The sequence below is a fragment of the Chanos chanos genome, chromosome 15 (assembly GCF_902362185.1).
Source record: "Chanos chanos chromosome 15, fChaCha1.1, whole genome shotgun sequence".
Lineage (NCBI taxonomy): Eukaryota > Metazoa > Chordata > Actinopteri > Gonorynchiformes > Chanidae > Chanos > Chanos chanos.
This window is the reverse complement of record NC_044509.1, coordinates 6,960,010-7,244,665: the sequence shown is the minus strand read 5'-3', so window position 1 is coordinate 7,244,665 and position 284,656 is coordinate 6,960,010. Positions and strand designations below refer to the sequence as shown.

The 284,656-nt window shown below is 40.9% G+C and overlaps 21 protein-coding genes across 23 annotated transcripts; 9 read left to right on the top strand and 12 right to left on the bottom strand.

The window, feature by feature from the left end:
* Positions 1 to 29,420: 29,420 nt before the first annotated feature.
* mrm1 (mitochondrial rRNA methyltransferase 1 homolog (S. cerevisiae)) lies at positions 29,421 to 31,698 on the bottom strand. Its single transcript, XM_030792985.1, has 5 exons — positions 30,845 to 31,698; positions 30,276 to 30,369; positions 29,956 to 30,076; positions 29,726 to 29,845; positions 29,421 to 29,467 (listed from the first exon to the last, which is right to left on the bottom strand). Exons 1-5 carry the CDS (start codon positions 31,696 to 31,698, stop codon positions 29,421 to 29,423), a joined length of 1,236 nt encoding a protein of 411 aa, XP_030648845.1.
* An 839-nt stretch (positions 31,699 to 32,537) lies between these two features.
* On the top strand, positions 32,538 to 37,492 carry mks1 (MKS transition zone complex subunit 1). Of its 2 annotated transcripts, none has more exons than XM_030792972.1 (18): positions 32,538 to 32,614; positions 32,884 to 33,005; positions 33,133 to 33,182; positions 33,339 to 33,494; positions 33,691 to 33,788; positions 33,937 to 34,065; positions 34,192 to 34,296; positions 34,564 to 34,672; positions 34,797 to 34,853; positions 34,960 to 35,002; positions 35,235 to 35,297; positions 35,453 to 35,523; positions 35,608 to 35,677; positions 35,890 to 35,997; positions 36,278 to 36,411; positions 36,722 to 36,804; positions 37,027 to 37,124; positions 37,389 to 37,492. In XM_030792972.1, exons 1-18 carry the CDS (start codon positions 32,538 to 32,540, stop codon positions 37,490 to 37,492), a joined length of 1,677 nt encoding a protein of 558 aa, XP_030648832.1. The 2 variants fall into 2 exon arrangements, with proteins under 2 accessions (XP_030648832.1, XP_030648831.1); XM_030792971.1 differs by having other exon boundaries at positions 32,884 to 33,017.
* An 8,648-nt stretch (positions 37,493 to 46,140) lies between these two features.
* On the bottom strand, positions 46,141 to 57,457 carry LOC115828886 (frizzled-9-like). Its single transcript, XM_030792984.1, has 3 exons — positions 55,857 to 57,457; positions 51,122 to 51,161; positions 46,141 to 46,383 (listed from the first exon to the last, which is right to left on the bottom strand). The coding sequence occupies exons 1-3, from the start codon at positions 57,455 to 57,457 to the stop codon at positions 46,141 to 46,143; spliced, it is 1,884 nt and encodes a 627-aa protein (XP_030648844.1).
* Positions 57,458 to 71,184: 13,727 nt separating this feature from the next.
* Positions 71,185 to 74,764, bottom strand: fkbp6 (FKBP prolyl isomerase 6). The gene is made up of 8 exons (XM_030792982.1): positions 74,690 to 74,764; positions 74,366 to 74,483; positions 74,080 to 74,169; positions 73,789 to 73,991; positions 73,402 to 73,521; positions 72,567 to 72,764; positions 71,368 to 71,477; positions 71,185 to 71,266 (listed from the first exon to the last, which is right to left on the bottom strand). Exons 1-8 carry the CDS (start codon positions 74,762 to 74,764, stop codon positions 71,185 to 71,187), a joined length of 996 nt encoding a protein of 331 aa, XP_030648842.1.
* A 4,119-nt stretch (positions 74,765 to 78,883) lies between these two features.
* On the bottom strand, positions 78,884 to 80,657 carry hspb2 (heat shock protein, alpha-crystallin-related, b2). Its single transcript, XM_030793127.1, has 2 exons — positions 80,564 to 80,657; positions 78,884 to 79,299 (listed from the first exon to the last, which is right to left on the bottom strand). Exons 1-2 carry the CDS (start codon positions 80,655 to 80,657, stop codon positions 78,884 to 78,886), a joined length of 510 nt encoding a protein of 169 aa, XP_030648987.1.
* Positions 80,658 to 82,063: 1,406 nt separating this feature from the next.
* On the top strand, positions 82,064 to 84,403 carry cryabb (crystallin, alpha B, b). The gene is made up of 3 exons (XM_030792872.1): positions 82,064 to 82,255; positions 83,217 to 83,339; positions 84,203 to 84,403. The coding sequence occupies exons 1-3, from the start codon at positions 82,064 to 82,066 to the stop codon at positions 84,401 to 84,403; spliced, it is 516 nt and encodes a 171-aa protein (XP_030648732.1).
* Positions 84,404 to 87,050: 2,647 nt separating this feature from the next.
* Positions 87,051 to 87,826, bottom strand: cfap68 (cilia and flagella associated protein 68). Its single transcript, XM_030792981.1, has 3 exons — positions 87,614 to 87,826; positions 87,355 to 87,424; positions 87,051 to 87,235 (listed from the first exon to the last, which is right to left on the bottom strand). The coding sequence occupies exons 1-3, from the start codon at positions 87,824 to 87,826 to the stop codon at positions 87,051 to 87,053; spliced, it is 468 nt and encodes a 155-aa protein (XP_030648841.1).
* Positions 87,827 to 88,814: 988 nt separating this feature from the next.
* mia (MIA SH3 domain containing) lies at positions 88,815 to 89,940 on the bottom strand. The gene is made up of 4 exons (XM_030792979.1): positions 89,829 to 89,940; positions 89,462 to 89,595; positions 88,949 to 89,059; positions 88,815 to 88,838 (listed from the first exon to the last, which is right to left on the bottom strand). Exons 1-4 carry the CDS (start codon positions 89,938 to 89,940, stop codon positions 88,815 to 88,817), a joined length of 381 nt encoding a protein of 126 aa, XP_030648839.1.
* Positions 89,941 to 92,764: 2,824 nt separating this feature from the next.
* Positions 92,765 to 97,883, top strand: bicdl2 (BICD family like cargo adaptor 2). Its single transcript, XM_030793125.1, has 9 exons — positions 92,765 to 93,025; positions 93,343 to 93,558; positions 94,088 to 94,204; positions 94,990 to 95,136; positions 95,324 to 95,470; positions 96,886 to 96,960; positions 97,076 to 97,158; positions 97,340 to 97,454; positions 97,710 to 97,883. The coding sequence occupies exons 1-9, from the start codon at positions 92,765 to 92,767 to the stop codon at positions 97,881 to 97,883; spliced, it is 1,335 nt and encodes a 444-aa protein (XP_030648985.1).
* An 8,251-nt stretch (positions 97,884 to 106,134) lies between these two features.
* LOC115828824 (mitochondrial import receptor subunit TOM40B) lies at positions 106,135 to 109,279 on the bottom strand. Its single transcript, XM_030792923.1, has 9 exons — positions 109,135 to 109,279; positions 108,772 to 108,839; positions 107,865 to 107,957; positions 107,661 to 107,762; positions 107,381 to 107,486; positions 106,946 to 107,068; positions 106,574 to 106,650; positions 106,369 to 106,471; positions 106,135 to 106,274 (listed from the first exon to the last, which is right to left on the bottom strand). The coding sequence occupies exons 1-9, from the start codon at positions 109,277 to 109,279 to the stop codon at positions 106,135 to 106,137; spliced, it is 957 nt and encodes a 318-aa protein (XP_030648783.1).
* A 956-nt stretch (positions 109,280 to 110,235) lies between these two features.
* On the top strand, positions 110,236 to 112,755 carry ufc1 (ubiquitin-fold modifier conjugating enzyme 1). The gene is made up of 6 exons (XM_030792437.1): positions 110,236 to 110,380; positions 110,606 to 110,673; positions 111,118 to 111,181; positions 111,292 to 111,368; positions 111,666 to 111,756; positions 111,854 to 112,755. The coding sequence occupies exons 1-6, from the start codon at positions 110,258 to 110,260 to the stop codon at positions 111,932 to 111,934; spliced, it is 504 nt and encodes a 167-aa protein (XP_030648297.1). The 5' UTR covers positions 110,236 to 110,257; the 3' UTR covers positions 111,935 to 112,755.
* Positions 112,756 to 115,035: 2,280 nt separating this feature from the next.
* Positions 115,036 to 116,203, bottom strand: gig2p (grass carp reovirus (GCRV)-induced gene 2p). The gene is made up of 2 exons (XM_030792978.1): positions 116,149 to 116,203; positions 115,036 to 115,715 (listed from the first exon to the last, which is right to left on the bottom strand). The coding sequence occupies exon 2, from the start codon at positions 115,705 to 115,707 to the stop codon at positions 115,036 to 115,038; it is 672 nt and encodes a 223-aa protein (XP_030648838.1). The 5' UTR covers positions 115,708 to 115,715; positions 116,149 to 116,203.
* A 1,286-nt stretch (positions 116,204 to 117,489) lies between these two features.
* Positions 117,490 to 120,576, top strand: fdxacb1 (ferredoxin-fold anticodon binding domain containing 1). Its single transcript, XM_030792881.1, has 5 exons — positions 117,490 to 117,664; positions 118,039 to 118,195; positions 118,330 to 118,533; positions 118,823 to 118,981; positions 119,523 to 120,576. The coding sequence occupies exons 1-5, from the start codon at positions 117,490 to 117,492 to the stop codon at positions 120,574 to 120,576; spliced, it is 1,749 nt and encodes a 582-aa protein (XP_030648741.1).
* Positions 120,577 to 121,960: 1,384 nt separating this feature from the next.
* On the top strand, positions 121,961 to 132,325 carry alg9 (ALG9 alpha-1,2-mannosyltransferase). 2 transcript variants are annotated; one of them, XM_030792864.1, is made up of 15 exons: positions 121,961 to 122,106; positions 123,115 to 123,250; positions 123,664 to 123,798; positions 124,222 to 124,292; positions 124,563 to 124,651; positions 124,772 to 124,907; positions 125,370 to 125,457; positions 125,577 to 125,682; positions 126,036 to 126,158; positions 126,769 to 126,923; positions 127,268 to 127,397; positions 127,668 to 127,815; positions 128,355 to 128,484; positions 129,563 to 129,693; positions 130,751 to 132,325. In XM_030792864.1, exons 1-15 carry the CDS (start codon positions 121,961 to 121,963, stop codon positions 130,872 to 130,874), a joined length of 1,848 nt encoding a protein of 615 aa, XP_030648724.1. In that variant the 3' UTR covers positions 130,875 to 132,325. The 2 variants fall into 2 exon arrangements, with proteins under 2 accessions (XP_030648724.1, XP_030648723.1); XM_030792863.1 differs by having other exon boundaries at positions 123,064 to 123,250.
* A 3,061-nt stretch (positions 132,326 to 135,386) lies between these two features.
* ppp2r1ba (protein phosphatase 2, regulatory subunit A, beta a) lies at positions 135,387 to 146,597 on the top strand. The gene is made up of 15 exons (XM_030792666.1): positions 135,387 to 135,481; positions 136,523 to 136,613; positions 136,876 to 136,976; positions 137,109 to 137,341; positions 137,568 to 137,715; positions 138,388 to 138,543; positions 140,027 to 140,141; positions 140,238 to 140,308; positions 141,228 to 141,362; positions 142,104 to 142,277; positions 142,637 to 142,697; positions 143,513 to 143,667; positions 144,148 to 144,290; positions 144,608 to 144,699; positions 145,081 to 146,597. The coding sequence occupies exons 1-15, from the start codon at positions 135,404 to 135,406 to the stop codon at positions 145,095 to 145,097; spliced, it is 1,770 nt and encodes a 589-aa protein (XP_030648526.1). The 5' UTR covers positions 135,387 to 135,403; the 3' UTR covers positions 145,098 to 146,597.
* A 2,709-nt stretch (positions 146,598 to 149,306) lies between these two features.
* sik2a (salt-inducible kinase 2a) lies at positions 149,307 to 166,845 on the bottom strand. The gene is made up of 15 exons (XM_030792714.1): positions 166,428 to 166,845; positions 165,127 to 165,243; positions 163,511 to 163,574; positions 160,577 to 160,738; positions 156,553 to 156,677; positions 155,986 to 156,109; positions 155,606 to 155,832; positions 155,108 to 155,260; positions 154,563 to 154,721; positions 152,588 to 152,804; positions 152,043 to 152,327; positions 151,467 to 151,615; positions 150,977 to 151,096; positions 150,551 to 150,645; positions 149,307 to 150,183 (listed from the first exon to the last, which is right to left on the bottom strand). The coding sequence occupies exons 1-15, from the start codon at positions 166,563 to 166,565 to the stop codon at positions 149,730 to 149,732; spliced, it is 2,589 nt and encodes an 862-aa protein (XP_030648574.1). The 5' UTR covers positions 166,566 to 166,845; the 3' UTR covers positions 149,307 to 149,729.
* Positions 166,846 to 169,858: 3,013 nt separating this feature from the next.
* Positions 169,859 to 173,914, bottom strand: layna (layilin a). The gene is made up of 8 exons (XM_030792928.1): positions 173,839 to 173,914; positions 173,429 to 173,446; positions 172,624 to 172,921; positions 172,234 to 172,391; positions 171,849 to 171,893; positions 170,672 to 170,773; positions 170,311 to 170,413; positions 169,859 to 170,213 (listed from the first exon to the last, which is right to left on the bottom strand). Exons 1-8 carry the CDS (start codon positions 173,912 to 173,914, stop codon positions 169,859 to 169,861), a joined length of 1,155 nt encoding a protein of 384 aa, XP_030648788.1.
* Positions 173,915 to 174,622: 708 nt separating this feature from the next.
* On the bottom strand, positions 174,623 to 184,168 carry hoatz (HOATZ cilia and flagella associated protein). The gene is made up of 6 exons (XM_030792977.1): positions 183,967 to 184,168; positions 182,812 to 182,850; positions 182,638 to 182,708; positions 176,900 to 176,959; positions 175,932 to 175,984; positions 174,623 to 174,689 (listed from the first exon to the last, which is right to left on the bottom strand). The coding sequence occupies exons 1-6, from the start codon at positions 184,166 to 184,168 to the stop codon at positions 174,623 to 174,625; spliced, it is 492 nt and encodes a 163-aa protein (XP_030648837.1).
* Positions 184,169 to 187,911: 3,743 nt separating this feature from the next.
* btg4 (B-cell translocation gene 4) lies at positions 187,912 to 189,145 on the top strand. Its single transcript, XM_030792954.1, has 4 exons — positions 187,912 to 188,084; positions 188,193 to 188,330; positions 188,431 to 188,668; positions 188,942 to 189,145. Exons 1-4 carry the CDS (start codon positions 187,912 to 187,914, stop codon positions 189,143 to 189,145), a joined length of 753 nt encoding a protein of 250 aa, XP_030648814.1.
* Positions 189,146 to 191,760: 2,615 nt separating this feature from the next.
* Positions 191,761 to 195,143, top strand: LOC115828879 (zona pellucida-like domain-containing protein 1). Its single transcript, XM_030792976.1, has 10 exons — positions 191,761 to 191,857; positions 191,941 to 192,167; positions 192,430 to 192,617; positions 192,758 to 192,830; positions 193,083 to 193,180; positions 193,355 to 193,438; positions 193,618 to 193,789; positions 194,353 to 194,461; positions 194,662 to 194,694; positions 194,826 to 195,143. The coding sequence occupies exons 1-10, from the start codon at positions 191,761 to 191,763 to the stop codon at positions 194,975 to 194,977; spliced, it is 1,233 nt and encodes a 410-aa protein (XP_030648836.1). The 3' UTR covers positions 194,978 to 195,143.
* A 66,546-nt stretch (positions 195,144 to 261,689) lies between these two features.
* drd2b (dopamine receptor D2b) lies at positions 261,690 to 276,183 on the bottom strand. The gene is made up of 7 exons (XM_030792547.1): positions 275,905 to 276,183; positions 265,395 to 265,504; positions 264,438 to 264,574; positions 263,956 to 264,155; positions 262,914 to 263,000; positions 262,053 to 262,398; positions 261,690 to 261,886 (listed from the first exon to the last, which is right to left on the bottom strand). Exons 1-7 carry the CDS (start codon positions 276,181 to 276,183, stop codon positions 261,690 to 261,692), a joined length of 1,356 nt encoding a protein of 451 aa, XP_030648407.1.
* Positions 276,184 to 284,656: the final 8,473 nt, after the last annotated feature.

Below are 284,656 nucleotides of genomic sequence, written 5' to 3'. Positions count from 1 at the left end.
TAAAAACAGTCATCTACTTTATCAATGATGAACATCCTCAGGACCTCTCTCTATCTCTCTCGCTCTCTCTCCCTCCCTCCCTCCCTCCCTCTCTCTCTCTCTCTCTCTTTCCCTCTCTCGCCCTGTGTGTACGTGTGTATGTGTGTGTGTGTGTGTGTGTTTCTGTGATAAAGAGAAAGCACCCTACACCATCCACAACACACAGCAGAATAAAAACAGCAGGGACTCCTATCTGCACTCTCTGTCCTTTTTGTTTCTCAGACAGCACTCCACAGCACCTGTCTGCTCCTTGAGATATGTTAATGAATGAAAAGGAATATCCTGTCAGATAATTACCATACATTACCCCGTACTCATCTCCGGATTAATTCTTCATGTGCATAATCGCATTCCGCTCCCTTTCTCCGACGAATGTAGAATGTGAGTCTTGGGTAAATATAATCTTTGTTGATTGAATATCATGCTATAATGCTATAACAACAGGAATGCAGATAATAAGGATTATCTCTATAACTCATTGAAAACAGTGGTGAGTTGCTGATATCCCAAGACAGTGTGAGATTCTCCATTGTCTGATAACACAAAAAAAGAGAGTACACAGTAAACACTAAAACAAAATTGCACCGTATTGTGTTTCGTGAGACTGGTATTTCAAGCTTTATGCATCTGTTATATGAAATAAGTGACTTGCTCTTTGACTGAAACTGATATTTACAATGTATGGCCTATGAAGGATTTGTTTTCATTATCGATGAGATTCCCCTCTCGCACGCATTGTGACACATCATTGGAAGATGGGCCAGATAAAATAAAAAGCAAATGACACGTTTTCACGGGCCAAATGTCTTTCCATACTTCAAAGACAGTCGACTTACAAGGAATTATCCACACGCACGTCAAACGCAATGATTTACAAAGATTGATCATCTCTTTGTCAATGAATCAATGCGAAAACCACAAAGGACCTCAGGTTTTCTCCGGCGGAGAGCTGGTTTTGGAGATGGGCGTGTCCACGCTACGAGGAGGTCAAAGGGCAGCCAGGTAGAAGTGTGGCGAAGCAGGGAGAGGGCGTCGGGGCGAAAAAAAGGGGGCGGGGCGTTTGTTTCGCCGGATCAACAATGGGAGACACACAAGGCGGCGGAATCATCTGGAACTTACGCCCACTTTTACTCTTGTCACTGACTCTATAGCACTGAGTCAAATCTTTCTCACAATAGAGGAGCAACCCACTTACAATCTGCCCCCTACTCAACCTCTGACCTCCGCAAATGACCCCTGTACGCTGCCTGAGTAACTGGACACGCCAAAACATTATGTCACTTTTTTTTCAAGAACCATCTCCACCCACGCTTTCAACTCCCTCGAGCTTCCAGAACACTGGAATATCGGAAAAAAACGGATCCATCCGTAAAAGAAGTTTTTCGGTTTCCGTGCATTGCGCTTGATGATGCCGTCACAGAGAGACAAGACGCACAGCTCTCAGGTTGTTTCCGTCAGTAGGTCGATTAGAAACGTCCATCACCGCATTCGAACCCTCACTCGGAAATCTCGCGTCGGTTTGACAGGCAGTGTCGGCGTATGTGGCGAACGGCAGACAGGTCTACAGCTGCTCGGACAGACCCGGCCTGAGAATGGCTCCGCCCCTGATTTGCATGTCTCATTTCAGTGTATTGAGTGGGCCATCTGTAAGCCATTCATCTCATTCAAAAAGCCGTTAGAAGTGCTTCTCCCCTCCCAACAGCTTTCACAGACCACATCAGCATAAACTCAAACTGACATGCACAAGCACACACGCTCACTCTCTCTCTCTCTCTCTCACGCACACGCGCACACACACACATGTGATGCATTCATTTACGCGTATTAAATGATATTCGTAGACCTATCAATGCTGGGTTTCTAGCTCCATAGCACAGAGGATCATTTTGTTGTCATTATTTGCAATATTCTTAAATTACATTAAGCAATAGCAGTGTTGTAGCAGTAAAGATAAAATTTGAGCTGAACTCTTCACATACACACGCACACACACTCACACATACACACACACACACACACACACAGATACACACACACAGATACACACACACACACACACACACACACACTCACACATACACACCCACACACACACACACATCTTGAAACCACAGACTGTGTCATCCATATCATTCGGCACCATCCATCCTTCCTCTTGGCTCCACATTGGCCCCGCTTTTTTCTGTCTTTTTTGTTTTTCACTCATTTTTCACAAATCTCACAAATCTTTCAGCCGGACACGTGAGCGCCTGCAGGCCATTCATCACTGGCCTTATCCTGCAAGCCTCACGCCGGACGCTGCTTTTATGTCATCTCCAAGTCAACATGACAAGTTACGCCTGTGCTTCTCTGCTTCTCTCTCTCTCTCTCTCTCTCTTTCTTTCTTTGTTTCTCTCCATCTCTCTTTCTCTTTCTCTTTCACTCTCACTCTCTCTCTCTCTCGTTCTCTCTCTCTCTCGTTCTCTCTCTCTCTCTTTCTCTCTCTCCCCCTCTCTCTCACTCTCTCTTTCTCTCTCTCTCCCTCTCTCTCTCTCTCTCTCTCTCTTTCTTTCTCTCACTCTCTCTCTCTCTCTTTCTTTCTTTCTCTCCCTCTCTCTCACTCTCTCTCTCTTTCTATTTCTCCCTCTCTCTGTCTCTCTCTCCCCCCCCCTCTCTCTCTCTAACTCTGTTTCACTCTCTCTCTCCAGTAGAGCACAGGGGCTCCTCGTGTTGCCCAGCCTTCGGTCCAGCCCGTCGCGAGCCCTATAAAAGGAGTAATGGTGAAATGTAACAGCTTGCCTCAGTACACCTGGGTTCCAGGCAGGCCCGAATCTTTCTCCTCCCACTCGTCACCTCCAGCAGACAGGAGCACTGAACCGCAGCTCTCACAGGGGTCAACAGCACCACAAAGCAAAGGGAGGGGTAAGACTCCTTAAAGGTACAGCGCTGCAGGTTCCGTCTCGTTCCACACAGAACCGAGCTCAAGTGCTTCACGTAAAGCAACAAAAAAACACGAGAGAACAAAAAACCCATCTTTCAACAGCTCAGTAAAAAATGACTCCAGTGAAGGAATCTAGTCTCTTGCCTAAACAGGACTAATACACCCGTATACCATCATATATAGAATTACTCCTATGAAAAACACAAACCTACATGGAATTTTCATTTCCACAGGATGCTAACACACAGAATGGCACCCAGACGCATTGAATTGGACTGAATCTTATCCATAAACCATTTTCAACACTCTGTTACGATTTCTTCCTGCAATATGTAGCCACAACTCTCCCACTCTGCATCTTCACCAGTTTCCTGCGATGGGTGGTGGTGGTAGGGGGTGGGGGGGGTGGAGGTGAGAGACAGGGTTGGGTCCCTTCAAGAGGCTGCTGATGAATGTCCCAGGCAAAGCTGCAGGATGATGGAGTGGACTGGCTTCTCCAAGCGGAGGACTCTTTGAAGCCAGCCACAGCCTGGGGCCAGAACCTCAGAAGTCCTTCAGACTCTCAGGAGTTAATGTGCTAATCTGTTCTCTCCAGAGCGCCGGCGGCCATTCCAGTCATGTGCAATAGCCAAGGGCAAAAAACTAATGAAATGCTCTTTTCGCCGGCCATCATTAATTGGTCACAGTCAGAGAGGAAACATCAACACGACAGTGATTATGCGCCAGCAATCAAAGTTTCCGTGGCGCGGGAAACCTTCGTGCCACCATTCAAGGCTTTCACAACTCCATCTACCTCAAAAAAAAAAACCCAACAATGTTCTTCGCCATAAATATAATAGTTTTTTTTTTTCCAGGAGCGATTATCCTTTGGTCATGCCAAAACACATTCTTCTCAGACCAACACGCTGCAAGGTTAAAGAAACCTCGCGTGCTAAAGGATAGAACTTCAACACAATGATTCTTTCGCGTCTTTCAATACGTCTAACCAGGTGTGGTTTAGAGGACTATGAGTTAAAGGAGAGGAGTGGTTGGCAGGAGAGCCAGGCCCTGCGAGAGGTGCTAGGAGAGCGTGGGAGAGTGTTAATAGACCCAAAGCAGAGACCAGCTGATCTCAGCGCTGAACTGCAGCCATGTGCTTTTGTTCTAGAGCTGCTCTACGGCTTGGGATTTGAGCATATGCTTGTAAAAAAAAAAAAGATCACAAATATGCCACGGCCAATTCTTTCAACCCTCTGGCTTCACCTACCCCCAAACCCCTCATTCACACATTCAGGCTGGTCAATACATCACCCAGCAGGGTAGGGCCAGAGGACAGCGGGGCCGTCAGCTTCAAGCCTGCCTAGCAGGCACACACACACACACACACTCACACTTTTACATACACACACTCCCACTTTCACACACATACAAACACACACACACATACATACACACACTCACACATACACACACATGCACTCACACTTTTACACACACACGCAAACACACACACACACAAACACACACACACACACACACACACACACACACATACACACACACACACACACACAAGAGCAATAGGACACACATACATACAAGAGCTGTAGGCTTGATAGCCGTCCAATATCCAACATCAACAATAAACCTTACCAGTTGTCACCACTAGTGATTTTATCCTTAGAGGAAACCTTGCAGGCACACCTGTATAAAAATGATAAACACATCACATGCCAGGATCTACAACATACCAGTAAGATATATCATTCTAAACAATAATAAAAAAAAAATACTGGAGTGACAATTATCAGAGAGTGAGATGCGTTATCTGGACATAGAGGTTGTGTCATAGTAAGAGTAAAGATACCTGACTGCAGACACTGCACAGATGTTTTACAAATGACAAAGCCTTGCAAGGTGTGATTATTGTCTGGTTGACGTGTATCGCTATCTGCGTGATTCTGACATCCAAGTCAGTGTATATTATATAGCATCAGATAGTTATATTCTTGTAAGTGAATGTAAGTTTAGCAATTTCACCTGATGCTCATAGTGTTTTGGAAACTTGTCTTTAAGCTAAAAAGTGTCAGCTTGTCTGAAAGCAAAGCATGCAGGTGAAAACGTGTAAAATATATAGGAAACAATGGAACATATCTCATTGTGCAATTCCATGTATTTGGTTTCCTAAAAAATGTCGTAAATATATAGATGTTTATGGGGGCTTCTTTTCTATAGAATTTTGTAGCTAAAGAAAAAGACATTACATCTAGTCTGTCCTATGTGGGAATATCCTAAAATCCAATCACAAGATCTTGCACCTCCGAGGTGTCGTCATAGACACCCACATGCATACATTTATGAGCTGATGGCTACAAAGTTAATAATATCTTCATTAAGTGACCATTTATCTGTCTGAGGGCCGGCTTCAATTTCACTATCGCAAAGTAACTTAATATTAAAACACTGTACAAATTGCTTACAAATGAGTGGTAGAAGTCCATCGTAAGGAAATCTAATAGAAAAAGTGTAATTACTTTTAAAAGTGAATTATCTTTCGCCGGCCGGTACTTATCAAAAAGTTATCTGGAGCCGGCTGGCAATTATTAAGACCTTAATCAAATATGGATGGTCATTTGTTAATTGAATTATTCCAGACCATCAGAGTGCATTTGGAAGGTGAAAAATGACCTCCAGAGATGTTGACTGAGACGTGGACTGGATATGGTGCTCTCCAACTCTATTAAGGAATAACGATCCAAAAACCCTGGAGTCCCGTGTACAGCGATGTGTTCCTTTACATGAGAACAGAGAGTCGAAATCTGTTCATTCATCAGCGTGAGTGTGAGTGTGTGGGACCAAGAACTTTGTGGGTTTGACTTAAAACAAGGCTAGAGTAGATTTGGCAAGGAGGTGGCATTCTGAAATGTTCTAAGCTTATTTGAACGTGAAAGACTTTATGAATGAGAACACGTCTACTGATATAATCAGTAAACTTACAATAAAAAAAAAAATACAGTAATAAAATTTTAGTCCATTCATCTGTGTCACATCCCCAACACCACCTCAACCCAGCTCACGCTGTTGATTAGCTTTCCTCTGATTTTTCAAAGGGACATAGACCCCAGAACAAGGTCACACACATCCTGAGCAAATTATAAATAGACAATAAACCTGAGCAATAGAGATAAATGGTATGAAATGAAAGCTGCATAAATTGCAGTTCAAGGTTGAGCCAAACTGATGAATTAAGGACTTACAGGTCATCGTAGACAAACACGCTTCTCTGTTTGTCAAATACAAGATACTGACTAAACCTTTTCTTGATTCATTTCGTGGGATTTGCGAAAAACGTTCTCACACGTCACATAAAGGTGACTACTCTGCAATGATCTACAATGACCTCCCATTTCTATGTCTCTAACCTCCCAAATCTTTGGGAAGAGTGGCCTGGGACCCTCTTTCTCTCTCTCTCTCTCTCTCTCGTTGTCTGGATATGTGGTGGAGTGGGTAAAATGAGAGATCATCCAACACTGCCACTTGAGCGGCCAGCCCGACTATTGCTCTATAGATCACTCTCTCATTCTCCCTTTCAGAAGCAGCAGAAGAAATGGAGGCAGGCAGTGGAACATTGGTGAGAGATTCAAAGGGGAAATGAGAGGCAGCAGCTTGGAACATCACTTCCTAAGACGAGACTTGATTGTAAGCTCTCTTCTCTCTCTTTCTCTCTCTCACTCTCTCTCTCGCTCTCTCGCTCTCTCTCTCTCTCTCTCTCCCTCTCCTCTCTTCTCTTTCTCTCTCTCTCTCTTCTCTCTCTCTCTCTCTCTCTCTCTCTCTCTCTCTCGTCTCTCTTCTCTCTTCTCTCTCTCTCTTTCTTTCTCTCCCTGTCTTCAAACACTATCAGAAACTACTCATCCTCGATACTGAATTTGATTTCTCAGTTTAAGCTCTGGGGAGGTTTCCCCTGCGGTTCAAATGATTCTGCAAATTTTTATACGATCGATATTTCTGGATGCTCAGGTTTGTCAGATTTCCTCATTTTAAAAGACCCGTGTTTCTGACTCTTTGCAAAAAGGGAGTTTTTCCTTGAAGCGGCCATATGCTCCTGTCTCCTCACCACAGATACACAGTTTGTCTAAATCCTTCTTGGCAATGCAGATGTTACATTTGTCATGTCAATAAAACTATTTGCGCTGCATTGATTAGCTGTAGAGCCCGGGGTCTCCTGAGGGGGGAGGGAGGGGGGAGCATGGGGGTGGCTGAGGAGGGGGGTCCTCTGACTGAGAAGGAGAGTCAAGGGGAGCGAATGGCCGCTGATTCACCAAACAATGATTGTGCCATTGTCTGCAGCTGTACAACTCTGGGAGAGGGGTCAGATAAGAGGAGTCCTGACACCTCCTCTCATTCACGCCGCTGCTCTGGGACATACGCTCCCACCCTTGGAGGCAGAGGAACCCAACATATGAGCAGCTTCCATCAAGCTCATTACTGTTAATCAAAGATTGATTGATCTAGTTTTTCAAAGACAAAGGCCTACAGTTTATTAAGTAGTAACGCAGTCATACGCTAAAAGAGCATTGTAGATGTCCCTTCTAAACACGGTACACAGCACGGCCAGTGAAAATCATTTCGTTTTTCCTCGTACATCAAAGGTCAATTCCCTTGATTTGTAATGACGTTCCCACAAGGAAGTCACAGGAACATTTTCTTACATTGTGGAAATAGCATTGTTCTTTATCAGATCAATAATAGAATAACTGATGGTTACTGTTGCTTTATGGTGCAGTATATGCACCAAAACTGAACCGTTTCATAATAAATACACTTATTCTAATACGGTGCTCTTAAGGGAACACGACAGAATTGCTGATAGAGCTTAAAGTGCGTCACTCTCATGTCACAGTAAATTAGTGTAGTGTAGCCAAACAACTTCATGTGATCTCCCCAGTATTTCTCATCGTCCAACTTTGAGTACAGGGCTTTCAGAACTGGCTTATCACTTTATTAACTCCATATTGTACCAAAAGTGTCAACAGAAGGTCTCAAACCAAACTGACTCTCCTACATCAATCAACCGCAGCTGCCGCGCGCGCTCTCGGAAACACTTCCGTTATCGCTTCTGATTAAAAGGTTCGGGGGAAAGACCCATCCCTCACGGATCTGACGCGACATAATGGAATATGCTACACTCAAGGAGAGCGAGAGGACAGGGGCGAACGCTGTTGTGACAGCCGATGTCACCGGCTTCGCCGCATACGTTGGACGGGAGAATATTCCGGAAGAGACGCGGCCTCTTGGCACGAGGGCACGCCTCTCAAAGTTCTATCAATAATCAGAGAAAAGTAAAAGCAGTGGATTACCCTTAGCCTTTGGACGGTCTCATTTATCCCTGCATTTTTAAAGAGAGCCCGATTTTTTCTTCTAAGTCCACAACTGCCCACAAAATGAGTGTCTGAGCTTGAATTTAGAGGGTTCATTAATAGGATATTATGTCAGATTGTCAAGTGGAGCACTGAGGAATACGGGGTGCAAGGGAGAGCGGAGGACAATTGAACGGGTCTTTTACAGGCTGTTGGGAAGAAGAGAAATGAAGGAAAGAATATACGTTCACCATGCATTTAACACAGATTGTACAGGGATGACAAGTTTAAGGAATAAAAATACGCCTATGAGGACAGACAGTGTTTCTTGTAGTAATAACCGACAAGGAAAAGCTAAACCGCTGTTGCGCGAAATAGAATTAGAATAGAATTGTGTTATCTATCACAAATTCTAAACTATTAAGAAATGAAGAACAGCAGACAAATTCATGAATTAAAAAAAAAAAAAAATAATAATAATAATACTAGTAGGACAACACAGGGGATCAGGGGTAAGAGTGAAAATGCAGCTCTTCTTGACCTGTCGTCCTCAGTGAGCGCACTGTACTCACACGTTCCACCTGAGCCCAGGTGAACAGTCTCCGACGCTGCCCGTTTTTCAGGCGAATTAATCTGCCTGGGGGCCAAGACCCGTCTGTCTGTCACTCAGGGAGCGGCTGATGTCCCTCAGACGAGTGGCTAACGCCAAGCTGCTAAAGGGTGCGGGGGGGGGGGGGCATTGAAGGGATACGAGAAAGCTTACTGACAAAAAAAAAAAGAAATGGAGAGAGAGAGAGAGAGAGAGAGAGAGAGAGATGGTCTCTGTAAAAAAAAAAAAAAAAGGAAAGAAAAAAAAGGGGGGGGGTGTTCTTCTTGCCATGCGTTCCCTTGGGTTGAGTGGGTATCGGTCTATCTGGAGGCTAATTCATGTCAGGGCGTGTATTCTATATCCTGGAGAGGCCGGGAAAAGGCTGATAAAAATTGAAGTGGGAATGAAGCTGGATGCACCAGAGAATACAATCAACAATGGCCCACTCTTCTCCTCTCTGCCACCACTGTCTCCCGACCTTGTCTCTCGTCCTTGTCACACACCACACTTTGCCCCCTGCATCTTTTCCTCCACATGTTCCCTGTTAGCCTCATAAACCCTAATTCACTTAATGCTTTGGTGTATAAATAAATGTAATATTGTCAATTAATATGGCCTACTTTCAAGTATGTAAATGTAGAAAGCACAGGTATGCATGATGTGTCAGTGCTTACATTGGCTTACTTTGACCTTTTCACCTCTGGAAAATTCCACCATTAGACAATGTCGCTGGTTTTGGGCTAAAGAGACCCCCCCCTCCCTCCTCCTCCGCCCCCCTGCAGAAATTAGGGTCCAGTGAATGCAGAGATGAGTTTTATCTGTGTTTTGCACCAGTGGAAGAAGCTATCAATTCAATCTGATTCAAAGGGATTTTTCAGTACAGCTTATGAATGACAACAAACATACGACACCATATTTCTGGGACAGGAGGATTGGGCTGAAGGTCAGAACATTATTGATTTTTTCTTACTTTCATAAATAGAGTTTAAGACCACAAAAGGAGAAAAAAAAGAGGAGTATTTTGTGATATAACAATTTGAAATGTTTCATTTTGTCGGAAGACACAGAGGAATAATGTATTCGGAATGATTTCAGAGCAGACCCTCTGACACAAAGATGTAAAGCTGGATTATAAGACCCCTGTCCTTGTCAGGTCATCGTGTAAAAGAGATTCCGTATAAACGGCTGGAAGTCACTCAGAACGGGGGAAAGATATGGAGAGATTTTGAAGACTAAAAAAGGGGGAACCGTTTTCCCGCTGTGCCGCTCTGTTCTGCGTCTTTGTTTGCAGCTCACATGAAGAAACATATTCCTGTCAACAAATACTTCAAAACTTATTTATGTATTCGATTAATTAACGTTTCAAGGTCTTATATAATTGCTCTTTGGTGCATACGGTATGTTAAAATCTTTTTAACATACTGTACGCACCACAGAGCAATTATATAAGATTTTAATTAAACACCAACACCAGAAAACAGAAACTGCTAGCAAAAAACACGAACGATCGTAAATGACGCCAGATTTATGCACGGGTTCGACCTTATTTCTGCGGCGCGGTATTTGGTGTTATCACAATATCTTCAAAATGTTTTTACAATATCGTCATTATGAACATCAAAATATTTCAAAGACAAGCACCTTTCTGTATCTCATTAACTATTTCAGTAAAGGAAAAAAAAAATGTCCAAATGGTTCTGTTTCCCATCGTCCCAATGGGTAAACACGGTGTGTGAACGCTAGCACTTGTCCCGAGTCCTCTAAAAAACCGATATAAGTGACGTTTGGTGATAACTCTTCTGCTTTTCTCTGTGTAAAGCTGTCCAAGCTAAAAGAATGGAGCTGGTTTGACAGAACTGTAGGATAATGACATCACAAGTACTCTAATCATCTCCATTTTCACTAAATGACTTCTGAAGCACTCTGTAATTGGAGAGGAGGATGATAGCAGGGAGATGAACAGAAAAAAAAATGAAATGAAAAGAGTGATAGCGAAATGAGTAAAGATAGCCAGGAGGGATGACTGCCGGGTAAAGATATTAATAAAACACCTGCGGCCTGCAATATTAATGCGAAATTTTTCCCCCCTGGGTTTTGAAGTCCGTGTGACATAACTTGCGCCGAAATAACCAAAACGCAGAACCAAGTTATATTCGGTCGACGACGCTCATCAAAAAAAAAAACAAAACAAAAAAAAAACCACAAGTCGTATCGTTGCAAAAGCAAAGGGTTCTTCTTCTCGGCGTCGTACAAAAAAGCCACACGGCCTGCAAAACACGCCGTCGTGGATGCGCGCATTTGGAATAAAAGATTCGCACATTTGGAGGAGGAAAGGAATTAAATGGCACCACTCCAACAGATGAGAGTGATGATGGGGTGAAGAGAGAAAGAGTTTGGAGTGGCATGGGTGGGAGGCAGCTTACAACAAGGGTGGCAGGTGAATGGAAGCCTAGCAGATGGTAAGGTTGAGGATAATGTGCCCAAAGAATCTATATTCATACGATCCACACCACCTTTTGATTTTCAAGAGGATTACACCTTGTGTTCAAACACAGAGGGAAGAATCGGGAGGGATGAAAAGCATCACGCCGCAGAATGGAATTGGTGACTCCTTAAGAAGGTCTTCATTCACGCTTAACTCCTTGCGTCTCATTAGAGATAATCCCTATTAGGGGCGTGAGTAAAGAAGCTCTGAATGGACCGGTGACAGCCAAGGGAACATGTGTCACCATTGTGAGGGGTGGAGGGGTTAATCTTGTTCCTCTGCCTTGGTAGCCTGTAACTTGGCGGCATGCTGCTAGCGCTCTCCAGGGCGGTCTCCGCAGGTGGGGGGGGGGGGGTGCGTGCGTGTGTGTGTGTGTGTGTGTTGGGGGGGGGGGGGGGGGGCGTACGACTCCTGAGTCCGTCGTCGGCATGGCAACGGGCGTGAAGTGCAGCTCTCTCCATTGTTGATCAACCTGCCGACGCCTTCTTCAGCCACATGCAAATGGGGTCATGAGGCAATGTTAAAAGAGATGTAAATGCTAAGAAGGCTTTATATTAAAAGACCTCAAAAGGAGAGAAAATGACTTCTCACCAATGCACACAGCGAGTAATCCTACTATGTCACAATGAAATTAAGACATTGGGAAGATCACAGATGATCAGAACTAATACACCACAAGGAAACATCAGTGCCTGCAGGGCATGTGTAAGAGTTACATCCTTTTCAAAAGTGCACCAAGACATTCATCACGTGTTGTCTATCGAAGAATCCTTACAAAGAGAGAGAGATTTCAAGTCATGAGGGAACTCTAAGTGAATGATAATCTATGTGGTTGTTGTGTATCTTTTCCATCACGTGAGAAACTCATTTACCACTGACGACTCGTGCTTGGTGACAGCCATGCAGAAGTTAATGCACGAACTGGGACATTTAATGATCAAAAACAGCATGTGAAAACACATTTACAAATCAACTAATGTACCTCCCGCTGTACAGAAGCAAGCCATGCAAATCAGATGGGCGTGTCAGAAATGCTGAATAGAAGGAGGTATCTGAGGAGGCCTCATAGAGGTGAATACAGGGAAATAGAGGCCGTTTACGCAGAGATTCGACCGACAGAACACAGACAATTTATTTTAGCAAGAGAGAAATTAAAATTGTAATACCTAAAATCCATATGAGGGAGATGGCTTGTATCAAAAATTGACATAGCCATTTGCACGCAAAAACAGCACAGTGCAGCCGTGTACAAAGTAATACAATTCTTGACGTTTTCCAAATGAAATAAATCCAGGCCCTGTTCTAGAACCTTCCGTAAACCCAACACACTGTGAAGGTCAAAGCCAAGCAGGACAGATTAAAGAAAAAAAAAAAGAAAAGAAAACACACACACACACACACACACACAAACACACACACACACACACACACACACACACACACAGACACAGCTTCTTCTCACCTCTATGACCTCTGTGGAGCCAGCAGTTAGCCCCATCTGAGTCTGAGGAGCCATGCTCCTCTAGGTTTCCTTTCAGTAATCAGCAACAGATTAGCAATTAGCACCAGATTGCACCTTGTTAGAGGCTGTGAGAACAGTGTTAATGGAAGATTCACCTGCAGAGAGACTCTGACAGTGCACTAAAAGGAAGAGGAGGGTTCTCTAAAAACAAACCAAAAGTACTACCACACATCTCCCAGTACTCTGACAGCAGAAACCCAGGAATGACAATGTATCCATTTGAGACCTAATGTGGTGTTAATGGAATATTTCAGTTACTGGAAATGTATTCACATATTTGTTTGTTTGTACCTGACCCTCAGCATGAGTTGATGCCCCCACAAATTCTGCACTGTAAACTGGGTGTACAGCTGACCTCTTCTGACAGTTTGTACCTGACATTTAAAATAGTCCTTCCCTTTTGAAAACAACACCTGATATATGCAGATAGACAGAGAAAGAGATAGAGAGAGAGAGAGAGAGAGAGAGAGAGAGAGAGAGAGAGGAGTGTTGGATTTGTTGTAATGTTGCACATAAACTGTCCTCGCACTAACTCCTCTTTATCTAATCCTACAGCGCACAAGTCAAACCCAAACAACATCCCCCCGAACGAGCGGCGAGACACACAAGAGCCAAAACAGAATCATGTAAATGGTATTCAGCGGCATTGTGGACGTCAGGAGAGAGATGGCTGCTTTATCAGGAACATGTCCGGCAGGGGCTGCCAAGGATTGTCTGGTCCTATCAGCACAAAGAAAGAACACCCATCTCTTCACTCACGGCACAAAGGTCATCCACCATGCAACTCACACACCTCACATGCATACATAACAGGGCACTGTTCTCTTTACAGACAGAACGAATTTACATAGATCTCGACGGTGGACTTCAGTCTCGTAAACATAAACTTTTTTTTTTTTTTTTGCTTAACGAGTAAATTGTTTTACGGGTAAATTTACGGTGTCGAAAGCCCACCTCAGACATCTCACCAAAATGAGAAAAGAGGTTCGGAGCAGTTATAATGTTTATGCAGTGATAATAATGGAAGTATTTGAACAATTTTTGTGCTGCTGTCACTGCAAAACGGGACAGCAGAACTTAAAAAAAAGAAAAACCATAGGAAAAAAAAAGCGTGGCGTGTATTTGAAAGTGCCCACGGGGGGAGAAAACAAAAAAGACGATGTGAACAATGTCACAGCGTTTAAAAAAAAAAAAAAATCGAATTTCTTAATTTATTGGAACCATTCATCTTATATAGCGCACACTTACAATCTTTCAATCAGCATACCAAGCCCGAGGAGAAGACCCCCCCTCCCCCCCCCCCCCATCCGTCCTGCCTGCCCTCCCACCGCTACCACTGTAGTTTAAACACACACACACACAGCGCTCCCTATCAAAACGTAATTAAATTATAAAGTGATACACATCAGCTTGGTCATGCTTGTTTGTTTCTCCATTATTAGAGACAGAGAACTCCATGCTGTGAATATGAAGCAAGACTCATTCCACTGGCTCCGCGTCGCTGTGTGCCATGGGCCTTCTCCCGCGGAGGAGTCGACTCCTGCTGGGAGGAGTCTTCTTATAGGGAATAGCACTTTTTTTTTTTTTACTTATCTCTCTCTCTCTCTCTCTAACGTTCACTTATAAAGGAGCCAATGCATTTTTTCCCACGGTGAAAATGCACGAACTGTATCTTTTCTGTATCTTTTCATTGTACTTATTAAAACAAACATGTTTGTTGAGACACATATGGGAGGCAGATGAGTAAGCGAAGAAGATTTTCAAGAACTAGAGGGAATCGTGGGATTGTTCGAAGATATTTGGAGAGACGTATGCACTTTCCTCTTCACATTTAAATATTAAAGATCAAAGATCTTTTTCATTTTTCAGTGACACGTGCGGTAGAAAAACATAACTCTGAAAGACAGCCGTGAATCTATGACAACTGTTATACAACTGATATCTTTGATTGTGCAAAACACGCAAAGTAATTTACCCCAAGCAATTATTACACACGATAAGCCCCTTATCAAGCAAAATAACATCTGGTAGGTTTGCCTAAGTTATTTTCCAAGGTGCATATGTATTTTTGTCCCATTCTAGAGAAGGCTTTACTTGTTCTAGTTACCTTGGACCGTGAACTGTTTACTTTCAATGTATCATCTTTTTCTTTTCAATGGAAATGACAGAAATCATTCTATTCAGTCTGTTTTTTTTTCTAGAACAGCGTTTCTTAAAGAAACAGCGCGGACCACTTAAATCCATTTGAGAGAACTGACTTTTCCCTCTTTTGTGCTTTAGGCTTTGTTCACATCCTGTACCTCTGTGGCTTTTTTGTTGGAAATGAAATTGGCGTTTTATTTCCACAATGTTTTTTTTTTTTTTTTTTCTTTGCTTCTCTAAATTGGGGGGCACATTATGTTATAAGGGGACACAGCGAGTGCCATTTAAGAGGGGGGGGGGGGGGGGGGGGGGGGGAGGGGGGCAATTTAAAAATTTTCACCGTTCGACAACTTTAACGACGAGCGATACAGCAAGGTTGGTACGACTGCTGCTTAGAACGTGACTGAATCAATAGGGAGCATAATCGAGGCTGATGGGTTACATTATGACATGTTGTGGTAAGACATGGTTGTGTAAACAATCATTACCCCGGAGGAGGCATTCTGAACGCAGTCACGTGGCGAGAGAGAGAGAGAGAGAGAGAGAGGCCCAGGTGAGAAGAGCCTACAAGCGCCGGCCGTAGCAATCTGCCGTAATCACCATCCCATTTTCCAACGGCTAACAGCTCTCATTCCACTCCATATTTTTTTTTTTTGTCAGCATTGAGCAATTTGCAGCAGTTTGCAGACTTATTAGAGCGCGTCAGTGCGTGTGTACGTGTTTGTTCTTACAAAGTGATGATGTGTTTTACTTAAAAAAAAATGTTCTTCTGTTATTGTAGCAAAAAGAGTGAATTAGCCGTAGCGATCTTTATTTGCTTAGTGTTTGCTCTTCCACTCAAAAGACCAGTTTGAGTGTGAACTGAGTGCATTGGCTGTGTTGTGGTAACACGTGGATTTTAAAAGTGCTAGCACTCGACTTGCTGTATACAGTAACCCTCACTAGCATAAACTCGCGAGTATAAAATTCTCCTTTTAGATGGACAGAGCACTAAACTGAGTTAGACCATCAGGCATTTAATTACTGTGTGAATGTGTGATTTGATACAGATATATACCTGAACACACACACACACACACACACTCAGATGCACACACGCGCATGTATGCGCGCACATGCACACACACCAGATACATACCTGAGGGTCTTGTCCTGAGCAGCGTTCCCTCTTTGCCGGCCCGTATACCTGTGATTAATGTGAGGATGGAGTGGCTTCATACAGAATCAACAGGGATACACTCAGCCCAGAGAAATCAATTCTGTCTAATTAACAGAAAGAGGCTCTCTGGTGGAGAACATCCCATTGACATGCTGATGCCACTCAAACTGATACAAACTTACCACAATTATGGCAATTACCGACGGGTGATGGTACTTAAAGGGCACGCAGCTTTTAAACTGACTCTTAGCTCGATTACCAGTCACCCTTTATACGTCGGCTGAACTGGGACCTGGTCAGATGGCTACTCCGGACCACTGACACACTGGCACACATTTCACGAGGGCTACTGGTTTGTCAGTATACTCTATGGAGACATATCAATTAGAATTGAAATTGATTGTTCAGTTGAGAAATTAGAAGCTGTCCTTGGAATGAATATGGTCAGATAGAACATACCTAATGAGATTCTGTCACATCAACTGAACTGATTGTAAAATAACCAATAGAAAATATTTACCTACTGCTACTGTGCCCAATTCACCACAAATGGATATGAGGTGAGAAAAATCGGATGCTGTTTTTCTGGGCCACCACTTCACAGCACACCAGATCCGCTGTAAACCTGGCCCGTCCTCTACTGTAGTAGTGTAGACATTTAGACGTATGTTAACCTGTGACAACCTCATCTCACGCTGAAGTATGTCTGTATTAGTGCTTCATACAGCAGTGTCAGACAGGGGCTAATGGTACTTAAACACATTGACTGAGATCATGGAGAAAGTGGAGCTTTGTAGGTATTATGGCACAGGGGGGCCAAAACTCCACACAGCCCAGCAAATAAATGCACAAAAATGAATAAGTTTCAAATTTCTTTGACTTCACAAAGACTGAATAATGTGATATTTCACACAAGCAAAAACAGTTGCTCATTCATGTGTTTATTCGTGAGTTAATTTATGAATAAGTATATTATAACATACTCCGATATATTAACTTACATGTTCCATGCAGGATACAATATACAAAAAGTTCTAAAATTTATGACAAAACTTCTGGTCCTTTTGAAAAACTAGTGAGTAAATTAATTTATATAAATGCACATAAGAAAACATGTTAACACAACACATGGAATATACAATTTCAGTGCATTTTTGTGGACCTGCTGTGTGTACACCAGTCTCACATAAACTACCATAGTAAACTCAATTACTTATTGTTATACTTGAGGGCATGGTTTTAGTGTAAGACAATGATTGCATATTGGAGGCTCTTTGTTCTGGATTGTTCTATGAGTGAATCAAATTAAGCAGCAAACACCATGAAAAAAAGATTGATTGTTTGCTTGCCGGTACAGTTGTAGATACCACCCTGGTTCATTTTATGGCAAATTAATGTTTACATTAAGTCAGGAAAAAACCATAGGCTGGAGTGACTGGCTCCATCAGACATTGTTTATGAGCCAGACATGAGAGCCAAAAGCAATCAATGCCTCCAGACATGCCCCCCCTTCTCAAATATTGCTTAATTTCAGGGTTTAGGTATTTGAAACATCAGAGACGGAGCCAAGAGCCACAGTGAGTTGGCATGCTTGTGCTTTAATAATGAACACATTTCTAACTGCTTTAGACAGCATGACACAAAAACAGCACCTATTCCGGACTGAGGGAGAGAGAGAGAGAGAGAGAGAGAGAGAGAGAGAGAGAGAGAGATTTCTCTATGTGTTATTCTATATTAAATATATGCAATAGCTTTTTATCACTGGCTTTTCATAGGTATATTTATTTATTTATCTATTTATTTATTCGTTTATTTTTTTTTGAGTAACATTACCGCACCTGTTTTTGTGAGTTTTATTACCTGCAGAATGATTGTATAATCCCAAACTAGTTTTGAGTTTAAATACGGGGGTAAAAAAAGAGGCCCAGAGTGACACTTTTTGAGTTAAGACATGACTCCGGAATGAGGCCAGCAGGAGAGGGCTGCATTGAATAGCTGTCACACTGTGTCATTCCCATGGGCATGTTTACCGGATAATTAATATATTAAACACATGACAAATACTCAGGCCGAGACCCCTTGTCATCCCAGTTCACTGGCTCAGAGGTAAGGGAGGACAGACTACGCCCCCCCCCCCCACCCCCAGCCTCCATCAATATCCCGGGCGCACGCCTTCATTTCTTTGACGTCTCCAACCGATCATAATTCACGTGGCTCGGGCCTGGCCTTTGCTACGGAGGGCAACCATATTTTACTGATAAATTCACCACATCTCACATCAGGTCCTGTTTTCCAGGCTTCTCACACCTCCCCTCTCCTATTTGTGTGAAGGACAGACGGAACAAAGGCACAGTTAACACCGTTTCGAATATGCAGTTTGTGCATGTAAAAAAAAAAAAAAAAAACGGAAAAAAAACCCACATTTACATTTATAGAAACCAAGTGGAAAGAACGTGTGCCGAAGTGCGGCGGTTTTTGAATGATCTTATTCGGCAGTGTGAACTGAGCGGTTTTAAATTATTTTTTTAAACATTGTGTGAATGCCACGGACGCCCGTTATGGAATTCATAACAAACTGTCTCTGTGCTGTCTTCTTCACGGGACATTAATTTGAGCTATGGAATCATTACCATTTTCATATCCACAGTTGCGTATGCACAAAATACGACCTATAAAATTATGTACAAACTCAAATGCGTTCACACATACAGAAGTGTTTTAAATAGCTCTATGAAAATGTTAAGTTTTAAGCACTGTGCAAAATATGAATATTTATCTGCAGGAGTTATGTTGACGCAAGTCTATTCCTTGAATGAATTAAAAGTGTCCAATAAACATTTCCTGAAATGACTGTGCATTGTGCATGACTCACTAAATGTATTAGAAATGTATCAAGAGAGAAAATATTGTTGTTTTTCAGCCATAAGTAAAATGATTGAAAGGCACTTCCAGTAGGACAGAGAGAACAAACACAGTGTATGCATCGTTCACATTTCAGCAAATGGCAGATAACATTGCAGTGAGATACAAAGCCCGGTCAAAAGTCAAACTCAGAATTCTGACAGATAGCTGAAAAATTATAATCTTTTCTGGTTATCGCAAAGTTCCAGTCTAAGAAACTTGTTAATATCTTAATGACAATTGAGCAAAGATGTTGCACATAAATAAATAAATAAATAAATAAATAAATAAATAAAAATGAACAAATAACCCTTTGGAGAGTTCTGGTACATTTTTCAGCCTAGATTCAAGACAAGGAGTTTATGTTTAAATTATGATGTCTGTCTTCCCTTTGTCTAATTTACAGCTCTGGGTTGTGTCTTGATAATGAGGAGTTGGACCAGACTCACTGGCAAACACACCAGCCGTATTCAGACTGGCAGAGCACCAGGAGTGGGAGAGAGTAGGAGATTTCCTGTAAGGCAACACTAAGTATGTTTAATCCCATTACCTATGAATGGGTAGGAGGGAAGGGTGCCAGCAGTAGACTGGGGGAATACTCTCTGTACTGTGGTACTCCTGTGTAAAATTAGGATTTTCTACAAATAAAGAGGCAATGATATGGAGATATACAAATGGTAACATTCTGTATGCTCGTAGGACATTGTTCAACGCAACACTGCATATAAAACACAGCGTATTCTAAACACTGTGGTGTAAAAAAAAGAAGAAAAGGTTTTACGATAGTGCAATACACTATGGCATTTAGAGGGTGAATTAATTCACTCAGGGTAGATGTGACAGTCATTAATTATAAGCCAAATGACAAAGAACACAAAAAGGAGATTTTTTTTTTCTCCCCATCATTTTTCTCCTTTAATGATTAACCAACTGGGAGGATAATCTGGTCTTTATTGACCATTACAGATCAGGGGAATATGGACTGAGATACCTCAGGGGAGACTGTAACCTGACCTACTATTTCAGTTAACCCTGTTAAGCGGTCTTACCACACTGGTGCTCTTCCTTCACTACGTTCACATTTCCCTCTCAGTCAGTGTTAGGTAAGAACCACACAGCCCAGTTTAATAAAAAGGTGACATATAAGTCAGCTGAGACAGACATTTTAACATTTGTTATACTACTTGCTTAGATTCTGAATAGTAACAGGATATGGCGCAGAGTCTCTTGATATTGTTCTCTGAAAGCCCAGCTTGGTGATGGAAAATTCCAGAAAGAATACCGTTTCTGACACATAATTTTAAAGAATAGGTTATGAGGTAGATTGCGAGATCGTCCAAGTCAACGCTACGTGCGGTGAGAGAGAGCAGTAGGCCTTTACTCTGCCAAGGCACGGCCAGAAGAGACAAATTTGATGGCTAATGTAAAAATAACAGACAGTCATAAATCAAACCGCACTGAGAGGGTCAATGATGAGAGGTAATCAATATGAGGGCTATGCTTCGACACTGCACAGAGTGGAGTTTCATTTATTACACAGGACTCTGAAAGGAAACATTACTCACATCTGCACATGCATTACACAAAGAGAGAATCATAGAGGAGAAACGGACAGCGTTACGCGCTAAATTTCGGTATGAAAATTTAGCGCTGCGTCCTTTCTGTATATCGCGACCCGAAGCTTGGAACCGTTGTCTACAGGCTACAGGTCTGTTGAGTTTGAGGTTTTTTGGGGGTTTTTTTGTCCGAAGAAAGGAAACATCGGTGGATAGGAAATTTCTGTGATTAAGCGAGCGGTAGTAGATTTACAAAGTAAATTTAGAAGGAAAAAAAAGACAACAAAGGAAACAGTGAGGCTCTGACTTGTGATAAATTAATCGAGATATTAGGACATGCAGCATTGTATTGCCTGCTGGCGAAAGCATGAAATATTAATATCTAATTATAGCAAGGTGTGAAATTAAATATTTACAGCGCTTAATCAGTCATGCTTTAAAGGACTGTTTTGTAAAGAGACAATACTGTCTCCATCTGATTACTATGTTAAAGGTCACGTTTGATGACACTTTCAGACATTCACTTTTGAAAACCGAAATCAAATCGAGTTCTTTTTGGCTTCGTTGAAAACGATGATGGGAAAACCAAAAAAACAAAAAGTCAAATGCGTCGTCATAAAGATAGCCAAGTACACGCGGTATTTTTTCCCCCAATAACCGCAGTACGTCTGCTGGACTGATCTTGGATGGAGAACATATTAAAGGTAAAGCTTCTTTCAAATTGGATGAATGTTGTCTACAACGGTTCCACCGTTAAAGATGCAGCCTGGTGCCCTCCTACCACCATCCTGACCCCTGAAAGCCATTAGACATTTCACACAGTATTCTCACACAGCAGTGGTTGTGGTGACACTGGGAGCCAATATGCCCCCGTAATTGGGCTAGAGGAGCAGGCAGCTTCCAGGGCCATTAATCCCCTACACCTCAGTGGTGTGCAGCCGGATGGTGATGGCAGGGTGCATAGTAATTGGACCTGAGGACTCTTGTCCCCTCCTCTTTGCATTAATATCCCTCTCCTTCCCTTGTCTAATCCTGCCCGGGCCATGGCCGCTCTCGCTCGCGCCCGTGTATCGGGCGCCGAGATCATCTATCCGCACGCTTATTTGCCAAGAGAGCCAGGGAATATCTTTCCCGCGCGTAAAGTTTGGGTGAAGGTAAGTGTCAAGGGCATATATAGAGACTCAAAGACACACGCGCGCGCGTACACACATGCACGTGCACACGCACACGCACACACACACACACACACACAGACAGACACAATGGTGTCTGCAAAGTAAAACCAAATGCTCTTATGGCCAGTAATGCTTTGATCATATAAAAATATATAAAAGAAACATATTATGAAACTCAGTTTTTGAAAAATGTAATGAAAGATCATGAATTCTGTAGTGATGTTGATAAACCCCAAATAGAATTACCTTATAAGGCAATTTATAAGACAATGACTACTGTTTTAACCCATAACTCTATGAAAAATCATGCCACCATAACAGGGCAGACAAGTTGATCAAACATGAATGATATGTATGATTTAAATAATCAAAGACAGAGATTCTCTCTGTAATGTTCATACTTCATTGATTAATTACCTAGAGGTATATCAACAGATGGTAACAGTTACAAGGCAGCAAACACTCAAAGCCACTCCTGTAGCCTTCATCAATTTAACAAACGATTACTGATGATTTTAAAAATCTTTCACCGTGTGGTACATAACAAAAAATTGATGGTTACATGAATTGTACAGAGCACCAAATATGCCGAATGAATAATGACTGTTAACTCTTTCAAATCAGTAATATTTGATGTAAATTAGGTTACAATAACAATAATTTATAAAAGAGTGTGAAAAAAAAACTGGGTCAGAAAGTGTTTTGAATTTGAGGATCTAATAGACCTCATGGCATAACATGCTCAATTAACGACCTATGAGGTAAAAACAGTGCTCGTAAAGTGCATCACATCACGGTCACACAAACCCCATCTCTTTCTTGTTTGCCCTTTCTCTCTCCTCATCCCCCTCTCGTCCTTGCTCTCTCTTTTTTGCTCTCTTTAACCCTCCCTCTCTCTCTCTCTCTCTCTCTCTCTCGTTCTCTTTTTTCCCCTCTCTTCATCATTTTGTCCTGTTTATGATCCCCTCCACTGGTTCCTATTATATGCACTCCATACACAAATCAATAGGGCTGCAAAGGATCCATGTACAATAACGCTTTGTAATCTCAGTGCCATTAGTTCTCACACAAGACCACCGTTGCTTCTCATGAATCAAAATTTGCTTTAAAGAAAACGAACTTTATTTAGTGTGGCATGAATTTCAGATCAGTGATGTTTAATAATGATTTTATATCAGTGGAGACTGCTGATGGGTAGGGCAGGGGAGAGAGGGACGCAATCAATAAGCAGCGACATACTTCCACCGCACGGCGCACGGGGGGGATCCGTTATAGCGAAATCATGATTTATCGTCGTGAGCGGACGGGCTGTCGGGGAGAGAGCCGGCGAAGGGGGCGAAAAAGGGCGGAGTTGTATGCCAATAATGACAAATGCAACCGTACTGATCCTAACCTTTTTTTTTTTTTTTTTTCCTCTCCGTTTCAGGGTGACAGTGTGACTGTACCTCTCTCTTCAGTTCTCTCTCGTTCTTTCTCTCTCTCTCTCTCTCTCTCTCTATCTCAATGGCAAACCTATGTGTGTTCACCAGTATCAACCAATGTAATGTGATGTTTAACAGGATCCAACAGACACTTAAACTGTTGGAGGCAGCATTTACATAGTGTTTAGTGCGGAGTGTTTAATGAATGATGTGTTTAATGAAAGCAGATTTAATCAGCTAATACAAGATTTGCCAGAGGAAGACAGGAAGAAAGAAAGAAAGAAAAAAAGAAAGGAAGAAAGAAAGAAAGAAAGTGAACGACAACAGAAAAGCTTGCAATATTACTGCAATATCGCTCGCAAGACTTTTTAAACAAATGTGTTTTTTAAGACCCATCTATTTAAATTATTCACAGAGACAGCATCGAAAACCTTTAATAATACTCAGCTGAGACTCACAGTTATTTTCACTGTCTGTGACAGATCTGTTTTGGCATCACGCTCTACAAGATCCAGATGTCTCACTTCTATCACCTCTGTTTATATTCACACTTCACAAACGAGGCATCATGCAAACATGTTTACAGTTGCCTCTTGCCTCTGTGACGCTACGGGGTTTACCACTAGAGGCAGTAATGCTGGACTGTTTCCATAGATAACTGTTATGATTACCTCGTCTATCATCGATCTGACAAACACTCAAAGTCTCAGTGTATCCATATTCATGCACATACATAACATCATGCTACACGCACTCACGTCCACCCATGAACGATCTTTTATTCAAATTCAGTTCTATTCAGTCAGACAACATTTTCTGAAGTCTAACAGAAGGAGCCTCCCTTTAAAAAAAACAGTCAGGTGTCCATTGTAGTTATAACGGGATGTCAAATTGCTTCGTCCATGTATAAGCGTGCCAGAGAATGCTTCAGTTCCACCCCCCCCCCCCTCGGTGTGGTGATGTGGGAAGAGGAAGAGGATGAGTGAAAGTAGAGGAAGGGTCATATACGACCCCACGATCAGTATGTGATGACTGGAGAGAAGATCATGATTATAGAGGCATGGGCTACCGTATGAGGCAGAGAGAGAGAGAGAGAGAGAGAGAGAGAGATGGAGACCTGAGAGTGTACATGATCTAAATACTAATCAAATATCGTTTACAGCAAGTTTTATTTGAGCCTCTTGAGGGTTTGTCCCCTTCTGTTTCTTTGCCATGGCAACCGGGGTCTCATTTCAGATGTGTCATGCCGCATTACCATCTAACCAGCTAACACCCCAGCACTTCCCACCAGACATCTATCTCTACCCCCCCCCCCCACCCCCCCCGATGAAACACACACACACACACACACACACACATACAGAGATACACCTCTCCTCTGAATAATTGTTCATCACTCTTTTCTTTTTTTTTTTCTACCAGTAATTTATTCTCTACTTCAAGACTTCAAGACAATGTTGACATTGAGTTTGTATGAGATTGCATATCTAAAAGCAAATTCAAGTCTCAGTTACAGCCAGTAAAAATGCACTTAGAACAGATATTCAAAGACACAGAGTAAATTATTACACAGAATGTTGTAACACAACAACCCTCTTCAGTACAATAGCTTTTTTTCTCTGTCCCAGGAAACAGGGTCCTCCAAATGGTCTCCGTTTATCGCAAAACAAAAATTGTTTGCATGATTAAAAAGTTATATCCAGTCAGTACCGTGCGAGCTCAAATGTTAGCACAAATTGTAGGCATACTGAACATGAATATGCAAGTTCACCGATGAAACTGCAAGCATACCTCTAAATGGCTTTCCAAATACCTTTTGGGTCAGAATCAAGAAAGTGACAATGATTCTCAGTTTATCCTCATATTCAACCGAGGTGCCTGTGTGTCTGTAAACGGCAGGTCTAAGCGCTTGGCTTGTGTTTGTGTGTGTGGCTTTCTTCCAAAGGGTATTTGTTTACATGTGTTTCAGTAATTTGGCATATTAGGGAAGCCTTCACCTCCTGCCACCATGGGAGGGAGGGAGGGAGGGAGAGAGAGAGAGAAAGAGGGTGACAGAGAGAGAGAGAGAGAGAGAGTATGCGGCACAAGCACCAAACACTGTGCCAAAAAAACGCTGCCATCTCCTTTGTTTCGAGCCAAATGGATTCCCAGGATTGCAATTTTCAGCTCCAAACACATCAACGAAACCTGGCTGTGTGCCTACCCGACCATGCGTTGCTCCAGGCAAACACAGCGTATTCAAACATCTCAGCTGACATCCTTGGCAGGGGGAAAAACTCAAGGGGGGGTTATACAAATGCAAAAGTAGTCAGGGAAGACGTTCTCAGCATTACAGTGCTAGCAGCAGTTCGCGTAAAACCAACAATACAGATATAACTTAACTGGCGTGGTTAGCCACGTTAGCATGTGAGACTAACTTGTGAGGAAAAGGAACACATTCATAGCAATTAATAGTTGCAGACCATTCGGTAAGTTCATCTTGCTTTTCTCACAAGCTAGAGTTTATGAAAAGAGAGTTTATGAAATACAACACATCTGACCTGTGGGTGACCCCTAGCTTGGCGCTAGTTATCATCAACTGTTTGCCAAATTAGGAGGGATGTTGTAGCTCTCTGTTAGCATTGGGCTGTGTTTTCCAGTCCATTTCAGACGCTCCAGCCAAGTTTAATTTCATCTGTTGCCCCTCCTTCTAATATTCACCATCAAGCACGAACCACATCTAGCTCCTTCCTGACAGCTCAACTCAGTCAAACTGCCTGGGAATTTCAGCCAGCAAATTAGCTAATAACTCACCATCCGTAATGAACTAAAACACTGTCATATAAAATTTATGAAGAATTTTCATTTGTGCAAGGGAGTTGCCTCATTTAGCACATAGAACTAAAAGGAGGGGTGTGTGTGTGTGTGTGTGTGAGAGAGAGAGAGAGAGAGAGAGAGATTTCCACCCCTTTCTCTCTTCACAGAAGCCAGTATGATCTTATTTCTCTATCACACATAAACCTCAGTTCAATTAGGAGTCTGAAACATGAGAGAGCTCAGTCTGTATTCTGTAAGCGTTATCACCAATGTGGCCATAGTCACTTGTCCTTCACTGTTTTCACAACAGCAATAACTTCAATACAGTCCTTAGCAAAGAAATTACCCTAACTGCCCATATTTATCATGTAAACTACCCAACAGGTATAACAGATACCCCATCAAGTAAAGGGTGAGATTCGGTATTGACGATCGTCTGTCTATGATCTATAAATAAGGAATTTAACAGTGAGTAATTGAACAGTAATATGGATTGCCACTTCAAATTCACATCAACTCTAAATCAACTCACTCTTACACTCCATGTGCATGTGCTCACTCCTTTTCAATTTAAATCCCAACAACTGTGTTCCAGTTCTGAAGGTCTCAAATCTGTATCTCCACAAAGAAAAGCAGCATCACGCATCACCCATGCCATTCTGTCAATGAACCAGCATTTTAAACAGCAAAATATGTCACAACAATACAGACACATTTGAAGGTCTGAGTCATACAGTCCTGTATATACTTTTCATTCATTGTCTTAAAACTATGAGGTGACCCAGTAGTGCCACGATCCATGTAATATACAGAGAGAGCAATCGCTTTGCCTGCACCTTTGGCTGTCTGATATGCAGAAGTGCCTTCCCCCCCCCCCCCCCCCCCCCCCCCCCCCCCCGTTCTATTACCGGGCTGCCAGTCTGCTTGGTTCACTGTTTCTGTGGCATATTAAATAGATTAATAGAACCACACTCCAGGGAGGGAAAGCTGTCTGTCAATCTCACCTAAAAACACAAAAGGCCAGAGAATGCGAGCGGGACACGGCTGTGCCTGCGGAGCTGATAAAACAAGAGTGCAATCTTACAAGAGACAGGAGGAAAAAGACCAGACGTTGCATATTTACTTTTCTCTCTAATTGTGTAAATAAAGAAGAGTGACTGGTGTGAACGTATTATGGAATGAAGCGAATAGCACAGGACACCGATACACAATTAAAGGAAAACAAAACTCCGCCATTCGCTATCGTGTGCATTAACCATGAGCCACAAAGAAAGGCTTTAGGAACTTCGATTACGAGTCTTCAGCACTAATTCAACTTCAAAGCTTTCTCTTTGTATTTACCGCGATGTTTCATACTAAAAAAAACTACATCAGGGACCCAGGTGTCTTCCTAAATATAGACTTAGCGAAGGAAGGTTCAAATTACAGAGCGGCGACTCGAAGTGATAGATCTGCATAGGCCTGTCCCCTCTACACATTACGGCAAATCATTATTCTCCAGTATAAAATCATAGAATGGGTCATTACATCAAACCGTCTCCTCTAATGTCCTATTCTCCCCTCTAGCCCCGAGGCTAAGAGTAGAGAGACAGAGAGGTCTAATGGTTCACTGTATTAGCGGGTTAATCGTCCTGTTGCAGTCTCTACTGGCTCGCCAGTGGAGCCCGTTTGAGTTTAATTGTAACCCGTGCCGTTCCATAACCCCCAGTCAGCCGCCGATCCCTGACGCGTGAAGGAAAGCATAGGCGGTAGACGCGTCCCTACTGAAGTGTGGCATTTCAGCTCTACAGTAGTGACACACAGCACCACCTGCTGGACATCTTGCATATTACATCACCACTTCACCCAAAAATGATGCTTATCATAACGTTTTGGGTAAAGTAAATGAAGCACGTGGAGGAACATACGCCGTCACAAAACAATCATATTTAAATGACATTTAATTTATTTTTTAATTTTGTACTCGTAAACTGAGAGATTTGCGGGAATAATTTATGCAGCTTACAAATTCAAAGATGTACAACTGCTATTAAAAACCTGAGAACGCTGAAGGCTAAAAAGCTGTACGTACAAGGACATGCATAAAACTACACATAAAATCTCACTTTTTGTTGTTGCTGTTGAGAATGTAATTAATTGTTTTGTGCACTGTTACTTTTAAGGTACACAATGTGACTTCACCATAGATTAACTGTGATGAATGTAAAAGGTCCTGTCTCTAAGCCACAAAGTCCTTATTTATAATTCATAACTACTGAATAGGCAAAAATCAATCAAAGCAATAAGTAGTGCATATGTTGTTAGGGCAGAGGAGGTAGATCCCCAAATAAAGCTGAAACGCAAAGGATCCTATTTCTGAACATCCACAAACATATTTCAGAAACGCCCTAAATTACTATGGAGAAAGCAGCATAGTGCCAAGAAGAACATAGTATTTTCAATATTTACTGTCAGTGTTCAATAAGGGGAATCATAAACACATTTCCAATAAAATGTTGTTTTTTTTTATATACAATCTTCATTTTTGAATTCAGTCATTCATATATTTAAGGCAGAATTCACCAGAACCGCTGCATAACTGATGGTTCAGTTTGGCGTATTCCAAAAAAAAAAAAAAAATGGCATAAGCGCACGCTGAATTGCGACGGTGAAAATGGAACAGTGCTAAACATTACAGTTTGCTCTGAAAAAAATCAATTCAAATAGTTAGTGACCCAAAACATAGCTTGACCTAGACCCAGCGGCCATGCTGTTTACTAATACTGTTCTACTGATCAATACAGCGCAACTGACATTAGCATCAGCTGCCAACAGTTCCCTCTCCCAGGGCAAAACAAACTCACACACAAGTGCTCCCAACGTGGTAGTGAAATTTTCATCCATTTTAATTGGTTAACTGCATACTCTCAGTGCTGTATTGGTAAAAATAATATTGAGACAAAACGTGTGTGTTTCAAACGTTATTTTGTCTCTTATCATTCAAAACAAAAACAAACAAACAAACAAACAAACATGAACAGATTTGTTGAAACACATTTAATCGTATTCAAACATGTTTTGTGTATGGAAGATAGAGGGAGTGACTGTTCAGGTAGTAATTGATTTATTTTCTATGGAACATTAGCAGTAACAGAGTCCATCTCTTCCTGAAGCAGTACCGAGCTAAGTCTGTCTCAGTGATGCAAAGAGTCCATCAGCAACCTTTACACTTCTGATCAATCAGAGTCTTCACACACACACACACACACACACACATGCAGGCACGCACGCACACACCCACACTGCGACCCACACACACACACTGACTGCTAATTGATGAAGTAATCCAGTGATTAAGCAGTGTAAGGAGCTTACAGGAGCTGCTCTTTGGTAAACACCATCATTGGCCACATCTGCGAGATGACAGCAAAGAGTGCAGAAGGATACCTGGGTGGAAGAGAAAATAATAATTAATCGTGAGGCAAGTTACTTCCTTCCTATTTGAGAGTAGAGGTTCACACGCAACAATTTTATTATACTTATTGAATTCACAGGTGATGGCTAATCACTTGTATATATGTCCAGTCAAACAACTGCAAAGTAACAAGAATAGTCGGTCAACTTTACAGGAAGATCCAGATTCTCAGTGGTAGCAGTATAAGGTGGAGTTAGGTAGGGCAGTGTAGGTGGTGTATCTGAGTATACCTGTAGCTACAGAGACATTAAGGGATTCCACGGCTGGGTGGAGGTCTCTCCTGGGTGGGATGGTGAGCAGGACATCACACGTCTGACGTAGCTCAGGAGACAGACCCACCCCCTCACCTCCTGACAAAAGAGTCGCAGCTTTCAGCATGTCCTCAGGAGGGTTCAGAGTCCAGAATATAGATTACATCATTACATACACATCTGTGAATGCGAATGTGGCTATTACTCACCCATCAATAGCAATGTTGGCTTGGTCATACGAAACTCATGACAAGGCAAAGTTGGAGCTGCAGAATCCTCTGCTTCAAACCCCACTGTGCCAACGATGTGCCACCCTTCTTGTGCCTTCACCTAAATAACGTCACAGCGTTAAATCCTTTATCTTGTAAAAATCACACAGTATAAACCGTCCATGAACATGACTTAGCTATACACTAAGCAACTTAGCATCACTGATCTTTGTCTGCCCTCTAGTGGAGGAATGTTTAAATGCAGTGGATTAGAGCAGATGAGGTGCTGTTGAAGAGGGAAAAAAGGTGAGATAGTGTACCTTAACCATATCCTCTAGACTGTTTTGGCCATAAACTCCCATTATCTCCATGACACCTGAACTGGCCTTGCTCACCACTGGGGTGAGAGGACAGCTAGTGAAGAAAGATAAGATATGCATTAAAAAGACCACCGTCACAGTGTAACTTTTCATAAAGTTTGAGGAGGACAAAGTCTTCAGGAATTTGTCCACACCAAAATTCAATTGCGCTTTATTATGGTTTGAAGTTTACTCTGTAAATTTAACTTACACAGTTAACTAACCCCCCCCCCCCCTAATCAGGATAAGCGGCTTAGATAATGAGTGAGAGTGAGTTAACTAAACTAACTGAAATTCACTATTTTTCATAATGAATAGAAAAAACATTCAAATAAAATCCTTCGAGCAATTATTGTTAACAAATGCAGTTTTGACATGCTCCCTGATCTGACTGAATCAAAAATGAATTGTACCTGAAAATCTGTCTTAACTAATTATCATTAATGCAACTTCAAAGAATTACTTCAACTCCGATAAAAGAAACAGAGCTGAGGAAATGGTCTTTTCTGCATGTCAAATGTGTAGCCCACCTGTTTCTTAGACTACTCACAACTCGGTCAACTCCGAGAAAATAAGCAGAGCGCAAAATGGCACCAAGATTCATGGGGTCCTGTATACTATCAAGGACCAACCAGAGTGGACTGTTATTTCTGTCCGTCTTAAGTTTAGCAGTCAGGTTGTCCGTTAGGTAGGTGAGAGGACTTGCTTGAAGGCACAAGCCTTGGTGTACCCCTCCACGAGTCATCCTGTCTAATTCCTTTTTGTTGACCCGTTGGATTTGAATCCCACGCTCGAGCGCTAGCGCGCTAACTGTCTGAACAGCCTCCCTCTGCTGTCTTTCTGTGTGCTTCACAAACAGTCGATTAATCTTCCTCTTCCCTTGGCTAAGCGCAAGCAAACAGGGAGCCACTCCAAACACAAATTCAAACCGTTTGTCAAACTGGTTTCCTTTGCCAGCGCTTGGAAATGTCTTTTCTTCTCTAATATTTCCATGAATCCTGTGGTTTTCTCTTGAAAAGTCCTCAAAACAAAGTTTCTGAAGCTCTGATGAGATCCTGCTCTTTGTTCCAGTTCTCCTCTCAGAACGTTCTGGAACATGGTTCTTTTGCTCATTCCTTCCAGTAGAAAACCTAAATTGGCCCTGAGAATCATCAGGTTCTTCATGCCATTCTGTAGACCCAGCAATTCTGTCAAGCTTACTGTTGAGGGGACTCCGTCGCAATCTAACGACTGGTTTTGGACCAGTGTCTCTGGGCAACAGAAGGCTTCTTGTACAATGATAGGACTGTCTGAGACCATAAAAAGGCAGACCTAAATTATGAGCCGGCAGTCTTAAGCCTCTGATTATCTGAGTGCACATACTGATTTCTTCCCACACAGGCATTTTTACTTTGTTCTGAGATGCTCGCTGTGCAAAACTATATAACTATATGCTGTTTCATGACAGCATCTTATAATGAAGAAAAACTTCTTTTTCAAAAAAATCCCATGATTATCTACACTAAAAAAAAAAATCTGAATTCAGACGAAAGGGTTAAACTACCACACGCGCCGACTTCATACAATTTATAGTGTACATGCCAAAGCTGTGCTGCTGAGGATCAAGCTAATTTGTCCTTCAGTATCACTTCAGAAAGGAGACAAACGTAAACTAAGGGAAGTTGCTGTCTGAAAACCTCATTACGGTACACCGCAAACAGTACTGTACATGTAGGAGAGAAAGGTTCTCCCGGCACGTTAGGATCACAGGATACGTACAGCTTTTCATGTCCCAGCGCCTCACACCGCGTGCAACACTGAGATGGGATGTCAAACAAATCTTTCTTCGTAAGATTGTTGATTGTGCGTCACTTAATGGTGCATATCGCCATCAACTGGCCCGGCATGTAAATTACAGACCGTGAAGACTAAAGCAGGACGGAAGGTCTTCTTGTTACTATGCAACGAGACGCTTTTCAGTACGGGGTTCAGCGACTACTGAGATTGTTTTTAAGAAGTTAACCCATTTAATCAGAATGGATATACGTCTCTTCAGTGGAATATTCTCCTTTGGTTTATTGATTTATTTTCAGCTTGCGACTGAACAGTGTGTTGCTTGTTGATCTGACCAAGGAATTTCGCTTCATTTTGTTGCACTAAACTAGCAAATTAGCTAGTTTGGCGACATACTACTTTAAAAGCTAACGGTTCGTGCTTTGTAAAGACGACGCTACTTTAGCAGTTATGGCCGATGGATGGAGTACTGACACCGGGGAAACAGTCTACCGTTCCCGAGATAGCGTCAAGAACCTTAAAATAAAGTAAGTGAACCCCTTTACCAGGTATAGCAAGCTACGGATGTTTGTGAATGTATAGCAGTTAGCAACCATTACAACTCAATTTGACTGTCATCATTTGTAAACTGTATGAGATTCCTCGACAAGTCTGTCACTAGCTGCCAAAAAAATGAGTAAATCGGCGTTTTGTGTGAATCATCTGTAGGGTTTTAAATACAGCACTCTGTGAAATATGGATATGCCTCAGATCAAGTGTTTTGCATCGGTGTGATCTCCGTTTTGGTCTTTCACAGAGTCCAAATCCAACGAGTTACTTCGACTGCGTCTTTATCTCAAAATCTTCAGCAGCAAGTGCTGGCTCAACAAGAGAGTGGTGTTATCGAGCTCGATACTTTTAACTCTCCGACGCAAACAGGTACAAGAATATGTAAAAACGATTAGTTATATCAGTTAGGTGGTGATACAGTAATACAGCGCTTGATAAATAGCATTGACCTCATAGGTATAAGATCCAGCAGTAAGTAACTTCTTTCCTTTTTCAGCTGATGATGAAGAGCTGGTGGTTGGTTGGCAAGAAAAATTCTTCAGTCAGGTCGGTGACCGTTTGAGAAACGGCATTTTATTGTTTTGTTAATAATGGTTTAAACATATTTACACGTTTATATGCTGGATAATTTTATATATATATATGTGTGTGTGTGTGTGTGTGTGTGTGTGTATACATATATAATTTTCATGTTTTTTTTAGTTTGAAATGGATCTGTACCAGACTGAGTCAGCCTGCCATACACCACTGGAGCAACAATACCACAATGAAGTCACGGCGTTGAAACGCTCAAAACGGAGAAGAAATCAACGTATTTTCACCTATACAGATTTTGATCGTTTCACAAACTGGGAAGAGGTGGGCTACACAATATAAATCTCTGTTATAGTTTTACAATTCCTCATAAATCTAGTATATAAGTAGCATCTCCCTAGTAAATACTGTTGTTATTCTGTCTTACCATTATCATAAATACAGATGGCTGAAGTAAAGTAGTGAAGGCACAAGTAGTGAGGTTTGTGTCAGTTCTGTGAAGTTTTTATCGCGACAGCAGCAAGCTCAGAGTCTGACGACACCAGCGAAGTCCACCCCAACCCTGTTAACAGAACGCATGGCTAACGTTAGACACAGGAGACAAGATAGGCGGCCAGCGTAAGTAATTCACCGCTGTACTCTGTAGGATAGATGCTTTGAAATGGCTTTTGAATAAATTTAACCTCAGAGTAATCAGCTGTTTCTAAGCATTTCAATGGCCATGTGTTTATGTAAAAAGATTAACTTGTGGGGTTGTGTTTCGCAGAGAAATGAATGTCCCAAAGTCTCGTCTGATTGTTTGGGAACCATCAGACGAATTCATGAAAAACAGTCACATCATCAATACCCCAGTTCAAACAATGCACATCATGGCAGATCTGGGACCTTCTGGAAAGTGAGTGAAATATAACTGTATTATTTATTATTCAATCGCTAATTTGTTTAAATTAAACATTACGCAACAAACCACAGTCGATGTGCATTAAAATAAGTGTCTGACGGAGGTGACGTGTGTTCATAGGCTGGGCATGAAGGAGAATGAATACTTATTGTGTACCATAAGAGCAGACAGCAATGGAGTCATCACTATCAAACCAGACTTTAACAACGGCAGAGGCCCTTACAGGCAAGAGACTCCTCCCACCTTTCCTCATCCCTCTGTCTGAATATAACACCATTTAGCCTTTTCTCATTGCACTTCCATTATGGATTACTATAATGTTAGTAGTTAAATTATTATTAAAAAAAATTAGATTTACATGGTATTATAATACTGAACAGTTGGATGAAAGAATGTTTTTGAACTCGTAGAGGCTCTGTTACATGGAGATATGAAAACAGAGAGAGGGAATTGTGGGTGATGTTTTAATATCTATGGATGATTCTAAACCAGACTGGAAACCGAAGGAGAGAAGAGGGAGGTCTGGCGTCTGTTTCTGGAAAACGCGTCAGCGTCCATCAGTAATGAGGAGAAAGAGCGTGAGCAGCGCATGTACAGAGATGTGCGTGTTTACAAGTGTTTCCAGCTACATCCCCCCGATACATTTTATTAATTTACCGCACAAAGTTCTTCGGTCAGTGAATTCTCTCAGCTTCCGTTGGCTAACCCATAAAACTATTTTTCAGCTGTACAATCGACATAGAGATTACCTCAACAGCCTCGTTGGGCAGGAATTTGAAATGGTACGTGCGACAATAATGCATTCATACTTCGGTCATGCTGTTTTAAACAGAAGCATTGGGTGAAGTTATATGTTGGTGTTTGTTGTTGTTTTTTTTTTCTTCTCAGCCTCCACCTGGTGTACTCCGCTTGATCGTAAACGGAGAGATTGGTGAGTATTAAAAGATAAAGTGCATTTCAAAACAAAATGTAGTGACTCTCGATAGTTCCAAAAATGTATAATCGTCATGGAAATCATAGATCGAACATTAACCCAAGTTCCAGTTGAATGTGATGCTTTTCCATAAATCAAGTTGTGTTGCAGCGTAAGGCACAGATGAACTTTCTGTGATCAGTTACATCTCAGTTTCTTTCTTTTTCTTCTTTTTTTTTTTTTTGTTCAGTGTCTGCCATGGGCTATGAGTATGATAATCTGTATGTCCACTTCTTGCTGGAGTTGCCAAACAGTAAGTCAACAGCTCTTGTTGTACCTCCTCATTGGGTTTTGGATTTTTTTTTTTTTTTTTCCATCGATGAGTTGTAAGTGATTTATTCGCTCTCTTTCTCTAAGCGGTTTGCGTTCAGGGCGAGTTTTTAATAGTGACTGGTGTTTTCTCTCTAGACTGGTCTAGTTTGCCCTTTCAGGCTCTGTCTGGCGTAACACAGACTTGTCGCACACGCGCTCTGGGAAAGGTTAGTGAGAAGACAGATAACCGCCCATGTATGTTTTCTCCTTCACCAAATACGTGACAATCTGAGAATGCACTTTATTTTCAGGACAACGTGGCATTCTTTTCATACCCGTTCAGCTTTGAGGCTTTCTTCAAAAAGGAGGACGAATCTGATGGTAAGAGCTTTACAGGTTGAGAAGAGTTTAGAGTTTAGAAGAATTCATTTTACCATAGATCCAATAAGAACATTTCACTGTTTGTATTAAACAAGTGTGAAGACAAACATATCCGTGTACATCCTATAAGGTAGACATTCATCCTAAAATCACTGTGGGAATAAGAAATAACTCTAGTTAATGTTGGATTTTATTACTGTTGTTGTCCATAGAGTCATTACCTCAGTGGCCAGTTCTCTACTTCAAAGTTCTGTCTCTGGATTTCTGGCAGAGGTACAGAACAGAGGGCTACGGTTACCTTGTCTTACCCTCAAGCCCTGGTACGACTTTTCTGTTCGGCAACAAACACATTCTCTGGATTACTCGTCATTAAAATCAGTGTTCCTTAGTTTATGTGTTATTTCATTTTCAGTCGCGTAACTTGCCAACATGTAATTGCGAGCTGTGATCTAAATTTAAAAAAAAAGAACATGGTGAGAATGTGGCTCACTCTTGTTTGCATGTTTGTGTGTGAAGGTTTATGAGTGGTGTACTACAAATACATGTTTTTGTTTTGTTTTTTTTGTTGTTGCTGTTGTTATTTATTGGTTTGTTTGTCAGGGTACCACAAAGTCACATGTCAGACATGGAGGCCCTTGCAGAGTGGTACAGTGGCAGAGCTGAGGAGGTTTTTCATAGGTGGAGCCCCTGAACTGGAGGATATCAGTTATGTCAGAGTACCAGGCACTTTTAAGGTCAGCTCATCTCACTATATGAATTATAAAAATATTAAATATATTCATGTTATTCCCATTCACCCTGAACACCCAACAAAGCATGCAGATGAAACAGTGAGTTTTAGGTCAATATTCAGTGAGGAAGGATGTTTATCAATATTTCTGCAGGCCCCATGTTCGAATCATGTGCATGTATTTGACCGGTTCCTTTGTCTTGAAAGGCACCTTTTATTATGATGAAAATGTTTTGTTTTTTTTCCTTTAAATTCATGGATAATTTATGGGACTGGTATCGTATCACAACTTAAATTATCTTTTTATCTCCAAGGGAGATCGACTGAGTCGATTTGGCTTCCGCACTCAGACCACAGGCAGTGTGACTTTTACTCTCAACTGCATTCAGCATGCCAGGTAAGTCGGCATTAGACTAGGATCAAAGAGTGCGTTTATCTATTATTGATGTGATGACTATTCCACGCTGATTTATTTCTTATCAAAACCGTGAGACTGATATTCTGTGTTTTTATCAAGGTGAATTTGAGTTCATACAAATATATTTACTTTAAACTAGTAAAGATCATCATTCAGTGATGAGTTCAAGTCGGGGTAATGTTTGTTCTTTCTGCCTGTCAGGGCTTTTGTTGACGCTAGCTCCCTGAAGAAGAGGAGACAAACTGTTTTGGACCAGCTTGGAGGCCACAGTCAACAAGGATCTGTCTACAATGTACTAGGTAAGACTGGAAATAACAGACTCCATCCAATTCAATCCAAGACTGTCATTCACTGCCAGTGTATTGAAAAGAAGTTTGTCAATGCAATACCCCCACACACCTTATTTCAGAACACTGGATATGGATATCAACCAAGAACATTGGTAGATATTCATATCTACAGTATTTGTACAATAAATACATTGTATCCAAGCCCTTGTTGTTCATAGTAAGTCCGCGTGCCTGGCTGCGTGTGTGCGTGTGTGTGTGTGTTTATATATTCAGAGGCTTTCCAGAGAGCACGCAGGAGGATGCAGGAGGCCAGAGAGAGTCTTCCCAGAGATCTCATCAGCACCACGATACCACCCAACACTGAGTCCTCAGCCTGAAGCCAAGCACCACCCAACACTGAGTCCTCAGCATGAAGCCAAGCACCACCCAACACTGAGTCCTCAGCATGAAGCCAAGCACCACCCAACACTGAGTCCTCAGCATGAGGCCAAGCACCACCCAACACTGAGTCCTCAGCATGAAGCCAAGCACCACCCAACACTGAGTCCTCAGCATGAAGCTCAGCTACACTACTCACTACGCTAAGTAGCTGAGTGTATTTATATTAATTCCAAAGGGAATCTTTTCTATTCCATTCTGCAATTAGTGCTGTATTGTATTTGTATGAATCTTCCTTTTTTGTATGTATTTTTGCCCTTTAAGGGCTGACCATACCATTTAGATGCTACAAACACTTGAATTTTTCAGTGCTTTCCTTTTTACATTATTAATGCTACATCAGTGTTTTAAGAAACTGTGTCCAATTTCAATTAAATAAATGTTTAAATGACTTGGTTACTTTTTCAGATTAACATTAAAAGTTGACAACAACTACTGCCTCAGTGTTTTTTTTATAGGTGTAAGTAAAGGCACTGCCCATGTTTTAAATTTCCTGATGAACTAGAGCAAAATATGCAAACAGTGATCTCTAGAGAATCCAAAAATACAAATCAGTAGATTTTATTACTCCGTATGTTATTGGTCAATCACTTGCAATACTTTAACTGGACAGTAGAGGGTGCCAGCTAAACCATCACTGTGATAATTAAGTGAGCAACACATGCCTTTAGTATTTCACCCTGCTGCGATTACTTTGAGTTGGCATCGAGTCAAAGAGAAAACATATGTCTGTGGTGTGCATTTTTTTGTGCCTTAACAACTTAAAGAGCGATTCACAGGCGACTTGTTCATTGGGGCCGGCAGCTGTGCATGACTACTGACTCTGAATGTGCTGACTCCTGCGGATCTCAAAACCCTTCCTTGAAACATACACCAAAAGTTGATTTTATTCACACAGCGAATGAGTTGACGTTTGTGGTAATTTTCTCACCAAGTCAATATTTGGAGAAACACTTGGATAAGGTACATTATAAAAATGACCACTATTTTTTGTTTGTTTTCCCGTCCTTACGTTCTAATCAGATAGAGCAGTACTGACCTTAAATGCATCTGTGTAATAGAGCACCGTACTGCGGGGCATATAGGACGTTTGAGATGAAGACAAGCTAGTCGACTCTCAAAACCACCTGTTCATGTGTAAAGTGAAACTGAGCGAACAAACTCGGTGTCTTTCATTAACTTGTGATGTATTCTCAGTTTCCTCCTTGCATGTACAGTGTTCTGTTCAAAAGAGATCCAACTGCCAGGAAACTGTCAGTCTTGGCACAGTCTTGTATCAGTCTGGGAGTCTGTAGCACCTGCTTCTGTGACAACACAGCCCATTAAGGTTCGTGATGCAGGGCCTGAGATTAGCACCACGAAACAAAACTGAAATCTTCGCATTCTTCAGTGAACATCATTGTCAAAAAAAAAACACTTCACGTCTTCATATTTTACTATTTGGATCAATGAACCCGAAACGAATGCAACACGCTAAACTAGTAATATATTAGGAATTCGGTTTCATTTTTAACTGCGAGTCGTTCATGGCAAACAGCTGAGGGTAAATGGAGACAGCAGGCAGGGAGGGAGTGATTACCTCATTGAGACTTCCTCAGCTTGTAGATACATGTGGAGTCTGGGTGTTTAATGATGCGTTAATGAAACGGTGTGATAGTAGTGACAACAGCAGCAGAATACACTTCATGCTAACGGCTCGTAGCGGGCTGACGATAGCTTATTTATTACCCTGAGGGACTAGGGCTGTTGCGCAATGCTGCACCGAGCAAGCTTTCTTCTCTTCCCACGCGTTAGCTCATAACTTCACCGAAGAGAATAGGTCTGCTGTTAACGGCAGTATGCTGTACAGACTCTAAATTCATAAACATGTCATAGCACAATATAACGCTCAACTCTTGATGTAGAGTATTTTGTCTACATTAGCCTTATTAACTACTTTCTGTTAACTTAATCACATCAGGTTACTTGGCTGCTGATCAAAGATGTTTGGATTTTAATATCAGTTGCAAAAAAAAAAAGTTTATTTAAATTCACTCCAGTGCATCAACCTACACCTGTCACGTTACCTGTTAAAGGATGGTCCTCGCATTTCATTTCCTTTAACGACGTAAACAGTTAGAACGACCTCCGTTGCTCTGTCTCTCAGCCACGCTAGGAATCTTCATTAGGAAACCCAGTGAACTTTGTCTACTGTTTACCAGCCGACCCAGAGTCTGTAACCAGGGGCCTGTCTGTCCCTGGCCTTGTTTCCTCCTCTGAGTGGGGCACAGAATGCAAACTATGAGTTTGCCCCCTCCACTGAGACCAGCTGGCATCTTAACACCCCCAGGGTGTGAGACCCAGGCAAGGGGGGGGCAATGTGTGTGTCTGTTTATAAATTGCACCAGAAGAAGGCCCTGAGAGGTATCTAAAAATGGAAATTGAAAAGAACTTTCTCTTCTGCAGCATAACAGAATTTCACAAGTGATCTCAAACTGTCTCACAACCCCTGAGCTGTCTAGCTGCTCGTCAACTCAACTGTGTCATGTATCATGGAGACAATGACGCAATGTATTTTCTTGGTAGAACAAAAATCTGGCGTCGCTTTGAAAATTGCTTTAACACAGACGATGGAGGTGTGACACTCTGAGATTACGTGCGGTTATTATGTAATTGAATTTACAGTGATCAAATACTCTTACATAGGGTAACAAAATAACCTATTTTTTTTTAGGTAATGTCCAATGGTGAAACCGAACCGCCATTACCCTCTTCAATCAGTACTTAGCCCAATGACAATTAAATTAAGTTGAGTCATTGGCTGAGCTTGCTAAAGTGAATAACTAGCCTCAAGTTTCTTTTACACTGGAGTGGATATGGCTTTTAAGAGCGCAGCTGAGAGAGTGAGAGTCCTGGAGCCTGGAACAGCTGGGAGAAAGTGAGCGAGTTCATAGTTTGTACAGAACTGTTGCGCTCTTTATTTTTACACTGGCATTCTGGAGGTATGCCCGCAGACTCCAGCTGGGATGAGTCTCAAGGGAGGATGCAACAAGACACAGGAATCTCATAAGAACCCAAACTTTGCATTTTTCTGCTCAACATCAGCGGCTGATTCATGAACACCATTAAAGACCAGGGCGAAGAAAAATCTCTCTGTCAGGCGCAGGAGGTCTGGAGCAGTTATACAACTCTGAAACGTTCAAGTCTTGCATTTTTTTTTTTCCGCCCTTCCAGCTGCAATATGTGGCTGATTGGCTACTGAGTGCCAGTCAGTGACATATTGTGCTTGGCAGTTAGACATGAGTCCTTCAACAAATGAGTGAAAAAAATCAGCAAGACTTCTTGATTTGAGAGCTAGACTTGAAATACCTGAGACTGGAGTGTGGCATTCTTAAAGTCTTTCAGCATTAGTCAGAGAAAGGCAACAAGACGGTATGCTGCATTCTCAAGCTCATTTTTGTCTCTAACACAGGTTTATGGCACAAAATAATGGGTTCTTTAGGATACGTGACTTTAAACATTCTTTCACTTTCCTTTTTTTTTTTTTTTTCTTCTAAGTTTATTTCAGCTGAGTTAGGTTCAAGTGAATCTCCCTCACCTCAAACCTCACTGGCATCAACAAATGAACTGTAACCAGCAGATGTCACCCTTATTTAGCATTTTTACAGATCGCCTGTAAACTGTAAGTTGCTAGAATTTAGACAGATGTCCATGCTTAACCTTTGACATATGGTGACAAATTGTTTTAAAAAAAAAAAAGATTACAATTTAATTCGTTCCTGTCTCAGGGAAATCCCTAAATTCCATGAGAGTCACTCTTTAGCACTTAGTAAAGAGTGCGAAATCTCCATGAACAATATGGAATTCAACCAAATTTTTTCACCAGAAATGTTTCAGTCTGTTTAGATTAAGTAGTTTCCATCTGTCTTTCCAAGTATGTCGTAAATACACACCCTAAATATAAACATACCCCAGAGTTAAAATTAGGTCAATATCTGTTTTTGTTTGTGGTTAGTTATCGCGTCAAGGTCACGACCAGTAATAATCCACTATTATTAACTCGGCGATATCTGTTCGCAAACAGAGCAGAACAGAAGCTCTGAGTTAAGCAAGTCTGGGGAAAAGACCCACCTGAAAAAACTCTGATGACCTTTCTTGCATGCGAGTGACCTCTGTGCTGTTTTAGACTGGTGGGGTCAGGGTCAACAGTAAGAGTTTGGCTTAATCAGAATTTGTTTTACACCCCTGGTCAGCACCAGCTGTCGAAGCCCCCACGGTTTTCGACAGTGAACCGCTCTATGCATTAACCAGTATATCCGTGATGACTGGTATACAAGGTTTTCTTTGTCTTCCTAATAAACAGCAAGGAATTCTTCACTCCTCTTCTCCAGTCTTTTCTGGAAAAGATGTTTCATTTTAAGACTTGACTGCTGAGGCTGCCCTGTTCCAACTGTGAAAAACGGGGAATAATCAAAAAACAAATATTGATGTCTGGAAGGCAAGCATTCTCGTTTCAGCGAATCAGTTTCGCAAATAAACGCTGGCTTGGTCCAAAGGACGTATTAATGAATATAAATACATGGGTGTAATCTTTGTTTTTATGGCTCTACACAGCATAACATGACACTCTGGTTCGAATTTGATTCGGTTCAGATTAGGTTCAGACCCTTGAGCAATATGAAGTTTTGGACCAAGCAGCACACGCAATTAGGCAACCGCTCAACGGTCTGTTCCAAAAAAAAAGCCGGCCAGTGCCGTCCTATCTGCGGCTCCAGGCTCGGTGACAAATAGCAGAAGCCCTTACGCCCAGACACAGGAAAAGTGGTGGCATTCAGAACGCTCTTCGTCTTTATCAGCGAAAGTCCAGGCGGCTGGAGCCCTCTTGCCAAGTCTCTTCGCCCCTTCCATCCCAGAGCTCTGGAATGCCGGACAACTTTAACACGTTTTATACCACAGACCAAACCTAAAGGGTATAGGGCGGTTAACGTATCGACGCAGCTACGCCGACTTATACGGTTTGCTTGTGAAACGTGGTCGAGCAGGTTTGACTGTAGCCCGCTTGGGCTTTATGGTGGTTCGGTAGTGAAGAGGAGCTGAATGAGGAGGGTAATGTGATGATGTCAGATTCTCTACAGTACAGCAGTGAGCAGTGGACTTTATTTGAGCTGTCAAGGCCATCTTTAATCCCTGCCTTGTAAAACAGCTCTTTACACTGAGTGCCATGTGACCCTGAACGGGACTTAATCCTATTTTTGACACCACACACCCACACACACACACACACTCACACACACACACGCACGCACATACAGAAAGTGTCACAATATATTTGGGGCCCATGTCACACACACACACACACACACTCAGGTTCAGTGCTAATAGAGACCTTGTGAGCAGTGACAGTGTGTCTGGTAATGTGTTATCAAAAAGGGGAGTACAACACTAAATAGGGCCCGCTACCGTTGTTAAGACCATACTCCCTGGCAGTCCCTGACTGAGACCAGGGGGTTATTCCAAGTGTGTGGTTTAGTGACTAACCCAGATAAGTTAACTCAGAGTAAGTAGTAAACCTCCTAATAGAAGAGCCCTATGGCTTCATTCTCCAAGCAAAACAAAGCCCAAGGACTCTTCTATTAGGAGGTTTACAACTTACTCTGAGTTAACTTATTCGGGTTAGTCGCTAAACCACATATTTGGAATACCCCCCAGGGTAATGTACAACTGGACAGTCTGTCGTGTGCCCCAGTTCATAAGAGCTCACTGATCTATAGCATAAATATATAGCATAAATTTATCTTTCAAACAGAGCATTATTCATCATTTCCAATTGGTTAAGACATCTCTCAAATCTGGAAAACCGTTTAGGATGCATAAAATTTAGGAAAACAAACTGTCTAACAATTGCCTTTTGTTTTTGTTGTTGTTGTTATTGTTTAAGAGAATATTGCCTTTAACAACAATAACAACAGGTAAAGACTATGCCACCTCTGAACTGAAGTATTCACAGTAACTATAAAGTTATTGAAAGGAACATGGTGATTTTATAACACTTTGTTGAAAGGAAAAAAAAAAACAAGGAATAATGCATAAGCCTTCAGAGCTGTGTTTGGAGCATTAGAGCCACCTCATAAGGAGAAGTCTGACAGTGACCTTGGCTTCCAGTGGACTCTCTGAGTGATGAATGTATACCCCCTCCACGAACCCTGGAGTTTCTGTTCGGCAGCTGTCTGGGAACATGTGGTAAGAAGAGAGAGAGAGAGGGAGAGAGAGAGAATCAAACAGGGATCTCCATTTTTAGTGACAACTGTACATGCTGGGTAGTTTAACCGCTCAGAAGGATGGCAGACAGTGTCTGAAATTCCAAACCACGTCTCTCATTTCCACCCTCCAGAACACCTTCACACACTCAAATTCTGTCCTCTCCTTACACAACGGTTTTAGTCGCACACATATAAACACAATAATATTCCCTCTATGAAATCATACGCCTGCTCTGGTCCGTTTTTTTTTTTTCTCTGCACTGATTTAGAGTTTTCCTTGAGCTTGGACCTCTTCCAAAAGACTCACTTTTTTCTCCAGTGTTTGAATGAAGTCACCAGGCAGCAGGCGACACATGTGTTCTGCGCTCTGATTCCAAGAGCGGCAACCTAACACGACTTTGGAATGATAGCTGAACACAGACAAGGCCAAGGCACGGTAGACGGGCAGTTCACGTTAAGGTGCCTGAACACATACAGACACACACAAACACACACACACACACACACGCACGCACATGCATAATTTAGTCTTTTTTTTTTTCAAATACATATATAACCATTAAGCGCAAGTACAAGAAAGTGTATAAGTTGGCTGATTGACAAGAAACCTGAACTTAAAGCAGCCAAGAGGCTGCAACTCTCTATTAGGGAAAAGAGAGAGAGAAAAAAAACCCAACGCAGGACGATTGCCAAGCAGTTTGATTATGTTAGTTTATTATTTCACTGTTCATTTTAACAGAGCGAACATAATAAAGGAAATCTGGTTTTTTTTTTTTTATTAATAAATTAACTCGTGCTTTTTGATTCCCCACTCTGAAATTTATTTAATTAGTGATATTCCAATAAACACAAGCTTTCTGCCAAAAACAGTTTAAAATTTACACATTATTTGCGCAGGGGAAAAAAAAAAAATAAAATGAAATGAATAATGAAAGATTAATTTAACTTGAATACAGAATAAGTTTAATGATATAAATGAAGAAACCAGACAAATGTTTTGCTTTCTTGGCCACTCAGCTTGACTCCGGTATCACATGACGGAACACTGGAACGTTGTTCTTGCTTTGAGCCTCAAAGCTGTTTTACAGCGCCAGACGCACCGATGTGAACATCTGATTAAACGACTGCCTGACAGCCCTCCTAGAGCAAACCAGGCTCTACACTGTGTCCCACGTATTTTCATTCAATAACAAGTCCCAAAAGTTTATCTGCCGGCTGCCTCAGAAGATTCCTGAGAATACCCAGGGGTTGGCTGGAATGCGGAGCTGAGGTCAGCTACGCCTAACTTGGCTTAGTCAGCACAATGAGCATCCCCCCCCCCTCTAAACTGGATACTAATGTCTTTTTTATCAGATTGTTCTATCACACACTATAAGCCCTGCCTGTTCCTCTGACTGGAAACAACAGTGGGAATAGTTTGTTCTGGACTCCTGTGTTACAAATCACACATGGTTAACGTCTATCAAATTCACCTTGGCCCTTGTAATCGCGGAATAATTTATGATTTATGAAATTCGGCTTGAGCTAAGAAAATGAATAACGTCAACAACAAATCATTCCGTTTTGAGTATACAAAATGATATGAGGTCTGAAGGAATTAAACAAATACAGAGTCACAAAAAAGAAAATTTGGAAAATGTCAAGAAACAAAGTCATTGTTTCAGACGTCCCCTTTTTGACAGATCCACCGCGATTTCTGGCAGAGACGAGTCCTGATTGGCCGCTTTTCTCCACAGGAGGTTGTCATCCTTCGCTACCCCCGGTTTTTCATAATGGCCCCCCCGTGTCCTTTAGATAAGAGACAGTGGTAGGAGTCTGCGGGCTGTCTCATTAAATACAGGATACAAATCGCTGGTTTCACATTGACAGATGGGACCTCCTGACCATCCAAGCTCTCTTTCTGCGCGGCCTCCTCACCGAGGGGCAATCCGCAGGATCTAGAGCGGAACCGCTCTCACCGTCAGTCCAGCAAAAAAAAGTACATATTTTAAACAGAAAACACCCTGTAGGAACAGATTTGCTGATGTTTCTGGAATGGTTTTTTTTGCTTTGTTTCTCTAGAATCTAACCAGCACAGTCATCAAGATTCGATGCCTTTTTTTTTTTTTTTTTTTGTTTCCCAGTAAGCGAAACCATATCTCGCGGGCGAGGACTCGGCAGTATCGGTGCGAACGCTTTCGTTGATTTTTTTTTTCTCTCTCTCGGATTAGAGGCTTTTAACAGCTGAGAAGGGGCATGACAGGCAAACAAACAAGACGTGTCTCCCTGCACTCTTAATCCAGCCTCTGGTTCCCGCTGACAGATGCATTAACGTGAAACTCCAGGGCCCGGACTGGCGCCAGAGCGTTTTATTGCCCACCGGGCACGGCCATAATCTCCTCTGAGAGGGTAACCATATGAAGGATACAGAGAGTGGGGCTACCACGTCGACCAGCTCCACCAGCTAGGGGGCCATGTCCCGTGGGACTACAGGCACATGCCTCCTCTCCATAAACACTACAGGCATTTGGCGCCCTCTCTGCTGTCTCCGTCCCGTCCCCGATACCGCTGTCCACTCCCGGGGCAGCTATTGTTGCAGCCATGATGAATAGCTGGTTGGATTGAACATGTTCCATGTTATGAGTGAGTTATGACCATCTGATAGCCGCAAGCCGCCCAGATGCCAGCGTTAATACGCTGATGAAGTCGGTCATAACTTCCATCGTCACCGAATTCTGAACCTTACAACGGAGACAACCAACCATTTTTTTTGAGACCTTCTTTTATCATTTGTCAGATTCAAAAAAATTCTTTAGGGTAGATGTCTGATGAGAATCAACATTTGAATCACATTTCATTTACTTGACAATCTGTCTAATGCTTGTCTCAACACCAGTTGGTTCATTTCCATGATATTATTAACATATATGATTATGTCCTTTGGTCCAACTTCTGGCATCTAAACTTAAACCTGAATTCTTGTTTCCGTTCCAGTTCCTACGGTCAACCGTAAGATCCCCAAGTGTTTGAGCTCTAGTTTCAGAGTCCCTATTGCCCCATGCCAACACTCACCGAATTACACACGCATGCACGCACGCACACACACACACACACATAGACACAGACATGCCGCCATTTCACATCATCACCTGTATTGCTATCACACAACAATCACCACGGGCGAAGAAAAGAGAGGGCACTATTTCTGTCTCGCGGGCGTACGCTCCCATTTGCCAAAGCTGGCGTGAAAACGGTGACCTCGCAGCAGCGCATGCCGGTTTCCAGAGAGGAGCAAGTGCGGTGCAGTCTCGGTCCTGGAATATCGAACCCGTCTAAACGCTCCTTCGCGTGTCATTATTCAATTCATTTAGTATCCTCAACGCTTAATGGTCATTTCACAGCCACTGAACAACAACAGGGCAAGAATAAAAATTTAAAACTTCAATTATGCTCCGGGAGTCCAAGAGAAATAATTTATACAGCTTGAACTGCAGAGCAATAACCGTATTACTGCAGTTTCCCATAGTGAAGAAATGCAGTGACCAGACCAGTGGTCTCCTGTGAGATTAGTTGTCAGTTATAATGTTATTTCCAGCAGATATTTGTAAAATGATGCAGTTCCTGTTTTTACCGTGCCTCATAACCTTTTTAGGAATGCTACTGTGTTTTTATTTTGGTCGCCACCTCCTTCCAGTCCCTCTGTGGCCGTTACATGCTTCCAGAAAGATCCTCGTGAATGGCCCTTGCAGAATTAGAGAAATATAAAACTACGTTTTAACATGTGTCTGTTTTCAGCATAGAAAATGAGAAAATTTTTAAGTAAAAAGGTCTTGGTGTTGGCAAAGTAAATAAGATGATTTAGACAGAGATTGTATGAAAGAACATATTTGTGAACAGAGGGTCCAATCTTCTACAGCAGTTTTTTCTCTCTCTCTCTCTCTTCTCGCAAGGAAGGTAATTTACAAGGGTATTACAATAACTTTCCAAGTTTTACAGAGCCAAATGCCACAGAATATTGAATTTCTCTTGATGTTTCCTCAGGATAACAAAAATGAAAAATTTTTAAATTAATATAAAAATTCTTGATTTTTTTTTTCCCCCCTCAAACGACTTCTTCCAAAAATCGAGTAAAAGTATTTCGTTTTATTCCTTGGAAACCTGAAAATACAGTGATTTTGAATGTAAGCATTTCAGCATGTCCAGTAAGATATTAATGAGAAACAAGCATAATTATTTTGTTCTTCTTTTGTATATTATGGCTTGTCATTGTTCTGGTATGTTATTTTAGACTTACTCTCGCTTTAGATCAATAAAATCGAGGTCACAGCGGGAGCCTGAATCAGCAAGAACTCAAAATCGGCTCTAAAGTGATAACAAATACCCGTCATATACACAGATCTGATAGAGTAACACACGCTCTGAGAGCAGCTTAGTATAAAGTGCTGAGGCAAGAGAGCATGGGATTAAGGCCATATGTACTTCATTAGGATAACCAAGAACAAATACTGTTCCCCCAGCCTGTACGGACCGGTTCATCTCCGCTCTTTTTTTTTTTTTTTTTTTTTTTCCCCTCGGTTACTCAGCAGTGTTCCCGAGGCGGGGCGCGGTGGTCCTGAGGAAACCACATCCTCCCGGACTGGGCCCAAACTGGAGTCAACACCTGCAGAGGCTCTATTACTGCCTCTCTCCCCGCCACCCGTGACTCCGCCCCCCCCCCCCCGACATTCCTCTAACCTGACCGGGCTGTCATCTCTGACAAATCTTCAACCACCACGCAACGTCTCACCTGAGCTCACTTAATCCACCTTTATACACACAAAAAACACACAAACATACATACATACATACCAAAAGCTACTGGTGGAACAAATTGCATGACAGCCTCCCATTTGGGGCAGGTAGAGACCTTATATGAATCTTATGATACCACCTATGAGAAATAAACACCCATAAACCGGATTAATACGCAACATATGCTGTACATCTGGATGTTTTAAGATGTTCTAAGTACCAGCCTGTAACAACAAGGTTATGAACTATGTTCTAAGGAATGTAGCAACTCTGTGACTGCAGAACCAGCCGTGCCGTTCCTTAAAAGAAAAACAGGACTTCCAATTTACAGTAAATGAAAAAGTATGGGGGTAGAGCCTGATTGAGGCTGAATATTTGAGTAGGAACCAGTCTAACGGCCGCTGATGGATCCATAAAGAAGTCTTTGAGTGAATGGCAGAACATCAGGCCCTGTTAATGCATTGCAGATGGGAAGGTAAGAGAATCTCCTGTTTTCGGTCCTGCCTCGTGGCCAGCCGGCGGGAGCAGGGACACCGCAGCCTTTGGCAGATACCCCAAACTCTGCGATTTTTTTTTTTTTTTATGTTATTGGCTCTCGCATCAGACAAGAGAACATTTTCACAGCTCTCGCTGTACATTCAGACGTGAGCAGGTAACGATCCCTTCGCGTGGCAGTGACTAATTTGGCTACTGGTCTCGAAACCTGAAATTTTTTTTTCCCTCACTCATGCTTTCGTTCCCCTCCTCAAAATAATTTCTGTTAAACCAAAAACCATTTTACTGAACCATAAAACAAATGCTAATATTTCAACCATAAGGTCCTCATCAGAACGTTGATGACCATCAATGTCTTTTTTCTTTTTTTTTTTGACTCAGCACCTTGTGTTGAGTTGTCTTTGGGGTATTCGTGTATTTTTGCCTTTCTGCAGTTTAGAATTCGTTGGCCACAGCCATTGCAAGGGAGAGGTCAGAGGGAGGTTACTATATCCTCACATCGAGTGGCGATGACGGGGCGAGCCTGCACCCCCTAGCAAACTGCGGGGGCGGCAGCGGCGGTGGAAACAGTTTGAACAATGGACACATTTAATATGTGGAGGTGTTCCAGATGGAAAGATAAAAGTGGGCGGGAGGGGTGTGGGGGGGCAGGATGGTATTTTTCACCACATCAGCATCTCCGTCGTGGCTCTGTCGGACCAAGGCACCGCCAGTCGCCTCCTGATTCTGACCTCTGCTGCGGGTTGACCCAGATCCCCTCCGCTCTCTGCACTCCTACAGCCATTTCACTTTTCATTAAAAGCTGATAAGAATAACAGTTTGGGTTAAGAGCGCCAAAATACCGCCCTGAAACAAGAGGCTCACGGCCGTATGGATTTCAGAGCAAGATAAATATTCAACAATCGGCCCACTGGAAAGTAAGACTCGCTTTTTCTTCCCTGCCGGATTAGCAAGGTTCTCCAAACACAAAGGATGGTATGTCTAATTGGAACCTTTACCAACACAGAGCGTGCTCTCCCACATCCATTCTGTTCCTCATCTCCGTGACCTCGGTTACATACGATTTTTTTTTTTTTTTTTTTCCGAGATTCGCATGACTTGTTACAAGTGCCATTAAAGCAGTCGAAAGCAAAGAAGAGCTATTAGTATTACCAGGGCATTATCTTTCACTTTCCGTCACGTTTTTTTTCCTCATAGAGTACACACGACCAGCCGGTTTTGGGAGAAAATGGAGAAGAGCTTACTGAAGTTACTTCATGCAGTCTGGTTGTGGTCTAAGTTAAGCTAATGCACTTTGAGTGCGAAGTTCAACAAAAAGTCAGCCGATATTGAAAACATTCAGTTCTGTGGAGATCATTATGTCCACGAGCATAATACATTTTTAAGCCCCTGGTTGTGAGCCAAACTGTATCACTGATGCTGATAGCTAATCATGAATCTCATCTGATGTTCAGCTATTTTTCTGTTCATTATTGTCCTGCGAAAATTACCATGGAAAAAAAAAAGCAATTAGAGGCAACTCCCAAAGACGCCAAGAAAGCAAGCTTTCACAATCCTCCCATGTTCCATTAAAATGACCAGGCATCTCAGTTTGGGACACCTAAATTACCTTCATAAGCCTCTTCCTGAAAAACCGTGGGGGCCAACAAGCTGTCTGGCCAAAGGAGGGAAGAAAGCAATTCGAGACACTGCTTGCATGTTAAACCTTCATGTATGACTTTTTGTCAGCGATGGTGACGCCAGTAAGGTACATAGCTCCAGAGGAAGCCAAACTGGGTGCCACGGTAACAAGTCCTATAGCGTGAGGGGGGCTAATAAGCTGCACATGGCACAGCTGGGGTTTTTCGAGGGTTTTTTTTTTTTTCAGTTGTTGTTGTTCCTTTTTTTTTTTTCCTTTTCCTTTACTAGACCGGTGTGTCTCGTCTCTCTAATGGGAACAGAACTGACACAACCACCGCGGGACGTCCTGTTTATGAGGCCAGTGTTTTTCAGTAAACAGATCCTCACATAAAACTGAAGCTTTGCTAAGGCCCCTAATGAGGCCATTTCTTTCCAAAGTCTCACTTGGTCCATACCCTCAGAGCACACTATTCTTAACCAGACCTTCTAAAGAATGGAGAGACATGGTTCATAACTGTCAGGATTTTCAAACCTTTTTTCTCAAAAATCACCCACTCATCACTGTTGCAGGCACTGAAATATACAGGAAATAAAGAGTATCAACGGATTTGGCCATTCTTTCAAATTTATTTTACTTTCTTAAACTGACAGTGTTGAGAATGAAAATACCACTCCCATGTCCAAAAGTTCCATCTGGAAGAGCTCACACCATTGCTTTGAGCTGTTCCTAAACGAACTATACAACAAATATTTTAAAAATAAAACGCAGCCAAGGGAAAGACCTGCCCATTTGGAGAATGACCGAGGTCTTTCACTGATATTCGTCCTCTGAACAAAGTTCTCTTTGTTTTGTCCATCCTATGTCAAATCAGAGCAAAGGCCTTTTGTCAGGTAGAGCATCACATGTCATAAAGATTGCCAAAAATCATAGAACAAACCACTCTTCAAAGATATCCAAAACAAACAAGGCCAAGGAAATATTTCATTTAAAGAGTAGAACATAAAACAAAGAAATAAAGTCTCCTGGAAGCCATCACTGAGTACTTCCCTGTTGAAGTGTTTGGGCTGCATAATCTCCCTCAGTGATTTTGACAAGCCTTTGCAAAGATGAGTCATGAGACCAGAATGGATGGTTACTCATTGACTGTATGATTAACTTGTAAACTCACTTTAGCTCATTCAGCACGACAGCTGCAAAAAAAAAAAAAAAAAAAACCCCAAACAATGAGGAAACAAGAAACACAAAGCAGTTCAGGTTTTTTTTTTTATTATCAAATGACTGAGCATTTGTAAAGAGGCAAATCTGAAAGTGATAACGTGTTCTCGTCATTTTTAAAGACAAAGGCGAACTCAGATAAATGAGCGAATTTGTCCGACGTTTACGTACGTCTAAACGTCCTACGGGCCGCATACAGGAACGAAGCTCCTCGCCCTGATGAAAAAACGATATGACGTTTCAGTGGACCAGAAACAAAACGAACATAAAATAACAGCGAACAACTTAGTCTGGCGTATCCTGTACGTGCTTGCATGTGTCTGGGTGAAAGAGACAGAGACTCAGCAGGTGGGGCATAGCTGTGGGAATAACATACAAGGCTCGAGTCGAAGTTTCGTTGTATAGGCCTCTTTAGAGGCGGCAGCCTTTCAATGGCCCTTTACTACACTCTAATTTCCACATCAAATGTGAGGGAAAGGGATACTGCCCGTCGGGTGGGGGGGGGGTAATGAGCACTCTTTTCTTTCCTTTTTCTGTCTCCCTGGCTTCTTTAGAGAGGATGGAAAGCCCCTGATGCCTTAACGATCTCCTTTAATCAGACACATGGTTTTCCCTTCAAGCTACCGGACAATTACAAAGCTATTCTATCTTGTCAGTTCTCAAGTTCACTTACAATCCCATTAAGATTCACCCAGACTCTAGTGGCAAAAAAAAGGGGTTTCTTTGAGCGCTCTTTTTTCCTAAAATAGGGCCAAAAAACCTTAAACATCAAGGTGTACAATGGAGCCTTTATATCCAAAGGTTTGATGGGCAGCATAATGAGAGCAGTTACTGTATAAACCGGCACTTTGTCCACAAAAACATTCCTGCGTCGCACAACTACTTCATCTAAAATCGTTCTCGTCAACGAGAGCTAATCTTGGCAGAGAGCTAATACAACTATACTCTGTGTGTGTGTGTGTGTGTGTGTGTGTGTGTGTGTGTGTGGTTTTTTTCTTGTGAAGAGTTTCATTTGAGACACGATTAAGAAAGATAACAAAAACAAAAATAATTCTATTCAGTTTCACTTAGTGCTAAAGGTTTTTCTTGGCCAGAAATTTAATGATGAAAGAACTTTGCTGAGAGAATTAACCGCGGCGTGTTAGCAAGCCCTGAACATCTCCATGAGAAGACGAACACGGGGTTAGGTTCTAGCACACCACATGACACGATGACCTCTTGTCCGGAGGTGCTAAATCAACTCAACCTACTCAGAATGTACACTGTCTTACCAATCTCATTGACTTCACTCATAGTTGGGTTTTATTTGGACAAAACCCCCCCATCGAACCTTCCAATAGGTGTACGCTCCGTGTCCCAAAGCAGGTGTTACAAACATGTCATCTACGCACAATAACATCAAAACATTACGCAACATTCCATCTTTCAGGTTAACTGGACCACAAGTGTCCCATATCTTTTAATGAGACGGCACATTGTTCCATTTTTCACAGAAAAGAACACAGTTAAAAGACATGAAATTATCCAGACTGACAGTCAGCACAGAAGCCTTAATGTTCACACCTCATCAATCCTGCCTGCTAAAAGGACTCGCACTTTAATAGCTCTTACAGAAGAGACGGCTTTGCTTTAAGAACTAAAGTGTTTATGCATGCCCCTAGTGTGCGAACTTGAAAGCAGCCGTATATTAATTGAACTTTATAGTAACGGGGTACATGTGGTTTATGCACCACAGACTCTAAGCTATGAGCTCCAAGACAAACACAGCTTTTTATGGCCAAATGTAACAGTGGTTTGGGATCCAAAGCCTGTATGTTGCCAAACCATGGACAATGTCTACACAGTCAGGCGTGGAGAGAACAGAAGAGAAAGAGCAAGGACGAAAGTATAAATAGATAAAATAAATATTTAGGCATTTGTACATATAACAGAACTTGTCGAGAGAGTATTTTGTAGCTGCATGGTAAACTGCGTTACATGGTTAACCCTCTCAGCTGTTTTCAGCCATTGTGTTTAGTCTCTAAATACTTCAACACTTTTTTTTTTTTGAAAGACATCAAGACCCTACAGAATTAGGAAAACAATTCCTTAAAGCTGACTTTGTGACTCACTGTTGAATTCCATCTTCCCGTTCTCTCACGACTGCCATGGCGGGAGGTTGATGTTGTCTCAGTGGAACAGTTCAGAAGAGATTCATAAACAGTTCAACAAACCCTGATGTCACAACTGTCCTTGAAGCCAATCTGAAGGTCAAAAAAAAGTGTTGTCTCTTTGGTTTTCCAGCCAGACCATAGCAAAATAAATAAATGAATCTAACCACTAGGGACGTGTAGCGTTCAGTCCCAAGGCAGATAGAATTAAAAGAAGGCCAGTTCTTAAAGTAACAGCTGATGTCACCGTGGAAACTTTGAACACCTCTGTTACTGATGCATACAAAATCAGCAGAGGTCATTCCAGAGACATGACTGAAATTAAGGAGAGCCTGAATCATACCAAGATTCAAATGAAACATGTAGAGCCACTTCAGCAGCACAATGCTTTGTGAGTGGAAATTTAAAAAAAATAATAAAAAAAATATATAAAAAGACTCACAAAACAAGACTTAATATGCCAAGTAACAGGAACCAAAAACATTTTTGTTCTAGTTCAGTGTTAAAATGCCGGATACAATGAATCAGCTAAAGCTGTTGACTGCCTGAAGGTGTGTTAGTGCTAGACAGAGGAAAAATGTTCAGCATTATTACTTTCTCAGTCTGGAATTAGATACATATAATCCATTAAAATGCTTTTAACATGAGAGTTTTTTGATAGAAATTGCAATGGGTATATGATCATTTTACATATAGAAAAGCAAAAAAACATGCGATGGAGGCACTGATAACGTTCAAATCCCACTTGGATGCAGCTTCATTCGTGTGAATTCACATACATTATTAGATGAGTGTGGGGTCAGTTTAAGATGCATTAGAGAACTGTTGAGTAGCATTTTGTGAACCTGTAAAATCTCATTGGGAGACATACCACTGCATTAACAGTTACATACACTCCATTCACACTATTTTTTTCCCTTTCACTTCCACTTTGATTCCTTTACACTATCACGTATGACACGCTCATGTGTGATTTCTTTTGCCCGCACATGTTTACACCGTGAAAGTAAATAAGTGCATGAATAAATAAACAAACCATCCTTTTCCTTATCCCTTTCTACATAAAGTCCTGACAAACATTACAAACACGCTGCTTTAAAGAAAAATGTACATTTATTAAGGAAAATATATCACTGTTTTATTGTTCTTTTTCATAAAAATATGAATTTAACAGACATTTCAATTCCTCATTTAAGCCACTCTTTTTTTTAGTACATGTCCATATATACAATACATACAACAAAACTAATGACACCTGCAACAATTAAATAGTCAGAATAATAAATTAACTGTCCAGTAAAGTGGAAGAACACAAGAACACATTAAATGCATGTTGGCAAGTACATTTAATCTGAACTCATATAAAGGTACTGAACCGAGAATAATTACCGTTACAGTATGTTGTGCAACACACACTCCTTTTATTACCCACATGCTGCCCCTGCTTCAGCAAAGGTGTCCGAACTCAGAAGGGAAAAAAAAACAAAACAAAAACCTATGAAAGCTGGCACAGACAGGCCTCGCTACCTTCCGTTATCTATAGTCCAACCTGAGCATCTAACTGAGACAAACAAATCCCTTTTTTCATAGCCTTTGTGTGCGTGTGTAGGACTATCTGTGTGTGTTTGTGTGTGTGTCTCTCTCAGAAGAAGGCCAACAAGTTCACACATGGGTTGGACTATCTGAGTAAGGGTCTGTTTTAGTCATGTGAAGTGCAACTGTGGGTGCCTTGTAATGACAGTGAGGTCCACTGCAGCTGATATTAGAGCACGGCTTTCGGTTCGTCCGTCCAGCTAACTTCCTGTTACAAAGGCTTTGCCAAGTCTGTAGAGTCTTTGAGCTCCACACCCACACACCACTGGTGATGCCCACCACTAGGGACATGAATATTTTCAGCATAAACACTGCCATAGTGGGCACTGAGGTGTCCAGGGAGCAGTCTTCGTTCCTTCGTCCGGGAAAAGACGCACACTTGCTCTCCAACGCCCTGAACTTCCAGTAATCCATATTAAGTCTCTCATAGAAATAACAAATGATAACACACGTGGCGGGAACAGTGTAGAGGATGGAAAAAACCCCGATCTTCACCATGAGTTTTTCCAGTTTTTCCGTGTTGGTGCCTCCCGTTTTCATGATCTTACGTATGTGAAACAAAGCGACGAATCCGGTCAGGATGAAAGAAGTACCAATGATTAGATAGCACGACAGGGGAATGAGGACAAATCCAGTGAGAGCGTTGACGTCCATACTGCCCACGTAACACAAGCCGGTCAGTTCATCCCCGGCCACTTTACGCATGGTGAGGATGATGATGGTCTTCATTGCAGGAATACCCCACGCAGCCATGTGAAAGTAGCTACTGTGCGCTTCAATCGCCTCGTGCCCCCATTTCCTACCTGCTGCCAGAAACCACGTCAGGGTGAGGATTACCCACCAGATGGAGCTGGCCATGCCAAAGTAGTACAGGATGAGAAAGACAATGGTGCAGCCCGTGCTCTCCAAGCCCTCTTGGATAATGTAAAGTTCCCCGTTTTCGCGGTCACAGGCGATGTTTTCGGCGCCCGCGACGGACCTGATGATGAAGGCCACGGAGTAGACGTTGTAGCACATGGAGAGGAAGATGATGGGTCGCTCCGGATACTGGAAACGCTGGGGATCCAGTAAGAAGGTGAGCACAGTGAAAGCGGTGGATATAAAGCAAAGAGTAGACCAAACCGCCATCCATATGAAAGCAAAGTCTTTGTCCTGTCTGGACCAGTAGACGTCCACATTAGAGGAGCATCGCGGCGCGCACGACTCGCTTTTCTCCACGTACTGGAACTTCTCTTGGTTCTCGCAAGGCTCCGCACCGCTCGAAGAGTGTCCAGTCCCAGAGCTTGGCTGCCTCGGCCTGGGCGGTACTGGAAGCATACCTTCTCCCTTCTTGGTCTCTGGCTTAGTGTCATTCTCTGGTGCTTCCATACAAAGGGAATTGGGATCATTCTTGGTTGGCAACTTGGAGCAATCTAATGAGTCAGGCCAGCCAAAGCTGAATTTTTCCATGATAGGCGAGCATTTCTGCCTGGCCTGCTCGCACATCGGACGGCATGCCGGGATCGTGGTGGACACTTGGTCAGTGCACATAGGGACGTAAAGCGAACAGAGGAAGAAACGCAGGTGCACGTGACATCCGTACTCCACCAAAGGAGCAAATTCATTCAGTTTAATTCCTGCCTCATCCTGACTCTCATACTTCATGAAGTTGGGCATCCTTGTCATGTTGTAGCCTATTCCCTGACACATAGGTATGGTAATGGGTTCACATTTTGCTGGTCTGCCCCGTTCAATATCGTATGCTCCAATCTCCAAAGTAAGCACAGCAATTACAAGTTTAGCCCAGAGAAAAATCACAACGCTGGTGTGAAAAGCCTTCATGGTCGTCGCAATTTATTTAAAAACTTCAGAATACCGCAGTTACAAATTTTAATCTAACATAAAATGGTTTCGTATGTCTGAAAATTTGATATTTACCAGAAGTGGATGTTATTCTTTTGTCTGGCTGAGTACAAAAACACACCGTTTTCAACGATAGTTTTGAGGAAAGGGAGGGTGATTGTTCGTTGTCCGAGAAGTAGGGCTAAAGTTTACTCCTGTTGCGATGTTCATCTTTATGTCTTGAGAAAAGTCCGCTGGCATCACGTTGATAAAATCCAGAACGGTGCTGTTACACACTTCAAAATTAATTCCCACGAAGCAAATTAGGTAGGTGTCAGCTCGACCAAAACAACATCTGGAAGCTACCACGTTAACGGCGTGCAGAACACGTTATGCAGGATGACAACTTGAGCACCGGTAAAACTCGCGTTAAAAATCTGCCACCATGCTGTTGAAAGTGCTTCAGAGTAGGCCTAAACTTCCACTAAGATCCATGTTTTCTGCGATTTGTGGTGACATGTTGAAGTGTACTTTTTTCTCCGCGCTAACACCGTGCATTACGTGCTGTAGAAATGTTTGACACTCTTCGAATGCTCAGCGATACGCTGCCCTCTCCCAGTCTCGCGCAGGAGAACACAAGCTTTCTCATTCTGATATTCTCTCTCGGGGCGGGCGCTATGTGACGAGTCGTCTAGCCCCGCCTCAGATTCAGTGCTACTCATACATACACAGCAGTTTACACTCTGAGTTGCCATTTGCAGGTGTGCTTTCATGCTTTTGCCAATATGTGCCCCTCGTGTGCCAGAAATAGTCTACCAAGATCTTACCGGTGGTGTAGAGAATGTCCGCATTTTTACATTAAGGTGAAAAAATTAAACCGGTACTTTTAATTATAAAATGACATTGTATTGTAAATACCACCCGTGCGTTCAGCTGAGTCTGTATCGAACGCAAAGAATTTATTCATGGACGAATCATGTAGGCCTACTGGGAGTTGTTCAGGGTTCAGGCTTCAAATAGGAAGGGTAAATACAGTCAATTTTAGGTTCATAAGATCTTGTTAAATCTCCCTCTAACGAGGTCTCCTGGAAAACTGTGCATGAGTAATCCTTCTTAATTGCAACTGCAAAAAGTGCTATTGACCACTACACTGTTTAAGACCAAGAAATAAAAATGGCCTTTGCTATTTAATCGTAACAGATCAATTTGCTGATATCCTTATATTTGCACCCTCTGAAGCAAATTAGCAGTTGGCTGAGTTGCTCAGAGCAGAGCACCCCAGGGCTTAGAGGCCAACTGTTCCCATCTAGTGGTCAGATAATGAGCAGAATCTCACAACTTATATCATTACTCTCTATAGAATACCTACCCCGTATTAATACCAAAATGTATGAATTAAACTAGGTTTGCAATTACTTTTAAATTCATTTGATTAAACTCACCTATAAAAAAAATATTTAGAGATATGTTAGAAAGAAAAAAAAACAACAACAGATATTTAGCAATCACTGCAAATTTAAGGTAAATAAAGATTTGAACACATTCTACGCCCTACAATTTCCAGAGAAAGAAAAATTCAGCATTCAGAACATTTTCAGACTTTCCATACATACCGCACTGGAGTCCTTACACATTTTCCTTGTCTTTACTGGGAGGCGGTAAGGGTGTAATTTCTATGTGAGACTTTCACACTGGGTTTTCAGGTTCAGATTCATGTCTGCGAGAGGGCCAGACAGGGTTTTTTTTCTCCCGCTCTTACAGCCCGGCCAGACGGCCAAACCCCGGGGTCGGAGGTGACGAGAGAGACACCTGCTCCTCGTCTCCCACCTTACACCCCCCCCCCCCAATTATCATGCAAAGCAGGAGAAGAGGAGAAGCGTCCTCATGCTGCTTAAGTGGCATTCATTGGTCCCTATCTCCTCCTGCTGCCGGGCACTAGGAAAACTATCCCACTCGTCAAAGTTCCCACAAAATGCAGGATCGGTTTCCTGCCTTTTTTTTTTCTTTCTTTCTTTCACTCTTTCTTTCTTTCTTTCTCTTTTTTTTTCTTTTTTTGGTTAAACACTGACGGGTCAATTTCCTGCTGGTGTAAATGAAATGAGATTCTTTTTGGCCTCTGTTTTTGTTTTGGCTGAGAGCTGTTTTAAGGAGTGTTTTCCATGTATTCTACCTCAAGTCTCTCTCAGTTTGCCATGAAAGGAACTATTCTTTTCGCACACTGAATGGAGGGAGAAAAAAAAGAAAGAAAGAGAAACCACAACTAGAAGTGTAATCAGTCAAAATTACAAATGTAGGTATTAGAACTGGGAGGAGCTTTTCCATAAACGGAGGCACAGTCATTATCTTAGTTACGCATAAAACTCCCAAAGGCCTCGTTAAAGTGAACGGTCAAAACGCGATGGCCATGGAAAGGCTTGCACTTTGACGGCTTTCAGAGAAATGAGACATGTTTGGATGGCGGGTTTGTCATAACAAGTTAAACAAAAAAACGTCCGGAATTTGATCTAGAATAATCTGAAAACCATACCAGAGCTGACAGAAAGAAGATACAGAAGTTGATTACTATATGCATCCTCAGTCAGCATGTCACAGGTAATGGTAATTAAAGAGATGAAAGGTGATGTGTAGGTGGAACCAGTATTGAAATCTAATATTTGTAATGATAAAATGTAACACAATCCACTGGCCACGATATCAGACAAAAAGGTACAAAGCAAAAAAACTACTTAAGATCACATAATATGTTAGTTAAATATACTTTAAAATATATTTTAATACAGAAAACAATTTTTCAGAAAAAGGTACGATAAATGTCCTGTTCGCCTCTTGGGCAAACTTCCTTTTTTTTCAAATTCCATTTGGAAATCAGCTCCCAATGATATCATTAGAGCACCACCATGTTTAAACTAACTATTGTGTGTTTTTTCTATTTCTCATATTACCCATAAAATCAAGATTTTCTTTTTCACTTAAGTCCATGTTACCTCAAAAATCTAGATACAAATTGTTCATTATTCAAATAATTATCAAAAAAAAATCAAAAAACAGGAGACCTAACTCTTCCAAGTACAAAATGTTTGTGTGCTTGCAGGCTCCATTAACCTGGTGCAGCAGAACAATGGCCCCTCAGTGGTCAGGGCTTGTCTGTGACTGCATGACACAATGATTATGAATATTCCCTTTTTAACCATTAGCCCGGAGTGCAGGAGAAGCCCCCAGCGCCTCCCCGCGCCTCCTGCTCTCACACAGTGACTTTGGCACGCGGCGAAACTAGCCTTTCATCATCCAAACTATGAACGTGGCATGCCAAGGAAAGCAATTTTTTTTTTCAGCTGTAATGGCAAATGCTGTTGAGCATTATTTGCTCCATTTAAAGCCTCCTTCTCTAACTGGACTGACGACGAATGAAAAAAAAAAAAAGACCAAACAACACACATAAAGTACTAGGAACCTTTATCCGTCTTTTTTTTTTTTTTACCTTTCCTCCTTAACTTTACTTCAATCAATGTGACGTAAAGCACATCACGCATTAGGACATCGGCATTTGGACTGCCTCAATTCCTCACACAGAATGAATTTTTCTTGCATTTATTTTCCTGCGGGATTAGAGTGATGGACAGCCGTAGCACTGCACAGCTGTAAGGGCTACAGAGGGAGAACGGTGGGGGAAGGAGGGAGAGAGAGAGAGAGAGAGAGAGAGAGAGAGAGAGAGAGAGAGAATGCAGTCTGACACTAAGCACATAGTGAAGATGCCAGGCAGTCTTGAAAGACCTCATATTTCCATGTATTCCCATGCTTGGACAACACACAGGAACAACTCCCCTCTGGGCAGCCTTTTAAACCAGCGTCCCATAGATGAACATGTGCTAAGAGGGAAAGCCAGATTGGTTGATTTCAGGTATGGGCACACTGCCTTTCGATTGGCTCCGTGGCTCTCAGAACAGCTGAGGCATAATGGATCATGATGTTAGTTTTTAGTTAGGAAGAGCAAAAGAGGCCTAAACTGATAATCGTTTCTTATATCTTAATGTGCGGCTGTTGTTAAGTATTTGTTTATGCATCTGAAGTTTCGAATTCATCATCAAAGTAACGATGACTTGTATACAAATATGTGCAAAACCTTTGACGGCTTTTTGAAACTCCTCCTGTGAGTGGTTTAACTATTCCGTCCTTGAACTTCAAATGAGTTGTGAAACTATTTACATTAAAACTACAAAGACGTGGTATATTATTAACCGCTTGCATTTCAAAGATACTTAAACTCTGTCCTTGATCGCCTCAGCCAAACAGCCATGACTCCTGTGCCATGCAAATTTGCAAAAGCTATTTGCCAGGGTTTACATTTACCTGGAATTCATTTCCAAATTACAGGGAGTAGCCAAAATAACAAAAACACCAAAAATATTTGAAAATTTAATAACTAATCAGGAGTTGGACTGTCCTTTACCTTTAGAATGGAGTTAGTCTGCCTTGGAACCCTGGTATAGTAGCTTCAAAGTGTCTGTAGTGGGATTTTTGGCCAGTCCTAAAGAAGAAAAAGCTCTAATTCTTTAAAAGATGAAGAAGGAAGGAATCTACCTGGCATAAAATGTCTCTGATCTTCCAGTGAAGGTCTCAGTTATGTTTAGATTTGGTGATTGTGGAGACTATGGCAATTATTTGACTTAATTCTGTACTTCAAGAGATTACACTTAAATGTGCCTTTCAGCGTCTATGATGGCCTAATCGTCTTGTAATTTGGGAATATCTTGCAATATTATTAGCCATACTGGGTGTGGTTGGTCATTTAAAATGGTTTACTATTCCTTGGTGGTAATTCCACGCTGTAGAGTAATAATCATAACAGCTGACTTCCATGGTGTACCTGCTTCGGCACCAAATGGTGCTGCACCTTTACTAACGAATCCACAAACATGTCTGAGAGCTGGGATGGATACGCTCAACGGATTCCTTTCCCTTCTCCGAAAAAACTGGCCCAGATGTAGGAAAAAGAGTTAGAGAAGGCCGTCAGATGATATTACTTTCTTTCACTGTTCAATAGTCCAGGTTTTGTGCTCATTATATAAAGTGTGTGTTGATAAATATTGGCCTTGATTAGAAAATGACAGTCCATCCATAAATGGCTGATTAGCTTTTATCAAGATGTAGATTGAAGTTCCTTAATTCTTTAACGACACTTTTCTTAAGCATCTGTCTTTTCCAGTCAGTAAATGTCAACTTTCATTGCTTCGAGTTCCTTAGGCAGTTTTTACTAGTTCAACGGACGCTGTCATCATTTTTGACACACCTACTCTGTTACAATTACTTGAGAGAGGGTGCTTGTGTTCCAGTGCTTTCATAACTGCATTAACTCCGGTGAGTTTTGATTTATATTAAAACTCAAAAGAAAAAAAAAAATGTTTATATAATCCTCACTCACCAGTTACTTAACACTGGAACGTTTTCTGTGTCGATTTGCCCATTCTTGTGCCGGAGACAAAGAGCCCTATGTACGTGGATAAGATCTTTTCGAAATATGTCACATTCAGTCAGACAAGCTATGTAATTTCAGCAGCTCTTCCATATTTATGAAAACCTGCACGTTTCCAGGCTAATCAAAGCCTTTGACTTAGCTTGAGTTTGCTGGAGAAAACGCACTCTTATCTGAGGATCAGGGATTATAGCAACTCATCAGAGGATCGAAAAGAAAATGCAATCGTTCTCGATTGATTTTTTTAAAAACTTGGGGACTTGAAAAAGATCACAAAAAGTCTTTACGCCCAAAAACATAACACGATCAAACCCGAGTGCCACTCTAAGAAAGCAAACGGAAGAAACCGATTCTATAACAGAGCCATCTGTGTTACTGCGAGAGGCATACATGTCACTACTTATGTAAAGAACAAAACTATAATTGTCTGGGCAGCAGACGCACAGCCCGACGATCTTTTCCTAACAGATTAAAATAAATTGGACAGCCTTTGCTGCTCTCTTTCCACGACTTGGGTTACCGACAAGTCAGGGGCACCTAACGAGTCCTATTAATATGGTGTGGATAGCCAGAGGAATCAGGTGGCACCTCTTTGGCATGAGTTCACAAGGGCGTAGTGATGAACAGAGAGCCCGACAGTAACAAAGTGCCAGATATGTGTCACCGCTGATGCTGAGTCGGCTGTCAGAATGTGATATTTATGATGCGGGGGGGGTGGGGGGGGTCGGCGCGGGGTATCCTGCGCGTGGAGTCTTCGGGGCTAAAGCAGAGAAGATAAAAACTGAACCCGAGGCTTTCGCATTTTCCACAGATCCAGGGGCTCAATGAAAACAACACTGAGCAAAGGGTCTGGCGCCATAGATACCAAACCAGCGCAAACAAAGACCCCAGTCATGGTACCGAGGTTCTTCGATCGCTACGCGCTTTTTTTCGGGTTTGTATGTAAAACTCATTTTAACTGACATTTCGCAAAACGACCAAACGGAATCAAAGAGTACAGGTCTATACAAGTTAGAGTACTGGACAATATATATATATTTTTTACAGAACCTTCTATCCCTCTGTGACAAGCAATACAGTCTTCAGTAGATTCACACCGGGCTGGTACTGAACTCACGCGTTCTTTTTCTACACCCTGCCTTATTCCCACCTCTCTGCATATTTTTCCCAAAGTTGGAGGCAAGCAGTTCCATGTTCCCAACTCCTTGTCACTCAAAGAGTCGATTCTTTCTCTTTCCTCCTCGTTCTCTTTCTCTCCCCATTTCTCCGTGCCAGTACAAGCCATCCGTCCATCTCACCTTCCCTCTCTCTCTCTCTCCTTCTAATCTGGTTTTTCCCTCGTTCCCCTCACTGGTAGTCTAGCATAAACACAAGGCCTTCACACACATAAAGCATTGATTCTTCTCTTTCCATGCGAGCGAAGAAAAAAAGAAAAAAAAAACGGAAAAGAAAAACATATATGGTCATTTTTGGCGAGGAGTGGAGGGGCCACACAATGTCAGTCCTTGTTCTCGAAAATTGCTGCTTGGCTTTTCAGAGATTTATGATGTGAAATTAAGCAAGCACTGACTGCTAACTCCACCAGCCGTGTCTGAATATAAGAAAAATAAATAAATAAATAAATACAACTTCTAGGAATGGTAACATCTTCCGATTGTCTGATGAACAATAAGCTAATTCGTGAGACTCAGGCTAAAGGTAACGCAACAGAGCCTGATGCAAACATGGAAAAAAAATACTTTAAAAAAGTAAAAGTTCTTAAACAGACAAAAGGGAATGGATGCATAACTTAGCACCATTGTCGCTATCCACTACTCAAAAACCTACAACTACAATTACTACTATGGCAACTAATAACAGCAGCAATAACACCAAAAACAACATCGATGTAATTAAATCAACAAATGTTCTGGGTGCTTACTGTAACTAGTGGTAGCAAAGAGAGGAGGAAATCTCTCATTATCAGACATGGCAGTAGGTCTACACAAGATATCCTGAGCTACCCAACTTTGACGTCCAAAAATCCAAACGACGGCCAATCATTTTCGAGGAAACAATGACACAGTTGTATACACACGGAGAAGTGCAAACATCTGTGCGCTCTGCCTGAACAAGTCGGAGATGACACAGATACCTGCTCACTATCTGATAGGAGAGGGGATGGCATTCGCTCCTGCTTCTCAACAAGCTCACATTGAGACAAGCACAAAGGTCTAACCTACTCACGAAACACAACACAACTTGACTTTTTCTCTTAACTGCGTTCGTTGGGTGACTCTTTTAGCGGCTGTTGAGGCCTCACTTGGAAATGGGATGCCTAAGGGGGAGGGGGGGGGGGTGCAACTCTCAAATAACGTATAGAATTAATTAAAAGCTTGGATTTAAATCAGTGAATTCATGAAGTTTTTTTAATGATCGCTGTGCCTTTAAAATGGCAACGTTTTGTTACATTTCCATGTCGATACAAAAGCGTGCATTCATACGAGGCCAGTAGGAGATGCTTGTAAGAAGACATGCAAATATACTAAGACCTGTTTTCGTTAGGTTTGTCCGACGCGCTGGGGGCCAAAAAAAGGGGCGTTTTTAAAGGAAAGGAAAACAAAATAAAGGGAACAAACCTGAGGGCACATTTAAAGTTGTTTTTTTTTTTTTTTTTTCAAACTTTGAGTAAATGAGTAGTTCGCATTAGAGACTTGTCCACTTGGCAGTGAAGGATAATGGTCTCCCCTGGCCTTTTAAAGCTATGCATGGTAGTTCTGCTTTTGGCACAGAAACGTTTGTTGGTCAACTACCTGATATGAGTACTATAGTCGAGGTGTAGAGACTCATTGGAAAACTCTGGAAAATCTTTATTGTTCTGTCCCAGGTATGTTATACGCAATATCACAGTATGATCCCAACTCATTCATAAAGTCATGAGTTTAAAAAAAAAAAAAAAAAAGGTATATACTTCAAATATTGATTCTGAAGAAGAAGATATTAAAAATGGACAACACAGACATAAATGTAAGGCTCGAAATAGCTTGAAAACACCACAAAATATAGAAACATCTAAGTCTGTGTGTGTGTGTGTGTGTGTGTGTGTAATACCATATCAAAAAGCCCAAAAGGTAAAATGCAAAGATTTGAGAATTTGAGTTGTACTTTAAAAATCTGGGACATTGTTTCTTCTAGGCATAGAGTAGTAAACTTTCATCTTTTCTACGTCTATACACTCTTTCATTCACAATAACCAAGGGGCGCCAGGGTGTCTGTGGTCCGCCATGGGGCATCCTACTACCTAGTGTGCCCGGTGCCAGAACAAACTGTCCAGCAGGGTGCCGGCAGTCATATTTACAACTGACAAAGAAACACTGTCCCCACTGAGGTGTCCCGCTCTGTGGTTTGTGAGGTTCTGGTCCCACACAAAAAAAAACCCCTTACCCTCTGTCTAAAAATGTAATTGTTTAACATGGGAATTAAAAAAAAAAAGTCTTTTTTTTGGAGGAAATCTATTAAGAAAAACATTAGGAAAAGCTGAGCTGTCAGATCTGTAAGTAATTAGACAGTGGCTTAGAGAAAGGGGGGGGGGGGGGGGGGGGGGGTTGGTGTTGGCGGTTGTGGGGCGAGGGGGGGGGGTGGTTTTATATGCACGAAGGGTTTAACAAAACAGCGCTGTTTTTTATTACACCCCCTGCGAGTTCCCTTGCTCCTTTACACCCCCTCACCTCCCCATCCACACCCCACCTCCGCCCCCACCCCCACCCCCGCCAAAAAATGAGAGGCTTCATTCTCCGCTTTTCGAAACAGGAACTCGCTCTCCGAGATAAGACGAGAGTGGGTGAGTTCAGTGAAAAGCCTGGTGTGTCTCGAGGAGGGAAAAAACACGTCCACCTTTCTCTTTACTTTTCTTTTTTTCTTTTTTTTTTTACCCTCTTCTTCCCACCTTTCCCTCTCTATGTAAGGTATGCTGTTATTCTGGAAGTGAAGGAAAATGTTCAATAAGAAGTGAAAGTGAGGGGGCAGACATATCGCTCGGACTTTTCTGGAAGTGGAATCTAGGTCTCAGTAAAGAGACTATGAATAGGACACCAGCCTGGCAGACGGAGACCAAGGCCCAAATGCGAAGGAAAGAAAAGCGCTCCTAAGTTCTTATACAATGAATCACACTCAACTAATACCAAACCAACGTGATTTAAGGGCTTGATGTTGAGACTTTTTTTTTTTTCTTCCTCTCGGTAGAAAAGTCTGACATCTTACTTCACAACCATTGTTTAAATGGAGTTTGTGGCCACAAGGAGACCGAGCCTGAATCACTCAGATGTTCGAGCGTTCGATCCAAACGCTCTCTGTGGCACGCTGCGGCCTCTCAGAGAGAGTCCAGACGTCTGAAAAGCCGCTCGTCTGTCATCACGACCATCAGGCTGAACTAGACGCAACAGCCGCTCCAAACTCTCCCCTGGCCGTAAAATTCCAAAGCGCAGTGCTAATCTTCACAATTTCTTGGATCTCAATTTGATTGGCCATCATCACCCCGACGACTGCGAACGCGCCTTTTGCTTAACACAAGGTACTTGTTGATATCAGAACCGATCGCACCCCCCCCCTCCCAAACAGAATTAGTCAAGTGTTAAAGAGCAGCTGTAGTGTGAAATTTATTACATTGCTTTGGTGAGTCTCAACAGTCAAGACAGTAACAAAAACAACAACAACAAAAAAACACATTGTATGTTTCAAGCATCAACCTGCCTCAGATTGCTGCCTTGTATCATCCCGACTTGGCAAATGGAAGTTCCGATAGCATCACTAGCGATGGGTGGCATTCCCAGTTCTCCCTGTGCGTGTGAGCGTTATCTAATCAGTTAAGCCTTCCTCCTAGATCTCTAACTCTTTCTCCAATCTCTCTTTCACCAGGAACGCTCTACGGCTTGGAAGGGGAGAGAGAGAGAGAGAGAGAGAGAGAGAGATGGGTCTCTGCATTTCATCTTGAGATTTTATCTGCTTCCAGTTTGCATGCTCGCCCCCGTCTACAAATGAATCCATGCCGTCTCCAGTCTCACCCAGTCTAAACATGCCGTGCCCTGCAACTGTTGTAACAGCGCTAGGCGTGTCTCTGAATGGACTGTTCTGGACACACTTATCAACCGCTTCAAGTAATGCTCTGGGAAAACGAACTCAGCTGTTTATTCATTCGTTTATTTATTTCTTTACTTTTTGAAATCGTATTCAGTAAATGCATTCGACCATATCCTCTGTACTGAATGTTGTATTCAATATTCCAGAACTTCTTTTGCGTAATTAAAACCTGGATCCAATTAACAGGGCGAAATAAATGACCGAAATATTGCCTTTCAACGTCTTGTTAACAATTACTAATTGTTAACTTATTACTTGGCCCCTGTGCAGGCCAGCTGATCTGATGAGGTTGGTTAAAACACTGTTTTCTTTTGTTGTGGAGTAAATGAAATGATGCAGTGCAGAGACAGATTATCTTATTTTGGCTTCATCAAAAAGTCAGAAAAGGCCAGAAACGATCCCTTGACGTGAGTCAGAATCTCCTTTTTTTTTTTTTTTTTTTAATTTTCCTTCTACAGAACGAAGGCTGTAATAGATGCAAATATATTCAAAACCAAAAAAGCGTGTAGTCCAAAAAGGACAACTCTGGAATACACGAATACTGAAAGCCTGAAAGTCTTAAAAAAAAAAAAAAAAAAAAAGAAACTTGACTATAAAACTGGTCATATGAGCATAAATTTGTCAGAGAGTAAAAATGTTACAATTGTAAGAGAGCAGATTTCTTCACAGGCTCTTTAATATTATTGGGAATATATTTCAGTCAGTCGGGACGAACCGTGCCTTTATTAGTCCAAGTGCTCTATGGAAATGTTCAAATAGTTAGCTGCAAAAAAAAAAACAAAAAAACCCCTTGGCATAAAACGCTACACGGCAAACGCACACGCCACAGGGCATGTCACCTCCATCACGCCAGGCCGAGAACGAATAACAGACCTGACAGGACGTTGCGGGTTTGACTGAAAAACAGCAGTAAAAGCCAAGGGGAAAGGCAGACCTCAGCCCCCAACCTCCGCCAACCGAAGAACCCACGGCACGTTGGAGAGGGTCAACGATAATAAACTTCAATCCGTGCACGCGCGCGACTCCGTCTTCAGTCTGGTTCATGTTAATGTTGGTACCCAAGTCTTCCTGACATTAAAAGAAAAGAAAGTCCTAGGAAGCAGAAAAGTAAATATCAACCTGCCCGAGTGTTCCTGGGCTTAGAACCAAAACAAAAACAACACGGCAATAATAAATACCCTCTACCACTGCCGTTCCAAACCTCAGGCAGTCGCTCCAACAACCAGCTACAGACGATATGATTAATAACTGCTCGCACAATCTACGCTTGTTTTGAGCTCTCCTTGCGTTATATAACCAGTTTCGCTCCGATTATAATACGACCCCCGATTCCCACTGTAACCACTTCACAAAGTCAGCAATAAAGAGGTTTTTTTTTTTTGTTTGTTTGCTGTTTTGTTTTTGACCAGCATGTGTGGTCAGTGCTCCTGAGCAGCTTGCACAGGGCCTTGACTAACATTCGTGCCCAGGCACTTCTGGTAAACAATCGCGGCTTTGCTCTAGCGAAGACGTTGAGAGACGGGGCAAAGCCACACCATCCGCGGGACGTTCGCGGTCTCCGCACACCCTCTGCCAGTTATAACAGGTGAGCTTTTATGGCTTTCAATCTCTACGGCCCCTGAGCGCAAGAGGACCCAAAACCGTGCCAAAGCATACGGCAAAGGGAGAAAGACCGCCCACTCAAAGAACTTCTGTTCAGCAAAGCCCACACTGAATGTGACCTTCCAGAGGTTACCAGCTTTGACGAACTAGACATTCTCTCAATACAGTAACCTCATACATCAAGATGTTGTTTTTCTCCTAATCCTGTCAGAACAGTCAAACAGAATAGGCCGAGTTAGCTTGATGTAATCGTGGCAATGGGCGATGGTAATTGGGGCTATGATGTGATATTACTTTGTGATGGTTGTCATGTATATGTTTTCTAATGTTCAAACTTTATTAGCATGGCTAGATCGCTAACAGGCTTAAACTGGCAGACAAATAGCCAGGAAACCGTGAACTTGTCCAAGGAACATGGAAAAGAAATTTGGAAATGCTGGATTCAAATAGTGTGTGTGTGTGTGCGCGTGTGTGTGTGTCCAGCATAAGTGTATGTCTCTCAATCTTTGTGTCTGGCGCCTTAAGCATGAATCTTAGAATAAGAGAGAGACCACGGTTAAATTAAACTCGATTTCAAACAGCTGCGCAATCATTAACATGCTACTTCAGCAAACGCCACTCATCCAGTCTATAAATTATTTAGAATAATGTGCTGAAATCATTCTTTTAAAACTGATAAAACTGGTTCATAGCATCTGTCCCAAAACAGGCAGTGATGTATTAGGCTAAACACCTACAGATACATCTGAAAATGCATATTCATGACAAAAATAATGCAGTAATATAGAATATACAGAGAACAGAAATGCATAAAGGATCATCACATCAGACTATAAGGATGGCAATGACTTCCACTGATTAAAGCAGGTTAATAGAAAGGCTTTACTACTTAAGGTGCATCAGCAAAAGTCAAAACAACATTGATTTGGAAACAAAAGTAACTTTCACACTTGAACAGCCTCACAAATCAGACTTTTTTTTTTTTTTTCCAGCACAGCTGACAACACTGAGCAAACATGACTCATGAACAAAGGGGAAGCAGTAGGCATAAACCCCCCCACAAAAACAGATAAACAAACAAACAAAAAAAAACATCAATTGAGAATTAATGTTAAATTAACTGTGTTGTATACAGGTTCTAAACCTCACATGTCATTTCTGTGGAACTTTTAAAGGAACTGAAAGCACTATTCACAGTCACAACTTCTCTTGTTCTGGTAAGTCAGCTAACATAAAAGGCTAACAAAAAATGTATGATTAACAATAGAAGACAATGCAGTGCTGACCAATAAAAACAAAATGTGGATGTTTATTGAACATTTAGACTTATGCCCTATAGTTCCAGTACGCAGAGACAGAGAGGATACGGACTACACAGCAAACTTTATCGAGGGTTTGAAAAGTTTGCTTGTCAGACCAAGCCAGCTTTTCATCCCGTGTCTACTCGTGCACTGCCCCCTAGTGGTGACGACAGAAAGTGGCACTACATTATTAAGTTGAGCAGATACTTTGGCATTAGGACCACAATCCATTCTTACTTTTACTTGTTTGCTGGCTGACTGCAACCATTAAACATCTTGGAGAACATGTCCTTTTCCTTGTCCAGGCAGTCCTTGTAGCAGCTGAAAAGCAGAATTAGAACGTGTTTTCTGGTTACTCCTGCCCTTTCCATCTAAGACCACAAGGCAAGTAAGTCAATCATGTAATACCTTTAAATACTTACATTGCCAGTTTCTTCAGTAGGTTATTGATGTCGGCATCAAACGGCTTTTTTGCTTGAGCTTGTATGAGGTAATCTTGGGCTTTTTCATAATCACACAGGTCTAAGCAGGCCTGAAAACACAACCATCAATTACAGCTTCCTGCGAAGCTTACAAGATCGCAGCTGAATGCAGTAACCTGTCGGATTTAAACCAATAACACAAACAACGAGAGACTGTCTATAATCAATAATCATCTTGTTAAGAGCAGACGTATTTAAAAGTAGAACGGCATGCAACAATATTTCATCATATTTCATGTCTCTGAACAAGTCAAATGTCCCAAATAATACTTGCATACTTTGAGACTTTTTAGACCTTGAAGTCTTCCCCATTTTGTAAAGCATGTGATTCAGTCTTAGTACATCAGGAGGTCAATACACACCTGCCCATTTACAGCGCTCCAATACTTCATGTGCATTAATGTATAACTAATTCAGGACAAATAACAGACAGAGACACTGTCACGTGTTCAACTCAGTTTGGGGATGTAGAGCCATGTGGTGCATATGAGAATAAATATGACTGGTTTTTAGGAGTGTGTAAGTTTTTCAATATTTTCATCATCTACGTTGCATTACGAATATTGGAAGCATCTCTCAATTAACCCCTAATTATATAATTCAGTCAGACAGTCGCGACAATTCAAAGTTCAAATCGTTGAAAAATGAGAAACTGCAGTTAGGCAAAGACACTGACAGTTGAAATGCAGGTAAAAAAAGAATCAGTGTGGATGACAGGGTGGAGAAAAACTGGATGTCAAAAATCATCACACACCCTTTTGTTAGCAGATCTTTTTCAGAGCTTGACAGATAACACAACAATCAAAAGAGAAGGTCATCAGATCAGCTATCATCGAGTCACATGTATTTCCACAAAGACAATGTTGGTAACACCCATGTTTAGACTGACAGTCAGGTAGTTGTTGTCTGCTGGTATCCACTGATTGTGTTCTGGAGAACTGCTTAGTTCTTTTCCTACACGACAAAGTGGCAGGTTCCAAAGCCAATCCCGTTGCTTTTAGGTTTGTTTGTGTTGCATTTGGAGAAAATTAAGCCAAACCGTGCCAGACAGTGGCACAACCTGACCTGATTCTTACTCTAGATAACTCTAGATGAATTTTTCCTCTACATAAATATCAAGTAGATTTCAAAGGCTTCACCTGGCCACAGCGGAAGAGTGCTTTGGTGTTCTTCGGGTTGATCTTGAGTGCCTTCTGGCCATACCGCAGGGCCTTGTTGGGTTTCTCCAGTCTGAGGTATGTGAAGGAGAGATTGAGGAGCAGGGGCAGCTGAGCTTCCATTATCTGCTTTGATTCGTCCTCGTCCTTAGGTTCCCGATTCTTCAGAAGACACATCGCCTAAGCACAAAGCAGAGCCAATAGGATTATCGACAAATTGTGAATATACATGCAATTCAGAAAGTAATGACTCAGTCTCTAAGTAACATGAACATTAAAATTATTTACTGGTGGGCGTGGTAGACAGCCCTTTAAAGTTTTTGATTGGACAAAAAGCACTACTGACTCTCTTACATCTAAGAGCAACTGTGCAAGTCTCTCAGCTTCACCTAAGTTTGATACTTAAATGATTTCCTTTTAATCTGGTAAACCGAATAGGTATTGTCAAAAGCAAGGAACAACTTATTTCTTATGACAGGGCTGTGCTTGCATGCATGCATGCTTGTAATATACTTGAAAAATAACAGTAGCTTAAACAACATGTGTTTTAACAGGTGGTATGAATCTCTACAACATGGACTACCAGAAAAGTAATGATTCATTGCTGGTTTCACAGAGAAATATGAAACCAAATCAGAATTTGAATTAAACGTGTACTTTAGTTAAAGATTTTTATCAAATTTGTTTGGAAAACGGTCAGCAATGTTTTTTTGCTCAGGAAAGAAAAATATGTAAGACTATGGAATAGACCAGAAAAAAAAAAAAAAAAGATATTTTGGCAACATTAAAGGGGAAATGGCATGAGAGTTGTAACTACCTGTTTGTATCTGTCCTTGGCATCCTCGTAATGGCCCTTGTTGAAACAGCGGTTGCCAAAGTTACGCTCTGTGTCAACTACATTGACCAACATGGATAAAGAGGCAGCATTCTGTTCTGCCTGAAATAAAAAGAAACTGAAGTGGAAAACAGTGTGATAATAATTCATCTTCCATGACCACCCAGCACAGAACAAACCACAAAACCACAACAATTAAAGGAAGATTTCCAAGACACAACTAAAACAGACTGGGGGGCATTTTCTCATGTGACCTTATGATAGAATAAAATGGTGAAGGTGCGGGTGACATTTTAAACTCAAAAACCTAGTAAACAAACAAACAAACAAATAAACAAAACTTGACACAATGTTAGTTAAACAGCTTACCGGAGACAGCGCAAAGAATTCATCCACCTGGGCCGAATCCAAGAAGTCTAGCACCTGAACCTCATAGAGAACAGTCGCCAGTGGTGGAATAAGAGGTGGACACCCCATGTCCCCAAAGGCATATTTAGGCTGTAAGAGAAACCTGGAGAACTCCCCTTTCTTCATGGTCAAAAGACCCAAGGTAAGGCCAAACAGGGTCATATCTGCCAAGTGTGGGGGAAAAGACAGGGTGTCTCCCAGTGGAAGAGCAACTGTAACGACCCTGATAACAAAATTTGGCCGTCATCTCACCTTTACCCAGCTTCATCATTCGAGGGTATTTCATGTGATTAGTGGTCTCGAATGGACGGTCAGAGTACTCCAGAAAGCCTGAAAAATGTACTGTCAAAAAGTACTGGCATGTTAATGTCTCGGCAGAACTAGGGTTAAAAACTTTTATGTTTTGGTCGACAGAAAGGGTCTGTCGTATGTAGCGGGCGATTTGTTATTTTTCAACAGGGGGGATGGTCCAATGGTCACTGACATTACTCTGTGGAGTATATAGGGGGACGGCCCACTGGTCGTATAAATTTCTTACCCCACACTGATGCATCACTTGGGATAGGTGGTCCATCACCTGGATGGATAACTTCTTTAAGAATTCCGCCATCTCCCAGAATGTCGTCCATTTGCTGTGCAAGCCGGTGGAAAGGACCCTAAAGCATTCCGAGATAGTCAGCTAGCTTGGTAGCTAACGACATATGGGCGCTAATGTCCGCTCTAAACTCTCTGTTCTCACAATTTCTCAAGCGTAATGTGGTCAAGTAGACATGATATCAAGTTAGCTGGAATTACCAAGACAGCTGATTGTATGGTTTTGATAGAACTGCGCAAGAAATAAGATGGTGCTGAAAAATGTCACCTGAATGTCTACTCTGCTACGCTCCTCCGGTGCAAGAAACTGCTGGATTCGCGTAGATAACCCGTTGCCGGGCATGGCCGTTTGTAGCGAAAGAACGAACGTTATCTTGTTTCTTACAGGTTTGTAATTTGTCTTCAAAGTTCACAACCCCCTTCTCATTTCACCAATTCAAAATGTCAGGACCGTAGCTCGTGTTCTCGGACAATTAGGCGCGGCCCACTAATTAGACAGGGCAGGGCACACCCGATTTTCCCATTGGCTCACCCTGTTTTTGTGTGTAATTAACGCGATGGTACAGATACGCAAGTTTATCAAAACATTTATTCGGTGAAGGTAAAACAAAATGCGCATGAATAAATTCGAAACTGCACAAAACATATGAGTTAGACAGTAACCCTACTGAGTAATGAGTAATCCTACAAGGCATAAATTATTAATCACTTAGTTGTATCACTTCGTTCAGAACGAAGGTTCAAATCTCTGACCACGTGCCTCGATTAAGGTCTCGTTTGATGTCACTTCAAATTTTATGTTTGCTGTATTAGGGGAGGGGATCCAGGCTGTAGACAATTTGTACTATGTGGTTTGCACAAGTCAAATCAGTCGCAATTCAATTTGACTGGTATGACTTGAATTTGCTTGAGGAAGGTATGAGTCATAGGTTTTCTATGGAGATGTTCTTTAATAAATATCCTTTGATCATTTAAAGGGCACACCCTTCATAAGTCTACACCCAAGAAGTCTTCCTCTTCTTCTACTCCCAACCTATGAAGGAAATATGGCCCTTTTAGCTATCATAGTGGCTTCTGGTATGAGGTGAGGTACGTTTGTTTGTTTAATAAATTGTGCCACCAGGCAAGAGGGCTTGAACTGTGCTCTCAGCTAAATATATATGCTATAGCTATAATGTTAAAGTTAGTGATTTTGTAGTCTGTAAAACAAGACTCACAAGTGTGTCATGATTGTTCACTATATATGTACATAACTGTGACAGAGAAGTCAAACCTGATAAAAATCGTGTTGTCCTAACAAAGGTGATCCAGGAGAGGACACTGCTGGCATATATTTCACGTGAATCATCAGATAATCAACAAGTATCGACTGAATACTCAAAAATACACAAACACGAACCTTCCTTTTATACATGAACTTTATAAAAATTCATAAGCTGTTTTAACAGCTATTTATGTTCCAACATCGATAATATTACAACGGCAAGGAATAGCACACTAGAGCTCTAAAGTTTTACTCAAAATTATACTAATAAAATGTAAATATTGCACTGATTAATCAGTTCAGTCATACAAAATGCGTACAATGATTCACGTTGTGCTCATTTGTGTAAATATGAGGATTTGAGTATCCTGTAATGTTACCATGGCATTTTGAATTATATATATGTACCTGCTTTAATTTGATAGCATCAAAATGTAATATGCATTACAGTCATCTGAACCACCTCCATTTAAAATCACATTCAGTTAATAACCCTAGCTAGTAACTACACAAGCACACCTTTCTGCGATGTAGAACTCTTCTTGCGACGCGATTTAGACACTGGTCTCTGAAGAGCTCCGGGTGGGATGAGGATGTCTGCCGCTTGGCTGGGCTTTGGAGGTGTTTTAAAGTCTATCGTTGCGTATTCTGTGCTCTCACTGACTGGAGGAGGTCTCTGCTCTCTCTTGGGCCTCAACACCTGAATGTCTGCATAGTGTAATCCATCCTCATCCACTGACCTTGGTCTCTTGTTCACTTTGGCGTATATAGGCGCGTCTGGCACAGAGTCATAAAGATGAGCATTTGTCGTCTGGAAAAAAAAAGACAATGACAGCAGGGTGAAAACATATTCACGGTCGAAAACAATGGAAAGTCACTGAAGAGTAGTTTCAGCCAAACGTAGTACCTGGTGCCGATGAACAACTGGGGCATCTGATGAATAAAAAAAATGACACAGAACCTTCACATTCAGCAATAAATAAAAGTGCTTATATGTGGCTGCTGTGTATAGCGAGTCTCAAATATTTCAAGAATATCTGCATCAATGTTTTTATACACTGTAGCAATTGTTGCTATCTGATTTTGAGTTTAATGACCTCTGAAAAATGTAATGGTAGAAATTCCATGAGACCCGAAGACCTTTCCATTATTATTTGTCTGATGTGTACTGTCAAACAATGTGCAAAAAACAACAATATTTAAGAACATTTAATTTAAAACATTTTTTGATTTGCCTTTTTCATATGTCTGAGATTTTTAAGTTCAAAGTATAAAGAGCTTTAAACATACCTTTTCTCTTTTTACTTTTTAGAGTGATTTTCCTTGGATTTATACCCCATCTGAACACAGAAATATATACATATAGTTGAGTCACTTTCAGCTTTCTAGTCGTTTGATTAATTAGACATCAAGTTACAAGATAAGCCAGAGACTATTCTGCTCAGTTTACTTTGTACTTCGCTTGCTTTAATAATTTCTCAATCAACAATGTGGCTTCTTGGTGAATGAAAACGTTGTTTAGTTACCGTATGGTACCATTGTTATTACCAGAGAAATGTGTTTAATTTTGACAATACCGTCAGCTATACCTTGTACTCTCTGTATTGTGTATCTGTGATTGAGGTAGCACGATGCTAACTAACATGACAGGGAAAAAACAGCTGATAGCCTCCTTTTGTTTAAGTTCCTCAGGTAGTACATTACTGACATTTCCTTAGTTCTGTTTTTTCTTTTCACTCTGACCAAACTGGGAAATAGTTGTTTTGGCTGCCCAACTGAACACTCTTGAGTCTCGTATTGCGTTCCCCTGTATGCAAAGTAAACGTGTCGTTCACTTGTAGTTGATGATTAGCCCACACGAATGCAATGAGTTAAAATCCCACTTCCCTTTTCATGATCTGTTCCGATCTAAAGATCCAACATTAAATGCAACCTGTTTTACACATAAAACGGACTATTGTTCATACGTTCATAACATAATGTTGTGCTGTTTTCTTATTTTTTCAGAAGTATCGATATTCTGAAAATCTCTATTAGCCTAGCGGATAGTAAACATGAAGTGTTCCTCGAGAGAACGGTTTCTATTAAGTGTGTTAAACGAGCCCAAAGAATTACGTGGGGCCTTTTACACCAAACAAGTGCTTAAGCTCCAGGAAACCCAGTTTAGAAATTACTAAACATTTCAACAATGTCAACCACTGGGGCGTGTATTTCTATCATTTTATTCGCCCATGTGGAACTACACTGCTACAAGATAAACATTGATAAAGAATACGAGCAAAACACTAGTCTGTGATAAATGCAGTTCGAAATACGGGTCAGAAATTACTTACTTGTCGATTGTTTTCGTTACATTATTTCCCATGGCTTCTCATGTTTTAGTACAGTAATTCCTTTGACCATTAGTTAAATGTCCGTGTTACGAGGAACAGAGAGCCGTACAGGTGTAGCTGCCTTTATAGTCTACCTTTTCAGACCGAAACGCCTCCCAGCGCCGACATGGTTAAAGAATTCACTTTGCTTGACCTTGAGACTGTGAACGGTTAACAGTCATTCACATCCCAGAGCGGTGTTACTTCAGCTTGTTACCGGGTAAAATGCAGAAAACTGTATGAGTGTAAAGAATTGTCACTTTCACAATTATCGCAGTTAATCACAGATTTTATTAGAACTTTTTAAAGTAGTGACTTCAGTTCTAACAGTTATAAATGTACAACACTGTTAGATATGCTGTTTAGTGTAATCCTTTTCTGATCGGAAACTGCAAATTTCCCATGAAACCAGAGGAACACATGAGATAAATAGGAAAGGGGGGGCAGAATTTAAAACAGATGGGGGGGGGGGGGGGGGGGGGTTCCTTCAGTAGTGGAATCTAAGGTACAGACACTTGTAAGGGAAACATCAAGTGTGCAAGTGTAACACAGCCTTCCGAAGTTATTGCAATTTGGTTTCATAAATGTATTTGTCACACACACCACTTTATGTGGGGTCACGAAGACATCAAAAAATTTGCTCCTGTTTCTTTTTTCTTTCTCTTCCAGCATTCAAGACCAGGGCTATAAAGAAGATTCCTGGTCCAACAAATGCTTGGTGTTTGTTGTCATAATGCCTTCCAGTGAGGCGACCCTCACCATCACCAAGCTATTGTATTCAGTGTCCCATGAAATCAAATTGAATTGCATCATATTTACAATAGCTTTAGGAACTCTTAGGTCCCTTCTTGTCCACTTTGATCTTCAGCTGATTAACTTTGGGCTCCAGCTCTCCGATTTTGCGAGGAGCTTGGATGCAGAGAATGCCATCGTGCGAGAGCGAGACCTGAACCAGTAATGGATCCACTCCCATAGGCAGTATGTACGTGCGCGTGAACTCCCGACTGACAAAGCCATGCTGGTCCAGTCGTTGAGCGTGCCGCCCGGTCACCTCCAGGAGGTTGTCCACTGTCCGCACGCTTAGCTCGTCGGGTGTGAACTGGCACACGTCCAGCTGGACGCGATACCAGTCATCCTCGCTGTCTACCTGTGAAAAGCCCCGCTCCAGCTGCTTGTTGATTCGGGGCCGGATGAAATAACCATGGTACAGGGTCGGTGCCAGGAGATCTTGAGGGCTGAGGGCTAGGATCCAGTGGAGAAGAGGTTGAAACATTAAACTTAATGTGGAAATATGGAAACACAGGGGCAAGCCAAAGCATGGGACTTAAGCATTTGATGAAAGATTAACCCATGCAGAAATAGAAAGTTCAAAAGTGCATTAGTCCACTTTAGATCATTAGAAAAATCTGTACTGGTGCATTGTTTCAGAATGCAAAAATATGCATTGTATAATTTGAGGATCAAAGTAGTACATTTATTGCACTTAGCTGTTACATGCTTGCACCTATGCTCTCATATACTTACATGCTAACTATGCTTACTTGCCTTGACAACACTATCAAAATAGAAAATGCTGCCCTCTGTGAGACACAGGAAACGTATTCCTCAGGTCTATTTCCAATTAGCTTTGGCAGACTCAGATATGGACTCAAATTCTTCTCATGGGGTCTCTATTTTAATATCACTAAGGTAGCTGCATTCATGACCACTTATGTAACTGATGTGATTAATATCTTCGATGTGGGATTTCACTCGACCCCTCTCATGAACAGGCCAGTGACGCTTTTGTGTGCGAAACCTTGGACATGGAGATCTGTTTATGCTCCATCGCTCACTGGGTGACAGGTTATTTTTGAGTGGCAGTGGAGAACTCTTTGTCATGTGTGGCATTCTAAATATAAGCCATGCTTCAGGCCTTATATTTCACTCCAATATGAAATGTCTACATGGGGGTTGGGGTGGGGGTGGGGGGGGGGGGGTGAGAGTGGGGGTAACAAATCAGGACGTTATCACATTAACTGCTTCGCCTCTTCAGGATAGACTGGCATGTCTATAATAATATAATATCAAGTGTTATGCTTATGGTAATATCTGCAGGTAAAAAAAAGAGAATTTTAAATCAGGAAGTATCTGTTCTTACAGTGACAAATGAACTGTTCAGTGATTACATGTAGTTAACTGTATACTAATACATTGATGTGAGTGTGAACTTTGAATGTGACCTCTTAGACATTTGAAAGCTCCATTAGAAATGTATCACTGGTTTCAGGATGTCATCAAGAGGCCAAGTACTTAAAGACAGGACCAAGGTATGCCCCACAGTATTAAGATATCTTCCTGCCAGGGCAAAGACACTCTCAAAACAACTCTGTAATTTCCACAAGAGCTTTTGGAAATGTCAGCTATCACGACCACCTTTAAACAAACATTTACATAACTCAAACGCTACCCAAAAATACACTTATCTGCCCTCCCACTTACAAACAGTAGCAGTAGATGTTCTTACCTTCACCAAAGTTCTGATCATAGATTCTACTAGGTGTGCACATCTCATAATCCATACTCATAGGGTAGGCATGAGGGACTGTTCGTTCAGCCATTGCAAACTGGGTTGTCTTGACGGTTCTTGGTCTGAGGATGAAGGATCCGCTTAGTGATCTGGTGTTTTTTTTTTTTTCAGGACAAATTACTGAGAGCAAAGGTGAAAGAGAGAAAGAGAGTTGAGAAGGACAGAGAGGGAACGTAGAGGAAAGGGGTGAAGAGACACTGTGTACATCTACACCAACCAGGAAGGGGATAAAAGGAGTCAAAAATAGCCCATGACTGGTATATCGACCTCCCCACCCCACCCCCATCCTCTCTTCAGAGAGTGATACAGCTCTTTACACAGAGACAGACAGGAGACTGGATCTAATGGATCAGTAAAGAGGGGAATACCCCCATTCCATGACACAGTGGCCTTCTAGGCCTACAATACTAATTTGGTGATTGGGTTTTTTTTGTGAGCCAAAACATGAAGTAACAAAGAGATGTCTTATGGTTTAGAGGTAATCTTGCGCTTTATGTTGTAAACAAAATAAAACAAAACAAAACAAAAAAAAAATCAAGTGGACGAAATAGCATCAGACAAAGTCCCCCTTTCGGTTTAAATGATATTCATTAAATTTCTGCTTTCCTCATCTCCTTAAACTTCTCCCAGTTGTTGCAGAGACAGAATGTGAGACTTGCTTTGCTGACTCACTTGTACTGTAATGGATAAAAGGCAGGGACAGCGTTGGAGTTTGCGTAAGCACAGTGGTGTGCCAAGGGGGATGTTTGTGATGGGGACTGACTCTGTATGGTGTTCAGTCCTACACCAGGGCCCACACATCATTCACCGTCCACCTCAACTCAAAACTGGCTCATCTCCCGGGACATGGCATTAATGGAGACAAAGACCCGAGTAAGATTTAGGCTCAGATGGGCATGGGCACATCAGGGCATGGGCATTCTAATCTCACCCTGGCACAGGACGAACTGACAGGGTCCATGGAGTATGCGCCAAAAAACCAAGAAAACCGGTGGCTTTCCACAGCACTGGCAGATCCTCTCTGGCCACCCCACACGGCAAAAGCTTCCAGTGATGTGAGCAAAGGGGGGAATCAGCACTATTCAGAGCTCCTGAGGTAATCCAGAGGGTATCTGTCTGAATGGAATCAGACCTCCGGTTTAAATTAATGCTCACGGAGTGGCACGAAGAGGGAGGAAAAGACAGCAGGGAGAGGGGAGTGGGAGGGATGCGGGACAGAGGCAGAGGGGTTGAAGGGGGGGGGGTGTGAACAGTTTACATCATTGTTCCAGAAAGATCCACAGCTGGCTGGCAGGGGCAGGGACAGGGGCAGGCAGTGGTGGTGTATATAAGTGAGATGACAGGACAAAGCAACAGGCTCTCTCTCCAGCAGGACAGCGTCGCTCAGACCCCCCGGCCCCCCCCAGCCCCCTAAAAAAAAAAAAAAACAGAAACACGATGGACGTCGCCATCCAGCACCCCTGGTTTCGCCGCTCGTTCTTCCCATCCCTGTTCCCCAGTCGAATCTTTGACCAGCATTTCGGCGAACACATCCCAGAGAGCGAGATGCTCCCATCCTTCCCATCGGCCTACTTCTCTCGGCCCTCCTTCATACGCTGGCCCAGCTGGTTGGAGAGCGGACACTCCGAGGTAGGCGAAAAAAACCAAAACAAACAAACAAACAAACAAACAAAAAACAACTGTTTTGTTTGTATCTTCTTCGTGTTTTGCTCTCGCAATTCACCACAGGGTCTGATCTTGTCTAAAGCATCGTTGACCAAATTACCTTTTAAATCTGATGGATGTATAATCGTTCATATGGTTACATTAGTGATAGTATGTAGAAGTTACTGGGTAGAGGAGAAATTCTGGCCTGTATGAGATTTTTCCATCGTTTCATCAGGGGTATTTACATTAGATACTCTGTGTTAATATCACCTTCCTGCGATCGTAGATGCAGACACAGAGACATTGTACAGAGTAGTTGCATGTGTTATATTTATGTGCGTAGTAGCATGAAGTTATTTTTAACTTGCTCCGTCATCAGTGCTATTGACTCTCAGTCTCCTACTGAACAGTGACACCATTGGATACATATTCAAAACACTTTCCTCACCATTGTACACAGTAACTGTGGCTATTTTAGTATTTCCATTGAAATAGTGAGCTCTCATTAGAGAGCACATTTGACTGTCTGAGGGAATGCAGTTCTCTAGAACTGAAGATTACAAAGAAATGTATGTTTTTGTTTAAAGCATGCTCGAATCTCCATTAGAAGCTTCATAGTTACCAGCATTATTATCGGGACGGACCTGGAAAACATTCTGTTCAATATTTAAATGTCTGTATCTGTGATGTGGTAAACGGCATCACCACAACAGATCTCACGAAGGGGATTCACCCATAAGTAAATATAAACAGTATGGAAATATCCTTAGATAGTGAAACATTGTAAAAACAGAAGCTGCCATTAAAATGAGAGCCAGTGGACTTTCTTTTCAAGTCACAAACACCTGAATGTTTATACAAAACTACGGTAAAAGGTTTTAACAGACTATTTTAAATGGTAAGCATTTTGTCACCCCCCCCCCCCCCCATGATGTTTCCGTAGATGCGAATGGAAAAAGATCGTTTCGCAATCAATCTGGACGTGAAACACTTTTCACCAGAGGAACTGTCCGTAAAGATCAGTGGGGACTACATCGAGATTCACGCAAAACACGAAGAACGTCAGGTAAGAGCGCTGAACATCAGAGGGCTCCTACCCCCCTGCCCATAAGCACACAGTCGTTGTTTCCCCCGAGAGTATCAGTTTCATAGGGGGTGGGATGCTCTTTTCATCGCTGGTACAACAGAAAGCGTTATTGCAAAAGCTGACATTGCTTACAGAGCAAACAGTGAGCTGAAGAAATGAATAATGACATGTTCTACCACAATTTGTCTTAGATAAACGTAATGTTGCCCAAGACATGAAAAGCAGGCGAACCTCAGAGGACATATTTTGAGAAACGGAGCCCAGATAGAGCAGTAATAAATTACACGGCACAGCAGGAGCACAGTTTGCCGTGTTCTTGGAGGATTTAGTTAAACGGGGTACTCTCCCCGCTGTCGCCCCTTCAACGACTCCTAGCGTTGATGGGCGTATGGACAGAGCGGCAAGAGAATTGAGGGTAACAGCGTGCCCCCCTTCTCCACCCACACACACACACACACACACACATTATGTATGTTCCCACAGACACTTGTCCACTGGCATGTGTAAAGAAGCAGTAGTTGACTGTCCATGCATCGGAGTATTAATGTAGTTGTATGTGCACTGGTGATGATTTCTGAGAGTACAAGTGATTGGACATGCCAAGCTGGGGAGAGAAAAGAAAGGAGGAAAGTAAGAAAGAAAGAAAGAAAGAAAGAAAGAAAGAAAGAAAGACAGATTTCTCAGAAGCGTTCAACACAACATTTTTTTGATGAAATGTATCTTTTTTCTTAATATCGGGTGGTTGTGTTAAGTACTAGAGGGTTGATTGTTCAGCGGATGTGAATTATGTTCAGTGTCGTGAGTTACCGAGGAGATAAAACGTGTCTTTGTCACCACGTTAGGATGATCACGGCTTTGTTTCCCGGGAGTTTATCCGAAAATACAAGGTGCCCTCCGGGGTGGATCCCACTTCCATCACCTCCTCCCTCTCCTCCGACGGTGTCCTCACCGTGACGGCCCCGCGCAAGCTCTCGGACGTGCCAGAGCGCACCATTCCCATCACCCGTGACGACAAGCCTGCTGTACCCGCTCCTCAGAAGTAAAGCTGCTGGACCTCCATTGTGCATCTTCATGTCCCCCCTCCCCTGTTATGTCCCACTCTGTTTACCTCTTCCACTTACCCTCCGCTATGACATCTGACCAGACCGCAGAGAAATTCATTTCAAGCCTTTTCTTTTACGGATAAAACGTCTGGAAAGCCGGCCGGGCCAGTTCTCTTGTGTGCGGTGACGTGTGAGGGGATATTAAAATGTAAATGTCTCAAATCAAAAATTCAGATTTTCATTTTGGGATACGAGGTTATTTTATCACCGCCAAACCTATTCCCTTAAGGACAGGTAAAAAAAAAAAATCATAAAATGCGTCACCATCTAATATTTAATCTGTTACCATTAATAAATTACAAGGGCATTGCATTTTAGTTTGTCATACACAGAGCACTTCAACTCAAGAGACATTTTTAATGGTGCCTTAAGAAAATTTTCAAGGAGCAGGTATTACTGCAAATGACTAAAATTCTCAGCTTTTTGCCCAACACACTCTCACAGCACCTCTCTCTCTCTCTCTCTCTCTCTCTCCTGCATAACAGGGTTGAAACAAAGCCAGATCACAGTCACTATAAGAAAAAAGGGGAAAAAGAAAAGCAAAGTAATTTCAGAGAATTTGCATTCACAAGACTTTCCAGTGACTACGTGAAAAACAAATAACCCTGTCACTGCAAACAATGGGTGCTTTTAACTTCGAGAATTTGAGATTTTGAGCGTGGGCGGACGGCACTTTGAGCATCCACTGAGAACAAAGATCTGTGCTCTGCTACTATTTCTGCAGAATCATTTTTCTAAGTGTTCAACTGGCACCCCGAAACCTCAGTACCTCTATATTTGTGATGTTAGATTCAGCCTTAAGGTCATTTTTCAAAATGCATGATTGTGGTTTTTATGGCGTGGTCTCTATAGTCACAGAGAGCATATTCTGTCGAAATGAAATCAGTATTTTACATCTGTGATCAGAGAGAGAGAACAGTGAGTGCAGGTTCATTTTCAATTCACTGTCTCCTCTATGATACATCCATGGGAGACTTGTAGGCCAGGCCTTTTCACTAAAATAAGTGACACGCGGAGAGGTCACCTTTAGGCTTTCAAAAAAAAAAAAGAAAGAAAGAAAGAAAGAAATGAAAAAAAACCTGTAATGTTTATTGTTTCTCTCCTGCCTGATTAATTTGAAAAATGGTTTAGTATGATATGTAGCTAGGATAAGTGCTTTAACAAAGATAAAATGGGGAACTGGAGATTCAGTCAAAAGACATGGTGACCAGAATAAAGTTACAAAATGATAGCTTTTGTGTTTGGGAAGGATTGATAACCCAGGAGTTTGCATCTGGAAGGTTTTATTTTAGCACCAGCGGCTAAAGTGTTAAATCTGAGCCCTGTTAGCTTTTGGCCTAGCGTCTAAGACAGAAGAGTCTAAGACTCAAACAGCAGTCTCCACAAACAGTGCAAATGGCTGACGCAGTCTTATCACACGCTCTACGAAAACAAGAGAAATACATCTTAAGAAAGCGGAGAGTGTGTTGGTCGTTGAGATGTACTCTCAAAGTGCTCAAATTTCCTTTTCTCCTCTAAGTCCTGTCGTACCTCACTGTTAGCTCTACAGAACCAAGAGCGTTTTAACAAGCGGGAGGCATGTGCAAGAGGGCCACATGAGTGGAAGTCCAAAGTCCTTTTGTCTCCAGTTTATTCTTCATGTGCTGTCATTGCTTAAACATTCCTCACATTTCATAGTACTGAGCACTGTATTAACACAATAGTTTCATGTGTGTTCAACATTGATTAAAACCTATTAATAAATACTGTGATCATTCAAACAAGTCTCTCGGAATTTCCGTCCTTGGTTTAATACATAATGTATCTAGCACACACAGTTCTCGGTCTCCTTGATCAGAAATAGAAAAGTTCAAACGGTAAACAGGTTTGCTGAATGCTGCAAAATTAATGAAGCGTGCAATTTCTCCAAAAAATGTAAACGCTGTTGAGATAATTCATCTCTATTCACAATTCTCACATAAGCATTATGGCAAGCATTTAAAAACACATACAATTCACTACTTTCTGGTCACACCTCATGTACTACCAATAGTAACAGAACTCAGGGCAACCAACACATGATGACATCATCAGATTCAATGATTCATCAGTGTTCTGATAAGATAAACAGCCCTAATAAATGTCCTCCCTGCCTCAGCGAACTTTAGACAGAAACAAAGCCATGGAAGACTACCAAAATTCTCTGACCATAACACAAAGAACCTCATTAAAAACAAGTGGATTAACCCGGAGCCCCGAACTCAGTCAGGTTTGATGAGATGTTGTGGGAATTAATCACTCGCATAATCACAAACAAAGACAGTTAGACCAAATAAAGACAGTTTGAGTAAAGGGCATGAGTAGGCCAAAGTCGCAGCCAGGTGACCAGTGAAGGTTTCTCTAGCACTTCTGAGTCTTTCACATTACGCACCACAATACAAGATGGAGTAGTTTAAGTGAAAGATAAACAACTTTAGTCCATCATATTTAAGATTTTATAAAAGGCAGGGTTCTCCAACCAAAGAGAAGCATCCTTTACACTTAAAAATTAAGAGCCCCACACCAAATGAGTAAGCGAATGAATGTGTTTACTGAGACAGTGGGAAAATCAGGACTCCTGAGAGGGAGGATGTCCTGCAGAAGTCTGCCTGTAGGGGGAGCTCTCTTCTGATTTGTTGTTTTGCACGTGCTCTCTGAAGTCTAGTCTGTAGCAGGAGTTTGGCACACCTTTAGTGTGTGGTGGATCGAGTTCAGGCTGATGTCCAGGGAAGCTTCTGGGCTCTCTCCCTAAAGCTGCAAGAGTTAAGCATTACATTTAAGGGCCTCTGCCTGGAAAGGACTAAGGATCAGTGAATTGATACGAAATTTAATATAACTGATACTAAATTTGTGAAATACGAAACAAAGCTCACTGCGGTGAATTGGACGGTTCTCTCCTTTGTTGTATGTGGAGGAGTATGTAGTTTCAAAGTAATGAGAGAACTGTAAATACAGATGAACGAGATTATTTAAGGATTCAAGTTAACTCTGTAACATTCAAGGAGTCGCATAAATCTGCCATTATGAATTAAAGTTGTTTAAAATGGAACGCCCACTTAGTTCTTCGTTTATGAATTAATCGAGAACGGTCCATGAATGTTTATAAATGGTGTTATTTTGGAAAATACTAACCTGGGACGGAAGGGGGCGGTATGCTGCTCTAGCGTGCCGAGTGTCAAATCTCTGTTCCGACCAGTTGCCTATGAGGGTGGCAGTTGAGTAGGCATCTTCGCTAGTGGAGCATCGCCAGCCATACTGCCGAAATTTGCATTCGGCTGTGAAATCATACCATACCTCACTTTGACCGGAGGCCCGCAGCATATAATGGAAAGGTGGAGAGCCCATGTTCTTAAATGACCATTACAAATGAAAGAGAGAGAAAGGTTCCGAATAGTTATCTCTATTATGAGTTGTATGACAAGACGAGAAGTTTATGTAAACGAAATTTAAACGAATGTAATGCCATGGGAACGAATCTAACCTGAAGGGTAACTTTACGCCTGATTAAATGTGAGTGTAACAGGCTGCCCACGTCAACGTTTAAAATTCAGTTTGAGCTAAATTAACGTTTGGCGTCTTACAAAAGAATGAGTAGCTCACATTTAATTTCATTTATGCTTCTGGCTTTGTACATATAGTTTTCTGTCTGAAATTCTCATGCATGTCGACTCACCCGGCCGCGACCAAACTCCCGGGACAGTCGGTTGGAACGTCAGCTGTAATGTAACACTCCTTTGTTGTAATTCGTTTCCTTAGTTACGCAGACCAAGCTACGAGTGTCCTTGATTACATTTATTGTCTGGGTAAAGTTTTTTATTTTAACGCTGTAACAGTCAAGGGATGAGAAAAAGTGATGTCATTTTATTATACCCGAGGTGACTTTCCTGTCAGTTGGTCAACATTTCTGCTGATATATGATCCAAAGAGCGACTGTGACCAGCTTAATGTAATACACATTAACAAACTGATGACAACAAAATAGTAGCAGCTTTGTTCACTTTTATTCAGCATCAAAAATTAGCCAAAACGCTTGTTTATATTTCTGTTTAGTTGTAATTTACATGTTAAAGTGTTACCTTCTTTAACTTTGCCTCAATGGAGGTCAGTTACTTTATCTTGCCCAATTACATCATCGTTGACGTCATATTCTAAACACCATCACTGGCCTATTTTTGCATTAAAAGCGAATGTCTGTCTTCCCAGCATGCTATTGTTTCGTAGACAGACCCTGTGAAATGAGAGAGGACTAAGACTCCTCCTTGACTCTCATTTTTGTGACTCCCTTGAGTTTCCTCCAGCAGGTCGCTGGTAAGAAGTCCTCTGGATCACCATTTCAAGAGCAGTAGAAATCCCATTTCTGTAAAGTATAGGGACATATGATACGGTAGCATGGGATCATTAGCTGGATTTGTGTCACATCTCTAGACATGAGATAGGCCTACAGACCAACGCTGTCGTGATACTTACATCAGTCTCGACTTCAACTTCAGCTGGCATCAGTGCATGGGTTTCTTCAACAACGCTGCTCGGAAAATGGCCAAGACGAGCCTCCTGCTCACCATAGTACGATCCTTGAACCTGGATTGCAGGGAAAAAAAGATTTATCTATCTTTCTATCTATCTATCTATCTATCTATCTCTCTATATGCGTATCTATCTATCTGTCTATCTATCTATCTATCTATCTATGTCTGTCTATTCAGTTGATCTAAAATTATGAACATACTGCATATGTCAGCAACACTAGTAAAGCTGTATTCACATCTGAACTTTTCCATATTTGTTTACTTTACAACTTTATTTGACGTCTTGCACATGGGCAGGGCTTTTTAATAATCTTCTGTGGGTGCTACAACATAAAAAAAAAAAACCTACGCATAGTTTCTATGTTTCCAAGTTTCCATAAGAAGAGACAAAAATGAATTAACTGTATCCTTGTTAATCTATATTTAATAATCTGTTTTTCATGTGGGTACTCACACTTCCAGCCCAATACAGATTACCACTATCCTTCAGCATGGCATAAACGTAAACAAGTTGACCTTGACGAATTGGGATGAAGCGACAGTCCTGGGGATAGAAATCCTGGAGGGCTCGGGCAATGAGAATAGGATCTAAACACAAACCGTGTCACATAGATGAACCAAAACAAAAGGGTCCCTTCTCAACAAGTTCAACACTACACAGCATTCTCACGCACATATTGCAAAATACAAAACGTTTTTAATCTGCATTCACGTCTTTAGATCGTAACTATCCAGTCGTGTGACATCTCGCCACGGAGTAAGTTACTCTGACCTCAAACTGTTGATTTGAATAAAAAAAAAAAAAAAAAAAGGTTACTCACGACTGCATTCTGCATCCGCGCATAACTTTTTGTCGGAGAGCTTGGGCATCTGTCGACCTCCCTGTACAGCAAACGGGCATAGACCAAAGAGCATAAGGAGTAAAATCCACATTATACCAGACCTCTCCATCTCGGATCTTCGGCTGGTGAGTCTGTCTGGATTCTAGAGTGAAGACAGCTACAGACAGAACAGGGTCTCTGGCCAGAGCCAAACCTCTGCCCCTCCCCTTGCAGCAAAAATAAAAACAAAACAGAAGAAAGGGGGTCAGTTGATACCACTTCATGTCTTGTTTAACGTGGCTGGTTTAAATCACATGTAAATTAAGATACAAAATAAGAAAAAAAGTTAGAAAAATCAACACAGTTGAAGAAAAAAAAAACATTAGGAGTTTCTAGTTTTACTGTTTGTTCTATTTGTTAGGTAACTCAACACAGCACAGCTTACATAGCAATACTGCCTCTCTCTCTCAGTTTTGATCACAGCTTATCTCTTGTGAGGCTTTTGTCCACACTAGAGTCACTCAGCAGCCGATATCTGACATGCTGTGACAGTTTTGCAAGTTCAGATAATAAATTCCTCTATTTAATTTTGCTGTAAGAAAAACCAAGCCAAACCTCTGAGATTATTATCATTATTATTGAAAACTGCATCATTTCATTTAGCCTGATTCGGACCCTGCTGAAGAGGAAAAACCCGTTTTCCTCAGCAGAAATCACAAAGTTGAGACAAGTTTCACAGGCTCCTGTTTGAGCGGATTTTTCCGGACACTGTCTGCCTTCCTGCAGACACACTCGCTTCACTGTTTCTATGCGAAGGTAGACAGCCAATCCAGAGGTCCCACCGCACGTAGTTAGTGAAGATCATGCCAAGAGTTGAACAAGCTTCTCTCTCACAGAGTGAGCAAAAACCAACAAACATGCCCTAGATCCTCTAAGAATTTCGTAATTAGTCCCCTTCCTAGGTTTGGAATAGAGTCCTCTGTGAATATCTTAACTGCTCCTACATGGCAGTTTGAATGAAATTTTTTTCATAGATTTTCAATGATTATTCAGTAGCTACGGAGAATAAAAATATTGAAATACCAGCCGATTTATGTGACTTCTTCACAAGTATGTTTACCTCCGTTGTACAAGCCTTTTGAGGGGTATTTTGCACCCGCAGTCAGTACTCCAATTCATGAACCAACAAAGTATGTTTGAATTTATTGTTTTTAATTGCATTTTTTTTGCAACGCCAACTGCTACTCACATCCTAGTTTAACACTTCTATATATGATTGGTTGAATGTAAATATATTTAATATAATTTGCCTTGTGGCAGGACGTTTCTGAAACTGATTTCCATAAAGAGGATAAAGTAAATTGATTCAGAGGTTTGTATGTCCACAGTGAAAAATGTAAAACTACCATAGCATTTCGGTTAAGAACGTGTGAACAAAACTAGTTTAAAATGTAAGGCAACAGTCAATTGCATCAACATGACATCAAAAAGGGTTTGGCTTTTTCCTCAGATAAGGACTGGATATAAGGGACCATTGATAGGCCAACAGTGTGGCTTTTTAATCAGATCACTCACCTGAATAGTTCCTGTGTCATCTGTATGTGTTACCTTGGCCTTAGATTTGCATAAGTCACTCAGCCCCTCCCTGTTTCTGATGACATCATACGGGGGAGTGGCTCATCTATGAGCAGTGGAACATTAGCTCCACGGCAACCAGCAGTGCCTCCCTGTTACCTCTCATGCCAAGAGCAAAGCAGGAACTTCCCAGGTAAGAAAAACTCATAAGGAAAGAAGCTAGGAATGAACAAGAGGAAACTAGTGTCATGTCCGTATGTAATCCATTTTGTATGTTAAGTTGGTAAACCTTTTTTCTGTAATGACTTTTTCATTCTGTGCTTTACAATTGATACTGGAAAACAGTCACCTGCTCATTTGATTAGCATTACTAGGACAGTCAAACTATGGTCTTGGTGTAAGACTTGCTGTGTTTAGTTTGATAGTGTTTTTGACCAGGGAAAAAAAGAATTGTTCTTATTTTTTGCCTAAGAAGGTTCATGTACCTCAGCTAAAGACTAAGCGTCCAAAAATAAAGAGAGAAACAAAAAAAGACCACTCAAACCTGTCTGACAGGGGTGGAGTAACAGGCCTCAGAGGAGGTTTACATGTCTCCTGGAATGTTTGAGGACACATATCGGGCACCTCCACAAAAGGACCTCGCGCAAAACAATTAAGATGGTTTCAGGCCAAATCAGATTACATGTCTTTACTTACTTCACACGCTGGTTTTGTGTTTTTTTGGGGCAAAACAGAGCTAAAGGTATTGGACAGTACAGTGTGGGTGTAACTGTGGGTGTAACTCATGAAGTAACACGGGCAGTGTTAAAACATTAGTGTTCATGCGTCAGTACATGTAAGGCTAGTTCTAAAAGGAATTGGTGAGCAGGTGAATGTTGGCACTACTAATTATTTACATTACTTTTACCTTCACAGAGACTGACGGCCTGAAGCATCTTTCTCGCTAGAGGAATCAAAATCATAATTAACAAAGAAACAGAAGCTCAAAACCCCTGACAAGACAACGTTTCGGAGAGGCAGAATTAAAAGTCTTTAAGCCCTTGGCATCCAAATTTCATCGCTACGACTTCAGAGCTCACATCAGGCGTCGGATCCACTGGACTTTTGGGGGCAACTACATTTTTACACAGTTTCTACATCTACTTCTACTCTAGCTCTGCGTGAAACTCGAGCGTGGATCTTTACACCAGAGCAAGCCGCAGGTCAAGCGGACTGTTGCAAGTCTGCTAAAACCGGACCCTTTCGCTGTTTTATTCGTTGGAGGACAGATTTAATATGAGATTAAGCACCATTTGACGGTTGAACGTCCCGCTGGAGTCAGAAAGCACTGTTTCCCGAATCGACGCGGACTCAGAGAACTTATGTTCCCCTCAAGGAAAGAGAGCCTACCATCCCCGAGCCTGGAGGACTCTTTCTTTCCCTTCTCCTCGTCTTCCTCCTCCACGCGGATGATGATGGCCCCAGGCCTGGACGTAGATGACCTCGCGCGCTCTCCCCAAGACGTCAGCAGCCCGACTCTGCTGGAGAAAGACCTGATCCTGGCCGCTGAGGTGGGGCGAGCGCTGGTGGAGAAATGCACGGAGCTGGGAGCTCAGCTGGAGCAGAGGGAAAGAGAGATGGAGGTATGTTCATTAAAACGGACAATAATGTAAAAAAAAAAAGAAAAATACTAATTGTGGGTTCATTTGGACTTCTGCGGGATTCTGACTTTGACGAAAACATGTAATAATCAGTTTGGCTAGCGTCCTTCCTTCCTGGTTAATCTCATGTAAGGTGAATTGCCATTTGGTGATGAAATTGAAAAAAAAGGATGTAGGCTTTTAAAATTTTGCTTTAAGAAAATCTCAGGTCTGAGATGTGGTACACATCAAGAATGTGTTTGGTGTGTGTGTGTGTGTGTGTGTGTGCATGTGTGTATGTGTGTGTTTGTGTGTGCTAGGTTCTTCAGCAGGAGAAGCATATGCTGCAGCAGCGGTTGGAGATGCAACACTTGGAGGCCTCCCAGCGAGAAGAGGAGCTGCAGGCAGACATTAGCGCTCTTCAGGAGCAACTGCAACACAAGCTCAGCCTGGGCCGCGATCGCCGCCGTGAGGAGAGCGAGCAACTCACTCAGCTGTCCAATCACAACCAGAAACTGGTGGAGCAGTTGGCAGAGGTGATACCAGCTATTTCTACAGAACCACTGCAACTGAAATAACAGATGATTTCAGTCCTCGGTGAAATAACTTGCTGTTTTAAAACAAGTTTTAAGCGTTATGATGTTATCATACATGATGGCACTGTCAGTTTTGTAATGCTGTACTGTTGTAATCAATGCGTAATGGGGAATGAGAATGCTGCGCTACAGGTTTAGACAGCCTTTCCCACCAGGGAGCTTTTATTTCAGAGCCCAAGTGTTGCAACAAAATAACAGACTTTGTCACACCCTTTTCCTTCTCTTCTCTTCTCTTCTCTTCTCTCTCTCTCTCTCTCTCTCTCTCTTTCCTCTTCTATCTATCTCTCTCTCTCTCTCTCTCTCTCTCTCTATCTCTTTCTCTCTCCCTCTCACTCATTCTCTCTCCATTTCTAACTACCTATCTATCTATCTATCTATCTATCTATCTATCTATCTATCTATCTCTCTTTCTCTCTGTCTCTCTCTTTCTCTCTCTCTGTCTGTCTGTCTGTCTGTCTGTCTCTTTCAGGCAGTGTCTCTGGAGCACACCCTGCGTTCAGAGATTCGTGCTCTGAGAGATGAAATGGATGACACCTCTTTCAGTCGGTCTATAAGCTCCGCTCGAATGGACAGCCTGCAAGCAGAGGTAAACATCTACTGTATAAACATATAAGCATGGTGATGAATGTCTGTTGTCATGTAAAATTTGTGTTATCCATCCTCTACCCCCTCGTCAATGTTCAGTTTCCCACCGTGGACCACTGTTGGCTAGATATGTTTTGGGTGGTGGACCCCTCTCAACTCAGCAGAGATAGCGACATGTGAAAACCTTGGTAAAGGTTCTGCACTTGGTACACTAATGCCACTGCAACGCCCGCTACCATGCCAACACCATGTCCATGTCACTGTGTGTGTTATGAATGGTCTGCCACCCAAACAATATCCACTCAACAGTGGCCATGTGGTAATGGACTGAGCATTGATGAAGGCATAGAGGGTGTCTGTCAAATTGTGCATGGAAACAGGGTGGATAATATTTCAGTACCTATAAGGTAGGTATACTTCATAAAGTGGCCAGTGAGGGTAGGTGCGGTGTAGATGTTTGCAGACGTTTCTAATAAAGTGGACAGTGAGTGTATGTGCCCCTTAATATTTTCTCTCTCCATGACATATATACACATTTCTTCTATTGCTCTTTTGTCATAAGCAGTTTGGAAAAAAAAAAAACCCCAGAATGGTTCTGAATGAAGGAGGTGATTTATGTTACATAAATGCCATAATACCATTTGAATATGTTTTTCTAGCTTCTCGTGTGTTGCTAAGCAAGGTTACAGATATGTTTGTTTACTCTGCTGTCTTTGCAGAATAAAACGACTAGCGCCAACGTCTCTCTCTCTCTCGTGTCTCTCCAATGTTATTTTGTTCCTGTAGAACAAAGTCCTTCAAGAACGCTACGCTAATCTAGACAGTCGCCTGCAGTCTACGCTTGAAGATAACGACAGATTACGTGCCGAGAAGGACGGCCTCAGGCAGAGAGTGGCAGAGCTTCAGAGCAGTCTGAAAGAGAAGGAGTCAGAGGTGAGTGAGACCAACTGGCACGGAGAGCGACTGTCTAAAATCCTATAACAGTGTGAAAATGAAATGTTACAAAGTTAGAGGAATCGTTTGGTATCAACCAGTCAAACTTTTCATCTGCATCAAATCGATGAATTCGAAAATCTTGGAGCACATTCACACTTGGCCTCGTTGTTCGGTGGTTTCACAGCTCGAGCAAGAGCACAGCGTCGTGTTCCAGCTGCGTACGGTGAACAGGACTTTGGAGCAGCGCATCCAGGCCCTGGGAGAGGAGGTCACACTCGGAGAGTCCGTTTGCTTCCCTCTGTCCCTGCAAAGTGAGATCCAGCAGTCTCAGGTAGCTAGCGCTTCCGTCTCATCAGTATGAAAAGTGCAAGGAGATATTTGTAATCTCCATTAGGGATCTGCGTCTCCATCACTGAGGCCGATGCGACACACATCCCGATGCATTGACAACGATCCGATACATTAAAGATATAAATGAAGCAACTCCTAATGCGATACGATATGGTTCAGTGCAATGCAGTGCGATTCGACGCGATTTGATTCGAAACAGTGCGATTCCACGCGATACGATACAACGCAAAAAATATGATGCTATGCAATTCAATATGGTACAGATAGTTTGATTTTATTTCTTTGGTTCTTCTTAAGCAGACAGCAAATCATAGGTTTACTAAAAAAAATTACGTTTTTACCTCACATATTTGTTTCTCTAGTAGGCTACTGCAAATTAGTAAGCATCTCATTTATGCTGTTTCTTTTTGATTTCTAAGGAACCCTTGGCCCTTTCACAAACAGGCCTTTTCGCGTGAGACTTGCCCAAGAGACTTGACGAGAATTGGCCACTGACAGCAGCGGAGATGAGAGAGCGTGCTTGAGAAACAGTTTAGAGAGGAGGAATCAATCTAAATATAAAATTATTGCTCACAATTCGGGCGGCACGGTGGCGCAGTGGGTAGCGCTGTTGCCTCACAGCAAGAAGGTTTCGGGTTCGGTTCCCGGCCGGGTCCTTTCTGTGTGGAGTTTGCATGTTCTCCCCATGTCTGCGTGGGTTTCCTCCGGGAGCTCCGGTTTCTTCCCACAGTCCAAAGACATGCAGGTTAGGTGAATTGGAGACACTAAATTGCCCTTAGGTATGAATGTGTGTGTTTGTCTGTGTGTCTGCCCTGCGATGGACTGGCGACCTGTCCAGGGTGTTTCCCCGCCTTTCGCCCTATGTGCGCTGGGATAGGCTCCAGCACCCCCGCGACCCTAATCAGGATAAGCGGTTTAGAGAATGAATGAATGAATGAATGCTCACAATTCCAAATAATAAAGACATAGGGCCTCCACTAATAAATATATGTAAATTAATCGTATTTTACCGTTGCAAAGTTGTGAGAAACGATGCATCCCGAATTCATCCCAAATTGTATTCGGTGCACGAGGCAATCACAGTGTGAACTTTTATGCTGGTGCACCGATGCGAATCGGTGAACCTTACCATCCCTAGTCTCCATAGATGTAAGCCCTTTCATAGAAAGGACTTAGCTTTTAGGTTGCGGCTACTTTTTTGACACCTGATAGAAGCTTTAACATCACTGTATGCACTGTGGAATAGTTAGAGTATTTATAACTTATTGTATGTATATTGATTGTGTTATAGTATTGGAGAACTGTCATTAACCTGAGTTACACACAAAATGAGAGTGATCGGGTCTACGTTTTTGATTTTCTTTTGGAATGCCCCCCCCCTCCGCCCCCCAACAGGCCACAGAAGCAATCTTAACCCATTCAGCCATCCTACAAGCAAGAGACAAGGAAATTGAAAGTCTGAAGGAGGAGGTTGGTCTGTTAGGAAAACACACGTAACATTTAAAAAAAGAATGTAAAAATTACGGACTGAATCGACAGTAATTGCCCAGTGAATCTGATTGCATCGTTTTGTCCTTCTAAACAGCTTCAATCCAAAGACACAGAGCTACGATCGTTAAGAGAAGAGTTTGAGCCGTTCCGATCCAGTCCCGGCAAACCAAGTTACAGGTCAGGAGATGTACTTGATCTCTTATGTATGCTTGTGTTTAAATACCTTCTGTATTGAGATAAAGACTTTGTCAGAGTCTTAGTTGGGTCATTTAAAATGGCACAATTAGGCAGGTTGACTGCGCTGCTGCCTGAATCATTATGTAATACTGAATGTTGTTTTTGCTTATTATGCCCACAGATCTCTGGAAGAGGAGATTATTTTAGCTCGACAGGAACGCGACTCACTAAATCAACAGCTTATGAACACAATTAAACACAAAGTGGCATTATCTCAAGAGGTGGATGCTTGGCAGGTGGGCTAATAGTTTTTTTTTTTCCTCTTGGCCAATAAAACTTAGTATTGTTCATTTTTACAGGTCTGATCAAGTGGCTGGACTTTATTTAAACTTAATTTAATGTTGTTGTTTTTTTATTGGCTGCCATAAAGAATGCATCTAAACAGTCATCTCGTCCCTCATCTTCCTACCCCTTTTACTCCTCTCCTTCTCATGGTTTCTGTAAAAAAAAAAAGTTTTTGTTTTTGTTTTGTTTTTTTTTGCCAAATTCAGGAGGATATGAGACTGGTGATTTGTCAACAAGTCCAGTTACAAGAGCAAGAAAGACAGAGAGAAAAACAAAAAACGTCGACCCTGCAAAGAGGTACCCGCACCAGCAAATCTCTTCGTTTGCGAGGGGAGGATGGAAAGAAAAGTTTCTTCTCCTCTCTGTTTGGTGGAGACTAAGATGAAGGCAGAGAGAGAGAGATAGAAAGGGAGAGGGATAGAGTAAGACAGAGTGAGAGAGTTTTTTTTTTCGTACTGTATGTAAATAGTACTTTTTTTATGTCTGTATGTAAAGAAATAGAGATATTTAAATGATATTCGCAAACATGGTCCTGTTTGTTCTTTATTTGCAATAATTTTACAAATAAAGATGAATTATTCAGATGTTTGTTTCCCTCTTTGTTTGAGAGACAAAAGAGAAAAGAGGTAATAATGGTTCAAATCTGTGCATAATATTCAGATTATTCATAGTAAATCATTCATCTTAATCTACATAATTAATCTCTAAAGCAGACAACACATAAAAGATACTCTTGTATTATGGGATACTGGGATTAGGAATCCCACCATAAACTACAATGTATTACTGTAAACATCAGAGAAAAACTGAGACATATTTTATAAGTTAGACATGACCCGTATTATTTGGGTATTTGTCACATACACATATTAAATGCAGCTGCTCACAATTGCTAGGACAAACACATGTCCTGGGAACTGACACTATAAGAATCACATTTAACAGAGGAAAAACCCGCATAATTATGAAACATACTGCTATGATAAAAAAAAAAGTAATAATGAGTAAAAATAAAACAGTTCAGTTTTTTTTTTCCCCAAAGTCGGACACTTACAGGCAAATACACACAAAATACTCTGGAGGTAATAAAGCTACTCTTAAAATCAGTGTACTATATATATATATAGTATCTATATATGCAGTATTGCTTTTTGCTATGGTGACTCAGCAAGACAATGACAGGGGACGATGATTGTTCCTTTGGGGAAGTTTGCTAAGCCTTGCTAAGCCAGCCATTACATAGGCAGTGTTAAACGGATCATTTTATTGAGAAAAAAAATAATTAAAACAACTCTATTCACTTTTGGACAAGTGTCACACGGAAAGGAGACACGAGGCAGGTACTCACGTCAACCTCGGAGGGGCCTCTTTATTTAAAAAAACGAGTGATAAAAACACATGTCCCAAAAGTACTGGGACAATGGGACCAGTACAAGGGGAGGGGGTGCAAGTGTGGAGGTGATCTGTGCAGGGGCAGTCTGGACAGGATCCAGGGCCATGGGGTGGTTGTCTGCTCGGGTAAGGAGGGTCAGGATGTGTGGGCTGAGATTGGAACCAGGGTCTCCTGCGCAGCTGGCAAGTATCTTTCCCCTGATCCACCCAGCAGGTGGTGATCACCTCTAACGGTGGCTCAGCAACAGGTTGGGGAACTGGGTTAAGATCTGCACCCCGAGCCGGTCTCCAAAGTCTCCCTCCTCTGATCCACTCAGCCAGCAGCAGTCAGTCGTCAGGCATTACAATCTTCCTCCCTCCCGTTCCTGCTTTTATCTCGCAGCTCATGCAAATTTCCCCGGAGTGACAGGTGCGTTCTTTTTAATGAGCAGCGAGCTGTGCCTCTTTGGTGTTTACTCTGAAGGCCTGTGTAATTCCTACACACCTTTGATGTGATTTTATCACGGGCGCTAATCTTCAAAAGGCTGGGCGGTCACAACCGGGTGCTGACACAATGACAGTAACGTGAGAATGCACAGCTATTTACACGCAACCACGGTGCATGCTGGGAAGAACCCTGCTTGCAGCATGATAGTTCAGTTATTACGGAATTTCCGTACGTCGGTCCGAGTGACGTAATATTTCACGGCAGCTGGTCATCGGCGTCCCCTTCATGAAAAACCTCTGTGCCATAGCAACAGATTTCAGGTCTCGCCTCATAAGGACCGTGAAAGATATCCATCTCCTCCTCACAAGACTCTAGTCTGTCCGACTCATAGCCAGAGGAAAGGGATTGTGGTTGTTGGTCTCCAGCTGTGGCACTGTCTACGCTAAGGAGCCCACCTTTCTCCATTTCATCTTGGGCTTCCTCCCAAGGGGACACAGCCAGGCTAGAGTTGACCATGTCCAAACAGGCAGCGTTCTCACCCGGAAAGCTGCTGCAGGCGCTGAGTGCCTCAGAGCTGTCTGAATCCTCCAAGACCGAGGCGCATCTATACATGGCATTGTGTTGAGGGTGATCCTCAATTTCCTCGTTTTCATCTTCCAACAGCGGAGGTGGAGCTTCCTCTGCTCTGAAGGCTGGCTGTTGGATCCTCGCAGAGGTGAGTGATTCCCTGGAAACATAGCCTTGAAATTGGTACTCCATCTCTCCATCTCTTTCAGTGATCAGGAGGTCCTCTGTAATACCCGTGTCATTTTGATGCAAAAAGGAAGAAATACTGGGTTTCTCCAGAGTCATGATTGCATCACGGCCAGTTCTTGGTAAAATGTCCTGGGAAAGGTACAAAACAGAGTATGCTTCATTACTGTGACTCACAGTCTTCCAATATAAACCAAAATATATTGCAATTAAATGTAGAGGGAGAGGGAATCCCTCAAGAAACGTACCAGGGACTTGGGAGAGTGATTCTTAGTCTTCGAGTCAAGGAGGTAAAGCCTGGTGTACAACAGTAATCCAACAAGGACAATCAGAAGCAAACAGATACCTATTATCATGACCACGATGCTTCCATGACGATCTACAAAAGGACCAATGATATATTTCAGAAGTTAAATGAACATTGATATTGATGTTGTTTGATCTTAGCAAAGTGAGGCAAGTGAAAGGGACAAACCCTCCTCTTCACACAACAGTAAATGTAACACTTTTGAAAGAGCAATTGTGAAATGATTTCTTTCTTTTTTTTTTTTGTCTAAGGTGTGGGCAAGAGAGACAAAATTCATCACAAAGTTTCACAGTACCTACGTCCAAGAAGACACATTTCTCTGAGCAGAGATATTTGGATGGCTGGCTGGAATGCACTGAGGCAGTGACACAGTAGTTGTGGAATAAGGGCAGCCTTGGAAAGATTAAACTGAGTTCCTTGGTTGCGTTTGTTGATATCTGAACCGAGAAGGAAGGCATTTTTAATTTTTCTCCATTAGAACAAACTAAAAAAGGGAATCAGAGATAAATTCCCTAACTTTACGTACCAACGTTTTCCTCCCTTTGGAAGAGTTGAAGAGGGAGATGTTGAATTTTGGTTGCGTCGGTGCTCTGACGTGGTTAAATCCATTCAATGAGTGACTGACTTGAACCATGAGAAGGCTGTTTTTGACAGAGACCTTCAGGTCTGGAGCACTGAATTCAGCTGTGGGTTAAAACATTATTTAGAATTAAATAGATCTGGCAAATGCTAAAATGCACAAATGTTTGCACATATAGTTCATGTGTTTGCTATGAATGCAGCTCTGTTGTCAGTGGGCGAATCTGTGGTGTTGTGTGTTCTTGCTAAATTTGGCTCAGAACACTGAACACATAGTCGAGCGTTCCAAAGCCAGTAATGCAGATTTTTCAGAGAGAAATGGGTTACAATTTGACACGTCTATAGTTTTTGGAAGCATTGAACTGCAACGATTTCACTTGTTATGATCATCACACCAGTTAATCAAACTCACTGTCTCCGTATGGCTGGAAAGATTTGGGTAGGAATGTCCACCCTGAGCTGTCCTTGCTCCGTGTGGCCTTCGCTCTTACATAGTAAGCCGCATAAGGATCACCAAAGGTCAAGGGACAGGACGTTGAGATTATGTCTGTACATGCCTCAGTCTGATTCCATTTCTCTTTTCTGCTAGGAGAAAATTCAGATGAACGCAAATATTTGGATCTGATATGAGACAAACAAAACTAAGGGAATAGCATCCTTAGCCGCATCAATGTACTTTTAAGAGACAATTTTACAAACTAGCACACTAACACCACTCTGTGAATACATATGAATATATTCATATATAATTCATATATAATATATCCTATATGAATGAGTAAATATAAAACTAGAAGTGTGTTTTTTTATTAGTTATCAGTAGTTAACAAAGACTCCAGTGTCTTATAATACTTAATAATCTGATTGATACAAATGCACAAAAAAAGATCAAAAACAGCCAATTACAGAGATTCTATTGTTGCAATCTCTAGTGTATATCTGGTATCGTCTGGGTTTTCCCGTCCAGGTTCCCAGTGAGCTGTACCCCGGTAATCAAGCAGTGTTACTGTTAGATTGCGTGGACGGCTGAGAGCACCTGCACAAGACAAAACGCACATCTCTCAGTAACTCTTGGTGTGACATTAGAAGGTGAATATTATCTTCAGGAATTTAGCATTATGGGATGTTTCCAGTTAAGACATGTAAGTTGCGATGTGACTATTTAAAAAAAAGGAAATAAGGCCTGTGCAGCGGAAAGAACGAACAGCGTACAGGCTCCAGCGCACCCGTCCACAGTCGGTATAAGAGACTGACAGTTTTACAGATAATATGGCACATTAAGCTGAATTAATTAATTACTTTCTCTTCACTTATAAGCAATTGATTGATACTAAGTAGCATCTGAGGAAGATTAAAAGATCATATATCCAAATTTATCAGTGGGATCATTACCTACAGACGTCATCAAACATGCCAGGAGCCAAACAAAGCCGCGGCACGACAGGTTCCGTGACATTGTGTGGCTTCCATTAAACTGCAGCAGACCCTTCTACAGGGTTTGCCATGATGGCCTGAAGGAAATAAAGGAGCAAAAGTATTACCTAAAACAAACAAGACAAAAAAAAAAAAAAAAGAAGCTTGACACCAGCCAGCAAAACCCGTTTTCGCAGACAAAACTATTTTAATCTCTCTCTCTCTCTCTCTCTCTCTCTCTCTCTCTTCTCTCTCTCTATTCATATGAGTCTTTTTTGAAGATGATGAATTAATAGTGACAGTAGCTGTTATCTCTAATGAAGCATCTCTATATATCTCATGCTCACTTACATTGCAATATATCTGAAACCAATTAAATTAAAGCCAAAAAAAAAAAAACCTTTAAGCCTCGCTGTTTGCATTTCTCATGGTATTTGTGCCTTATACGTTTTAGGGGAGTTTCATATTTTTCTTTGTATATTTATCACTCTTAACCCATCTTTTTAAAAATGATCCACTTTTTCTCCTGAAATATTTAAATACCAAAATTCCTGTGTGTTTAGTATGTACAACTTTATTTTCCTTTAACCAGGAGCACTTGTTTTTTCACTGTTCTGCCATACCATTGTCTGACCTGTTTGTCTATATGTTGTGCCACATGAGCGGCTCTGTACCATGCTTAAAATAAAAACTTAAATTACAAAACAAAAAAGAAAAAAAATGATCCACTTTTTAAAAATATTTCCAAGTCATTTGACATTTGGGCAGCAAGAATTTTGAAGTAAGAATAAAACAACACAGGCCCACACGGCGTAAACAAAATGAAAAATGAATTACAGCTATTTGACTTACCACACTTCCTCTGCAGTCATCTTAATAAACCCTAATAAATCTCTAAGTCCAGAGTCTACGGAACAAATCCATAAATAACCATAAGCAGAGAGTGGTGGTAATACTGACAGGACTGGAGAAGGCATACCTGAGTTCGACGAGTTATTAAATGTAATTCAACAAAGCTCCGCCCTTAAGGGGCGGGAGCACAGGGACATGGCTTATTTGGCGTTCAGTGTTCAGTACACTCGTCTTTGACAATGCCCCCGAGGCAATCAGCAAAATACGGCCTTTAATGTATAAGTTTGCCCACCTGTATGTCGAAGCCTGGTATTGAAGCAGGTGCGTGTGAAGGAGCTATTTTCTGTACCTGTCGAGGCAATGTAATACAGGCGACTTAAAACGAGAATTCATCCTCATCATAATCTGTTTTCCACATTACTGCTCCTTCCTCCACACACGACATTGGAGAAACAGGAAACTAAAAGTAGCTTGGGGGCATCTCGCTTTATTCATAAATCCATAAATCTAAATTGCCCTGACTCAGAAATATGACACCTGGCTGAGATGTTTGTCATCGTCTTTGCCTTACAGGTGATGATAAGCTTTTGGATTCAGGGAGCATTTCTGTGTATATAACTTGGGTATTCTCACAGCGATAAGCATTCTCTCGATACCAGAAAGTCACAAATGTCAAAAGGCAAGATTTTGAATGATAAGAAAAGAGACAGGTATGAAAACCAACAGACAATATCAAGACAACATCAAGTTCGGCCTCACATGAAAGGTCTCCAGGCTCTTTGGTATGTTTTAGAAGTTTTACCATTTAAAAGAAGGCTAAAGTTACACAGTAATACAAATAAATAGTCTTATTTTATTCAAAGTAAATACAAGTCACACCTGCTTGTCATAAAGAGGTCTGGGTCAAAACTTTGTGATAATTTACTTACAGTAGATTTTTACAGTAGGGTCAAACACTGCTCAAGCAGTATTCAAAACAGCTTATCAAAATTCTTTAGTTGCCAGGAAACAAATATTTAAACAAACAAGCAAATAAATCAATAAATATGTCACCGTGGTTAGTGCATGTTCGATTATACGCACATGAATATAATCTTCTCTCCAAACACGATTCAGTGAACAGTTCGAATCACAAATAAATAAGTTCATTTCTTTGCACCTTTAAGTCAAGTTTACAACCTTTTGTTCCCGCCCCCTCGGCCTTGAAAGAACATAGCAGAACAGGTAACAGGAAAGTCAGTCAAACCTAGGCGAAAGTGAGGTACCTTTTCAAAAGGCCGTGAGATCGTGAGCCTCAGAGGAAAGGAACAGACCTCAGGCTCTGCTTACGCGTGTAGGCCCTGAATTCCACCTGAACCCACTCAGCCACTGAAACATACTGACCATTTTCCAGGGAAGACCTTTGTACACACAATGTTCACTGCATAATGAAGACATGGTGAGCTGCCAGTTTTCTGGTAAAAACGTTCATTTGAAAAAGCAAAAATTAATTTATTATTATCATTATTATTATTATTATTATTATTATTATTATTATTATTATTATTATTATTATGTATATATGCTATATATCCCAAACTATATCTTGACAACATTTCTCCTTCATTGGCCTATAGTAAATGTCACCACAGAATAGTATGATGAGTTTAAGTCTTCACAGTCCAAAAGTAAAAGACTCTGATGATCAGGTGTTTGGGATACTCTGAAGATTTGTATCCTGCCTTATGGCCAGAGGATTAAATGGTGCTATGATAATTATTCTATTAATTCTAAGCCCTAAACACTAGAGAGAAACAAGCATCCCTTGGTTTGTCATAAGACTGCATACATAATCTTCAGTTTCTCTACACAGTCACTCTAAGGTGCCATCAGTAGGAATGTGACAGAAACGACAGCCTCATTACAGGAAAAAGAGAACTCAAATTACCGTAAATCATTTTTTCTTTTCACACTGCTAAGGCAGAATTATCTTTAGCGCATAAACAAACCATGAAATATGTTTCAAAAAATGAAACAAACAAAAAAACATTTTGAAGAGATGGGCGCTGCATCTGTGGCTGCCCACTGCTCCGTGTGTGTGTGTGTGTGTGTGTGTGTGTGTGTGTGTGTGCGTGCTTACTGCTCACTGCTCTTAGTGTGTGTGTGTGTGTGTGTGTGTGTGTGTGTGTGTGTGTGTGTGTGTGTGTGTTCACCGCTCTCTCAGACGGGTTGAAATGCAGAGGTCAAATTTCCCAGTTGTGGAACTAATAAAAGGATTAAATTTAAACTTATTTGTTTTGCTTTATAAAGCATACAGCTTTTTTTTGCATTGAAATGTTGTAATAAATAATCATTTATGTCATTTTGTCAGTTATCTTCTTACAGATAGCACCTTTCACTACATTTGATTAACAAATGATTCACAAATATCTGAGGTCTCGGGTTTAGTTGTTGCCCACTCAAATGCAAAGGATCTCGTCGACGGATCAAAACACCTGCTTCGTGGTGGACTTTTTACCCTCCAGCTTATCGTACATAAAAGCTGACACGTAAGGTGACATACTGGCCAATACATTTTCAATTTGGGTTTCGGTAAAGTAAACCTCGGGAAGCAAATTTCACAGCTTTTTACTGCTTGATCACTTAAACCAACCCGCTTAATTCGTTCAGCCTCTTCAGCAGAAACAGGTGGAGACAATTTAAGGTGACGGTTTTTTTGTTTTTTTTTGCAGCTGTAGCTTTCATCCTCTTGCAAGGAGGTGCCTGTAAATTTCCAGTGTGACTGACAGGGCGTCTGAAGGGCGTCTGAAGAAGACGAGAGTTCTGAGCCAGACCTGAGTGGACGGATCTCCGGAGCTCCCATTATCGACTTGTTAAGTCCTGTCTGCCAGGGTGACAAAGCATCCCAAAAAAGTTCAGGGGCCATGTCCTACCCTACGTTCACCCCTAACCCCACCTGTAGCTTGTCTCCACGGTGATTGACAAAGGCTCCCATGATGAGGGTTGCAGGGAGAGGGCAAAGACGCTTCTCTAGAACGCCACCAATGATACAACGGCTGTCCAGCATCCCTACAAACAGCATCAAACACGACTAAATTCATCTCTAAATGTGTCTCGTATAACATAGAAGTACTTCCAAACTTTTTATGTCTAATCATCTTACCTCTGAAGACCATATTTGCCTCAGGAAGGTCCATTTGATAACCAAAGGAGAATGTTGTCTCCTGTGTCCTGGTGCTAGCCTCAAACTCCACTCCTACCTGAATCTAGGGAACCATGAAATAACAAGAATATCAAAAATTCTCCAAAATTATCATATTTTCTATCTTTATGGACCAAATTTACAGACCTGCATACTCTAACTGTACCTGTTTGTTGGCCCTGTGGTAGTAACTTGCATGGGCACCTCCTTTGCCAGCATTCAGTGTTGCCACCCAGTTGGGACCTGATACAGTGAAAAGGTTTCATGGGCCACTAAAACACAGCTTACTGAGAGATAATGTGTCGACAGCTTTATAACACATTTTAACTACAAACCATCAATCAACACAGCAGAACTCATTTTTATGGATGGATTTAATATCTCATTTCTACTGTACTCTACAATGTTAAGGCATCTTTTTATAAGTGAAATGTTATGTAGTAAGTAAGAGTGAATCAAATATACTCTATTCTTATGTTGGTATACAGTGTATAGTCACCACAGAGCATGCTCAGTGCCTGTTGTCTTACCCTCTTACCTGAATACTGGCCCGCCAGGGTAAGGATGCCTCCTTCTTCAGCTCGACCACGGTGATAAACTAACTCACCCCCCAGAACCAGCTGTGGGGAGACACTCTGCAGAAAATGCGCCACTACAATAACTGCTCCATATGCGCAAAGAAGCCACAAACAAAGACTAAATTAGTTCACCGTCAAAACATTCCTCTCTTCTTTCATAGCAAATGTCACCCAAGACAAAAACAAAAAAAAAAACGAAAAAAAAAAAACATCAGTGAGTCATAAATCTGTCCGTCAATGAGATACGTATCACGTAAGCGAGAGTTAGCAGTAATGTATAAAAAGAAACAACAAAAAAAACTGGTTCTCTCACATGCCACTGTATTTGTTTTTCAGTTTAAAGAAATGGTTCATCATTCTGACATGCCAGATTGACAGCATGATGTGTGTCGTACCTGACTCCCGTAAGATGTCTGGGTTAGCTATAGTAACAGCCGCCGTGAAATCACTGCCTCTGTATTCGGTCTCAAACTGCCAGGTCACAAACTGGGACTGTTGAGTCTAACCATAAAGCGACACCAGTCATACAAAGAGGAAAAACATTTCCAAACCTACACACACAGAGACACACATGACATTGGTAGCAAAAATTGTACCTAACATGATATGAATGTGATTAAGCCATCACAGCTATGAAGCAATCACGACAAAAAAAAAAACCATCTCGTCCCAAACCTGAAATACTGCTTTGGCTCTCACTCGTTCGCTCAGATGGAACAAAGAGTGTGCGTTTAAACTGCCCGATGAGTCCATTTCGCCAATCAGCATAGGAGAGTCCTGCATTAATACGTGACCATAAGAATGCATTCTTAAACGTGGGCAACGAGAGGAAAAGTAAATGAGTCCATTAAAAAAAAAAAAAAAAAAAAACGATTTTACCGTTTGTTTGCTGTCAGTGTCTGACTGCAGGTGCTCGACGTGAAAGCGGTAAGTGGACGGAGCGACAGCGCTGAGATGAAATGTGTGATTGACCTAGAATAAAGACAAAGAAAACATAAGAGAAAAAAACAAAAAACAAAAAAAAGCAAAAACAAAGATAAACTTCTGTGGTACTTGCATGGCATTTTGTTCACAGAATGTTGACACTGATGCACAAATGACTTGTTATTTTTGCGGCCCTTCATTTACCATAAACTTGACATTTTGTGAAACACTCACTGCAGCAAAGCCATGTGTTAATATGGTGTTTGTAATCAACGCTGGGACACATATCTTCCATCTATTCCACCTAATAAGATGAGTCATATTACTTGAAAAATTATTGGGGGGATTAAACTGCCGGCTAGTCCAGGTGCATTTGGAACCATCGCAGGGCGTCGGGGTCAGGACGCTTCTCTAATGTTTCCCAGAGATCCACCACCAACTTGCATCCAATTATGTTTAAGAATTTAATGCGTAAGCATGTGGTTATTTAGATGCATGCACACAAACACAACCAGATCCACCACTGACTTGAATCAAATTTTGTTTAAGAATTTAATGCGTAAATCTGTGGTTATTTAGATGCACACACACAAACACAATCAGACATACAAGGGCAAATCCCAAAGCCAAAGGATCTGCAGTATTCAAAGAAATAACTGTAGTTCCTCCACTCTGCTACTAGTAACACAGGCAATCAGACTAACTTCTACAAAACAGCAGGTGAGGTGCGATACTCTGATTGGCCGAGGGTGAACAGATGGGCAGGCTAAACGTAAACAGGCCACTAAACGGAAAGAAGTTAAAGTCACACATGGCCCTTTTTAACATTAACACTGAGAAAAACAGTGATGATGGTACTCACCTTCAGAAAACTGCTGAGGGTCTTATTAACTACCATCTTTATTCCTTCAATTTGCTGTGGAAACACATCTAGACAAACACATCCATCCATTAAAAACGTATATTCTATTTCTTTATGAAATTCAACCTTCTCCCCCCAAGATCAACTGCTGAAATAAATTTAATAAAATCAAGAATTACTTGTTTACATTCTCCAGGTTTGCAAGCAAATACACCAACCATTGTCAGATTATGTCTGTTTACTGAGGTTAATATATAAATGGGACAGCCACATTTTATGTGTGTTATATTACTTTACATAACATAATCTGAAGGTAGTGATTTTATGTAAAAGTAACAGTTTTCCATGGAGAAAAGCAAGTACCTTTACAGTTACGATGTAGGCCATCAAAACTCCCAGGGTTTGACACTCGTCCATCTTTCCTGTCCCACCATGAGAGGGGTCTGTCCTGAGGGAAAGGGGAGTTCTGACGCCCTGGGCGGGATGACAAAGCCAGAACACTGCCCATGGGAACCAGCAACCCAAAGGAGAGGGACACGCTCTTCCAACGTGCTCACCCAGTCTCTGGTTGAAAAATGCCCATTTTCGTTACATGCACGCACCACTTTTAAATCCATGACCCTCTGAAAGATTGACAGAAGCTTAAAAAAAAAACCCTCATGTCTCATGTTAGACAGATTGTCATGACGACAGCATCGATTTTTAACACGTAAGACTCAGCCTCATTCCGATGAGACGAAACAGGACTACTTGCAAATAAGCATCTCTTAAAGGACAGTAACCGTCACACTATATTAGACATGAATTTTCCATATTTCATATGACACTGCCTGTAACATATTACTGCTCGCAACAATATCTGTAACGTTTCATTTGTTTTTAGCAGAGTGATCTTGACTTGATTATATACAAGACGAGTCTAATGTTAAAAGCAGTAACGGCTGTCCAAATGAGTATTAATGTATTTTGGAAAATATAGCTAACCAGTGTAGGTTATATGGTCATTTCTACTTACGATGGTTCAGTCAAGGTTGAATATTTGGATATAGATAGTGTTGATTAACAGTGTATTTGCATAAATTGCAAAGGTATCATAAATAAAAGCAATACTAAAGTAAACCACAAGCGAAAAATACATTAACTAAAAGGATGCTCTGACAGGGTAGCACAACACAGTGACATGTAGCGGTGTAACCAGATGTTCATTCCGGCCAGATTTACCTAATGAACAACAATGAAATATTTCCCCCCAGAAACACGAAACAAATCTTTGTAGTCCTATGTAATTCCAGTGTCGAATTGTAACACTTTTAGCTTAAAAAAAACTCTTGTCGTCCGATGTGAAGCCAATAATCACACTAAATAGTTATTTACATAAGTTAATAAGAACATGACTGGTCTCCAAGGAAAATTTTTTCAGGACCACTGACGTCAGATAGTACACAACTTGGATCAGTAGTGCTGTGCTAGTTCTTTGCGTAGAAACATGGCAGATGAAGCCACTCGAAAAGTAGTGTCTGAAATTCCTTTATTGAAAACAAATTCTGGACCCAGAGACAAAGAGCTGTGGGTTCAAAGACTGCGAGAGGAATATTTAGCCTTGATCAAGGTAAGACACTAAGTTAAATATAGTTATCGTGTCATCCAGTTCCAATCTAGCGTTAGTGCACATTAGCCAGCTAGCATTACCCTCACGTTAGCTATACGTGTCATTCCGGAGAACAAGGTATTGGTATTCAACATAAGCATAAAACGTGTTATGTTTCCTATGAGTGACATGTACCCTGGCGTTTTCGCTTATTTTTTTTTTCTTTTTTTCATCTTGCTCTCTCAGTATGTCGAAAACAATAAAGCTGCTGACAACGACTGGTTTCGTTTAGAATCCAACAAGGAAGGTACAAGGTAACGTTAATTGTCATTACTAAAAGTAAAGTGCACAGACATCTTGTACATGGGTGGCTTTACTAAGACCTGATATCTTCATCTTTTCAGTTCCTCCTACAAACCACCTTACTGTATATAAATTCCACACAACTTAAGTTTACTCAAATATATTACTATTATAATTGTTATTACTATGTAGGAAAGTTTATGCAATATGGTGTACAAAATCAGTGCAACTGATCTCTCAGTTTAGGATTCTGAAGAGATAAATCACCAGAACTTTCACCTCAGATATAGTGGTATTTTACTACAGATATGTCCTGCAGGATGCATCATGTTTACTGCTGCTCTATCTTAGTGAAGTGATAATGAGTAGAGAAACTGTCCAGTCCTCATTCTTGTTTTGCGTCATCCAACCAAGTCATCCAGCCTGTGCTGCCTCTTATTCTGATTTGTGTGTAGGTGGTTTGGGAAGTGCTGGTATATTCATGAACTGCTCAAGTATGAATTTGACATGGAATTTGATGTGAGTATGTACTTACAGACAGCTGTGTATAATGCACATCTCTGACGTTTACTGAGTGCCGTATTATGCGCGCCTTGTATGGTTTCACATCCCTCCCTTTCCATATCTAGATTCCGGTTACATATCCAGCCACTGCCCCTGAAGTGGCCATCCCAGAACTTGATGGAAAGACAGCAAAAATGTACAGGTCTGTCCCTCATTACTCTCACAGTTTTCCTACAACCCATCTAAAGTTCTTTATAGCGTTGCTTTCCTGAGCACATCATTACTTTCCACCTTGACATTTGATGTTAATGGCAGTTATGAAGGTAATTCCTCAAAAATGATAACGTAATATTACAGTTAGCAAATCTTAATATATAACTTAGCCCATACAGGTGTAAATTCGAGTGCTAAAATTTTAACAGCAGTTGCAATTCAACATTCGACCGTAATTCCGATCTAGGATTCTTTTTTATGTATGTTCTATCTGTATGTTTTATAGGGGTGGCAAGATCTGTTTAACAGACCATTTCAAGCCACTGTGGGCAAGAAATGTGCCAAAATTTGGACTGGCTCACCTGATGGCCCTTGGTGTAAGTGAGGTTATATTCCTGAATAAAGAACTAATGATTCCACGATCGAATAGTTTCATATTGTGTGGCACTAACTTGTTGTTTGCTCTTCCGTCAGCTCGGACCGTGGCTTGCTGTCGAGATCCCAGACCTCATTGCTAAAGGCCTCATTCAACACAAAGAACAGCAGAACAGCTGAGAGCAGCTCCATGTTTATTTATGCTAATGAAAATGTATACAATTCTCCCCCTTCCAGAGCTTCTATTATGTGTGCAGACTTTTTGCTCTAGCCCTCCTACACACGATTAAGAGATTCAGTGTTTTAAAGGCCCAATGAGCATCTGATGGGTAGAGTCAGGAGTGTTAGATGCTTAAGGCTAAAGCTACACTGTGCCAGTGTCGGAGGATGGTTTATTACCAATGTTAATTAAAGAAAGAAAGAGAATACCACATTAACATAACAGGCGAGCACTCAGTCGCAAAGCGTTCAGCTCAAAGTGCAATTAGGGAAAGTACATGACTAATTTTGTTTTATAGACCCACCTAGAAAGTACTGACTCAGACCTGCCTCTCTACACAACACAATGCGCTACATGTTTGGTCATGACGCTCACTCGGACCCGTATTTGTCATCTGAATTGTGTTGTCATGGTATTTTTCATATTATTTTAATGGACCTTTTACACGTAATCCTGGGACCATTTTCAATTATGGACGGGGAAGCCTTGTGTGAAATTTGTATGTAGCTTGTTCAGGTTATTCAGATGTAAGCATAAACTGCACTTGTCTTTGTTTAAGGAATTTACATTTGGAAATAGAACACCATCTTAGATCCAAAAGAAGTCACATATTCTTCATGAGAGTTATTTAAAATACTCTATTGTAGAGCTGAGGGTATAGAGTACACTGCAGGCATATTCGATTATGATTGTTGAGCTGGACATTTTTGTTTAACAAGATGTTAATACAACTAAATTGATTTTGGAAAAAAAGGTAAATAAAGTCTTAACAGATGTTGAAGTATTAGTTTATCCCCATCGTAGCTGTATGTTCTAGGACTGAATTAAAAGCTGCAGTAGAAATTCCTAAGGTGTTACAGTGGGTATAATGAACAGGATGACACTAACTGGAATTTACAACAGGGTTCGTGACTCATGCAAGCAGTTTCATCTGAAGTCAGTGCAGCCGCACAATTACACAAGAATGTGCTCTTTAGCCTTAAGCGCGCAATAATCACCTGATTCATGAAAGAGTAGCATATGAGGGAAATCATTGTTTTCCAGCCACATTTAATAATGACAACCATTAGAATGTAACAAAAAAAAGCGCTGCCTCCTTGTTTTCTGGGGAACAGTGGTGTATCCGTCAGCTCACGGATAGCTGTTATGACCTGGAAATACTACATTCATATACATCACTGAGTCATGTTACTGTATTCACTCCAGTCACAAACAGGTTCTACTTACACATAAAGTATCTTTGATACTCTCAGTGATTGCTAATTATAGAAGAGCCCTCTCGGGCTTATCCAAACTCAAAACTGTTGATGGTCGTGCAATTTACCTGAGATTTTGTAATCACATCTGGTCCCCACCACAACAGGTAAAACAAAGACAGAGAATGAGAAATGTTTTGTTTTCCATTGATATTGTCACTTAAAGATTCTACAGATATATTTATCTTCTGTTAGATCCCTTATAAACATAACTCAGACAGGTATATTTCTACAGATATTTACCTATCGAATGGTGTTTGTAGAAAATGCTAAAATGGCACTGTCTGGTCACGAAATCCGAGAAGTGAAGGACAAAATACAGGGTTAATATTTGTGTGTAATTCCTCATTGTTCAACAATCCAGTGGCAAGTTTGCTGTTAGCATTTACAGAATGCATACAATGGACATAATGCGATAAACACATAAAATATTACATTCAAATTTCAAACATATTTTTAGATGTACTCTAGAAGGGAATGTACTTGAAGAATTAACAGGATGCTTGTCTTGATTCTTAACGGATAAAATTTAATAGAAACCAGGGGAATATTGTAATGTTGAACATAAAACAACCTGAAGTCATGCCTGAAAACATAACACAATATAAATCTATTTCTGTTTCAAAAAAATTCCATGAATAGCAGCACAAAAACATGGCAAGGTACAAGTGGCATACATCAAGATGTCACAATAAGAGATTGTATAACATTCTCACGGCAGTCATGTCCTGTGGAGATAAATGCATACATAGATATAAGCTATTATATCGATCCAGAGGCACAGAATTGTTTCACCTAATGCTATTTCCCTGAGACTCTGTGGCTGAATTACAATTTACAATTTTGTTATTTGGCAGACGCTTTCAGCCAAAGCAACTTACAATAAGTGCATCAGTCTCAGATTACTAATACCTCATGAGCAGAGATCACAATCTGAGCGTCAATTTACTCCTTCATATTGCGCCCCTGGAATACTTTGACAAACACAGATGCAAGACAAGGGTTTGTTTTGTTTTTTTTAAGGAAAGGGAGGTTAGGCAGTGGGGGACAGGTGGGTTCTAAAGAGGTGGGTTTTCAGTTTCCTGCGGAAGATGGTAAGAGATTCCGCAGTCCTAACTGCATGAGGGAGGTCGTTCCACCACCGTGGGGCAATGGCGGAGTGAGGGGATCGTCAGTTGACCAGAGGTTGTAGAGCGGAGGGTTCTAGTAGGGGTATACGGAGTTATAAGGGACTGAAGGTATGATGGGGCGGAGCCTCTTGTGGCCTAGTAGGCCAGCACCAGTGTCTTGAACTGGATGCGGGCTGCTACCGGAAGTCAGTGGAGCGCAGTAAGCAGTGGAGTGACATGAGAGTGCTTTGGGAGGTTGAATACCAGGTGTGCAGTGGCGTTCTGCACGAGCTGGAGCAGCCTGATGGCGCAGGTCGGCAAGCCAGCCAGTAGAACGTTGCAGTAGTCCAGGTGGGAGATGACAAGCGCTTGGACCAGGAGCTGGGTCGCCTGTTGTGTGAGGAATGGGTGGATTCTCCTGATATTGTATTGGGAGAATCTGCAGGATCGCAGCTACTGAAGCAATTTAAAGCAAAGCCTTACTTGGATCCTGCTTTGAAGGAGAAGCAATCTGACTGAAAAACGATGCACACACCCTACATGAGGCAGCCCTGGTTTTCAAGACGTGTAAACAAAAGAAAGACAGTTGAAGAAAATCAGATCCTTCCGTAGAGAGAACCAGATGATGTTCTGAAGCTTTTCCTTTGGCACAGGAACAGTTTCAGGCAACTAATCGTATTTGTCATAAAATCGTGATCAGTAATCCTGAAATGTTTCATAATCTCTGTAGTTGCATTTATGCCTGGTCATAAGTGTGCAGATATTTTGCCCGCACCCCCAGCACACCTGTACGGAATGTGCTGGTCCTTGTTTCCATTTGCACAGCTGACATACTCCCGTGGTGTCGGAAGCGGTCGGGCCAGTTTTGCTTTGCCTAATCAACTGTCTGAGCTCTTCCAGAATAGTGGTGTTTGGAGCGAGGGCGACATCTATCACCTGAACGCGATTTGGGTCCCATACGCAATCTTCCTCAAGACCGCTTGGCACGGACTTCATGCCACAATTGGGTGGCACCCAAGCGGTGTCATAGCCCTGACTATGCCAGGACTTCTGTAGCGGATGATTGTCGGTATCAATGCGCTTCACCTTCCCACAGTCGACGCTTAGCTTCAGCACCACTCTATCGGTCGGGGGAGAGTTTATAGGATAGCGTTCAGCTTTCTTCTGGTTGCGACTAACATAAACGCCCGGGCCAAGCATGCCATCACGAGACTGCTGAAAACCATTTTGAATAATCGCACGTGCCGTTTGCACTTTGGTGCCATGGTACATTGTGTACCGGTTGCCTGTCTTGGGCTCTTGTTCGGCCCGCAGGTGCCTGTCCTCGTCGTAATCCACTTGCCAACCATAAAATTCGATAGCTGACATTCTCTTGACTGGTTTTGAAGTTCAAAGAGGGAAAAGACAAAAGAATTACTGATGAATGATGCTGAAGTTTTGCATTACTGTTAGAGATTATGCCAAAACACCAATAACCCGTAAGGGCAAAGGACACAAACGAAAGTAGGCTAATCTACATTGATATATCTATTACTGTAACAGTTTAGCGTACTTCTCAACTAAAACAAAACCGATAGGCTTATTAGACAGCACAATTTACTCTACTCCGTCAAAAAACAAGAAAGCCACTACTCAAGAGTAGGTACGCTGATTAGTCATGTTTGGCTTCGTTGCTTTCAAGTAAAAACTGTAGTCAGTAACCGAGGCAACTTTCCATGAAAAAAATTAAAGCAATTAGATTAATTTTACCAATATTTGGCCTTCGTGAAATATGAACAAATAATGTGCTAAATTTTGTTCAGAATTTACCTTCGTCGTCTTATGTCCCTGCTTGTGAGAAGGTACCAGTAGTTTTCACTTTCGGTTTTTTTTCTTATCTAGGGAGAGACGGATTCAGGAAATGAACTCGGTTATGATGACAGTGTACAGCAACAACAGCGCAACATATTAGAAATTATAGCAATAGTGACGTTGACATGATAACAGTTACCGTTGTTTTAATTAAGATAGTTCAGTGATGATGAGTGACCTTAACCCACATAATCTTTGGGTAGTGCTGTTATTGTTATTACAGCTAACACTGTTATTAGTATTTATATTTTACTATTTGATAGAATGTAGTACATTTAACAGTAGGTCGTAATAGACATTGTGGTTAATCAGCAGACACACAGTAGCGTTCTTTCCGCTCCGTTCATTCAGAAAGTTCATGTGAGAACGGCTGTCTGTCAAAGTCCGAATGACCCGCCCTTTTTTGTCAACCAGCCATTCCATTGGTTAAAAACTCATGCGCATCGCAGCTGTGTTCCCGTTTATTCTTCCGATGTGATCGATTCAGCGCTACACTGCTTTCGTTAGTTTAGCGAAACAATATAACAGAGACGTTTGGTTCATGACTTGCAAACAGATGGTTTTGTATGTGTGCCCTTAAATAATAGCTATATAAGAATAACATTTAATGCGAACAACCAACATCCTTTCCTGTACTGTTTGTAGCTGGGTTACTTTAACTGTGACTCCAAAATCAAAACTACGATGCCTCTAAGTTACGGGGACTTTATGGTATAACATTGGTTCGTAACTGGTCAGTGCTTAGTTTAATTAAATATTACGCTGTGTAAATTTGAAAAAATGCAAGACAGTTCATGTATATATTACGATCTTCACTCATGCACGTGCTCCTGTTCATGTTTTCAGGTCCCCAGGGAGAGAAACTCAACAGCGATGGACTAGCAGGATCCCAAATTTGTTACGCTCTCTATCGGCTTATTACGTAATTGTACAGTGGCTCAACTGGTGTCGGAAACCAGTTCACTCTGTCTCTGAGCTAATCTGTTTGTCCGGTATTAAGGAGTCGTGTTGAATTCGTGAAGAATTCGTTTAGGAAATGCTTTTTCTTTAAAGGACATTTATTTTTAACAGCATATCGTCATAGGTGACCAATACACGTGTGTCCTCAGATAGATGTGGCTGATCCGGCGCCTACGACTGATGCTGCATGGAGTGCCTCATAATACCGGTTAGCGGATTTCAAGCTTTAACAGTTTTTTCTTCTGTGTGAAGAAGTGAAATAGTCTAGCAGGGTCTGGGATAACCTGTTCCCCGCTGGTGACATTCCCCCTTACCAAACTTTAGCCCACTAGTGCCGTGATGTCTCAGACACGGGAAGTGCTACTTATAGGAGAGGGTAATTTCTCTTTCTCGGTCGCCCTGTGCCAGTCTGCCGCGGATCCTGTTAATGTCACAGCCACATGCTTCCAGACCGAAGATGAAGCGTTAAAACAGGACTGTGCAGCACAGAACATAGAACGCCTCCGATACTGCGGTGAGATGCTTTGTCCTTGCTGATCATACTGATATTTTCTTCAGAGTGGTTGAAATTAGGGTTCTTTTTTATTGTTACATCCACGTCTTTAATTGATCTACCAGTATCTATTAACTTAGACTAAATAGATCAGCTTTTATGTGAATATACTGTTCAGGCAAAAAGGCGGACAATGTGGTACAGTGGCTTTATGAATTTGCATGCCTGTGGTCAAGGCAGTGTATTGTGCGGGGTAGTTGCTATGAAACGGTTCAGGAGCATTTGCAAAACCTTTTTTTTTAAAACTCCGCTGTGTAAACTGGAGGTTAAAAGGTTCAAACTGAAGGTATCTGCAGAGCAAAAGAGATAAACATTCTGGCATGTCCTTTGTACAGGGTCGAGGGTGCTCTTTCAAGTGGACTGCACAAGACTCAGAGAAAATGAGGACCTTAAGCATCAACTGTATGACTGTATCATCTTCAATTTCCCTCACTGTGGTCGCAAGAGCGGAGTAAAGAAGAACCGCAGCTTACTGGCCAAATTTTTTCTGAAGTTTGTAAAGTTTCTTAAATCCCAGTTATGCTGTTACATAAGACTGAATTTCAAGGTTGCACATGGATGAAAGATGTTTTAGTTGGGTATTAATAATTAATTTCCACTGATTGCCTCTTACACGTCTCTCTTAGCTGTGCTGAGATCCTAAAGGAGAATGGAGAAGTTCACGTGGCCTTGTGCAATGGGCAAGGTGGCACTCCAGTTGACAATCCAATAAGAGAGTGGCACAATAGCTGGCAAGTTGTTGCCATGGCAGCTGAAGCAGGACTCATCCTCAGTGAGGTCCGCCCCTTTGATCAAGACAAATATCAAGGCTATAAATGTACAGGTTACAGGTGAGATACCTCCTTCATTTCAACATCTGCCAGTTGGCATTCACTCACAATTGTGCATTGTTAATTTATTCTGGGACAAATGGATACTTTGAGAACACCTGCCTTTTCTTTATATTCATGTAGTTAATACATTAGACGTAATGTAAATGTTCTTTGTTAATCTTAGCTCGGTCAATGATGTCATTTGTGTAACTTTACAGGTAGCGCTTCTTTTCTCGTTGAAGAGATGACAGGGAAGATTCAAGCTATTGTTTTGTTTATTACATCTCACTTTTTAATTATTTAAAAGGAGTCAAGACCATGGTTTTCATGTGGAAGGAGCACTGAACCACATCTTTACACGAAGTCTCCCATATGCCTTGCCTCAGAGACTGAAAATGGAGGCCAAAGTTGGGAAGGAGACCATTGTTTTTGAGCTACCTGAGGAGTTAGGTGAATTTGTGAACAGGTAACTGTGAACTCACACAATGTGTCTCATTTTCCTGTGGTTTTGGGAGTATTCATGTAATTTATGCTGGAACATTTAAGATGTAGTTACTTTACCGTAAAGCATATCCCTCATTAAAGTGGAGTACAGTTTGAGACTGACTTGTATTTTTCGTTGAGTGGGCCAAATGTTTATCAGCTAGCATTAATGTTGTGAATGTATAAATTAGCGCTTGGCCACGTTTTTGATTCTTAGACTGTTGACTGTGTAAACCAAGTTGAATGCCATCCAAGATGTTTATGTCTCTCAACATAGCATCATTCTGACTACCACACACTCTTTTTTCTAATTCAAAGTGTTTATTCCTGAGAACATAGAGTCACGTGATAGTTGATGGTTTATTTATGTTTGCAAACATCCTCACATAATTGTCGGTTTGAAAACACAGTTCCTTAGAATTCTCATGGTACTCTTTTATTTGAGTGGATACAGGATGGTAGCAATATTTGGAGTATCAGTTAACAATTAATGGGTATGGTATTAACCGTTTTGTCCTGGACAGGAATTTCCTTGGTCCGCATTCACATCATCCCGTACAGCTGGTACAGGATCAGCTGCTGAGAGAGCTGAAATCGGCCTGGCCCGTAAACAAAGTGAGCGGAGACTTCCCAGAGCTGGTGAGCTGTTCCCCAGACAAGTTACACGTTTTTGGCCCTAATGTGACAACCACAGAGATATACTGGATAAAACCAACAGAAACCCTCAACCACAGCCAAAGTGAGGATGGAGGAGACAACTGTGAGCCCATTGAGGACCAGCATGCTCCCAGTGGCAGTTATGGGTTACGTCCATCTTTGCTCATGCATGTACAAGACATATTGCAGCATGAGGACTTCAGCCCCGGTACTCTGCACGCTCTCAGTGGTCTAGTCTTTCAGAAGACTCCCATTTCCGCCAGTCTTTCTCCCGTTTACCACCAGCTCCTCCTCGTTGGGGTGTTTCGCTCAGAAACTCAGCCGCTTCGGTGTCTTCACGATTGCTTGGAGGCGCTGCTGTCCGCTCACGGGGTGTCTTTCCAGTTGGAACAAGGTGGAGAACAACAGCAAGCATGGATGAACTCAAAGACGCTGGCTAAGTTTGGTCGACTAGCCTCTCTCCCGGTTCCTGGATGCGTCCCAGAGGAAGCTCTCCAGCTGTGTGTGGTCTCAATGAACTTAGACCACCTAGCGGCGCTGATCTTCTCCATCTCGGACTGGCGCTTGCTGTGGACTCCTGACCCTCGACTCCTGTTGCACTTCGAGCTAAATCCGCAAGGCCCTTTCCGCCCTTTCTCCCTTTATTCGCCGAGCTATTCGCACGACATCAGTTTTTGGATGGAGCCGGACAGCTTTGACGAACTGGAGTTTCACACTGTGGTGCGGCAAGCCACCGCTGGTACTGTGAGGGACGTGGTTCTAGTGGACCGCTTCCGACACCCGCACATGGGCCATGCTAGCCTTTGCTACCGGTTGACCTACCAGTCGCCAGACCGCGCGCTCTCGCATAGCCAGGCCCTATGCTTACAGAATAAGCTGCGCAGGCTGCTGCCACTACGTCTGCAGGTCACTCTCAGGTAGAACCAAGAAGACAAACCAGGGGGAAGAAACACGTTGACGTGAGCTATCATTAACAACAAAGCTCATAACATAATGAGGAGCAAACCTTGTTACATTTGTTTCTCTAAACAGATATCTCCTTGATGCACTGAGTGGTTTCAAAGGGACATGGACTTGAACTTCTTATTAATTTATAAGTGTAAAGACAGTCCAAATAGCTGTGAAAACTATTTTAGGGGGGCATTAGTGGGCATGTGTGAGCAGTGGCAATCAGGTATTTATAGTCTGAATTCTGATCTGAGCTGTTGTATTTGTATTTGTGCTCTTGTGACTGTTTACAGCAGGTGCTTGGTCCTGACCTAAGGTCTCGCTTTCTTTTGGTTTATTAAAACTGGTCTGTCAAAATGACAACAAAATGGCATTGGTCTTAACCGCTGTGCTCGTTTTAAGTCTCAGTTATATCTTATAACTTATTTTAACCATTGTTTGCTATTTTTTTTTTATGTGTGATTCCTTTCTTTATTATAATTGTACGTTACTGTTCATATATTATTACTGTTAACATTTTACAAATTTTCATGTTTATTTTGCATTAAGATACCATGTAAGTGTTAATAGTGTAATAGTTAGGCATGTTTGTGTCCTTATGTGGTGCCTAGTGTGAAAAATAAGATATAGCTGATAAGAACAAGCCATAATTTAACGTTTGCAAGTTTGTTAATATTTATAATTGGTGTGTGTAATATAATTCGTGTCTTTTAGCATTTTGAGCAAACTGACAGTTTTCAGATACTCTAGTTTTAAACTGAATGTGTTTCAGGAATACCTTGCTGAGACACTTTACCTTGAGGGCTAGAAGACGTTACTGTACTTAATCTCTCATGGGGCTCCAATATGGAAAATATTTGAAATGTCTTTATGCTTTGTTAGGCTTTGCTGCTGCATTTGAGTGTTTACTATCTAATATTAGAAGTTGAGAGATCAGTCAAATTAACTGACATGAATGTGACACTGCTTGTAATTTTTGGAATGATGTTATGTGTGCATGACCCTGATCAATGGTTAAGCATTTAGTTTTGAATGCTCATCAACTTGAAAACGTATCAGTTTAATTTTTATTGTAAATATTTCATTAAAGGACATATCTGAGTAATTCATTTCAATCTCTTCTTTAAAATTTCCACTTTAATGTTTCAAGTCGTGCAGGTCAAGTATGAGTAACCACTCGTGCTTAATCATGTTATTTTATCGGGTATTAATTGAGGTGGAGATGATCCTACCTACGGAAAAAAAGGTGCTTGCAGGAATGTCTGGGAAAACTTACTGTGCCCCAATTAAATATGGCTGCCTGCTGTGGCCGTACGTTACTCTTCCCTAACGAGGCCAGGAAGCACCAGTAGAAGACATGGCGACGAAGGGAGTCCGACAGCGAAACAGACGAGGTAGCAAACAAGATACAAATAACGTGAACACGTCCACTGTCGGTGATAATAGGGTGTCGAAGGAAGAAAAGGGGACTGACGAGAGTAAATGTGCGGACACGCGAAACGAGTGAGTAATGCGACTGTCATGTGCATTAGTGTCATAATGTTGCTATATGCATTAACAAGTGACCAATGCTAGCCTGCTGATATGAATGAAATTAGTTTGCCGGGTTCCCCAGGAGCACATACTATACAAATGTCTGTGATAAATATTTGCTCACGAAACAGAGCATTGTCAGAAAGCAGCGAGCGTATTTCATATAGTCGCAAGCCCTTAATAACCTAACGTAAATCGCTCCTTCTCACATGGTCTTCCACAACATCCGATCATCATAAGACACGTAGCTTACTGTCACACATTACCCCTGTCATTCATTCATTTGCGCTAGGCGCCCACATCCAATCAATACACGCTGTGAATGTCTGTAATGTGGCTTTGCTTGCGGGGACGGAGGGCTCAGTGAGCACAGTTATACGTGTAATCGGTTTCATAGCTTTCTATTATTTCATCATTTGGTAATATTTTAAAATAAAAACAATTGTCCCTAAAATCTAACATTTTGTCGTGCTCCTTAACGTTATAGATTCTAATAGCCTAGAATGCAAAGAGGATTCCTAAAATGTTAACTAAAATATCCTTTATTAAAAAAAATTATTTGCTCTCGTCAAAAAAGACCATGAACTACTATAGAGTACAGCACCAAAAATTTACCGATGACATTCGCGCATGCCCAATATGATAAGCCTCTTACGGCCTCTTTAGCTGCACACTTCACAGGGAAACAAATTAGTTGCTGTCTCAGCAGATCTTTCGCTCCACGGTCGCAATGACACTGCTGTTTTGGAAACAGTTTCTGACTCAAAGACGCTTAAATAAATAAATAAATAAATAAATAAATAAATAAACAATTCGAAACAGATTTTGACTCAAAGACGCTTAAATAAAAAAATAAATAAATGAACAAATAAATATAGAGGCATGACCAGTTCTTGTATGTACCCTTATCCTGGCTGCTTATAGTAGTGTGTTCCCAGATAAGCATATTCCCCACTACACCCGACCCCTCTTCCACAGGACATCCAGTAAAGCGGGGCAGGTATGGGCTCCGGAGGGCTCCACGGCATTCAAGTGTCTAGTATCAGCGCGATTCTGCGCAGCGTTGCTCAGCAACATCTCTGACTGTGATGAGACCTTCAATTACTGGGAGCCAGTGAGTAGAGTGGAATTATGTGTTGTCCATTCGGCAGTTCTGCTATTGTTTCCTGTTGTTTTTCTGTGAACGCACATTCAGTTATAGTCTTTCTCATGAGGGCTGTTGTCAAAAAAGGATTGAGAATTTGAAAGTTAATCAAATTGTGTGTGTGTGTGTGTGTGTGTTTATGTGTGTGTGTGTGTGTACTGAACAAAACCAACCATAACTTCACATACTTAGTGAATGTATGAATTTATGAAACTACTGTGGACTGCATTTTAGGAAAATGAATTGACCTTTACAAGAGTATCTTCATTTATTATTTCTCTATATCGATTTTATTGAAAAATGGGCATGCATTTCCATTTCTGACTGAAAGGAAGGCAGATGAAAGAAAGCATTCTGTCTCTTCTCTCTCTGTTTTTGGTCAGACCCACTACCTGCTCTATGGAAAGGGGATGCAGACATGGGAGTATTCTCCAGCCTACGCTATTCGCTCCTACGCATATCTGTGGCTTCATGCACTTCCAGCCTGCTTTCATGCCAAAATACTGCAGACCAATAAGGTTGGTTCACCAACAGTTCAGCTTTCAGTGCTCTCTCTGTCTGTTATTGCAGTCTCTCTCTCTCTCTCTCTCTCTCTCCCTCTCGCTCTCTCTCTCTCTCTCTCTCTCTCTCTCTCTCTCTCTCTCTCTCTTTCTCTTCCTCTCTCTTTCTCTTCCTCTCTCTCTCACTCTTTCTGTCTTTCTTTCTTTCTGTCTTTCTTTCTTTCTTTCTTTCTTTCTTTCTAATATCTCTCCCTGTTTCTCTCTCTCACACACACACACACATGTCCCCTCTGTCTTTTTGGCTCTTGTTTTCTCTTGTTTTCGTCTGTGAGATTTTCTAAATTTGAAAATGCTCTTGACTGATTAAATGCATTTGCGGTTGTAGCTGTAATATACATTTCATCAGCAACTGTGGTTCTTAATCACTGTTCTCTATCTCAGGTCCTTGTGTTTTATTTCCTGCGCTGTGTGTTAGCTTTCACCTGCTGCGTATGTGAACTATACTTCTACAAGTGAGTGCCAAAAACCTGAACATAACTTTATCGATATATTTGCACAGTGACATATATGCATCTTGTTTATATTAAATATGTCAATTATATTTACTACGCATACTTCTATTTAACCCACTACCATGTTTTGTTCTGTGTAAGTTGCCTGGCTATAAATACTGCTTGAATAAAGATGTTGTCATAAAGCGCCTTGAACACATGGTGTCATCCTTCGTGAAAGTACTGTGCCAAATGGATAGGAGACTAATGGATATGCTATGTGTCTTTCAGGGCCGTGTGTAAGAAGTTTGGCTTGCATGTAGGTCGTCTCATGCTTGCGTTCCTGGTACTAAGTGCAGGCATGTTCTGCTCCTCTGCAGGTCTGTTGACAACGGTTTTTATGAACTGAAATCAAATTGAAATGAAAGCGGTTGAGTGGACAAACGAACTCTGTTTGTGCGTTTGTGTGTTTATGTTTATGTTTGTGTTTTCTCCCATAGCATTCCTTCCAAGCACTTTCTGCATGTATAGCACGGTCGTGGCCATGACAGGCTGGTTCCAGGGTAGTCCCAGCCTGGCTATACTGGGAATAGCAGCTGGTGCTATTGTAGGCTGGCCCTTCAGTGCTCTGCTTGGGTAAGATGATGGTTGGATTTAAAATGTAATACAACAGATATTTTATGGGTTACCCCTGGCATCTCTACCCTACACAAACTACAGTTGCACTTAAAACAAATAAACAAACAAACAAACAAATAAATAAATCTTTATTTACTGGCACTTTTTTCATGGGAAGGTTCTGGACTTGATGGGACCATATTTTCAGTTCTATTGAGCATGAATATATTTCTTGTAAGTGTCTCTAGATAAGCGTGAATGCTAAATAATAAAGAACTGTAAATTGCAGTCTCTCAGATGGAGGACTACTGGTAATTATGTAGGAGACTCAAAGTCAGCAATAAAAAAAAACCAAAACATTTTATCTCTTGATGTTTTGAGTATCTGTGTACTTACTTACTTTATTGCGTAAACACGGCAGTCGGAAGGACCTGTAAATGCAAAACCTCTGTTATTGTCCCTTTATCTTTTCTGTTGCAGTATACCCATTGCCTTTGACCTGCTTCTGATGAAAAGAAAATGGAAAAGTTTTGTCACATGGACCCTGGTGGCTCTCCTGCTTTTTCTGGTTAGGCAAACTAAACTTTTTAAAGTTTCCACTCTCCTGGATATGTTGTTGTGACATCCTTGTAACTCCTTTCTCCATCCTTGTTTGTTTGTTTGTTTGTTTGTTTGTAAACAACACAGGTTCCTGTGATGATGGTAGACAGTTATTACTATGGCAAGCTGGTGATTGCTCCTCTGAATATAATCCTGTACAATGTGTTCACCCCTCATGGGCCTGATCTTTATGGTATGTTTTCTCTACCCCCTAATTCTTTCCTGTTTTTGTCATGTAAAGTCATTGGATTAATTCAGTCCATGAATCAAAATATACTTTATAATATATTCCTTTTTCTTTTTCTTTTTTTTTACAAACCATAACTGATGTTTTACTCTTTGGTACACATTTAATAATATAGTAAAATTATACTACTAAATAAGATTAAACAAATTACAAAAATAGTCTGTGTTGAGGAGAAAGGTTATGTGTATGGAAACAGCAAATGTGTGATTCCCGTAATCTCCAGAAGAGGGCGGTGTTGGTTAGTATCCATGGAGGTGCACAGTGATAAACCGTGACCTGGGTTTTTGTGTCCTCTGTAGGTACAGAGCCGTGGCATTTCTACTTTGTGAATGGCTTTCTGAATTTTAACGTAGTCTTCGTCCTGGCTCTGCTTTCTCTGCCTCTCACTGCTCTAATGGAGGCCCTGCTCCAAAGATTCAACGGTAAGAGAGTTGTGTGTGTGTGTGTGTGTGTGTGTGTATGAGAGTATAGCTGCTGAAGGGGTAAGAGCGCATTACTGACCTTTTCTTGGCTCTACGCGGTGTTTTAACGATGGCTTGTCACCTCTCACCTCCCATCAGAGTCCATTAGAGCACCTCATTGTGTGAGCGCTCGTGGTAATAACCAGATCCTTACTTTTTAGCGTTTAAAAATAGAAACAGTTATTACTGGTGATACACTTCGTTGCCAGGCAGTGCCAGCAAAGTATAATGACTCACTCACAGAATGGACTTTTTTTTTGGTCACATTTTGTAACATCACACTGCAGACCAGACTGAAATAACATGCTCTCATAGGGACCGAACCTGTATTCCCAGCAGTATAACTACATCACAGCACTACACTGAAATAGCCACACATTCAATTTAGAGTGAAAGGAGTCGTAACAAACCTATGGGATACATACACTTTAACTAGTTTAGCTGGCAGAATGAGGTAAAAATCTTGCTTGAAAATCTCTTTCTTTGTTATTATGTGTATAAACTTTATAATACCTATGTGATTAAACTTTATAACATGAATAAATTTTGTATTATTGCGTATAAACTGCAGTCCAGAACCTGGGCCGTCCCTATTGGCTGACGCTGTCGCCCATGTACCTGTGGATGCTGGTCTTTTTCACCCGCCCACACAAAGAGGAGCGCTTCCTGTTTCCCATCTATCCTCTCATCTGTCTTTGTGGAGCTGTGGCTCTCTCGTCACTACAGGTAAGACTGCTGTTCGCATGTTCACAGCCTGCACAATAACTGATTCAGTTTCAGTCAGCTCAGCTCTCTCTCCCCTCTCCCTGGACTATTCACTAAACAGTACTGTTGTCAGGACATCCAAATCCTCTGACCATGTCTCTGCAGTTTAAAATGATAAATAAAATGATTTTTTGGGGGGAATATATGTCATGCATTCTTTTTTTGTTGTTTGTTTGCTTGCCAGACTACTGCAACTGTTCTTCATGACATCTCAGCCTTTTGTGCAGTTTCCTTATGTTTTTATTTCCCTTTTTTTCAGGGATGGGAGTTGATTTAATAATTTCATGTCTGGTTGTTGATTGCAGAAGTGCTACCACTTCATGTTCCAGCGATACCGTTTAGAACACTACACCATCTCCTCGAACTGGCTCGCCCTGGGCACTGTCGTCCTGTTCGCCGTGCTTTCGCTCTCCCGCTCTGTGGCTCTTTTCAGAGGTCAGCGAAAAAACACACGTTGAACGCAGGGCATAAACGTATGCGTGTGCCACTTACACCCGTCACGCGGGCGCTCGCACGGGCAATAACGCTTATGTCGTTGCAATGTTAACAAACGTTATAAGAGGAACAAATAAAGCTAAAGTAAATGATTGTATACTATTGTGCAAAGGAACCTGTTTCTGAGGTCGAAACAAACACACACACACACACACACACACATACATGCACGCACAGACTTTTGCCAGAGGTTTGTGTGTCTATTTTTAGGTTACCATGCTCCCTTGGATCTGTATCCTGAGTTCCTCCGTATTGCTAAAGACCCCACCATTCACACAGTGCCAGAGGGGAGACCGGTCAGCGTGTGTGTGGGCAAAGAGTGGCATCGTTTTCCCAGCAGCTTCCTACTGCCCAAAAAGTTAGTCTGCTTTACTGCTCTGTGACAGCCTCTGCCCAATGATATTGTGTCCTAGCAATACTGTGAACTGGGCTTAAAGGAGACTTTTACTGTGACGTATACGCTGAAAGAGTTCTTTATGTTGTTTGTCAGGTTAGGAGAACACTAAAGAGGGCACCCAAAAGAATCAGTTACTTCATTCAAATATGGGATATATGAATTTGTGCGTGTTTTTTTCGTATTCCTGTTGTGATTCAATTTTTTCATGCTCTTATTTACTTATATATTTCAGATGTGGTTTTTTTTTTCACTGTTACTTATTTCGGTCAGTGTGGCTTATAAAGGACAAACTGTGGGGGATTTGAGTGCAGAGAATGTGGAACATGCTGGAGGATCCTGCGTTTTTGTATTAAAAAAAAAAAAAGAATTACCAGGGAGAGGGGTTATGTAAGTGCTACTTCATCCTTTTTCTCACTCACTTTGGTGCTCTCACTTTGGCGCTCTTTCTCTCTCTCTCTCTCTCTCTCTCTCTCTCTCTCTCTCTCTCCCTTTTCCTCCAGCTGGCAGCTGCAATTCATCCAGTCGGAGTTCCGGGGTCAGCTGCCCAAGCCGTTCTCAGCGGGGCAAGACGCCACACGGATAATCCCCTCGGACATGAACGACCAGAACCTGGAGGAGCCGTCTCGATACGTGAGTCAGACAAAACGCTAACACCTCCGCACCGGCACCTCTCTGCCTCCTGCCCCTCACCTCCCTGTTGAAGCTAAAATCATCGCTAAGACAGGAACAGCTTAAATTCACACAGACAGTCAGTCATATGTAAAGGAATTCTTACAAAAGAAAATATCTGGCAACCCTTACAGGATTTCCTCTTGATTTTGGATGCAGCCTGTGCAACTACGGTCAATAAAATAAAGTTCTCATTGTAGTCTGTGGTGCTGGCAGTTGCTGTGTGTCGTTTTTTTGCGCGTGTGATTGCGCGTGGTGTGCACGCGCGCACAGGTGCACCTGCATGCCTGCGCGCGTTCCAGAGCAAGGGCACCCTTCCAACATCACATTCACACAGCCAACCTTAATCAGAGCATTAATTAGACCTCTCTCACACTCGAGGAGGTGTTGCCAGGGCAACAGAACGGCAAGGAGGAAAGCTGCTAAGCTGACGGCAGCTAAGTGGCAGAGCTATGGGCGCAGAGCATCACCTTAATTGAGTTGCAGCGCGCTGTGGGAGACCGCTGTCTGCTCGCGCCGCGCTCGCCGGCCATTTCATCACAGCGCACTTATTTCTATCGATACAGCGACGTCCCCCCCCCCCCCCCCCCCCCCAAAACGTGTCTCTTCTTTTACTGCTCAACCATATCGCCGCTTCTCCGGTCGTCTGCAGCACTTTTCAGTCCAATCAAACCGCCCCCAAAAACTAACCCTGCATCTTACGTCTCAGTCTCACCTGGGCGTGCCTGTTTCAGTTGATTAGGGCCTTTGTGGACGGCTGATGAGTCATATTAGGAGCCGGAACGACAGAGCATAAACGTTTATATGAGGATGGGGCAACCATTAAATAAATAAATGAATGAATTAAAAAATAAATAAATGCGACTCACAGGGACTTATCAAAATCCATGTCTGTCATAAGAGTGGAATGCTGATAGTGTAACCATCTGCCTCACCCGTTAACTTTACGAGATCGGCCATGTCGCCGTCAATAGTGTATCTCACAGTGAGTTTGTCAGCTGTAGACAGCCCTGACCCATACCTGTCTCCTTACCCACAGGTGGATCTTAAACACTGTCATTATCTTGTGGACCTGGCCACAGAAACAGAGGCCCCTAGAGAGCCACGCTACGCCGCTAATAAAGAGGAGTGGAGTGTCATTGCATACAAGCCTTTCCTAGATGCCAGCAGGTGAGTCCTGGTGTCTGAGCACAGGGGGGTGTATGGGGGGGAGGAGCAGTAAAAGGGTGTGGATAATGGAAAGACAAAAGTCTGGGTTTATCCATAACAACACGCCACATAGTCTTTCTATTAGCTATTTAAACTCCACATGTATTGCATTTTGCCGGTCCATCATTGAGTAAGCATGGCTTTACTTAAAATTAAATATTATTACTATAGTAAAACTGTGATAACTGGTCAACAAAATATTTAAATCCATTTAAATGTGCCCAGCTCTTGCATTTGACTCAGTATTTTTAATCCACACTTTTCAGCAGAATCATTGTCTTAATCAGCACTGAGTCTTGACATAGCTCTTGTTAATAAAGAGCTATTCTATTTCGGCGCTACCATTCAAAGAGGAAAATTAGTCAAAAAATGACTAGAAATGGTGTTGTGAGTAGTAAGGCGTACTTGCGATATAAAGGTTTGTCCATTAGGGGGAGCTCTAATCCACAATCTTAAGCTGACTCATAATGTCAATATCAGTGGGAGACTGTGGTATGTGATGTTGTCACAGAGAGGTGTATCATCCTCTTTTTAAATGCTTGTCCTAAAAATGTTTGACTGTCGCTATCTGACCTGTGTAGTTATTGCCTTAACAATTAAAACAGTGGAGAATGCAGCTACTGGAAATTACCTCTATTATGTTTTGTTGCAATAGTACATCTAAGCTTGATTCTGAGCCTGCAACCATTGAATGCCCACTGAAACCGACATGTTTTGTGTTTCTTTTCTCATGGTAAATTGACTATACCGTAAACATGCTTAACTTTAAACACACACACACAGGCACGCAAGCACACTTTTATTTTCATTTTCAATGCTTTGAATCATCAGAAGTCCACGGCAGACTAAAAATCAATGTCATGTTGCATGAGACTCCCGTTCAACTGAAACATGTACAAAGCTGGTTGTGTGTGTGTATGTGTGTGTATTTATGTATGTATGTCTGTGAGTGTGTGTGTGTGTGTGGCAAAGGACATGTTTTCATTGTAATTCTGTGCTATACATTTTGTTCACGCAGGTCCTCTCGACTCTTCAGGGCCTTCTTCATACCTTTTCTGTCAGAGCAGCACACTACCTACAGCAATTATGTCATCCTCAAACCACGGCGACCCAAACACGGCAGGAGGCGAACGCAACCCTGACACACCCCCCGCCCCCACCTTTCATTCCCCCCTTTCTCCTCCTCTCTCGCCCATTTCACCCTTACGTGATGTCGTCATGCGTGTTTCCGTGTGAGAGTATGTATGTGTGTAATAGCATCTAAGTGTGTGTGTGTGTGTGTGTGTGGGTGAAAATGTGGTGTATATTTTACACCAGTGGTGGTGAACATGGTCGTTAAGTGAAGTTGTTTGGTGTCTCATCATTGACAGAGGGAAACAAGGACAGGCCTAACATGGAGCATTTGATGGAGGAGTCACCTGATCAATGCTCCCAGTTCTTTCTTTCTTTTTACACATTCTCCTAACTCTCATTCTTCTCATACCATCCTTAAAAATCCCAGCCGTTTGCTTTGCTCGTCCGTACCTCTGTGACAGAAGAGTTCCGTTCAACCAACCCTTTAAGGACTAAAGTCCCTTATTTTGTGATGTCTTGTGTGTAAACTGTCCTTCTTTGAACCTGACACCGGGCTGAAACAAAGCCAGGACCCGAACTCGAATGGCCCCTTGCGGGCCTTTCACAGGTCTCTGTTTGTGTTTCATTCATAGCCTGTTAATTGTCTGCCCACTGTGGAGTCAACACAGACTTCCATTCATCTGTCCTGTGCGAAAGTTCTGGTAACTGTTTTATTTTGCACTCTCTGAGTTTGTATCTGATGGATTTTTTTGAACACGTAGACCGAGAGGTGACGTGGTATACCGATCGAGTGTTTCTTACGTACGGATCGCGATGCTCATATCGTTCTGGGGAGATCGTACCAGTGTTAACAGTGTGATGGATTCGAATAATAAAAGGTCTTGACGAGTTTACGATCCAACCACCCGTGAACCTGGAACATTCCTTTAATGTCATTTGAGTGAAGAACATGTGGATGTAAGGTCTTCACTGAAGCAGAGATGACACGTGATAGTTTGTATACGCAAACCATCCGGTCTGATACTGCCTGGTGCCTCAGCGTTCAGTCTACTCAGAACAGCTTCATACATCAACAACACCTGTGCTCTTGGTTTGGTCTCAGTGGTGTTCCTATTGTTCCGGTTTGGTTAGACCTGTGCGAACATCAAGTGTGAGTGTATGTATACATGTGTGAGTAGGTTTGTGTGTGTGTGTGGTTAGGGGAGATGGCTCAAGGGATTATTAAGATGTCTGCATTGACGACAAGTTAAGCTGCGACACACTACAGGGAACTCTGATCCTTTTTAAATCCTGGCATTGACGCTAGAACCTATGACGCAGAAACCCCTTTGAAACATAGATGAGCATTTTTTTTTTCTCCAGGGCTCACTGCACTATTTGTTTATTATTGAAATCTTAATCTGACATGAAAGAGAGCAGAAAACCACTGGCCAAATTTGCTCACTGCTATACAGCATATTTTTTGGGACACAAAAGACAACAAGAACGCAAATGTTATCTGTAATTTCTAAATAAAGGATTTTTTTTTCCTGTCTCAAAGCTTTATAATTATTCATTATGATTTGTGTTTTACTTAATGTGGGATTTTTTTTGGCTCTCCTTAGAGGACTACAGCCCCTGGATTTCTCTGACCTTGGTGTTGGATGTGTATCATAGATGTCATGTGACTTAAAGTAAATATTTCTTCATCATTATAGTGAATGAGTTCACTCATTCTAAATCCAGGTCATTTTAGAGGAAAAAACACAATGGTATGAAGTGTTCACTGATTAACTTGAATAGATGTTTAAATGTCTCTACCCGTAAATACCGCACCTTAAAGGTGAGATAAAAAAAACAAACAAACAGTGTTTAAAAGGAGTTACATATTGTACATTTACAGTTGCACTGAAGAAAGTGCAAAGTCCAGTCCTGGGTTTTTTTTTTTTTATCGTTGAAAAGTGGTGTGTTAAAGCCAGTAGCAGGTCACTGTGCCCCTACCAAAGCACAGTCTGTGACTTGACATGAGGTACACACACTCTGTTGGCCATTTGCTCCCGTCTCCCAAAAGGGATCAGCCACCTGGCTCCGTCTGTTGGCAGACGTCAGCACAAAAGCAGGAATTACTCAGGCTTTTAAAACTATAAGCCCGTTTTAGTTGTTGTATTATAGGGGCCACTTGATACCTTTGTTTGACAGCACTAATCTGATGAACACTTTCAAGTTCCAAAGGTTGTCTTCTCCTGACACATTGACACTTCTGTGGACTTTGCTGAGGAATTCTACACAACACTTTGGAAAATGCACATCATTCTCTGGCAAAATCTAGCATTTCAAATATTGTTTCACCACATGACATTTTGAAATAGATTTCAGTGACTGTATATATATATATATATATATATATATATATATATATATATATATATATATTTTTGTATTTCTATTTTATTTAAGAGCTGGGATTGTGAGTATAGTTTTACTAGACTCAGTCTTTTATTATTCTTTTGTTTCAGAGAAAGGTTTCTATGTTTTACCTTAGTGCAGAGAGCAAAATGACCCTTTTAGGTTAGTTATTTACACCTGTAGGGTATTTCACAAGATAGGATTGCTTGTATGGGGGGGATAAACTTAAATCAAATGTTAAGAATGTTCAATAGGAATTTTCCTTATCTCTTTTCCTATTGGATAATCTAGGATTCTGGCTCAGGTCATCCGGCTAAAAGAGAAATCTTGCTCAATGCAGTTGGATAATGACCGTCAGTAACAGCTATTGCACATTCAGTTTAAAGCTGCAAACATTTGAAGCTAAATCGATAAATAAAGAACTTGGTTTGATTAATGAGGTCAGTTAAAAGAGCAAATTTGCGCAACTGCATTGCTACAAAACGACGATTTAAAAGGTAACCATCCAAAATAAACAATGAAACCGGAGACAAGTGTCATCATCATTGAGAAAAACTCATCCAAAATCATTCATATGTGAGTTAACAAATACTTTCTTAGGCATTATCACATTAAAAGTCAATCATAATTATAAACAAGGATTGTATTTATGCCATAATCTTGCTTACCCACTTTCTGGGTCTTGCATTTGGATAAAGTCACAACTGTACTATCCTCCAAATTATTCCTCAGAGGACTGCAACAACAAAATCTAATTACTTCTGTTAAAAAACAAAATACAGTTGGACCATCAAATCTTGTGTTGTGCTTCAAGTATCTCCACTTGTGACACACCATTAAGTGAGGAAATCCAAAAGAACTCCTTCCCCCTCGGGATAAGAAAAAAATGTAAACATGACTAAAATAATTATTGCTTTTATCATAATAAACATTAGAGATTTGATCTACATGATGTGTGTATAAACAACTGGTCATATCAAAGTTCAGTGCAAGAAACTGAGAGAAGGCGGCTATTGTACTCTTAAAAGCATCTGTAGTTTGGGCTTCAAAGATTTCTGCTCAACCTCATCCTTTTCTTTTTTCAAAAGCTTGATCCTACTACGCATAGACCAATAAATGACATGAATAATGGATAGCGATTTGTTTTAACCAAACACAAATTAGCAAATGAATGACATTTATACACGCTTTCATTACTAGAGGAGGACAGATGTTCAAGATTCCTTTTTTGGTCATGCAGATAGATTTTTCCCCTATTTGTATTAATCGTGGTTTAAGAGATTTTTTTGTACGCATTTTGATTCTCCCTAGTAAACAGTGTTCGGTTTTCAGTGATGCCTGCCTGGGTGACATGCGAGAAGTGAAATTAAAAAGCTCGCGCGACCGTTTACTTAGTAGTGTGCACATGTTAAAGCAGTTTGTACTTAACCTCACATATCTTCACATTAGACTATCGAAGGTTCCCAAAGCAGAACAGAACCGAGAGGAGCACATGTCTGTGCCAGTCAATTAGCTCAAAGTAATGAGTGTTAGTTAAATAATTAGCTTCGACAAGTCATCTCCTGATGTCGGAAGACTGACCTAAAAGTTTAAAGAGCGGTTAGGGATGTTAACATCATTTATATAATGCAACGTTTATCAGTCTTTCTCCCTCTTGTTTAGCGACCATCTCGATAAAGACAGCCTATTTGCATACTCTCACAAGCTGAATAGGTCTCATTTAATTTTACTAATTTTAAATTGCGGGCACTCTCCTTAATGGTGCTCGTAAAAACGAACTTTCTGTTGATGCAGCCCGGACTCCTTACTTGCGCTGCAATTAAAATGCTTTAGGGTCCTCCTCACATTTACACTTGGAAGAAATCTCTAAATGTTTTATTGACTAGAAAGGCCTATACACGATTAAGTCAATGTCCTGATCGAGATGTTGAAATATAAAATGTTAGTAATATGTTTATTTATTTTCAGCAACTATAATTAAAACACCGGATGTTCACTCTCATATTGGAATGTTTTAATTATTTTATTAATACAGCGTAACATCACATTTACTTACACGGATTTAATATGTGGCTCTTTAATCGTATAGTTTGGTAATCTGCCCATAAGAGCAGTTTTACGTGTTTTCGGTGCGAATACAATGCGCTACAGCTCCTCATAGCGCCGACAGAAACCCCGTAGCAGGAACGCGACAACCGCAAATCTGTCCAAGATGGCGGGTGCCGATGGAGACGATTCACTTTATCCCATTGCAGTGCTAATTGATGAACTACGGAATGAGGATGTTCAGGTAAAATAGATTATTATCAAACAGACTATTCTTTTAGACGTTTTGTAAATGGATACGAAAATGTCAGTTACAACGTCTGAGAATATTCTGAGGCTAGGCTACGCAAAGGCCTGACCTAGATTTCATCACCCGGCGCCAGTGGATACAGGCAGATAGCTAACCGGTTGGCATTGCTCACCTGAAGAAAATAGCCGTTATAATTCGTTAAACATTATAACAAAATCATTCTGTAATATGAGGTACGAGCATTATTGTTTCTTGCCTTCAGAAGCGAGAAACAGACGTGGTACATTGCTTAATATTGTAACGTAGTAAAATGTGGTAGCATGGTAGCTAGCTAGCATGTGTAGCTGTAGTGCGTTAAAACATATCATCTGTATGTGAGTGTGATTATGTATCCAGCAAAGGAAGTCAGATAAATATTGACATTTCCAATCAGGTCAGTCTTGCCGTAACGGTGACAAGCAGGTTTCCCATCTAACAAATTCAGTATTGCTGCTATTTATTCATCGTATGCGGTTGTTTGCGGCCTCGCCCACTCAGTTTGAGCGAAGTAGGATACACCCACCTCTCAGCTGATACCATGCCAACCAAACACTCATGATCTACTCGGAATTCTTCTTATTATTCCCATTATCTGCTCAGATACCTTCAAATAATAGACAGTCATGGTATCGGATGCCTCGACAAAATGCCAGTGTACGCAGTCATTGATGTAATATCATTCCGATGTCGATATATTTTTAAAGGTTGCCTAATGTTAGCAACGCCCGTGCAGTTACCATCTTAGTCTTAAATTGAGCCTGTAAAATAAACCTGTTCATCTATAAGTCTTTGATGAGCGAATAGGAGAAACATTTCTCATGAAACAGACGCAAGTGAATGAGGGCCCACACTGCCTGCTTGGAACTTGGTCGCGGTTTGCGTCATCCCAGTGTGTTTGATAAACTTTGAGTAATAGGGGTACATTAAAATTAATAAACATAGTGCCGCAATGGAGTTATGCCAGGGACGTCCTTAACGGTTTTTCTTCTCTTACAGTTGCGTTTGAACAGCATCAAGAAATTATCCACCATAGCTCTGGCACTGGGTGTGGAGCGGACACGTACAGAACTCCTACCCTTCCTAACAGGTACATACTTAACATCTTATTTGTGACTCTCCAGCACAATAGCAATAGTTTTATTACCATTCATGTCAAATATTAGATGACATTAACTGAGACAAGAACCATTTTGTTCCCATGTCATCAATAAATCAGAACCTCCCACATTTATACCCCATTGCTTGACATATGCACAAATGTTATTGGAATTCAGAATCACATCTGAAAGTGCGCCCACATTTTCTTGTTATCTGTCCACTTTTATCTAATCCAACCTTATTTGGTGCAGATACCATCTATGATGAGGATGAGGTGCTCCTGGCCCTGGCTGAGCAGTTGGGGAATTTTACCATGCTTGTGGGAGGCCCTGAATACGTGCATTGTCTTCTGGTAAATGGCTTGCAGATTTCAGGGTCATTGTAATGAAATACACACATCTCTCACTCTCCAAAACTCACTCATGTGTTTGCTCTCTCTCTCTCTCTCTCTCTCTCTCTCTCTCTCTCTCTCTTTACATCTCAGCCTCCGCTGGAGAGCCTGGCCACAGTTGAGGAAACTGTGGTTCGGGACAAGGCAGTGGAGTCCCTGAGGAAGATCTCCCACGAGCATTCGCCCGTCGACCTGGAGGTTCACTTTGAACCGCTGGTGAAAAGACTGGCCAGCGGAGACTGGTTCACCTCACGGACCTCTGCCTGCGGACTCTTCAGCGTCTGTTACCCACGGGTCTCCAGCACGGTCAAAGCTGAGATTCGACAGTGAGTCAGAGTGCTTGTTCTCCTATACCTGTCTCCAAAAAAACAAACAAACGAAAAAACCCCTCCAAAAAACCCTTGTCCTCATTTACGCACGTCATGACTGTGGCTGGAGTCACCTTCATTGAGTCAACAAAGGCTGTGGTTGTTTCAGTGTCATTCTTAATCACTTTCATACGTCACAGTTGGTGGTTCCAGCCCGTGTTAATGGAGCCTTGTCTCCCTGCAGGCACTTCCGCACCCTGTGCTCCGACGACACGCCTATGGTACGCCGCGCCGCTGCCTCCAAACTTGGCGAGTTTGCCAAAGTCTTAGAACTGGAGTATGTTAAGAGTGACATCATCTCTCTCTTCACTGCCCTGGCCTCGGACGAACAGGTCCGTTTCTTCAGAACAGAAGTCTGTCTATAGCCACGCTCTCCCTCTTTCAAACACAGCCCGTGTATGAATGAACAAAGACAGGAATGAAAAGGCTGGGGTTGTCATGAAATGGGGTGAAATTTTTTGTTGTTGTTGTTGTTGTGGCTGTCCACACTCTTATTCTTTCTTGATCAATCAGGTGTCTTAGGGAAAGAGTGCTGAGGCTGGATCAGTTTATGGTTTCCGTGAGCCATTAAACACATTAATTATTATATGAACAATGCAGAGCTGGTCCAGGTATTATTGTTTCTCAGACATATGAAATGCACAGACTGCTTCTGTGTCAGCGCCCTTCATAGGTTCATACAACCCCAGGGTTCTCCATTCCTTTTCTGCAGACGCTTCTGCACCTAACATCATACGTTTCACTCAGGACCGATAGTACACACACGCGGCTGGTTTCATCGGGCGATACAGCCATGCTTGAGCTCGGCTAAATAAAAGAGGAGGCTGTAGTAATGGATTTCAATAAAAAAAGACACTCCGTGTACTCTGTAATTTAGTTCTTTCTTCTCATCCCATTATACCTGTATGAGTTTCCTGCTTAAATGACGGTCTGTCTGGCACTCTGCTGAAGCGTGGCACGATACCCTGCGCTAATGTTGCTGTTGTGCCGGTCCGTGCCTGCAGGACTCTGTGCGTCTGCTGGCGGTGGAGGCCTGCGTTAGCATAGCCCAGCTGTTGCCACAGGAGGACCTGGAGACCCTGGTGATGCCCACTCTGCGACAGGCGGCAGAAGACAAGTCCTGGAGGGTGCGTTACATGGTGGCTGACAAGTTTTCTGAGGTAAGAGCCAAAAAAAAAAAGGGCTGTGAATTCCAGGCCTGTTCATTGTTTAGGTGCACTCAAACTGGTAGTGCAGACATTAGGTTTGCAGTAATAGTTATTTGTATGACTGGAGCACCATAAAGATAAAGATGCATGTGGGGTGTTTTTTGTCCTGATATTTGTAGGTTTTTTGAGGGCACGGGTGGTGATATCTTTTCAGAGTCATCACAGAGGAAGGCTTTATGTGGGTTTTGAAAGCTGCTGCTGTATTTTCTGTTTTAAAATCTCTCACTCTTTTTTTTTTTTTTTGTGTGTGTGTGTGTGTGTGTGTGTCCTCATGCTTTGCTTGCTCAGATTAGGCCTGTGGTGCCAGTGCCCTTTATGACAAAAGGTCTGTGTTGAGATGTGTATATGTGAGGCTTACAGAGAGCTGTCCAGATTCTGTGAACCCGCTAATGATACCCTGACGCAAGCTGTTTGCCTTTTTTTTTTTTTTTTTTGTGCAACTTGACCCATATTCACTCTCTTCACATTTCCAGTGCTGCCACAAGATCTCATTGGCTTAGTCTATGTGATGTGGTGCCTCAGATAACTTTCATGGGAATTAACATTGAACTTGGAACCAAAGACCCACCAGACATTGATTAAAGACGTAGATTTGAACTGCAGAGTAACACCATCAGACAGCCACCATCAACAAAAGATAATCCTGTTGTTTCTTTAGCAGTACGCAGGTTCAGTGAAGAAAGCCACATCACATGTACAGTGTACACACTTATGGAGTTTTAAGTTGCCAGGAATCTCAGCTTTTGCATATTGAAAATGGGGGAAGATGTATTTGTAACTAATAGCTAATTGAAGCAGTTGCACATTTTTAATTGTGGCTGGTTATTTTTTTGAATGAGCCTCATCCCTTGAAATTCTGTAGGTTGGCTTTCATTAATACTGTACACTCGTACAAATTCTGCATACTTCAGTTGGCAAAGTGTTCTGCAACATGTGAAACGTTAAATATGTTAATAGTAAACCGGGTCTGTGGAACACAGCTTGAGTTGTTTAACAGTAACAGGAAGAAAGCCTGATGTCCTGGCATGCCACAGATTGAAGTGCTGTTTGGCTATTTCTTTTTTTTTTTTTTCTTCTTCTTCTTCTTCTTCTTCCTTTTTTTTAAGAATGGAAAGATGTTCAGTTTAGCGCCGGTCTTAACGATGGGTAGAATATGATTCATCATTTCTCAGTCCACCTCCACGCTTTCATTCTTCCGGCTTGAAGCGGAGTGAGTGACAAAAACAAGTGGCTCTCCACTGCAGTGTGTCTGATGAGTGTTTAGACAGAGAGAGAGAGAAAAGGATGGAGGGAGGGAGGGAGAGAGAGAGTACGGTACTTTTGATTGCTGTTCACGGCAGGGCATCACTGTAATGGAATGCATGGGCCTAAAGCGTGACACAGTGGGTGTCGAGAGGTTTCAGCCTCATGTTTTGGGTTTGTGTGTAATACACAGCTTCAGAAAGCCGTGGGTCCGGAGATCACCAAGAACGACCTGGTGCCAGCCTTCCAGAACCTTCTCAAAGACTGCGAGGCTGAAGTGCGGGCAGCTGCAGCCAACAAGGTCAAAGGTGAGCGTGAACCCCCCAAATGGTCTTTCAATGCATAATATTATTTCATGCACGTTGTTCCTTTCAAATCTAATCTCATGTCTTTTATTTCAACAGAATTCTGTGAGAATTTGCCAGAGGACAGCAGAGAGACCATCATTATGACTCACATTCTACCTTGTGTGAAGGTGAGAGGGGGCAAAAAGTCATCTTGTCCTCCACTAACAGTACCTGTGAAAACCTAAATGTCTGTCTGTTCGTCTGTCTGTCTGTCTCTATCTGATTTGCAAAAAAAAGGAAAGAAAAGGAATCTGTCTGACGGACGAATCTTTCTTCGGTGTCTCGTTAAGTTTGGACAATTTTGTCCAGTTTTAGTGTTCAGGTTTTCGAAAACCTTTTTGATGTCACCCTGTGAAAGGATAGAAGTCTGGTTCTTGTTAATATAATATGATTAATATTATAAAAAGTTAACGTTACCCTGTTAAAGTGTAGAGATCTGGTTGGTCTGTTCTCTCTGTAAGCACCATAAGGCTTCATTACTTATCATATCACTGCTCCTCCATAGAGTACAGTCACTGCACAGATGTTACATCTAATCCACAGCCAGGCCACGTTTAACATTATTGCCATATCTGAAGTCTCCAACATTTAACTGGTGCCGCAGTTTAACTTCTGCTTCCATCTTATAAAACTAGGGGTCACTGTTGTCATAGTGAGATGCTTTCTTTACAAAAACGTCCTTTTACTCAAATCACCATGGCTCATTTCTCAGTTAAGGCGAACACCGGCCTGATTACCTACTTGTGCTCTAGTGTTCTTAGTGTGCATTGTAATGTCATTAGTAACCAGTCATCAGCGGTTCTGACTGACATTTTGTCGGTAATCAAAGGCGTCGGTGCTATAAGGCGAATCGGGTCGCAGGAATGGCTGACACAGACTCTTATTAGAGCTGAAAATTATGTTTCATTTTTCCGACTACACTTTAACGAACGGTTTGCGTGATTGAAATACACATTGAGCCTCGGTCTCGTGTCAGGTATCGGCGCTAATTTCCGTAAAACTTATCGTATGTGGGCTTTTTTTTTTTTTTTTTACTTTCTCGAACAGGAGCTGGTCTCAGACACCAATCAGCATGTCAAATCTGCCCTGGCCTCCGTCATAATGGGCTTATCCACCATTCTTGGCAAAGACAACACCATCGAACACCTGCTTCCTCTCTTCCTGGCCCAGCTGAAAGATGAGGTGAGCCTCAGAACAAAGCCTCCGATCAGATGATCTATGCACGAGCCGAGTGTGTGTGTGTGTGTGTGTGTGTGTGTGTGCGCGCGCGTGCGCATTGTCTGGCTTTGGCCCAAGTGTAGACCTTGCAGAGGGGGATGTGGCTTATGCTGTATTCAGAGGTCTGTGTTCTGTTAAAATCAGTCACTTTGATCCCATGGGCCAGAGCCTGTAGTGCTAACAGTCGACCCTCAGTGAAAAGTGGAAAGTGTCGATGTAAAAATGGATGCATGAATGATTGCCTCGCTGTTTTTTTGGGGGTTTTTTTGAGGGGGAGTTTGTTTCTCTGGGTTTTTTTTCGTGATTTATCCCTTTATGTGGCATTTGTCTTGATTACTTGCTGCTGTTCCATTTGTCTTAGCTATTCCTCTCCACATAAGTTACAATAGGAACATGTCTGTGAAGAGTTTTACAAACCTCAGAGTAAACCAGACTCAAGGCAAATAAGTGAAATCAGAAAACCAGAAAGTCTTCCAATGTGTGTGTCAGCGCTGAAACTTTCGATTCACGGTCATGTTGCCTTGAGTTGAAGAAGTAGCTATGGGGGGAATAAAAAAAAAAAAATCTTCTTATTGGCATATAAGAATGATCACATACACAGGTTTGGTAAGCATATCGTCTATAGTGTTGTTCCTCATTTCTGTCTGTCTGTCTCGTTTCTGTCTGTCTCTCTTTCTGTCTGCGTACGTGTTCTCCTTCCCGCAGTGCCCTGAAGTTCGCCTCAACATCATCTCCAACCTGGACTGCGTGAACGAGGTGATTGGCATTCGCCAGCTGTCCCAGTCTCTGTTGCCTGCCATCGTAGAGCTGGCAGAAGATGCCAAGTGGAGGGTTCGCCTGGCCATCATCGAATACATGCCCCTGCTGGCGGGGCAACTGGTGAGTCTCTGTCCGAGACGGCGCTCTTCGCCCTGTTCTCGTCAGCGGCCTTCACGCGAGATCTAATCGAGACAGAGTGAGCTTCAGCTCTTATATCACACGACTTCTGCAGGGTGTCCAGGAACACTGGAAAAGTTTTTGATTTGTTCTACATTCTCAACCACAAAGGAAATAAAGCCGGTCTAAATCGGATTGCAGACTCAGAGAAATGGACTTTAAGATAATGGAAAATGTCAACTGCAGTCCTTATCTATATCTTTCACTCTCTCTCCCTCTCCCTCTCTCTCTCTCTCTCTCTCTCTCTGTCTTTTTTTTTTTTTTTTGGGTTTCTTCTCTCTGTCTCGCTCTGTTTCTCTCAGGGTGTGGAGTTCTTTGACGAGAAACTGAATTCCCTTTGCATGGCGTGGCTTGTTGACCACGGTATGTTACTCCCTTGTGTTTCTAAAATACATTTTCATGAGTCTGTATGGCTGAACTGAGAGATGACTGACAGGGCATTGTGGAGTTTTGGCACGTAAACCGTGATGGTTTCATCCATGTCTTTACGCCCTGCCAATGGCCCTTTTTACGTGTGTGTGTGTGTGTGTGTGTGTTTGTGTGGGTGGGGGCGGGTGCAAGCCAGAGGGCGAATTGACGGGTAACCCCACAGCGGGTGGGGCTTTTCTCTACCTCGTCTCTGGGTACGTGTGGAACATGCCCCAGCTGCAGGTCCCATGCCTCTCTCTCAGTGTTTGGGTATTAACGTCTGTGTTTGTAGGGATGATAAACACGATTAAGAGGATAAACACCAGTAACAGGTCGTGATTGCTCTGGAGCTCTGACTGCGGAGGCAGTGACTGCTGGACAGACACCGGAGCTCAGTGACTTTACTGGGCAGTAACTCTGGTATGGCTGTCACAAGTGACAAAAAAAAAAAAAAACCCTGAAAGTTTCACCACTCTGTTCACTGTCCTCATGTGACAGCGTGGGCGGATTTATTGTGAGTGAGATGGTGGTTGGTGGGGGATGGGGGTGGGGTGGGGGGGGGGGGTTTGCGTTAAGAGGCCAGGCATGTATGTGTGTGATCTATGCCCTTTGTGAACAGCCTTAAGTGAAACTCGGCAAACAAGTTTAGAATCCTAATTGCATTTGCACACACCCAGAATGCTACAGCGTTTTAAACGAGTGCAGCTTCTCTCAACTGTCTGTCACATGAACGCTCAAAGCGACGGACTGTCTGGTTTTTTTTTTTACAGTGTACGCCATCAGAGAGGCGGCTACATGTAACCTGATGAAACTGGTGGAGAAGTTTGGAGCAGAATGGGCCCAAAACACCATCATTCCCAAAGTCTTGGGTATGGCCAATGACCCAAACTACCTCCACAGGATGACTACCCTCTTCTGTATTAATGTGAGTGTCTGACTGCTCCCATTCACGTCATTATCCACTGTCAGAAATGTGCAGTGTGTTGCTGAGAGTGCAGTTTGTGCAGATGGTGAGGACTATGAGTGAAGAAGCACAACTTCTGTTTGTCGTGGGGGGATTTATTTCTTTTTTTTTATGTATGTGTTTAGCTCGACTTTGAGCGTGCACAGTTTGCTGAGTTATGTAGAGCCTTTTTCTTTTCGCTCAGCGTTTCCATGTGGAATTAAGGAAAAGGATCTGATTGACGTAACTGGGCAGACAGCTGAAGTGTTGGAAAAACAAAAGGCTTTAAACTCCAGTGACACGTCTTTGTGAAGTAACAGAGAAGGGATATAAAATAAACAAACATGTCACGGCATGCTTGGTACATATGAGTGTGTGTGGGCAATGGCATTTTCAGCTTTGCATGTGTGTGTGTTTCTGTGTGTGTGTGTGTGTGTGTGTGTGACTGCGGCTCTCGTTCAGGCCCTGTCTGAGGCGTGCGGACAGGAGATCACAACCAAACACATGCTGCCCGTCGTCTTGAAGATGTCAAACGACCAGGTGGCCAACGTGCGCTTTAATGTGGCCAAGTCCCTGCAGAAGATTGGACCAGTGTTAGACAGCAAGTACGTAAGAGAGAGCGCTAGCAGCCTCATCTATTTTATTTACATTTACATCAAACCTAATTTAACACTCGTTTTTCATGAATCTGTGTTGACGGTAAAATCAGAATACAGAGACTGGGTGCGTTAGATATTGGTCATTTTAAATTTAAGCTTCTGTTAGTCTTAACGGTTTATCATCGTTTTGTGGATCGAGTTGGAACTGTTTGGAACTGCAGTTTGGAACTGATTAAAAGTAGCAGAAGCAAAGATACCCGACTCTGCTCTGTATTAGAAAGTCAAGGCCCATCAAAGTTTGACTTTGACTCGGTTCTTCGCAGTTCTCTACAAACAGAAGTGAAACCAGTGCTGGAAAAACTAGCTTCAGACCAAGACATAGATGTCAAATACTTTGCCCAAGAGGCCATAAGTGGTAAGTGGTCACAGATCAATTCTTGCTGATACAGGACTTGTGAATTTCTGAGTCATTCCATTGATGCGCTTCCACTGTGGACACGATGAAAAAAAAAAAAATCATGCAGTGTGTATTGTAAAGAGGTAGTCATCTGTCATAAAGTACAGTCATTATGTGCAAGAGCGGATGAAAAGCTTTGAAAGGGATAAGAAAGACATTGAGAAAACATCCATTTTTTTTGTTTGCGTGCTGAAGCACTCTTCCATATGAAGAACACGAATGATTTGAACTCTGTTCAACAGATAATCGTTTAACTCCCTGTTTAATTTACCTGGAAATGTCGTCTGTATTTACGGTGTCCAATGTGGTTTTTTTTTACTCTCTCCTTTCTCCTAACAGTTCTTGCCCTGGCATAAGGAACACACTGCTGAACATACACACCGCAAACTGACCTCCTCCTTATTTATTAACACGTCGGATCATCTTTCACACTGCTTATGGAGAGGAGAAAACCTTTCCCGTTACGTTTGGTGGAAATAACGGAAGAGAAATTTTGTCTCTGTCCTCTGCGTTTTGGTTTTGACTGTATCGCTCTCCACATGCAGCCCCCCTCCCCCCCCCCCTCCCTCTTTTCTGAAAGCGATTCACCCTCCCCTTCTACCATCTCAGCCCTTAATCTCACTACAAAAAAAAGCCAGAGCTAACTAAGCTCTGCCACCTCCCTGAGCCTAAAACACTCTCTTCTCTGCCTTCAGATACATATACACACACACACACACACACACACAAACATGTTCGCGCATTCCCTTACCTCCACTACCGGCAGGCACTTTTACTCTTGCTTCTGAAATTCTAACGTCACGCTTAGTCACACATAGTGCAATCAAAGCTCCGGGGAAAGATCATTTGGGCAGTTTTTTTGTTTGTTTTTGTGGGGGTTTTTTTTGTTTTGTTATTTTTTGGATAGTGAATCGATTTGTATGAAGATCATACAGCGACATGCATCTCTGTCTCTGATCTACAGGTGTGGTCCATCAGATTCTGTGCACTGAGGTATTTTGAGCAGTTGTTTTTGTTTTGGGTTTTTTGTTTTTTTTTGGTTCAGTATTACGCGTTTGGCCAGTTTTACATGCTGGCTATGCTTGTCTGTGTCTGGACTTAGCTGTGTGCTCCGTGCAGCCGATAGCTCCATAAAACACAGTCTCTCAGATGTTCTCTTCTTTGCTTGTCTTTGAAGCAAAGCCTAAAGCATTAGCTGTGCTGTGTCCCGTTAGACCCAAGCTTTGCACTAACTGACTCTACTGGTTGACGGACAAATAACTGACGTAATGCCCATTTTCTGAAAGGGACAGTTTGGATTTGCACCTCCTGAAAAGATACAATTAGACAAAAAAAAAATTCCCAGGCACCAGTGGGAGACAGAATATGTTGTAAAAAAAAAAAAGAAAAGAAAAGAAAAAAAAAAAGAGGAAAAAAAAAAAAAAACAGGCTCTACCACACTGTGCCATTCATCATGCTGCACACTTTCATTTAGTTTCTCTCTTTCTTTACTTTTCATTTTTATGTTTTGTTTTTCCTTCTTTTTTTTTTTTAATTCATACTGGAAAGATCTGTGTAACTTTTTGTGTCATTTGTACTAAAGCAACTGCATGACTTCTCACATACTGGCCCTTTTGTCGTGGTTGAGAATCTCTGGTAGTTTTTAGATCAAGTCACCGTGGATTTGGTAGGAGGCTGAATCTACACCTGGCACATGAAACAATGCATTTGCTTTGACAGTAAAACTGTCAGATTCCTCCTTAGCTACGAAGTACAGACAGTAGTACCTTTATTGTTGTTGTCATGAAAATGTGTTTTGGTTTTATATGAATATTACTCCATTGCTCTGACACTGAAATGGGGAGACATAATAAAGAACCTGATTGAAACCAGCCGTGTATGTGTGTGCATGTGTACATGTGTATGTATGCATATAAATGAAGCATAGATGGTGAGTCACAAGACAAAAGCCCTTCATAGAGATGCTAAGTTGTTCAAGCCAAACTGCAGTATAGTTCTGGCTTTTAACCTAGAGTGAGAATAGCACCAGACTCCCACACGCCTGAGTCTCCAGTGGTGCAGAAGACTGACTCCAGAGGAATGTCAACCCCAAAAATTTAATAAAGAAAACTAAATTTGTTTTGAATTTGCTCCAGCCTATATTAGGTTGTGTTTAGGCTTGTATATGTTGACTGATAATGACTGAAGTGGCTGTTTTGAAATTGATGAATTCATGTGTGAAACTGGCCAGATTCTCATTGGACATTTTATTCAAGAAGGAAAAAGTTCAACTGTAGTTTACCGTTAAGCCTAAGGAGCAAATGTTGGAATTTTGTGCTCTGCAAGTGCATTTTCCAAGAGTCATAGTCAACTTTATATTTCTTTCTGTTAGTCTTTATATATATATATATAGATATATATATAAACATCGGGGTTTTTTTGTCCTTTACTCATGCGATTTTATGTCCAGCGCACACCGCGTTTAATCAACGTCTTCCACCGTAGAAAACCATGTGGCGTTTTAAACGCGGGATTCATTCGCTGGTCCTGAAACAAATATATCAAATAATTCTAATATGCAGATATTTTTAGAGATTAGAGCTATTTTTCTGGGACACAATGACAAGGTCTTGAAACACAGTGAAGGATCTGCTGGTTTGCAACGCATCTGGTCGGACAAGGACGTTATTTGTTCGTTGCGGATTGTATGACTGCTGTTTTCGTGCCTGATCGTGAACAGCTTATGGCTGGAACATCACGACTCACCTTTTGAGTGTCAGCAGTGTATTACTCATCGGTCTAATCACTAGGGGAATTCAGCTCCCCTTTAAAACACATGTTTCACTCTTTGCATCTATTTACAGAGAACTTGTCTATTTATTGTCTCACCGCCATTGGACTGCAGACTCAAACTGGCGCGTTTAATTTTTTCCTCTCGGGGATAATGAAACTCAGTTGAAGTTTCTTTACCCAGGACGTTCTTGAACAAGAGGGGGCTTGGTACGTCGCGCTGAATGGCGACATTTGGGACCGTATGTCGACTCATGAGTCATGACTGATTAGCATCATCAGTGCCAGATGTACGGCATTAACCCAGAAGAAGAGACCATCATGGTAATCTGATTTGAGGATTACCGTGCGTCTGCTGGTGCTGTTCGGTCAACATGGCTGGATTTTAATAGGATGACCAAGTTGCTCACTTCTGAGGTCACTGTCGAAGATGTGTTTGGGAACAGATGCTTGAACAGAAAAGTGCGAGACATGGAATTATACACAAGTTCCTTGAGTATCCCCTTCTTCTATAAACTGGGACAGTTTCCAAGAACTGTGTGTAGTCTGAGTTTAACATGGTCAATATTTCATATGCTCTTTTAGTGATACGTGTAGACACGCTGGGCTTGGTATTTGAAACAGGCCTTGTTGGGAAGTTTAAAATCAAATCAGGATAAAGTTTCCAACATTTGGTTCCCCTTTGATGTCAAAATCTGTAAACTGTCCCAAAAAAAAAAAAAAAAATTGACCATATCAGTATTTTGGACAGCATAATCATACATTACTTATGGTCAATATCAATGTGTGTTAGTATCAATTCTATGAAAACCAAAAAAATACCAGAAGATTCTCTTTTTAAATTTCAGGTTTAATATTAACAATCATAAAGGTGCAGTCAACAACAATTTGACTAAAAGTTCTAAGGAGTTGAGTCTTTTTTGTATCTCCAAAGCCATGAAATGACAGTGACAAAGTAAACACAATAACTAACACACCTGTATTTCACACCTTCTATATGACTCCATAACTCTAGATATTGCTATTATACTTTTGGACAGCATATACTGTTGGACCATAACAACCATGTCATGTCAGATCATATATAATTAACCTGAATCCCACATAGTGGACTATTTAATGTGACCTCTGAGGAGACTTTGGTTTAGGAAATCTGTAAAATAGAGGTCAATGTATTCTAGAAATTTCCATACTGGAAATTGCTTTTGTTTCTTTTCTTTTTTTAAAAAAAGGATTTCACCAAAATGTACATTCATCTGAATAGAAAGAAAGAAAGAAAGAAAGAAAGGAAAATAAAAAGAAAGGCACATCACTACAACACTCAACACATGATTTGTTTCTGGGAAAACAAAAAGTTAGCAACATTCTCTAAAAACACTAACATTTTTGTACAATAGCTTTTGATAAGAGCCTTCCTCGCTTTATTACCTCTTCTCATCGGCCCGGAGAGCTTATAAAGGGGACAATATTTCTGCGTGAATTCATCTAAATGAGGTTGGTACCTGAGGGGGAGAAAGTGGTGTGTGAGAGATTGTCAAAGGGAACAGTGAAAAGCAGGCCCTACATCACTTTACTTGTGCTCATCCCTCGTTTTTTTTTCTTCTTCTTTTTTTTTTTCTTTCCCACAGTCTCCTCCTCCACTTCAGTGTGCCTTAGTAAAACAAAAGTCTGAAACATTCCTTTTGCATTAGTGTGTTACTAACATTCATCCTTTTGTTTGTCATTCACAGAAACATATTATTTACATAATTCCCAACCCCCCCCCCCTTACTTTTTTTTATTATTTAAGTCTTCACTTTAACTTGCTTAATAAATCAAACTATCAGAAATGTACAGAGCATTCTGGGTACAATATATTGCTTTAATACTGATATAAAAATCCATCTGTAACTGCACTTCTACTTGCGTGTCTCTTTTTATTTCCTTTGTGCTTATTGAATTAACTCCCAAGAAGAGGTCTTCTATAAAATGATCATCTGTCAGGGTTTTTTTTTATTTTTTTATCCCCAGTCTCACAAGTGAGGGACAATACATGTCCATTGTACCCTGACCTGAGCGCAGTCTTAGGAGAGGGAGGAAGTAGAGAGGTGCGTTTGTTAAGTATCGCGCCTCTAAATTGCTATTACGACGCAGTTTTATTTCTCCCTGAGGCCTCTTGGTGAAAAGACTCCTCTTCGAGCGCCTGCCTCGCCGCGAGACGTGATGCACCCCGGAGCTGTTTAGTTCACCATCACGTAACCATGCTGGGCCTCCACCGTTTCCATCATCTCGCAGTCCAAGTAAGGAGCCTCCGTGTTGGGCTGGGCGGCCAAAACCTCCCCCTGGCCCGGAGGAAGAGGGGGCTGAGCTGGGCTCCAGGCGTACAGTGGCTCGGCCGGGACAGGGAGGGTGTAGCCGGGCCGGCTGTAGGCGGGTAACTCCGACAGGGGCGGCGTAAAGTGCAGGTCTGAGATGTGGCCACCGGGGCGGCTGTAGGCCATGGGGAAAGTGCTGGGCTCCAGGACGGGGCTGAGGGGCTGCGTCCTTGTGAAGGAGGGGCTGGACAGAGGGCTACTCTGCTGGGGTTCTCCACAGTCCAAAGCTGTGGAGTAAGAATCTTCTGCAAGCTGCATCTGGTGGAGATACGCCTGAAGCTGAGACTGCTTCTGGAGATGAAGCCTCTTCTGCTGTAGCCTAGAGAATTCAAAGAAAATAGCAAAAGAATTGAAAAAAAAAGTGAACGTGCTTGTTGAAGTGAAATTAAAAAAAAAGAAAAAGTCATACGATTCTGTTCAAATCTGTCAGAAAATCTCTGTCTTTGATTAAAATGACTTTGTAAATGATTCAATTTAAATGACTCCTCTGTGTTCATTGTGTAGGTAATACAGAGAAATGCTTACATTTCACAATAAACGACATGACAATTCTCAGGTTCAGCGTTTAAAATCTTATTTGTTGTGCAATCATAGAATTCGTACGTGTCACGCCAGTTTTAAACAAAGCGTGAAATCATGATATCACAGTAGTAAACAGAGAGCGTTTGACGGGATCGGTTTCTAACCGGTGTTCCTGGAGCTGTTGTTCCAAACTGCGAGGCGGCATGTCCTTGCAGAACATCTGTCCACTTCCAGGGCCACTCGCTAACAAACTGGCTCTCTGAGGGGGGGGGGGGGGAGGTCCCGTGTCAATTTCAGAAACATCGGCGCAAAAACACGCAACCCTCTTCATCTCATTCCCTTTTTTTTTTTTTTTTTTTTTTTTAAACTTCGTTTGTCATGACTCATAAATATCTACAGAATGTAAACCATTCACATGCCACACGAGTAGCTCCTTTATGGTTTATGGATTTGAGCCAAGAACACTTCGTCGGGATTACTGAAACATATTTGGAATTGTGTGTGTAGAGGACGAGTGCGAGAGAAAACAATGGCGCGCCGTGAATTTTTTTTTACGTGATATGGTGAATCATTCACCGGGTATGTCATACCTGTAATCTCTGAGCAAGGTACTGCGTCTCCAAACTCTGTCGTCTGGACAGCAGGTAAGGATGCATTTTACTGGGGAATACGGCCACTCCATTACCCTCCTGTGCCTGGCAACCATCTCCCTGGAGACCAACACAACATGACAAGAGACGTTGAGTAGCTAGACTACACCCTCATATAGTTAAAAGGTAATCGTGTCTGTACAGCCAAAAAGGGTTCTTTGGACAAGCTGGATCGAATACTACAAAATCAATTTATACAGTGAACAGTTCATTCCCAGGATAAAAAGCAAATTTTAAAAATACCAAGAAAATACTTGTTCATATTTTTATGCAAATAAATTTCGCTCTCCCTCTGTATATGCATATTCGCATATACATGATGACGTAGGATGCATTTGTCTTAATGTCCATATTTTAAGTTTTCTTTATGAAACCACTCTGGCTCTTTCATTAGATGTTGATGATACTGTTCATGCCGTGAGTGACTGACCTGGTTGGGAAGGTCCTGGAACTCTTGGGGGTTTAAGGGAGACATTGCATCTGCCCCTTCAGATCCTAACGCCATCTGAGCTTTGTTAAGCTCCAAGATCCCCTTGGTTCTAGCCAGGTTCTGGAGGTGCTGTCTGAAAGCCACCAGTCCTAAGTGCCAAGAATAAAATGACTAAAAATGAGCTTTCGAGAGTTAAATGCAATTACGAACCCTCCAGTTTCTAATAATATCGTTCGAAGTGGACTGATTCATTCATTCTGACGTCTGCTGCAACCACCAATGAACTGTTTCATGACAATTTTTCAGTTAGTCATCTTTGAAAATCAGAAGTTGGTCTGCAATGAGTATATGATCGTGTGGGCTGGAAGAGGAGGTAGCAACAATGCACCTCACACGCATCCTGATAATTAGACGAAAATTGTGACGGGAGAAGATTAGCGGTTTAGTGGCTGACAAAGGGGGGGAGCACAGTAGGCAATATGCCATAGAGAGAGAGAGGAAACGCGCAAAGAAACTAAATCAACGCGCGGAAAGGAGGATAAAGAGGAGAAAAGATGGAGGGAAAATGGGCCGTACCTTGTGTGAGGGAGGTGTCTGATGCGCGACGTCCTTCCCGAAAGCCTACCGGGGAGTGACTGTGGCTCTCCCTCTTTTCTGAGTTCAGCGTCTGTAGCGCAGGGTTGACTGGTTTCATGTTGAAGATGGAGGGAGCTGCGTGATTGACAGGGTTATTGGCCAACACCGCGGCCCTCAGAGCCGGAGACTCTTCTGGCAGGCTGAGGTCACTGTGTGTAGAGCCCATGTCGCACTCAGAGTCCATGCTTCCCAGAGATGGGTTCAAACCCATGGACAGCAGCTTCCCTGAAGAACAAAATCACACACAAACAGGTAAAGATATTTACCAACAAACACACACCACATAAAGAAACATTGATTTCTTAGAAGAAGCTGTTTTCAGGAATCGTTACTCATAATCTAATGATGCAAGTCTTATTACTATCATTTTCAAAATCTGAAAAAAAAAAAGCCCTCATTTTCGGTAATTGAAACGGTTTGACCCAATGAAGCGGGTATTCTGTGGTCGCGACGCCAAACAGCAGTGGGCACAGAGTGGCACTAACCTGTCATAGTCAGTGTGCCAGGCTGGTTGGTGACCTCAGACAGGGTGTGCCGACGCTGGCTGAAACGCGCCGTCTGAAAGGCAGTTGGGGGCACCGCGGCTTCCTCCTCTGCCTCGATGCCTTCGTCGATGGACGTCTCCATGACGTTGCTGGGCAGGGAGCCGCTGACCTTCCGGACGACGACCGGCGGGAGCGGGTCCAGAAGGCTCCCGTTGACCTGAGTAAAGACATGAGCACAAGAACTCTGCTCATCTCTCTGATTTTCAGATGGAGGACAAGAGATTCGAATACAAGTTTCGAGAGGGTGAATTCATTGTGTGGTTATGACACCCAAGGCCAAACAAAACAACAACAAAAAAAAAACCCTCCATCTCCAAAAACAGTGCTCTCATTCAAAACTGATGAAATTCCTTATAGTGAAATAGTCCTTGGAGAAAACAGGGTCTGGATGTTAAAATTAGGTATTCGCTGTATAGCGTGTATAAGAAACCGGAAACCTGAGTTAACAGTGATATCCTGGGTTTTATATAATTTTATTGCCTTAGTATTGGAACAATTTTGAAAGACTTGTTTTAAAAACAGGGGCAATGACAAACAAGGTCATAATTCCACATCATTCAAATCAGTCTGGCACCTTGGTCAACCATATCCACGGATATGAAAATGAGGAAAAAAGACTTTCTTTGATACCAGTGCCTTGGAGGAATTGGTGCATGAATTATTGAATACCAACAGGGAAAGGGGAAAAAAAAAAAAAAAAATCAAATTCCGCCTACTCACATCCTCATAATAATAATCATCTTTCGTATGCAGAGCTATGATTATATGCCTCTGCTTCATTTTGTTTATCAGAATTATATAATACCTCTACTCTCTCTCTCTCTCTCTATCAAATACTCATGGGCTTCCAGAATTCTCCTGCATTCAGATGAAACTGCGATGATTGCTTATATTTCAAACTACTCACTGTGACAGCCAAAGCATTACGTGTAGTCTTTCTCTCTCTCTCTCTATTTCTTTCTCTCTCTCTCTCTCTCTTTTAGAAGCCAAATGATTACCAAGACGTCCGGTTCATAACCGAGAATCGTCTGGACGAGTCAACGTCATGTGACACCCCCCCCCCCCCCCAGGGTCAAGATCCTTTTAGAGTGAAAGAGGCCGGGTAAATCAATGAATATCAAAACCAGACAATGGGAAAAGCAGCACTTAATTGATTCTGGGACAGCTACAGCCATCACGACACAACAGCAAGGTTTCGGACTCCAGTAGCTGAACGGCCACCGAAAGCCATACCTTCTCATTGATGGATTTGAGCATGGACGCAAGGTCACACGGTTAAATCAAGGTTTTTTCTTTAATGATGAGAACCAGAGGGTTGTGTAACTGAGGGCAGCTGCCCTGGCATGTCACTATGAGTTAGACAACAGGCTTAACTGAAATGCCACAAACACACACACACACACACACAAACACAAAAATGAAATCCTGTCACATAAATAATCAAATCCTACCACACAACTCATAGAATTCATTTCCAAAATAACGTTACCACTCGGCACGACTTACCGGAACTGTATTTCTTTCATAAATGGTAAAATGAGAAGTAAAAATTAATTTCCACTTATTCGCTAACCGCGTATTTAAAGCAAAAAAAAAAAAAAAAAAAGGTTGCAAAGGTTGGTGCTCTGTTGGCTATTTTTAGGGAGGTAACAGAGGACTGTGGCTACACTGGGCTTCACATGAGTCATAACCATGAGGAGAGGGTGAGACAGCAGCTGAAGAACTTCACACAGAGTGGACAAAAGCCCTAACCGTCGTCCAACAGGCCTGTGCGTAACTGTGCTATTTAAACACGCGTACCTCTGAAAAAGAACAGCCGGCACTAACCCAAGAACACGAGAACAGGCTTCTGGGCATGTTTTTTTTTTTTTTTCCAAAGCTGTTTCGCTTTTGTACGATGCTTGGCCGAACTGACCTTGGGCGTGGCCACTTCTTCCGCCATGAATGCATTTTCTGAAGGAGCAGGGGCTTGTGGGAAAACAAACGTGTCTGTGGAAGTCTGCAGGAGAACAGGGGAAGGCAGGTGTCGAGCAGGCTGGGGGTGGAGTCCCACCTGAGCAGGCACTCCACTAGCCTATAGAAAGAGAGTATGCAAATATAAGCACGCATAGATTGGCATTATATAAAATTCTCTTTAAGCAAACATATACATGTACCAGCATCAAAGTAAGTCAATTTAAAAACTGTTGAAGGGTTTGGCTCTGCTTTAAACCTTCAAACCTTAAAAATGTTTTTTTTCTAACACTAGCCAGATATGTAATCTGCCAAGAGAAGTTCTTACATTATGGGATACTGCTTTGTTTTTAAAAACTGAGTATTGGCACAGAGGCTCTACTCTGAGTTGGCACAACATCATGGTAAGAACGATGAGACGGGAAGGTACGGTAATGTTTGCTTTTCATGATTCTTCTATTTGTGGTACAGTTTCAGTATGTCTAGCGTGCCTTCACTGAGGGTTACCTTGACAACAGTCTGCTCGGCGATGGTACTGGGCCGCCGTTGGCTGGCGTGGAGACGCTGATCCACAGGGAAACTGCTGCGATGGGCTTTGAGTCTTTCCACCAGTAAATAGTAGATAGCAGCAAAGTGATTATAGCTTTTGTTCTGTAGAGACTGTGACAGACAGAGAATCAGACAGAAAGACAAACAGACAGACAGGGAGTGTTAACGTTGTCATTATTGTGTGTATCATCAGGACTCTGTCACTCCATTCTTAGAATCTTCATGCATCTAGAACATTCCCAAACAATAAAAACGGTTTCCCTAACTGGAGAGTCATTTCTTACAAAAAAAAACAGAACACACATCAAACCATTTCTACATTCAATATCATTTCTGCATTCAATATCAAATTCAAGATCATCATCATATACTTTCCAACTGTACAGTCCTGCCCTGCTCTGCTCAAGTCCATGACAAAGGTCGATTAACCCCACCGCTCTTTGAATTCGCCCTCACCTCTATTGTCTTCTGCTGGTCGATGCCCAGGCTGTGCATCAGACGCAGCACCTGCTCGCTGTGTTCTCCCACGCTGTCCTTGCTCTCCGCGGGCACGCCTTGCCTGTAGAGCACAGGCCTCTGAGACGGCATCTCCTGGACCATCCAGCGATGTTCTCTGACCTGACTTAGGGAGAGGCGCTTGGCCGGATCCAGAACCAGCATCCGTCGGATCAGGTGCTCACAGTCTGAGAGAGGGACGGACAGATTGATCGAGACGGGAAAAAAAGAAAAAAAAAAAAAGCCGAGCCAGATGTGTGAGACAGAGCGACTCAGAAAAGAGAAGGTTCCGAGAGAAAAATCTATAGGTCGGGAACCAAATTTTACGAGAAACGTCTTACCCTCAGTCATGAAGTACGGGATGCGGAAACGACCTTCCAGGACACGCTGTCTCAGAATGGGAAGCGTGGGACCGTCGAAAGGCAGGGCTCCGCAAACCAGCACGTACAGAACCACCCCCATGCTCTGCGAAGAAAAGACCACCTAGCATTAAAGCTCCTGCCCCCATCCCCTTACCCCAGGGAGAGAAACACTCTACACCTTTCTAAGCATTCACAGAAAAGAATTACTCACAGAGGGACCCCCCCCCTACTCCCCACACTCTACTGGAAACAACAATTATGTTTCAGGGTCTATTTTCGGAGAGCAGAATCAATCAAGGGACCATTAGCTGTTGACGCAATGCTCTGCGTTTGTCACAGTGAGATGAAAGCACACAAGTCATCAGCCCACAGGCAAACCGCCTGCTCTCTGTACGATCATAAACTAAGGTGCATGTCTGTTACGTTCGGTCTCGAATTCCTTACGACTTGTACGTGTGTCGTTTTCTTTTTTTTTTTTTTTCCTTGCACCATTTCGTTTTACTTGTTAGCGTACTCGCTAAACACCGACGCGCTAATTTCTCTTACCCAGACGTCCAGCTGTGGGCCTTCATACTGCTGACCTTCAAACACCTCCGGGGCAGCGTAAGGGGGACTACCGCACCACGTGGCCAGAGGCTCCCCCGGCTGAAAGAAGTTCCCAAAGCCAAAGTCTGAGAAAGAGAGAGGGAGTGACAGATGTATCTTTTCATCTTTCTGTACCTTTATCAGCGGTATAAAGGAGTGAACAGGTAGAACAAGTGCACAGGAAGACAGAAGACATACGGGTGCGGGCCAATGAGGAAAGAAACCAGAGTTATTAAGGCCATGTTCTATATCTTACTGTGGGTGACAATCCGCTGCAATATAGATTAACCAACGGCGAGAGATCAATTGTGCAAGCAAATCCATATCATTTAAAACGATACGAGTCGATATTAATCTGTGTGTGTCCGTGTGATCTGCTGCATGGTTATACTTTTCTGCTCAATAACAGATAGACTGATTAAAAAAAAAAAAACAAAAAAAAAAACCTGCACATAAAAGCATGAACAAGGCCAGCATGAAGGGCATGCGGGCAAATCCTGCTCTGATACTAATCGCAGCAGTCCGTGAGAAACGACACTGACGTTTGGGTGACCTGCTAATATTATGCCATCACAAAGGCATCTCAAAAGCCAATCCGCAGACCTGCCCTGTTATGTAACCAGAAGAACATGCAAACGGAGGGAGTGAAATGGAAGGAGAGAAGGTGGAGCCACGAGAAGCCTAGAGGCAATATGAACTGAATTTCAGTGGCATTAAATGATGATTTTTTTATTTTTTTGGTAATATATCTGAAACCAGTTGGAAAGACTCCATAGGGGCAATGACTGTATGATTGACGGCCTGAATAAAGGAATGAACGAACAGATAAAATGCATGCGTTAAATGTTATGATTAAGGGCACTGCTTGAATAGAAGGTGGTGCAGAGAAGGTGGGGAGAAGGAGACAGAAAGAAAAAAGAGAGGGAGAGAGAGAGAGAGAGAGAGGGAGGAAGAGAGAGAAACATAGACTGTGGTGTTTCAACAGACCCTGTTAATGACATCAGGACTGTCAAAGGGTCTATAGTGGAATATGATGTAATGCCCATGTGCTGTGCCATGCAGTCCCTGTCTCTCAAACCCCTACCATTCAGAGTGCGTGTGACGTAAATTCAGAGTTCGTATCTGAACCAACACTTCATTTACCGTACAAACACTGATACCAGTCTTATGCCTCAGTTACCTTATCAAGCACCCGTCTAGTATCTAAATCACCTTCTATTGTTCGAATACCTCAATCAACGGCTTGGATCAAAAGGGAGAGAGGGAGGAAAAAAAAGCTTGGATTGGAAACAGCTTGGATTGGCATCCTAAAGGCCTGAAAAAACGAAGCATATAATTTCTAATTATGCGACATGGAGTCGTATTTAAGTGTAACTGCCACATAAAGGGAACGCCAGGTGATTAATTTGGGCGTTGGTCCTCCAAACAGCTTAAGCGCGCACCTTAAAAGAAAGACTCGTCTGGAAATGTCTGGAACATTGCTAAAGGGATACAGGAACCTTCTTCCATGCTAAACTGAATAATTTGCTGTTTTGATGATGTTAGAGGAAAATAAACTCTCAGGTGAAACTCCAGAACTTCCCATAAGCACTAAACCCTAGTGACTTGGAGGGGGGGGGTCTGTAGTTCTCAAGCCCAAGACAGGATTCAGTGAACATTCACAGCCCCTGTAAAGTGCGGGGAGGTGGCACTGTCGACCTGAAATAGCACACTCACCATGTGGACAGAAATGTTTTACCACAGGATGAAAGCTTTATGCTAATAAGCATTTACCTTGCCCTATAAAGACATTTCTGGACCTAAACCATGGCAGAAAACCCCCCTCCGAAAAAATGCAACCGGCAACATAATTGCTGTAGGATGCGTGCACTCGAGCCCATGGGATTGTTTTGGCGTGCGTCTGTCAGGGACTTGTGTCCTTGTTGAGAACAGGGTGAGGATGACTCATCTAATCATGTGACTGTTTTTTCCACTGTTCATTAGGCCACCGTTTGCATTCTAAGCACCGCTATACTCACGAATCAGCATTAGTAAAAGTTCTTAAAGGTTTATGCACTGAAACAGCAGCACTCTCTATACGGTTCCTGAACTATTGTTCTCGATGAAACTGCCTTCTCACACCCTAGATTGATATTTTCCATTGTCTGACAAAGAGTTTTACATTCTAACCAATGTATGGACTTCACAGTTAAACAGAACTCTCTTATGGAGTATACTCTTATGGACTATACTATTATGGAGTATACTCTTTGACACTACCTGATGATTGTCTCGTCTCTGCTACCTGGTAATTGTCTTGTTTCCTCTCAGACATCTAAACCAACACCACCTTAGCAACTGTTCTCTTTTAAAAACATAAACAAGCTCTTCCCAAACATGCCCAAACAATCATCCATCTTTTAAAGGCTCCGAAATCTCCTCCTCTTGCCATGGTGGCTAAATTAATAGTCACATGGGACTGTCCATCAATTTTAAAAATAGAACCTTACAAGGTGCAACCTTAATTCCTTAATATGCATAAGAACCACACCTGTAAGAAGGAACCTGCTTTTAATATACTTTGTTGACTCAAGTGTTAACCCTTTATTTTGCCCCTTAGCTTGAAGATTACAGTCACCTTCTCAGTGGTAAAATATGGATATGGTTCTGTATAATGAGCTAATTATTACCCTTTTTTACCACAAGACTCTACATCTATATGGTCCCAGGCAGTACACATGGAGAATACTCACGGTGCAGAGCTGGTAATACGTTTGTTTGATCTCCACATGTGTATTAGATCACTCCTCAGTGTGACTGGCCTCACATTCAACTGACGTCAAAGAGTAATCACGTTATCTTGCTGAATGGTTCTGATAGACTTTGGTTGGCTTTTGGTGTGTAAATTTGTTTGTGTGTGTGTGTGTGTGTGTGTGTGTGTGTGTGTGTGCGCGTGATCAGTAGTTTGTTTTTAAGTGAGCGAGCGTGTGTCTATGTGTATGTCCATTCACGTGTATGCGTCCGTTATCTGGTTTGAATAGTTGAAAGCTGGTGACAGGGTGAAGGACAGGGTAGTAGGCCTAATGATTACTGTAGACATGGCAGTAAACCCAGGTTCCCAGACAAGGCTGTTTACTGCAGCATAGCCACATTCAAATGACAACACAGAAATGAAACAACGAGAGTATCATCTCATATAAAAATATTTCTTTGAAATCGCAATTAAATATCAATCTGTGAACTCTGCGGTCGTGAACTCTGTTTTTATATCCAGCTGGACTTATTTGCACACCAGCAATCCACTGCTCATCAACATTGTCCTTAGCATTAGTAAATGATTACATTCAAAACGAGCAGTCCAACAGCACCCCCTCAAACTTAAAAACTGTTACAATGGACAGTCTAAAAAACAATTACCTTTCACACAAAAATGTGTGGAAAATTAATTCTCATAGTTTAGATAAATATGACTTGGAAAGAAAATGCTTATCAATCATGCAACCTTCATTTATTAATTTAGTGTCTGCTGTATAAACTGCCCAAGGCCTTTGGACGTATCTGAACAGTTAATAATCAACAGGCATTTTTAGTTTTTTATCAGTATGCGGAATTCAAAGAGAAAAAAAAGGGGGAGGAGTGTAAAACAGATCTAGATTTAGATTCACTGACGCAAAAATCAGTACATCAATACACTGTTTTAAAACACATCAGCTAAAAAAAATATATACTCATCAACACATTCGAACAATATGAACACTACAGAGTAACTACATAAATCACATAGTAACCAGTTTACGTCTGTATTCATCCTTTTGCAGCTTACACAGGGGAGCTCCCAATAGTCTGAAATGTAGGTCATGCGGCCTATGATCTAGTCGTGAGTACTAGATGATTCAGAGTCCTAAACGTACGTTCCTCCGCATAAAACTCTGTATATTTTCCCTAGAGTACAGAGAACTCCGGACCTTAGGAGCAGGCCTCGGTAAGCGGCGGACCCTCCGTGTACCTGCTATTTTGATGTTCATGTGGGCGTCTAACAGCAGGTTCTCAGCCTTCAGGTCTCGATGAACGATTCGGCGTTCATGGCAGTATTCCACCGCCGAGAGGATCTGCCAGAACTTCCGCCGTGCGTCCGCTTCACTCAATCGCCCCCGACTTGCCAGGTACTCTGGAAAAAAAAAGAGGAAGAAAAGAAAGTAATTAACGATTCCGTGAATCTCCCATAATCTCATAGTCATAACCTGAAATGTTCAGTATATCTATTACAAAAGCGATAAAATACGAAAATTACAAAAATGCTGCATCTTGTCCACGTAAATGTACAGCAAACCAATGTGAGTGGATCGGTTTTGGATGAGCATGTTTTTCATGATTCAGTACTAGGCCTACTAAATGGACACTTGAAAGAGGTCTAATAGCTCTCTAAACACTTTCCTGTGCCCTAGTGGCACTGGATTTGTTGCTCTGATTGATAAACAGAGCTGTAGCTCTTAGCTGTGAGCGACTGTTAAATCCTTTAAAAAGCGGGGAAAGACACAGCTGCTACAAATGCGACTTGAAAAAAATGACAGTGTTCTCAGTTGCGACAAGCCGACCTGACAAAAACAACAGCTCTGCCTTACGCAGACATAGAGAGACAGACGCACGCTCGCTCGCGCGAGGGGGTACAGTGAACTGTAGCGTTAATGAAACAGGAGCTAACGGACCGTCATGCTACGTGCGAGGCTTCAAACGGCCGACGAGCGAGCGAGGACGCGTGTGTCACAGAGTACATGTGTTCGGTGCGTGTGGGCTACTTCAAAAAGACGTGTTAGTGCGAATGTACTGAGAGGCTGTAAATGTGGTTACGAATGGGAACGAAGGGATGATGTCATTGTCAGAACAGAGAAGGCCTCACATTCCTGTGGCACTAGTTTTCAAACACAGAGTTGACCACGCTCTTACTCAGAAAAAGGAACGTCCTGTGTCAGTTTTATAGAATGTGGCGAATGTGTAAACGTACTCCTGTTTTGTATTCACCATAGTTTTGTACATACAGTAACCTCTTTTGCTCTTACAGACAGAATTCAAACTAAAGTGGTTCCCAGATAGAGCAATTGAGACTACCGTGACACGGCACAGCCTGCAGAAACCATATAAAAAGTTTTGATTCACTGACACTGAAATAGCGCGTCTTGAGGTCTCTAATGTTCTTTTCAAACACGGCATCAAAAGTTCACTGCCTTCATAACAGAAAACAGATAAAGAAATTCCACGTGTTCAAAGATATAACGATACCGGGAGTAGTTTCAATACAGCTCAAGATGTTATCATACACAAAACACCGATGGGGATCTTAACATTTACATAACAAACCTAACTAAGAAAAAAAAAAAAAAAGAAAGAAAAAATAAGTTAACAAATTCACCATTTTTGCTCAGTAACCTTGTGACTCATAGCACATAAACCCATAAAGCAGCGGAAGAACTGAAGGATGAATCAGAGGGCCAGCTAAAGCAGACCAGACGCTCTTGACTTCACACACACACACACACACACCTCTGACTTCTCAGCTGCTGGAAAATCTGGAGAAATTTCAGATAACTGGACGGTTAATCTAACATATTTGTGCCAAAGCAACCTACGTTTATAATCTAAAACGAAAATAGTTTTACTGCCTCGGATTAAAGAGAAAACAAACAACCCCCCCCCCCCCCCCTCCAAAAAAAAAAAAAAAAAAATCTGGATTTGAAATCATATAACATTCAACACTTCATCACACTGTAACACTGGTATTTGAGTGAATGATGTTATCTCTGCTAGCTTGAGTAAAATCTTTCAAAACAGCTAGAGTCACAGTTATGCGTGATGTAGTTTTGCTTTTGAGACTCTGACGATATTGACAGCCAGGAGATGAAACTCTCTTTGTACACTCACTAATATAAGGTCACTTCAAAACCCAAAGGGATATTGTTTATCATTGGGTAATATTTCATCTGTACTCCATTACTGATTGAAACATTGATCTGGTCATGTTAAACATGGCACTGTGTTCTCCATCAAAGTGTTACTGTTAGGGCACTTGGGAACTATGCCAAGAACATGAATGACTTTATGTAACGCGCAATCTTAACTGTGGAAAAATGACAGAAGCGGTCAGAAGCAAGATACACATTAACATTACAAAAGCAGGTACTCACAAAACATGCACATATTGCTCTAACTGGATCAGTGTCCTACGCAAATGTCTAATTCTTCTGTTGTGTGCATGGCTTTGCTTGTTCATTCTCTAATTTTTCCATTACAACAGGTATCAAATGAATCATGTGGTAAATAATTATTGTTTGTGTGTGTGTGTGTGTGTGTGTGTGGCTGTGATTTTCTTTTTCCTCAGTTACTGTCCTGTTACATGACTCCTTTAGCTTATCGCGCACAACCTTTCACCCTCAAGGAAGTACACAAACAAAACCCCATTTCCTTAATGTGTACCTTTTCTTACGTTTATTTTCTGCATGCTTGACTAAAACGTGAAAACAGGTCACGTACAAATATGTCCATTTCAAAGTCCCAGAGGAGAATCACATGCCAGTGAGGCAGAAAAAACAACAACAATATCAACAAGAACAACAAAAAAACCCCCTGACAGTCAGTGTCAGTGATGACAATGACAACACAAACACCAGCAGTACCTTTTTTTTCCCCATTAAAGCTGCTCTAACATATTATCAGACACAAACAGGCCGCATCTGCTCAGCTCAGGCATCAGTGCTAAGCTCCATAGACTAAACATTAACAGTAAACAGATAGCGACAGGTATCAGGATCATATTATAATCCTAGATTATTTCTTTAGCGTCTCCTAGAACAGGTGCGGAAGTCCTGAAATCAACATCACAGAAAGGTTAAACTTCAAAAGGCCGGAAGGAAATCCATCAAGCATCATAAACCAGAAGGACACTCACCGAATATCTCTCCGTTTTTGGCATACTCTGTTACCAGGTATAGCATGTTTTTGGTCTCCATGACCTGTTGGTGGGAAGAGGAATTATTTGATGTTAGTGATAACAGTGTTACAGCAACAGACCAATCATCTTTGCGCATGAGCCACATGCAGAGACCTAAAGATGTGCAACAGAGGACAATGGTCCAACCAACACTCACCCACACTGGTTCTGATGAACTATCACAAATAATGTTAATTTGTTTCATAACGCGACTAATTTGTCTAACAATATGTTTAAACACAGATTTGTAAGTAAGGTTTTTAGAAGACATAGATGAAAGGATGTCTGTGGGTCTCCATGTTACATAAAATGTTATCAGCCCATGAGTTTTAGAATTAAATTGGTAAAAAAAAAATTAGTCTTTTTTCTTTTAAACACTTCAGTTCTCTGTTTACTGTGTTTCACAGTCTTTTAAAACTGAAGTGATCATAGACAGTCATTGAGCTAATCTGAAATTGACTTCACTAGACAATGTCATAAACTGTTATAAAATGTGACAACAGATTGACAACTCATTACTCTTTGAGTTTTTCTTGCTTTTGAACTAAAATCACACTGTGCTATGTTTCAGTACCATAAGCTATTGGAAACTCTTTTTAATTTATGAGATTGTATGTGTTAGAGAACAGGACTCAAGGAAAGTGGAAATATAGACACTACTGTCACATGTGGGTCGAGTCGGTTCCTGAGACAGGTGGCTGTTTTAAGCTAAAGCGGGCAACCTTGCATTTGACTGATGCACACACAGAATTGAGGTCATAATTTGAGTGATATTACTGCTGTTGCTGTGTTGTGTAATAGCAAGCCACTGTCAGTATTCCCAGTAACCAGCCCAGAGTGACCTAAAATCTTACATAACAGAGCACGGTTAACCTCATAAGCATCCCGTCACAACAAAGGGATTCCAACCTAATTCACATCAAATCATCTTCATATAAAACAGCGGTTTGTTAAGTAAAAGGATAAGTGTAGTGATGGCTGCAGGCAGTTACACCGTATGATGACCACACTGTCACTGTATTGGCCGCTGTGCCTTTGGAGGACAGACAGATAAGCGCAGATGGCATGCAATCATGTAATCAAGTGTCTGATTGAAGCGGCTTTTCTCTGATTAGAGGATGATGTTTCCAAAATGCCCTTCAAAAGGTAATGCCCAGATGAGGACCAGCTGAGAAATCATGCATATTATGAAAAAACGTAAGAATCATAACACAGTAGCTAGATAACACGAATGCAGAAGCCGGTCTGACCCATCAAAAGGCCTGTTTCTGAGAAAGGCATCCAGCTTTTAAGAGAATGGATGCACGCCATTTGGATGTAAAATATGAAGATTTGAATAGTTGTACACCGCAGAGAGGTTGCACAATTCCAGGAGCACAACAATTGAGGAACCAAACGATAAAAGGAATGCCAAGAACCAAGGCTTGGTACTGAACATTCAGCCCCCCCTTCCCCCTCCCCATGAGACTTCATGCCACCTTCTGTGACATCACTGATCTTAACTTCTATTGATTCTGCTAAAAGAAAGAAAAAAAGAAAGAAAGAAAGAAAGAAAGAAAGAAACATAAACCAACCTGGTAAAGCTTGATAATGTGAGGATGATCCAGGAGCTTCATGATCTTCACCTCTCTGTAGATCTTCTCGAGGTTTGCTGCATCTAGTTGAGTCTTATCTATGATTTTTATGGCGACCTGCCAAGCCAAAGGAAAAACCACTGAGTGCAGTGATGTGGTTCACCATCATCACCTTTAGCAACAAACATCTGTTTAAAGACCGGTGTACCTTCAGTAAATAGCTTCATATTTTGTTCATTAACAGACAAAATATCTCAGTAGTTGTGTGTGGAAAATGTGAACGGACCAATTTACATTTGCCAGAAGAATAGTAACTGGATGCTTCATGATATAGATTATATTATGAATCACACACATAGAATTTAACAGCCATAATGTGGCAGCCACCTTCAAAACAGAAGTCCTCTTTCATGTAAAACCGGATTTAGAAAACAACTGGCTGCGACTCTGTGAGTCAACAACATGCATGTGTATGTGCCAACAAACCAAACAAACCCCTTACCAGTAAATACTGACAAATGTCTAGATGTCTAGTCGTCTAGATGGCAAATACAAGCGGGAAATCAGCTTATTAATACGCAATGTTTAAAAGTTTAGTAAAAGACACGGGTTTTTCTGAGTGATTCCTGTAATGACGTCATACCAGCAGTCACTCTCCAGCTCTACAACATGCCATCGAGCATACAGAACATTCCAATCGATAGCTTTCCTGGTTTTCTAATTCACATACTTCAACTTGTGAACGATAAGTAGGTGCGTACGGTAAACCAGTGTCACGATGCAGAAAACTGTTGCATGACTTGTTCAGCATTATCTCACTCGATCTTGAATGCAATCTTGAGTCTTTTAAGAAAAAGTTTTTTTTTGTTGTTGTTGCTTTGTGTTTTCTCTTCTCTGCAGAAGCCAAGGTGACTTTTCATACCCAAACCCGTTGCTCTCAAAAACTGACGTCATCACATGTGGAGTATATGCACCAGATATCAATAATCTATTTGCACTGACTTATGCATGCACACTTAAATGTGAATATGAATCATGTTCAGTTATCACTGCTGGGATTCTACATGACGCAAACAAAGGTGCGTGCATTCTAAATAGGCATCACACTGCGATGTTAAGTTGTTGGTTCCACAATACAAAGTAATTTTCCGTCATTGAAATGTGAACTGAACCCCATGTTATCTGAAATCCTAACAATAAGTGATTACTTATTAGATTTAGAAATGAACATGTGGCTTGTAAAGTTTTGCACAGGGAGGTGACGGGTACAACGATGTGTATGCGTGTGTGCAGACACTCACCTCGCTCTTTGTGATACGATGTCTCGCCAGCTTCACAACAGCAAAATTTCCTTTTCCTAAGGTGCGCTCGATATCATAAAATCCCACACGAACCGGAGCCCGTTTTAACTGTGTATGGTTTGAGTCCGCCATGACCATAGTGTTCTGGTATGGAATTGAATGGAGTGGTACGAATAACCTGCAAAGGCAGAACCTGGACTGTACCTTAGTATCCTTATGCTAAAATGAGGATTTCCTCTATATTTGTGGTAGTGTTTACAAAATTCCCATACTCTAGTAAACTGCACAGCACTGTACAGTCCACGACCAGAGGACCGGCCAACTCAGAGTGCTGTTTCTTCACATTGCTTTCATTCGTCTCCTAAACAGTGCCCTAGCACACTACTAAGATTCTGCCCTCACAACGAGAGCGAACGCATGCCGCTTAGATGTTCTGCACTAAGAGTGATGTTCTGAATTTGCGCTCAGCGTGCATTGACGTCAGCGACACAAGGATTTTATAAAGGGGGCGGGCCTCAGTGCGCTGTTCCACAGTCCATGACCAGTTTGTCACCAAGACAACCTTATCCACCTCATACGTCAATCAGCAGCTATTCCAATCTCCCTCCTGACTGTTGGCTGTGCAAGCACAGGTGAGTCTTTACTGGCTGTTTGCCAAACGGGAGTTTACATTAAGACTCTCAAACGTGCGGCCTTGCTCACCATGGGTCAATCTGAACTGGCACACAATACTGGCGAAATTCCAGTGAATTTGCAATCGGCAAAATTCTGTTGCATTCAAATAAGCTGAACTCAACTTTTACAGACATAGAGAGAAACGCATGGATTCCAGGGAACTCCGAATTTATATGGCAGTGTCACGCGGCATGACTTCCTCAACACCGTAGGTTAACAATATGACTGTGGAGAAAACCTTTTCAAATGCCCGAGCGTAGAAAATATGTTTATATGGTAAATAGTAAAACAACTTCTGATCCCCTGGACGAAAAGCAGTTTTAGGTCCACAGCGACACCTGCTGTTTGCTGGGACTACAGTTAACAAATTGGCTAAAAACGCACACGGCACTGTTCTCGCATTGAAGTACGCGCTCTGGTTATTCCGGAGGCGCACAGGCCCATGTGGAGAAAGTTTTCGCATATTGTCCAGTTTGTTTGTTTTTTCTCTTTTAATAAAACACTACGGGTTAACCGGAAAATGAAGTAATCAGGAGCATACGAATGATACAAAGAATACTGAAAGCAGATGCTTCCAGCACATGTGTGGTTATCGTTCCATTACTCTGTGAGCCATGTATAAAAATGCGGGACAGGTAGGGCTGCCCATTATTTTGGCGTCATTGTCAGTGACATTTAGAGAGAGGAATTGGTAAAACTGCACCGTAAATGTAATGTACTGCATGAGTTTGAGTCGTAGTTAGGCGATTCTGAATTATTTGACTGAATTATTCAGTGTAGGCCACGAGTAGGCATTTTCCATCAGGAGTATTTTGTTGAGAATTTCACAGAGAATGACGGAATGGTCAATAACAAGGGTCCATAAACAACTTGTTAAACCTATAAAAGAGGTTAAACCTGCAAACACAGCAGTGCAAAGGTCACTTGAAGTAGTCTGTGAGCTGTGGAAAAGGTTACACGGTAACATGAATGACCCTTCACCTTTTTCTCACTAAACAGATCAACAAGTTTGTGGCACATGCCAGAATAATCCTATATGCCAAAGTGTTTCCCATGGGGAAGGGTTCTGGGAGCTGTTGTTTTGTGGGGTGCAATTTGAGGTCCATTTCAAACCCTTAGAGTGCAAGGTAAGTCTTTCTCGATGGGAGTGGTCTCTTGCAGGTTTGAAGAGCACGAAAACCGTGCAAACCATATGACAGGGCCGTTTGAGCTGAGCTGAGCTAGATCTCAACCTAAGTAAACACTTTGTGATGACTTTAGAGCTGTATTTTGCATTTTTCACCACCTTCAGCCAAGCACCACACAGGTAAAGACAGGTCTTGCATCTCCAGTAGATTTGAAGATTCCCGTAGACTTTATGCCAACCTGCTATTAAGCTATGCCCTGATCTCCCCTTTTAAATTTCAAGTTGGTATTTCCTTTATTTTGGCAGTTACCTTTAACTTTTAGGTGATTCTGCCCAAAAGTAGGTCTTCCTCTTACACTGTGTTTACCCAACATTCAACCCCACCAGTTCTTGTTTAAAAGGATGGTGGCAGCACGTTCAATAAGGAAGTTCACTTTTGTTATTCACTTTTTTTTATTTTTGGATTCATCCGCATCAATGCAAACACATTCCAGCTTTAAAGGTAAAAGACATTGCAAATGTCCCAGTAACAGTCATTACTCAGGCATGAGCTATCTGTAAGAACTGTGTCAGAGGGTAACTGGGGAAACTCTTGACCCTATCACAGCAGACCAGAAAGAAGCAGCAGAAGTGGGCCATGCAAACCCGTCCGGAGGGGAAACAAACACTGACCGTTGCATGTGCTAATAGGTTATCTGCAAAGCAAACTGCAGCATGTGCCGCTCTCGCCCTTTCTATTGAGCAGTTGAAATAAACAGCTCAAGGGTCAATGTCTCATTCATTCATAGTCTTCGGTCTCTCAGTCATCAGTCTGCAGACTGCATAGTGAGCTGAGCTTTACGACACAACATTAAGAATCTCGGCTACAGTAATGTTGAAGTGTTACATGAAAATGATGCCGCTAACAAAAAAAAAAAAAAATTGGGCAACTCCAACTTGAAATTTTAAGGAAACTCGCTGCGTAGCTTTTTATTTTTTACACAACCGGTAAGATTCTTTTTTGAGAGAATTACTCTGTCCGCGAGTTGACAGAACTCAAAAAAAGCTAGGCAGCAAGTCCCCCCCCCCAACCGGTAAATGCAGTGGAGAAGAACTCTGACCATTTGCAATAACTGCCACTTTGCTAATAACAGGGGAGACACAGTGAAATAAATGCTAATAACAGAGAGGATACAATGAAATAAATGAGGTGTGAGACATAGATATCCTAATGGCTTGTTCAGTCCTTGGGATTCACAAAATGTCTTGTCATTACTGTTAATTATCATTGACTGCATGCTGCCAAGGGTTCTAGAACCATTCTGATGTCTTGAATTTCAGCATCTTTGGTGGTTTTGGGAAATCTTCATGTCCTATTTCTCTCTCTTTCTGTCCTTTCCAACAGAGAAGATTTTTACTATATGAAGAATGCACTTATCAAAGCTGATCCAGGAGAACATACTTGATGTTACCTCAATGTCTCATTGGAGGCCATTAAAAACAGATTACAAGCAAGACTATTCAGATTCTGTAGAGAGGAGTCTGGAGCAGGAGAATACGTGGATACGAGTGTATTGGCAATAGCAGAGGTATCACTGACTCTGTTACAGAGCAGTGAATGCTGAGATCAAACGGGGTCTGCAGAAACGTCTCAGTAACCATAGAGATCATTGTCCATCCATCCCGTCTCTCTATAGTATCGCCCATTTCCACGCCCCTGGCAGCTGTCGTAGATATCATTGGTGACAAAGCCACTCTCAGTGCTGGCCAGTGTTACAAAGCCACTCTCTGTGTCTCTGCCTGCCAGATTATCGTAATCCCCAGGTGGGGTGTCTGGAGAGGAACCCAGGAAGGATGTGTTCTTGATGTCCGGTCGTGGGTTGGCCAGATCCGCTTCGTGCTGCCTGCGGATAACGTTGTAGACGTCTGGACTTGGACTGTTGCAGCGTTCAGCAGATACCCAGTAGCCAGGTTCCTTAGGACACGTTTCTGTTCGCTCTTTCCTTCTGCGTACACACACACACACACACATAGATAAACTATGAGCCACCGCCCACAGCTCAAAGAAGGGAGTTTTTCAGGCGTGCGTTCACGGTAACATACCTTTTGGCAAAAAGCTTGAAGCAGAAAACTCCTGTGGCCACTATAAGCAGCAGGAGGAGAGGAATAGTGGGGAGGATAATGTAGGCAATATTGAGAGTGTTGTCTGAGAGGGAAGATGGAGAACAAACAGACATGCCAGTCGGGTTAAGTGTGACACTGTAGAACTAATGTCAAAATATTGCCAGATAACCATTCCTGTGTGGACATAAAAGGAATTAAATGTACATTAAATGTTGAAAATCTGATTTGTTTTTTATACGGTAAAGTCACTAACCAAGCATTTAGTTTTCATATACTTTCATATACTACTAACAGGTTTGAACATATGTTCTCATGACAGAATTACTGTGAAGACTGTAACATTGAGACTGTGTACCTGTCGTTCCAGACACCACGACTCTCATTCCATCGTCATTCACAGTCACTGAAGGGTGTTTTGGATTTAAAGATGTAGATGGGGCATCTGGAAAAACAAGGGAGTGCTGTGACATCTTGAGGAAGAACGTTTACTCATTCAGTAACCAAATATAAAGAAAGAAAATTTAAAGCTCAGACCAAATATGATCAAGAAGAAGAACGCAGACGGGATTTCATCAGACAGAAAATTATTTTTCGATTGTATGAGAATGAACATAAACATGCCCTGCACCGCTGAAACAGCAACCAAACAAATGGATTTTAATCTCTTCACCACTAGATGTCCTTCTTTAAGATGACAAGGGGATTTAATTGGCTATTCAAGCTTAAACTGTTGTTGGGAAACTCACCAAGGCAATACTTTCTTGCACAGAGCATACAGTATATACACTGCCTGGCCAAAAGAAGTTGCCATTTGGATTTGGAGCCTCTGGAGGCAGTGTTATGATCTGGGGTTACTTCAGTTGGTCAGGTCTAGGCTCAATAACATTATGTGGCAATAAAATGAAGTCAGCTGAGTACCTGAATGTACTGAATGACCAGGTTATCCCATCAATGGATTTTTTCTTCTGATGGCACGAACATATTCCAGGATGACAATGCCATGATTCATTGAGCTCAAGTTGTGAAAGAGCGGTTCATGGAGCATGAGGAATCATTTTTACACATGAATTGGCCACCACAGAGTCCTGACCTAAACCCCACTGAAAGTCTTTTGGATGTGCTGGAGGAGACTTTACAGAGACTCTCCCATCGTCAAACAAGATCTCGGCCAAAGATTATTGCAACTCTGGACGGAAATAAATGTCGTGACATTGCATAAGGTTGTCAAAACAATGCCATGACGAATGCGTGCCGTAATCAAAGCTAAAGGTGGTCCAATGAAATACTAGAGTGTGCAACTTTTTTTTTTTTGGCTAGGCAGTGTGGATTAATGACCTTAAACTGTATGCTTATTGTGCCAGAAAACCAAATGAACAAGGCTAATAATATCCTTAATGTATCCCAACTTTATTGTACATAATTAAATTTGCATTACATTACTGTAAAAGCACAGAAGAAAAACTGAGTTAGGACAAAATGATGTTTGAGGGGATGTTGTGACCTTATTTACATCTTACCAGCCTGTGTTCTGTTCCCTGCAGTGGTAGGAACTGGATATCGTTCTGAAATGACATATTTATAACTGCATTACATAGCTACAACACACACCGTTTATGAGATCTATGAACGCGGTGAAACATTTCTTGTACATTTCTTATAGTACAGAGGAGAATGCATATCTATGGATGGCTTGTTCCTCCTCCACACTAGAGTAGAGTAGAATCAGACTAGAGTCTTTGTGAAGACAGCTGAATGGAACACTGTGTTTTGATACAATAGGGCCAAAAATCAACCACAGAGTAGCGTATATGCTAAACTCCAAAACAAAATGACCGCTTGTGTATGTCTTTTGAGACAATTAGGGAACTTTTAAGGATACGAGGCTGAAAAAAAAAGTCTTGCCTTTGGTGTACTTGCAGATAAAGTTGTTCTTGGTTTCACAGTTGTCATCGTTCCACTGAAACATGTAAAGACCCCCCAGGCCGGGGGGAGCGGAAGGCTGGTGATACATCACCACACACACTTCATATCCACAAGATGGCTCATCCCAGTGCCAATTCCTGAGATACACACACACACACAAAGAAAATGCTGAGAGAACCGAAACAGGGGTAACAACAAATGTCACCTAACATTAACAGTTTTTAGTGCACTCAAATTTGAGTCTGCAGACAAAACTCCACGAATGATGAAGATGAACAAACAAACAAAAAAAACCCCAGCACATCACATTTCTGGTTATTAGAGACTAATATTAGAAACTCAGATCCACCGACACCGTATACATCGCACCTGAATGTTGACTCACTGCCGTCTAACCAATAGTACTGGGAGGGACAATCTTCGATGATATCTTCGTTGACTTGGTCCCGGCGGAGTCCTATCCAGAAGTCTCCGTCTGATGCTTTAAGCTCTTGGATGAAAGTCTCAATCAGCCGTTGTTCAGATTCTGACTCTATACTTAGCAATTCCCCGCCATCACTCCTACACGCGCGACCGGCTTCCTCAAAGTTCACTTTACGGCGACTGTCTTGGAAGTACGCAATCTTGTAACAGGGTCGCTCGGTACCACGTTTGCAAATGTGCTGGCCTTTAGGAGAGGGCAGAAAGGGAGAAACTCCAAGGGGTTTACTTTGAACTGCCAGTTGGCTCATGCAATTACAAAATGTTTTATGTTTAAAGTAGTTAGGTGGAAGGATTTCCTTTAAATCAACATGCAATGACAAATTATTTTACTGGCCCAAAACAAACTAACAATCAAAAGAACCTCTAGTGTCTTTTCCGATCATCGTTTATGTCTATAAAATGAAAAATACTTGCACATATATGAAATATGTAACAGAGATTACATCCCTAAGAATAATCAAAGTTACAAGTCTCTGTCAATATACACATACTATCCACATACACAGACTGATACGGTCGTGTCTTCTACAAAAATGTTCCAATCCATTTTTTAAATATATATGCACTTTTGGGGAGAAACAATCACCACAAAATACGCATATCTTGCATTTGGATTCAAAATCTTCACTGTTTTTGATTTCTGTCGACCGCATTTATTTTCATGCAAAAGTCTGAAGTGTTAAGCACATACCTCTGGGCTCGTAAACGTCTGCACCACAGGAGAGCGGACAAGATATTTGGTTAACAAGCAGTAAGGAAGAGACACTCTATAACCATGAGTAAATCTATGAATGAATCCATGAGCAACCGTGAGTAAATCTATGAGTATTTATGTTCTGTGACAACAGATGAATAGAAAATCAAAACATGAAATTAATTAAGACGTGTTGTTCTGCGTTCTAAGATTTACTCTAAATAGATTAAATATTAAATTAGACACTGGTCTTTCGGGGAATAAGATAGCAGCAATAGGTATTCTGCAAGCGCAAGATGCAACAACTTCTCGCGTTTGAACAGAGAAAACTGAAACGGTACAGAATATTTGTTACTTGCTTAACAAGATCTCAGTTGCTTACTCATCGTCTCAGTTCGGCCACTTACCGTTTAACAATTTCGATGCGTAGACTGGAAGCCAGCAAATAAAAAATACAGAACCAACCACTTTCACCAAATCCATTTCACTGGCCTCTCCTCGTGCTTTCATTTGAGATAAAATGTTAAGCATTACTTTGTCCGCTTTAACATTAGAATTCCAAAAACGAAATGTTTAAATATTCTTCAGATTAGAAGATGCACATTTATTCCGTTATCTGCCTCGATCACTTGCAGACGTGCAGTTGGTCCGTCGGAGTGCAGCAAGGCGGCGAATGACAGTCAGCTAGAGAAACGATCATGGCACCACGTCATCAATTACCATCAACTCAATACTGCAGGTGAGGGACCAGCATTGTCTCATGAAAATACTGCACATAAATGAGAACAGTTTTGGCGGAGGAGTTGCAAAAAGTAACGCAAATAACTGAAAATACACACAACTTTCATTATGTAAGAGACGGAGAATGTAATTAATACATGAGTATTAAAAAAAACGGTTTGATACAAAATATAAAAAATGTTTTGATACTGCTGTTGATTGTTTAGTCATGACAAATTCCAAGCTTCTTTTAAGCATATTTAAAGTATGAATAAAAATTCCAAGATTTATTGAGAAATCCAAGCATTTTCTCGAAGTGACTATAAAACAGTTTATTGGTTTTGCAATCCGCACCAAAGGATTTTAGGCTTATGAAACTAAAGCTGGGAGAAATCAGATGATTACTAATTAGTATAATTGATTCCTTTGATGATGTGACCAAGGCAAACAGGGAAAGCAGCATCTCCCTGTTCACTGGAGTGCTTCAACATCTTTAATGTCCTGGCTATCAGCCTGTGGAGGCGTCTTTGGGACTGGCCTGTAAAAACATGGGATAAAGTACCAAGAATCAAGAGAGAAAATGAGCACTTATTCCATATGACTGTTCACTGCAATCAAGAACATGTATTTGATCTAAGTCTACCCAGTCAACTGTCATCCAAAATCATCAGTTTCTTCTAATCAAAATTGTTTTCTAATTGTAACCGAGAACTAAGCATGCAACACAGGAAATGAAGAAAAAAAAGCAGATTTCCAGCAAGTCTTGTTTTGCACCCTCCTTCAAGTTTACCACTTGTGGCATTAAATAGAAAACGATTAACGAATCCTAATCATCTAAAGTGCATTAAAGTTGCAGTCTCAAGGCAGAGTCAAAAAAGACCTGCCATCAGTCTTCCTCAGAGCTATGTCTAGAGTGGAAAAAAAAAAGTTTGATATCAGCAGTAATGCTGTAATTTAGTTTTTATCACCACCTCATTGACAGCTAAGACAAAAAGATAGAGGAGTCACCCAGTGTGACTTCTGAAAAGCATTACACAATAAGGCAGGCCATACAGTAAGCAACAAAAGAACTATTTAATACAACAGGACAGGAAATCAATAGACGTGAACTATCCCGTCTTAACTCTCTAAACAGGCAGTTTACTGCAGTTCTGAGGGCACTGCAGCAGCTAAGAGGGACCTACAGAAGGAAGAAGATTAAACTAGATCAGATCAATACCTGAGTTTTAATCAATTGCTTTTTTAATGACACTTAATCAATCAAAACTTTCAAAGTCTTGTCCTATCAGTATGATTGGTTGTCACATGACCATGTAATTGTTCAGAATTATCAATGCTCATTTGCCCACGCTCTGTCTCTCTCTCTCTCTTTCTCTCTCTCTCTCTCTCTCTCTCTCTCTCACACACACCACCACACATGCATCCTACATAAATTCTCTTACCAGTAAAACCCCAGAATGTCAGACCCTCTGCCTTGAACTACAGGGAGGTATTAGTTGTGTTTTCGTCTTTAATCTCAAGTGATTTACTGCAGCAGAATCAGCAAAATAGCATCCCCTCCTCTAACAGTAAATTACTAGTCAGGAGAGGGTTACTGCATCCACATCCCTAGGATCAATGCATTACTCTACAGCATACTGTCACTGCCTTTTGCAGTACACACTTAAAGCATCATTTTCTTGTATTACGTTTCCTGAGATGATGATAAATTTAAAGGAAGTCCTAGTCAGTGCTGCACAAATCCACTATACAATACGAAATAATGTACATTAAGACGCACCGGCGTTCCGGACCACTTTTTCTGGTTTTATGTGGGAGGGACAACATCTCTTTCTGTTGAAAACAAAGCACATTATTAAATAGCAGAAAAAGGGTTGGCAACATAGTTTCACATCTGTAAGAGCGTTGCTATGACTGTTATGTCCTGATGAACAGGACAGACAGTTACATGCGATGGAATGAAAATATTTCAGCCTCTAAAGTGTTTGGAGACTGAGTAGGTATTGTTTGCCATTTATTTTGTTTGTTTGCCTTGAATGAGCTAGAGCTTTTGAAATATCTGTTTAAAAACAGTTAATTCTAAAAATATTTCAACTTCCAAAGAAAAATCTATTCATGCTTTCAGTATTTGAATGAAAGTTAGTGCTCTGTGATAATCTCACCCCAGGCCACGGCTTGTTTTCGGTGCATTTAATAAACTTGGTTTGTGAATCTCCCTAAGGGAATGGGATAAAGCACTAGTGGCCCTAATCATCAGCCTTTTCCCCAGAGAGCAATGAAAACCAAAGAGGAGGCAGAGTTCCAGCACCCACTCCTCCCCCACACAGACAGACCCTCTCAGAACTGCTGAGGCTCTGGGGGGAAAAAGTGCTGAGAAGAGGACATGGAGAGAGAGAAAGAGAGAGAGAGAAAGAGAGAGAGAGAGAGGGAGAGGGGAACAGAGAGAGAGAGAGAGAGAGAGAGAGAGAGTGAGAGAAAGAGAGAGAGGAGAGAGCACTTTAATGGATAGTAGAGAAATAAAACACTTGGCTGTCTGGGGAGCCCCATTCTGACCCATCCAAATCTGAAGTGGCTGTATTAGCAGGGGCTAAGAGGTGACTGCAGCACATTCATTTTCTAAAGGAGACAGTACTACGAGGGTTGTTTATATAAATTTGTGGTTGGTTTGTTTTTGTTTTTGTTTTTTTCTTACCAGAGGGACAGCAATGTACCTCATTAAGATTTGACTCACCTTGCCTTGATTCTTACCTTAATCCGTTCATCTCTCTGCTTCCTCAGAAGTTCAATGATTTGGTCTCTCTTTTTTGCCTTAAATAAACAGGTATGTGTATGATTAGAACGATATGAATGATGGAAAAAAATCTTGCATAATATATATGAATCTGTACAAATTGAAGCAAGGAACAGTCAGCTTTGTTCAGTGTGACTGCATTGCTGTGAGGGTAGCAGCTGCCTAACAACTGCAATCACTAAGCAAGCCTCATAACTTTGATTTAGCACTCAGGGAATCTGGAAGCATAGCTGCCTGCGTTTAATATCATTTGATTAAATTCATTATGAACATGGTTGATGTAGCCATTTATCAAGCACATGTCATTTTACAGCAGGTTAATCAGTTACAATAATGTTATGTTGTCTTCTCTGATTACCGTCATCAAATATAATCATTTCTCATACTGTGTTCGCTGAAAATGCTCATAAAGTTCAATCAAACAATGTTCAGCATGCTAGAGAAATAAATCTTCTCTTTGTTAACCACTGTATCTGTAAAAACCATGGAGAACAACAGCACTGCAGCAAAGTACATTAGATTCTTTGCACTAATAAGCTTAAATCTACACTGCAATTACAGAACTGTGTAGAACAGCATCTTTTGGACCAGACCTACTTCTGATATCAAAATGTGATTTTTATAAAAAAAAAAAAAAAAAAAAAGTCTTTTCTCCTCAGCTTGCCTGACTCAGCAGACTTGGGAAGGAAGTTAACATTAATTAGTTAAGAGGAATCTCATCAAATGGATCCATTCTCAAGAGGCCAATCCATTGGGGAGGGAGGGTTTCCAGGCTGATTACTCTCAATGGGAAAAGCAAAAGAGATGTAGTGAAGACATGAATCTGCCCAAAAAAAAAAAAGCCACAGCCTGCTTACTCTGACACATCTGCTCTACATGCCAACAGAAATGATGGGCAGGTGAATGACTGCCCTGTTTGTAGAGAGAATTGAACTGAAGGAGTAATCGTGTCACAGTTATAACACCGGTGTGGTTAAGGGTCAAAACCCAGGTAAGATTTCAACTACCAGATGTGACAGTTAACAGACATAGTGGTGATGTTGGTCTGTACCATTATTTTCCACCCACCCCACCCACCTCCAAAAACATGACCCATTGCCTGATACCCCAACCCCCATCCTTCCCCCACCCCCCCATCCCACCCCTATACGCCATGGACCACACACCCTCGCACTATGTGCAGGGGTGGGAGAAAGGAGAATAAAATAAAATAAAATAAAACAAGATAAAATAGTGAAATTTTAAATATCTATACCTATATCCATTAACAATGATATTCTATTCAGGGCTTAGAATGTATAATGACCAGCAACAGTTTGACTCGCTCTGTTTGACTGGTTTAGTTGTTTTTGGGCAGTACAGGAAGGGTGTCAACATAACGTAAAGAGGGTTTCCATGTTTAGTGGAAGGTTTTAAGGGATCCCTTCGGGAAGAATCTAGTCTTTTCAAGTTTTCTGCACCGAAACATCTCTTGGATCCACCTGCTGTGTGCGGGTGGAGGGGCGTGTTTTCATTTCAGGATACTGAGATATCTGGTTGGTAAGGTGGTGAAGGCAACAGTATACTGTAAGGCTGGGGGTAAACTGGACTCACATCCCGAATAGGACGGTAAGAAGGTTAGGGTTCATGGTAGTGTTAAGGACATTTCTGAGTATTTAAAAAATACTTAAGATCAGCATTCTCGTAATCTCGGGCAGAACCAAAACAAGGTCAGTTGTAGCTTGTTTCCACCTGTTACAGGTGCTGCCTCTTTCTGGGTATATCTTTACCAGTTTGGCATCAGTAAGATGTGCATAATCTTATTCTTTAGCGGAAGCTAAAGCTAAAAAAAGTTTAGCTGAAGCTAAATTTTTCTAATGCACAGAACAGATACTCCCATTTTACACCGTCGAATGTCTTTTCAGCATCTACAGATGCCACAACTTCAGGAAAGATGAACCTAGGGGAGGAGGGAATGTTAAGTAGCCTCTTGGTGTTGGCAGAGGGCAGAAGAACCGCCTTCCTGAACCCTGTTTGGTCTGGAAAGATTAAAGTAGTCAGCACCTGTTGAAAATGATGGTACAGGACTTTGGCTCGGATTTTAAAGTGAACATTTACAAGGGAGAACATCCTATAGCTACTGCAATTTTAAATAAAAATCTGATTGATGAATCAGACATGGTTGGTGGCAGATGGCCCTTTAGAAAAGTGTCATTATGCACTTTTTGTAGGACTGGGTCCGGAGAAGTGGAGAACTCCGTAGTGAAGCTGTCGGGTCCGATTTGCCTCCCTGCAGAGATTTAAGTGCCTCTTGCACTTCTAAAACGGATACGGGTTCATCCAAGTTGTTGGCAAGCTCATCATCCATTTTGGGATATATTAGGTGGTCCAGAGGGTTGGGACCATTTCAGTTGTGTGGAGAGTAACCTGAGGAATAAAGTTTGGAATAGTGATTTGGGAAGATCCTATTTAGTTCGATTGGGTCTGAGACGATAATGCCTGCGGGCAATTGGATTCAGGGGATCAAACTGGAGGTACTGACCGGCTGGGTGGGCCAGGAATTGGACCTGCTTTGTTCTCTGGTTCAAAGCAGTGCTGCTTGGTATGTACCAATAACTTCTCAACTTTACTGTCTGACAGCAGTTCACATTCAAAGAGGAACTGGAGGTGTTGAAGGCAAGGAAGGGGGCAGTTGAATACTGGACAGTGTTTGATCTAGTTGAAGAAGTTCATGTGATATTTCTGTGAACCTGGACCAGTTCTTCAACTGGAAGACAAACAAGACGACCTGCCCTCTTAGACAGATTTTGAAAGTCTCCCACAGACTACCACCGCAGATGCCAGGAGTGTCACTGGTTTCAGAAAAAAAAAAAAAATCTTTGATGCAAAAAAATCTTTACACTTGTTGTCACACAGCAAATGTGAGTTGAATCTCCATTGTTTACAAGGTGTCCTACCTTGGGGGAACCTAATGTCCACAGAAGTGGGGACATGGTCTGAAGTAACTATACTGTAGTACCCTGAGATCCTAGGGGGTCTGAGAGGCCCAACTGGTTTGCACAGGATTCAAGTATTTTGATGGAGTGAACCTTTTTATGGATGACTTGTCAATTTTTTTTTTTGTTTTGCACCAAGTTGAAATCTACTATGACTATGTGGTGATTATTAATATTGGGGAGGATGGACAAAAACCTGGAATTGAATTTATCACCATCCCAGGTTAGAGCTTGTACACATGCCACAACCACCAGGCTGTTTTGCAGCCTACTGAGACAACAATGTTACAAGCAATGAGATCTGAAATAGGGTTTGTTTGTTCAAAAGTAACATCTTTGTGGATGAGGATAGCTGCTCCTCTTACCCTGCTGGAAAACGTTGAGTGGAATAAATGACCTACTCACACCCTCTTAATACGAAGGATACTGAATGTACGAAGATATGTTTCCTGTAAGATCCTGTAAGAGATGTGTTTGTGGTGTATTTCCCTCATTCAGCTTAAAATCAACTGAATAAAAGACCACAAAGAAAACCATAAGCACTCCGGAGTGTGAGCTGCATGATGGTTCAAATGAAATGATGAGGGGGTTTCTCCTGGCCCAGCTGTAGCCCCCACAGGGATAAATCAATGCTTCTTTAAATCTCATAACTTCTCTCAGATGAATTGATCTGTGAGTACACAGGCCTTCCCCGCTAATCCGATTAGTGGATGTGGTTAGTGGGATGGAGCAGCAGAGAGAGAGAGAGAGAGGCTTTGCAGACACATTCATCACCACAGAGGCACAAGACCTAAGTGGGCCTTTTTGCTGAGGATATTAGCTTTGCCTTGGGTAAAGCATTAAAGGATTGGCTACTCCACGCTTGGTGATGGGGGAATTTACACAAGTTGAAGGGTGACAGACCCACTAAATCAATTTTTTGAGACTCGTTTTATCGGCTCAGCTGTGGCTGAAAGCATCAGGTGCACAAAAACTTGGGCAATTGTTGTAATAGCTTTTCTCAAGAAAAAGACCAACAGTTCAGGTGTAGTAAAGTCTAAGTGACATTATGGTGGTTCATTTGAAGTGACAGCATCATCTGAATACTGCTAGCCACACTAAATCAATTTTATTGACCTGGGAAACGGTACACAAGGAAGATAAGTGAAAAAGCAGGTGTCATCTGGTGGAGACCAATTCTTTTGTTCCTCAAAGGATAAGTCTCCACTTGTGCCTGTCTTTTATTTAAAGATCTCAGCGATAAAGACAGCGAGGTCTCAAACTGTGGGATGTGAAATGCAGATTTAGACTGTAACAGGTTTCTCTGTCTCTTCGTGTGTGTGTTTTTTTGGGTTTTTTTTTAACATGTTGTAGTCTTAAATCTGCGGCAATGCTTCTGGGTAATTCATTTTTGCTAATGCAGCACGAGGAGTAGTGTGCTAAAGCGTGTCTACATCCTGCTTGCCAGATCCACATTCTGCAAACCTCATGATCTTTAGTCATCTTTCATCTCAGGTCCATAATAGCTAACTTGTCTGGCACCGACCAGCTCTTAGTGCTACAGTGTTATGTTACAGAAAAGAGCAGAAGACTTGATTAGAGCCGTAGCAAAACTCTGCAAATGACATTATACTTACACGTTCCATACACAATAATGACATCTAATGTAATCACCAGTCACTGCTTCTAGAATAGTGTTACAGAGGACATAATGTAAACAATGATCTAGCTTAACAGCATTAACATGCAAGTTTCACGCTTTGTGCATCCAGTCCGTCTGTGAAACGTTGACCTTTTAAGATAATAATAGATATGAGGATTTTGGAAGAGAAAAAAAAAATAGAGTTTTACCCAGATGGTGAACAACAATAGCTGTGCAATTAGAATAAGTAAATAACTTTGTGTTTTCGATGCAACTCTGATACTACGTGTTAAAGACCTCAGGTAAAGAGGGTGCCTCAGTATTGAAGTATCAAGCCTCTGAGTCTGTCTCTCTGGGAAAGGACGGATGAGCAGAATGATGAAGAGTAACATATGACTCTCTTAAGACAGTATGCTGATGCTGAACAAGAAGTCAAATACAACTCAGCTACTGCAGAAAAGAGCATCAACATCCATCAAGGGGCAGGGTTAGAGAGAATTGAACTGGTCTTCATTGTGAGAGTAAGGGAAATCACAACATCAATATCTTTTTTTTTTGGTCAATTTAGGAAATTGTGTGGTGTTGAAGGCTCTATTTTGGGCCATGAAGTGAAAGGACAAAAAGATCATTCATACATGTGTGAACATATGTGGATGCTACTTAGAATACGAAATTATTGATATGAACATTACGCACACGTACTTGTTGATGATCAGATGAATACAGTGTTACAATACACTCTCTCACTCACTCATTATCTAAACCGCTTATCCTGATTAGGGTCGCGGGGGGTGCTGGAGCGTATCCCAGCGCACATAGGGCGAAAGGCGGGGAAACACCCTGGACAGGTCGCCAGTCCATCGTAGGGCAGACACACAGACAAACACATTCACACCTAAGGTGTCTCCAGTTCACCTAACCTTTGAACTGTGGGAGAAAACCAGACCTCCCAGAGGAAACCCACACAGACACGGGGAGAACATGCAAACTCCACACAGTAAGGACCCTGGCCGCCCAGCTGGGAATCAAACCCGAGACCTTCTTGCTGTGAGGCAACAGCGCTACCCACTGCACCACCCTGTTACGATACAGTCCTCACCATTTCTGTATATCGCTGCCTTTCTTCCTGTTTCTGCTTCAGGTGAAGATCCTGTAGGAACTCATCATTTCCTAGGGCCCAAACAAGCATTGAAATGTTCTGTTACAAGGACAAAAGCCATCCATAGGTCTTAATATAGCCTTACATTGATGTATGATGACTTAATGTACTTACTCTGACATGATTCAGTGTTCTTTTGAGCAGTATTACTGGCTAGAAGAGAGGAAATGCATGGTGTCAAGCATGGGTTCACCTTAAAAAGTAATGATGGGGTAAGTTGAATCTGTAATAAACTGTTTTAAATGAAAATCTATTATGAATTCTGAAATGTTGGTAACTGAGCCATCAATTCAATTATTGTAATGAAAAAGAAGTTTGAGTTTTTAAAATAGGCATGTAACACATCCAGTTGTGTTCTACAGTGTGCAATGGAATATAAAGCGCAATACGAAACACTGAAAAGATACTGATTGCTTATTTCCAAACGACTAATTTCAATACACCATTTTGCACTTTAACTCCCTTATTCGTGATACAGTGTACAGCCTATCAGCGTTTGGACAGCAAGACCACCTAAAAACACTGCTCTTTAAAACGAACTCCAACACTTTCAGTGAACAACTGTTAAAATTCTTTTAACAAGATAAATAATGGAGTCCCTTATCTGCGGATCAGTAACAGAGGGGCGTCTATTGCCAGGAGCTTACAGTCTGTTGCCAGAGGTTTTACACTAAATCATGTGAGACCCGGAAGCGCAGGGAATACACACACCAAATGCTAACTCTGATCTTTTCACATGAGCGGAGGTGGCTCAGATGTACTGTTCACCACTGTGACTGGACAATTCCTACACTGACTTCCTAATTCTGGATTAAAGTGTTTGCATAACGTTAGCTCTCAAAAGAGGAAGAAGCCTAACAGATTTTGTATATGCCTGCGTATAAGCATTTCGAGGTCCCTGATGGACAACCATCCAAACCGTACCTATTTCTTTTAGTCGCTTTCTCTGTTCATGTACGTTGATACGTTTCCATAGTCTATACGAGAATCATATTATATACTCCATATCTTATATACTCTTTAAACTTAAAACAGTTCTTTTTTTTCTAAAGAGACATTCTTGTCTTTGAGTTTGTGTATTCTACATCAACTCTGAACTAAACACATCACCGAGTAGTATGCATTCAGACAGCTACAACTCCTGTGCATAAGAATATATGCTAATAAGCTCTCTTCCTTCATAGCTCTTTTTATTTCAAGAGGTACGACCAGTAAACACAAGAATAATCTAATACCCTAATAATCTAATCTGCCAAGACTTTCACTTACACTGCGGAGGTTTAGCTATTCTCAAACGCTGTTTTATATCTGCAGAGACCAGGCGGGATTCTAAAGGTGGTTGCAGGGAGAGGGAATTCCAGAAAACTTTGGCGCATGCAACATCCTCTTGCGCTGACCCACCGAATACGGTGTATAATTTCTCAAGTTCTGCAAGTTCATCGAAAAACTTTTCATCGGGATTTTCAGTCATTTTCCAATATAGTCCTCTCCAAGGGGCTAGTTGGATGAGTCGGATCCTGTTGCCATGGAGAAAGGACGCTTGTGACATGTCCCGGAAATAAAAACTGAGGTGAGGCTACCAACTCACAGAACTGATTGAAGTACTGAAATTATCATTTAAAAATGTAACTGAAGACTGATTGCAGGGACGACTTTTACCTCAGTATACTGTTCTATATATATATTTTTCCTAATGACCTAATTATGGTGCACCCAGAGAGGGAGAGGGAGTGAGAGAAAGAGAGAGAGAGAGAGAAATTGGAGTTTGTAAAGTCCAAGCTCCACCTCTCCGGGTTCACATCATCATAATTACGAGTTATAAACATATCTATAGTCAAGCCCATTTTGTCAAAGATTATTCAAATAATCAAACATATAGATCACATATTCCCTTTTCATCGTTCTAATGAATAAAAGAATCTAGTCAGTGGGCAGTTCACGTTCATCAGACCACAAAATGCGGAGCCACAAAGATATTTAGGGCTTTGTAGGTCTATAAAAGAAGTTTAAGTCATTTCCCTCTTCCCATATACTTTGTTGTCTTCACGTAATGAACTAAATACTCTTAGAAATGTAACGAATGAGTTGTGGATTTAACATCTAAAAAGACTATCTCTCTGAAGTCAGCGTTCAAGTTCACGGGTCACACTGAATATTTATAGGCTAATTTATAGCCTAATTATTTTCTAAAATCGTTTTTCAGGAAGGATTTAGGTGGGATGGAAATAAGCGTAATCAATGAATTCTGAAAGCAAAACGCATGCCATTTAAATTAAACACTTTTATTTGCAGAGTGGATATAGTTTAAAAACAGTTTTACCATCAGAACAGAAAGGCTTCAGGACGACCGTTGTCGACAGTTGTAGGCCTGTTGTTCACCTGGCCGTGAGGTTAGTGATTACTTAGCATCGTAATCAGCTAACTACACTGCCTGAGGACCAACGGCGTGAAAAAGTTCTTCTTCAGATGTCATCACAGGATGCTTAATTGTCCCTCTAAAAAGGTTACTTTAATGTAGGTATTATTGGTTACTGCTTCCAATTCACGCCAGTCATTTACAAATCTTCAACGCTTCGTTTCACGTCAGACTGCACACGCCGTTTACTGATGGAGCAAGTTTTGTTGCCCATTGACTCTACTGCACAGTATAAACACACGAGGTTCAACACGTAAATGGTATGTGTTTGCTTGTAGGCCGTTGTGTTGGCAGTATGGTTAGTGATTGCAGTTTGTATAAAACAATCAACTAACAACACTGCCTACAAACCAACCCCAAAAGGAAAAACATATTAAAGAAAAGTCTTAGATGATTACTGTGCATCACACAGAATTAAAAAGAAAACTTGCAATAAATGTTAAATAAAGCGTGGTTGCTCCACATTATACATATGCTCTTTAATACATACATACGTAAATAAGGAAAGCAATATAGAATAGGACACATACCCAGACTCAATAGTATACCCTTCTCAGCTGAACAGAGAAAAAAAAGAGGTGCACTTGCCCCCCTTTTTTTGTTTTTCTCGTATCAGTCATGGTCCTGTCTGATGGAATCTAACTTAAGTCCCTCTCCTTAAAGTTTAGTGTATTGGTAGCCTATAATTCGTTGTCACGGTTTCACTGACGTCACATCACCAGGTGTGGTAAAACCTGCGTGCAGAACTGTCCAACGTAAAACAGAGGTAGTCTTCACTTGACGAAACAGATCAAATTCAAGTTACAAGAGTTTAGAGTACGCTGTACACTACATTATTACCTCCAACTATTGCAAGAAATATTTCAAAAGGCGAAGAACGGACATCACATGGACTGACTCTTTGCCTGCTTTTACATAGGCCAAATGCTTAGATAGAGGAATCCGACAGAATAAAGTGAAGAGAATACTTACAAAAAATGATCAGTCTTCTATGTTGAGCTTCTCCGGTGGTGGTCGGAGTGCTTCTGCCTTAAATTCCACCACACGCCAGCGGTCTTTATAGCAGTCAAGTACCAACAGACGTTCAAATTCAGCGCCTGTTGAGGCGGGAGCCATAGAGCAGCGGGAATTTAGGAATGAACGCGCTACTTAGACGCGTTGTTGGCGCTGTTTATCGTCCTGACAGGGTTGCGTTAGTCATACCAATTCAACAGATGGGACGTTGTGGACAAGATAGTTCACCTGAGAAGAGAAAATGAATCAAGCGCTGTCTCCCCTTTCTTCTTTAACTTACTACAAACATGTTGGAAAATGGTCATTTAACTGTCAAATATTTTCATATATTCAGTTCATATTTTCTGAAGATGAGACGCTGTCTTTCAGACATTAAAAACAGTCGAAGAAGCACAAGATAATGCCAATTAAACAATATACTTTACTAATACGTTGTTCACTTTAATACACGCTTTGCTGTTAATGTTTTTTTATTTGATACATGCAGTGTTTTACATAATAAACAACTTTTATTAGTAAGGTCTTGGTACGCCTTTTTCTATTATGTTATGTTTCAGCGAATTGAAAATCTTGTCTGTTACTTAAAAAAAAAAAAAAAAACCCTTCTCGTTGCTTTCCTTGCTAGTCACTAACTGATCTGAGGACAGCATCCACCTTACCTCTGTCATCATGACTCATCATGCAACCTGAGGACCAAGGTGACCGCAGCTGATTATTTACGTTTGTTCCTCAGCACAAAGAGACAATAAAAAATAGGAGGCCCACAGAGACATCAAACAAACTCCTTAGAAACACTATCAGTGTCAACATCTCCTTAAGAAGCATTGTGTTCTTGTACTGTTGATTGACCTGCGTGTTCCATGTAGTTTTGATGGTGGACAAGAACTTCGCTGGACAGCGGTTACCAGAGAAACCATTTACTCAAAGCCTCTTGCCCCCTCTGAAGACGTGCCTAGACTTGCCCGAAGAGGAAAACACAAACTGTGTGTAGTTTCACCAGGTGACTGTTCATTTGTTTCTCCAAACACACGCTTAAAGTTTGTGCAGGCAACATTGTGTTTCTGTCTCAGTTACGTCATGACAGTTATTATCATTTTGATCCCCATTATGACCAGTAATCATCCCAAGAGCAGCATCTTGTGACAATGTAGCAAATTTACAACAAACCGCACAAAACCTGTGCACGGGTCAGTACGGTATGAAGCAAGAAGACACAAGGTCTACTTTGGTGCCCTCTAGTGGCTATTGATAAGTATGACATTTAAAGATTCCAACCAGTTTACTGTCTCACCGTTTGCATAACCACATGCTAATGCTTTCAGGACTAACAAATCACTACAGTAATTTTCATACCTAAATGTTGCAAAATATATAGATGTTTAGATTGAATTTAAGAACAAGAGAATAAATTGTACTAAGCTCCTCTGCTGATGGCAATTTGAAACACCTGCCCATCCAATCACTTATTAGCGTGGCTTGAAATCACTTAAATAGCGTGCATTGCTGTGTTTCTTTTCATCAGGAAAGGTTTCTCTTAACTTGAATTAGTATGGTTGTCTGGCTTAGGATAAATTCTGTAACTCTGTGTCAAAGCAATAAGATAGTCCATAACAAATGACCTACTAACTGGATTTTTTTTTTTTTTTAGAGCAAATTGGTTTGCGTATTAAGGATGTCTTTATGAATTTTTTTAAAAATTGTATTTTATTGCCAGATTTTTAGAGAACACAATTTGAGCTGCAGTTTGTAATCGACTCGCTGACTTTTGAAACCTTGAACTCAACATGAAAGAAGAAATTGCAGCAACTGTTTTCTTTGTGGCTCGACTAGCAAAGAAACATGGCAAACTGGACAGAGCTCAAAGAGAGAAATTTGCAGTAGCCCTTACTTCAGTTCTCTTTGAAAACTACAAAAACCATTGGTACCCAGACAATCCATCCAAAGGACAAGCTTTTCGGTAAGCTCTCCAACATGGAACACGTTGCTCAGTAAAGATGTGAAGAAATTTGTGTTTTTATGTCCCCCACCCCCCTTAATATCTGACTCCTTTCCTTGGCTTGTTCAGTTGTTTGCGGATGAATAAGGCTCAGGTGAGGGATCCAGTCCTTGAACAGGCTTGCAGGCAGAGTGACATTGACTATGATGACTTAGGTTTACCAAAAGAGATGACCATCTGGGTAGACCCAGGGGAGGTATCGTGCCGGTAAGACAACGTTATTGACTTGCACACTTCTGAAGTTTTGCAGTAGTAATAAGCCTATCAATGCGGACAAATTCTGTGTCTGTCCCCCCACCCCGAACAGATATGGTGAGAAGTCAACTCCGTTTTGCATAACTCAGCTGGAAGGTCAGAAAGGCGATAGGGAATTCTCTCGCAGGATAAATAACGCGGTAGAGAGAGCATCCTCCGACTATCATTCCGGAACGTCCTCGGACGAGGAAGCCGGCAACACCAGCATAAGCAGCAGTAATAGCAGTAACCTCTCTGCTCCAGAGCCCAAGTCCATCCCCACTGTCAGCAATCCAAACAGTGTTTACCAGGTTGGTACAGCTGAAGGACCTGATACTACTAGTTCCCTCTGGAACAGAACATCCTGAATGTCCTGAAATGGCATGGTCAAATGCTCCCCAGATATTTCCCGATTCATACTGTGTCTAGCATAGTGTAAACTGGCTTATTTTTATGAACAAATGGACATTTTGTCATTGAGGTCCTCTCTCTCTTTTTAAGCAGGGGAATGTTTCTCACAGATGCAAGACTTGAGGATCCATTTGTAGATACATAATCGTATGACTCTTTTGCTTGTCTTGTAGTTCAGCGAGTTTGGTCCGCCCACGACCATGCAGACTTGGGCTCCGTACTCGAAGAGAAAGCCTTATGTGGGAGATGGCTATCAGCACGTTTCATCCGGTGGCCAGTATCCCCCTCACAAGAGCTTTAAAAACTACAGGCCTTCCTATGCTTTCTCTGGACCTCGTATTGACAAATACCACTGGGTCAGCAAAACCCGTTCTTGAAGAATCTTTCTCTGTTCTGACGGATAAATTATTTCATTGTTACCATGCGGGTGTGTGTTTTGCACTTTTGGGATGGTGATCTAAACGGTTTAAATGCGATGCAACTTATTTATGAAATCCTTGTGGCTGGCCTTGCTGCCGAGGTGTTTTTTTAAAACGTGAAACTATTTTATTGTTTGTCAAATATTTAAATGTAAACTGGAAAAAATGATCTAAATAAAAACCCTTTTTAAAGTCTCCATGTTCTCATAGCTTGCCTCAGTCTGGCTAGTTGATCTTCTGGTCACAGAACTTACTGTGTCTTAATCCCAAAATGTTCATCCACTTTAAAATTAATTGGGATTCCTAAGCTTCAATGGGATGGACAGTTTCCTTTTGGATGGGGGACCAGACCCCTGGTAATCCTCCACACTTGGCATCAGAGCTGTAGAAATGGAGTTTCTTGTCTGCCAGGTGATGGCAGCAAAGTGCATACATATGTAGGGATGTTTCCTGGTTGATGGTATTTGTGTGTGCAGTACACTTTACGTTAATTTGAAAAAATTGTTTACACACAGGAATTCAAGCAGTTGAAATAAACATGGTTACTGGCGTCTGTCTGGCCCCTGCCTCTTAGATTGCTATTGATTTTGGTGCAAACATATTGCACGAGATCACTCCAGTGCTTTTTAACAGTTTTTTGTTACTTTAAAGCACTGTTTTCTAATTCAGCCATAGAAAAGCATTTGTCAAATGCTTTGCTCTGACGCACATGATCTCGTTTTAGCTAGATGAAACAATTGCATGGAATGTGTTCACACAGGGCTACATAGCCCAGGAACTAGATCTCAAACACTGTTCCAAACTGACTTTATTTCATTTGATGTTAAGCAAAGATCAGCAAACTGCTTATGCTCTCCTATCATATCTCTGCCCAGAGTGACTTAAAATGACTTTTTTTTTTTAAATGTTGCTGTGGCATTTGTTAAGGCCCTCATAAAACGACCCCCTCAGCACTGCACCAGTGAACATAGAGGCTCACTCACTTTCTTGTCATTTAAGATAGAAAAAGCAACCCCAACCTCCCTCCCTGCCAAAAAAAAAAGTTATCAAATGGCACGCTGACAAAGTCTCTGAATTTACCAGTTAAACATTGGTCAGACATGCACAGTTATGTTTGTTAAAAATGTTGTACTTGCTCACTGAAGATACGATATGATTTGACTTGACGTTCTTAGACGTTGAATGTCTGCAGCTATAGCCGTTCCAAAGGTAAAGACAGCAACTATGGGACAGTCATATCTATTATGCAGGAGACAAAATGGAGAATTCTAATATTTCGAGGATAAAATCCAAATACGTGTTAACGCTTGTGCCTCTGCTGCTGTGGTTGAATGGCTGGGTTCAGTAATCTGAGACCTGTTTTCGGCAGAAGAGGGGTCAAAAGTTCCTAACGGGCCTGAGTCAAGGAGTCACCAAGAGTACAGACTTGGCCAGCAGTACACAATGAACTAAGGGCTAACATGTGGTGCTGTCTTACAGTGGGATAATTTAACAGCCTTGCTTCTGGACCTTGGGGTACATTCTGTCACTTAACTCTCCATTTACTGTCTCCTGCTCTTTTCCCAAGAGAAGAGTTTGCCCTTTACACACCTGCTTTTGTCTCTTACAGTCCTTTTGTTCTTTTTTTTTTCTTTTCTTTTTTTTTTTAGCAAAATGGAAAGGCTGTTGATCGCGAGGACCTTCAGAGCCAAGTGGCGTTTGCCTCTTTAACACATTTTATCTTTCAAAACATCCAATGAGATGACAAGTGAATTACAACAGTACAATGTCTTTTGGAGCCTCTTTGCTTGTCCTTATTAAATATTTAACAACATATAAAAAATGATATACATGTATGTGGCAATCTGTCTCTATCTAGACTGTGGATAAAAGGAATGTGACATAATGCCATTTAAAACTGTGTCTGTCTGTCTGTCTGTCTGTCTATCCACACACACATATATGTATATATACAAGTAGTACACACATATAGCATAATGTCACCCCTTTTATCTCTTCTTTGCTGTAGCTATGTTACTTTCCTAGGAAACATTATAAAAGTACTAGCGCTACACTTTAGTTTATGGTGTTTTCATCAAAACAGATGCTCTACTCTCACTGCACTACCTACTCATCCCCTCTTATGCTATTCAGAGAAGTTATTATGTAACATGATTTACCTGCTTATTATTCTAAATGCCAGAATCTGAATATCTGCAGGCAAAGCTTATGTTTGTTCAGGTTAACTCCTATTCTCTCTGTATGAAGCAGGGTAATATGACACATTATATGTCATGAGTGGAAGAGATTTAATATACAATATTAAGTTCAGTGTTCACTCTTGGGCTATATAAATCACCGTCACCTGTCTCTGTCACATATTCACAACAGAGCGGCTCCAAAGGTAAGCTTAGTATTTTGAGTGGTTTAATTAATGCGTCCCAATATTTCTGTATTTTACAGTCGCTTCTTGTCTGTGTGTCATTTTGACGGCACCGTGTTTATGAAGGAATGTTTTTCATGTCCTGCAAACCTCTGGAAGCACAACCTTTTTTTTTTTCTTCCTCTTTTTCCTTCCCTTCTAGTCACTGAAAATGAGGCTTTATCTCCTCTTCATCCTGACTGCTATTACTCTACAACCCGGACACTGCACTCAATACAACTGTTCTTCTATTTATAACAGAATTCCTGGTGAGTCTGTCTGTCAGACCTCTGATACACGATGGTAATTTTTCTCCTCTTTGACTTTGTGTTCTCCTCCTCTGCGCACACAGACAACAGCGATATGACTGTGGATTGCGGTCCTAATGTGATAACCCTGGAAGTGAACCTGTGTACTGCTCAGTGGGCCGGTTTTAACTCCAGCAGTCTGGCCATGAACGGCCAGCACAACAACAGCTTGTGTCTGGGTACTGTGGACACCAGCGTGAACCCGCCTGTTGTCAGATACCAACTGCCCGTCAATAGCAGCCAAGAGAACCCCTGCCGACAGTCAATGCAGGTTAACAGTGATATACGGAAACAACGATTTTGCGATAACGCCAGATAATTCCTGAGTTTACCCCGCCTAATGTGAGAATTAGCACTTGGTAAACTCAGAATGTCGGATTATAGGATGGATTATCAGAATGCTGAAAAATAGAATGTTGGATTCTGTTACCATAGCTAACAGAATCCAACATTCTATTTCGTACCAGATAGAATCGATCAAACTCCAGCCGGCATATGACAACTGTTTTGTGCTGTTTTATTTTGATGAGTAGATTGTGGATGAAGCACCAGTGTCAGACGTTTTCAGCTCGTTTTCCAGCATCCAGTGGGTCATAGTCACCGGATTCATAGACACCCCTCGGTCCTCTGGGGGAGTCATTAGCTACTCCACAGACCTGTATTACCACTTCTCCTGTCGCTATCCTCTGGAGTATTTCATCAACAACACCCAAATAGTGGCGTAAGTCCCCTGCGTATCGAACTCTCTCTCTTTCTCCATCTGCTAAATCTAAACTTGACCTTTGTGGTGACCATGATCAATTGTAGTATCGGTCTGTTTGGCCTCTCTTCCCTGTTTATTTCTGTCTGTCGCTCTCTCAGGTCTTCCGTCTCTGTGGCGACAAATGGGAATAACGGAACTTTTATCAACACCCTTAGCATGAATGTTTACAATGTGAGTTTTGCAAATGGTGTTGTGTCATTCCTCTGCGATACATAATTGAACATTATATCTGAAAATGAATGTCTGTTTTCAAATATAATTCACCTGTTGAACTATAGCAAAGGAGCAAAATGTTTAATGTCTGTGATAAACAGTCATGTTCTGATGATGTTTTGTGTTAACAGGTTGCTCTGCAGTAGATTGCAGTAAGTCAGAGAACCTTGAGATAATGCATGATTTGTCTTATCTACTGTTCTTCCCAAGGACACAGACTATGGTCATCCTCTGATTGTCCCTGATGCAGGTCTTTCTCTGCGCACTAATGTGTATGTGGAAGTAAAGGCCACAAACCTCACTGGAACGTAAGAATCACAGTATCCGGGCTGTAGTACATGTATATTACGTGCTTTCAGAATGATACATGATCGATAAGACTGAAGTTGTGTCGTCTGAAGTTGTGAATCGATTTGGAGTTTGATACCACTGTTTAACGTAAACGGTACTCTGCCCCCCCCCCCCCCCCCCCCCCCCCTCAGTTTTCATGTGCTTCTCGATCATTGTTTTGCCACCCCGTCACCGTACAACGCATCAGGCGGCGAGCAGCACGATTTCTTCATCGGGTATGTGTCCATTTCAATGTCTCAGTTCAATCATTTCTTTTCAGCTCCCGGTCCTGCTCTTTTTTAAAATTTTATTTTATTTATGTATTTATTCATAAATCTATACAGACTAGACTGTCATTGTGTCGGTTGAATGAACGGCGTACGATTGTTAGCGGTTGTTAAAATTCCCTGCGTAGGTGCAACGTCGATTCGAGGACCACCGTGATGCAAAACGGCATAGACATGAAATCGCGGTTCTTTTTCGAAACGTTTCGCTTCATGGAACACTATCAGCAACAGAAGTCCACCATCTACCTGCACTGCATTGTGAGGCTTTGTGAACCCAACAAATGTCAGGAACTTCTAAATGTTAGTGCCCATCTGCATCCCTTCGCTTTTATTCTTCTTTGCTCTAAATAAACTCTAAAGCACAACCTCTGGAGGGGAGGGGAGGGGGGGGGGCTGCTTATGAACACAACCTCTGGGGGGTTTATGAACACAAACTTCATCATACCATGTTGTTTGTCAGAAAAACACAAACTCATATGAGGCTGCATGAACAAAATCTCCAAAAGGAAACTTTTGGAGCACAGTCATGCAGATAAGCCCTGGTATGACTGTACTGAAATAAAATGCAGTTTTATAAATAAACATACAGTTTACTGAGAAGAGTTGAAGAACAGTGTCAGTGTTTATGGGTGGTGCTCTGATAAATGTGGCATTTCCTTGATAACTGATAGTGTGCACAATAACCCATTTCAACCAGATAGGGATAAACAGCGCAAACTTGGCATAACAATAGTTCGGTTAGCTACAAATATTTATCTGTAACTGATGTGACGAATGGTGCACATGACTGTTTGTTGATTTTCCTCTTGCTCTGTAGCCAGCTGTAGAGAGATGAATAGGAAAATGTGATGCACTCCTTTCAGGTGTGCAGCGGCAATTCCAGAAGGAGGCGGGACGTCCCAGAGCCTTTTGGGACAGAGTCCATGGACTCCACCACAATCTCTGTGGGACCCATCTACACAAGAGATACTGGTACGCCCAGGAACTTTCTTTATCGATGCCTTTCCATGAAGTGCTTTCAGCTAGATAATCATTAAACACAATACATATTGTGCTTGTTATTTTGCTCAACATCATTACTATTGGTTCTAAATGTTGGTTTTAATGTAATGAATAGCCAGATAAATGAATAGATCTTTGCAGAAATTTTAAGTATGTCTCTTATTTAATAGGTGCACTGGAACAGTCGCAAGCATCCGCATACGGTTAGTGAGACTTTTTTTTTTGTCTTTCTTTTGCAAAATCTGTCAGCTCTCATTCACATTAACAGTTTGAGTTGGGTGTGAGTTATATGTGGTATGTAATGTAATGACTTTAGTGTTGATTTTTGCTGTAGGTTCTGATGACCAGCAAACGGAGGACGGTAAAAAACGGGTGGCAGTGGGAGTGGTTGTCGGTGGAGGGGCCACTGCTCTGGTGGTAACGGGAGGCTGGTTTGCAGCTAAAAAACTCTACTGGGGGGGAACTGGACTCCGTGCCTTTCACTGAAAGTGTGTCATGCATAACCAGCAGCTGTGCACTGTGCATTGCTGGAAAGCGAGGGTACAGGACCAGACTGTGAATGCTATCTCTCCATGCAAAGACACTGACTCGACCAAAACATATACCTCAACCAGTCAGAACCAGTTAATCAAATGCATGTTTCAGGTGAATCAGTATGTTATGTTACAGGCTTTCTATAAGATTAGACTGTATGTTCTGTGGGGTTCATTTGTTTCATATATTTTGTATCTAGCATGTAGTATTGTGATGTGTTGGAGCACAACCCTTGGGTTAGACCATTTTTGAAATAGTCTGATCTTTTTTCTTTTTTTTTTAAATAAAAGAGCACTAACCATTTGAAAAGCCAAAACTGTGTGCAGAACAGCACGTAGAGTTATTTTGTCACACTCAGTAACATAACTGTGTTTATGCCATTTACCTAGACACGATTCTTTATAAAACATGTTTTTCTTATATGAGAAAATGGTTCTTTCATGGTTTTTTTTGTTTTATTTAAGTTTTTAACAAACAGCAAAGAATCAGACTGGAGAAACAGATGAGTTAAAATATGAATCACAGAACAGCAAAACATACATTTGTTGCTCAATTGGTATTCCTTTAAAATTCACGTCATCGAGGGCACCAGACTCACACATAAGTAAACTTTTCAAATTAAGCAAGGTCAAAGAAAATATTATGAGATATTGCTGACTAAAATCTGTGCTAGAGAAATTGAAATTAAGGCTGGGGTAGTATCTGATGTATTTAGACAAAGAAATGTTAACACAGATATTAGTGACATCTTTTATAGACGTGAATGAATTTACACACTTTGAATCATTTTCGAGTAAATCCACAAATCCACAAATCTCTAACTCAGTATTTTAAGCTCATTTGTGCTCAGATAAGCCTTAGGCTCGACTGATTATATTTTATGGTCTACAGCAGACGGTAAATGATAATAGCTGTAGCCAATGACATCATCAGGCACCAGACACCGTCACATAATGGTTTGGAATCCAATTTATAATTCCTCCTACGCTGATTTGTGGTGAGCCTTACAGACGTCTTACTTACATGATAGGATTACTGTTGTCTTCTTGGTTTGTGGAACCGTATGATTGTTGTTTTTGTTTGTTTGTTTGTTTGTTTGTTTGTTTGTTTTTAGCATTGGCTGGGTGGTTTTGGAAATTCAGTTTAGATTCTGTAGAATCTCTTGGAGCAGGTCACTCAGTTTAACGCTGAAGTCCTCATCGAGTGCGGAGGGCAAACTAAGCTCTTGCTCTTGACCCTGAGGCGTGTCAGATGAGTACAGGTCTCCTCTGTCCCTGAACCTGCTCTCCCACTGGTATCTGTAAGATACAGTTTCAGTGGGCTCAGTTTAAGTTTCTCCAAGTGTAACTGAAAGTTACAGATTAAATAAAAATTGCATCTTTAAGACCACACCTCACAACATTGGGTATGACTATGAGCTCTCAATCAGTTTTAATCAATTAAACGTTAAATGCCAACTTACTTGTCATTCTTAAAGACTTTTTCTATCTTTTCCACTGTCAGATTGGATTTTTGGTATGTGTAGTTCCATGTTTTGTCTTCTGGTATTGGGTAGGCTGAAAAAAAAACCCATGAGGATAACAAAGACTCATTCATTTCATACATTCAGTTTTAGAAGAAAACATTTTGCTATGAGTAGAAAATACCTGTAGCGCTTAGAGGAACCAGACAGAAAAGTAACACTCTGGGATGCATCCTTTCACCTTCAGTGGGAAGAGAAAACATATTAAATGTTTCACTTATCGACACGTATCAGATGACTCCACCAAGTGAATCCTGTGGGATTGATATGCACTGATTGTGACATAATCCCTGAAGGTCCAATGAGTTCTTCATTAATCTCACACATAACGGCACAAAAACCCCCAACTATTTTGAATCACAGGACAGTTGTAGTAAGTAATTTTAGTAAGAAAAGTAATTTGGTACCAGTCCTTCCCTTACCTGTCAGTTATCATGCAGAGGCATTTGCTTTTCTGCCTTTATAGCTTAATCTTGATCGGAATCTTGTCCTTATCTAGAGTTGACCTGTACACGCTGACTGTGTCAACAAAGACCACGTGGAATTTCTGGTTAGACTGATGAACCAAATTGTTGTAGTCTTGCAATAGTTTTTGGATTGCTGAGGAAATGCTTTGCTTTGAATCAAAGCAGGAGACTTTCATAACAGTTCGTCGAGTTCATTGTCGTTGAGTAAAATTTAGACAGTTTAATTGTTTGCATGGAATCAACAAAAAAGAAAAAAAAAATGTTCAGCAAGATTTGCACCTCACTGCACATTGTGTTGCCTCATGTGTGGACTGAAGGAAAAAAGATTTCCTCTTAAACACAGCAAAATAAATTCATTTCTGGATATTGATTTGACAAATCTGTATATTTCAGACAGTCATTTAAAATGGCACCAGTTAATATACTGCTTAGATTTATATACATGTCAAGATCGCTATCTCTATCTATCTATCTATCTATCTATCTATCTATCTATCTATCTATCTATCTATCTATACTTTTTTTTAACACTATAGAAACTTACACAAATACATTTTCAAGGGAAATGTATTTTGTGCTGTGAACAACGCAGATATAATATTTCGCTTTTTTTTTTAAATGCTATAATTAAACTAAAAATGGGTCAAAACAATTCCCTTTGTGTAATGTTTCTCACCACGTGTTCATGTATGCAGGGGTGTTCCTCTGTGTTCCAGCAGGACACTGTACCTACTGTAAATGATGTCACCTGGAATGCGTCTGATCCTCATGACACAGAAGCCTGTGCAAAGTGACAGTCTGCAATAAAACAGAATGTTATGAAACAAATCACCAATCTAATACTGATCAAAGTCTGCTCATCCCCTTCCGAGACACAGCCAAATTCTGCAAACACAATACAATGACACTCTAGAAAAAGAATACCGCTTTACAAAATGCAACACGCAGGACCATAGCCTCTGTCCTTTTGAAAAGACATTATTATTTTAGCATATTATCATGCTGTCTGTTTTACAGAGAAATTAATATTCAGCAACATTGAATGAATGAATGAATGAATGAATGAATTTTATTTCAATGTCTTACATCTTTAGGTATCCAGCCATTAAAGGCTCAAAAGACAAAAAGTTTATTTGTGGAGTAACACAGATCAGGTGAAATTTTACCTTGAAACAAAAGAAAGAGATGTCTCACTCTAAGCCTTAAAAGAGAGTAAAACAGAAGTAAAAACACAAGCTCATTTACAGTAAACATAAACAAGAAAGTTGCTTGCTTAAAGACTTCCTCCCCGAAGAAGAGTTTGTTTTGAGTGTGTTTGAAAAGGCGGGCAACGGTTTATTCATTTTGTATACAAATTGTATTCAATTATTATAAACTGCACAGTGCCATAAAAAAAAAAAAATTCCACCGGACCTGCTGCTGCATTGGAGTAGGTTAATACCCACCAGTCTGAAAGATTAAAGGAGAGTACACAGATTATCAACATGTTGTTGTTTGTGTAAAGTCTAATCATCTAATCCCCTCAACAGAGAGTTCATCTGAATTACATCGAAGGTGTACTTCTTGGAAAATGTTCTAATTATATTTATCATATGCCAACAGGTTAGAATTGTGAGAAACATCTTGTGTTAGTGAGCAGGGCTCTTTGTGGTGTTGTCTAAAAGTAAATGACCTTTGTGCTGTAGTGTGTCTGGGGTCAAGTTGAACTTGTACACACGATAAAGTTGCACACTAATTTTTACCATTTTCATAGATAGTGTTATCTATCTATCTATCTATCTATCTATCTATCTATCTATCTATCTATCTGTCTGCCTGTCTGTTGGCCTGTCAGTCTCTCTGTCTGTCGGTCTGTTGGTCTGTCAGTATCTCTGTCTGTTTGTCAGTCAGTCTGTTGGTGTGTCTGTCTGTCTGGCTAGCTGCTAGTCACTTAGTGTATAGTGTGAAAAAATACATCATAACAGTACATTGATTAAAGGCTTAAGAAGAATTTCGTTTTGATTGAACACATTTTTCAGTTTCTTTTCTTTCTTTTTTTTTACACACTAAACTCTCATTTAAAACACCATTTCATGTTACATGCTCTAATTAAAAATGAATTGGACCTCACTCAAACACCTCCTGTGATGCCATTTCTTTGTCCCTTTAAATATGGATATCATTCATTTTAAAGGACTTGAAATCTTTCAACTGTTTAACCCTACTCCCTGGCTTTTCTGACTTCTCACTGTATTTTTTTCTCAGTCCATTTTAGTTACAGAAATAACTGTTTAGAAGAATAATACAGCTACGAGATTATAAAAATGACTCATAAACCGTTTAACACAAAAAAACCCCCTTAATATTTCCTCACAAGAAAATTCAAAAGACTTTTTTTTTTTTTTTTTGGAAAACAGTTGAGACAAGACTAGTTTAGACTGTTACGACCAGCTGCCTTGAGGGACACTAACAAATGTTTCAGTCTTTAAAGGCATGAATCCACAGTTTCAACAAAGTAAATGAAAATCACAAAAGTCTTTCAAATGTGTCAACAAGTATGCATGGACTGAATATTTGAGAAGAAAGATTAACTGTACACTGGGTCAAGAAAGGATTTTAGCTCCACCTAGTGGTTGACAGAGGGATGATCAAAGAGAGAAACATCTTAGCACTTCCCCCAATGCAAGATGATGATACAATGGAAAAAGTGGTTCATTTGCCTTCTTTTGCTTTCACCAATTAACAATGAAGCCAAAATTCATATCTTTTCAAATCTTACCATGACACTTAATCATAACTTAGATCGTAACGTGTTTGCTCACGCAGTGTGTAACATGGTTACATAACGCAACACATCTCAATTAGTCTTGCTTTTGACAGTCAGTATATGTAAGTCAGTGTGCACACAAAAGGAGTTTCTGAGGAGTTACTGAGTTTCACAATGTTGAAGTAAACATCCCCCTTACTGAACAATCTTTTTGTATTACTTAATGCTATTTCTCTTTTCCCTCTGTCACACAACTGAAGAATGAAGTTTCCTTAACAGTTTTGGTACACTCATCATACCCTAAGCATTTGTTGATATGTAACATTTATATCTGCAACTTTTTGTTCTAGTGTTGGGACTTGATATCTTATAGAGGAGTAATAATGTAAAAGCCTGCTTGCGTTGTGTGAGAGACCTGAAGGACCATATGGTATACATCAAGCGCCCTACCTCTTTTTCTCGTTTCCTGTTTATAACGTTCACGTTAAGCTTTTTTTGAGGGGCCAGTCGGGAAGGAGATTGAAAACAGGTTCTTGAATAGACTCTCATACGAGAAAGTCTCCCTCCAGAATGTTCCAAACTCAAAGGCACTTGGTGTTCTGCCAGCAGAGCAAACTAAGCCGGGGTGAGGTGGGGCCGGGGTGCGGAGGGGTGGGGTCAGCGGTCATACATTCTGGTCGGCACTACATCACACTATGGATGCGTATCCATGATACATATCCATGTGTCCATCACAGAAAAAAACCCCGGTGTAACAATGTGTGCTCGACAGTAACCGGGCTTTATGGGTAAAATTGTTTTCCAGATGAAGCGCACAGATGCACACGTGGTTTAGACCGTAATTACAGAGTTTACAAGCAAAAAAAAAAAAAAAAATGAGAACACAACAGTGAAAAAAAAAACAAAGAAAAAAGAAAACAAAGAAACAAAGAGACAAACGAATGAAAACCCCACCACCAGCGACAACAAAAACAACTGATCATAGATTCTGGTGATTTTCTTTCATTCTTTCTTTCTTTCTTTTCTTTCTTTCTTTAGCAGAGTGAATTTCGGAAATACGTTCAACACAGACACACGACACCTTACACACATGATTACAGCTCTGCTAATCATTTTATTAAAGACCTTTTTTTTGAACTGTCATTATTTTTATTGCTTACATTTAGACAAAGAAATTACCCAAGCTCTGGAAGTCACTTAAGAATGAATGTATGTAAGTATAACAGACATTGTTGACAATTTCCTCATGTTTACTGAGTTTATTGTAAACTCATCGCAGTTACCAGTATTGTAGTGCACAGGAATTAACAGTGGACAATGGACATCCATATGGGTAACTGTGCTTTTTTAATTTTCTGCTGACTGATGCCTATGCTGACAGCCTTAATTGCTCCATCCATGACAACAAGGCTTCATGCGTTGTTTAACGTTTTTGCATTTAAATAAGTCGACCACTTGCAGTTAATTAAAGTACGTTTCTATCAGTTTTAAGCGCTGTACTATTTTCAGTTAAAAAACAGCAAAGTAAAATGTGCATCATTAAATATACTTCCAGATAAGAGCATGGACCATTGAGTAATTATTAATATAAAAACACACAATGCATAAACATACAGCCAACTACACAAAAAAACAACAGCATATTATTTTAATTGTACAGCAACAACAACAACAACAACAACAATAGCAATATTAAATGCTTCTGATAATACATGTTTTATTGATACATGGTCTGCATTTTAGCTGAGTACAGTTTCAGTACAGGAGCCCGAGTGATATATTCGTGATAAATTTTCATTTGTGTCTGCATGATCGTACGTCAGATTGTGGGAACATCGGATGGTTCATATTTCCAGCAGTTATGCAACAGAACAGATGCACAAATGTATAAAAGATCAGTTTCTGCTGTCTTCCTTTTCCTTGGCCAACTCCCACTACCGTTGCCTCCTCTCCTCAACAAAAATTGTTTTCAGCAATTTCAGTCACGCATTTCAGGCTTTCCTTTAATGTTGAGAGTTCTTTGCTGTGACTTGCAGCACAATAATAACTATGATCAGTATGACTCCAATGACTGTTGCAGCAATATTCAACTTCTTTGCCATCCTGGATGACTCTTGTGCCCTGGTTACATCACCTGCAGAGTTGGCATCGCTAACCTACAGTGAAAAATAATTACAGAAAAAAAAAAAAATTAGATATAAGAGCAAATGTGATTGGTTCTGCTATGACATCAATCAATTTAAAAAAAAGAAAAAAACAAACAAACCCAAAAACCAACAACTGTGACTTACTCGGCTTGAGAAAACAATGGCTGCGATTCCAAGTGGAAGACAACAGCAGAGAGTGTTGACAATAGACCATGCCAGGTATGAGGGTACTATGGAGCGAGCTTGAGTTCCGTCCATTTTTCCCAGTCTGTTGTTCTCTGCAAAACAGCCGTGCAGCGCTCTGTGAATGAGTGTGGTAATGGAAGAGATTCCAGAATTAATATATGGATGGGGGTGGTCTTTGGTTTTGAAGCCAGATGGGGTGGGACTGAGAAACAACATTTCCCAGAAATGCTGCCATTTACCAACAACAAACATAATGGTCAAAAATACCAGAAGCACCAACATAGCATCCACCAAAGTGCACTTTTAGATCCTATGTGAGTAGGGCAACATTCTTGTTCATTGATAAGACCTACTACTGCAAAAATGCAAAGATTATTTTCTGTGTAGTTATTTATCTGAAATGAAGTCTCTATACAATGGTGTGAACTGATATGTCATATGGTGCGACATGAAAAATACAGTCCCAACGTATAATGTACTGTAACACCAGATTATGTGTCATGAAGTCGTGTCAATCCATGATCTAATTGAAATCAACTGGCATCTTCATAGCACACCCACTGTTTCACGGCCACAATGTTTTGATGTATTGGTGACAACAAAACTAAAAAGGTACTGCTTTTTTGTGCAATTAACTTTAATTAAAAGTGGCATTTAATTAAAAAAGTTACAAGGCAAAACTCAACTCTTGACCTCCCTTTAAGCACTTAATATATAGTGTCACACCAACTGATACCAATTTCTCAGATCAAATCTATCTAACCAGACATAACCCCAGTATTAAGCATAGACTTCAGATTTTTTAGTGTTGCCAGTGTTCTAAACATAAAACTTAGGAATTATTTTAATTTCCATTGATGTTATTCAAGTGTGAGAGTCAACACTATGAGCACTTGGATGTTGAGTTCAAAATTCTGTACAGAAATGTTCGAGCACTGATTGAGATGCTCCACTATATTGTGTCATACATGATACAACCACCCACACTTTCAGGATTATGGACTCATCTCAACACGTGACATTTGAAATTAAATCTTGTTTTACGTGTAATAAGGGGTTTAAACGTGTCAATTAAAATTAAAAAAGGTACAAAAACACTTGAATAGGTATATGGACAGCTTCTTAAACTGCACCCTCTACACACCTACATGGGGAGTAGCTCGCTCATGAAACTAGAATGATGCAACGCATTGTGCGACTTTTGAGGCGATGCAGATTCAAAGATTCAAAAATCTGTGTGAAGTGCAGGTTTGGCATGATATCTGTAGAACTGCTCGTGTGCTAATCAAGTTGTTGTTGCTTATAAATAACCTGTAAATAACCTGTCATTAGAACAGTGGTCACATATTCCTGTGACCTGTGAAGATGTTTCGGTACTAAAGACTGTGGTTTCATCAAGCTGTGCGCTTGGAAGTCTCCAACAGCGAAATCTACAAACATCCCACTTCAGTCTGCCATTCAAAATTGGCTGGAATGTCCACCTCCTTTCTCCTCTGCTTTTTGAAGGTCAACTGAGACAATTTCCAGACACGCAGACAAACAGCGTCTTCTATTCACAAAATGAGATCTAAACGTACAACACCACGGCGTCAAAATAAGCCAAACTATCATCCGAGCAGCCTTATTCTTTTGTGTTGCTGATCCTACGCAAACCGCATTGCGTGCATCTCAGGATCTTTTTTCCCCCCACACAACTGCAAAGCAGCAGCATATAGACCTCAAATTAGACTACAGAGACTCCAGTTTAAACATACGACTGCAGAATAAACATGAGTGGTTGGAATTGCCTGATAACTTCCATTTGCAATGTTGTGCAAGTTCACACCTCACAAGAGCTAGCTCAAAGTTCAGTTCACACGGATTAAAAATGAACAAGTTCGTGTTCATAGTTCACATTTTTGAATTTGAGATTAACAAGTTCATGGTCTCACAGTCTCACAATCTCAGTTCATTTCTTCAGTTTTTATTTTTGAAATGAGCTGCTCCGAGTTTCTTTTTCAGTAGAACCTCCTCCTACACATTCATCCCCAGCCCCCAAACATGCCACTTCCCACTGGTTGTGTATACTTGTGCATTCATAAGTAATGTATTATACTAGTGGAAGTGCAAAAGCAAATTACAATTCACAATTTGGCATTAAGCAGACGCTTTTAACCAAAGCGACTTACATGCAAAGTAAAAGGTTCAAAACACAAAGTAAATTCCTTTGTTTTCTCATGTGCATGTGTATGTACATCAATGTACTCAGTACTGAGTACATTGATGTACATGTGCAAAAACCGTGCATACCCTTCAAACAAAAGCAACAACTAACATATCCTGCCCACCTTGCAGGAACTTAAAATGTTGATGACGACGTGGCTGACGTTCGTACTTGTTTTTTTAGAGCTTGCGTACAGAATTTGCATGAAAATGTGAGATTTTTTTTCCGGCGGAATCTGTACTGATATAAAACTCCTTCAAATAATCATACGAACTGGCTCCAGTACCGCTAGCTGCGTTGTCTGAATCTTCATTTGCACTGGCCATTTTGCAAAAAAAGAAAAAAAAAACAAAACAAAACAAAACGTTAAGCCACCCAGTGTCAGTTACAATGCACCATATGCGCAAGCACTGTGTTTTACGGCACTTGACGATTCCGAATCTCGCACAAAACTGAACGACGCTCAAGTTCACGTTCTTTAGTTTTACAAACGGATATGTTCACCCTCACCGTACACCGAAAAAAAGGAGCATGGTAAATGAATGCGCTGTTTTAGCGCGTTCATGTACAACACTGCCCATTTGTACAGTGAAGATAGTGATTCATTCTTTACCAACACCTATTAAACTGTTGTTAAGACAAGGGCGACGCCCCAGCTAACAGTTTTTGGTTCTTTGAAGTTTTGTTTGGTTGTCCTATGGTTTGCCGGGCAAGTTTTTTTTTTGCGTTCCCGTTTGGTTGTAGCAAAGTTCCCCTAACCATTGCAACAGAAGCCTTTGGGAGACCTTATGACAACGTACCAGCTGGGTTCTCTAAACATGATAGAAACGTTCATATAACTATCACAGTCTTCTCATATTTCAGTTTTTTGGTTGATGAGTGAATGAACGGGCAAACTCAGAAATTACATAAAGTTTGTTTATTTATTTATTGGGTAAATTAATGAATGAAATATTTATGTATGTAAGTATGTATGTAAGCATATATGTATGTTTGTATGTACAATATATTTTATTCCTCCTCTAGGCTGTCTGCTGATCTGCAAAATTGAAAAAGAGAGACACAATTTATGAGGCTCAGTAGACAATTTAAGGATTTCTGGCAGTGTTATGAAGGACATTTTGTCACCTTTTTCTAACAGTTTTATGTGTATTTGTCTGTGTAATGTGTAAAATTAATAATATAGCCCATTTACTGTCTTGTGAGTGATTGCTTTCCTCATCATAATCTGTATTAAATCAACCACATTAAGGTTAACTGCAGAAAGTAGGTTTATCTGAAAAGAAATGGTGTATTCAACATGAATGTTGGTAGTTGCTGGGTGGGCAATAATAATTACTCCTAGTTCTGCAAAAGACAAATATTTTCTTTAATTCTGTTGCATAAGCCACGCATGAAAGGGAACTTATACACAGGTGCTGCAGGCTTTGACATCGTCATCTGCTTTTGCACTTGTGCACTATAATCTGAAATGAAAAACATCTTACAAGATGTACTGTGCAGGACATCCTGAACTCATTGTTTTACACGTGTGCAACCGGGTAATCTTTTCATTGCTCAGCAGGCCAGGGGTGCAAAATAAGAAGCTGTTTATATACCTATTGAAATGTTTATGCACCAATTTTGATTTTAATCAAGTCTATGGAGAATATAGTGTATCTGTTTAACCTGGACAGAAAATCGGTGAATACACCAGTACTAGGCAAAGCTAAATGGTTTCTGGTTCATGATAGTTTTGCTCATTATACAATGATTCTTTCATTCTCGATCGGTAATTTTAATCTGTTGGGCATTTTGATTTCTTGAATAAAGAAAAACTCAAAAACATGGTGTAGACATACACATAAGTAATTACTAAAATACAACAGTTTTACAGTTCACATATTTAATTCAAAGTTTGACAGAAAGTTTGCCAGCATTTCTCCAGCCACACATTAAATGAATGTATTAGTTGAATTGTCGACTGATACTGAAGCTAGGTAATGCTTCCTGTTTTTTCTGTTTAGCAAGGTTCCCATAACAACCTCTTTGCAGTTGCTTCTTTGATTCTATGAAATCTGTCACCACAGAGGCACAGCCTTTCTCAGGCAGTAGTTTTCATGACATTTAAAAAAACTATCCTATGGGTTTGTCTGTGGAGATATGAAGAAAAATGATATAAATTTTGACTCCTTGACATACATATACAACACAGAACTGTAAAACACTCTCAGTAAAGACATTTTCTAATGTGATGCTAAAACGTACTTTTGTTCGAAAGTCAAAAAAAAATTTCAAACCAGCAATCTATTCACAGATGGGTTACAACGTTCCAGCTACAAAATGTCAGTGTCACAATACTTTGTTACTGTAGGCTACTTAAGTAGAGTTCAGGTATATGTAAATGACTTGAGTATTTATTTTTCTGACAACTTTTTACTTTTACTCCCTACATTTTAACACAACTTTCTACTCCTTACATTTTCAAAGCAGGCTTGTTACTTTAGTTCTAATGCATTTGAGGGGAATTATCAATTATTTTTATTTTACATCATTGCATGCCTTCCCAACATCAAGAACGATTACAACCTAAGTAGATGGGACAATAACACATAGAAAAGATTATCCCCTGGCGTATACATCAGTGCATATCATGCACGACAGACATAACAAGACGAAACAGAAAAGAAAGGGAGACTCGACTGCAGAGAAAATGCCCCTTTTATAAATGTAATGTCTGATGAAAGTGAACCAGACAACACTGTCGACAGAGCAGATTCAGAGCAGCAGGCATTCCCCATCCATGGCCTCATTTAAGAGAAATGTTTGTTGGTAGTCTTGTAGAGATGAGGGGATTTTTAACAAAAGAGTTTAAGACTTAATTAGACCTGAAGTGTGTTCTCGTGTTGATCATAATGCTTTGAGTTCTGTTGCTGACATTGAAACCTTTTTTTGAAATTGAAAACTAATTTTAATTAGTTGAGTGCTGATTCAAAAGAATGCTAGAGTGGAGTGTTCTGGAGCCAAACTGCTGCAACACCTTCCCTGGAAGCTTATGCTGGTAGCAGGCATCTCCAGCAAGCTTCAGGCCATAACGCACCTGAAGGATGGAGCTAAAGGTGATGAGAGACATTCTGTTTGTCAGCTTGGACTTTACCACAATCTTCTGGCTGAAAAGTCACTCTGCCTCAGCACTGGGATGTGAGAGAGACAGTACCGACAGTACAACACAACAAAGCTCACTGAAATAGTTCAGACCTGCAGAATCTCTGTAGAATCTGAGCTCACACCAAAACTGAATGGTGTCTCCAGTGGCATGCCATGGCAGGAGATGAATTGTTGTGTGACTTTGTCAATGACAAGACTGGAGAACCCTAGCATCTTACACACCTCTGATACCTCAGGGCTTTTGACATGTTTCAGTGTCTCTGTAACACTGAACAGTGCCATGTGCTTTCAATTGTTCTTTTTTTTTCTAATTCAGCTGCTCCCAGTCAGCTGCATGCAGTGCAGGAACCTTTGGTATCACTACGCGGTGCACACAGCAATGGGCTAATAACAATCAACAAAGAGCCAGAGAGTGTGGACTAATGCGCCCAAAAAACAGGCCGCAGTAACATCATCTTCTTAAGAAAATAGACTAATTTTCTCAATAAACTGACAAGTGTTTACATTTACCCCAGCAAAGTAATTATTTTTAATCTTTGTATTACAAACAAAAGGATCTGAATTTAGTTAAACCGCTTTAGTGTCTCGACCATAAGCCTTCTGCAGCTCCGTAGCCAGGAAGTTTGAATTCCAAAACCTGAGTTCGAATTTGGACAGCCTGAGTTCAAAAACCCGAGTTCGAGAGCTCGAGAGCTCGAGTTCTCAAGTTTGACGGTTCATGTAGTAGACATGTCTACTCAAAGACACCTGAAGACTTAACTCATGTTCCGGGTCTTTCTGTCGATTCAGTAATAACTTTATTTATACAGCACCTTGTCAAACAAAGTTACAAAGTGCTTTACAAGAATTAAAACATTTCAAGACTTAAGGCAAATAAAATCAGGCAATTACAACAATAAAATAATAATAATAATAATAATAATAATGTTTATTTAGAGCCCAGTATCACTATTTATAGTCTAAAAAGGCTTTACATGTCTATAACAAAGTCAAATCAAAATTATATTATGCATAAGTTCGAGAAACTAGATAAGTCTTTAGTTTTGTTTTAAAGGTATTGAGAGAGTTTGCCTCTCTAACTTCTGTAGGTAAACCATTCCAAAGGAAGGGAGAGAGGTAGGAAAAGGCTCGGTTGCCAGCGGACTTCTTTTTAACTCTTGGAATGACTAATAGTTCAGAATCTTGAGAGTTCAAGGCGCGAGGTGGGTTATAGGGTGTATTTAAGTCAGACAGGTAGGAAGGCGCAAGCCCATGTAAAATTTTATATGTTAATAAGAGGACCTTAAAATCTGTCCTTGCATGAATTTGGAACCAATGAAGGGAAGCCAGGACAGGGGTAATGTGATCAAACTTCTTCGTTCTGGTCAGAATTCTGGCAGCAAAATGGAAATAAAGAATAAAATAAAATAGAAAAAATGCCAAAATAGTAATAATAAAAAAAGATAAGATGTTTTGTTGAGACATGAGGTGATGCAGCAAAGTTGACGGGGACCAGATTATTTGCATTCACTGCACAGCTGTGTTTCCAGCGGGGGATCTGTTACCAGGAGCGACAGGAATGGCCCAAACAGGTCATACAGGTTGATGTGTAATTGGAGACAGTTATGATTGGTAGTTTGGCAATTTGCCATCGATGGCAGCCAGGTGGGCTCCCGGGAAACACTTGATGGCCACCTTACTGGAGTGGACCGACACATACCTCACCCTAGGGTCACCTACTATGAGTGCAGAAGAGGCAGTGTGAGCAGGTAACTAAGCCGAGGGAGGAGGCGAAGTAGCGATGATGTGCTATCTGGTAGTTGTAGAATACAAATGGTCCGTGCCGTGCCAACTGGCAGCCAGCTCATCAGTCTTGTTGGAGGGCGATTTCACATTCCCCATCACTACCGACAGAATAGGGGACCTGTACCTCCACTGCTCTGCCATTAGCTCAGCCCTAAGCTCAGCACTGGCTCCACAGCCTCGGTATCTGCGCCTCAGCTACTCCGGTATGGGGCAAACACAATTGCCGACGTGCCCCTCAGAGTGAGAGCAGCTGCTTCATTGCATACACCATTCCAGCATCCCATAAGGCCTAACTAGCAGATCTTCGGAAACAAGGAAGTAAAGGGCTAAAAGACACGCAAGTTCACTTTTTGTGTGACAAAATGGAAACTTTTCTGTGGCTAATAAATGCGATGCACTGGTTTATGCTACCCGATTAAAAATTTGATATTGAAACCGTTTTTTCCCCCACAATTAAACAATAGCACTGTTTGTTCGAAATAAATAAATAAAAAGCACATAATGGTACATGGCCTTTCGCATCCAATGTAAATGCTTCAGCAAGTGCCGTAATCTGAAGAAACGAGTGAAAAAATGTCCTGGAAGTACAAAAGAATCAAAACTCGAAAACCTGGAAACCCTGTTTAGTTTCTCAAACTGCTCAGAAGAACCAGTTTACTAAAATGAATTGAACTGCCCACCACTTCTCAAGATATGGTTTAAGGCTAAGGTGCCCATCAGTTGCCTCCTCAAGGACATTAATTCTTGTCATTGGATTTAAAACACGTGTGGTAACAGACTTAATGAGACCAGTCAAAGTTTCTAAAAGCCTGAGTGGGTCTCCTTGCTCAGCTTCAAAAGCCTTCACAGCTGTTTGGACCTCTGATAGAAATGAGTGTAAAAATCTTAGGTATAGTTCATTGTGAGAGTCACTGTATTGCATAGTTTCTCTGCCATGTAGCAATGCTCAGAAGACTTTGTAAGGCCAAAGTGCAGCTTCAACTCATCCCACTGGTTCAGGATGTGGGCAACTGTGGGCTCAATGGACAGCCACCATTTTGCACACACTTGAGTGATCTGCAGGAGCTTTTCTCCAATGTTTATTGTCTCAGACTGCCCTGTAAGCATCCCTCCATTTAGAAGACACAGAAAACCAATTATATGTCTCCCTCATAAGCTACTCCACACTTCCTGATATGGTGTCAAGTGATGCATGGCTGAGAGCTAGCTGGAGAGAATGGCACACATCTAATGAGCACAAGATTGGACAGTTCATACTAATCCTGAGGGATTTTGTAAATATCATTATTTCATTACAGTGGCATTGTCAGTCCCAGTGCCAATCAGATCAGTCCCTTTTTTAAAGCACAGTTGATCAGAAAATCCATTAGTGCAGTCACAGTAGCCCTTGCATCACCACCCATTAGCTCAACCAAACCATTAATCATTTCTCTGCATTTTGTCCTATGCATCTGGAAATGACTAGCTGCAGCAGAGTCACTAAATGCTGCTTTGCAGGCTTCCCCCTAAATGATCTATGGTTAGCAATAGCTACAGCCATAGTGACTTCAGCCTTTTTAGAGGCATCCACTTTAGTTGCAACGACAGAAATAGTAGACTGATTTGGGGCATAAGATTTTGACTTCTCTATGCGTTTTTTTGTTTGCATGTGTTTCTTAATGTCACATGATTTGGCATAGAAGTCTGCCTTGCAGGGGCTACAGTAAACTCAGGAGGCATCTCCTAAGTAGGGCTCCATCCCTTAAACTCTGGGACAGGCTCCCACTCTTTCCTGTATTTCTGAGTGTAAAGCTTTGAGTTAGACATGTCTCAGGCTATTCAACTTCGCTATATGCTGTACGAGGTGTAAATAAATGGACAATTTCTACTATAGCATCATTATAAAAACACATTTCTTGCTTGGATTGTTACTATTCGTGTGACCGCTTCAATTGTAATTCTGTATAAACAAATATACTTCACAGCATGCACAACTTTTATTAGAATTAGAATTATGCAATGGTACTATATTTTGACAGCAGTGATGTGAGGGACCTAGGACAGGGCAGGGTGGCTGAGCTCTCCTCTAACCCACTTTTTTCCCACACTCTGTGCACAGTGTGCTTACCAGTAAAGTGCCGTCAGATTTTACGGTCATTTTAATTGAGTGTCCGCATCATTGTGGTACAATACTGAGTGTAAAATGCTGAAATCTTGGTATAGGTAGTTACACAGGATAGCAGCCCAAAATGATTAGTATATGTAAGTTTTCCTATATGCCCACTTTTCTGTTGATACAGAAAAGTGTTCATGAGTTTTATAAAAGCTACACACGTCGATAGGCATAGCGTAGGTTTTGTCTCTGCCTGCCCTCCAATGACGTTGGTAGTATCTGTTAGATCTGTAGAACATCTACTTCTGTGTAATTACAGTGGTCAGTTCTATACAGGTCAATCATTACTTTTATAAACGTGGGCAATGCTAGAGCACTAGGAAAGGCAGATGTGACGTCATTCACAAATCAGTGAAAGGTGATTTTTGCTGTTGCTCGACAAAGAGACTGGAGGTTGCCATAGCTGTGAGAAGTCGCCAGCTTGTCGCTACATAAGATTTTTAGTCACTAGGGAAGATCAAAAAGTCACTAAACTGGCAACACTATATTCACTTTCTAACTATATACATTTTAAAGTAGACCGTTGAAGGTTTCGGGGGATGTTTTTCTTATGTCTCTAAGACAAAAACTCAGATTTTGAAGTGGTTCGGTGAAATTTCTGTTTCAAGTCGCCGGCAGTGTTGGCAACCCCTGAACGACCTAATTTTATTGCTTACATTTATACAAAGAAATTACTCAAGTCCCGGAAGTCATTTCAGGATGAGTGAGTGTATATAAGTATAAAGCCGTGTTTAACCAGTAGGAACGCTGAAGTAACGTAAGCTGGCCAACGGTTGGTATAGCGACGTCACTTCTTTACATGGCTAATGTTTCATGTGGATTTTAAAAAATGGTGGTTGCAATCAACGTACACTTATGTCTGGACGAATCACTGTACACTTACGTCACTCATGGCTCCTCTGGGCCTGGGAGAGTACTTCCCCTGAAGTAGGAGCTAAAAAGTCCCTCAAAATGGCATTCTAAGAAATATGCGGACACGCAAAAAAGGGGGTACTTCTTCCAGTAGTTCTAAGAGCTATGAAAAAGTTCCTCTGGTCTGAAAGCACCTTTTGTTTGAGTTCTGCCTGTAGCTCTGTTTTGCTTTTTCATCTGCTTGTCTCACCTACTGAAGGTCGGGCCATGATGGCTGCAGGTGTGATTTCAGCATGGGGACTGTTGTCTTGGACTGTCTACCCAATATCAGTTGAGCTGGACTCACCCCAGTGGCTTGAATAGGGGTGGCTCTGTCACTCACTGGAGCAGTGAATGGGTCTGACTGTTTCAACATCTTCTTTGCAGTCTGTACAGCCCTCTCTGCTTCACCGTTGGACTGAGGATAGTGCGGGCTGGTCGTGACATGTTGGAAGTCATAGTCCTCGGCAAATTGCTGAAAAGGGACATGGATAAGTGCTGTCTTGCATTGTGATATGGTTTTACTGCATATGGAACATTTGATGCATACTAAGACCAATGAGTGCTCACATAGTGTTTCATGTTTTTCAGATCCTTCCTTCTCCGTCTCCTCTTTCACCGTGTCCAGTTTTGTGGATGCACCGCTGACTGCTTCTGCGTAGGCTTCGACCTCATGGATCAGCTCACAGACTCCTGTGGTGATGACCGGCTGAGGGCGTCTTGAGAGTGTGTCTGCAACTACTAACTGTTTACCAGGCACATATACTGCTACTGGGTTATAGCTAATCATGCACAGGAGCAGTCTTTGGCACCTCAGTGGAACTTAGTCAAGGTCTTTGGCATTGTTCAGCAGAACCAGTGGTTTGTGATCAGTTTGAAGTGTGAAACTCTTTAAGCCATACAGAAATTTTGAGAATTTCTCGCTCTGTGATTAAACGCTTCACCTTGCTGAAAGCTTCATCCTGCGCCGGACCCCAGGTACATTCTGTGTCTCTCCTCAACATCTCATTGAGTGTCCTTGTGACCTCAGACTGGTGTGGAACGTACCTGCCCAGGTAGTGGACCATGCCAAGCATTCTTCTTAAGTCTGAGATGTTCTCTGGTGGCTCCAGGAGCGTTATGACTTCAATCTCGCTCTTGTCAGGATGTACACCCTCTTTATCAATGACCATTGAGGGTTCCGCGGTGTCCCCCTCTGGGTCAGCAAAAAACCTTGGTGTGACCCTGGACGACCACCTGAACTTCTCAAGCCACATTGCAGCGGTCACCCAGTCCTGCAGATTCTCCCTCTACAACATCAGGAGGATCTGCCCTTTCCTTATGTGACAAGCAACCCAGCTCTTAGTTCTAGCACTCGTCATCTCCTGCCTCAACTACTGCAATGACTTACTGGCTGGCTTACCTGCCTTTGCTATCAGGCCACTTCAGCTAGTTCAGAATGCTGCTGCATGCCTGGAATTCAACTTCCCAAACACTCTCATGTCGCTCCGCTACTCACTACACTTCACTGGCTTCTGGTAGTAGTCCACATACAGTTCAAGACACTAGTGGCTTACCAGGCCACAAGAGGCTCTGCCTCATCCTACCTTCAGTCTCTGATCACTCCTTACACCCCAGCCAGATCTCTCCGCTCAACCTCCACTGGTCAGCTGGTGGTCCACTCTCTTTGGGAACCTGGCAACATCCTCTTGGTCACGTCTTTTTTCTGCCCTCGTTCCGCGGTGGTGGAATGACCTTCCTCAGTCAATAAGAACTGCAGAATCTCTTGCCATCTTCTGCAGGAGATTGAAAACCCAGCTTTTCAGAATCCACCTGTCCCCCAATGCATAACTGCTTCATGGGATGCTCAGTGGTTAGCACTGAATCTCAGGGAATTCCCCCTGGTCCTTTCTGTGTGGAGTCTGCATGCTAGGATGGATACTCCTGTCTGTAACCTTGACCAAGGCACTGGCAAAAAAGACCTGCTCCTAGCGCATAGTGTGTGTGTGCTCACTGGTGTTAGGATGGGTTAAATGCAAAGGCTTCATTTCACTGCTCACTGCTCAGTATGTGTGTGACAAATAAAGTACTTCTTCTTCTCTCTTTCTGTTATGCTATTAAAAAAATCCTATGTGCTAACTTTGTCACTATGTCACAGATTGTGCTTATTGTCTCTCTGTTCTGTCGTCACAGAATATACAGGAGCACAGTACTGAGAATAATTCATTTGCATTCTTACCGTGATCTTTTGCTTGTGAGTTAAACCTGACTGACGCACTTATCGTAAGTCACTTTGGTTTAAACCGTGCAAGTCCTAAGTAGCCAAGCTGGTTATGTCTCAGTAGACAGTTTTCAGTATTCAGCATCAATCCTGCCTTGTCAGTTGTGTTCAGTGTGCTCTGAAATCTTTGCTCATGTTCCTTTTGGGTGTTTCCGTAGACCAGGATGCTGTCCATGAAGACTGCTACTCCTTCCTGGTGCTTCAGGAGCTCTGAGATCTCTCTCTGGAAAATCTCTGGGGCACTAGTGATACCAAAAGAAAGTCTCTGGGAAAAAAATCTTCCAAATGGCATTGTGAAGGTTGTCAGCTTAGCACTGTCTTCATCTAATGGCAGCTGCCAAAAGCCGCTAGCTACATCAAGAAGTGAAAAAACCTTGGCATGTGCTAGTCTGGGAAGGATTTCATCGATGGTGGGTAGCATATATTTCTCCCTCTTAATGGCCTTGCTCAGCTGTTTAAGTTCCATGCAGATCCTTATCTGCTCATTCATCTTGTGCATGGCTACCACAGGCATGCACCACTCTGTAGGCTCTTTTATTTCGTCAATGACCCCTCACTGAACCATCCTCTCCATCTCCATCTTGACTTTTGAAAGCATGGGCACTGACACATGTCTGGCTGTAGTTACACTGTATGGAACAGCATTGTCGTTCAAGCAAATTTGTATCAGCTTTATCTTCAACAGCCCTACCTCTGTGGTAGTTGATGACCTGAGTTCTTCCAGTTGTTTTACCATACCCATTGCCACTAATGCCTGGCGTCCAAGAAGGTTGTTCACAGTAAGTCCAGTCACTGCAAACACCATGAATTTGAACTGCCTGTTCTTTACAGTGGTTGTGGCTGTGAATTGTCCTTTCCCCCCGGGCTCTGGAGATTTGCTTTGGCGATTCTTACCTGAGGTTGATGCTTTAGATGTGAAAAAATCTTTTCTGAGATTATGTTTATGTCAGCGCCTGTATCAGTCTTGAACTCTACCTTCATGCCTTGCACTGGGAGTGAAACAATCCATGCACTATTTGTTTCAACCACTTGCTTCAATTCTCCTTGGAAATGTGTTGATATGGTGCTCTCTTGTGGTGTGCTTACATTGTTGACTTTGCAGATGTGACATACTGTTGCAAAATGGCCCCTCTTATAGCTCTTTTCCGTTAGGATGGTGCTGGTACCAGTGCCTGTGCCCGCACCGGTGTGGAGCCAGCACTGTCTTGGTGCCTTTTGAGAACCGGACCGCATTCCCACAGGTTTGGGAACCGAACACTACGTAGCAAAAGCTTGGGTAATTTCCATGGGGAAAAAATAATGTCAGATAGAACGCATTGGCTTTCTTTTTATAAATTTACTTTTACGCTAGGCTTCCACACAGCGAAGCACCTCGTGAATTTTTGCCCAAAAACATTTTGCTCTGGGGGTGAAATTCATGAAAATAGTAAGTCTGTCACCTAGCTCAAAAGTTTAAATGAAGGTCTGCAGTGGTCTATTTGCACCAGCCAGAGCCGAGAGAGAGAGAGAGAGTTTTTTCTACCGCTCTGGGTCCGACTACCTTCGTGTAACATGTAAACAACAGCCCGTGTTGATGTAGACACAAATTGTTGCCCACACATCTTTTAATCATATACATATTTTCATGCTGTATGTAGCCTTTAGCCTACCGCTATCTTGGTCAGACTTTTTTTGTACTCCCGCCTCTCTCGAGAACGTCATGTACCAAACACATCAAACGCTGAACTGATTGGTTCTCACGTGGTTTTTATTTGCGTAGCCCCTGACGTCAGTGGTTCCAACTTTTCGGACCAGCAATTCTGCGGTGCCATGCCGGTGCCAGGTTTTTGGCACCAGTGCCAGTATTTTTTCAGTGGAAAAGCGTGGCCCCGGTGCTCGATTTGGCAGCGGCACCGCGTCAGAGGAAAAGGGGTATTATTACATTTTCGGCATTCTGAGTTTTTTAGCAGGACAGTCATCTTTTCCATGGTTTCTGCCGCATCTCTTGCATTTCCACTTACTGAAATGTTCGTTCTGGTGACGTCTTAAGCTTGGGTTTCGTCTGTGTCTGCCGTGCCTGGGTCTTCCCTTGTCATCGTTGTGATACTGATGTCTTTGAGCTACTTCATTGCACTGCATGCCGCCGCTAGCTGCCTGCTCACTAACATGCACTTTCACTTGCTCTGATTGCCTCACAAGCTCAACTGCTTTACAGAGTGTCAAATCTGGCATCAACTGGAGCCTCTCAGACAGTTTCTGATCCAAAATCCCAATCACTGTCGCGGATATTCTCTTCCTTTGCTACCCCAAAATCGCATGTGTATCGGTTAGTTCGTGAAGGCTATGGATGAACACTTCTGCTGATTCACCATGCTTCTTTGTGCGTTGATGGAATTGTGCTTGCTCATGAATCACATTTACTTTTGGCACAAAATAATTGTTCAGTTTCTCCAGCCCATTTTCATAAGTCTCTACTTTTCCAATTTCAAAAGTGAACGTTTTATATGCTTGTTCTGCTTCTTTACAAAATGCATAAAGCAAAGTACAGACCTGTACATCCTCCTATTCTTTGCTCAGCTTGGTTGCTATTCTGTCGTGGGAGAAACGTTTCCATTCCGGCCAGTGTTTGGGATGGCTAAACTCAAAGTTTTCTGGAGGGTGAAACTTTGCCATTGTTCTGCTTCTGACACCATATGGGTTTAAAGGTTTTGCATTCAAATAAGTCAACCACTTGCAATTAATTAAATTAAGTTTCTATCAACTTTAAGCGCTGTACTATTTTTAGTCCATAAACAAAGTGAAACGTGCATTGTTAAATACACTTATGGATAAAAGCTGTGGGGTTAGGTGATGTATTCAAGACTCGCCAGTATAGTTTGACAGTTTAAGAACTAAAGTCAATAGACAGATACAGGACATTAGCATCAATGCACATTGCTGCACCGCGGACGTAACACTAACTGACTCATGTCTTTTGTATAAAGCTCCGGTAGTTGATGTCACGCAATCCGGCATTCATCAAAATACTGCCATGCTGGCAGGAAAAGCATGAGCAAAGATTTCAAGCTGTCAGAGTTCACGGCACACTTTAATTCCAAGGACATGGAATGCTATATTGCAAAACTGGAATCTACTGGCTAAAAATTCCTTTGTCATCACTGGAAGCCTATGTCTGTAACAATTGACCTGGGAATTGAACCCAGGGCTCTGGCATGGAAGCCCAGAGCCTTACCCCTGTGCCACCAAGTGGTAGACCCAAAAGTAGAGAGCAAGGCAAAAGATATTCAGTAAGAAGGTTCCTTTTAATAGGTAAATCTGGGCAGAAGTATCCAAGGGGGTCAGGCAAAGGTCAGAAAACAAATCCAGGCAGAAGTCAAAACCAGTGAGCAAAGATATCCAATGTCAAAACCAGGGAAAATGGCAGGCAGAATCTTGGTCAAACAAAACAGGCAAAACAGGTTCAGCAACAGGGAAGGCAATCCAAGAAAACACACAAAAAATACTCAGGGCTTACAAGAAGGCTTGATCTGGACTTGCACACAGGGAAACAACTCAAGACTGAGCAAAGAACTGAACAGAACAGAAGACTTAAATAGACAGACAGAACAAGACACAGGTGCAAACAATACAACAATAATGAACTAAACAGGAACCAAAACTAAGACTGAGGACCCCACGTGGAAAAAAAAAGAACTACAATCCCAAAAACATGACAGTGTCACTTCATCTAAGTGAATGTCAACATAAGCAATGGGCAGTGTAATATAATCGGTTGGCTAATGCAATTTAATCGGTGTGCCAACTTGTATGTAGCATTGATTTACCACAAACATGTGACTGTTTGTATCTTTGATTTACCACACTGACAGCAATGGGCAGTGTAACATACAAAGCAATTTTTGGTAGACTCCAAAGCTGAATATTCATCATGAATCCAGATTTCATCCATACCCCTATAGGCTTTTGTAGGCTTTCAGGGACTCTCCAGATTAGGATGAGGGGAAGTTGATCAAGTAATTGTAGATGTGTGGATACTGTGTGGTCTGGAAAGTTGGCCGTTCCGGCTGTTTCAATACTCGTGAAAAGCACATTGGGGGCATTATAAGGGTCAGTAATGTTTAATCTAGTTTTGCAATATAGAGGTCAATGTCCTTGGAATGAAAGTGCGCAGTGGTATTCATTTTTGCTAACGCTTTTTCTGCCAACATGGTGGTTTACTCAAAACGAGTCATGTGATGTCTGGAGCTCTATAGCGCTGATCCCTAATGCGTAAAGCTGCGCACAGCTAAATAGATACATACAACACCAGAGCATAGAACACTGAGTAATTATTAATATAAAAACTCACAATGCATTAACATACAGCCAACTACACAAAGAAACAACGGCATATTATTTTAATTTTACAACAATAACAACAACAACAGCAATATTAAATGCTTCTGATAATACATGTTTTATTGATACATGGTCTGCATTTTAGCTGAGACTAGTTTCAGTACAAGGGCCCAACTGATATATTCATGACAAATTTTCATTTGTGTTTGCACAATCGTACATCAGAGTGTGGGAACATCAGAGCATGGGAACATCAGATATATTTCCAGCAGTTATGCAACAGGACGGATGCAGATATGTTCAAAAGATCAGTTTTTACTGTTTTACTTTTCCTTGGCCAAGTCCACAAAAATTGTTTTCAAAATTGTTTTCAGCAATTTCAGTCAGGTATTTCAAGCTTTCCCTTAAGCTTTCTTTGCTGTGGCTTGCAGTATAATAATAACTATGATCATTATGACTCCAATGACTGTTGCAGCAATATTCAACTTCTTTGCCATTGTGGATGACTCTTGTGCCCTGGTCACATCACCTGCAGAGTTGGCATTGCTAACCTACAGTGAAAAATAATTACAGAAAAAAAAAAATTAGATATCAGAGCAAATGTGATTGGTTCTGCTATGACATGAATCAATTTAAAAAAAAGGAGAAAAAAAAACCCAAAAAACCAACAACTGTGACTTACTCGGCTTGAGAAAACAATGGCCGCAATTCCAAGTGGAAGACAACAGCAGAAAGTGTTGACAATAGACCATGCCAGGTATGAGGGTACTACAGAGCTTGCTTGGGTTCCGTCCATTTTTCCCAGTCTGTTGTTCTCTGCAAATCAGCCGTGCAGCGCTCAGTAAATCCAATGAGTGTAGTGAGGGAAAAGATTCTAGAATTCATATATGGATGGGGTTGGTCTTTGGTTTTGAAACTAGATGGGGTGGAACTGAGAAAATTTCCAAAGAAATGTTGCCATTTACCAGCAACAAACATAACGGTAAAAAAAAAAACAGAAGCATCAACATAGAATCCTCCAAGATACACTTTTAGATCCTATGTGAGTGGGGCAACATTCTCAGAAATGAAGTCATGTCAATCTGTGATCTAATTGAAATGAACTGGCATCTTCATAGCACACCCACTGTTTCATGGCCACAATGTTTTTAATGTATCGGTGACAAAAAAATTAAAAAGGTATTGCATTTTTACCTCTAAAAAAGTGGCATTTAATGAAAAAAGTTACGAGGCAAAACTCAACTCTTGACCTCCTGGTGTACACTGCAGATGTTATATGTTCCTCTTTGAGTAATGACCTTTTCTCAACAATGGTGTCCAAATATTTTCCCTTTAAGCACTTACAACACAGTATCTCACCAATTAATACACATTTCTCAAAATCTATTTAACCCCAGTATTATGCATAGACTTTTCAGTGTTTCTATATTCTAAACATAAAACTTAGGAATTATTTCCATTTCCACTGATGTTATTCAAGTGTAAACATGAGTGTCAATACTATGAGCACTTGGATGTTCAGTTCAAAATTCTGTAAAGAAATGTTTGAGCACTGAATGAGTGCTCGAACATTTCTTTACAGATATGTGTACAAATATGTACTATATTGTGTCATATACATACATGACACAACCACCCACACTTTTTGGACTCATCTCAACACGTGACTCATTATTTTCTTCACTTAATAGACAGCTTTCTTCATTCTTTTCACTAGACTAATTTGAAATTAAACTTTTTTGACGTGTAATAAGAGGTTTAAATGAATCAATTAAAATTAAAACAGGTACAGAAACACTTGAATAGGTACATGGACAGCTTCTTAAACTGCACCCTCTACACACCTACATGCGGAGTAGCTCGCTCATGAAACTAGAATGATGCAACGCATTGTGCAACTTTCGAGGCGATGCAGATTCAAAGATTCAAAAATCTGTGTGAAGTGCAGTAGCACCAGATGTCTTTAGAACTGCTCGTGTGCTAATCAAGATGTTGTTACTTATAAATAACCTGTAAATAAGCACTGTTATCAGAACAACGGTCAGATATTCCTGTGACCTGTGAAGGTGTCTGGGTACTAAAATAAGTGTTCAAACAGTGGCTAATAACTGAGATTATATTTTATATATCCTCTGGTAACATCCCAATGAATTTAAGAATAAGTGTAAGAAAACTGGCATGTTCCACCAGCTAGGTCGCTTCTCGAGAACTCCTGTTGTTTCATCAAGATGTGCGCTTGGAAGTCTCCAACAGTGAAATTTACAAGCATCCCACTTCAGTCCGCCATTCAAAGTTGGCTGGAAAGTCTACCTCCTTTCTCCTCTGCTTTTTTAAAGCTCAACTGAGACAATTTCCAGACACGTAGACTAATACTGTCTACTGTCCATAAATTGAGATCTAAACGTGCAACACCACAGCGTCGAAATAAACCAAACTATCATCCGAGGAGCCTCATTTCTTTTGTGTTGCCGATCCTTCTCAGCCTTCATTGCGTGCATCTCAAGATCTTTTTATTTCTTCCCACACAGCTGCAAAACAGCAACAAAATATAGATCCCAAATTAGCCAACAGTTGAGAGGCTCCAGCTTAAACATGTGACTGCAAAATAAAGAAAATTGGTTAGAATTTCTTGATAACTTCCATTTGTACAGTGATTGTAAATTTACTCAAGACGCTACTTAGACGCACTCTCAGTTGACTTCAGACTTGACTCGAGTGAATATCTAAAAGAGATTAACTGCCATGTGTTCACATCATTCAGAATTTTAATTAGTTGAGCGCCGAATGAAAAGAATGCTAGTGTGTTTTTGGCTCCACACGTGACTTTGTAATCGCAGATGTGAAATAACAGTTGTGAACCAAAAAAATGTTAATGTGAAACCATTAACAAATGTTGCCCCCAATGCTTTCTAAATACTGATCTAATCTCTGAAGCAAAGGATTGTTTTGACCTTTAAAATAGAACGTGAGAACCCAACAGTGTTATTCCAGCCATTTTCTTTTTTCTTCTTTTTTTTCACCAAGTATAACTTGGATGGGCAAACAGTAGCGACTCAAAATGAAACAACAAATGATTCTGAAAGCTGCGAAATGGAAAGTGGATTCACTATGTGTTAGTCAAGAACTTTGCACAAATATTTCAATCAGTTTTGAATATCAAATCCTTCATGTACAGCTATTTACAAGCTTAAACATTAACAAATTTTGTTTAAACACATCAACAACTTATAACCAGCTGGGCTCCTTACAAACTGCTGAGAAGTTTCTGAATATGCAAATCTACTGATATATCAGGTGAATGTCCATTGAACCAAACTGATGCAAGTTGAAATACTTTTTAATAGGTTTTGCAACATTGCTGTCTGCTACACAGACAAAGTAGACTGAGACTGTCCAGGTTTGCAAAGAGAGCACGAATGGGATTTCAGTGATGTAATAAATTAATTTCAATGATAATGATTTAATGATTAAACAAATAAACTAATGAGCTATCAAAGAAATGCACTTGCTTTATTCAGGGCTTGAAATCAGGTCATGTTCAGGGCCAGTGGTGATGACATTTATGTGGGATATTAATTTTATGTCAAAAAAAAAAAAGAACCTTGATCATTAATGACTATCTTTCTACACTGCCTGGCCAAAAAAAGGAAAAAAAAGTCGCCATTTGGATTTGGAGCCTCTGGAGGCAGTGTTATGATCTGGGGTTGCTTCGGTTGGTCAGGTCTAGGCTCAGCAACATTATGTGGCAATAAAATGAAGTCAGCTGAGTACCTGAATGTGCTGAATGACCAGGTTATCCCATCAATGGATTTTTTTCTTCCCTGATGGCACGAACATATTCCAGGACAACAATGCCAAGATTCATCGAGCTCAAATTATGAAAGGGTGGTTCAGGGACCATGAGGAATCGTTTTCACACATGAATTGGCCACCACAGAGTCTTGACCTAAACCCCATTGAAAGGCTTTGGGATATGCTGGAGAAGACTTTACAGAGGTTAGACTCTCTTGCTGTCAACAAGATCTCGGCCAAAGAATATTGCAACTCTGGACAGAAATAAATGTTGTGACATTGCATGAGATTGTCGAAACAACGCCACAGTGAACGCGTGCTGTAATCAAAGCCAAAGGCAGTCCAACATATTAACATGAGATATTAAATTAAAATTAGCAGAGATATTAAACAAAGCGAAGACTTGTGAAATGCTTTCATTGATGCTGAAAGCATGCATGATACAACATACATTCTGATTATACTGTTACCATGAAGGAATGCATCTGGGTTCCAGATAAACTTCAATCACCCATTTAATATCAAGGAACCTATTATGTGTCACAAAAACATCTCCCAAACCTGAGCTGTGTACATGGTGCAAGATGAATCTTTAAATGGGTGCTGCTTCTTCTAAATCCTGATTATGCAATGCCAACCAGTATGCTAGGATTAATACTTACTGACCTTTACCACTGACCTTTTGTGTGTGCCCACTGGTTTATAGGATGGGTTAAATGCAGAGGCTGCGTTTCACTGCTCACTGCTCTGGTGTGTGTATGACCAATAAAGTTCTTCTTCTTCTTCTTCTTCTTCTACTTCTTTAGTTGACTTTTTTTTCCATTCTTCAGTTGTGCACTGGCACTGTTGTGATTGTATGCACACAGGAGCACCTTGTATATAGGATCAGAGGAGAAACCCACTGTGTTTGCCAACTGTTACATCTATGGGTATAACGGTATGCCAAAGTCACGGTTCGGTACATACCTTGGTTTGGGGGTCACGGTTCGGTACAGTTTTGGTACAGTGAAAAAAGACATGCAAAACATAATTTTTTTTCATTTATTATGAATTTACTCGTAAACCTATAATCTAGCACAAACCTGTAAACAATGGTAAACTGGCCATAATTTCCAGTTTGGTCTCTACTCTGTTTTTTGCTTGTACCGGTGATATTTGGAACGTTTGGATGATACCGTCTCAAATGAGTAATCATGTTTGACGTACCACCAGCAACATACCCGATTTCAGTTGAACAATGCCGACATGCTACCTTCGGCTTATCCACTTGTCTTTGCCCATTGCTACTGTAGTTCACTGGAAAATCGAAATGTTCCCAAACAGGAGACCTGAAGGATAAAGGAGGGTCCTCAAGCGCCGGCTTTGCAGTCGCCATACTTACAAGGCTGCATCATTGAACATGGGCTAATTCAGTTGCTAAATTACAGCTCCATTATGGAATTGGAGAGGACACTGAGTTTCTAATTTTAGTTCCGCATCCAGAAATGTAGAAGAGAGGGCACACTGTATCTTGTCAAGTATCACTTTATTCGCTGACGTCTGGGTGGACTTACCATCACAGAATAAAAAGTTATGCATGTAACATGCGTGCTTAAAGCTAGACTATATTCACTTGGATCAGGTGGGGTGGGGGTGGGGGTGGGGGGGTGGGGTGGGTGTGCGCGGATGGAGTGTGGGGGGCAGGGGATCGCGGTTCAGAACCGCGACTCGAAGCCCTGAACATTTGTATCGCAGTTTCAGTCTTGGTTTCAGAACCGTTACACCTTTAGTTACATCCTGTTTACAGTAAGGACAAACACACTGTGATTGCAGAGATGCTAGCCCAGACAGCTGCATCGTGTCACTGTTTGCTGGTGTATGGCCCACATGTGTGTACACGATTTATCATGTTCTGCTATCTGAATGTTTCTTGCATAGTTTAAAGTTTCACATATTTGGAGAAGTGGAAGAGAGTAGGCCGTGTGTAATACGAAACCAATAAAACCAATGTCCTTGGCATTTTGCCCGGCATACCATGAAACAATGTGATCTTAGCTATTATAAAGGTCAGCTGTTTTGTCCCTTCTGACATTTGGCAGTGAATAGTAACTTGATCACCCGACACCTTTGGATAAGCTTCACACAGACACGCTTTGGTCAGAGGAATCAGAGTTTACTGGTGTGATTGGTTTTTATGACAGAGGTTGTGTACATGGCAAACAGGTTGCTCAGTGTCTATCGGTTAAAGTAGTACAAAGAGTGCCAAGTGATGTAAAAAAAAGCAATAGACAATTGAGTCACTCATCCTGTCTTGAAGGAGTGGAGTTCCTGTTTCCCGTGGTGACGGTTTCTCATACTTGTGTTGTGACATGATTTCTTGGCATGGTTTAAGTCCACTCACCCCCTCAGAAGGTAGAAACCAATAAAAAACAAAGCCATTCTGAGTGCACCCCTGTCATTCTCTGGTGAAGTATTTCCTTCCTGATGGGAGCGGTCTCCTTCAGGATGACAATGTTCCATCCGTGGAGTGGTTTGATAAGAACCAAAACGCTTGTGAAAGATCGTGGAATGCTTGAAAAACCATGAACAAAACTCCAAATTTGATGGAATTTCTATGAAGGGAATGATGTTGCATCCCTTAAGTACATTTTGAGAACCCCTGTATCTATGGCAACTCACACTGAAACTACTCCACCAGGGCCCATGTCCCTGTTTACACTTGTTTCATTGAATCTGACAGTTTGAGTGGGAGTAAAATAATTTTTACTCTGTCATGTACAGGTAAAACCATGATGTCACATACTGATTTCACACAGTAACTTGAAAGGTCAGGCTTTGTGGCTTTGAAATATGAGGGAGAATGGTCGGTGTAGTTCTTACTCTAACACTGAAAGTAGTCTGGAGTGAAACAGGCTCTTATATTTTTTCATGCTTATGATACAACAATATTCAACAAATATAGTACCCAAAGGTGCAACAAATGAACAGGTACAATGGTAAACAGGTATTTTAACCACCATGTCAACCACCATGTAGTAAACACAGGCTGAGACACAAGCAACAGCAGGATCTGACAACTAATAAGAATCGTTGGACCATATAAAACAGAATCCACAGTTGCGCAAATCAAAACTGTCGTAGCAACAACAAAGCAAGTATGCACATTCTGTTTTTAAATATGTATCTGACAGCCCTTGGCACTGTTTCACAACTATTTTAACTGGAATTTGCTTATTGGAAATATTTTTATTTGTTGCATACTGGATTGTAACCAGTCGACATACCACTGTGTAATGCAGACAAACATTGTAACAGCTCAAATATAGCAAACGCAAGGCATTCCTCACAAAGCACTCACTTCCTGTATCTGGTTCTCTTTTCACAGTTCTGCCTCTCTTTCATTTTCAGGAAGATTACATTCCCACAAGATCCAGAGTATACAAACCAGTGGTCGCAATATTCCTCTATCTATCAGGGGGCTTAATGACAACAGAAAACAAAACAAAGCAAGCAAGCATGGCTGTTGACATACTAGGGCTCTTTGTCATGAAGCAAGCTTAACTTAGTCAGAGTTTCCTAGAGGGTTTAGAGCTGCAGCTGTCTGCATTGTTGTTTCTGCACGTGTGTTTATACCTAGTTATCTAACAGGATAACAAATGGCATGTTGGGGGGGGGGGGGGGCATAAATGTTTCTGAATGTTGCAAAGAATACTGTGCTACTACTTCTTCTTACAAAAAAGCTGATATACGTGTCCTCCTGGCCAAGGTTTTAAAAGCACTTTGTTAAATTCAGCCACTTTTTCCTTCTCCCAGAATAAGTCTTAAAACACAGACTAGTTAACTATTCTGCAGATGTGAAGGACCCAGTCTAAATGTGGATGCTACAGAAGAGCATCTCTTTAGCTGTTGTCCTGCTAGGCTTTTAATACCATCCAACTATTTAATCGAATTAACAAAATAAAATTGGCTTAGACAAAATAGACAATATAAAGTGAGGGGAAAAAACAACAAAAATCATATTTTTCCAAGAAACATTTGTGGGGGTAGATGTCAGGAGGTTGCACTTCCTTCATCAGTCGTCCTTGACAACAGAAACTTTCATTACCGTGAAATTTTGAAGAAGTGGTATAGCCGTAAGCGGCTCTCCTCCACATTTCTACTGCCCCCTAATACTCGGACAAGATTGGCTGAGAGATTGTCAGTCAACCAAATCTGCCCCCTGCCCACTCAGGGTTGGTCAAGTTTTGTATCCTATGCATTCCATAGCTCATGCATTCACATGACCTTTCACACATTTCAGTAGAATGGAAATTGCAATGTGTTATAAGTCAGGGGGCCCCCGAAAAATGTCAAGTTCCTCTCTCTATGAGAATCTTGCGTTTCTCACTGTTAAATCTGAAAAATAAAGAGAAGTTGTTCAACTGTGTTTATTAACATTGGTTTGAAACTGTGTGTGTGTGTGTGTGTGTTTGTGTTTATCAAACTCATAGGTGTTTTAGAGAAGTTGTCATCCAATTACAATAACAGTAATTATTTTTGAATATCTCCTACTGTGTCATTATTAAATGGCTGATGTGTCTTGGAGGTTGTTGACATGAATTTTGGAGCTTAGATGTACAGGGTATTTCTGTTTGTTATAACAAGTAGCGCATGGTGTCAATATGCAAATCCTTTTGGCCAGTGCTGTCTGATCAGCCATTTCTGCCGGAATCAGAGCATATTCAAGTATTAATCTGCTTCAGTTATTTATTCACTTGTTTGTGGGTATGTAAATATGTAAAGACAATGGGACAGTTATTAAATGAACCACCAATGGCTGACGCAAGACAGCAAGGCAGGATGGAAAGCAAGAGCATAATTAGATATTCAGTGGATACAATCGCTGCTATTGATTTTCACTCAGAGTGTTATTTGCCTGTAATTTTTTTTTTTCTCGCCCGCATCGGTAGTTCTACATAACGCTCTTTCCCATCTCCACACCGTCTCATCTGTGTTTTTCTTGCACAGATTACTTTGCATTCATCAGCACTGAGAGTTGGAAGTGTGGGACAAACATGTTGTATAATGACACTATTCTCAGAGACGGCAGTTTCCCTAACATTCAGCGTACTGTTCCTCATTGCAACACAATGCAACACACCTCCTTAGCTTAGACTGCACTTATGAAAAAGGCCCTAAACATTTTGATCATACACAAGGGATTGTGAAGGTGCACAAGACGCTGTTTTGAGACCTTGGCAAGCCGCAGAAGAGTTTTGTAACGTTGTTCGATGAGATATCAGGTGCATGTGGTATTTCATAAATCAGAATGAAACGATAATCTGCTACGGAGGACTCCAGTCGGAGCGTACGACCTCTTTAATGCGGAACTGCTCGCTGCTCGCCAAGCAACGCCCTTCCTGAGTCGGACAAAACATTATCTGGCGAATAACGAACATACTGTTCCTGTCATGAGAATCTTCAGACGACAAAGACATCAGTGTGTGCTGTGTATTTTCTTTCTGATGTAGCCACGGTCAATATTTTCCATTATTGCAGATTCACAGTCTCCTCATTGTCAAACTCTCTGAATCCCTCATGGTTAATGAGATGAAGGCAACACAGAATTCATATTTGAGATACATTGAATGAAGCTTTGAGTCTCGATTTAAACCTAAACATGTTCCAAGTAATACTGTTTAAGATAAAATAGGCAGAACTCCTATAAAAGCCTGATTTGTTATTTTTATATATTCAATATATGATTAAAATTTTATTAGAGGGGTTTTAGTCATGTTTTTGACTGCTTCGGTAAAGGTCTTATTACGATCAGGTGCTGAATGTCCCATCAAAGTTTGCAGCTGTTGAATTAACAGTAAAAATGTCTGGACCAGGTATATTGCATTTGTGCTTATCCATACAGAAGTTAGTTTTTTTTTTTTGTTTTTTTTTTTTACATTAGTCTGCTGTGTTTTCAAAGAGTGGTATGCCCTCGGTTGCAAAACCGTTTGATGGTGACACACCTCTGCTTTTAGAAATGGTTTGTTTGTCCATCAATAATACGGTCTTCAGTTATTGTTTCACACCAGAGTTCTGCTATTGCGAACACCAACCCTTGTCTGTAACTGTTTCTAAACTGTTAGAGAGTTAAAAGAGTGCAGGTCTGTGTCAACGGGGCAGCGAAATGTTAGCTGAAGTCATAATTTACAGAAAACATGTTTCTGCCATTGTGATGTTAAAGAAAGCAAACCAAACTTTATGTAATGCAATTAAAAAAAAATCCCCTGCAAGAGACGTTAAAAGAGTATATTCGTATTATATATTATATTATATTAAATGCCGGCTTGCTGGGTGTTTCTGAACATTTTCGGAACATAGGGTATTTCTATGCTGAGAGCTGTTTTTGAATGTCTAAAAAAAAAAAGAAGAAAAAAAACCCTGTCTGGATCTTGTTCTCATAGTCTGTGTACACTTTGAAATTGTACTCAGTTCCTTTTATAGAATACCACAAAGCCACAGAGAATGTGCCTCAGTCTAAATGGATTTGATTTTAAAACTTTTTTTTTTCAAAGCTTTCAGCTTTTAATCAGTAATAATCAGTGATTCTAAGGGTAAAGAGACAAGAGTCTGATTAAGTAAATATCAGTAAATAGTAAAAAGTAAATAACATGGCTTGGGTGATATTTTAAGTCGAGCTGCCAGATGGGGGCAATGCGGACCTTTAGATGTTGCACTCATGCCTCCTTCACTGATATCTAGAGGCTAGAGAGAGCAATCAATGTCGAGTATCAGCGAGAAGTCATGACATACCAGACATATTCATTCATCTGAAACACATACCCTTCCGGTGAACGTGACTCAGCTTATGTAAGCCCTTTAGCAAATGCTTTTGAGAAATGGTCTCGTCTCATACACAGTCAACAAATTCTCTCAAGGTTTAATCTTGTCGCAAAATTGCAGTAAGTTTAATTGTTAATTACGTGGCCGTGTGTTAATAACTTAAATGTGGCTCTCTTGCTCGTGAGGAGGCTGCGGGGATTGGATCACAGGCGGGCATTTTCATGGGCCGAACCACAAAAAAAAAAAAGGAATTTCACAGATTGAGTGAAGAGCGTTAGACTCATGGGAATGTTTAGAGTTGTGGGAGTGCATTTTTCACCGTGAAGGATGAAACACGACTCTGTCGGCATCTCCCAAAAATGCTGTAATGTCCCTGTGTTTTTTCCCCTTTGTTAGCCTGAGAGAGACACCCCACTCTGTGCTGTTAGCCTGAGAGAGACACCCCACTCTGTGCTGTTAGCCTGAGAGAGACACCCCACTCTGTGCTGTTGTCTGAAGATCCCTATGGAGTCTTTGCACTGTATGGCTTTTAATTGTAAGAAAGAGAATTATGGGGCACAGATTATGTACCAGATCTTTTTGGTTTTAATTGTCCTGAATGGTACATCCTCCAGGGCCTCATACTGCCCACAAATATCCAGACCAAACAGTTTTTGAAGAACCAAGTCACTTTTCCAGCTAATGTAAGAGCATCTGTTTTATGATCAAGCCATTAATGAGAGAAAAGTGGGGAAGAGCACAGATGAATATGATGCACGTCAAGAGAAGGGGCCAGCGACGCAGAGCAATACTGAGAATACATAGTGAAGGTACAGAGCATTTGGACATAGCGAAAAAGCATTGAAGAGGAACTGTTATGTTACTGCTCTGAAGACAGTTTGTATCTCGTCGTTTGTGCGTCCAACTTTCCCAGCCCTTGGTTCTTTAACTTTCATTTTCCGCTCATCCAATAATCTTTTATTACGAGCTTCAGGGTATTTCTTAGGAGAACTGAACTTATATAAATAATGACGCGTGATACGTGAGTTAATGGAGAGTTTTTCCCACTACCCACAGGAACTGATGTGGTGCTGTAAATCTGAATGTTTTTGGAATCTTCTTTTGGAGGTCTTACCAGGTTTCAGGAGCAAAGAGTGGCATACTAAATTCTCAGCTAAGTTGTTGCAAAAAGGACAGCGACCTGATTTTCATCTTTCGGGAAATCAAGATGCTCTGTATGTTACGAGTAAATACATAAGTAATAAAAAAAAAAAAAAAACACCCACAGATATCTTTCGTTCATGAAATACTCCCTTTTCACTAAGCTGCAGATAAACAGTGTAGAGCCATGATTGTAGGCAACTTGGACATGAATCCAGTTTTAGTCTGCCCTCTACAGGCGCTATGCTGCACTACACATTTTTATACAACAGACCTACTTTTATTCGCTCCTGCAGTTGGACGGCCCACGTGTGACCTGGCGAGAGCGATCCCTCCCCCCCCATATCCGCGTCTTCATCGGTCTCCCTCTGTCCGCCACTGGGGGCCGGAGAAGGGGAAGATAAAAGAGCCAGGAGTACTGTGGAGACAGAATATCATTGGTATGTGTTCTTCACATTACACTTGAGTCACTCCCCAAGGCACTAGCCGTTTCAGAGACTTTGAGGAGAAGATTGGCTTTTTTTTTTTTTTTTTTCTTCAGACGGCTTTATACCCACACGAGGAATCTTGGTAAAGGTCAACAAATCATGCCTTTGGCGTCATCATCCTCGCTTGTTTGTTTCAATCAACAATATGTGTGTGCGATGTAAAATAAAGCGTTTAATATCGCTTTTCTGACCTGTCACAATAGGCTACTGTTTGTTCCTATGCTATTCTGTTTGTCTGACTCACTATCAATGTGTTCATGTAGGCAATGAAGACAATTACCTTAATTAATTAATATATTCTCCTCGTCAAACATGACAATGAAGCTTTGCGGAAAACCCTCTGTGCCCAATACTCACTCACTCATTTTTCAAAGCCGCTTATCCTAATTAGTGTTGCAGGCGGTGCTGGAGCCTATCCTAGGTGAAGGTCCCTGCCCAATAGATCCTCTATATTCTCTGCATTTTAAGATGCCATGTATCACTGTTTTCAGTGCTGATTCAGTATTAGGGACGATCGTACAAAGGAATTTACATCGTGTTCTATTACTCCACTTTGTGGAGAGACTTTATTTTCAGATGTGTTGATACAATGATTTTACCATTGTAGTATTTCATGTACACATTCACCTGTATTTCATGTACATGCTCACTTTCGTTACTAGACAGAGTTAGGAAATATGTTTTTGAGTTGAGTGTTTCTGATAAATGTACTCTGTGAGGGGAGACTGCAGCTGAAGAATTCCGTCTGGATCCAAATTATAACAGACACTTTTAATTTCCTTGTCTGGATGATATCACCCTTTATCAGACTTTTCCCATTCATATCAGCTCAAAGGCTTAATATTGCTACTTTACCCACTGACTGCAGGTCTTTTCTAATATCTTAAATGAGTTTGATGACACACTTCTCCAGCTATTGCTAATTCCAGCAGTTTAAGTCGTGTGAAATTATCAGGTGTCTGACTGTAGTGTCCAAAATGCGAAATTACATGCTCTGTTCCTCATAGTACAGAAACCATGCGTGAAATTTTTGGCCTGTTTCTAAAAACTTTATGGCCCTCAGCAAAAATGTTCCATAACATGCTTGTGTTCACCTTTAGCAGAACTGAACAGTGTAAAAGGATTAGTTGCAATGTACATCGTAAACATTTGAGCCTATCTAACATAGTTACAGCTTGTAGCTAAGCTATTAGCAAATCAGCCCACACGTATGGGTTTCTATAGCAACTTCCATAGGTTCCCAACCTCCATGCTGGTCAGACTTATTCGGCATAAGATAAGTGTTATGTTTACAGGATCGAAAAGCGAGCGCATATTGTTAAATGCATTTCTCTGTCGTTGTTGTTTTTTTTGTGTGTGTGTGTGTGTGTGTTTCATTAGCGTCTTTCCCTCGGGGGAAAAGTCATGGTTGGTGGTAATCATGACAGAGTCGGCTTCGTGCTCATTCTAACTACAAAGCCACATCAGATTAAAGTTGGAGTTCGAGATTAATAGGGCCAGACAGATTATGACTCAGGGCGCGAATGGGATTAGACAGGTTATGTTTCTCCCCCCTTTTTTTGTCGTCTCATTAGTTGCTTAAGTAGTCGTGCGGTCTTCTTTTTTTTTTTTTTTTTTTTTTTTAGGTAACCGTTTCTTCCACTCGATGGTGTGTAACCCTGAATTCTCGGTTTGACAGCACCGCTATCGAGCAAAGTGGCTAATAGCGCATTTGCCCATCAAGCGAGGGTTTTCTCGAGAGCAGTGTGAAATGTTTTCTTTTGGTCGAGTGAATCTTATGGCCAGAGCTAGAAGGTGCGTACACAAGTGTTATTGATGACCTCCAGTGACAAAAGACTTTTTTGAATTTGTTGGCAGAGAATTGGTTCCATGGCCAAAGAGAGGGAGAAAAGTATGTCAGTGTTATAGTCTCTCACTCTGGGATGATGCTCTTTTTTGGGGGGGGAGGCTGGCAGCTAATCTGTTGTGATGTCCTCATCCTACGGGCTACGCCTGTGCTCTGATCCAGAAGAGAGGGCAGGAGCGTGGAAAGCAATGTTAGCCATTCACTTAAACCTAACCCTACCCAACCTCGCTCTCTTCCCTCTCCTTCTATCTCTCCCTCTCTCTCTCTTTCTCTCTCTCTCTGTCTCTCTCTCTCTCTCGCTTTCTTTCTGTGCTTTTGTCTCTCTCTCTCTCTCTCTCTGTCTCCCTCTCTCTTTGTTTCTCTTTCTTCCTCTATTTATCTCTCTCTGTATGTGTTTCTATCTTTGTGTCTCTCTTTCGTTCTCTCTCAGTCTCCCTCTCTCTTCCCTTTCTCCTTCTCCCTTTATCTCTCTTTGTCTCACTTTCTGTCTCACTCCCTCCCTCTCTCTCTCTGTCCATCTTTGTCCCTCTTGCACTTCTTTCTTACTTGCTGTCTCTCTCTCTCTCTCTCTCTCTCTCTCTCTCTCTCTCTCTCTGTTTATCTCTCTCCATGACCCTTTCTCTCTCTTTCTTTCTCTCTCTCCTGTGGGGGCATCAGGTGATATCAGACTTCATTACTCTGAAAGTGTTGCCAATCCCAAGCACAGTTCATCTGCTGGTCACATCAAGGAGAGATCCTTGAAACCCTGACAATAAAGGTTTTTAGCAAGACAGGCAGACAGAAAGAGAGGGACAGAGAGAGAGAGAGAGAGAGAGAGAGAGAGAGAGAGAGAGAGAAGCGTATAGGGTTGAATTGACTGTGATTTATATGTCCTGATGCTTGATCTTATCACAAACACAGGGGTGTGTGTTTTTTTGGGTCTGGTTAGTGGAGAGGGGGAGTGAACGATGGTGCCCCTGCCTCGAATTTACTGCTTACTCTCAGTCACCAAGGCTCCATGCTGCTGCTCAATTTTCTTTGCTTGACAGATTCTTTTTTTTTTTTCTTTAAATGAAAACGAACAATCCAAGACAGCTCTTCAGGAAGCTTAAGTGAACAAAAAAAAACAACAAAAAAAACAGAGTTAGACACAATCCCTTTGAAGGGGGGAGAACAGCAGAGCCAGACACACATCTGAATCCGTAATGACTCCATAATCAACACAAAACTCTAAAACATGTCAAAGGATTTCATCATCCTGGTTAGCAAACTAATTCCAATGTGCCAGGTGTGCTACGGTTTTGGCCCGAGAGAAACGAAGCGACTTTTTCACACTTCAAACGTTCCTCTCTTTCCTTAATACGTTAAAAAAAAAAAATAATAATAAAATAAAAATTAAAGAACATCATCTGTGAAAAACAGGAAACTTGTTCACATCAAATGATATTGTCACTCACATGGCAACATTTTGTTTGACTTTTTTTTTTATTAACTGTAGGATTCACACAAAGGTCATTTATTTTTTCTCAGGTATCAAATGAGGTATCAATTTTCAGTTTACGCTGAGTCATTTTCATACCCTTCATCAGTGTTTACATAACCTAAACCTATATATGCATACTTCAATAGAAACATAACGATTATAGTTTGTTCATTAACTGATTAAAAAGAAATGATTGTGGGCATTGAGAAAACGCATGCAAAAAAGGCCTCATTTACATTCAGGACCGTCTGGTTTCTGGAACTTTCTAGAATAGCCACGGTTGCGTTAGGTCACTTAAGTTTCCAGACAGAAAAGGCTCGGGGGCGGAGGGGGAGAGGTTTGTGTTTTGTCCCGTTCTTCTCGTATACGGTCATTTTTTTTATCAGATGCCGGCTCCTAGAGCGCTGGCCTAAGGGAGCAGTCACATTAGATACACTGCCAGAGCCTCCGACAAAATTTCCATCCTTTATATGACCCACGCGTGACCTTTGGCAACATAATGTTACGCACAGCTTGATGTGCACAACGCAGTCGTGGTTGTGCTGTCATGGAAAAGCATTATTCAAATGAGTCTAGAGTGATCCATGTGAAAAGACTGCAGGCAAAAATGGGATTGAAGTTGCCAAAAAAAAAAAAAAGGATTAGAAAGAATTAGTAGTTGGATATGTGACTTTCATGATAAAAAAAACCCGCACACATACACACACACGCACACACACACACACACACACACACACACACACACACACAGAAACTGTGTGGTGGAGAAAGCACAATTTCACGAAATGTAAAGGTTTTTGTAAAACAAAAAAACATTTTGAGAAGAACAAGAAACAATCTGTAGTCATGTGAGAACAGTGTGAACTGGGACAACACTTCAGCGGTAAATAAAGCAAAGAAACATCTCATGTTTGGAAGAGAACATTTAATATCTTATCATAATGACGTACATTGAACTACATTATAAGAAATATGCTATGTAGTACTTTTTAAAACAGATTTTAAGTTCAAAAAATGTTCAAAACAGCAATGGCATTCTGGACCACAGATTACAGCTCATTTGCACGTTTAAGATTTTCTCATCAAAGGATATCAAAGGATATTAAAGGGACTGATCGTAAAATGTTATTTCTTTACTCGCCTGGTTCAGTGTCTGATAATAAAGCAGCAAATGTTTCTGATTAAGATCATTGTTGGACCTTCAGTTGAATGAAGCTGAATGATTCGATTAAGAAACCAACCCAAATCCAAAGGCTGCGTAATATGATTTGATAAATACCAACATAAGAGCTCACATTTTTTTTTGACAGAATATCTTAAAATCACCCGGTTTGTCTCAAAATCACCTTATCCAGTATACATATTAAAAAAACAAAAAACAAAGCTATGTTTCTTTAGTTTTTGGTTAAGTTGAACTGGTGTTGGGTGGCACAGAGGCTCAGTGGGTAGCGCTGTTGCGTCACACCAAGAAGGTGCCGGGTTCGATTTCCGGCCAGGGTCCTTTCTGCGTGGATTGGCATGTTCTCCCTGTGTCTGCACAGGTTTCATCCAACAGTCCAAAGATGTGCAAGTCAGGCGAACTGGAGATACTAAATTGCCCCTAGGTGTCAATGTGTTTGTCTGTGTGTCTGCCCTGCAATGGACTGGCGACCTGTCCAGGGTGTTTCCCTGCCTTTTGCTCAATGAGCGCTGGGATAGGCTCCAGCAACCCCCGCAACCCTAATTAGGATAAGCGGCTTAGAAAATGAATGGTATTACAGAAGATTAAACTTGTTTTCATGTTATTTTCTTCCCTTTCTTGTTTAGAGAACAACTTTATTGAAGAGGGATATGTCTTTGTCCTGTAAAGATCCACTTGAGAACTCAGTTCTTTTAACATCATTATGTTTAATATCATTACCACGCCTTGGCCCATTGTTGATCTCAGATGTTTTGGCTGATATTAGCTGATATTGGCTGTTTTTTAGATAGTTAAGTGCTTGCTGTATCAGTTTTTGTTTGTTTGTTTGTTTGTTTGTTTTAATTCAGTCACATTTTGCTTTTTTCACAATATACATTATCTCTGAATAAAACATCACATTTTACTCTGTAATAATATCTACCCTGAAATGGCACTGACAGGTATTTTTCTCTGACCAATGATAGTCCAACATGTACAATTTGTTGTCGGTTGCTGTGGTAACGTAATAGTGTATTAAATGCAGAGGGCATCTGACTACCAATATGTCCAGACAGATGATGAAAACAAATCGTTGCCTTATGTCTCTTACCTGGTAACAGTTTCTGGGTACCACTCACTTCAGCTGTCTCTCCCCACAAAAGCAGGACCCATAAAGGATCTCCAGAGCAAATGATAATGAGGGGTTTGATTTTTGGGAATACGTGTCACAGCTAAATTGTCATTTACGTCACAGATAACTGATCATTAAAAATGGAGCATGAACAGATTTAAGGAGGAGCAACAGATCACAAAAGGAGTTGGGCAACGGTTTCACAAAACAATTCCCATTTTTAAAATTCTCTCTCTAGTTTCGCTAAAGCTAAAACACACAAGTGGCAGATGATGTTTGATGATCAGCGATGAGTCACCAACAGACGACCTGCGATGAAAATTGTCATTGTTTGGATTGTGCCCCCTCAGTAAGGCAAGATAAATTCAACCAGCGCAATGACACAGGACGATTTGGTTTTGACAATGCGTTATGAACCAAGCCTTTTCCAGCACAACGCTGCATTTGGGTGTAAGATGGTGCCTGACAGTGGCACCAAAAAAAAAAAAAAAAAATCCCTAAAAAATGATCCCATTTATCTTGGAAGATGCTTATTATGCCTCCAACAATTTCTGACAGGGGAAATAGCAGAATGATATGATTAATATTTATTCCTGGCACTTCTGTGTCTTGTATAACTGTGCAGACAATTTTAATTTGAAATGATTGCAGGCTGATCCAATTCTGTTTTCTCTGTTTGGGAGCAAAGACAAAATATTATCTACAAACACAGAGAGCTCAGCAAATTGGAATATGGAATATTATTCAGATAATGTATTATCTCATAATTTTCAGTTATTGTCTATCAGGGTTCTGGCTGTAAACAATAGCTGATTGTGGCGATGTAATTACCATTGAATTATGGAAATCCATAGAGGTAAAGAGAAACAGTTTGGCTCTCACTATAGAAATCGAACCAAACATGGGCGTTTTTTTAATCGCTCAATATTTACTGTATTTTTCTTTGTGATGTGGTGGCATCTTAAGTAGGCTTGCGAAACATCACAACTTTGATCTTTGCTAACGACTGAGAATTCTCATGCTATGTAAACACCACAATCCTCAGACTACATGAAAGTCGAGTTCATCATCAGTCACTGATTCAAATGAGACATTTCATATGTCTCAGGATCTCTGCCCTTTTCAACCTTGATAAATCTTTATTTGAGTTCAGAGGAGTTAAGAGAGAGAGAGAGAAAAAAAAAAAGTTGAAGCAGAGTTTTTAAATAACCTTGTTGAGATCTTTCATGCATTGAAAAAAGAGAGGGCAGGAGAAGTTTGTTCACTCTGAGTGACTCTTGGAGATATTGATTCACTTGAAGTACAGCAACGAAACCTTTACCCTTCCTGTCTGTACCTCAATAAACCTGCTTAAACAAGATTGGATGCCTTGCTGTCAAAGTTCCCTAGAGACATGTGTCTCAGCAAGGAACTTGGTTTGTTCCGGCACATTCCTTATGTCTTCCTATCTGTGGCTTCTCTGTAGTTTTAAGGAAGCACTCTTACTTTGAGTGCTTTCTTTTTGAAGTCTCTGCTTTGTTCTCCTTTGAAGATACACAGTTCTGCTTATGTATATTTGGAATTTGTTCCTGACTCCACAAGGGATGACCACAAAAAAACAAATCAAACAACACAACACAACAATTTCACTTCTGTGTGTCAGCAGATACAGGGACTGATCTGACTCCACATTTTCACATTAGTCCAGTTGACTCAGGGGTACTGCTTGGCTAAAGTGAAATTATCCAGTCAGCTGGGCTGATGCGATTACAGTTACATTAACCCCCAAAATCTGTGCATTTATGCATTTCTCTATGCAATGTGGATGTAATTTTCTAACAGTAATAGTGTACCATATGTATAGAAAGCGCATATTGTGTTTTGAAACTATCACTCTCAAATGTACGTTGTCCGTCTTCTACACATGCATACACCACTCAGCATTATGGCAGTAAAAGCTCTAATTATATATTTTTTCAGCTTACATAAATTTTACATCAAGCTGGAACAAGTATTCCCCTACGTTTCTCATCATGGCTATTCTGAACAACAGCAACACACACCCACATTAAAAGCTTGGAAATGAGCCAAACAGTTGGCATCATGTACTATGACAGTGTGTCCTGAACACAAAAGTGGGATAAGGAAGGACCACTTGATTTTGCACAGATGGTAAGACACTTCAGCAATATACAAAGTCAGTGTGTGCTGTGTGTGTGTGTGTGTGTGTGTGTGTGTGTTTGTGAGAAGCGAGAAAGAAGAGACTGGCAACTGCATCTTTACACTTTATAATTTCCCTCAGGTTTTTCAAACTGCCAACTTTTTCAACAACCCTGGAAAAAATATCTCGAACAACTAAGGAAGAAATGACCAGTCAGCAGAGCCAACAAGCCCCCCCCCCAAAAGAAAAAGAAAAAAGAAAACATATTTAGTTCACACATTCCAAACATATTGCAATGAACTACATAATTTTGCAAATATCGTTAAAAAAAAAAGAACAAAAAGATTCAAAGGACTGATATACAAACCGCTCCACTTTCGTTTTATGCCGAGTACACAGTGTAGCTGATACTCAGTTAACTCAGTTAGCAGAGATTACACAAACATGAACTATCATTACCCATCCACAAACAATCGACGGGTAACGGTAAGCGTTAGTCTTTACTTGTGAAGTCTTTGTGTGTGTTCTGAGAGATAAGTTCAGTTAAACAACAACAATAAAATAACGTCATTCCTCAACCCCTCCCTTGACGCACTGGGACAGATCGATCTTCAACTGTTCAGCACCAAAACGGTGCAGTCTTTGCTCAGTCAAAAAAGAAAAAAAAAAAGAAAAAGAACTTGACCCTTGCTTGTCGCCCGCACAGAGCAAAAAAAAAAAAAGAAAAAAAAAGTGGATAACCAGTCCTCCTCCCGGAATGCCGCACTTCCATGTGACCTCGGTTTCGGTTTAATCTAGAAAAGCTAGAACCTGATTAACTTGAAGCAGGTGTGTTTTTGTAGGATTGGAGTAAGATCCTGCAGCGTTCCAGAGAGAGAGAGTGTTGCCTTACCTCTGATTTAGAGAGCCAAACCAAACACACCCTGCTTTATTCTCCGCTGGTAGAGGGAGAGCATGTGGGAATTAGCACGGGGGTAAAACAAGCCGGAGCAGCTGGTGGAGGTGATTTTAGATGCTGTGGTGGATGGAGAACCTAATTCAACATGAGGAATAGCCTGTCAAAACCTCATGCCCAGTTTGCATGAAGAACATTTTTTTTTTTTTTGTTACGCTTGACTGATGCGCTACATTTGCTTTTTGAGACAGTTTTTGGGTAACTGGCTAATTAATGCGGTTATTGACTTATTCATTTGATTAATTAGTCTTAATCGTTATTAATATTATTAATAGCGAGTCATGGGTCAATCATGTTGAAAGAATGTTAAGTTATATTTAGTAATAACTACAATCTGAGGAAAACTGTGAAATCTTTAAAGTGAACGGAGCTTGACTGTGGCACAAGACACAAGCAGATGATACTCAGATTTTAATAGGAATTTTTCAAATTCCCTACTACACCTTCTCACACCAAAAATGCTGTTCACGAGTGAAGCTGAAGTATAAGTATGTGAAAGAGATTTTGACTTTACGCGCCTTCAGATATTTATTGCAGTTAGTATTGAAAAGATTTCAAACGCGTGACATGGATCTGATGGATGGATATACTGCTGTGAGGCTCAGGGGTTTGAGTAAAAAAAACGTTTTTGCTGCTATGCAATGCACAATGGTATTAATATCAGCGCTGCTAGATGAAGAGGAGCCAGTTGAAACATGAAAGTAGTCTAACTTATGTGACTTCGGCAAAATAGCAAACTCCTATGGTGTTGGGATAAGAAATGAATACTGCAAAAATGGCCCTCTTAATATTCCTCTGGGCGACTGAAAAATATCTTAATTATGAAAGTGATCAGTGTTACCAAATGGGAATCAATTAGCTTAGCACCAAAGAAAAAGAAAAAAAAATGACCATGAATGCAGAACAGAATTTGAAGAAAACCATAAACGACAGTGACGAACCATGTGTTTGGAGGTCGTACGTCCGGGGCAAGATTTTATTTACATTTTTCCCTGCATCACTCTATACAGCCGTTACAAACCCTATTCAAATTGAAACAAATGCCACCAATCATATTGTTCATGAAATGAGCTACGAAGAAAGACCAGGCATGCTGAGAAAATGCATTCAAGCATCATATTTACAGTAAATGAGCTCTCACTGGAAGCGTTTCAGTTCACTTAACTATGTCACTTCCCACTGCTGCAGAGGTGGGGGGGCAGAAAGATCTACACAATGATAGTGAACAGAATTCTTCTGTTCCCCACAGAATAAAGTAATGAGTGATCAGAATCACACCGCTGTGGAATACATTAAAAACAGTCCCTTTGATCCAAGGGAAAAAAAAATAGTCAATAAATAGAGATGAATACAGGAACCTTTTTTTTCTTTTTTCAACTTGATGAGTATAAATTGTATAACAAACTAGAGGCAGAAAAACAATGATGAAACGAAAGAGAAAAAGAAGAAATCTGTTCTGATATCTGTGTGGTGTGTAAGTTAGACATAGAATCATCCATTGTCAAGTTGACTTTTCTGACTTCAATAAGAAAATGGTTATTAGAGGCACTAAATTAGCTATAATTCTAAATGGTCTGGAGAAAAGACTGGATAAGCTATAGTTGGAAGATGGATGGGTTAAATGCTTTTCTAACCGAGAGAACACTGAGGGGTATCAGTTCCAAGTCTACTGAGGCAAAGAGGTCAGATAAGGAAACCGGGTCCTTTAAGGTTCCTCGTGGGCAGAATCTGAGGTGGGTGAGAAATTCAAACACAATCACAAGGTTAACTCCGGTGTTGATGTTCCACATCATAGCCCACAAATTCGGCGTCTGATATAAATGTGGAAAGACACGGAGAGAATTGCAAATGGAGAGAATTACGAGATCAATTTGAGATGTCGTGGCCTTGGTGATACACGAGGCACCGTTTTTCCTAACCGCAAACTGTTCAATGAATTGTTCATATAAAGATGTGAAGTGTTTAACATGAAAAAAAGATATGTTATAAATATATAGAAGATATATCACATAAAAGATGCCTCTGGAACCTGTGCTTCACTGATAAAAGTTTCAGAAAGTGAACACACCTCCTTTCCCCGCTGTCCTTTCCCCCCTGTTTCCAACTGTTCTTCAGCTCATAACAGCATGAACTGACAAGATTTATTGAAAATCCAATAACATCTCCAATAACATGCATAACTTTCAGTTCGATATTCAGTTAGAAAATTCAGGGAATGTTAAACAGAGGAACTTTCAGTTCAGTATTCAGTCAGGAAAGCAATGACATTCCTGGATGAATCACATTTGAGTAGTTGGAGGGACCAATTTCTTTGTCAAGAATTTGTCAAAGAATTTCTTTGTCCCCCTCTCCTGAAGAACAGCTGTAGTGGCTTGTCGGTGTGGTGGACACGCAGTGACGGCTCAGAGCGGCAAAAGCCACAGACTTTGTTGGTGTTGACCTTCCTAGTGCTAAAGGCTTTGAGCTCTTATCAGCTGTCACAAAATCCAGACATGTTGCCAAGATTCTTTGGACAAATGCCATTCAAATGCCACCCCTCGGACCACGGCGACATCACGTCCTGGGCTTTGCAACGTCGTTTTTTTACATTTTCGCGCAGTAACACTTTGGTCCCTTAGGATTTCCAGGTCTGTAAAGTTGCAGCCTGACAGTGTGCCAGATTTTAAAGGAAAAACTGAAGAGCAAGTGTCCTTTAAGTGAGCTATTACAACCAGTATAAGAAATACATACGCATTCTGCAGAACTGTGTTCACAGACCTATAGAGAGTCTTCATACTGTAATTTCAAAACAGACTGTAGTTCATGTTCATGACGAATGTAAAGCTTGTGAGCACATAGATTTGCAGGTTTACCCAGCATATTCCCTGTATGCATGAGTGAATACCCACATGACCTGTAATCACAGATGGAAATAGATCTGATTTAAAGGGCAAGTCTTTGCAAACAGTGCTTTCCAGTAGTAGCACTCTAGGCCACTGCTCCCATAACGCATCAGTTATAGTTCACTCTCTTTAGACCTTATTCAGTCTTACTGATCTTACTGTTCCAGTTTTTTTTTTTTTTTAATTACATGTGCATTGCTAATCAAGGAGCTTGCGTATGATTCCATTGTTCACGTCTCGTCCACTTTGCAAGTGCTTTTAATCGCTGTCTAGGTTTCTTTTTGTTGCTCACACTGTCTAATGTAGCTTGTTAAAAACTCTCTGTACTATTTCTGTGTTAATAAACACACACACACACACACACTGACACACACACACACACACACACACACATGTGCACCCACACTCGCCCTTTAGTTTTGATCTCCTCCAGCTTCTTGGAAGAGAAATTTGTTCTGTGGTACAAATGAAAACGAGAGTGCACTGGAGGGTAAACCTTAAGACTGCAGATGCTAAAGATGCAATTAGTTCAGAAGTAGGCGAACAAGCTTGGCTTGGGAAAGGACATGCTAGATTTACTCACTGTGGGTGAGAACTCTACATTTTCCATGAAGTGCTGTCAAGCCCCCATCGATCTCTAATTATAGCGGCGCTATTCTCCCTTCAGCGGCTTGATTTGTGCGGATGAGAGATGAAGCTTTGACGTCTACTGGATCCAGCTGAACGAGGGATGAAGGGGAAGCTCTGGGCCTCTCTACCATCATCAATCAGCCAACTCGCTGATTCCATTACACAAGATTCTTTGAAATCTACCCGAAACAAGAACAAAATGATCCCATAGTGATTGATAATCATGATGAACAGCGGTGGATGACACATAACAATGATCCAAGGGAAAGATAAACGGGTTTGTTTCGAACGTCGTGTTACAGCGATTTTGGTGCGGCTTCCCTTTTGTTCTCTTTTATGACGGTTTCTGTGAGAATGAGGAGGCGAGAATGATTTTTTTTTTTTTTTTTAAGGCAACATGGTGCAACATTAAATGGCACTAATTTGCTTTCAGCGGCCAAAAGATGCGTTGCCTGTTCCCTTCAAAAGCACCGATTATGAAAATCAAGTGGTGCCAAAAACAACTTATGAGTTCCGAATGTCTCATGCAAATCTAATAATAATAAGAGAAGAGATGGCCCGAATAAAATCTTCCCCAAGCCTGCCTAACGCTATATCTGCAGGCCGATAACTGCAGAAGAATTTTCCTCTGGTCATAGAACGGTTATTGTGCGCAGACCGCTGACGAGGACCTGTAAGTGTCCATTAAAGGTCAGAAAATAGGCAACCATGGATCCAATCCCTATACTTTCTGGCCACCTGCCTGAAAACCGTCAGCTATTACCTCCGGGTAATTGCTGGCATCTGGGCCAAACGATAAAGTCGATCAGTCCGGCTCTGGTCACCAGACCGGCAGTAAAAAGCACTGCGATGACTCCTCCAGCAGAGAACTTCCGAAGAAGAATCGGTTTGCGCTCTCGGACGTTGTCTTTACGGGTTTCATTGTCCAGGCTCGGGCCATCATCATGCTATCTTGAAGATTAAATGCATTCGAACTGCTGCTGGTGCTGTGTAAAGAGCCCTTAGCAAACTGCATAAAACTGCTACTCTGAAATGGAGGTGAAATGAAATGGAGTTCCCTTACTCCGTTTCCAACTTATGAAACTGATAAAATGTAACAACACATCCTGCCTGATGTGAAATGTGTTTTTTTTTTCTTTTCTTTTCGTTTTACTTTTGATATTACCAAATCCAACATGTTGTCACCTGTGAGGGGATATCAACATTAATGAGCAATGAATGACCATAATTAATGACATCTGACACTGTGTTTGTGTATACATCAGAATGCAAAGCTGTAGCTTACTGGATAAACTGTTTGTAAGAGAAGACTGTGAACGTTTACCATGGTTTAGTTAAGCTATTAGTATCACCCTCATCATACGTTGAAAACTGATGAAACTCAAGAAAAGCTGTGTATTTAATCTTAATTTGCAATAACTTCACTATTTCACCTTAGAGGTCTTCCACTATCCCTGATAAAGCATATATTGAACAAGCCGTTGTCAGATATTATGTTTTTATGCCCTCCAGTTCATATTAACAGTGTCTTTTCAACAAAAATCCTGAGGTCAACCACAGCTTGAAATAATTATCTATCAGCAGCCAGTGTAGAGCAGATGAAAGCGCAATGGTAAAATAAATAGATAATTTTCTTTTCATATCATTCTGTATACACCCTTCAGATGGCCCCGCTTTTTTCTTCAGAACATGGAAAAAGGGCCTATATTTCTGTACCATATAGCTAATTAAGTATCCACTATCCTTTGATTAAAGAATGGTTACAAGCATGTGAAGACTAATGAATCCAAATAAAATGAGAGTAACATTTCGCCAGGGACAAATTCAGAGTTAATGAATACCTTGAACAGAGCTCTGAGTTCTTCTTACATGATGGAAGGCAGTGCATCCAGGGCACGCTCAGAAACTGAGACTGGAGGGGTGTATACCACAAGTAATGTGTGTGTGTGTGTGTGTGTGTGTGTGTGTGTGTGTGATAGAGAGTGTGAGGTCATTGAGATTGCCAGTTGGACATTTATTTTCCATTTTTTATTTTTACCAAGAATTTCTTTATTTATGGAATATCATCACTAAATCTGAGAGTGATGCCAGAACAGGGATCTTCATAAGAACATTGGTTTTGCTCATTCATTTCCACTCTGCTCCACAGAGCTGAGAAGATGTGCCAGTAAGAATGAGATACAGTACGTAGTGATTCATTGCATCCGGCAAAGCCTTTAGAAATTCGAGGATTCTGTCATACATGTGGTTATGACGCTATAAATCAGTTTGTTAAGGTGAGTCAGGTGACATCTTCGGCTGGAGTCAGATTGCGAAAGTTTATTTTTGCAGTTCGAACCTTGTACCCCCCCTGGACATCATACAAGTAGTAGGAGGAATGATAATTTAGTGAGAATGTAAGTGGATTAGGGAGGGAGTTGGGGGCAGGCGAGAACATGGGTTCCTAAAAATGAACCCACACAAAGGCCAAGGTAAAATGACTTGTTTTATATTGTTAAGGGATTCAATAGGTAGGAATATTTTGGTATCCTCTGACTTTTTTATTTTCTGAAATGGAAAAATACATTCCATATAATTGAATCATAATGTTTTGTGGTTTGCTGTGATTTTCCCTCACTGCCATAATGAGAAAATTATCCATAATCTATGTTTGGTGGTCTGATATTTCCAAATTCGGGTTTGGCTGTGCGGTATTACGGAATTCAGTGAGATTTCTGGTGATGTGATCTTTCAAAGCGAAAGATTAGGTGGAAAGTAATACTCTCACCATGCTATCATCTATATTACATCACTGAGGCCCGTGGGGAGATGAGACTTCCTTCGACTGACCTGTGGTCTCTTAAATGGAAGAAGCCATTACTTTTCCAAGGCCATATTTAGTTTTCTTATGAAACCTCAGGATAACCCGCGGTGCCAGGAGGTGTCCGGCTTCTACTCAGCCACTTGTCGAAAGGAACCGGTCTTCCCATTAGTCATCGGCTGATGATGAATGACTTCGCTTACTCTCTTCACTTCCAGTGTGAAGAGTTACGTTGGGTTTAAGGTTCCAAAACCCTGCGTGAAAGAAATTCCAGAAACTCAGATAACAACGGGGTTTCTCTGAGTCGCTTCTTCTCTGGATAGGCTTGGTTGTTGCCTGGGGTGTGGTTTTTTTTTTTATGTCTTTGTTTTTGTACTCTGGCTATTTTTGCCTGGGAAGATTATAGACAAAAACGTGGTGTGATATGACCTTAAATTCATGCTCCCCCTCAAGACCTGCCCCTGCAGAGAAAGAGTATTGAAAAAATGGGACAGTGGTGTAGAAATGTCATAGGGATTAAATTATTATATTTAAGACACCCCCCTCCACACCCAAAGCCTTAGTGATGTACTTTACTCACAATCTACGCTCCTTTGTCCCCATTTGTGCTCTGTTTGCATATGATTGATGAATCAATAATATGACTATGAACAAGTTTCAATGCTGGGTCGAATTTTACAAGTCGTGTACAACCGTTGTTCTTTAGTTGGTCATTTTAAAACCGACACTTGTTTTACGTTGAGATTTTGTTCTTTTTTTAAATCAGTTTTTGCGTTATTTGACTTTATGATAGACCTTACTATTATGTCTTCCAAAAAAACCCCACAGTTCCAACTTTACTAACACTTTACCTCTCTCTCTCTCTCTCTCTCTCTGATTGCATGAGTTTTTCCTAACCCTACCCTCTTCCATAAATACGTTTTCCTGATTTCATCCTATTTTTGACCTCATTCCTTTCAGCTGTCTGCTTGGGGCAACTCAGCAAACTGGCCCAAGGGTGCAGACTAGACTGTTAGGCTAAACATGGCACAGTCCTATCTGTTACATTACAGGAAAAAAACCTTATGAATATTTCCATATGTGGAAGACATTGCACAATAAAAAGAACTCTAAAGTTAAACTAATGCCACATGTTTGTAATAGATTTGTAATGATGACCAAAATAACAACATAATGAGTGCTTCATCAGAGTAAAATTACTCCAAGATGTAGGAGCCATATTTGATTATGTTCTCTTTTTAAAATAACAAAAACGAGAGACTGTCTCAGTGAGGCTGTATGTTTCATAGTATAGCGCTTTCAACTCTCTCAGAGAAAGAGAGAGAGAGAGAGAGAGAGAGAGATTAACACATCTCATTTCCTGTCTGATATGCTTAATTAAGGAAATGATCTGATTAAATAATGACAGATTTTCAAACAGAAAAAAAAGAAAAGAAAAAAGAATGCTTGTGATACTAAACAACTGAGACTGAAATGAAATGAAGCTAGGCTACATTTCTCATTGAATTGATGATAATATGGGCCTACTGAGCAGACAAGGAATGTCATTAAGTTTATTGTGAGAAGCTCAGGGTGATTATATACCCCCTCTCACTAGGTAAGGGAGAGAGTGTTGATTAGTGGGGCAGGCTACGCAAACTTCACAATAAGGTTTAAACTGCTGCTATTTTTAAACCTGAGGGCAAGGGTTGAGATGAGCTGGAGCTGGTGTGTGTGTGTGTGTGTGTGTGTGTGTGTGAGAGAGAGAGAGTGAGAGTGAGAGTGTGTATGTGTGTGTTGGGAGGGTAGCGTCATATTAATTTCCTACTTCACTTTGAGATCATGTTGATCTGTGAGCTGTGTTTTTCATCCATCAGAAAACCAAACAAATCTCAAAACATAAGACAAAATGCATTGTGCGATACTCCATGCATGTCTCCAGGAGACAGACACATCTGTTCGAAAGCACTTTGTTCTTCATAGACTCACATAGTCCCAATGTCCTTTCATTATTTTGGACTAAAGTGTCACTTTAGGTTCCCATTTGCTCTTCATTCAACCTTTACTTCTTGTCTTCAACCTCAAGTCTCAGGTCTCTATGAGGGACTATTATCAGCGCAATTGTCAACCCATTTTGTTTTCTCTACTTTCTTTACTCTTGTGGTAGACAAAAAAGTCTAAGCAAAAAGATCTTGTAACACATAGAGTATTCGTTAAACATGGAAAAGGAGATTCTGGAACCTATTTTGAGGTTCCGTTCAAACCAACATATTTTCTCTGCTCTGTCACAAATGAATACTATAGCATTTACAGTGTTCATACTCACAGAGGTCTTTTATTCTATGATATCAGCAAGATGGCAGAAATGATAAAAATAAGTATGAAAGAATTTGTTATGTTCAGCATTTATGTAGGCTTATGATATATGGGCGAAGACAGAAATAACCCACTCAGGTATGGAGTATGAAACATATAATTCTCACTGAGTATATCATATCACATTGGAAATGTCTCTCCATTGTGTGACTGTATATTTTTTTCTCTCAGTCTTTCATGTAATATGCACAAAAGGATCATATGCATATATTAATATATACAGGTTATATAATGTCAGTGGCATGATATTCACAGTTTGGACTGCACACACTGAGTCAGGTGATCAAAGAGGAGTCCCAGCATGAGGTAAATGGGCTATATTTACAAGACAGTTTGTGACACTCATTGCAATTTGTACTCAAATCTCTTCCGTTCACAGGAAGCCGTTTCCCCCTCTGCTAAACGTATTTTAGACTGAATAATGCATTCAGTAACTGACTTTGCCTTGCTCTTGTTGTTTGCTAATCAAAGGGCTAGCAGCACCTGCTAGATGAAGACGAAGAGCTAGCTTCGCCGACACAGTCTCCTCTGCAGGTAAACCAAAACAATCGTGCTGCCGGGGCCGCATCGCAAATGCGCGAAAGTGGAGCGGGGAAATCTCACTCCGCTCTCCCTTCACGCAGCGGGAGGTTGTCCTCACTGAGTCGCAGCCAGGCACATCCACTGACAGAATTTGTGACAACCGTCATTTATAATTCATATATTATTTGGTTTCTTAAGCTTTCCATATCAACAGCAGGCACATCTGCACACAATCTACCCCCCCTCCACCCCCCGTAATGTTTTTTTTTTTTTTTTCTTAATATTTCATGGTCGGGTTTATTTTTGGCATGTCTCCACCGCGGTCAGGTGTTTTTTATTGGTGAGTGACAGAGAGAGCTGAGCGATGTTAATGAAATTACATCACCCTTCTCTTCTCTTCTCTTCTCTTCTCTTCTCTTCTCTTCTCTTCTCTTCTCTCCCTCTTTCCCTCTCTCTCTCTCTCTCTCTCCCTCTCTCCATACTTGCCCTACTCTCAGCCATCTGCGAACAGTTGTTTTTCTCGAGAGCTTCTCTCCAAAGCCTTGCGAGAGGCATGATTGATCTGGTCTGCCTCTGTTTCTTCGCAGTAACCTTAGCTACGTCAACGTATTGTCTGATCGTCTTAATGCTCTAAATAATGCTGTGTGAAGACATCTCCAAAGTCTTTCCCCATATGAGGCTTTCCTTCACCTTCATCATCAATAAATTATGCTCGATAAGGTGAAGTTACCACTGAAAAACATCAAGCAGTGGTCAGAAAAGGGTGAATATCATAGATTGGGCCTTATGATCAGGTTTTCCAGTGGGTCTTAGTTAGTGCTGCTAGTGTATAAGGTTCTTAATTCCAATTTACAACCAAATGTTTCTTTTTATTCAGTTTGTCTACCTACACGTTTTATCGTGCCAGTGGAAAGAAAGGGGAGAGAAAAGAAGGGGGAAAATGTTTTGTAGAATTGACAGTCTGATGTAAGTAGCTGGTAATTTTATCTGCTTCTCTCAGTTGACTCAAGAATTTCACAGGGTGAGTTTGCTAATTTCAAAGCAACAGTACCCACTTATTTGGATATTTCGCTTGAGGGAGAGCTCTGAGTTATTTGGATTTCAGCTTTTCGTGAAGGAAAGAACTATTCTGTAACCACAAATGGACTCGCGGCTCATTACAACGCAGCAAAAAGTTACTCATGTGATGTCTTATCACAGCCATAGCATTCTACAAATCACGATCACTGTCTTGTAATGGAGTTGTTGCCATTTTGTGCTAAATAGCCGTGTCATAACTATTTCCTCAAAACAATTACCTCTTTTCTTTCGTTTTTTTTCCCCTTCTGAGACTGTTGATTCAAAATAAGTGAGAGCAACATGAGAGAGAAACTTAGGAAAACTCCAGCCTCGTGAAAGAATGACAGAATGAGATTACATTTCTGAACTGTGCTCGAATCATTTGGTGTATATCTGAAAGACAAGGGAGATGCAGCAGAGCATGGTTTGACCCTACTCCTGTGAGTACAGGTCAGTGCATCAGAAACACTGGATCAATTCACCACTGAAAAATCAATTCCTCATATGCCTTGGAGACACGAAACATTCCCAAAGCTTTATGAAATCTAATGAGATTGCAATAACGAAGTCTCGACCATTACTGCAAACCATTACACTCAAACCTTGTGCCTTCATTCCAGTCTCCGTAACTACTGTTAACCACAAACAAACTAAAGGGAAGTTTAACTTTGTTGACAGGTGAGCCAACTTTTGACAATTTTTGTTTACACTTGGAAATGAATTAATTATATTGAAGCCCAACTTTCATCGGTCATCTGTATATAAGTTCTATAAGCGTTTTTAGCATCTTCCAGACTGAGGCAGAGGACCTTGTTTCCTGAAACCACTGAAACAACAACAACAACAACAACAACAAAAAAAGTATTTTCTTCTCTCAACTGGTGTTTTAAAAATCGCTTATGAGGAATTTCTTTGTCAGCATGGCTAGCAATGCTAAAGGTTTAGTAAATCAATGAAGTTTTGAGAGCATATTAGGTCACTACTGCAAACGAGTTGGATTGAAAGTGCTGGACTTAAGAAGCAGAACACGTATATTTCTCTCTCTTTTTCCTGTTGTTCTTTTGTTGCAATTTTCTAGTTTTCATTTTACACTGTGTGAACTATGGTTTTCCTCATAGTAATTAGCTTTGAGTGCCAGACTACATTCTACTCCCCAAGGATACTCTAGGCCGCATGACACCGAAGCAAGCCCACTTGATACAATTGTCTCTTATTTTGTACCTGGTAAAACACAATTCCTTTGTGTAGCACACCATTCATCAGATAGTACAACTGATAACTGAGATCCAGACTTCAGAGTATCATTTGATTGTTATATTTAAGATATGCTGTGGTATACCACTCTGTTTTCAGATTAGCCAGAATATGAAAGAACTTGGTGCAGTGCTCTTAGATGACTGTGTGTGTGTGTGTGTGTGTGTGTGTGTGTGTGTGCATGTTTATCATATACCATCACTTCAGAGGTGCTGGAGATAAGAAAAGCTGGGGGTTAAATGAGGGAAGGGAGGAAGAGGAGGAAGGGGAGGATGAAGAGGACGAAACAGCAGGAGGAGGGAATAGATTCCTCCAACATTCTTTAACTAAAGATTTCTGAAGTGTAATATTTAATGATCTGATTTCATATATTGTGAAAACATGAAGTAAGACAGCATAAAGTGAAAAGAAAACGTGTGCATAAAGAGATCTGAGGAAATACGGCTTTGGTCTGATTTATCCAGAAATCTATACTTTTCCCCCATTTGTAACATATTTTGAACTGCATCTGATTACTGTTCTTAATAACTTGAATAATTAAAGCAGGAAAAAAAAACCCTTGCATTCCTTTCGGTTTAATTACGGCTTTGAAACAGAAAGAAGATCTGGATCAGACGCCAAGCGCTCACATAAACAGCTCTGGAGCTATTTGGCTTCGGACAGATGTGTCCACAAATCTGTAATGCACCAGTTTGTTGTATGCTTAAAGCTATATCTGGTTACCTTACATAATGACTTTGTAAGTTAAAGTGTTGAGAGGTCCTGTTTGACAAGTTAAGGCTGCAGAGTTTCTGTCCTGTAAGAGGCTTTGAACTTTGATCTGGAGCAGCTCCATAGGCTTAACATTTTCTCTCTTGATTACGGGGAAGAGAAGCGGGCGGCACGCCACTGCTATTTTTAAGTTGACCTCATTCGTATGCTGCGCCTTTTTTGCTACGGAGAATTGTCTCAAGAATCTCTGAACTCCGCCGATACGACGCTGTCGGAAACGTAATCAACTGAACTTGCGAGTTTTCTGATGACGGATAAAAACACAGAATCAAAAAAAAAAAAGAAGAGGAAGAATCAGCGAACCCTGTTTGGCCTCAGAAAAGGCCGAGCGTGTTACGGGATTGGAATCAGTCAGCGGAGTGGAAAAAGCTTATTAAATCTGCACGCGTTCTGCCTTCATCTTCGTGGACTTGTCTCGCAGCCGGTCCCGCCACACTCCGGGCCGGGAAAAAAAAGAGTGAAGGACAGCAAAACAAGACCGAGGCCTCAAATCAGCAACACGCCACCCCCCCCCCCCCCCCCCTTCCCTTCCCTTCCCTTCCCTTCCCTTCCCTAACCTAACCTAATGACGTGCGGCAACTAATATTTAGATTCCATCCACTGCATAACCTTCTAAAAACAAAGGAGCTTCCTACTAAAAAAAGAAGTGTGTGTGTGTGTTTTTGTGAGCTTTTGCCCCCTTATCTCCTCTGTCTTTTTAATTCTTAACAGCCTCATGGGAACATCCTTTTGTGCTGCTTCTCTAGTAGATAGTGAGAGAGAAAAACAATAGGGAGTGAGTAATTACGCCGTCTTGCCTGGCTCTTCCGCCCCATGCTGTCAGTGGTGCCAGATTTCCCAGATGAGGGAAAGTTGAGATAGAGAGAGAGAGAGAGAGAGAGAGGGAGTGAGAGAAGGAGAGAGAGAGAGAGAGAGAGAGAGAGAGAGAGAGGGAGAGAGCGCAGATGGGCGGGTTACAAAATATTGTTAAGCCAGTGGCATAAGATAGCAATGGGGTGAGGAATAGGGAGGGAGGGAGGCGAAAGGGGAGGAGGCGCACGGGTAATAAATCAACCCTGTAGTGGAGCGGTGTGGAAGTGCTATCTGTCAAGGCTCCTACCGCCATCGCGGCTGGGCCGTATATGAGCAGTCAAGCCTTTCATTCATTTCAAATGAGTGGCTTTTAAGCAACCGGGCTTTATTGAAGGCAAGTGGCGTGAAATCAGTAAGAACCTTTACTTTTGTATATTATTAACCTTTCGTCCGACGCTCTGAGCGAGAAGCCGCTGTATGTTCTCATCGCCGGTAATTTCAGTTTCCCAGTCTTGAGAACTTTACTGAAGATTCTTTTGAAGCTCCTCTAACCTTGCAGCTTCGTTTGAGCGTTACAACGATGTTTAGCACAAAAGCATTTCCTTTCACACTTAAATATGACGTTCTCCTCTTTAATAGCCATTAGCCAAGACATTGTTTCTGTTTAAACATTTCACTCTAATCTTACCCTATGTTGTCTAGAACTGAAGATGTGTTGTGAACCTGCTGTTTTCAACTGGGAGTTCTTATTGGTAAGAGGTTGTTTTTTTTTTTTTTAATATTCCAGTATTTGCATGAGTCATGAAAAAAACAGAGCATCTGTTTTGTATTTTCTTATATACAAAATGAGATAATAACCCCAATAATAATCTCCCATGCTAATTGTTTACAAAGCATGCTATGCCAGTGAAGGTTCATTAATGAACCCTCATACGTACCAACCGAAGCCTCATCATATCATCTGAACCACTGAAGAACAAAATAATTAGTTTGGAAAAAAAGGATTTTAGAGTGAAGGCTGAAATGTATCTGCTATTCAACTTAAATAGGCTGAATTATTGACACAGGTGGACTGATTATTATTGATTACTCCTACACATTAGGTATAGGTATATGTGCAAGGGTGAATACCCATATATATGGCATGTTTCGATGCTTTTAAATCAATTTTTGTTTCCCACACAGTTAACAGAGATAACAGAACTTCAGCTCCTAGTTATTAATGTTCCCACTCTGAACCCCCCATTGCCACAGATATACATAATTACAATGAATTTTCAAATCTGATTTTTTTTTTTTTGCAACAGGAATAATGAGCATAAATTGTCAAATATTTCATGGGCACTAGTGCATTTCAGTGGCAGATTCAAGACATTTTGGCTTTAAGCCACTGAAGGATTTGGGATTGTTCTGAGTTTGCCTTTTCAGTCTTAATTAAGCCTTTTCAGTCTTAATTAAGACTTATTCAAAAATTTCACCACCACCACTGAAAACAACAATGAAAAGGAACACATGCACACAAAATGGCCAAGCGGATTCCAGACATTTAATGGATTCTCATGATACCTTCTTGTCTATTTGAGATGATAAGAATGTGAAAGCCTAATGTTATATTATTGAAATATTAAAAGGAGTGAAAACTGCAACAAACAAACAAACAAACAAACAAACAAACAAACAAACAACAACAACAAAACATGGTGTGTGATTCAGTATGTCTTTGATTCAGCAGGGAAATGGAAATAATTAAAGTAATAATTAAAAAACAACACGGACAGGAGGCATGCAAACACTCTTCCCTTATTAGTTTTTGTCACGGCTAAAAACATGAAAACTGAAGAAAGGCTCAAATTACCCCCCCCCCCCCCCCCCCCAAGTCTAGTTTTGTTTCTGGTTCTGATTCTCTCTGAGAGGAACAGGGGAACAACAAATACTAAATCACATTCCATTTGCTAAAGGTCATCGCTCTGTTAATTAGACTCGTCTTCTTAGGCACCGTAATAGGTCTGAGAGCAAAACTGATTTTATATCTGCAGGCAAAAAAAACAAACTTTGCCATATCACTTAGTACCAATCACTACGGTGTAGAACGATACCTTAATCATTCTATATCCGATTAAAATACCATTTGTTATCACGATTTTTAAAGTGCATGGACGTTAATTGAAGCTAAATGGAGGAGCTTTATTGCATTTGAGTCCTGCTAAAGCTCAGATGAAAGGATGGTGTAAACAGGGGGATGACATTATAAACAAAGAAAAACACAAGTGCAGACTGATGCATTTGCGTAGTACTTGATATTTAAATGCACACGTGGTCTATGCAAATTTCTTCAAAATCTTCCACTCAGAACTGATGAGTTCAGAATTATTGAAATATAACTACGTAAATGTAGAAACAGATAGTTTGATTGACTTATACAAAGGTTGTAAAAATACACTTGTTTTAGTTTTGTGTCTCTTTATTTCTGTCTTTCATCGCCAAAACTTGTGTTTATTTTTTTTCTTTTAAATATTGAAGTGATGTGTGTTTGCCAAGACGATAGTGACAACCACATTTTCCCACTCGGATCAATAAAGTAAATCAATCAGTCAGTCAATCAGTCAATCAATTTTTAAAGCTTATTGCTGATGCCATGTAGGATTAGTATCTAAGTCACAACACCACCTACATTTAGTCTGCATTACCATGAGTTAAACATCCATCATTAACATATTCGTGCAAGAGGGGAAAACACAACTGTCTAAAAAGCCTTTTAAATTATTCTAAAATTATAATGTATGATTAATGAACTTCATTAGTGTAATCTCGTTGCTGACGACCCAATAGACAGGTCAAAGCTTGCACAGCACACAGTGTTGCTTGTTACTTCAAGGCTGATAATTATTTAAAAAAACCAAAGAGATCTTTGCAGATAGCTGTGAAGAGAGATATTTTTAGTCAAGCAAAGTGTGTTTAATTATTAGAGGGGGGAGAAAAAAAAGTGCTGAGAGTCTTTGTTTTCCAGAGTGACTTCGTGTCTGTTTCTACAACGGAGAAACATAAAGAAGACAAACTAGGTAAGCAGGTTTCCCACTGCGAAGCAGAGCACACACTGTGCCTTGGTTTACCAACTACTTCTCCAATATCCTGTGATTCATCGCTCTATTAGAAAAACAGACACAGCACGCACACGCACACACACACACACACACACACAGACACACACACAGACACACACACACACACACACACACACACACACACACACACACACACACACAGACACACACACACACACACACCTGATCTCTCATTCCATTTTAAGAGCTTACATCTATTGCAACAGCACTCATGTTCCATCCACAAGGACTTTTGTAGTTGTCAGTTATAACTCTAATACATCTTAGCTGTAATGAACCCTGAAGCCAGATATTAAATACTACTACTGTCTTGAAAAAAAAAAAAAAACTCAGATTAATGGAAACCATGAGGACAAACTGAGCTAAATGATATGGCAAAACATCTCTCATTCCTCAAATCAAATGTTCTATGACCAGAGAGTAGGTACTTTGCCCAGTCATTTTAACCCTTTTTTTTACCATCTCAAATTTTAAACAATTAGGAATTGCGTTATTTTGCAATGACGCATTAAAGCTACTCTCAGGGTACTCTTCAACCGTCTCTCAAACAACACAAATCTTGAAAGAAAACGGTTACGGCCGGTAAACATCTCCATAATCTGTTTTCCTGACACTGAACAAAGGATGCTAATCTGCAGGCTAAAGCAGGCAATGAGGTTTTAAACGATAAGGATCTCTGCTTGACGTGTCATTAAAAAAAAAATGGCGAAAAGACAGTGTATTATTGACTCGTAGGTTTTGGAGGGTTTGCCGAATGGCTTTTGGATTAGATCAGAGTTCAGAACACCCCCATGGAATACAGATCAGGAATCGTCACGTTTGAGGTTTACAAAAGAGAAAAACACACACACAAAAGGCTTGTACGCCTTCATCCTTCATCATGCCTCTAGGGTGCAATCTCACAACAACGCCAGCGTTTTGAATGAATACGTTTGCAGAAGTGAAGAGTGTCAGTGCAACATCGGTGACACACCTGATGTGATGTGTCTAAGATTCACTGCTAGCGTGGGAGTGTAATTATGCGGGGGGGTGGGGGGGGGGTTGCTGGAAGGTTAACGGCGTGGTGTCCTCCCAGAAACGACGATGAGGACAGTGGATCTGGGTCATAAATTCTCTTAAATGGACTGTTGTTGTTGACAACATGTGTTACAAAATGTTGAACGTTGTTGGTGCCGTACACATGTGGTGGGGTAGAATATTGCATGTAGTAAACTGAGATGGTAGGACATCAGCATTTATTCCCAATAAAAGGAGCAGATTAATTGAAAGAAAGAAAGAAAGAAAAAGAAAGAAACTTAATTAGCCTAGTCTCCCTTGGTTGAAGGGGCTTGGTAACGATCAGTTGTGGAGATTCATTCTCATGGCAGACTTTGTGGGACAAATGTTGACAATTATGCACTTAAAAAATTGCAAAGATTGTCAGTTGTAGAGGAGTGATCATGCAAAAATCCTTTACTGGGGACTCTCTGCGCACCTTAGCAGTAAAGACTATGTTGATCCCAGCAACCTTGAATTTTTCATGTGAAACGATAAATGTATTGTCCTGTTGTGCTTAGTAAAATCACTCTTTGTTGTTATCATCTCTGCTGTAACTCTGCAATTCCGTCACATTTAGTCTGAAGAAACCAATCACCTAAAACAGCCATTGACAGTCATATTAAATAAAAGCACCCAATATCAGGTGAAAATAACCGAGTGCAAGTTTTCTTTCAAGGTCTGCTCTATAATTTGCATATTTTAAGTCGCCGCATGGCTTTACGTGCGCTTTGGACAGGCAGCTATAATTACGAGGTGTCTTCCCGATTCGCCTCTCGTCATTTTCCGAGTCCTAGCTCAGTTCTTGGAGCTTGCCATTAGAGTCATGTCATCTTGCCTCACGCAAAACATCAGCATTCTCAGTCAGTGTACCCTCATCCAAGCATCACATTAATCTGTGGCAAATTAACAAATTCCTAACGTTTGTATCACATTTCTGGAACAGTTTTTTACGTTAAACGTCACTACAGGCATCTATAATCAATCTCCCTGCTGTGATAAAACATATAATAGAGCCCACTGTTCAACACAGTATTGTGGCCACTTAAAGACCTCATGCAGGCCTACTCTTTACTACTGTGTGTAGTGTATCTTCTTACTACATCTGACAACTGAATTGCCCCCCCCCCCCATCTAAATGTATTGTTATAGGTTTCAAAACTATATTTCTTTACAGGTTTTAGTCATTTGATTTGACCACTGTTTTTGACATTTGGGTCAGACACAGGTGGGATAAACTGAATTTGTCTATGCAAGTCTTCAATTCTTTAATTCATCATTCAATGCACTGATTCGGTTCAATCCAATTCATTCATTTATATGAACCATTTTTCTGATGACTCAACACTGCCACCAGCTTAAATATCGGGTTGAGTATTCAGTCTAGTTTCCAAATATACAAGAAATCTTATGTATAAGATGTTTCCTAATGCTAAGAATGTGGTATATACATTCATATATAACACCTTATGCTAAATTTCATGGGAAAAAAAGACCTTGGTCAGCAATGCATGACATTAATTTTATTCATTCAATATTTACAGTATTACAAAATATATGACAACATAAACTTACATTTACGTACAATGCAAAGGTGATTGATATCTGAGCATTTTTGTTGTTCAGTGAGCAAACAGCATTGACCTCATCACATATGCATGTGAATGGTGAAATCTTCATTAGAACAAGACCACACAATAAATGTTGTCAAGGTTATTGGGTTAAGAAATGTACTTTAACAAGTAGTTTTCATATATTTCTGCCCTCATATAGATTACATTCTATCATCCTTGTAGAAAAAACGTACACTCCAAAAAGAGTTAATCTATGTTTACCATGTACCCAAAACATGAAGAAATCTGCTGTATGAACAAAGCCAATCCACCTTTTGTAGTATATAAAAGACTCAAACCACCCTATTTAAGATATGTGGTCACAAGTTCCAAAACAGAGCATGTTAACTGAAAAGCAAGAGGCTGAATCCATCTTTTAAAAGAAAAAGAAAGATAACGACCATGAAAGTAATAATCATGTTGAATTGCACTTGTTTTGTCTTCACAACCTGACATGTTTCATATTATGCAGTTTATATAATTTAGGCACACTTGCATTCCTAAAATTTGCAACACAAATTTGTTTTACTCTGCACAGTGAAAGACAAAAAGAACAATTATTCCCCACCAGTTTTTTTTTTTTAAATGATCCCCCTTCCCCCTTCTTTCTCTGTTTTCATTTTCTTACTTTCTTTCTTTCTTTCTTTCTTTCTTCCTTTCTTTAGATATGAATAGACTCTCTTTAGACAAACAATACAGACTCAGGGGGTCTGTATTGTTTGACATCTGGCAACAATAACCACAGAGATTTAAGCAAAGTTTGTTCCATCAATGACAGTTTTAACAGACCATTCAAGTACATGCAGTTTGTCTTATCAAGGGAGCAGCCCAACAGTCTGTTTCCCTGTATTTAGATTTAACACACGGCATTAAACTCACTAAAAGTACTCAGTCAGTGTAACTTGGCTTTGTACAAGTTCTCCATACCAATTAGGCTGGCTCTCATCCAGCAAGGGCTGATATTGTCTTAAAACAGACTCTAAAAACCAGATGGAACTCCTTCCAAGCCTAATGCTAACCCAAGCCACAAAATCAACTGGAACATTTACTGCATATTTTGTATATCACATTTGACATATTTTGTTTTGGTATTGCAATTGTGTTTAGAGCTTCTACACATGCACTTTTCTCTGTGCGGTGACACTGGTGGAGGAATATAATTTGTCATGAAAAGACAACCAGGAATTCAGAGCAATTCCAATGACACAAAGCAAAAACGAATTATCTCTGGTAGAGGACCCGTTGGGTCAAAATGGGTGAGTTTTAATGACGCTTTCCTCTTCTATTTTTTTCCTCTAATTGTAGCAATTATGAGGGCAATGCTATTGATATGCTTGATTTAATTATGCTGAAGTAACACAAAAAGACAATGGGTCATTTTTAACAATACGGTTCGTGTGAGGGCATTACATTAAAGACATGACAGGTTAGTAGCTCTGCAGAATTTCGTAGCCCACCATCTGGAAATCCTAGACTAGGTTACAATACTGGTTGTATTCATCAGAACCAAGGCATGATATTATTCAATGAAACTACGGACCAAGCATCTGATGAAACCGAAGAAGGGTACATTTCAACACCCACCTTGACGTATGTTTATTCACAATCTGATTGTGCTTTTTTTTGCCATAAAATAATGCGTTTTTCTATACAAATGTGTTCTAACAAGCTTTTTAAATGTGTGAAGAGTAACGTAAGACAGGGAAATATGGATACAAGACTACACAGCACATCAGCAATTGTATGGCCTTTTCTTGCACACACCAGAAACAGACACACACATTAGTTGGGATTTCATGTAAAATACCAATGCAAACATGCATCATCATTTTTGTCATGGGCTTTTACATTTGTACTATTTACACTGAAATGTTTTTTTCCAAATCATTAAACCTACTTTGCTTCTTTGACCTGTTTGCTTTATTAAGCCATACATCCCACCGTTTATAGCAATGCACAATAGATCTTCTTTTTATTAACATATTGACAGACTAATAAATACATAAATAAATTAATAAATGTATCTTTTAACACTGGTTTCTTTGTGCATCAAATGCACGTTATTTAACAACCCAATTCACTCCAGAAATACAGCACTTTCTGTTCTATTTTTAAATTCAAATTGGTTTCATAGATTTCAGTTCAACAAGACATTCTGTGCTGAAAATTACCCCCCTGATAGAAACCTACAGCTGCAGTATCTGAAGTCCCTGCTCATTACAACAAAAGCCTTAAATGTCACCTCAGTAAGAGGACTTCAGCTTTTTAAAATAGCCCCTAAACCTATTGGCCTGCTTCTTTTGGGGTACTCAAAGGGAATAGATCATCCTTGCAGACATACAGGCTTATTCAAAACCTTTACCTAGGTGTTTGTCAGTACCACGGGTGGTTTTGCAATCAAATACTTAGGTTTGTAGGTTTTTTTGTTTTTCCAAAGCCCTAATTTTCCACAATGACCTAGAGTAAAGACCTCAAATCTGTTCAGATTCACCGAATCATTACCAGCTGCTGGCTCCAAATAGGAATAAAACAAAAACAACAACAAAAAAAGACCTATTTGTTGTCAGTACAGGGCCTCTGAGTGACACTCCTCTCATTAATTTTCACAGGAAGTGTGACAAACTAGCATCTTTTACTGCTGGTCTTTAAAATTGGATGTAAAGCTGCTTTTTACGCAGTTAGCTTGCTAATGACTATATATACTATGTATTCTGGGTTTCAAAACGTAAACAACATAGAGCATTGATCTAAGAAATGATTTCAGAAAGAAGAAAAATTGATCTCTAGAAAAATTCACATTAACCATTTGATCACACAGAGGTAACTGTCCAAATGGACCAATATGTCAACATGGCTGAACTTCCCCTTAAAGACTGAACACAGTATTACACAGATAAAGTTTGACAATTACATTCATCTGAGTAGTGACCAAAAAAGCTCTAACGTCATGAGATGAGTGCTTGATCAGGCGCATTCTTTCTTAGTCCATCGTCTGGAGAGGAGTGAGATGATGCACTAACCTCTCACGGAAATCCACACGTCCACATATCAATCAATCGGCTTCGCTCCTTGGGCGGATCAGCGAGCAATGTTCTCAGCAGTGCAATATCTTTATGAAAGCTTTTCTGAACTCCACGTTGAAGGTGGTGTATATGATGGGATTCACGGCGCTGTTCACGTAGCCTAGCCACGTGAAGGCGTTATACATTTCCAGAGGTACAAAGCAGTTTGTGCAATGTGTCTTCAAAATGTGCGTGATGAAGAAGGGCAACCAGCATATAATGAAAACACCTGAAAAAGATACAGTAATCATAATGTAACGTTTCCCATGGCGAACAAACGGACCTTCAGTCCGAGGACGCTTATGGTGCACACTGGTTTCATCACGATCGGTTTCAGGTGAGCAGTTTCATGTGAAATGAAAAGATTGAGAGTGATAGCGACATAGCTTGCTTACCTAGAACGATGGCTAACATCTGAGTGGCCTTCTTTTCTTTATGTTGAGAAATCTTCCTCTTGCTCATTGTCTTGGTAACCGTGGTACGGGTCTTGCCGTTGGGTAAGGCTTGGGTTTCAAAGGCTTTGGCCCCTTTGGGGGTCTGGACTTCCTTGGTGTGCCCATTCTTCTCGTCTCCGTTGGCCTGGCACTCGGTCTGAGAGGGAGGGGCATTGCTCGGGCATGGGTTTGCTAACAGGTTGCCAGCTGCTGTGGATGCCAGCCTTTTCTTCTCTGGAGGACTGGTACTTGTCATGGGATCCATTTCTACATCACTGCACTGGTGCTGCACCTCCTTTATCAGAAGCTGCAACAGAAGGTAACATACAGAGTTACAGAGAGGTCAGGCAATAATGAAGAAGAAGAGGAAGAAGAAGAAGAAGAAGAAAAAGAAGATGACAACAGCAACAACAACAGCAACAAATCCACGTAAATGGGGTAAAAAGCCACCCACTAAAAGAAAAATCAAGTATGCAAATGTCTGATGCATTGCTTGTAGTCTAATAGCCCCTAATTAGGTGTACAAATGATAAATGAACTGCCAATAACGACTAATTCAAAAGAAAACTGTCAGCAGGCATGTAGAGTAGCATTCTAATCAAATGAGTGACTCACTCTTTTTATAAACAGGCAGAGATGAATATTCAGTAAAAGAAAAAAAAAAAAATCATATTTGTGTTATTGAAAAGACAGAGACAAAATCTGCACAAATCCAATATTTGTTTATCATGCATTACACATTGTGTTCTCAGCCAAGTCCATTTCAGTTCAGGACATATTAAGATTGTGCAATTAAGGTGAAGCGTTATTTAAGTGACATACGGTTTTCTTGTTTTTGACGGGTAAATTCCCATTAGTCTTCACAATCACCGTGCACAGTTTGACATCCTCTGGGTGAGTACATTTCTCCTAAAGCAATGACAATGAAAAGAGGCATAAGTGCATGGTTCATGCTAAAGGTAATGACTTTAGGAAACCACTGACAAGACCCGCTGCTATGTACTGTGCCTGTTCCCTTAAAGCCAAAAGCAATTTAAAGTCTTAGGCAAGGAGAACGATCATTGAATAAAAAAAAAAAAGGAGAAATTTACTGCTTAGTTCATTTGAAAGTACCACAGAAAGCTCAGTTTTTCTATGGAAAAAGCAAAAGCTGAACTCATCGATCTGTAATGGCAATTATACACCAGTTACCACACAAAAAAATCAATAGGAAAAGGTTACGAGGGTCATGTCAAACTAATCATTAAAGACGCTTCAGTGAAGACAAGAAAATAGAACATGAAAGTAAGTGAAGAGCTACACTCCTTTAGTTCTGACATACTGAAACTTAAAGACACCAGCATTTTACAATTTACTAATTATAGAGGAACCTCTAAATGATGGCACGGTGCCTGTTTTCCAGGCTTTAATGATCCCATTTTAAATCAGTCCATTGGGTAATGCTTATTTTGTATGGAGCAAGCAAATGACCCCATAAACAAATGCAGCTGCTAAAGAAAAAAAAAAAAAAAAGCTTTCAAAATTTCCATAATGTGTTCTCATCAAATACCTACTATTATACATAATCTAATACTAAGTGTTTCACAAAGACCAAGGAAATTAATTTAGAATGAAGCCTTGCTACTAAACATAGCTTGATTTCAAAGCCCTAGAGGAGGTTAGCAGTCAGTGCTATAGGTCTTGGCATTAGCATATCTTTGGAATGATTCATTTCAACAGCTGGTCCCTGTGTATTCCGGCAACAAAGATTCTTCTGCTGACCTTCCGACAACGTATTTAATATACTACGCTGTCTGTTATCTGGGTTTTCTCTTTTTTTTTTTCTCCCCGTTCTCTCAGAGTCTCCTTTAACAGCTCGTGTCACCTTCAGAGGGGTGTGCGTATCGACGTCCGTCCTCTGGCAGCTGCGTTTGGTGTTGACCCGTTTCTGGCGTTTCCGGAGGACCACGTAAATCTGCACGTAGACGAGCAGAGTGATGATAAAGGGCACGTAGAAGGACATGATAGAGGAGTAGACCACGAAAGCCGGGTTGGCTATTTCGCACACTGCACCATCTCGTGTTGCTGAAAAAAAACAACAACAACAAATGCATCAAACGGGAACAAAATTAAAACAACAATTCCATGTATGATATTCAAACTAGAATATATCACACCAGACACTGCGACACTGCGATAAAAAAAAAAGATTTTAATGCAATGATAAGTGTAAGTTTTTCACTTTTTTTGAAGCTCAGTGTGTTAGTGTTGCTGAGGAAATGCCTAATAGAACATCTTGATCAGCCTTGAGTGTGCAAGCCTTAAGAAATGAATGTTACTAAAAAGATTACGAGATGTTTTCATTACCTGTGTTATTCAACCCAAACAACAGGGGGCAGGATATTGCAAAAGACAAAATCCAAACCACTGAGATCATTACTGTGACACGTCGCTTGGAGCTGTAGCGTGTGTTATACAACATCGGCATGGCAACCGCTGTGTACCTGTGTGAGGAGTCCAATGAGAAGAGGGAGGAGGGTGTGGGTGTGTTAATCAGAGAAAGGAGCAATATGGAGGAGAGAGAAAGAGAGAGAAAGAGAGAGAGAGAGAGAGACAGAGAGTGAGAAATCAGGAAAAAAAAGCATTTCCTACTGAAACATTTACAGCACATCATAAAGTTCCGACGCTACACATGTGCATCATTATAATCGTCATCATCCTGATGATGATGATCATCATCATCATCACCATTATCACCCCTACCAAGGAAACTGCTCAGTACAATTTTTTTTACAGTTCTATTGAAATACACCGGGTCATATTGGAAATACTGGTATGTATATACTGGTATCTGACATGTTCTGATTCACACAGGAATGACAAGCTCTTCCAAATGAACAAACAGTAAAGTGCTGAACCATGATATGAGTTCATGTCCTCACCACAGTGAACCATCTAGAAACACAGCTAAAGAGCTACAGAGTACGACACGTGCACCCTGAATCCACAACTCTTGTGGGCCATAGTTCCTTCCCTGAACCTGGAAACATACTAACTTGTCAGTGTTCTAAAACACACATACCCCCTTCCCAAAACGCACACAAACTCACACACACACACACACACACACACACACACACACACACGCACGCACAATCTCTCTCTCTCTCTCTCTCTCTCTCTCTCTCTCTCTCTCCCTCTCTCTCTCTCTCACACACACTCACACACACACACACACACACACAGAGATATTGATCTGTAATATTCACATCAGTCAGTAAGGTAATTTCTCAGCCCTGCGAGAGCTGCGGTAGAGTGACCCACCTGTCAATACTAATAGCACACAGATTAAGAATGCTGGCAGTGCACATCATGACATCCAGTGTGACAAAGATGTCACAGTGGATTTTACTAAACCGCCACTCTCCAACCACCTGCAACACAAAGGTACTGGTTAGAGACAAACGGATATAGATATATAAAAAGCAAAACTTATAAGCAGTGTTAACAAACTCTAATAAATTACATCAAATACAAAGTAAAAGTGGCTCTGTCTGCATTTCAGATAATCAGCTATAGTGAGACCCTGCTAGCTGGCTGGACACATATTGACACAGAGCAGATAATAGACACAGATCACGACGCACTGAAAATGTGTGTGTATGTATGTGTGTATGTATGTGTGTGTGTGTGTGTGTGTGTGTATGGGCATAAATTCATAGTTCATACCTTTTAACATTTGTGAAATGTGCCATAACACATTCTGCATGCACAGTTTAAGAGGTATTTCATGAGGCAAGCTTTAACAGAACCTTACTGTGTGCTTTTGCTGGCCTCGGTCTTACTCATTCTTTTGTATAAAAAAGCTAACTGAACCTTAAAAGAAATTCATAGATCATAACTGGTATGAGTCATTAATTTAGCTGGACCAAGGTTAAGTATTAGGTTAAGTTACATTGCTTCAAGAGGCTCTAGTGCATCAGAATTTTTTCCTGTTGCTGTTGATCCACTCACAGAACCACGGGGTGGGACTCTGTAGTTAAAAGGCTGGGGTGACAATGAGTAACAAAACTACACAAAATAACACTTTTATGCAGACAACATCCTGCTCTTCTTGCCAAACCCAGATACATCTGTCACTACGTTTGGTAGATGTAATAAATTTATTTGGATTTTTTCCCGAATATAAGATAAACTTCACAAAACCTGTCACTATGCCTCTAGCTTCACTATCTGGCAGTCTGATGGACAAGTCTAGGTTTGGCAGATGCCAGGAGAGCTGTACCCACCGGAGTACACAGTGCCTACTGTAAAGTTTGGAGGAGGAAGAGGGATAATGGTCTGGGGCTGTTATTTAGGGTTTGGACTAGGCAGCTTAGCTCCAGTGAAGGGTAAAATGAATGCTACAGCATACAAAGACATTTTAGACAATTGTATGCCTCCAACTTTGTGGCAACAATTTGGGGAAGGCCCTTTCCCATTCCAGCATGACTATGCCACTGCGCACAAAGCAACGTCCATAAAGACATGGTTTGACGAATTTGGTGGGGACTCCATATTAATGCCTGTGATTTTGGAATGGGATGTCCAATAAGCTCATATAGGTGTGATGGTCAAGTGTCCACATACTTTTGGCCATATGGTGTATTTGGGTTCTAATATCACCCCTACATTCAAACACATGTTTAAATCTAATTTCTGCCAACATATCTTTCACAGTGACTTAAACAGCTAGACTGTCCTTCTGTTGTTGTGGGGAGAACTGCTGTGATGAAGATGACTATTATTCATTATTATTCAAGCTTACTGTCATATTCAAGCTATTATTCAAGTTTATTGCTGTGGTTGGGGAGAGCCGCTGTGATGAAGATGAACATTATTCATTATTATTCACGTTTACTGCATGCACCCACATTATCATCTATTTTTGATTCAAATGAAGTTGTGAAGGAACTCAGTGACTGGGTGTGTTCCTTCTTGTGAAGCAAAGCAAAGCCAAACCTAAAATGGCAGGATTATAATTTACGGGATGGATTAGATGTTCCCAATATTAAATTGTGTCAACGGGCCCATCAATTCTGTTTTGCTGCAGAGCGGCGCAAGAATGACCCCCACTTGATGAGGCTTGTTACGAAATCTCCTATTTGTGGGCGACTCTAAAAAGGTGAAAGGCCTTCATGACAGCCCAGTACAAAACACTCTTAAGGGCTGGTTCTTAGCTCGTAAGCTGGAGGATGGGCTACATTTTACCTAAGCCCCCACGCCAATTCAGAATAACACAGATTTTCTACCACAGGAAATGGATGCAGGGTTCAGGATATGGAGTGCCCCTGGAATTGTTCAACTGAAGGATGTGTTTGAGGGCACATCGCTTATGTCTAATGAGTAATTAACCACAATGTTTAATTTGTCAAGACAGTCTTTTTTTTAGTTACCTACAGCTTGGAGATTTCATGTATAAAAAGGCTGCTCTTAATACTGATGTGACCTTATCCAACATAGAAAAAGTTTTGCTAAAAGGCCCAATGTGGAAATAAATACCATGTTTCTATCCAGCTCTGAGAACAATCTGTGCAGTAGACACAGAGGGACTTTGGCAGACCTTGGGCAAGGATTTTGCAGTCAATTTTTGAAATGATGAATGGTAACTGATCTGGGACCAAGCAAGAAGAAATGTGGTTTCAGTAATGGGGTTCTGTCTGTAATAGGGTTTGAGCTATCCAGCTCAGAAAACTGCATTGGCTACACATTACACCTTACATTAGATACAAAATTGACCCAAAATCCTCTCCTTTCTGTTCCAAAGTCTCAGTTGTGGAATATACTGATTTTATGTGTCATAAAATTCAGAAATACTGGGACAGGATTATACATATTACTAGAGATATCTTTGGATTGGATCTAGACACCATTTCACTTATTTTGAGCATCCCTAGCGGAAGATTCCTAGATAAAAATCACAAAGAAGATTGTAGGATATTCTGACTTTTGCTGCCAGAAAGAATATTTTGATGTCTTGGATATCTGAGAAAGCTCCTTCTATCAAAAACTGGCTCAAACTTATAAAAGAAAGTATTCCCATGGAGTTTTTGTCAAGTACGATGAGCCCGTCAACGGACATGCTTTTTAATATATGGATGCCTCACCTAAACTACAACTACACAGTTCCACGGAACTGTGTCTGAGTTCTTCCGGTTGAGCCTTCCTTGATTCATGCATTTAACATATATGAAGATGTATTTTCATGAACTTATTTGTATGTTCATTGAGTTCACTGATTTATCTCATTCTGTCTCTTCTTCATGACGTAGCGGCGCCTGTAGCAACCATCTGTCATCATTTTAGTTTCTACTTGAGCTCTGTTAATATTCCCTGTTGTGCGTTTTTGGCTTTACTGGAAAAAAATGACTTGTAAAATCTTAATAAAAACGCCTCAGAGGAGGAAAAAAAAAAAAAAAACAGGTTTCAAGAGAGTAACTCTATTAAAGGGAAACAGCTTTCTCCAGCTGTATTGAACTGAAAAAAACCCTCTATATCAGAAGCATTTTAATATGAATAGATGACTGTGAATGAAAGGCACACGTTATAATGTTGCTACCCATTACATATGATTCAGTTTTACAACCTCCTTTTCAAAAGGAAGATCTTACCAGCATACCTACTCCTAAAATATTCATCAAACAGTCTTTAAGTGAATCAATTAATTTTTAATCATATTCTATTAGGCCAAGGTACTTGGATTCAGCTGTGTAATTTATTTATTTTTCATTAATTCTGAAAAGCCATCAGGTCTCTACTCAAACACATGTAACATGTTTCTAATGGCCAAGTAAATGGGTAAGCAAAGAGAAATGCGTATTTAAAGAAGAGACGCACACTTGAAAGCACATCACCGTGCACTTTTTATGCAAAACATCTTTTATTGTTGCATAATTTTATTAAACCACAAAAATGGATCCTAACCTCCACTTTGCGCAACGCACGGTTCTTTAAAGGGGCACAAATACTTAAATCCATGCTCACTGATCCTGAACCGTCTGCTATTCACAATTAGGAGTGTGTGGATTTATCCCCATAATCAGTATTGCTACTGCAAGATGTACATTTTGTTTTTCTGGACATCTCACTAAACATTTATGTTTTACATGTTGACATAACTATATCTTATAAGTTTGCGCAATTTCTGGTTCTGGATCTGTCGCTGTCAATATGGCTGGAGAAAAAGACATTAACATTTGGATCACGGGACAGTTGTATATATTCGGTCAACAACAATGACAGGAAAAAGTACAGAGCAAATGATTTTACTCTACTTCCTTTTTTCTATTTTAAGGTCTTTTAAAAAGGAAACAACACAATAAACATTAGAAAAAAAAATCCGTATATAGCATATTTCCTGTGGTAGTGAAAATATACGTTGTCCCTGATTTTTCCCTCAGGTCAAGGTGTTTTTTGGTTTTTTTTGACAATATTTCTCCTAAATTAGCTGCGGAAATACACTTTTAAGCCTTTGTCCAGTTACATTTTAGAGCTTAAAGAAGACTCTTTTTCAAGAAGTGTGGCCATCTCTGTGTTTCCACAAATGGATTTGGCTGGATTTGAGTGGATGTAACTGGTTGTGTGACTGCACTGCAGTGAAAACTTATTTAATTTGTCATTAGGACAAGTTTAATACTGACTTCCTTTCCATTCCAGCAGGGTCAGTGGCTGCCTGTGTCACCAGCCTGGCCTTATAGGGTTTTTTTAATGAGTGTATGCATACACATGTGTAGTTATGCTCTGAACAATTATTCATGAGCTGAAGCCACGGTAGGGTTGGGTAACCACTGATATTTTGACTGTCCTACTGTAATTATGCAGTTGTTTATTGAATACTATTTCCACTGCCAAGTTCCATTCCAGTCCATTCCTTTCATTAACTTGACATGGTGACAAGCCAACGCTGCTCTGCTGTATGGCCATTGTGTACTAAGGCTATGAAGCCTATTAAAGCTTTTTGCAAATTAATTAAGTCAGTGTTACCAGTGGCGAAGGTTTTTGCGTTGTTCACCACTGGTCAGGGTATTTGTAATGCACCAATCGCTGGTCACATTATTGCTTTTGCATATACACATATTCAAAATAATATTCTAATATCATTTTTTAATAACATACTAATGGTATTAGTAACTCTTTTTTCTTTCATATCTGTGTATACTCTGTTCCTTCACTTGTTTGAGGCTAAATATTTCTCTTCACTGTCGCGCCTCTGACGGTCCTTGTCTATCTGACATACTCATCATCTGTGGATCTGACAACAGCGGGAACTACTTTAACTGTTAGTCAGCTAATGACACACCCATAGGTGTCATTTACGCTGGAGACACTGGGGACGCTGGGAACATGTCCCCACCACTTTTTGCCTTGGCCCAATTTGTCCCCACCACTGAAAAAAGGTGTGAATGTGTCGAAACCAGTCGTTGTCCCCAGCACGTTTCAAAACAAACCGAGGCCCATGGACACGCCTGACTTCTTTGCTGACAGTTATGACTCTTTTATTCTTACAGAGTCACGGAATATTCTAGAGAATGCATCCACTCAAGTCACACTCGTCCACACGCACCTCTTTGTTTAAAATTCAACGCCACAAAGCCATCAGTCAGTGTGGGAATACAGCCTCTCTTATCTCCTCCTCATGGAAATGTTTGCTCTCTTCCCTTTCTGCCCTGAGTCTGTATCCTCATTTGAATTTCCTGCAGTGTCCATATAAATTGATGTCATTGTTTGGTTCTGGCCCCGCTGCCAGTATGTTTTAGAATGTTCTGGATGAACGGGTAACTTTCCTCAGCTGCTTTCTCAAGAGTGGCAGTCTACCACATCTTACGGGAGACGGCAACTCTCAGTTTGGCGGCGAGTTTGGCGTCCTTTGTTTCTCTGTTCATCCACATCTTTTCTCATTCGTTTCTGGGCCTCCCATGGGCGGACAACAAGTTCAGATTTCTTCTTAACAAGAACCGAAGTATGTCCGGTCAGCGACCCTATTTTATGTTCTAGTTCGCTTTTATGTCTCCTTTTCTCCATATCTCACTACATCTCTCTGAGGGGCGTCTGCAAATTCATCTTCGCCAGGCTCTTTTTTGCTGTTCTGTCATCTCAACCCTCAGCTGAACCCTTTTAACATCTGCCTCCTGAGACAGAGGCTTCTATTCTAAAATCTTTGCTCTTAGTGTCTGTTCTGACATGGTCTCCTGGTTTGACATATTCAAACTAGCACAGCTGACAACAGACTTAAGAGTTAATACTGCTGGCTGCCTGACCCCTACTACATACTGTGTGAAGGAGGTGAGTGAGGTGCAGCGTTCCTGCTGACTTAAATGCTTACTCAATATTTTTTTTTCTTTACTTGTCCTGTCTTCAGGATTTTTTTTTTCCCTGTAGCATGTAAATGTCTCATTTCTTAATCTGAACATGAAACCACTGAAAAAGAGATCTTGACCTCAAAGAGATTTCTCTTAGAAATATAAATTCTATTAAACAAACAAACAACAACAAAAAAAAACCTCACATAACCAACTTTTATTGAACTTCTCTTTGGTCCTAAAGTGACCAAAAATTTCAGACATCCATTATCTTAATGTAGAGGAGATGGAGACATGCTTGGGAAAAAAGTTAATATTATTCATAGGTCAAACTTTTCAGGGATGCAATCTTTTTCTTCCTATTTCTTTGAGGTAAAAGAAGTTCTGCTCTCTGTCAGCCTTCTCTCTCTCTCTCTCTTGCCAGTTTCTCTGACACTGCTTACATGTATTTGAGCTCATCCTTTAAATCAAAACCCCAGACATGATCTAATAAACAAAGTTTTGCTTCATCCTGGAACTCCTGGACAGCACAATTTCACATAAATTGCCTTTAAAAGATGACATCTCTCTCTCTTTTTCCCCCAGTGTTCCACAGAACTAAGTGTTGGGTCCCCTACGATTTTTTTATCTATGCAAAATGACCAGTCTTAATTGATGCTCTCCAGGGCTTTTTTTTTTTTTTTACACCGATGGTATCCATTCTTAGCTCAGTCAGCAATTTATCTCAGTTATCCTCACATATCACAAGTCTTGATGAGAACATCTGCTGTTGTGACAAAGTGGAGCTGCTTTCTGTGTCCTGATTTCCCGAATCACAGAATCTCTCTATCACAGCTGACAACTCTCCAGCATCCCACGGGCACAAGAATCTGGGGCATCGGGGAAAACCACCTATGCTTCTTTTTTCTATCTGTAAAACACACTATTCCTGATCTGGAGACGAGAGAGGTGGAAGATTTATGGGGTTCGTTTCCTGATCAATGCTATTGTCTCTGTCTTTTTCCTACAACAATGCTTTGAACTCCTTGTTGGCCACTTATTACTTTCATCTGTCAAGCTCAAGGGAACATATTATTGTCTCTGTTGGAATCCCCGACTGGTTTTATGCCCACGTCATATCAACCATGAATATCACATCATATCAACCATGAATTCTGCTATATTAGAATTTGAGAAAAACGTGTGACAACTCAGTTTTGCAGAATTATTAGTCTTTGCAAATGAGGAAGCTACTTTTTTTATGCTACAGATAAAGTGGGTCACGGACAAGTTGATTGTAAGTGAAACAGTATTTCTGAAACCACAGAAGTCCCTCAATAATGTATACGCAAACTGAAATTGCACCTTAACATTAGGCAGGTAGGTACTAGCTTCATATCGACTGTAGAGTAATACAAAAACTCATAACTACTATTTTGAGTGCAAGAATGAAAGAATTGTTACTGTGTTATTCAAGCATTAGATTCAGAATAAAATCAGTTATATTTTCTCATTGATAAGGCAACACAAAGAGTAAACAGTTTGATTTTGGACTTATTTACTGCAACTGTACAGTCTCCTAAGACTACTGAGGTCTCCTGGATGCAAAAACAAATATCCCAATATAGCAATGGAGTTACATTTACATTTGTATTATTTTTTGGTACAATTTTGGTACAATTACAACATTTTTTTTTCATTTTATCTTTGTCTCTCAGTTATGTAACAGTTATATGGGTTATTTGCACTGACTTATAGTTGCTACAGGCTGTTTTCCCCTTTTTCCACTCAGTTTCTTGACAATGAAATGTAAAGAGGTAAATTAAACTGGGTAAAGTTTAATGTTCCCTTGATACTCAGTAGAGAGCTAAGGTGTGAACATAATAAGCAATTCTGCATTTGAGAAATGCAGCTAGTAACTGGGTTTACCTTGCCGCTTTGAAAAAAGGAGGGGTGAATAAATTGGTTCGCTACCTGGTACTTATTGCATAAGATAAGATGCTTATTACGTAAGACTTGCAAGTGTGATACATAAGCTACGTGGCTTTATAGATTGCCTGACATTTCGAACGGGGAACGAATAAATTTAAGGCGCTGCGCATTGGCGGAATGGAAAGTAGGTGGCTCAGGTGAGAGAGTCAGATAGGAGCTCTGGAAAACTCAATTGGGAAATTGAGCAGCACAACATTGGCATTCACACTGACTGTCAGTCAAATCAATTGGTCAATTAATAAACCCAAACTCTCAGTCCCATTGAGGGGAGGTAGTTGAACCGAGGTGACGTGACAACCATCCACCCCAACTCTTCACCGCCTTCAAAACTTAGAACAGATTGAAGAATACGAATACCATTCCTTTGATACAGCCGCACTTGCAATATGATTTCATCATTACAAAACTAGCTGTAAGTGAAACCGAACCTCTTTTCAAACAGAAAGCATCCCCCTACCTTCTGTCCACAGAACATTGTTCTAGTTACCTGTAAGCATGTAAAATATGCTTGCATCCTTTTTTTTTTTTTTTTTTTTTTCCTCATGGTCCAGAAATGTTTTCATAACAAATGGTTGGCTAGGATCATAATTAAAATGGCTCACACTGGGAGCCTTACTCAGCAACGAAAACAACTCATACAAGAGCAGCCTGTCAGATAATGAGCAATGACCTGTCAAACTCAGTGCTGCATACAATAAATGTTTGAATATTGAAACTTTTTTTTTTCAAATTGCCCTACTCCTTCATTGTTCAGAAAAAGTAAAGATGATAAAACAAAACTGATCAAGATTATATATCACAAGACACCTCTGATATAACGGTATATATATATATATGATGGTATACAAACACACACACACACACACACACAGTATATATAACATGCTTTATATTCCAATCCTTCAGCCAATGTGACTAAGCCTAGCTCAGATGAAATGGAATAATTCAATGTGGCCTGAGAGTGGGCTACTGTCTGGCAGTACCAGCTGACATGAAAACATCCCTCAGTCAGAGAGCCATGAGGGAGACTGCACGCGCTCTCAGTTTCCTTTGTCCCTCTCTTTTTTTACGTGACCTGCCACGGGAGTCAATTGTGACGAGTCACAGGATCCATAGCAACCTGCCTCTGGAACGCAAATGCCAACAAGCATCACCTCAAAGTATCCTATTGTTTTAAAGCGCAACATAACTATGATTTTCATAACTCCAGGGTTTGCTAAAATAATATTTAATAGGATAGAAATAAGAATAAAACTGTTTTAATGGAATGGCCTGGCACAAGTTGCTTCCACTATGGTATAAACCTACTGAGAAACAATGTCTTCTGCGAAGTCTGTCTGGAGGCGTAATCAATACAGATATTGGTCACACCATTGTTCATGAGAAGTGCTTTTCCTCTTAGACACATGTTCTCTGGTTGACATTTGCAGTGACTCTTGAATGAAAATGTGTTATTTTCATGGGACTTTTACTCTAGGCTTTTAGTGGCGGATCTGATTTAAAACCAAATTGTTATGTTGTCTATACCTTGGACAAGAGAAAGCTTTATGAGGAGGTGTTTTTTTTCCCCTGAATGTTACAAGGGAACACTAGATTAAAGGTTAGGTGTAAAATGTTCTGATTGCCGAGAACACACCACACATTGACTTGTTTTTCAGTTTCATTGTGTAACCCCCCCACCCCCCATAAAAGAATCGACTCAAGGGCAACAGAGTGACCTCTACCACTCATGTCCCAGCCTCTCCACTGATACAGGCAGTTGTGCTCTCAATACTTCCAATTAGCAAAGCATCACTACAGCGCTCTTGCTCATATTCCATTACCACATTCAGTTTCAGGTTAGAGACAGACGAACAAATGTTCACATGCAACTGATTAAAACGGTATATACGACGAATAATCGAAATAAATAAAAGAATATATAATAAGAGATCTTGGCGACTTGTAAAATTTGGATTGTTTTACTGCATGTTCCTTATCAGACACATGTGGAAAATACAGTTTAAATATAAAGTAATGACATTCAAATGTCCTCCAAATGCAGTTTGACGGTGCTTGATCAGCCTTTAGAAAGTTGTCCAGTCTTTGTGGAGCCACAAATGACTAATTAAAAGGATAGTTTTTGCAAGGACAATGGCCAGACCCCATCCTCTCACTGTAAAACACTTTCATCATAACAACCTCTTTTAGCAATAGCGTGCATACACACACACACAGAGACACACACAGGCACACACACACTTTAACAACAAGGCTTAGCAAAGCCCTGAGGACCTTTCCCTGAAGATCAGTTACCTCTAAAGACAATTATCCAATTAAGCAGTTTCAACAGCGTTCAGTTTCACACAGCCAATTAAATCAAAGTATATGAAGCATCCGTCTTATTTCCTGTCTTAGTTTTACTTCAGAATTTTCTCACGAACCATTTGGTTTATGCATGCGCCTCATCAAAACCCAAATCCGCGTTAAACGCAAGTGAATGGGTTTATTTGTTAAAAGCTTATACCAAAAGAAGAATCCCTTACCTCCAGGTAAACTACCCAGGGCATGACCAGCGTAGCCACCAGTAGGTCAGCTACAGCCAGACTCACGATCAGATAGTTGGTGGTTGTCTGCAGGGCTTTCTCCCTGGAGACGGCCATGCACACCAGCACATTGCCGAAGACGATTACAAAGATGAGAAGCGTCAGAAGCATGGCGTAGTAGTTGTACTGGGGTTTGGCTTCACACTCGGTGACATTGAATGCCTCTGTTCCATTGTCGTAGTAAGTCTCATTGTAAACATACTCTGTGAGGAAATCCATGAGCTGTGGCCAGGAGTGGAACCTGAAACTGAAAAAAAGGATTTGATCAACTCTCAGCAAAGTCATGGACGAGAACCCCCCCCCCCCTCAAATACATTAGGATGGTATAGAACGCAACGAACTGACATGAACAGCATGGACAGCGCCTTTTTTCCTTACCGTCCAGATTAATATACTCCTACTTGCTTTTGGATAAAGTTATACAATCATTATACAATTACCATTTGACATATGATGTAGTGCTTAAACGAAAAGAAGATGCTGCATGTAAGGAGATGAATGAAAGAGTTGGAAAATGCAACAGTCTGACAAAGCAACGACTCTCAAACAATGTTGTCAAATCCATACCTTTCCTCATTTGTGGTGAATAATAAGTAAAGGCACCTACATCAGACAATATTCATCTTTCAACCTTTCGTTCCTGTCAAAGCTCATAACACACATTGAGCGCTTGCTCAAAGAACATTGATTTCCGCACTGAGAATGGCCTCACTTCTGCCTTCTATTGATCTCGAATTTACAAAGGGAAATTTTTGTCCTCTCAAAAAAATCAACACCTCAAAGTAAAGGGAAATGGCAGCTACCGAAAAGACAGATAGTTCTTGAAATTGATGATGACATTTGGTAAATATTTGAAGGAATGACTCCAAAAAACATATCTATAATATATTTCCTTAACAGTGTCAAGCTAGGAAATCTACATTGCACTTTTTCAAAAACCCAAGGAAAGGGTGTACGTGTGTCAGAATCAGGCATATAGACTATTATATATATATATATTGCCGTAATATATATATATATATATATATATATTGCAACACCGCCTCAAATTTTGTTCAAAGTTTGTCTGTATAATGTTTGGGTCCCAAAACTAAGGCCTGTACAATATTTTTGTTCAATTCCAATTTATTTATTTATTTATTTATTTCCCTTGATATTATTTCATTTTTACCCTCTCAAAAACGCCTTATCTGGGAAGCCATGTTTGGGCATTAATATCTTGAAAAGTATTATTCCAAGCCTCTCCAAACTTTGTTGGATGGAAGACAAACATGTATGGATGAACCATTAAAAGTTTGTACTGCATGCCTATTGATTTTCTATCATGCCCTAGATTTGGAAAGAAGTGCAGAATCTCTAAATAAGGGTGAATATTATGAATACATTTTTTTGCACCCAAATGGTATCAATCATTATTTTTTCTTCAGATACAATTAATGTATTAATACAATTAATTTATTTATTTTGTGCCAATATTCGAGGTCTCTACCACTAATGGACAGCAATTATTTAGAATAAAACAGGGCATGGTAACATTTTTCAGTCATTTTCATAGGACCAAAATGGTATATGGGGTAGCTAGTAGGAACGTGAAAATGTATGTGGAAATAGCTTAATGTATGGTCATTTAGAGTGCCAGTGTTCCCTTCATAGACAAACACACATAGTTAAGGGTATTGTTTTACCTCTAGGAAAAAAGTCCATAACGAAGAAGCTTATTATCTCTACTTATGTGTGTCCCAGACTCCCAGAAATATCGATTGGAGTAAAGAAAAACATGTTCTCTATAGGCTCGTATTACTATAGGTCATTAATGCAAGCTATATTCTTGACTATCACAGCCTCGTTATAGAAAAAGGCATTAACTCTGATAGATGCTATTTTCAGTGGAGTGGTAAAATTGTATATCCTATATTTAAAAAACAATAAGATACTCAATAAAAGAAATCAAATAACTACTGAAAATTATGTGCAATTATTATGTACTGGAAATTACATGTGATGTAATAGCATGTAATAACACATGTTGAACAACAGGACTGAACTGGGTATGCGCATGGTGTTTTCTCGATGAGTGGAATCCCTATGTTCCATTATTCACTGATGCATGGAGGTACTGAGGCAAAAAAATGTAATCCTGAAATGGATGTTTTTTGGCCATAGGTAAAATATCTCTCAAATCTGTGTCTATTTTTATATGCAGGAAAAATGGAAGGACACTGGCACTTTGTACCCTTAATAACCATACATCAATAAATTTCCATATACATTTTTATGTTTTCATGTAACCCCACATACCATTCTGGTCCTATGAAAATAACTAAAATATGCTATCATGCCTTGTTTTATTCATAATATCTTCATGTCCATTGGTGGTAGAAACCTCAAATATTAATAAAAGATTGTATTTGCAGAAAAAGTAATGATTGATATCATACTGATGCAAAAATGTGGGTTTGTAGTACCCTCAATGTCACTCTCGTTTAAGAATTTTGCACTTTTTTCCAAATGTAGGGCCTTATAATAATAGAATTGCATGCAGTACAGGCTTTTAATGGTTTTGGCATACAGAAAACATGTTTGTCTTCAATCCTACCAAGTTTGGTGAGTCTAAGAATAATACTTTTCAAGATATTAATGCCCAAACATGGCTTCCCAAACAAGGCATTTTTGAGGCAACAAAAATGAAATAATATCAAGGGCTGAAAAAATATGAAAACATGAACAGAACTTGAACAGAAATATTTTACAGGCCTTGATTTTGGGACCTATTTATGATATAGACAAACTTTGAACAAAATCTCAGATGGTGCAGCAACACGGAAGACCCATATATGTGTTTGTGTGTGTGTGTGTGTGTGTGTGTGTGTCTTTACTTTGAATACAGTCTTAAACTTTACTAAGGATCATTTAGGTTTCCTCTCACATCTCCTGTATGCTGAGCAAAACATCCTAAAGCAAACAACTTCAGGGTTTCAGACACCAGGTGATGATATATGTAACCAAAGACATTTCAATATTTATGCTTTCTCTGTGCACAATGTATGCATGTCACGTACATAAGTCTGTATGTATGCATCTGTGGGATGTCTGTATGAATGTATGTATGTATACAATGTATAATCTTTCTGTTTTAATTAGACTGAGTGCAAGCATTATGTACCTTGACTAAGAAAACCAAACAAGAAGAAAAAATGAATTTTCTTTTGTCTGTGTGTGTGTGTGTGTGTGTGTGTGTGTGTGTGTGTGTGTGTTAAATACACAGATGTAAACAGTAACACAAACATCTGCAAAGTTCCTTGCCCGAGTTTCTCGTATTCACCCTGCCCATTCTAGACATTCTATTAGGTTTGGAGTTTAAAACCAGTCTGGCCTCACATTGAGTCCAACATCACTTGGTCATGAAGGGATTCTGTCATGTCAATTTCTTATTCTCTATCTCTGTTTACCCCCCAGCAGTGGCTGCTTCAAATTAAGACATTACAATCATCCTGAAATCCTTTTACAATCACGAAATCAGATAAACACTTCAGACAAACAGAAGAATTTTAACCATAGAAGTGTAGATCCCTTTCATCGAGCTCAGAATGAACTACATCCACATAAATCATGTTTGCCTGTGTGACTGTATGTGTTTGCAGGGATAAACAGTCTGGACATGGCGTTGATGGACAATGTTGATTAATGCACAAAGTCTATCTAATTGAAATCTCTGTCAAACTTAACAGTAACGCCCCTCTAATTTTGCTCTGATTGGCTCAATGAGTCACAAAATGGCATTGAACTGCCTCCTCATTTTTCAGGCTGTTTGTCTAAATAGCTCAGTTCAGTTAATGCGAAGATACATTGTGCAGTAAATGAGCTTTCTCATAGTGAAAGCTAAATAGCGCCAATTATGTATCGTTATTATGAGCATTATAGAGTGGATGTTACGTTTAAATAATAATTGTTTGAAAATAGATCAGTGGCTATGAAACATAACGATGGCCACGACAGATACTACAGTTACCACAACACCATATTTATGTTATGCTCTCACCGAAGTCTATGACGTCGAAATGGGCATTTGTCTCTGTTCTGAGCAATGATTCTTTTTTTAATCAATATACATCTGTATGGAGGCTGGTACATGGAGTTTAAGAACAAATTATTATTTATATTATGTGATGTAAAGAAAATGATTAAAGTTTAAATACTATAGGGTTAACCATAAGCTGTGTGGTAACCACACCTTCTATCTAAGCTCAAGCTATTTTTGCCCTGGACTCACCAAGCTGGAGTGTGCAACCTGTAACACTGTCTATGCCGTTTAAAATGTGATTGATAGTACACTTTGATCCCGAGTTGTATTTGTTTGATAGAGAGAGAGAGAGGGAACGAGAGAAGCACATTGTTGTCAGATTTTGAATGGCTCAAAACTAGTGTTTGGACCCATGGGAAATCAAGTTTACTGGCATAGACATGTCAAAGCCCTGAGAGAATTTGCGTAGGAGGAATTAAGGCTATTTTAATGCCACGGCCCAATCAATGCAGAGGAACGCGTTGATTTAACTTAATGAAGGCACATTTTCTCCATTGAAACAGTGCTTAAGCAGCTGTCCCTAATCTCTCCATACATCACTCAAACATACTATCTTAGATTTCCATCTCAAGCTCATTCAATTTATACCTTTTTAAATATTTTCAGCCGATGTTACTTTTTAATGCAATTCAGTAATAATTAACTCTCTTTGATGGTCACAGAGAAAACTGATTATGAATGCGCGTGCGCCCCTTTACCAACACAATTTCAAGATATGCTGCCACTATGAAAATATATTAACCCTCATTTATCTTTACAGTAATTGCAGATAAAATGACGGTACTGCCTATAGGAGCTGAGACCCCGATGGGCCAAAAGGCATTTTAATAGATTTTTCCCTCAAAGTACTCCACACAGAAATGTGTTTCATCTCTCAGTACTAATTTCCATTATAAACAGTGGAATTGAATTACATTAGATTTTCTGCGACCTGAGCATCCCAACACTTTCACAACGCTCATCTAGAGAGGAAAGATCTAGCGTTAGAAGATGACGGAGCGATGTCTATCCCTGACATGAATAATGAAGAGAATCTCGTTTAGCCTCCCTTGCATCCAAAATGACACTTTTAAGAAGAGGAGCAGACACCGCATCTTACCACATGATGTAGTACGGTGTTTCCATACAAAGAAATGTGGATGAGTTCCACACACACACACACACACACACACATACACAAAAAGAAATGGCTCAACACCCGCTAACTGTCGTTATCTACGGTTATCGTTTTCACCATATACAAGAACTGAATAATATCGGGGCTGAGTTTAAATGACCGTTTTTGTTTGTTTGTTTATTTCTTTTCCGTAGCCTCGGGATGACAAAACATCTTTTCTCGCTTAGTCTCCTCAGCACCACGCAGTGGCGGTGGGCTATTTTCACACGGGGTCGCAGGAGTTCGCATCGTTGTTTTGTCTCAATCGATTTTCTTTTGTTTGTTTGTTTATTAAAGCTAATATTTTCACGCTGGCAGGCGTGCTCTCCAAGAAAGATATCCTGTTGAGTGAATATAAAGTGATTAGACTGAGAGGGGGGAAAAAAAAAACCCAACTTCATAACCGCAGAAGAATATGTGGTAGCATGGCCTTTTTAAAAGGAAAGGTAGACTGAGGTGAAAATGCAAACTCCACATTTGAAGTCATTTTGAATAAGGTTCTGTTTTATGGTTTTGTTCGCCTATGGGTCAGTTCTAGTTGCTCAAAGGGTAAGTTCAGATAACAGTGCGAGTGACCTTTCCTTGGTTCCTGAGGTAAAAAAAAAAAAAAAAAAACGCCAACAGTAAATTTGACCGTGTTTTGAAGATGATCTCATCAGTATTATTAAAAGGGCAGTGCCAATCCTAATTCTTGGCCGTACGATGTCACAGCACCCAAAAAATCTCCCTGACAGCTGCTCAGGGTGCATTTGTGAACGTGACACTGGATATCCGTGCAGCAACACCCTACCCACGTCAACGCCTTGAGTCACGGAGACAGAGAGACCAGAGCTGCCAGCCAACCGCACCAGAAACGCCCCTATTATGTCAGTGTCTATGAGGCCGAGCTTATGCCTCACGGAGAATTTCCACGAGCGCTGTTCGACGGTGGGTCAGCATCTCTGTACTTCATCTCTACCCCTAATGCCCACCAAAAGAAACGATCAGAGAGTCTGTAGCCATCTGGATCAGATATGGTTGGTCAACCACCGAGGGCAAAAAAGACACAAAAGGTACAGAAATTTCATTATTGTGCCTCAAATTGCTTCAGTGACCTTCACGACTTTTTGAGCCTCACTGATGTCCTGCAAAATGCTCAGATAGCTGCCTACTGGTCTTTCACACAACGCTCTGGCGAGCATTTCTAGTATTCCAATTCCCCAGGTGGAAGAAAGATAAAGAAAAAAAAAATCAAACTTGATCATATCTTAAAGATATGAATTTAACTTTTTTTTTTAAATGTCATTTTTAATAATAATGATTTGCATTATTTTACCTTGCACATGGATGTAGTTAAATAAATATACTAGAACAGATATTGCTGAATCCTTGCTGAATCCCAAGTAGCTGTAATCTTACCGTATGGAGCAACCCCTTTAAGATATTTATAGTGGTTTCATAAACTTAAATAATTGATATAGGTGCTCAGAATAAATATTCCCATGACCTGCTGGTGTGAGCAGGGGTCCTGTCCAATGACGACTCTTCACACAGTTTTTTTTATATATATATATATATATACAATATTCATAATAGCTTAACATTCAGTGAACTATCTGACCACTGGTACACGTACGAGAACAATGTGCTCAGCCATTATACTGTACGTATGCACAAGGGTTTTTCTGGGTGCAAATTAAGGTGAGGAGGGAATACATTTGGAAACTATCATCAGGCAACCTGCTTTCACACCACATAATGAAACTCCCTTTTAAAGCTGAGTAGGTTTTAAGGGTTCGCCCCGAGTACATGGTTGCATCATAGGACTGCAGTCAACATAGGAAATCATTCTCTCTCTCTCTCTCTCTCTCTCTCTCTCTGTCTCCGTGTCTCCCACCAGTACATGCGAATCTGCCAGCTGTGCCGGAGGGTTTGGAGCTGGAGCTTTGCCCCGCTGACACCCCTGCTCTGTCTGATCTCATTTGTGTGGCAGTGCACACGCACGAGGAAAGCTGCTGCTGCTGCTCGCCTTGTGTCTGGGGACGTGGACTTGCTCTGCTCTGCCCGGCCTCATGCTCCGCTGCCAGGCCTCCCTTCCGTTTCTAAGATACCGTGCTTCGCGGCCAAGGCTGTTCTGATCGTCCTCTGCTGCATAATGCCCAAACGCCTGGGTGAAAGTCATGATGGGGAAACCTCACGGAGGGCTTATACCGGTGATTTATTAGAAGGACTAAGACTTCAAGACACTCGGTTCCCTGGACATTACGCAACATAGTCAACAGCGTGGTTAACTACGCTTTTTGTTACCCCTAGAGTTACTCTTCCTATACAATCGGGATACTCTTTGAAAAATTGTGCGAAACTTGTGGTTAAATTGCAGGCAGAACCATAGAGTCGAACTGTGCTCTTAACTCTATAGGTTCAATGGTTTGAAATTCATTTCGGCTCAGTTGTTTAATGAATAGCAATGTGGAGCCCTAGGAAAGTTTGAAGAAGTTAAATCATAATGCTCTATGTGATGTGTTTGTGCACTTCATTGTTTCGCGTAGACATTATGAAAGTTTTATGTGATGTGAGTAATGTGTATGTGAATGTTTTCTTTACTATGTGACTAAGGCAGGACTTGCATTAATTATGGATTGTAGTTCATGGCCTTATGATCCACTCTGCTGTCACAGAGGATCAAGAAATACACATTCCATAAAGTAGAGAAAGTTTTGTACTTTAAGATACAGCGTGAGGTGAGGATATAATGAACATTCACTGGTGACTGATAGTCCTTCACCAGAGCGCCACGCTGAGCAAAAGGTCATCTGGTGTAATCACCATCACTGTGGTTACACCATACAGACGTCTGTTAAGCAATATCACTGTAAACGACGTCTTTTACAATTTACCAGGTCCAAAACTTTTGAGTACATTGGATATGCTCTGCATGTGAAGTAACAGACGACATAAGAAAAACAGTAACATAAATGTGATCAGTTTCAGAACTGAAATAGAGGTAATGCAGATGATTACACTAATGATTTAATACCTTTGTTATGCTCTAAGACATAGAGCAGAATATCTCATATACAAAGCAAATTGGTCTCCTTGATGGTTTACAGTAGTCCATTCTTATAAATATTTATTAACAATGGTTATTCAAACTGAGTCAAAAGCTCTAGATGGTTTCTTTTCAATATTCCAGATACAAAAAAAAAAAAGGCTGGCCATGGATAGCCAACCAGATGTGATCTTTTGTTCAGAATATTTCTCTACCTCAGTCCTGTTTATCTAAAGGAAGGACAAATGGCTGAGTTCATTGTTTGTCAGAAAACATACTCTGATATGTCAGAAAGCGCAGTACTGCTAAATGTCATAGAACATATTCTTCCTCAACTGCGCTCATCTTATGCGGATTAAGTTACTTATTTATTTAACGTTTAAGCTCTCCAGACTCCAGTTTGACAGGTGTAGCAAATCACGTTGCT

What these genes read in the sequence shown, in the direction of transcription:
- mrm1 (XM_030792985.1), bottom strand. Translation starts at nt 31,698, where the DNA reads ATGCCTGTGTGGGAAGAAATCAGTATGTGCACTCAGATAATCAGAGGC. An exon ending in GTCTAGAGGATATGGTTAAG is followed by an intron (nt 30,077 to 30,275) that starts GTACACTATCTC and finishes GACGTTATTTAG; the next exon opens with GTGAAGGCACAAGAAGGGTG. An exon ending in GCCAACATTGCTATTGATGG is followed by an intron (nt 29,846 to 29,955) that starts GTGAGTAATAGC and finishes CTCTTTTGTCAG; the next exon opens with GAGGTGAGGGGGTGGGTCTG.
- mks1 (XM_030792971.1), top strand. Translation starts at nt 32,538, where the DNA reads ATGGCCGATGGATGGAGTACTGACACCGGGGAAACAGTCTACCGTTCC. An exon ending in GCACACGCGCTCTGGGAAAG is followed by an intron (nt 35,524 to 35,607) that starts GTTAGTGAGAAG and finishes CTTTATTTTCAG; the next exon opens with GACAACGTGGCATTCTTTTC. An exon ending in AACTGCATTCAGCATGCCAG is followed by an intron (nt 36,805 to 37,026) that starts GTAAGTCGGCAT and finishes TCTGCCTGTCAG; the next exon opens with GGCTTTTGTTGACGCTAGCT.
- LOC115828886 (XM_030792984.1), bottom strand. Translation starts at nt 57,457, where the DNA reads ATGAAGGCTTTTCACACCAGCGTTGTGATTTTTCTCTGGGCTAAACTT. An exon ending in ACTCTACAGACTTGGCAAAG is followed by an intron (nt 51,162 to 55,856) that starts CCTTTGTAACAG and finishes CATTCTTTAGAA; the next exon opens with GGTCTGGTTAAGAATAGTGT. An exon ending in GCTCTGAGGGTATGGACCAA is followed by an intron (nt 46,384 to 51,121) that starts GTGAGACTTTGG and finishes CAATCCAACCAG; the next exon opens with CTATTCATCATGGCTGCAAC.
- fkbp6 (XM_030792982.1), bottom strand. Translation starts at nt 74,764, where the DNA reads ATGCCCGGCAACGGGTTATCTACGCGAATCCAGCAGTTTCTTGCACCG. An exon ending in AATTCTTTGCGCTGTCTCCG is followed by an intron (nt 73,522 to 73,788) that starts GTAAGCTGTTTA and finishes TTTTTATTTCAG; the next exon opens with GCAGAACAGAATGCTGCCTC. An exon ending in CCAAGGACAGATACAAACAG is followed by an intron (nt 72,765 to 73,401) that starts GTAGTTACAACT and finishes CTTTGTGCTTAG; the next exon opens with GCGATGTGTCTTCTGAAGAA.
- hspb2 (XM_030793127.1), bottom strand. Translation starts at nt 80,657, where the DNA reads ATGGCTGAACGAACAGTCCCTCATGCCTACCCTATGAGTATGGATTAT. An exon ending in TGATCAGAACTTTGGTGAAG is followed by an intron (nt 79,300 to 80,563) that starts GTAAGAACATCT and finishes ACTGGATCCTAG; the next exon opens with CCCTCAGCCCTCAAGATCTC.
- cryabb (XM_030792872.1), top strand. Translation starts at nt 82,064, where the DNA reads ATGGACGTCGCCATCCAGCACCCCTGGTTTCGCCGCTCGTTCTTCCCA. An exon ending in TGGAGAGCGGACACTCCGAG is followed by an intron (nt 82,256 to 83,216) that starts GTAGGCGAAAAA and finishes ATGTTTCCGTAG; the next exon opens with ATGCGAATGGAAAAAGATCG. An exon ending in CAAAACACGAAGAACGTCAG is followed by an intron (nt 83,340 to 84,202) that starts GTAAGAGCGCTG and finishes TCACCACGTTAG; the next exon opens with GATGATCACGGCTTTGTTTC.
- cfap68 (XM_030792981.1), bottom strand. Translation starts at nt 87,826, where the DNA reads ATGGGCTCTCCACCTTTCCATTATATGCTGCGGGCCTCCGGTCAAAGT. An exon ending in ACCGCCCCCTTCCGTCCCAG is followed by an intron (nt 87,425 to 87,613) that starts GTTAGTATTTTC and finishes CTGTATTTACAG; the next exon opens with TTCTCTCATTACTTTGAAAC. An exon ending in GAACCGTCCAATTCACCGCA is followed by an intron (nt 87,236 to 87,354) that starts GTGAGCTTTGTT and finishes TAACTCTTGCAG; the next exon opens with CTTTAGGGAGAGAGCCCAGA.
- mia (XM_030792979.1), bottom strand. Translation starts at nt 89,940, where the DNA reads ATGTGGATTTTACTCCTTATGCTCTTTGGTCTATGCCCGTTTGCTGTA. An exon ending in CGCGGATGCAGAATGCAGTC is followed by an intron (nt 89,596 to 89,828) that starts GTGAGTAACCTT and finishes GTTTGTGTTTAG; the next exon opens with ATCCTATTCTCATTGCCCGA. An exon ending in ATCTGTATTGGGCTGGAAGT is followed by an intron (nt 89,060 to 89,461) that starts GTGAGTACCCAC and finishes CCTGCAATCCAG; the next exon opens with GTTCAAGGATCGTACTATGG.
- bicdl2 (XM_030793125.1), top strand. Translation starts at nt 92,765, where the DNA reads ATGTTCCCCTCAAGGAAAGAGAGCCTACCATCCCCGAGCCTGGAGGAC. An exon ending in TGGTGGAGCAGTTGGCAGAG is followed by an intron (nt 93,559 to 94,087) that starts GTGATACCAGCT and finishes TGTCTCTTTCAG; the next exon opens with GCAGTGTCTCTGGAGCACAC. An exon ending in AAGAGGTGGATGCTTGGCAG is followed by an intron (nt 97,455 to 97,709) that starts GTGGGCTAATAG and finishes TGCCAAATTCAG; the next exon opens with GAGGATATGAGACTGGTGAT.
- LOC115828824 (XM_030792923.1), bottom strand. Translation starts at nt 109,279, where the DNA reads ATGGGCAGTGTTCTGGCTTTGTCATCCCGCCCAGGGCGTCAGAACTCC. An exon ending in GAGCCAAAGCAGTATTTCAG is followed by an intron (nt 107,487 to 107,660) that starts GTTTGGGACGAG and finishes CTTTATGGTTAG; the next exon opens with ACTCAACAGTCCCAGTTTGT. An exon ending in AGACATCTTACGGGAGTCAG is followed by an intron (nt 107,069 to 107,380) that starts GTACGACACACA and finishes CATATGGAGCAG; the next exon opens with TTATTGTAGTGGCGCATTTT.
- ufc1 (XM_030792437.1), top strand. Translation starts at nt 110,258, where the DNA reads ATGGCAGATGAAGCCACTCGAAAAGTAGTGTCTGAAATTCCTTTATTG. An exon ending in AATATTTAGCCTTGATCAAG is followed by an intron (nt 110,381 to 110,605) that starts GTAAGACACTAA and finishes TTGCTCTCTCAG; the next exon opens with TATGTCGAAAACAATAAAGC. An exon ending in AATTTGACATGGAATTTGAT is followed by an intron (nt 111,182 to 111,291) that starts GTGAGTATGTAC and finishes TTCCATATCTAG; the next exon opens with ATTCCGGTTACATATCCAGC.
- gig2p (XM_030792978.1), bottom strand. Translation starts at nt 115,707, where the DNA reads ATGTCAGCTATCGAATTTTATGGTTGGCAAGTGGATTACGACGAGGAC.
- fdxacb1 (XM_030792881.1), top strand. Translation starts at nt 117,490, where the DNA reads ATGTCTCAGACACGGGAAGTGCTACTTATAGGAGAGGGTAATTTCTCT. An exon ending in AGAACGCCTCCGATACTGCG is followed by an intron (nt 117,665 to 118,038) that starts GTGAGATGCTTT and finishes TCCTTTGTACAG; the next exon opens with GGTCGAGGGTGCTCTTTCAA. An exon ending in CTGGCCAAATTTTTTCTGAA is followed by an intron (nt 118,196 to 118,329) that starts GTTTGTAAAGTT and finishes CGTCTCTCTTAG; the next exon opens with CTGTGCTGAGATCCTAAAGG.
- alg9 (XM_030792863.1), top strand. Translation starts at nt 121,961, where the DNA reads ATGGCGACGAAGGGAGTCCGACAGCGAAACAGACGAGGTAGCAAACAA. An exon ending in CCCTTCAGTGCTCTGCTTGG is followed by an intron (nt 124,908 to 125,369) that starts GTAAGATGATGG and finishes TTTCTGTTGCAG; the next exon opens with TATACCCATTGCCTTTGACC. An exon ending in TGGCTCTCCTGCTTTTTCTG is followed by an intron (nt 125,458 to 125,576) that starts GTTAGGCAAACT and finishes TAAACAACACAG; the next exon opens with GTTCCTGTGATGATGGTAGA.
- ppp2r1ba (XM_030792666.1), top strand. Translation starts at nt 135,404, where the DNA reads ATGGCGGGTGCCGATGGAGACGATTCACTTTATCCCATTGCAGTGCTA. An exon ending in TACGGAATGAGGATGTTCAG is followed by an intron (nt 135,482 to 136,522) that starts GTAAAATAGATT and finishes CTTCTCTTACAG; the next exon opens with TTGCGTTTGAACAGCATCAA. An exon ending in CCCTGCTGGCGGGGCAACTG is followed by an intron (nt 142,278 to 142,636) that starts GTGAGTCTCTGT and finishes TGTTTCTCTCAG; the next exon opens with GGTGTGGAGTTCTTTGACGA.
- sik2a (XM_030792714.1), bottom strand. Translation starts at nt 166,565, where the DNA reads ATGGTCATGGCGGACTCAAACCATACACAGTTAAAACGGGCTCCGGTT. An exon ending in AGACACCTCCCTCACACAAG is followed by an intron (nt 151,616 to 152,042) that starts GTACGGCCCATT and finishes CTTGGCACTTAG; the next exon opens with GACTGGTGGCTTTCAGACAG. An exon ending in CAACAGCTCCAGGAACACCG is followed by an intron (nt 150,184 to 150,550) that starts GTTAGAAACCGA and finishes TGAATTCTCTAG; the next exon opens with GCTACAGCAGAAGAGGCTTC.
- layna (XM_030792928.1), bottom strand. Translation starts at nt 173,914, where the DNA reads ATGGATTTGGTGAAAGTGGTTGGTTCTGTATTTTTTATTTGCTGGCTT. An exon ending in GGCAGTGAGTCAACATTCAG is followed by an intron (nt 172,392 to 172,623) that starts GTGCGATGTATA and finishes TGTGTATCTCAG; the next exon opens with GAATTGGCACTGGGATGAGC. An exon ending in AGGGAACAGAACACAGGCTG is followed by an intron (nt 170,774 to 171,848) that starts GTAAGATGTAAA and finishes TTGTTTTTCCAG; the next exon opens with ATGCCCCATCTACATCTTTA.
- hoatz (XM_030792977.1), bottom strand. Translation starts at nt 184,168, where the DNA reads ATGACTGAAAATCCCGATGAAAAGTTTTTCGATGAACTTGCAGAACTT. An exon ending in AATAGCTAAACCTCCGCAGT is followed by an intron (nt 182,851 to 183,966) that starts GTAAGTGAAAGT and finishes CCTCTCTTCTAG; the next exon opens with CCAGTAATACTGCTCAAAAG. An exon ending in AGAGAGATGAACGGATTAAG is followed by an intron (nt 175,985 to 176,899) that starts GTAAGAATCAAG and finishes TGTTTTCAACAG; the next exon opens with AAAGAGATGTTGTCCCTCCC.
- btg4 (XM_030792954.1), top strand. Translation starts at nt 187,912, where the DNA reads ATGAAAGAAGAAATTGCAGCAACTGTTTTCTTTGTGGCTCGACTAGCA. An exon ending in TCCAAAGGACAAGCTTTTCG is followed by an intron (nt 188,085 to 188,192) that starts GTAAGCTCTCCA and finishes TGGCTTGTTCAG; the next exon opens with TTGTTTGCGGATGAATAAGG. An exon ending in ATCCAAACAGTGTTTACCAG is followed by an intron (nt 188,669 to 188,941) that starts GTTGGTACAGCT and finishes CTTGTCTTGTAG; the next exon opens with TTCAGCGAGTTTGGTCCGCC.
- LOC115828879 (XM_030792976.1), top strand. Translation starts at nt 191,761, where the DNA reads ATGAGGCTTTATCTCCTCTTCATCCTGACTGCTATTACTCTACAACCC. An exon ending in CCTGCCGACAGTCAATGCAG is followed by an intron (nt 192,168 to 192,429) that starts GTTAACAGTGAT and finishes TTTGATGAGTAG; the next exon opens with ATTGTGGATGAAGCACCAGT. An exon ending in CATCTACACAAGAGATACTG is followed by an intron (nt 194,462 to 194,661) that starts GTACGCCCAGGA and finishes CTTATTTAATAG; the next exon opens with GTGCACTGGAACAGTCGCAA.
- drd2b (XM_030792547.1), bottom strand. Translation starts at nt 276,183, where the DNA reads ATGGATTTCCTCACAGAGTATGTTTACAATGAGACTTACTACGACAAT. An exon ending in ATACGCACACCCCTCTGAAG is followed by an intron (nt 263,001 to 263,955) that starts GTGACACGAGCT and finishes TCATTGCTTTAG; the next exon opens with GAGAAATGTACTCACCCAGA. An exon ending in GATGTTAGCCATCGTTCTAG is followed by an intron (nt 261,887 to 262,052) that starts GTAAGCAAGCTA and finishes TATCTTTTTCAG; the next exon opens with GTGTTTTCATTATATGCTGG.